The 245,305-nt window shown below is 32.2% G+C and overlaps 4 protein-coding genes across 4 annotated transcripts in view; 1 reads left to right on the forward strand and 3 right to left on the reverse strand.

Moving 5' to 3' along the window:
* Positions 1-17,871: 17,871 nt before the first annotated feature.
* Positions 17,872-18,423, reverse strand: LOC145284617 (uncharacterized). The gene has a single exon (XM_080133525.1). The coding sequence runs from the start codon at positions 18,421-18,423 to the stop codon at positions 17,872-17,874; it is 552 nt and encodes a 183-aa protein (XP_079989651.1).
* A 2,609-nt stretch (positions 18,424-21,032) lies between these two features.
* On the reverse strand, positions 21,033-21,623 carry LOC145284620 (uncharacterized). The gene has a single exon (XM_080133527.1). It carries the CDS (start codon positions 21,621-21,623, stop codon positions 21,033-21,035), a length of 591 nt encoding a protein of 196 aa, XP_079989653.1.
* A 2,267-nt stretch (positions 21,624-23,890) lies between these two features.
* On the forward strand, positions 23,891-149,700 carry LOC145284756 (ras GTPase-activating protein 1-like). Its single transcript, XM_080133722.1, has 24 exons — positions 23,891-24,146; positions 46,055-46,204; positions 70,902-71,037; positions 72,116-72,186; positions 75,714-75,828; positions 78,756-78,831; positions 81,119-81,263; positions 81,358-81,436; positions 83,773-83,908; positions 87,490-87,572; positions 96,957-97,030; positions 99,484-99,568; positions 103,871-104,109; positions 104,234-104,310; positions 105,255-105,427; positions 105,563-105,719; positions 119,752-119,894; positions 121,667-121,782; positions 122,324-122,410; positions 122,900-122,967; positions 137,848-137,936; positions 140,790-140,867; positions 141,897-142,019; positions 148,762-149,700. The coding sequence occupies exons 1-24, from the start codon at positions 24,010-24,012 to the stop codon at positions 148,840-148,842; spliced, it is 2,718 nt and encodes a 905-aa protein (XP_079989848.1). The 5' UTR covers positions 23,891-24,009; the 3' UTR covers positions 148,843-149,700.
* Positions 149,701-158,538: 8,838 nt separating this feature from the next.
* Positions 158,539-245,305, reverse strand: part of LOC145284758 (uncharacterized) — a 97,498-nt gene continuing 10,731 nt past the window's right edge. Inside the window, exons 2-12 of the mRNA XM_080133723.1 lie at positions 221,472-221,638; positions 217,182-217,225; positions 211,874-211,971; positions 206,830-206,903; positions 203,122-203,244; positions 195,164-195,366; positions 184,435-184,605; positions 182,240-182,426; positions 181,184-181,380; positions 174,001-177,882; positions 158,539-159,640 (exon numbers count right to left, since the gene is read on the reverse strand). Coding sequence (XP_079989849.1) covers positions 159,416-159,640; positions 174,001-177,882; positions 181,184-181,380; positions 182,240-182,426; positions 184,435-184,605; positions 195,164-195,366; positions 203,122-203,244; positions 206,830-206,903; positions 211,874-211,971; positions 217,182-217,225; positions 221,472-221,493 — 5,226 coding nt within the window. The 5' untranslated portion in view covers positions 221,494-221,638 and the 3' untranslated portion in view covers positions 158,539-159,415. The remainder of the gene's footprint in view (positions 159,641-174,000; positions 177,883-181,183; positions 181,381-182,239; positions 182,427-184,434; positions 184,606-195,163; positions 195,367-203,121; positions 203,245-206,829; positions 206,904-211,873; positions 211,972-217,181; positions 217,226-221,471; positions 221,639-245,305) is intronic.

The following is a 245,305-nucleotide window of genomic DNA, read 5'->3' on the forward strand; positions in this document are numbered from 1 at the left end:
TTGATTGTGTCATCCATGTTGTAGATAGTTGTCAATATTGGTGGTACACTGATCAGGCAGAGCTTGCAAATGGGTCTGCTGTGCCAAGTACTGATGTTGGTGTGTCGTGTGAGTTGATTGAATCATCAAACGCCCAGTTGTTGAGTTTTTTTTTATGTGTGTTGCAGCTTAACTTGTTTTGAACTGGTACGACTTCTTTCATCATGGTTGTGTCCATGGATTTTTGTGCTTGATGAATGTCTGTGAGGGTTTGGGTTGTTGGAGAGAGTTGGTAGGCCCTAAAGGGTATTGTTGATGTTTAGAGCTTGACTTTTACATATTGTATAAAGTCAAGTCTTGGTTCTGGGCTGAGTTTGTTGAGATGTTCAATAGTCATGGTTGGTCAAGTCTAGGTGGCAGGTCATCTTTTTGCTAACCGTTTTTCCTGGTGTCTTAGCATCACATCTGGGTCACCACTTGTGGAGCTGGTGTGGAGAAGCGCCAATCAAGCATACAGCTATAAGGTAGACATAGAGGTAAAAAGATAATTGCAATAGCAAAAAAAAGAATGACAAACATTCGTTTAAAGAAAAATAAATGCTAGTGGCAAATTCAAAAGGCCTGGAGATTATAGTCTGACCAAGTAAGAAAGGAATGAGCCTCTGGAACGGGGCAGCTTAACGTCAGTAGGCACTAACAAGTTGACTGGTACTGGACATCAGTAGATAGGGGGGGGGTGTTAACCAGATAAGGGTAGGGTCTGGAACAGGACTACTACATGTTATGGGTAGCCGGACGTTGACCCACTCTAGAGTGGGTAGTCTGACATTGGCAGGTACTAGAACAGGGAGCCTGTGAGAGGCACTAGAGTTGGCTGGTTGTAGAAGGGTATTCTCAAGAAACAGGCAGGTAGTAGTAATAGTGGTTCGCATAAAAGTAATTTGTTGATCGCATAATTAGTGTGAAAAAGGCTGAATTGCTGTTGCTGAGATCCTTTGACTGCTGGGTTCGTGATGTGATCGCTTGAATTCTAAAAACAGATACTACACTTTGATCTTATATAGTTTATTTTCTTGAAAAAATTTCATACAAAATAAAAATTCAAAACAACAAACTTGGGCACAAGGCCCTATAAGAAATTGCTGAGGGGAAGGGTACAGGGTCTTCGACTATAGTAAGATAAGTAAAGATGCTGACTCTGGAGTCTTACTCTTGACTGGCAACATTTACCGCAATACCTCATTCATTGTGTGGATCTTAATCTAACTAATAATTGCCCAGCATTTTGAATAAAAAACATATATACAATTTGGAGAAATATCTGTGTGTTGTGTATGAAGGTGACCTCCAGGGGATGACTCAGGATAGCAAAAATAAATATGTTGAGCAGACTTGGAGCTTCTCTAATACCCAAAAATAAAACGGGAGCAGGATCTCGTTTATACCACCAGTCAAGAGTCTCTTTAATTACTTGGAGCTAACCTAGCGGGATGGATTCCGAAGGACCCAGCACCGCCTGTACCATGCTTAAGGAGGGAACATATTCGAACTTGGCTCTTCAAAGGATGCACAAACTAGTGTTGTGCACCCACCTCTCCACTCTAGGCGCTCCTTCAATCGCATCTGATCTTTACTTTAAGCAGATGTGTAAAGTAAACGATCAGATCCAGATCTGGAACAGATATCCCTTCGCGGACCAACTTGAGGCGCGTGATCCAGATCACCATACACGCTACTGCCAGGATCGCCAGGAAAACCATTCTTTCCTCCCTGGGAAACAGCGGCTCCATGTTGTAAACAAAATGACCATCGTAGAGATCAGCCGGGCACTCGGCATCAATGTGAGCCGTTATCCCTCTGACATACTCCATAGGGTCTGGATCCGGCTGCAACGAAAAAAGACATACCCGATCGATTCGAGCTTGTGTTCGTCACATTTGTACATGCTGAATTCGTCGAAGAGGGGCAGCGCGTTCTGGACCAGTCGCCAGGTCAGGGAAAATTCCGAGTTAGTCAGAAAATCCTGTCCGACGTCCAAAAAAAAAACAAGTAACTGTATTATATAGCATAATTTCATACCAAACATTATCTTCTATTAAAAAAAGATGCATATTATATATTTATCCTGTACTAAATTGAGACAAGATGTCATATTCCAAAAATCAAGTGAATGACAGTGCATGCTTATTTGTAACATTTCCAAAATCACGTAAAGAACGAGTCTGCATGTTATTTCATTACAAGCACAAGTTATTATTTTAGTAAGAGGAAGGGGATTATGTGGGTTAAATCATGAAAAATGATTGTCGAAATTAGTAACATATCCAAGAATTATGAAAAGTGATGAAATGTAAGCTATTTGATTGATCTATTTATAATGAAATAAGCAGCCCAGACAGTCTCAAAGTTATTATTTTAGTAAGAGGGGGGTCGATTATGTGGATTAATTCAAGAAAAATGATTGTCGATATTAGTAACATATCCAAGAATTATGAGAAATGTGCGTTGTTTGATTTGTTTTTGTAACGAAATAACCAGCCAGACAATGTGTCAAAGCTGTTATTTTAGTCGGGGGGGGGGGGGGCGATTATGAGGGTTACTTCATTAAAAATGATTGTCGAAAATAGTAACATAACCAAGAATTATGAAAAATGATGAAATGTGAGTTATTTTGATGTTTGTAATAGAATAACCAGCCCAGATAATGTCTCAAAGTTATTTAATAAGATGGGGACGATAATGTGGGTTAACTCATGGAAAATGGTCAAAATAAGTAACATATCCAAGAATTATGAAAAATGATAAAATGTGAGTTACTTGATTGGTGTGTTTGTCTGAGGCTGGTTATTTCATTACAATGTCTCAAAGTTATTTTAGTAAAAGATGGTCAGTTATGTGGGTTACTTCATTAAAGTGATTGTCAAAATTAGTAACATCGATTAATTATGAAAAATGAAATGCAAGTTATTTTGATGCTGTGTTTGTCTGGGCTGTTTATTTCATTAGAATGTCTCAAAGTTATTATTGTAGTGATAGGGGGCGATTATGTGGGTTAACTCATGAAATATGATTGTCAAAATTAGTAACATATCCAAGAATTATGAAAAATGATGAGATGTTAGTTGTTTGTAATGAAGTAAACACCCTAGTGGATGTATCAAAGTTTTAGTAAGAGGGGGAGACTGAGATAATGTAAGTTAAATCATGGAAAATGATTGTCGAAATTAGTAATATATCCAAGAATTATGAAAAATAATGAAATGTGAGTTATCTGGATGGTGTGTTTGTAATGAAATAACCAGACAAGACAACACATCAGTTATTATTTTAGACAGAGAGGAACGATAATGTGGTTTAAATCATTAAAAATGATTATCGAAATAAGTAACATATCCAAGAATTATGAAAAATGATGAAATGTGAGTTATTTGATTGTTGTGTTTGTAATGAAATGAACAGCCAAACAATACATCAGTTATTATTTTAGTAAGCGTGTGGTGATAATGTGGGTTAAAGCATAAAAAATTATTCTCAAATTAGTAACATATCCAAGAATTATGAAAAATGATGAAATGTGAGTTATTTGGATGGTGTGTTTGTAATGAACTAACCAGCCTCAATGTCTCAAAGTTATTATTTCAAACACGGGAGCGGCAATGTGAGTTAAATTATGAAAAATGATTATCGAAATAAGTAACACATCCAAGAATCATGAAAAATTATGAAATATTAGTACTTGATTAGTGTGCAATGAAATAACTAGCCCAATCAAAGTTATTATTTTAGTTATAGGGAGGGGGCGATAATTTTGTTAAAACGAAAAAATAAAAAATGATTGACGAAATTTGTAACATATCCATGAATTATGAAAAATGATAAAATTTGAGTTACTTGATCGGTGTTTGTAATGAAATAACCAGCCCAGACAATGTATCAGTTATTATTTTAGTAAGAGGGGGTCGATAATGTGGGTTAAAGCATACAAAATGAGTGTCGAAATTAGTAACATCCAAGAATTATGAAAAATGATGAAATGTGAGTTATTTGATTGGTGTGTTTGTAATGAAATAAACAGCCAAGACAAACACCATACAAATAACTCGTATTTCATTTTTCATAATTCTTGGATATGTTACTAATTTCGACAATCATATTTTATGCTTTAACCCACATTATCAATCCCCCCCCCCTTTACTAAAATAATAACTGATACATTGTCTTGGCTGTTTATTTCATTACAATGTATCAAAGTTATTATTTTAGTAAGCGGGGAATGATAATGTGGGTTGAATTATGAAAAATGATTTTCAAATTTAGGAACATATCCCAGAATTATGGGATTTAATGAGATACGTCCAAATATATGCTAGCATATTACCCAGAGTCACCCGGGATTGAATGAGATACATGCAAATGTATGCAAGTAGAATACACGGGCGCCTGGGATAAGATAGATGCAAATATATACTAGCAGAATACCTGGCGTTGCCTTGTATTGAATTAGATTGACTGAAATATATACTAACAGAATACCTTGCGTTGCTCAGGATTTAATGAGATTGATGGAGATATATACTAGCAGAATATCCGGCATTGCATGGATATAATGAAATAGGTGAGAATATATATTAGTAAAATACCTGGGATTGAATGAGATAGGTGGAAATATATATTAGCACAATACCCTGCATCACACCGGATTGGATGAGATAGGTGGAAATATATAGAAGCACAATACCAGGCATTGCCCGGGATTTAATAATGCAGGTGCAAATAAATACTAACAGAATAAACGGGATTAAATGATATAGGTACGAATACTTGGCGTCGCCCGGGATTGTATTAGATAGCTGCACATATACACTAGCAGAATACCCAGCGTTACTCAAGCTTGAATTTGATATGAGATAATTTACTAGCAATATCCACGGCGTCGCCCGGGATTGAAGGAGATTGATGGAAATATATATTAGCAAAATTCCTGGCATTTCCCGGGATTGAATGAGATAGGGCCAATATATATTAGCAGAATAATCAGCATCTCTATGGATTAAATGAGGGTGGTAGAATATAAAGTTTGTACCGGAAATGGCTTAAACAATTTTCTATCTCAAAATTAAATTAATACATATATATTGTTGGTTTTCTATGAAAGTTTACTAGGCCAGTTTCTGTAGGGGGTAATATATATTTTAAATTTTTTATGTAATAATCCGAGAATGACGTGATGGTTGTAGTAGTGGGTAGAAAGAAGCATGATTGTTAATTTTAAACGTGCTCTTGAGTTTTCTTTTCGGGGTTGGGTTGAAGAAAGTAATGTCCGTTTTGGGGTAAAAAAAAAAGTATGTGAAATTGTTTCATATATGTATTTAAATTACCCGTCTTAGTGTAAGTAAAATTATTTTAATATGTGTTGTATATTACCTGTCCTTGCAAAGGTAAAATTATTTCATATACATGCTGTAAATTACCTACCCTAGGGAAGATACAATTATTTCATACGTGTAATACCCATCCTTGGTAGGTAAAATATTCTTTTGCTCGAAATAGTAAATGATACATAGACATTAAAAATCCCTCTCTCCTAAGAATAACAAATACATTCAAAATAAAATTCAATTTTCTCATTGTATATACGGTCCTGAGCAACGCCGGGTAGCCCCGCTAGAATATATATAAAAGGCAAAATGTGTGTTTTTATGTCTGCCAAAATCTTTTGACACATGTGGCGGATCCTCGCGAGATTGGTATAGTTTTGAAGCTCAGTCCTTCAGATGACAAATATCGAAAAATTGTCCACAAACATTCATTCCTTCACCCTCAACTTGGCCAGTTTTTATAAGGATGGGTCGCTTTTTTGCCAACATTTTTGCAATTCATTGGATTGACTACGCTTAATTTCAACGTTCTCAACTTCTGGTTGCGCGATGGAGGCATCAACTTAGATGTTAAGTTTTTTCCTCTGCATTACGGATTCAAGCCTGCCTGCCTACTACCACTTTAAAAAAAAAAATTTTTTTAACACCTCTCTACACCCGGGCTGCCTAATGTTGTTTTGATCTCCCCCCCCCCCACACACACACACACTACCACTTTTTACAGGTGCATGCCCTCCCATGGGGGGGGGCACTACTACATACCTGGGCAACGTTGGGTACTCCCACTAGTCAAATATATTTCTCAAAGCTTGTTTCCAGCCTTTTACTTGGACAGTGTTTGAGTTGATGGTTTCAAGAGATGGGTTGAAGATGTCCTAAAAGGTTAAAGGCCTTGCAGCAGAATGTCTAGTGAAAAACTAATTGAAAATGTTTTTTCTTGATGTCCTCTTGTTTGTGTGGAACAGAGATAAAGCACATACCTTGCCAAATTACTGATTTCAGTGAGAACAGTTGGAATGGATGCTTTTTAGTAAAGAAGCTCATCCATGCATAAATATTTATTTTTGAGACTTGAGACATAGTCACTGTTGAGCTAGTCAAAATCTGCAGAAAGTGTTAAACAACTTCTGACACTTAGCACCCTTTTGCCATATACTTCAGTGTCTGTCTTTAGTTAATTAGTGTTTTAGCATTATCTTTATTCTAGGAGAGGAGATTGATATTTGGAGAGGAATGCTTTAAGTTTGGGCAAAATAATTTTAATTCTCTTTTATGAAAAGAAAATGGTTTGTTTTAAGGAATTTAATCTTTTTATTTTTATGAAAGAAAAAGCCATTTATCTTTTGGAATAAAAAATCTAATTATGCTTTGTGAAAAGCCAAGATATTGCATACTTATATTTATAAAGCATCTTTGTTACAGGGAAGGGCTGTCCCCTTTCCATGTAAATAAGAATATTAGATAAGTGGAAATGTGATTAGGATAAGCCTAGAATCGAACCCTGTAGGCAAAGTTAAGAAATGGAATGTTAGAAATAAGGCTATTGCTAATTCTGTTAGAAATCTGAATATTAAATATGTCAGTAAAAGAATAAACAATGCAAATTAAATTATATTGTTTAAAAATAGGTTAGTTTAGAATTGAGGATTCTTTTGTTGTCAAAAGTGTGTTGGACAAACATAAGTTAAGCCACGTGAAATTGGTCAGGTTTGAAAAACACACTTCTGACGTAATAGATAAAGGGCATTTCTCCATATTATGGGTTCGGATTTTAGTCAGAGAGGAAGTCAGTTGGAGTCAGAACCCCTTGGAGGCGAGAGGAGTAAACAAATGTAGCCATACCATTTGAATTTCTGACGTCGATCAGATGAATAAAACAATCATCATTGTGTTTTGTAATTGCATGTGTCATCCTTCACGAACGAAAAAGGTAATGTGTTTATCATCTTATAATAAACATTGTAAACCCTTCCAAGTTATGTGTCCCATCTCCTCCATCACAAGAAATGTCTTCCCTTCTCTAAGATGTGTTATAAGAACTGCATAAATGTCTCCTCTCCTTTATCATCACTATCGTTATGTCTGTACATGTGTCCTGTTATATATGTCCCCGTCATCTCTTAAAACGAGCCTCCCTGCTACACAACAATATATACACATTCACTGTCTACATGAAGAAGGCCTAACCACGGCCACCAAGAGTAAGAAGAAGGCCTGTTAACTGAAAAATGTCTGCAGGCAATGTAGGTAAGATTTGTCAGACTGTCAGTACTATATGAGGGCCATTTGAAAAAGAGCAATAAAACATTTTTAAAAAGAAAAAGGAACACAGTTCTATTACTACTTAAACTGAACTTTATACAATATAAAATATAAACATTATCTATGTAAAATTAAGTAATTTTAAAGCAATATACAATTTAATACTGATAAAACTGAATTATGAATTTAGGGGACAAACAATTAAAGAAACATTAAACAAATATTTTTTGGCCTTCGGAACAAGATCAGTGTAGTATCTGTTTTGATGCTACACTTTACCTTTTCTGTCTTCGGTTGGTGAAGGAGAAATCTTTCATGACTGAGATTATTTTTGCTCCTATCCAGAGTGCCCCTTATTGAGAAGCTGGATTTTCTCCACAAGATTATATGTTGAAATATTTAAATATCTATTACTTTAAATACAGAAATTTATATTTAAAGTTTTGGTTTTCTATTCTTCTATGTCCATTTTTTTCACATGTTTTTCATCAAAATGTGTAGCATATTAGTTGTCTCACAGGCCATCATCAGTGATTGCTCACTGGCAGTAACCTGTGGTGTTCCATGGAGACCAAGTGACAAGTCTCCCCAGATTTCCAGTGTTCTCCACCTTTTGACCACTTGTGCAGATAATTACATGTTATCCCAACAGCCATTGTCACTGATTTCTCGTTGGCATCGGCCATTGGTGTTTCCTGGGGTTTGGGTGACAAAATGCCTCCCCAAGGTACCAGATTTGAACTGCAAACTTCCAGTGGAGATTTGGTCAGTACTCTCTCACCTCGGTCTTTCCATCCTCCCTGACCCTTCACAACTGAAGTGTGGTGTGGCGTCAGTTGATGTCATCTACGCCAGTTTTTTTTATTATTATTACTATTATTATTATGATAATAATAAGGGTGCTTGTGCAGTGTACGCACGTGTATTTTAAATATCATTTTCAAGTTAAATTAAATTTTAGGTTTGTATTACTGTACACATAGATTCGATAAAGTTGTCAAAAAACAAATATGTCACAAATAAATGTTATCAAAGGCAAGATAAGTTACTCTTCTACCTATCTGGGAAGGTTTTTAGTGGTTTTACTCACTTTAAAACGTGTAATCGCTTCGAAAATCATACAACGTTTATCAATATATTTTAAAAAGAAAAATGTCGGCATGTTTGTAACTTATCTTGCCTTTGATAACATTTATTTGTTATATATTTGTTTTTTTTGACAACTTTTTCGAATCTATGTGTACAGTAAAACAAACTCGTCATGTAAATTATTTACAGTTAAAATGTTATAAAAAACAAAAAATTGAAGTTTTAAATATATTTCAAAGAAATGAATTACGCCCCGTGCTAAAATATTGATAATTCACCAATCGTAAAAAAAAAACACTGCCATGAAAAATGCTTACTTTAAAATATTTGAAAATACCCAGTGAAAAGTTTTATTTATTATTAAAAGAACGGACTGAAAAATATTATATAAAAATTGGGGTTTGTATTACTGTACACATAGATTCGAAAAAGTTGTCAAAAAAACAAATATATAACAAATAAATGTTATCAAAGGCAAGATAAGTTACTTTTCTACCTAACTGGATATGTTTTCAGTGTTTTTATTTAATGTAACATGTTTATTCCGCTCGAAAAACATACTGTGTTTACCGATGTATTGGAAAATTCAAAATGGCGCCCGACTCTCTCTTTATCACGGTAAGTTTGGGAAAAGGTGCTATAAATACAAAACTAGACAAAATACTGTTAGAAACTCGCTCAATATATATTACTGTGGCATAGGTTGACATATATTCGGTGTTTTTTTAATAGTAATTTGTCTAATTTATTATTTATAACACCTTTTCTCGAACTTACCGTGTTAAAGAGAGAGTCGGGCGCCATTTTGAATTTTCCCATACATCGGTAAACAATGTATGTTTTTCGAGCTGGATAAACATGTTACATTGAATAAAAACACGAAAAATATATCCAGTTTGGTAGAAAAGTAGCTTATCTTGCTTTTGATAACATTTATTTGTTATATATTTGTTTTTTGACAACTTTTTCGAATCTATGTGTACAGTAATACAAACCCAAAAAGGGTTTATTTTGCAGTAAAAAAAAAAAAATAAAATGAAATATTCGACTTTCTCCAATAAAAATAAAAGTTCAAACACGAATTCACTTACGATATTTTGATTAAAATTATCCCAAATGTGCAATTATAATAATTATTTTCAGAATGGAGAATTATTCTTTTTCTTTAGAACATACATGGACAATCGGTAACATATATTGGTAGCCATATTTTTTTATGCCTGTTAGCATGACCACGTGGTTGAATACCGGAAGCTGTCTATACCTACAACTTAATTAGGAAGTGACGTTACGCTGTCATATGCATCGGCCTTCTTTCTCGGTAGCCACGACCTAACAGGTCACTGATCATCTAGTTTCTATTTTAATGAATGACATCATCTTTTATAAATTATCTTCCAGCTGTTTTGGTGGATAATGTCAACTTTGGAGACAAACAAGACTCATTAAGTTTTAATAGTAGATAGACATATAATTTTTGATTAACAATTTGAAAATAAAATCATCTGAAATAAAGAGTTAAAGAAATTATGTCTGTAGTGACAGTTTCAGTTACAGACAGACATTATAATAGGATATAAAGTTTGGTTTCAACTTCAAAAGATTCCATCGAGAAATCATATTCTGAAATTCTAAAAACCTGTTAGAAGTAGCAAACGTTTTCTTTTGAAAAAAGGCCTGGGATTTTTATTTCATTATATTAATAAATATTACACATTTTAAAAATACAATTGGATAATGGACTTTTGATATTGGTAATTTTTTTCCAATTGACGATATTGTCACAAGACAGCTTCAAGTTAAGGTTAGATAAACTGGTAGGTAGTTAACATCACAATGTGAATCCATGAATCCCACTGATATTGTGGTTTGAAACACGTTTTTTTTTTTTTTTTTTTTTGTTTTTTAAACATGTCTTCCTTCTTTATGAACAGAACAAATTTCATATTTCCAGGAATATTCTCTCCTGATGTTATCCAAAAACCATATGTTTAATTTTTTAATTTTACTTTCTCTTGGCATAAGCCCATTGAATATTTTACATTAAAAAAAAACAAAAAAATATTTACACACTTTTTTTTTTTTTTTTAAATCTTGGTTAAATATTGCATTCAATAGCAGATGTTTCTTTCAAACTGCAGATTTGTTGTTTATTCCTAACAGAACAAACTGAAAAAATTCTAACAATTGATTTTGTCATCAATACTATTTTCTTTGCTATTTCTCTATTTGGACATGCAATTGAAAAAACTTCATTTATTAATGATAGAAATTTGAAGCCAAACTATACTATGTTTCAATCCCCAATTTGAGTGGGGGCACTGTAGTATCTATTGTCTTGTCATGATACTATTCTCCCAGGCATTACTTCGTCATTTTTTGTATATTGTACCCACAACTATACTATCAATGCTCAATTTAGATACCGATGGTAGGATATACTGTAGTGTCTGTTTTGTTGTCATGACGATTGACAGATTATAAAAAATGTTTGAAGTCAAATTTTTCAGGGGAAAAAGCCACACTTTCACGACAAAAAAAAAAAGGGCAAATTGAAAATTCTCTTTATTAATAATAATCTGGCTTTATTGCTTCGCTGCTTGAAACATTGTTTTAAAACAATAAACATTTAATTTATAACTTTGTAAACATGAAACAAAATCTTTCTCATTAATTCATATTTCTACTATATGCAGCCTGCGATTTTCTCATTTGTTTCACCATGGATTCATGTCATGCCACTGTTATGACACCTGTTATGCTTTCACATCTTAACAGGTGGCCAGTGAATGTTCAAATTAATTTCTCTAGATATCCTTAATCCACTGTATTGATTTCTCCTAATTCATGGTGTTTCTGTTCGCTTTGCAAGTGAGAAGGTGGATGGCATAAGTAGAGAAAGATATATGATGCTCTAGAGGAATAGATGGGGTTACTTGTGTGTCTCACATCTGTTCATACGACCCAGAACGAGGTGATACATTCCCTGCCTATTATCGTAGGTTCAAGACGATTTTTACAAAAAGATGTGAAAAATGGTCACACGAGGAAAGAATCACACTCCTACTTCAGAAATTGGGTATGGAGGAAAATACAAAATTTACGAATTTGATTTTACCAAAGAAACCGGAAGATATTTCTTTTTCGGAAACTGTTCAAATTTTGTACTCGATATTTAGTGAAAGAGGCAGCCTTTTTCATATGAGGTATAAGTGCTTGAACATGCAAAAAGAAGAAACTGATGATATTGTCACATATGCGGGTAAAATCAACGCCCAGTGTGAACTATTTAAATTAAAAGATTTGTCAGTTGACATGTTTAAGTGTTATATGGACTGACAGCACCGAAGGTCAAGGATTTTATTGATTATGGAGCAAGATCCAGAAATTAACTTGCAAAAAGTGACAGAAGAATGTCAGAAATTGATAAATGTGAAAAGGGATACCACTAGGATAGAGGAGAAAACTACATCCCACGTCCTAATGGAAAAACAAAAAACATTTCGCAAGAATAAAGGAAAAAGTTGTGAATGTTGGAGCTGTGCGGGTTTGCACTTAAGAAAAAATTGCCCTTTTATAGACCAACCTCGTACCAAATGTGGTTTAGTCAGACACCGAGCTCCCCAGTGCCGAACTAAACAAAATAAAAAAAGACAAAAATTTAAGTCTAAAGTAAATGTGGTGCTGTCAAAAGAAGAAGTGAGACAAGGAAGTAAAAGAAAATTTGTCAATATCAAAATAAATGGTCACATAGTGAAACTACTTTTGGATACAGGTAGCAATATTTCAATTATCGACGAAGTGACCTGGAAGAGGATTGGGTGTCCAAAACTAGAAAAAACATTTAAAATTTCCAAAGGAGTATCCGGCAAGAGATTAAAATTCACGGGAGAATTTAATTACAGTGCATCCCTTGGATCAAAAACTTTTTCTACAAAAGTGTCAGTTGTTCCAGGTATAAATTCTTGCCTTTTCAGAATTGATTGGATCGTTTTATTTGATTTATGGGAGCTACCCATAAATTCATTTTGTAACAGTGTAGCTGAAAAGAAAAATTCCAAAACAAAATGAGGATTTTCTTATGGTCTTAAAAAGTGAATTCCCCAAGATTTTTTCTGAGGAGTTAGGTATGTGTACTAAGACTGAAGTGAATTTTGAACTAAAGCAAAATGTGAAACCTGTTTTTAAGCAAAAAAGAAACGTGCCTTTTTCCTCAAAAGAAGATATTGAAATTGAACTGCAGAGACTGCAGGAAAATGGTGTAATCGAAAAAGTTGACTATTCTGAGTAGGCAAGCCCCACTGTATATGTTAAAAGAAAAATAAGAGGACCCAGATATGTGCCAATTTTTCTCCAGGCCTCAATGACTGTCTTATGGATCATAGCTATCCACTCCCATCCCCTGAAGGCATTTTTACAAAGCTGAATGGATGGAAAATTTTCTCCAGAATTGATTTATCTGAGGCTTACCTTCAGGTAAAAGTCTGAAGAATGTTCGAAGTATTTGTGTATCAATACCCATTTAGGAGTCTTCAGACTCAAAAGGCTCCCTTTTGGTTTGAAAGTAGCTCCAGCGTTATTTCAGCAAATAATGGACATAATGTTTGCCGATTGAGGTTTTGCAATCGCATATTTGGATGACATTCTTGTAAAGAGTAAAAATGTGCAGGAACATAAGGAGCATATCAGAACAGTTTTAAATAAAGAAGTAGTCAACCACCTCAACAGAAACAACCTTCTTAGTGACATGCAATATGGTTTCCGCTCTGCAAGATCTACAGCAGATGTGCTAATGGTTATATTACACAGGATTAGTGAATTTCTTGATAAAGATTTCCTTTCCAGGAAATTGCTCTCGACATATCGAAGGCCTTCGATAAGGTATGGCATAAGCGCCTACTTCACAAGATTTCCAGCTACGGTATTACTGGAAATGTTTTCTCAATTATTAAATCATTTCCCTCTGATAGGCTCATAAGAGTAGTGGTTGATGGGCAGAAATCAGAGGCCCACAGTATTAATTCTGGAGTTCCCCAGGGGTCCATCCTGGGCCCAACTTTCTTCCTGATCTACATCAATGATCTCCCAAAACACATACTTAAATCATTCGTTAACATCTATGCTGATGACACGGCCATCTATGGCAACACATCAAAGGCTGTAAATGACAAAGTTCTCTCTAATTCTCTCTCCTCTGATCTTGAGCAAGTGGTACAGTGGGGGAAGACGTGGCTGGTTACTTTTAATGCATCTAAAACCAAGCCCCTATCTTTACATCATGAACGCTCTGATCCCCATCTGGCATCAATTAAAATGGATTGCTCTCGTCTTGGAGAGGCTCCATGTTTTGACAAGCTTCTGGGCTTGACCTTTACTCCTGATCTAAAATGGAACACGTACATCAAATCTGTTACCAGGGATGCTGGGAAAATGGTGGGATCCTTCTACCGTTCCAGGAGATATCTCACTACTGATGCAATTCTCTATCTGTATAAAAGCCAAGTACGTCCAAGGATGGAGTACTGCTGCCACATCTGGGCAGGAGCTGCTAAAGACAGCCTATCCTGCCTTGACAGAGTACAAAATAGACTTTGTGGTTTAGTGGGGGATGCCCTTTTCTCTTCCCTGCAACTTCTCTCCCACAGAAGAGACGTTGCAAGCCTGTCTTTGTTTTATCGTTATTCCATGGCAGGTGCTCGTCTGAGCTCCAATCTCTCGTCCCCCCTCGCCAATCTTTCACGAGAAACACCCATCTGGCTGAAACTACTGTCAATAATTTTCCCCAATCTTTATCTGTGCCTAAATCCAAACGTAGATTCCATGAGTAAAACTTCTTTCTTAGAACTGCACGCCAGTGGAACTCTCTGCCACTTGCCTGTTTCCCACCTGACTACAACTTGGACGTCTTCAAGTCCAACATAAACAAACTCCTGACAAACAGCCCCCTTAAGTAAGACACTATCAAAACCCCCAATACTAATGATTACTACAATACTATCCCATTGATTACTGTACAAGCAATAACCCTTATCCCTGAGTGGCCTTCGCCCATCTGCTGTAGATCTTGCAGAGCGGAAACCATATTGCGTGTCACTAAGAAGAATGTTTCTGTTGAGGTGATTGACTACTTCTTTATTTAATATGGATTCCAACAACTTACTCATGACACACAGGAGGCTTATTGGTCTGTACTGAGAGGGAGATGACTTTTCACCTGAATTCTTAAATACAGGGCATATTGATGAGGTTTTCCAGGGTGTTGGAAAGCACTTCTCCTTAAGGCAACGCTTAAACAGTTTATATATATATATATATATATATATATATTGTGTAAGTTTTTTTTTTACATGCAGCCTTTTTCTTATTCTCTTACATCAAACCTCGATTCTCTGTCAATATCAGTCACAACATTTATATCTCTTCTTGCTCATTGATAGATTTTTTTATGCCAACTACCCAAATATTTTTCTTTTGGTTAAAACTTCTTTGAAAGCCTTGACTGAACTAATTATCATAACATTCTTCCTAGTCCTATGACTCCTTTGTCTCTTTATTACTCAGTTACTTTTAACGAGATTATTTTAGAGAATATTAATCTAATTCTTTTTTTAGTCCATGACCCTTTTTGTCTCTTAACGGCTTAGCCCCTGTTTGGCAAGATTATTCAAGACAATTTCAGCTTATTTGGTCTCTTAAGTGCTCAGTCACTTTTGATGAGATTATTCCAGACAATTTACGGTTGATACCCCACCCAACACTGAGGCATTTTCTGTGCTCCCACCCCCCCAACTTAATCAAATATCATCATTATACAACAATTATTGCATTTTTCACTTTTCATGTCACAATACATTATCATTAAGCATTAGCAGTTCTATCTAATTCGAACACTGTTTATTCACTCATTACTCTCTAATTTCTGCTATTCCCTAAGCTTCTGTGTTCGTAAACTCACTCACTAAATGTCCAGTCACTAACTTGTGATGGCTAGGTTATGTTGCATATTCTGGAAATTTGATCCATTGTCTGAATTCTGTCAACAATTTTCGGACTATCTACAGAAAAATTTGTTGCTATTTGCATCCTCCATCTCTATAACCGAGTACTGTGAGCACCCCCGATATTTAGTAGGCACTTATCTTTCTACCATAGCAGCAATGCAAACTGCTGCACTTCATCATCATAAAGAGTTTAAGTTTTAAAGAATAATTTCCTTCATGCCAAGTATTTTACCCAACTGCCATGCAGTCTTGTTTGTCATGTTGCATCGTGAGTGGAAAAGGTTAAAAACAAGCAGAAATTCCAAGGAGGAAAAATGGACGGATCGAGAGAAGAAAACTTTTTTTGAAGAACAAAGAAAAAGAAATGATGGGATATTTACAATCATCATTAGATGAGAGTTGTCAGACTTTCAACAGTAGCTGATGGCATGCAAGTCATTTTATTTTTTACTCTTGAAATCACTACTATATATTAGGTACAATAAATTAATCGATTGAGAATTGGCTCTGTAATAATAAATGCAAAATCTGCATTCATTTTAAATATAATATTTAAGCGTATTTTAGAATGGGCAATGCTTGGCGGCCTGCTATGCAATACTAAATGGATTTTAATCTAATGAAATATTAAATTGATTTTAAACCCAAAATAATAATCTTAAACACACACACACACACACGCATTAAGGATTATGACCTGAACGTTAAAATGAATTTAGTATTACATAGTAATAGAATAAAAGAATGACATTTTAAAGTTTTTTTCATGCTTACATTAGCAATACAAAATCCTGGAGTGTAAACAATGACTAATGAAATGAAGTAAAGTCTTCAAGTGAATTATAAAAATGATTAATTTAAAAATTAAAATATAAAAATATTCCTTCCACAATCTTATTATAGATATTTTCTAAACACTTCTTGTGTTAGCCATTATTAAATACTACTCTGGAAATTATTAAAACTGCTCTCAGGAATAATGAAAGTATTTGCCTCATTTTAGTTAACGCTAAGCTAGTTTCCTTTTTACATAATACAGTAGTTCCAGTCAGACGCCATCTTGTAAAAAATCTCGATTATTGTATAATATTTACAAATTTCAAAGTGCTTTCTGTTAGATTACATGCGTAATACTGAATAGATTTTAATTCAAAATGATTCATATTATATATATATATATATATACTAGCATGGAATTCGGCGTTGCCTGGGATTGAATGAGAATCCATACTTCCAACACTTTTATTGCCATTGAAATCAGTGAAATTGCCCATTTTTAAATCAAATCAATTGATTGCTTGCTCTAGTTGGGGACCTGCCATGGTGCACTGAAATGTAGCTTCACATACCTACCCAAAATGATTTAGTCCACAATACATTGTAGTTTACATTGCACTGTAGAGAACCTATTGTTGATTTTATAAAATTATTTGACACTTCGTTATAATAGTGAAATTTGAAATATTGAATTTAAAGTAAAACTAATGGTTTTTACTTAATTGTCATGTCACGATTATGAACATATTCAAAAATTATAAGACGATAAGGTAGAATATTAATTATTAATGAAAATGAAGTGAGCTGCTCGTCGGGCAAAACGACGAACAGCTCCTTAAAAATAATTTTTCATAAACATTAATAAAAAACAAATATTCAGAAAAATTAATGAAAATAAATAGTCAGACTTGGCTTATTAAAAGAAGTGTAATTTTATTTACCCTTTTGTGTATCACACTCATGTGGTTTCTTTGATGTCTGTAGAAAAGAAAGAAATCTTTACTGACTGGGTAAATGTTCTCTTTGTTGGCGTAAAGTCGAAAAGAAAAGATAAATTAAATATTTTTCTTTGGGATAGCCGTTCGAGTGAAAAGTGGCGTGGAAAGGTACGAAGAATGTTTTTTTTGGTTTCATTATGAGAACTGGCATAGCGCGTGTCGCGCACATGTGACAGACACAGCAGTAGTGCGTGTTAACTCCTCAAGGGTCAGCGAGCAAAAGAGGAAGAGAGGGCACTCGAATTTGGCGCCATGGTTTTTTTTGTCCTCTTTTTTAGAGCTCTCCGGAAATGGTGACAATTCAAAAGTCTCTGTCAAATTTTAGTTCCGGGGTAGACGCTACATTACCCCCCTACTAGACAGTATGTCGATAAGGAGAACAGAATGTCACTGAGTGTAAACAGCAAATCGGTGTGGGCGCTGAATGCGTCTACCCGACCTGGTAGAAATGGTCGTGCTCGATGAGTCGGGGTCGTCGAAACGGACTGTAGTCTTTGGTTTCTGCATGTGTGTGACATCATCGTCAAAAATCGCTTTCTTTAAGCGATCGACACTGACCGAGTCACGTCTGCCGTTAATTTCAATTATGAAGAATTTCGGGTATCTCTTGAGTACTTTGTAAGGGCCGGAATACGGCGACTGAAGGCGGGTAGTCACGCCACTATTCCGGACGAACATGTGGGTCCATGAGTTCATGTCCTTGAGAACATGCGTGTGTACATTTTGTGCTCTTGGCGTGATGTTGAAAGGTATTGCCATATAATCCTTTACACGGGAGGTGTAATTTGCCGGGTCTGGCATGCGTTCGGGGTTGGTAGGTGTGACCATCTGCCCAGGCAAGGTCAGTGAGGCTCCGTAGACCATTTCAGCTGGGGTTAGACCAATGTCCGTTTTGATGGTGGACCTAATACCTAGGAGAACGAAGGGAAGGTATTCCATCCATCTGTTAAGGTCGGAGTATGCTTTCAAGGACGCTTTCAATTGCCTGTGAAAGCGCTCAATTATGCCGTTTGCTGCCGGATGGTATGAAGTAGTGCGTATGTGTTTACATCCGAGTAGGTGAGACAGTTCCGAAAAGAGATTAGAGTCGAATTGTCTACCTCTGTCGGTTGTAATGGTGTTAGGCACCCCGTAACGAGCTATCCAGTGTGTGATAAGGGCTTTGGCCACAATTTCGGCAGAAGTATCTTTAATGGGTATGGCTTCAGGCCATCTCGAAAACCTGTCAATTCAAGTCAGCAGATATGTACAGTCTCTGGAGGGTGGGAGTGGGCCCACTAAGTCTATATGGACGTGCTGAAAGCGAGCTTCAGGGGTTGAGAAGGTCGAAAGTGGGCTTTTAATGTACTTATGAATTTTAGACTTTTGGCAAGGTATGCAACTCCTGGTCCATTCGCGTATATCTCGATTGATGGCTGTCCATATAAAACGAGACGTCACCAACTTCTGTGTAGAGCGGATGTCAGGATGTGATAGGCTGTGCAGCTGAGAGAAAACAGCTCGCCTATGTTTGGGAGGAACATAAGGGCGCTCATGTCCGGTTGAGATATCACACCAAATCACTTCGCTAGAAAAGGGTATGGGAACCTGTTTGAACGATAGGCTTTCAGAATGTAGCAAGTTATTCAACTCCTCATTATTTCTTTGGTCGACGGCGATCTGTTTAAGATCGATACTATCAGTAGGCTGAATGGCATCAATGTGCATGCGCGATAATGTGTCGGTGACAACGTACTCAGTGCCTTTGATGTATTTGATGTTTGAAGTGAACTGAAATGTAGTCTAAATGACGAGCTTCTCTGGGTGAATGCTTGCTGGGTTTGGCGAGCAAGGCGTGCGATAGCGGTTTATGGTCCGTAAAAAGAGTGAAGTCGGATCCCTCTAGCATGTAGTGAAAATGCTTGACCACACAATAAGCGGCTAAAAGTTCTCTGCCAAAGGTACTATATTTGGTCTCAGCATTCTGAAGTCGCCTGGAGAAAAAAGATAGTGGTTGCCACGTATTGTCTACAAACTGCTGTAATAACCCTCCAATGCCCACATCAGATGCGTCTACTGACAGGGATAGGGGAGCGTGTGGGTGGGGAAAAACCAACATAGTGGCAGCCATTAACGTTTCTTTTACTTTGTTGAAAGAGTGTAATTCCGTTCCGTTCAAAGTGATTGTCTCATTTTTTTTCTTTTTGTTCCTGTTAAGGGCTGTACGATTTTGGCACAGTGAGGAACGAAGCGCCTGTAAAAATTTATCAACCCGAGGAATTCACGAAGTTTACGAAGAGAAGTGGGAGGCGGGTAATCAACAATGGATTGGACTTTTTCCGGGAGAGGGCGGATACCCTCCGAATCATTTAAATGTCCCAGGAAGGAAAGTGAAGAGACTCCAAACTCACACTTGCTGGGGTTGATGATAACACCGTATTCCGACAATCTATGGAACAGTTACTGTAGATGCTGCACGTGTTCGCTTTCGAATGAACTCGCTACGAGTAGATCATCAATGTATGTGTAAACGAATGGTAATCCACGTAAGACTGCGTCTATAAATCGCTGGAAGGACTGGCCAGCATTTCTCAGTCCAAAGGGCATTCGTAGAAACTCGAAGAGTCCGAATGGGGTAGTTATAGCAGTTTTGGGGATATCTTCAGGGTCCACAGGAATCTGATTGTACGCACGGACGAGATCGATTTTGAAGAATATCGATTTACCATGGAGAGAGTTTGAAAAATCCTGGAGGTGAGGAATGGAGTAATTATCTGGAGTCGTGCGACTGTTCAGTGCTCGATAATCCCCGCAAGGGGGCAAGTCGCCTGCTGACTTTTTGGGCACCATGTGGAGTGGTGATGACCAATTACTGTCGGAGGGTCGAATAATACCCAAATTCAACATGTGTTGAAATTCTTGCTTGGCGACTTCCAGGCGGTCAGGTTTGAGTCTTCGCGGGCGCGCGCTCACAGGAGGTCCTCTGGTCTGGATGTGGTGGGTAACATCGTGTGTAACCCTGTCGTTGCTAAAAACAGGACGAGTTATATTAGGGAAACCTTTTAAGAGGTCTGTGTATGGGTCCATAGCATCCTTCAATATGACCGGGCTTATCGTCATCTTTTTATTAATCTTCCCTTGCACGGTAAGTCCAGTGCTATTGTCGATTAATTTGCCGCATTTGACGTCCACAAGTATGCCAAAATGATGCAAGAAATCCGCTCCTAAAATTGGAATGGGCAGCTTCGCGATAGTAAAAATCCATTGGAAGGTGCGTCGGAATCCCAGGTCTAATGTTAACGACTTTTCTCCGAAAGTCAGAATAGATGAGTGATTCTTGTAGACAGAAAGTCGATGGGGTACGTTTCTCTTTCAACAGTTCCTTGGGGATTATGCTGACTTCTGCACTGGTATCAACGAGGAATCGTGTACCAGTGTTCTTGTCTGTGACGTAAAGGGTGCGACAAATGTGGTTTCTGCCAGGGGTATCGGTCGCCCCTACCACCTGGCCTGGCCTGGCCGTTTCCCACTTGCTTATCGTTCTTCATGAAAGAGCAAGGCCTGTGGCATCAGAAAGCCTTTTCACCGTAACATGCATGGAATCGACACAGCCTGTCACCATTTCGACTGTTACTTCGTGGTCGAGAATGGTCCTGTCCGCTCGGACGCGGGTATCTGCTTGGTCTGAGCTCCATATCACAAATCTGGTCACTCAGGTTTTGGATTAGTTGGGCTTGTCTCTCCAGTTCTTGGCGGATATATGTGGAGGTGCCTGAGGTTTCGGGAAAGGAATCCTCTGGTGCCTGTGCGTGCACCGGGGCTACTGAAACCGTTACTTCCATGATTTTGTCTGCCAACTCCGCCAATTCCTCGACCAAGGTGGTGTCTTTGGAAGACGCTAGTATCATCTGAATACTGGACGGCAGCCTACTAACGAATAATTGTTTGAGGATGTCCGGCTGTAGTACGCTTTCGTCCATTAATTGTTTCATCCGTCTCAGTAATTGGGATGGTTTTCGGTCACCGAGTTCCTCCTCGATCAGCAGTTGCCGGAGATGCTTTTGTTGGGAGTCGGTTGTTCTTCTGATTAACTCCGACTTAAAAGTGTCATAAGAAATAGATCCTGGTGGTGCCATTATCAAGTCGCGGACTTCAGCCATCACTTCGTGCCTGAATGCGCCCACCACGTGGTTCAGCTTAGTTAATTCGCTGTGAATTCACTGAGTGAAAAACTGAGCTTCCACATGGGCAAACCACAACGTCGGGTCATGTGTCCAGAAAGGCGGAATTTTAAGAACGGCCTGTATTGCCGTTGTCGCCGATATGGTATCACTATCCATGGTTGGTTTGCCACCCTGGCCTGGGTTGAGAAAAACTTAGTTTGAAAGTCTTTAAACTGCTGAATTGGGAATGTCTAGCTCCTCGCGTGTTCTACCAAAGTCTGACGAAAAGGGGTCACCAGTGAAGTGAGCTGTTCGCCGGGCAAAACGACGAACAGCTCCTTAAAAATAATTTTTCATAAACATTAATAAAAAACAAATATTCAGAAAAATTAATGAAAATAAATAGTCAGACTTGGCTTATTAAAAGAAGTGTAATTTTATTTACCCTTTTGTGTATCACACTCATGTGGTTTCTTTGGTGTCTGTAGAAAAGAAAGAAATCTTTACTGACTGGGTAAATGTTCTCTTTGTTGGCGTAAAGTCGAAAAGAAAAGATAAATTAAATATTTTCTTTGGGATAGCCGTTCGAGTGAAAAGTGGCGTGGAAAGGTAAGAAGAATGTTTTTTTTGGTTTCATTATGAGAACTGGCATAGCGCGTGTCGCGCACATGTGACAGACACAGCAGTAGTGCGTGTTAACTCCTCAAGGGTCAGCGAGCGAAAGAGGAAGAGAGGGCACTCGAATTTGGCGCCATGGTTTTTTTTGTCCTCTTTTTTAGAGCTCTCCGGAAACGGTGACAATTCAAAAGTCTCTGTCAAATTTTAGTTCCGGGGTAGACGCTACAAAAATAATTTTTTGAGGCAATTATTGAGTTTGCTACAAAATTAAACTGGAGCGTTCAAATTATAATAAGTGCCGTAATTATTTTCTGAAAACTAGGATAATCTTTGGCCAATTTTATTTGAAATCTGTTTTCATTAATAATTAATTTTCTACCTCATTGTTTTTTCGTAATTTTTGGATATGTCCATTACTGCGACATGACAGTTAAGTAGATACTATAAGTTTTACTTGAAATTCAATGTTTTGATTTTTGAATTTTGCTATACCAACGAAAGTAGCGCCTATTATTTTTATATGATGGCATTATTTTTATATAATGGCATTATTTTTATATAAGGCTTGAATTGAATTTATATAATAGCTTGACTATTTTAAAGTCAAGTATCATGGTTCAATTGTTCTCTAAATAGAAACATTCATTTTGAACGCACCCATATCTTATCAAAGAATCTACTGTTTATTTTATATGCCGGATTGCCGGACCCTTCTGTGTGCGGTTGTCAAAATCGGACATCCCCTTCTTTAATCAGGTTATTTTGATTATCGATACTTATCGGAAGCATTCCGATACAAAACCTATCAAAGAACACATAAAGTACATTTGGATGGAATTAAAAAATCGGCCCAGCTGTTTCAGAGTCCATATGGAACACTCTCTCTCTCTCTCTCTCACACACACACACACACACACACACACACACACACACACACACACACACACACACACACACACACACACAATGCCGTTTATATTTTTTATATTTAAGTAGAGATAACTTAAATCCATTTTTATCGTCAAAACACATTTTTTTATATGGCAATTATGTTTAGGCATACGATCTCAACATTGATCTAGAAATTTCTAATTAATGACTGGCCAAAACTTTTTTCTTTATTTTTATCTAGAGAAATATTTTATAAGTTGTAAAAATATCATATACGTAACAGAACACTAACAGTTGTCTATTTAGTGTTACTAATTAAACGAAACTAGTTACGTATAATTTATGACATTTGTAACTTCTGAGAATATAGATATATTATTCGCCGAAAAATATCTCAACGCACAAATAATGGCTAATTATTTAGAAATAAAAATGGTTGCATTTTATATTTTAATTGTTCTCAGTTGTATTATCACACAAAAAATCTAATTATATTTTCACACTAAGTTTCAGCTCTCAAAATATTTTTATCGTTGTTAAGAGAAACAATAAAGAAAACAAATCCATTTCTAGAGAACTGCACTTTTATTGTATGTAGTGCTTCATCTGAATGGTATGGAAGGCAGTAACGATTGAATGTTTATATAATACTATAACAAGAGTTGTAGAATCAATGGAGTACTAATAAGCAACTGTTATATTTTACTCAAGTAAAACCTACACAAGCCAAAACATTCTACATTGTTTGTTATTTAAGTATTCAAGAGTACGAGAAATATTACAAACAGCAGCAGCGGTGTTGTGTGATTGGTCGAGAAATCAGCCAATGAACACGGTTACTATTCGTAGGTGCGGACTTGTGCCATGAGGGAGAATGGCGGAGTTGAAACACACCGTTGATAATTCCAATAGTACCTTGCAGCAAGAAGACTTCGATCCGTTTTCCGCCGACGTTGAAAGAACGGAAGAACAGGTGGACACAGCCCTGACGTCGGCCCCATCGGAAGAGGAGTAAGTAACGTTCCACCAGTTACATAGTATCACACATATACACCTATATCTATAGACCAGTTTGTAAACAGTGAGTTGGAGGTGGTGATTGGTTTCCTGGATATCTCGAAAATACTCTGTCGTGTCCGTAGTTTATGCCACATGTAGACATCTTTTATTAACAATTATATTTTTAACCTTAAAGAACTGATCTTTGCCAACTACGGCTTGCAGTAAGTCTATTACTTACGAGACGAGACGAGACGAGAGAGAGAGAGAGAGAGAGAGAGAGAGAGGTGTTATTGACGGTATCCGCCACCGTTCTGCTGACGAGTTCTCCATTTAGACAGGAGTGTGTGTGTGTGTGTGTGTGTAGAGAGAGAGAGAGAGAGAGAGAGAGAGAGAGAGAGAGAGAGAGAGAGAGAGAGAGAGAGAGAGAGCAGCCAGTCTACCTCGAACTGTCTCTTTTTTCAAGGATGTCGTTTTTATGTACTTGTAGTAAACACAAAAACAACTAAATTCTGTTCTTGCTCAGTCTCAATAAATGATAGTTGTCAAATATAACCTCATTTCTTGTGTTATAAGCATATGTAACAATGTCGATACAAAATATGCGCTTTGTCTGGTGGTGGGCCCTTCAATTTCTTCTGCAACCAACTACGTGTTCACTCACCACTGTCCTTGGGCTGCACTGGTTCCTTCTCCAGCCAACCACCTTACATCGACAACCACACGATATTAAATAAATATATATAAAAACAATACTAATCCAAAATCGCTTCGATACAACGAAAATTGGGACAAAATATAAAGATCGGAAAAAATGAATCCAACACGAAAAAAGAGAGTACTGTTGTGTTATTAATCGTTAAGAACACCTATGTTAGTTCTGGGATACTGTAGGTCTCAAAGCATTATTTATTCTTCCTGATATAGTGTAATATTGGATCCATTCAACGAGACACTGTAATGTGTAGATTGTGTATTTATGTCTACTTCGCTATTTAATACCTCTTGTGTGTTTATGCTGCTACAGACAGCTGTACACACTTGATGATGTCAGTATTATGATTACATACACGTGTATGTTTGTGTGATAATTTAATATATCTGCCTAAAACAATTTCTAATTTTTTAATAAGAAATTAGTAAAAATATTCATGAATTATTGATAAGCAAAGAAAAGTGTCCGTAAAAAACGTTTGCCTTCTTTGAACGCGGACGTTAAACGCACGCAGAGCGCAGCCAGCACTGCAATCAATTTCCTCCAATGTGAATATCTCTCTCCTCTTATTGTCAACTTTCTAATTAAGTCGAATGTATTTTGATTCCAGAAAATTGTATCCTGTAGTTGTGATTTAAAATTCTATGCGCACTTATTTGAAATATTTCTTTCTGCTGGTATAACGTGTATTTACACCACCCCCGTTTGTTGTCGCCCTCTATCACTCCCGAGTATATTTTCGTATACTAAACAAAAGTGACTGATCAAGTACTCCACGGTATTATTATTATTATGTTATATTTTTGCCGTTTTGTCTTAGTTTCTTCTTTGCATCAAATAACACACAATTCATACATTGGTTCATTATCTAAATTCATGTTGTTTTTAATCCCCATGACTGTATGGTACTGAAAATTTCATCATTTTATGCAAAAAAATAAACAAACATTACTTTTGTAACAAAAAGAAAAAAAAAATCTTTGTATTGTCACTAATATTGTTCAATTCAAATTACTTGGTTTGTGTACAAATAATAATAATAATAATAATAATAATAATAAAATGATGGCGGTGGTCACGGGTAAATCTCGAGGTCTTTAAAAGCAGCATGTTTAACAGTTATGAGTACAAAAATATAAAAAAAAAACACGTTAAACGAAAACAAATATTTGTAGCAACAGCCAATCTAAAGAAGAATGATAAATCAATTAGACAATCAGATGATTAAAAATAAAAAAACAAACAATAAGCCTTACATATAGCACATGCTTATTGCTTCATAAGTAAAAATGATGTTGAAATCATTATATAATTTATAATTTTATCTATATTTATATAATATATAATTTTTTCAATAAATTTACATCATGTGGAGTTATTTAACTCAATGAAAAAAATAAAAAATAAAAGCAAAAATTGAGAAACTCAGTATTTTTAAAATTAAAATTTGTACTGATTGTAAAAAAAAAAAAAAATAGAAAATAAACACGTTTTATGAATTTGGTAATTTCCAATTTTCGTCTTTCATGATTCATGAATGAAGAAAAATGTTTCTATGATGAACTTCAACTATTAAGGTCATGTGACCAGACACAATATTCATTCACTTGTGGATTCATGTTTTTATCAATGAATCATTTTTTTTTCACTATCTTTGCTCTAATTTTCTTTTTATGATAGGAATCAACTAAATTATAGAAACTCTAATATTGATATATTTTTTATTCACATTGAACCTGTTCTTTTAATGATGTAGCTTATAAGTGTATAATTACATTTTAATGTATTACTGAGGACAATAATACTGTTTCGTAATTAAAAATATATTTGAGAATTGTGATGTAGTTTCAATTGAATACACTAAATCTTCATCAAAATAATATAAACAAAAGCCAGAATTAAAAAAAAAAGAAATCTTTATGCGAGAATTGAAATTGAAGAAAGCAAACTATTACTGGGGACCACTTGTGAATTTGATATTCCCATGAAATTTCCGCCTTTGGAGGAAGCTGTTTCAACCTGTCTATGATGAATGCTGCTTCAATTCAGTTCAGTATGGTCAAAAGTCACTAGAAAATAAGGATTAAGGAGATTGTCAATAGGATGATGAACAGCACTATGAGAGGATTCGAAACAATGAATGGAATGGGCAGAATTTTATTATTTAAAAGTTCAACAAGTAGTTGTTGAATTGAAGATAAATATGTTGCAGTCAACAACAAAGCAGTACCATGATATGTTCAACTGATAAAAGTTCTTGGAAACAAACTTTGTTCATGAAAGTCTTGTTTTGGACACATAAAAGAAGAAAAGAAATCTATTTGCAATGGCAGTTCTTGTTGTGAATGTTTTACAGAGAAAACCAAATATTGGAGCTAAGTCTAAAATGTACCATAAAAATAATGGTGGAATACAGAAAATCAGTGTCTAAGAGAATTCCTAATATTACTAACCCTAATTTTACTAAAAATAATTGAATTTTCTCTAAAGAATATTTTTTATGCACTTTGTACATGGAATTACAGAAAAACAAATTGACTGATAATGTATTGAGTTAAAATGTTTGAAACATTTTTTCGTGTTGTTTTGCAAAATGAGTTCACTATCTCTCTCTTTCTCTCATATATATATATATATATATATATATATATATATATATATATATATATATATATATATATATATATATCATAGGCCACCTCAATGATAAGGGTTAATGAATTTGTCAGGATGGCCAGTGAAACAACACAGTGAGGAGTAGTAACAATAGTTGAAATTGGCCAAAAATTAGATTATTTAAGAGCATGGCTCAACAATACTTGAAAACAACCATGCTGTAGTCGGCTGAGAAGCAGCCCCTTGGTATTGTATTCCAGACATGGATAGGTTTTTGAAAGAAGCTTCACATGGAAATTCCATTTACTTTAAGGTACACAGAGAGAAAAAAAGAAATTTAGCTACTGTTGTTGTAATTAGACAAGTTCTTGTTATAAATGTTTTACAGGTTTAGAACCATGCATTGGAGCTCAGTCAAGCACTGACCATAAAAATAAGGATTGTGCAGAGAAAAACTACCAATGTCTCTTTTGTGAGGAAGAAGGTGTAGGGAAGAGAAGAGGACATATCCCATTAGATTTCAAAGTCGGTTTTGTACTCTGTCAATGCATGAAAGAGTGTTCTGAGCTGCAGTTATCTATTTGACTTTTATACAGATATGAGATTACTTTTTTGAAGAGTAGAAAGATTCAACCATTTTTCCAGTGACCTTAACAACAGATTTGATATAAGCCTTCCATTTGAGATCTGACATGAAGGTCAGTCCTAGGAACTTATCAAAGCAGGTGTCTTCTTCAAGGAGAGAGCCATTCATTTCCAATGGGACAAAATGAGGATATTAGCATTAGTAGTGAAAAGACAAAAACTTGATTTTAGATTAAAAATAACCAGCTGTGTTTATTCCCATTGTACTACATGCTCCAGATCAGAAGAAACAGATATCTTCATCATTAATGTTCTTTGAAGTGCTGTCATAAATGGTTGTGTTATCTGCATAAATGTCAATAACTGAACTAAAAATGTGGTTTGGAAGATGAACTTAATTTGCATATTAGTAATTAAATGTTCGCTTCCTTTCTTTTAATTTATACTTTCAAATAATTTTAATTTTTTAAATAATAAAATATTAAATGATGCTAGTAAAGTTAAATTTGGAAGAAAAAGTGACACATATAAATAAAAAAATAAAAAAGTGACACATAAAAATAAAAAGTGACACATATAAATAAAAATAAAAAGTGACACATATAAATAAAAATAAAAAAGTGGCACATAAATAAAAATAAAAAATAAAAAAGAGACACATATAAATAAAAATAAAAAATAAAAAAGTGGCACATAAATAAAAATAAAAAATAAAAAAGAGACACATAAATAAAAATAAAAAATAAAAAAGTGACAGACATGAATAAAAATAAAAATAAAAAAGTGACACATATAAATAAAAAAAAAAAATAAAAAAGAGACACATAAATAAAAATAAAAAATAAAAAAGAGACACATAAATAAAAAATAAAAAAGTGACACATATAAATAAAAATAAAAAAGTGACACATATAAATAAAAATAAAACAATAAAAAAATAAAAAAGTGACACATAAATAAAAATAAAAAATAGACACCTATAAATAAAAATAAAAAATAAAAAAGTGACACATATAAATAAAAATAAACATAAAAAAGTGATACACATAAATAAAAATAAAAAATAAAAAAGTGACACATATAAATAAAAAAAAAATAAAAAAGTGACACATATAAATAAAAAAAAAAATAAAAAAGTGACACATATAAATAAAAATAAAAAATATAAAAGAGACACATAAAAATAAAAAAATAAAAAAGTGACACATAAATAAAAAATAAAAAAGTGACACATATAAATAAAAATAAAAAATAAAAAAGTGACACATATAAATAAAAATAAAAAATAAAAAAGTGACACATACATTTTTTCTCAATTTTACTTTTCATGTTTGTCTGAATTATCAATATTTTTTATTTTATTTATATGTGTAAATATTTTATTTATATGTGTTAAAAACAAAAAATTGACACACATAAATAAAAATAAAAAATAAAAAAGTGACACACATAAATAAAAATAAAAAATAAAAAAGTGACACATATAAATAAAAATAAAAAATAAAAAAGAGACACATATAAATAAAAATAAAAAATAAAAAAGAGACACATATAAATAAAAATAAAAAATAAAAAAGTGACACATATAAATAAAAATAAAAAATAAAAAAGAGACACATATAAATAAAAATAAAAAATAAAAAAGTGACACATATAAATAAAAATAAAAAATAAAAAATAAAAAAGTGACACACATAAATAAAAATAAAAAATAAAAAAGTGACACATATAAATAAAAATAAAAAATAAAAAAGTGACACATATAAATAAAAATAAAAAATAAAAAAGTGATACATATAAATAAAAATAAAGAATAAAAAAGTGACAAATAAATAAAAATAAAAAAGAAAAAAGAGACACATAAATAAAAATAAAAATAAAAAAGTGACACACATAAATAAAAATAAAAAATAAAAAAGTGACACACATAAATAAAAATAAACATTAAAAAGTGACACATAAATAAAAATAAAAAATAAAAAAGAGACACATATAAATAAAAAAAAAGTGACACATAAATAAAAATAAAAAATAAAAAGTGACACAATTAAAAATAAAAAATAAAAAAGTGACACACATAAATAAAAATAAACAATAAAAAAGTGACACATAAATAAAAATAAACAATAAAAAAGTGACACATAAATAAAAATAAACAATAAAAAAGTGACACATAAATAAAAATAAAAAATAAAAAATTGACACATATAAATAAAAATAAAAAATAAAAAAGTGACACATATAAATAAAAATAAAAAATAAAAAAGTGACACATATAAATAAAAATAAAAAATTAAAAAGTGACACATATAAATAAAAATAAAAAATAAAAAATTGACATATAAATAAAAATAAAAAATAAAAAAGAGACACACATAAATAAAAATAAAAACTAAAAAAGTGACACGTATAAATAAAAATAAAAAATAAAAAAGTGACACATAAATAGAAAATAAAAAAGTGACACATAAATAAAAAATAAAAAAGTGACACATAAATAAAAAATAAAAAAGTGACACACATACATGAAAATAAAAAATAAGAAAGTGACACATATAAATAAAAATAAAAAATAAAAAAGAGACACATGTAAATAAAAATAAAAAAGTGACACACATAACTAAAAATAAAAAAAAGTGACACACATAAATAAAAATAAAAAAATAAAAAAGTGACACATAAATAAAAATAAAAAATAAAAAAGTGACACATATAAATATAAATAAAAAATAAAAAAGTGACACATATAAATATAAATAAAAAATAAAAAAGAGACACACATAAATAAAAATCAAAAATAGACACGCATAAATAAAAATAAAAAATAAAAAAGAGACACATATAAATAAAAATAAAAAATAAAAAAGTGACACACATAAATAAAAATAAAAAATAAAAAAATGACACATACACAAAAATAAAAAATAAAAAAGTGACACATAAATAAAAATAAAAAATAAAAAAGTGACACATATAAATAAAAATAAAAAATAAAAAAGTGACACATATAAATAAAAATAAAAAAATACAAAAGTGACACAATTAAAAATAAAAAATAAAAAAGTGACACACATAAATAAAAATAACAAAGTGACACACATTAATAAAAATAAAAAATAAAAAAGTGACACATAAATAAAAATAAAAAATAAAAAAGTGACACACATAAATAAAAATAAACAATAAAAAAAGTGACACATATAAATAAAAATAAAAAATCAAAAAGTGACACATATAAATAAAAAATAAAAAAGTGACACATATAAATAAAAATAAAAAATAAAAAAGAGACACATGTAAATAAAAATAAAAAAGTGACACACATAACTAAAAATAAAAAAAAAAGTGACACACATAAATATAAATAAAAAAATAAAAAAGTGACACATAAATAAAAATAAAAAATAAAAAAGTGACACATATAAATATAAATAAAAAATAAAAAAGAGACACACATAAATAAAAATAAAAAATAGACACGCATAAATAAAAATAAAAAATAAAAAAGAGACACATATAAATAAAAATAAAAAATAAAAAAGTGACACGCATAAATAAAAATAAAAAATAAAAAAATGACACATACACAAAAATAAAAAATAAAAAAGTGACACATAAATAAAAATAAAAAATAAAAAAGTGACACATATAAATAAAAATAAAAAATAAAAAAGTGACACATATAAATAAAAATAAAAAAATACAAAAAGTGACACAATTAAAAATAAAAAATAAAAAAGTGACACACATAAATAAAAATAACAAAGTGACACACATAAATAAAAATAAAAAATAAAAAAGTGACACACATAAATAAAAATAAAAAATAAAAAAATGACACATCAATAAAAATAAAAAATAAAAAAGTGACCCATATAAATAAAAATAAAAAATAAAAAAAGTGACACATATAAATAAAAATAAAAAATAAAAAAGTGACACATATAAATAAAAAATAAAGAAGTGACACATAAATAAAAATAAAAAATAAAAATGTGACACATATAAATAAAAATAAAAAATAAAAAAGTGATACATATAAATAAAAATAAAGAATAAAAAAGTGACAAATAAAATAAAAAAGAAAAAAGAGACACATAAATAAAAATAAAAATAAAAAAGTGACACACATAAATAAAAATAAAAAATAAAAAATTGACACACATAAATAAAAATAAAAAATAAAAAAGTGACACATATAAATAAAAATAAAAAATAAAAAAGTGACACAATTAAAAATAAAAAATAAAAAAGTGACACACATAAATAAAAATAAAAAAGTGACACACATAAATAAAAATAAACAATAAAAAAGTGACACATAAATAAAAATAAAAAATAAAAAAGTGGCACATAAATAAAAATAAAAAAATAAAAAAGTGACACATATAAATAAAAATAAAAAATAAAAAAGTGACACATATAAATAAAAATAAAAAATAAAAAGAGACACATATAAATAAAAATAAAAAATAAAAAAGTGACACATCAATAAAAATAAAAAATAAAAAAGTGACACATATAAATAAAAATAAAAAATAAAAAAGAGACACATATAAATAAAAATAAAAAATAAAAAAGTGACACATATAAATAAAAATAAAAAATAAAAAAGTGACACATATAAATAAAAATAAAAAAGTGACACACATAAATAAAAAATAAAAAAGTGACACATAAATAAAAATAAAAAAATTAAAAAGTGACACATATAAATAAAAATAAAAAATAAAAAGAGACACATATAAATAAAAATAAAAAATAAAAAAGTGACACATATAAATAAAAATAAAAAATAAAAAGAGACACATATAAATAAAAATAAAAAATAAAAAAGTGACACATCAATAAAAATAAAAAATAAAAAAGTGACACATATAAATAAAAATAAAAAATAAAAAAGAGACACATATAAATAAAAATAAAAAATAAAAAAGTGACACACATAAATAAAAATAAAAAATAAAAAAGTGACACATATAAATAAAAATAAAAAAGTGACACACATAAATAAAAAATAAAAAAGTGACACATAAATAAACATAAAAAAATTAAAAAGTGACACATATAAATAAAAATAAAAAATAAAAAAGTGACACATATAAATAAAAATAAAAAAGAGACACATATAAATAAAAATAAAAAATAAAAAAGAGACACATAAAAAATAAAAAAGTGACACACATAAATAAAAATAAAAAATAAAAAAGTGACACACATAAATAAAAATAAAAAATAAAAAAGTGACACATATAAATAAAAATAAAAAATAAAAAAGAGACACATATAAATAAAAATAAAAAATAAAAAAGTGACACATATAAATAAAAATAAAAAATAAAATAGAGACACACATAAATAAAAATAAAAAAGAAAAAAGAGACACATATAAATAAAAATAAAAAATGAAAAAGTGACACATATAAATAAAAATAAAAAATAAAAAAGTGACACATAAATAAAAATAAAAAAGTGACACATATAAATAAAAATAGAAAATAAAAAAGAGACACATGTAAATAAAAATAAAAAATAAAAAAGAGACACATATAAATAAAAATAAAAAATAAAAAAGTGACACACATAAATAAAAATAAAAAATAAAAAAGTGACACATAAATAAAAATAAAAAATAAAAAAGTGACACATCAATAAAAATAAAAAATAAAAAAGTGACACATAAATAAAAATAAAAAATAAAAAAGTGACACATCAATAAAAATAAAAAATAAAAAAGTGACACACATAAATAAAAATAAAAAATAAAAAACTGACACATATAAATAAAAATAAAAAATAAAAAAGTGACACACATCAATAAAAATAAAAAATAAAAAAGTGACACATAAATAAAAATAAAAAATAAAAAAGTGACACATCAATAAAAATAAAAAATAAAAAAGTGACACATAAATAAAAATAAAAAATAAAAAAGTGACACATCAATAAAAATAAAAAATAAAAAAGTGACACACATAAATAAAAATAAAAAATAAAAAACTGACACATATAAATAAAAATAAAAAATAAAAAAGTGACACACATAAATAAAAATAAAAAATAAAAAAGTGACACATATAAATAAAAATAAAAAAGTGACACACATGAATAAAAATAAAAAATAAAAAAGTGACACATGAATAAAAATAAAAAAATAAAAAAGTGACACATAAAAATAAAAAATAAAAAAGTGATACATATAAATAAAAATAAAGAATAAAAAAGTGACAAATAAAATAAAAAAGAAAAAAGAGACACATAAATAAAAATAAAAATAAAAAAGTGACACACATAAATAAAAATAAAAAATAAAAAATTGACACACATAAATAAAAATAAAAAATAAAAAAGTGACACATATAAATAAAAATAAAAAATAAAAAAGTGACACAATTAAAAATAAAAAATAAAAAAGTGACACACATAAATAAAAATAAAAAAGTGACACACATAAATAAAAATAAACAATAAAAAAGTGACACATAAATAAAAATAAAAAATAAAAAAGTGGCACATAAATAAAAATAAAAAAATAAAAAAGTGACACATATAAATAAAAATAAAAAATAAAAAAGTGACACATATAAATAAAAATAAAAAATAAAAAGAGACACATATAAATAAAAATAAAAAATAAAAAAGTGACACATCAATAAAAATAAAAAATAAAAAAGTGACACATATAAATAAAAATAAAAAATAAAAAAGAGACACATATAAATAAAAATAAAAAATAAAAAAGTGACACATATAAATAAAAATAAAAAATAAAAAAGTGACACATATAAATAAAAATAAAAAAGTGACACACATAAATAAAAAATAAAAAAGTGACACATAAATAAAAATAAAAAAATTAAAAAGTGACACATATAAATAAAAATAAAAAATAAAAAGAGACACATATAAATAAAAATAAAAAATAAAAAAGTGACACATATAAATAAAAATAAAAAATAAAAAGAGACACATATAAATAAAAATAAAAAATAAAAAAGTGACACATCAATAAAAATAAAAAATAAAAAAGTGACACATATAAATAAAAATAAAAAATAAAAAAGAGACACATATAAATAAAAATAAAAAATAAAAAAGTGACACACATAAATAAAAATAAAAAATAAAAAAGTGACACATATAAATAAAAATAAAAAAGTGACACACATAAATAAAAAATAAAAAAGTGACACATAAATAAAAATAAAAAAATTAAAAAGTGACACATATAAATAAAAATAAAAAATAAAAAAGTGACACATATAAATAAAAATAAAAAAGAGACACATATAAATAAAAATAAAAAATAAAAAAGAGACACATAAAAAATAAAAAAGTGACACACATAAATAAAAATAAAAAATAAAAAAGTGACACACATAAATAAAAATAAAAAATAAAAAAGTGACACATATAAATAAAAATAAAAAAGAGACACATATAAATAAAAATAAAAAATAAAAAAGTGACACATATAAATAAAAATAAAAAATAAAATAGAGACACACATAAATAAAAATAAAAAAGAAAAAAGAGACACATATAAATAAAAATAAAAAATAAAAAAGTGACACATATAAATAAAAATAAAAAATAAAAAAGTGACACATAAATAAAAATAAAAAAGTGACACATATAAATAAAAATAGAAAATAAAAAAGAGACACATGTAAATAAAAATAAAAAATAAAAAAGAGACACATATAAATAAAAATAAAAAATAAAAAAGTGACACACATAAATAAAAATAAAAAATAAAAAAGTGACACATAAATAAAAATAAAAAATAAAAAAGTGACACATCAATAAAAATAAAAAATAAAAAAGTGACACATAAATAAAAATAAAAAATAAAAAAGTGACACATCAATAAAAATAAAAAATAAAAAAGTGACACACATAAATAAAAATAAAAAATAAAAAACTGACACATATAAATAAAAATAAAAAAGAGACACATATAAATAAAAATAAAAAATAAAAAAGAGACACATAAAAAATAAAAAAGTGACACACATAAATAAAAATAAAAAATAAAAAAGTGACACACATAAATAAAAATAAAAAATAAAAAAGTGACACATATAAATAAAAATAAAAAATAAAAAAGAGACACATATAAATAAAAATAAAAAATAAAAAAGTGACACATATAAATAAAAATAAAAAATAAAATAGAGACACACATAAATAAAAATAAAAAAGAAAAAAGAGACACATATAAATAAAAATAAAAAATAAAAAAGTGACACACATAAATAAAAAATAAAAAAGTGACACATAAATAAAAATAAAAAAATTAAAAAGTGACACATATAAATAAAAATAAAAAATAAAAAAGTGACACATATAAATAAAAATAAAAAAGAGACACATATAAATAAAAATAAAAAATAAAAAAGAGACACATAAAAAATAAAAAAGTGACACACATAAATAAAAATAAAAAATAAAAAAGTGACACACATAAATAAAAATAAAAAATAAAAAAGTGACACATATAAATAAAAATAAAAAATAAAAAAGAGACACATATAAATAAAAATAAAAAATAAAAAAGTGACACATATAAATAAAAATAAAAAATAAAATAGAGACACACATAAATAAAAATAAAAAAGAAAAAAGAGACACATATAAATAAAAATAAAAAATAAAAAAGTGACACATATAAATAAAAATAAAAAATAAAAAAGTGACACATAAATAAAAATAAAAAAGTGACACATATAAATAAAAATAGAAAATAAAAAAGAGACACATGTAAATAAAAATAAAAAATAAAAAAGAGACACATATAAATAAAAATAAAAAATAAAAAAGTGACACACATAAATAAAAATAAAAAATAAAAAAGTGACACATAAATAAAAATAAAAAATAAAAAAGTGACACATCAATAAAAATAAAAAATAAAAAAGTGACACATAAATAAAAATAAAAAATAAAAAAGTGACACATCAATAAAAATAAAAAATAAAAAGTGACACACATAAATAAAAATAAAAAATAAAAAACTGACACATATAAATAAAAATAAAAAATAAAAAAGTGACACACATCAATAAAAATAAAAAATAAAAAAGTGACACATAAATAAAAATAAAAAATAAAAAAGTGACACATCAATAAAAATAAAAAATAAAAAAGTGACACATAAATAAAAATAAAAAATAAAAAAGTGACACATCAATAAAAATAAAAAATAAAAAAGTGACACACATAAATAAAAATAAAAAATAAAAAAGTGACACATATAAATAAAAATAAAAAATAAAAAAGTGACACACGTAAATAAAAATAAAAAATAAAAAAGTGACACATATAAATAAAAATAAAAAAGTGACACACATGAATAAAAATAAAAAATAAAAAAGTGACACATGAATAAAAATAAAAAAATAAAAAAGTGACACATATAAATAAAAAAAAAAAATAAAAAAGTGACACATAAATAAAAATAAAAAATAAAAAAGAGACACATATAAATAAAAATAAAAAATAAAAAAGTGACACATATAAGTAAAAATAAAAAATAAAAAAGTGACACATATAAATAAAAATAAAAAATAAAAAAGTGACACATAAATAAAAATAAAAAATAAAAAAGTGACACATAAATAAAAATAAAAAATAAAAAAGAGACACATATAAATAAAAATAAAAAATAAAAAAGTTACACATAAATAAAAATAAAAAAGTGACACATATAAATAAAAATAGAAAATAAAAAAGAGACACATGTAAATAAAAATAAAAAATAAAAAAGAGACACATATAAATAAAAATAAAAAATAAAAAAGTGACACACATAAATAAAAATAAAAAATAAAAAAGTGACACATATAAATAAAAATAAAAAAGTGACACACATGAATAAAAATAAAAAATAAAAAAGTGACACATGAATAAAAATAAAAAAATAAAAAAGTGACACATATAAATAAAAATAAAAAATAAAAAAGTGACACATATAAATAAAAAATAAAAAAGAGACACATATAAATAAAAATAAAAATAAAAAAGTGACACACATAAATAAAAATAAAAAAATAAAAAAGAGACACATATAAATAAAAATAAAAAATAAAAAAGTGACACACATAAATAAAAATAAAAAATAAAAAAGTGACACATAAATAGAAATAAAAAAGTGACACATAAATAAAAATAAAAAATTGACACACATAAATAAAAATAAAAAATAAAAAAGTGACACATATAAATAAAAATAAAAAATAAAAAAGAGACACATATAAATAAAAATAAAAAATAAAAGAGTGACACATATAAATAAAAATAAAAAATAAAAAAGTGACACATATAAATAAAAATAAAAAATAAAAAAGTGACACATATAAATAAAAATAAAAAATAAAAAAGTGACACACATAAATAAAAATAAAAAATAAAAAAAGTGACACATAAATAAAAATAAAAAATAAAAAAGTGACACATAAATAAAAATAAAAAATAAAAAAGAGACACATATAAATAAAAATAAAAAATAAAAAAGTGACACATATAAATAAAAATAAAAAATAAAAAAGTGACACATATAAATAAAAATAAAAAATAAAAAAGTGACACATAAATAAAAATAAAAAATAAAAAAGTGACACATAAATAAAAATAAAAAATAAAAAAGTGACACATAAATAAAAATAAAAAATAAAAAAGAGACACATAAATAAAAATAAAAAATAAAAAAGAGACACATATAAATAAAAATAAAAAATAAAAAAGTGACACACATAAATAAAAATAAAAAATAAAAAATTGACACATATAAATAAAATAAAAAATATTGATAATTCAGATACAAACAAGAAAAGTAAAATTGAGAAAAAATGTAACTGTAAAATAAGGATCAATTGCTGCTTACACACTAATTGTTGAACAAAACCACAATCTACCAGACCATTATCTATTCTACTGAAAATGCGAATAGCAAAAATCATTATATGGAGAAACTGCATAAAAATGAAAAAAGTACATTTGATTAGAAAAAAAAATCAGAGATAAAGTGTGTCACTGTAACGATTCGGAACACAGAAGACGAATGATAACCAGTAAATAAGACTTTATTCATCTAAAATCACACGTATGCATGCTGAAATGAAAGAATGAAAAATTGCTAAGATTTTACACAAAGTAACAATGCTAATATGATATTCATCCCAAGTGAAAAGAGTTCAGAGAGGGGTTGTAAAATTATATACAAAGGTTCAAGCATCTCTGTTTCTTAGGTGATAGGGATGGACACGCTGTTGTCTAAGGATGAGTTCTGATAGCTTCTTATCAAACGTTGTATCAGTCTGTGAAGTTTCACAACGTTCTTCGGATACACCAGATTCAAATGAGGCATCTGGTTGTTGAGATGAAGTCTCCTGTGAGATAACAGAATCATTAGTATTGGGTGCTACATGTTTTGTGGTAAGTTGATGCAACAGCACTGTTTTCTCCCTTCTTGGTTGGAAGTCTAACGTGGGAGGGTTGCATTCTAGCCACACTACTTCGTTGACAAAGGGTTCATACTTGGATGACCGTATGTTACATTTCATCAGGACCGAACCTAGATTCAAAAGGTGACTGGGAAGAGAGATACCAGATGTTGATTTCCGATTGTAGTAGAATATTTGCTTGTGAAGTGTAGCATTAGTGACATTACACAATAATGAATGAATGAATTGTAAGACAGCATGCAAAATTGACTCCCAATAAGAAATCAGCAGTCTTTGTGACTTCAATGCCAGCAATATCATTTTCCATAACATGGCATTTAATCATTCTACCTGGTCATTTCCCTGCTGGTTATAGGCAGTTGTGCAGCTCATTGCTATTCCCTTTCTATGCAAAACATTTGTTAGTTCGGTTGAAAGGAATGATGGACTCTGTCAGAGTGAATAAAGGAAGGTATATCAAACAGTGAAAAGTTGACTTTGTGTTGATAAGGAAAGGCAAAGGGGAAATGTAGTATTCGTTAACAATTGTTAATAGATAGTTGTTTCGACTATTAGATGGCAGAGGATCTTTAAAGCGTTCAAATGGTTGTATTGCTTTTACAAGCTTAAAATTCGTGTGATGAAAAAATTGTGGTTTTAATTCTGCACAGAGGAAACAGTTCCCGATAGTTCGTCAAACATCTTCGATGAAGTAAGAGAGTTTACACAGACGTACAAAATGAGACATTTGTGTGATGCCTGGATTATATAATAAAACGTGTAGGTTTCATAGACTGGTTGAATTAGTCGAGGAGCAAACTGCTTGAGAAAGTGTGTCTGCGATTGCATTATCTTTACCAAGACGGTATATTAAATCAAATGTGAGGGCTAATATTTTGATTCTACAGCGTTCTACCTTCTTAAATAAAGATTTTGCTTGAATATTTCAGGTCATACATGAAGGCTACAGAACGTTGGTCTGTAATGTGTTTAAAGGCAGAACTGATAAGGTAGTGATGCCATTTACGCACTGCTTTGATGGCATGTGCTTCTTTTTTGACTGAAGAGTAATGTTGCTTGCTTACTGAAAGAAAGCAACTTGACGACCATTCTGATTGAGAGTGGCAACTAAGATAACATCTGAGGCAACATCCTGTATTGTTTCTGATCATTGTAGATTCATGCAATGATAATTCAAAAGAAATGTAGTTTAGGAATTATGCAACTCTTCTTTCATAGTAAACTTCTCACCCTTGCAGACGTATCTATTGTCCCTTGGAGCTGCTGCCTTCTATAAACGTGTTACTTTTATGCATTATAAAAATTTCATGAATAGGACATATCATAACTGGTTTATGGATGCATTTCGATATGGTTTCTAAAATCCATTTTTTTTTTTTTAATAATGATATAAGTTTAAAAGTTCAGATTAGTACTAGGTTGCTCATGAATTTGTTAAACAGTATGATTATTTACCATCATTTTAGGCTAGATAACAAGTTTTAAGTTGTAAGCCATTTTAGTTTCAGAAGAGAAGAGAAATATTGTTTCAAACAAAATGGCAGTATCAATCCAGAGAAGCTTTGAATTGTAAAATCTTGCAGACAAAGAATAGCGTTTCTGGTTGGTAGCCAATCGGAAGAGAAAAGTTCCTTCTTGTGTGAAAACAAAAAAGTATATCCTGGAATTCTAGAATATCCATTATCTTTCATGAAGTGATTCCGGTTTCTGATTAGTTACCAGCAGAGCGTAGCTCCATTTGATTGGTCAGTTCTTATCACTCCTGTCTATAAATAGAACATTCCAATTTTTTGTAATCATACCCTCTTTACTATTTCAAATATATTTCAACAAAAGGTCAGGTGATGATTTGAAAAGTCATTGCACTAAAAGAAATGCACTCTGACTTACAAAAAATATGTGAACAGTCCTAAAAAAAAGTGGTTACAAATCCAACCTTGTTGTAACGGAACTGGCAATGACCAAAATGGGAGGAAATAAAGAGCTTACCTCAGATACGTCTGTTCTTGGGTTGCGGGCCGAGGAGAAGAGAGTGGAAGAGAGTTCCAAAATGGCGTCCATTGGCGTGGACCCCATGCAATTCTCGCAGAATCGCGTGTGCTCTCGCGTGATTATGCAAATATATAATTCCCGGATGCTATAAAGGCAGAACGCTGGGAAGCAGTCAAGCAGTGTTCTACAGATTGCGTGTAGGTGGTTCTGGTGGTTGGATTGTTCTTTGTGACAAGCCACAAATCTGTGAGAAGCGAGTTTTCTTCTACCTTTTTTCTGTCTCCTTCTTCTTTCTCTACGGTCATTACAGCCAAGAAATCCTCTCTTCTAGAGGTGGGCGGTACAGGGTGAAACTGATTATTTCCTATCTATGTTCCTGATTTTTGCTTACTACATTTGTATAAAACTTGTATAAAACTGAAAAAAGTAACAGCACAAGAATAGAAGGAAAATGACATTATTTACACCGTCATATGGTGATGAAGACTAAAATATTACATTTTCAAGCATGTTGCAAATCTTGTGCATTACACAAAGTTTTTAATAGAAACACTATAAAAGTTATTGTTGCTTACAGAATTTTATCAGCTACAGTAAAGCAACCATAGCTGGCAATACAAAGAATGTTTTGGAATAGTCTTGAAATTGTATCAATAAGACTGACTGCCAACTCAAAGGTAAATGCCAAACCAAAGATATTGTATACAAAGCCACAGTTATTCTCCAAGGCTATACAAATAGAACCTATATTTGAAGTGTTCTTTAAAAAATGCCATACAGAGTATGTTGCATCTGGATAATATATACAGGTACAAGAGGCGTGCAATAAGTAATGCTCCTGACCCACTTCCCATAGCAGTAGAGCAAGGAAACTTGGTACAGTTATTAGTCTTTCTCTACATAGAAACTACTCAGAGTTATGCATTTCTCCCATCATTTGATGCAGCTCTAGAGACCGTTTTTGTAGAACACCCCAGGTTGGTCCTCCAACCACGACGTGACTTCAGAAATTAAGACTGAATCATCTGGGAAACGCTTTTCTTTCAAAAACAACTTCATGGCTGGGAAGAGGTGAAAGCCAGAGGGTGCAAGGTCAGGAGAGTAGGGAGGATGGGGGAGGATTTCATAACCACACGCCTGTGCTTCTGATTTGGCGACATGCGAGTTGTGGACCGGAACATTGTCCTGCAAGAAGAGGGTACCTTTGCTGATCTTGCCCCGCCTCTTGATTTTGATAGCTTCCCTTAATTTCCTCAAAAGTGAAGCATAATAGGCTCCTGTAATTGTGGTACCCTTTGCCAGGAAATCTGTCATCACTACTCCGTCCTGGTCTCAGAAGACTGTGAGAATGACCTTGCCAGCGGAGGGCTGCACCCTTGCCTTCTTTGGAGGTGGTGAGTCCAAGTGTTTCCACTGCATTGACTGGGCTTTGGTCTCTGAATCATAGTGATAGACCTAGGTTTCATCCTGTGTAATCAGTCTTTTGAAAAACTTTGACTCATCTTCTTGGCACATCTCCAAATTCATCCTTGAGCACTCAACGCGTTCTCGCTTCTGGAATGGTGTGAGCAACCTGGGAATCCATCTGACAGACACCTTATGCATATGCAAATGGTCATGAATGATAGTTTCCACAGACTGTGTACTAATCTTGGCATCTTGGGCTATTTGGCGAATAGTAATTTCATTTTTTTTTATATTGACTCAAAGAGGCAGTTGGAGGTGTTATTCGCCTACAAAGAAATTACTACTACTATTTGACACAAAATATATTTTTTACTAGACACCATGTTCCTCTCTGCAGTTAATAGGTATACTAATATCAGTTTAAAAATTTTTAAAAATCATTTTAAAATAGTAAAAAATATATTATTTTATTTATTTTTAATAAATGATATAACAATTTCTATTCAATAAAAACAAAATTACATTTGAACAATAATTATTCAATGTTAGTAATTGTCTGTATTTTTGAGATGAGGTGTTTTCATTTATTGAGATTGTCGGACTGACTTCCTCATCTTGGTTGTTATAATCACAACGTTTTGGCCGTTTTGCCCTCCGGCCTTCATCAGGTGTTTTGTATCGAACTGGGGAACCGTAATAATAATAAAGAGTTGGGTTCGAGACTCCTAACAAACGGTTCCCCAGTTCGATACAAAACACCTGATGAAGGCTGGAGGGCAAAACGGCCGAAACGTTGTGACTATAACAACCAAGATGAGGAAGTCAGTCCGAAAATCTTATTTAATGTTATTTACAATTTTGTAAATGGGAGAAAATATGTTAAATAAGTATTTTTTGCATTAGAATAAAAAAAAATCATTTCTTTGTAAATTTTTTTAATTAATCATATTTATTTGAATCATTACAATTCAAAATTGACTTGCATAATTGCTGTTAGAAAAAATATTGAAAATATTTAACATTTCTAAAATCATACTTAAGCTAATATTTTCTAACAATTATTTTTAAAACTTTTAAACATTAACTCCTTTTAGCATTCATTAAAATTTTTTTAATTTTTAAATGTTCATGTTGGAACTATTTTTAGATTGCATACCATAGTGAATAGGAGCCAGAAACAGATGAACACAGATATACTTACACTATTAGGATGATTTATTTACTTCATTATGTTTAACATATGTAATTATTTTGTTTTACATTTTCATGATTTTAAAATACAACTTTTTATTTCATTTAATTAAATTGTAATTAAGTTTTTCTTTGCTAAATATTTGAATATTTTCAATATTGTATGAACTGACCATTTCCTCAAAAGATACACCAAATTTAAGAGTTAAAAACTCTAAAGTATTTGTAGGATTTAAATTATAACATTTAGTTTTATTATTTGTGGTGATTAAACTTTAATTTACTATTAAATAGAAAAAAGAATAGTTACAGAATTAGTACAATCTGATATTTGATATAACATTTGGTTTCTTTTGTAGTTGGAAGTTTTAGTTATTGGTATTTAAAGTAGTTTCTGAAATAAGAACAACAAGATAACAACTAAGCTTTGTCATCAAATTTGGATTGAAATGGTTTTTAAAATTCAGTTTTTATCTTGAAATAATATTCAAATAGTGAAATAAAGCAAATGCTTTAAAACTCAGTTATTTTTGTAGTTAGAATCTAACAATAATTTCATTGTTTTTGCAAAAGTAATCAATTTACTAATAAATTTAAAATGTTATTTTCAATGCATGCCAAAACTCATAACTCAGAAGATTCATATCTTCACTATTTACCATGTTTTTCTTGGGACCTTTTGTTTTGATAGGTCAGTTGTTCATTTATGGTAGGTATCCCAAATCAAAATGTTATTTTCATTATATCTGAGTAAATTACAATGTGTATATATATAGATCTTTAATCTTTGCATAAACAATAAATTCATTTTAGTAGCACAATTTGTTATTGAATTATGTGGATTTATTAAAGTTTTCAACTTTAATTTATTTTTGTTGTGAAAGACAACTTTAAACCATATATTAAACCTACCACATATAGGAATGGACTCTTTTCATGAAAATTGAACTGTTTCATATGCATAGACATACAATATCATGTTGACAGCATCACTATAAAAAATAAATTACTTGTCACTGAAAATAGTAATCTAAATTGAAGTGAGCTAAAAGGAAAACAAGCTATTAATGGCACAGGAGATTACATTTTGTTTACATCCAATTTTTATCAAAATAACCCAATAAACGAATTATGATAAGTTGAAATTTTCATACACTAAACTATAGCCTTGTTAATAATGCCTATTATGGAGATGTTTTTCCATATTTCAATGCAATTATAAACAACTGTATAGCTTAATATTTAGAGATTTTAAAAGAATCAAAATTGGAATTGGGAATTGTATTAGAATTGGGAAAATATTAAGAATTCTCCTATCATTAATATTTAGTGATACAAACAAAAAAGTATACAACTGACCATATTATTGGAGTTGGTGTTTATATTTTATGTTTGAAAAAAAAAAAGAATCCCTTTGTAGTAAAGTGAGGATGTATCTTTAATGCACACTCTTACATATTGCATTATCCATGAACTCATTTTATATGACTTCTCTTACTAAATATATTCATATTACTTTTATCCATTTACTGACACATGAAGTAAGAAGTTTATATTAATTCAAATATCATTAATGTTTACTTTAGATTCATTTCAAACATGCTAGACCTTGATTACCCCCCCCCACACACAACCAATTAGTGTGTATATATACATATCTATATATATTTTGTAAATTGCTTTTAATTAGGAGATCAAGGACATTGTACACTCTTCAACTTGTTCCTTTATTAATATGATTAGTATGTTTGTTATTGTTAATTCATTTGCATGAGCTTACTGTTTGTGAAACTTGCTTCAATGACATATTTCATAATTGTAAAAACAAATATACAAAAAAAAAAAAAACAACCAATCAAGGCATCTACAAGTTAATTTTCTCACTATACCTGTTGCAAGATTATTAAAATGAAATAATAAGTTTTGCTTAAATTTTTTACCTTTTTCAGATGGTACCATGGCAGTCTTGACAGACGTACTGCAGAAGAACGGTTGCGCAAAGCTGGGGTGGTTGGATGTTACTTGATCCGTGAAAGTCAAAGTAAACCTGGATCTTATGTGTTGTCATTCTTGGGAAAAACAGGCCTCAACCATTTTCGGTAAGATCTTTAAATGCAATTTTATTAAGTAACATCAAGTATTGATACTTTCATCCATTATTTTTGATGAGAAATGGTAAAGGGAAGTGGGCCGGAAGCAAACATTAATTCAAATGACTTGATCTGACAATGACAAGGTTCTGCATTTAGTCCATTTGCTTTTCATTTGTGTATTAGAAGCATTGTCGAGGGAGTTTTGTAAAGGTTATCTGGAAGACATGCTGTATATTGATGATTTAGTATTTGCCTCTGAAATGATAAAAGTTCAAGTTCAAGATTTGAGGAATGCTATGAAAAGATTTGAGAGTGAATGTCAATGAGACCAAAGTGATGAGTCAGTGATTCTAATGTTGGAAGGACTCCAAGAAGAGGAAAGTTCCCTGCTCAATTTCTTGTGGTACTTGCAAGCATTGAATACACAAGAAGTGCAGTAGAATATTTGGTAGATTGAGATATAAGTGGTTTGTGTGCAAAAAGTGTACGACAGTGGAGTATTTGGATAGCTAAACTATTAATGTTGTTCAAAAGTTTTGTTATTTGAGCATAAGAAGAAGCAGATGCAAGAATTAGGAGTAAATGGAGTAGGTTGAGGGAACTTCTGCCATTACTAAGAAGCAGAGTATTATCACTCTTGATCAAAGGAAGAATCTATCTGATATGGTATGTGTACACAGTGTAATGAAACCTGACAGGTTGATGGCATGCATGAAGAGAAATGATCTGAGAAAGATATAATGAATATGTAATGTGAGTCTTAAATACAGGCTTAAATCTAATAATCTCTGAGCAAAATTAAACCTAGATGGTAAAAGATTTATGCAGAAGAGACTTTGATTGTATGACCGCGTTGAAAGAATGGATACGAGTTCTTGAGTTTGTAGTTATAGAACAATTGTGATAATAATCAGTTCAGAGTAAGGCCTAGAAAAACATAGAAAGAAGTGATAAGGATGGATTTAAGAGAAAGAGGAATCCATAAAGACTGAAACAGTTTGGAAGTCAAACTGTTTGACACATGCTAGCATGTAAAATGGATGTTAAACTGAATATGCTGCTGTGTTATTTTTCTTTCTTAATGGTAATTATTTGATCCCAACTTTTCGAATATGATTGATTTGGGTTGCAATATTAATTCAGACTTTCTGACCATGTATAAATTCAACATCCAACAGGTGAAAGGAACATAAAGTATAAACAAAAAATAAACATTTAGTTTAGTATAATTGAGTTAGTATAGGAATAAAGCTTATATATATACATTAAATAAAACAAAATGTTAACACTTGAAAAGGTAAAAGCATAAAAATTTTAGTTTTTGTGCTTTTATTTTAAAAATGAACTTACCAATAATTTATCATCTTTTTGAAATTGAACATGCAAATAAATTATCATTTTTCTTAAAAAATGTATTGTTTCTTTAGGGACAATAATGTTCATAAACAATAATGTTCATAAACACTGCTTGAAATCAATTCAGAAAGATAATAACAATTTTTACTTTTTGAAATGTTACAAATATTGTGTGGAAATCCAATTTTTATTGCTAAGTAGAGACCCTCTTAAAGCTATAATTGCTTTAATATGATTTACTAACTTCTCTATATTTTTACAAGTTATTTTTTTACCAGAATATATGCTTTTGACTAACACAATTAATATAAGATGATTATTCGTTAATGTCTCTTTGAGCGGATTTCTTTTTTCTTTTTTTAAAAACTATCTTCCCATTCAAAACAAACCTTGCAAAGAACATTTACACTATTAGTATAATATCAGTATTCATATTAAACTGTGTTAAATATTTTATTTTTATTTTTTATCCTGAATGAGATATTCTACCAGATGCTAGACATTCACTTGCTAACCCATACGTTCCATGATTCTAACCATCTCTTTAAGTTTAATTGTTTGTATCTCTCTTGCATTTGGTTCACAGGGTATATTTGCCAATTTTTAAAATTTTTTTCATAAGTTTGATTACTCCTATAATTACTGGATCCTCCTAAAATTCCAGTTTCTTTTCATGTCACACATATGATTTTAGTATTTTGTTAAATTTTCCTTCTCAGCTCTGTTTAATCCAGCCTTATTAGGGACACTAACTTCTACTAAGGTTACTTCCTTGTCTCATTCCCATATGACTGTCAAGCTTAATAGCTCTATTTTCTAGATATGTAATGGTATAAAAGTGCATAATCATAGTGGATGGTGTATGACTTCTTTCTGATTGTTATTTCTAGTATTTGTTCCCAGGACTTGCTGCTGTATTCGATATTCAACTTTTTACAGATCCTCCAGTGGAGATATTTTCACACTTCAGTATGTCATCACATTGCACAGTAGCCATCTCCCAGCAGAACCTTACAGCTGAATGTCAGGTGGCTCACACTCTCTATCTCTGTGTGACAGAACTTACACTTGTTGGTCCCCCAATTTATTGGAGAGGGACCTATGTTTTCAGTGGCGTTCATATGTCCGTCTGTTAATCCAGATGATTGCTAGATAACCGTCCATTAGTTTTTCCTGAAATTTTGCCCCAAATTGTATTTCATTTAATAGATGTGCACAGTAAAAAATTTTTTTTTTGCAAAAATTCTCGTTCTGTTTCCACGGACTCAAAAGAGGTAAAAAATGGCCCAAAATGGCCAAAAATGATATGTTTTGCATCATAACTTTTGATCCATCCATTAGATTTTTTTGAAACTTGGCCAAAATGTGGAGCCCATTGTTCAGTATGGGTGAAGCTGGCAAAATTCTAGTTTGCGTCCCTAGAGACTTTTAGTGCTACCCCCCCCCTTTTTGTGGCTTTTTTTCATATTTCTCAACAAAAACTTGATATGTCTGACTGTATAGTGTTTTTTTATGGTAGTCAACTGAAATATACATGTGTTAAGGCCTGAAATTGCACCGTTATGCATTTACACTGGGATTCAGCATCCCCCAGGGGCTCAAAAGAGGTAAAAAATGCCCCAAAATGGCTAAAATTGACACTTTTTGTCCCATAGTGTTTGATCCATCCATTAGATTTTCCTTAAACTTGGCCAAAATGTGGAGGCAATTGTTCTTTGACCCTTCACATTTCTCACATTCATCATTTCTTCACTACCTTTGTGGTATCATCTCACATGCAGCACCAGAGAGGAACCACACATGTGTGGCTTGTTGTCATTGCTGAGGGCACTCATCTACTTAAAAGCATTGATCACCAAGCCTTCATCTTGGGCAGCCATGATAATCCTCTCCTGATCATAGTAGAGCAATCCTCTTTTTAGCCAGTCTATAGCGCCTTATCCATCTTGTCCTGGGCAAATTCATCCAAAAAATACTGGCATGCTATTGGCCCATCTTCTAGTTTTTTGTCGACTTCTTGCAATAGTTTTGGTATCTCTATGAGGGTAAGGTTACAAAAAATTGGAACATTATATTTATAAAGATGGGTGATAAGAACTAACCAATCAGATGGAACCATGCTCTGCTACCAATAAATCAGAAAATGGAATCACTCCATAAAATATACTGAATCTCTTAGAATTCCTTCACATAACTTTTCATCTTCACATAGGAAGGACCTCTGCTCATAGTCTGCAAGCTTTTACAATTCAAAGCTTCTTTGGCTTGATACTGCCGTTTTATTTGGAACATTTCTCTTCTCTTGAAGACCAATTTTAGTTTTAGAAAAACTAAAATTGCTTAAGACTTTTAGGGGAAGACTTTTTTCCTGATTCTGTCTCATTTGTAAGGCAGTCTTGTCCAAAATGTTTGACTAGTTTCATGATAGAGGTTGTTCTGTTGACTCTTGTTTTGTGGTGTTGATGTACCATCTTGAGGTTTGGATTTTGGGAGCTTATCAGATATTGTCCTGTGCTCACAATAGTAGCATGATATTGATGGTCAATTTCTAAGAGACCTGTTTCTATTCCTCTGGGCAGATATAGCCTAGACACTGGTTTCTGTATGGTATTCTGTACAGTGCTAACATTATCCTCAATTTAGTGTTTTTTTTTTGTTTTTTTTCAATTTTCTTATCATTTTGTTCTAGCTGGAGATAGGGTATCTCAACAGATGCTAGACATTCACTTGCTATCTCATACATTCCAGCCAAGAATCCGGATGTCTGTTTCTAGCCGATCAACAATGTCAAAGCTATATGTTATCACAGGCATGACTAGTTGATTAATTGCAGCTACCTTGCTTCTATTTGTTAGCTCTATTTTACAGATTTTCTTTACACAACATATGTATTCACCACCAATTTTGTCTCTCATACTGAAAATTGAATTATATTTGTATTGTTACTGCTCTTCTAGATTTTTGATGTCAGTATCTTCATCAGGATGTATATTTTCCATTTGGATCTTCTTAGCTCTGATAAAGCACTTTGCACATTTGTCCAGGCCAAACTTCATTCCAATATCTTTGGAGAAAATATGTACAACCTGCATCTGAATTGGCATACAGCTTGAGATCATCCATGAAGAGCAGGTGGTTGACTCTTTTGTTTAGGTTTTGTTAGCAGCCGTGGCTCAGGTTGTAGGCATTCAGTATTTTACTTAATGGATTTTTCACCAAGCAAAAAAGTAAAGGAGATATTCAAGTGTGGCTTAATGACATTGTTAGTTTCATGATCTCCTTGATTACTGGATGGATCTTATATAAATCAAGGCACCACAGTAGCCACATGTGGAGTACACTGTCATATGCCATATTTATCCAAGCCATGTCCTCAAGGATGGTCTTATTAATAAACAACTGATCATTGTTGCTTAAACACTTCCTCCTGCACCCTGCTTGTTCATTTTGCAGGTATGCTCCGGAGGAGAGGTGTTAATAAATACTGTCTGCAACCAGGCCAGTGAAAAGCTTATAAGTAGTACTAAGGCGGCAGGTGTCTTGCTCATTTTGGGTATGACTTTTTAACAATCATGCTGGTGTGGCCTCTTCACCTCTCAATAGTCTGGAGAAGCAACTTCTATAATGACTATGAAGTGTTATTAGTTGTTTGAGCCAGAAATTGGATAGGTTATCTTTTCTAGCCTTTTTGTAATTTTAGAATCTGTTCAGCTTTTGCTTTATCATTCCAGTTATTATCTCTGGTTCTGGCATTTCTTTGATTCACATCTAAAATCCACAGATTTTTGATTTTGTGTGTGCCCTCATTCTCAATAGAGGCATTTAGGAATCCTTCAGCTCTTGCTTTCTTTTTCTTATAGAACAGTTGTGCATTGTGATTCAACTGTTTATTTTTGGGTTTCGCACTGTTCTTGCTCATCTTTTTATTGTTTTGGCAAGTGCTGGGATCCTGCTCTCGAGTTCTCTCACTGATGTCTGTCCCTGCACTAATGGGTGGACAAGGAATTGCTTGATCGGAGACAATTCCTTTCTACAAAGGTTCAGTTAATTTTGGAGCTTCTATTTCCAATGTGGTGCCTTGTTTTATGCTCTGGACTTCCATTACTTTTAGAATTGAGGGACTATTTTTTTGACAATGTAGTTTTGCAACATATAAAATCTGGTTCAGCTTAGAAATTGTGCGAATTGTAATGGCGCTTTTAAGTGGATTTTGTTTTTGTTCTTATGAGGGCTGATCTTTCTGTTTTCATATAGTCCATCTCAGTTTTATTAAAAACCTTCATACTGTTAAATTGTTGACAGGTTATTTTTAGGGGTGAAACATTTCACTTGTCTGGACGGAAGTGGAAAAATATTACTCTCTCTCCAAATCTGTCCTCTGTTTGTATTTGGCATATTCCATAGCCAGTAGCAGTGTCATTTTTTCTTCTACCTTCATCTAGACTCTTATTTCCATCTTGTTTCTTTGTAGTCCTTTTCTACCTCCCTCAACATTTTTATGAGAGTATTCTCATTTTCTGTTATTGTTTTTTTTTTTGTTTTTTTTTGTGAGTGATAAGTAAATAATTATACTATCAATAGACAAATGGTTGTAATGAATGAGCTAATCTATTTCAAATTGACTGGTTGACTTAAACTATCAATACCCATTGCCCATAAAACGCTTTTGGATAATTACAGATTTCAAGGTAGTTCTACTAAAATAGTCATATTTAAAAAAAAAAAAAAACACTTCAAGTTCTCAAAATACTACCATTTTGTTTGAAAATGAATATCCTTTCATATGTTTCAATAAATAATAATCTACATCATATATTAAATGAGGTTTTGGAAAGTAATAGTAAAAATGTTAATGCTATGAAATGGCCATTTTTTGTCATATGTTTTTGTTACCCCTCACGATACTTAAAAGCTCAATAACACTCCTCTATAAGAAATTTTGTCATTTAATTTTTAAAAAAATTAAAAAAAACATTAATCTCACTTATTTTTTGTATTATTTGAACCACTTATTCTCATCTTGGTTGTTTTTTCCATAACGTTTCGGCCAATGTAAACTCCGACCATCTACATTGTATTCACACTGGATATTACTGGGGAATAGTGAAAATGTTTTTGTTTTTTTTTTGTTTTCCCAACCAACATAGCTATTAGAAATTCAAAATGCAACTAGTGCCAAGTCTATTTCTTTATTTTTTAATAAATCCAGGTCCATTCCATTTTTTTTTTTTTTTTTTTTTGATATGATGAATGTATATTTTTGAGATGAGAATTGATAATTATTTTTTGTATTTGTGAATACACCTGAAGATGGTCTGAAGTTACATCAACTGAAATGTGGAAATTAACAACCAAGATAAGAATAATATTCCAAATAAAACGAAAAATAATTATCAATCCTCATCTCAAAAATATACATTCATCAAATCAAAAAAAAATGGAATGGACCTGGATTTATTAAAAAAAAAAAAAAAAGAAATAGACTTGGCCCTAAGATTATTTTACATTAAATTTTTATTTTAAATAAATAAATAAATATATATACATCATTTTTAAATTTCTACTAAGTTTTTCAGTGTTTTCATATGTAATTGTCTAAAAAGGGGAGATTCAAATTTTGGGGAGGCAGGTGGGGGCATTTTAGCAAAAGGTGTTAATCTGCAATAATATCAAAGAAATCTTGCAATATATTAATTTTTAAGCAATTCTACTCTTAGGTTTTATTTTCTTGTACATAAAATGCATTACCATTCAACTTTTTTTTTTTAATACATACATGGAATTTTTATGGTATTGCAACATAATTATGCATATTTACTGCAGATTACTTGGAAACCATTAATTTCTGGAGATTTTCAGTGCCTATTTGTATTCCTTGCACAAAAGTACATTTATATGGTAAATGTCATTACTTTATCGTATTTTTTAACAAAGATATAACAATTTTACTGAAAAAGTCGTGTAAAAAATGTGATGAAATGCATATGGTCTTAAAGAGAAAAAATATTCACACATATGACACACAAAAATAATCATAACTTATTTTTAGTCAGATTTAAAAAATTTGAAAAGATATCTTTTTTAGATCATTAAGCTCTATGTATTATTGAGATATTTTAAGCATTTTCAATTTTTTTTTATGTATTAACACAATTTTAAATGAGGATCGGTTTCATGTATGAATTTAATATAAAATGATCCCTTACTTCCCAGTCATTCTTGCTTTTTAGAACGGTTTGCCATCCAAATTTTTAAAATATTTTTTTCAATCTGAAAAGTTAGATTAAAAAAAATAATTACCCTACAACAGGTTCTAATGACAAACCCACCTTCTAAATTGTACTCATCTGAGTAATAAGTGCCCCCCCCCCCCAAATAACACTCCTTTAACCTTACCTCTAATTTCCTTCTAAAAACCCTTCCACTACCTAAGTAGAAAATCGCATTAAACAAAAATTGCCTTAAAACCAATTGTAAAGAAAAAGTTTTCAAGGTGTTTACCCTACTACTAACCTGAAGTCTGAGTGGCAAGCCTTTACACCCAAAGATCCTCTTAGAATTACACATAATCATGTAAAAGAAAAAAGAAAAGAAAAATGAAGATCATCTCCATTGCCCAAAAAATAAAAGAAAAACTAACAGGATTTATCTTATAGAAAAAATGGTTAATTGCTCTAAAACACTGAATGTCCCTGAAGTCTGGAATTATTTTACATTAAATTCTAAAATAATTGCTTATTTTATTTTCTTTCTGTCAAGTGTTCAGACAATTATTTGTCTAAAAAAAAAAAAGGCAGAATCTCATATTTTATGGAAGTGGGAGGGGGGTTAGCAGAAGGTGCCAATCCACAATAATACCAAAGAAATCTTATAATATATTCATTTTCAAACACTCGTAGTATTTGATTTTAGTTTCTTGTACATAAAATGCACTACAATTTAACTCTGAGTTCTCTAACTCCTTTTCTTTTAATGGATATATGTTATGTTTAAAGTATTACAGAATATTTATGTTCATTTGCTGTAGATTACTTGGAAAAATTACTTTCTAGAGATTTTCAATAGCATATTTTGATTCCTTGCATGAAAATGCACTTATATGGCAAATTTCATGACATTTTTACTGAAAGAGTAATATAAAAAATATGACAAAACACATGACCATATAAAGATGGAAGAATATCCCAACATGTGAGGCACAAAAATAATCATATCTTCCTTTTTATTCAGATTAAAAAATTTTTTAAAAGATTCTTTCTTAGATCATCAAACTCTTTAAATGTCTACCATTACTAAAATAGTTTAAGCAATTAAAATTTTTTCACATATATTGCTACTTAAACAGGAATAGAATATAAAATGTAAAATAGTGTCACAAGATTGCTCGATTTGCAATGAATAAAAGTTGTTGATTCAATCTTAATAAGTTGCATACTCATCTTTGGAACAGGTATCCTGGCAGACAATTGAACAAGAATGTTGACATTCTGCATGCAAAAATCTTGTATCTGTCAAAATAAGCAAGGATTGCTGTTGTTGCTACGTGTTAGGAATTATTTTCAGAAAAAGCTTTATAAGCATTGAAGCCAATCATCTAATTGATTTAAAACTGACATGAGACCCAAAAAAATAAATGAAGCTTATAGAGGAAAATTTTTAGATTTTACTATTTTAAGATGTGACCGAATGAATAGAAGTTGTGGGTTCAATCTTTGGAAGAAAGTCATTTATACTCCTATTCCAAAATGAACAAAGGTCATCAACTCTTCTATTTAGCATGATCTTGGTTCTTGTTTTAAATCTATATATCTATAAAAATACAATTGTGTCTATGTGTGTACATTTCTCTACCAAACTACTGTTAATTTTCAGTCTACAGACTCGAGATTTGACATAAGGGGTATTGAGATTCGGGAAAATCTTTTTAATTGGTTTTCGGCCAGAAATTTTGGGTCAAAGTTCAACGATTTGACCTTTGAAAATTCTACCAAACTCATCCGCTAATTTTGGGTCTAAACACTTGAAATTTTAGATGTAGCTTACTTGGACATGGATCAAACTTTTTAACTTGATTTGAGCCCAAAACAAAGGTTAAGGGGTTAAAATTAGGGTTAAAGTTAAAAAAAATTTGACTTCTATGGTCTTTACCAAATTACTCAGACAATTTTTTCTCTAAACATTTGAAATTTCATATAAAGTATATTCAGACATAGGACAAGCTTTTTAATCGGTTTTTGACTGAAAATTTGGCTACCAAGGGGTCAAAGTTGAAAGAGTTGACCTAAGTGTAAGCCATGTTTAGTTTCAGAACAGTTTCCGATGGTTCGTTGTTCTAAACAAGTCTTGAGAGGTAACTGGTTTGCAGTAGACAGTTCCACCGAGCAAAAGATTCTTACTGTGTCGAGACGGAAAAAACATGCGAAATTGCTACAGAAAAGGTTTAATATTTATGGAGCAATTCTGGTTTCTGATTGGTTGGTAGCAGAACGTGAATTAATTCGATTTGTCAGTTCCTAGCAGCATCGTTTATAAATAGAATCGTCCAACTGTGTGGGATCATACCCCATTATATGTCCAAAATATTGCAACAGAATCTTTTGCCAAATACAACTCATTCGAAAAAGCTGCCTTGAAACTCTACCAAGATTTTCAAATGGCACCTGAATCTGGAATACACAGCCTTCATGGTGTTCAAGAGATACCCGAGTACTAGTTTAATCCACTCATACTTGGTGTTGTAGGTGGTATGGTTGGTATTTTTCTCCACCCATAATAGTCCGTGGGGTTGCAATAAGGCGAGTAGGGGAGGGATTATATGTTAGGATTGGTGAAGTCTTAAAAATTCTCAGTCACCTCTAGGTTAGAACTGAGTCCGATTGCCTTTGTGCAACCAGCTTCCTCGCCCAGCACTTGACAACACTGGACAGCAGCTCAATATAGCTATCTGAATTTAGTCTTGGACCATTTTTAAAATGTGAGGTAGCATGATATAGTTTATACTGGAAACACATAGAAATTTAGTCTTCATATAGGCTATCCACTTGTTGTACAACTGATTCTGGCAAAAGTTTCTCATCTGACAAGAACCAAATTATCCCCGGCTACATTAGGTGTTTATCCTTGTTGAGAAAGTTCTTGGCTAAGTTGCATGCCCTTGTGACTCTTGCATGAGGAGTAGCAAAGATCCTCATTCGGTGTCTTTGTAAAAATTATTGCTAATCGCTGAGGTTGTGTGCATTGGTTTGTAAATTGTATTCACTGCAAGTAGAAAAAGAATCTAATAAAAAACACAAACACAAAATATACAATGAGTATTTGACTGAATTGGTAATGGATGTATGTGTGTGTTGTTAAAATCCTTCTGCTTGTTAAGTTCCAGTATATCAGCTCAGACCTAACTGCTTTCTTTGTAGTTACTTTTACAGAATTTGAATGACACTAAACCTACTTTTTTCAAACCAAATTCTGTAGTAGGGATTCTCTGTCATTACTTTAATGAAAAAATACAATAAATTAAAAAGTAGATAAATGTTTCATAGCTATTTATAAATATTCTGATGTAATATCCATTTATACTGTTTAAATCAAGGAGAAATTGTAATTTTAAAATTGCCACTGTTGTATCAGTGAGCCAACAACACTTCAATTGACTCCACATTACGGCAAAATTAAGCACAATCTCATCCCTATATATAATAAAAGAAGCACAATTTTTCCCGTCTGGACCAAAATACTGTAGGTTTCCAACGACAGATGGCACATACAAATTTATTATGTTTACACTATTAACCATTACCTTATTTAACTATAGAACATTTTAGACACATTAATTCATAATATTATAACATTAGATTTAATCCTAGGAGTAACATCATCACCATAACCTGCAGAGGAAGTAGTCCCAAATACACTCACCACTTCCCTCTTACACTGCATATTTTTGCTCACAGGATACTTAAATTTAGACCCCTTTCTATATAATTGACCTATTCACTATTTGACATAGCATTTACCTTCCATTCCTCTAGACTAAAAGTAGTAACATCTCCCCATACTTGTTCCTCTCATTCTGATTGGCTGATAAGAGCCATTCACCTATTCAAGGATTAATAGAATGAAACTCTTCCCTTTACTTAATGAACGCTTTGCCAACTTACTATCCTCGATTACCGAGACATATAATTACATTTTAGCCAACTATCGTATTCCAACAGTTTGATTTGTTTTTTATACTATACATTTGTTTTCCTTTCATATTATCAAAATGTACATAAATCCCTAAACAGTATGCTTTGTTTTTTTCCCCTATATATTTGTTTTCTCTTTATAGTATCGAAATGTGAAGAAATCCCTACATTTGTTTTTTTTTTTTGTGCTTTCCTTTCCTGTGTTTTCTGGGTTTATTTGCATTTTTATACTTTCCATTATATTTTGCATTTTTTTTTTTTACAATATTAATTACAGATAAATACACGACTGCTATTGGATTTTTCCTAGAAACTGGAGATATTTGCCACCACCCACACACCCGCATCATTTACTGCCTTTGTTAACAATTATTTAATGAGTATTTTTATTTTTCACTTTTTCTTTTTGCCTCACCATTCTTAAAACCGCTAAAAAATCGATTTTACAAAGCAGATTTTATGGGGGGGGAGGTTCAACCTCTGTAGTTTAAAATATGATCTAAGCACCCACCTTTAATTTAGAATTAATTATTCACTTAGTTAAAGTGTAGAAAACTTAACCGAAAATTGTAAAAAACAAGAAACAACAGCAAAAAAAAAAAAATTATACAGTAGAATCTAATTATCTACCAACCTATATACTTTAACATGCTAAAACAAAGTTTTTTTTTTAATTACAAATTTTGTTCAAACTGGTTTTTACACACTGATTAAAAAAAATTAAACAAACGGCCGCTTATCACTTATGGATAAGGAGGCTTAATTCCTAAAAGATTGGAAACAAATGACTTATTCTACCACTAACTCTAAGTTCGAGTTGCACTCCCAAATTTACAGTTAGTGGTAGTCATAGATCTTTTTATACAATTTTTTAAGAATGAAGTCCATAATGGTTAAGCGACAAGCAATCAGTTAATTGTTGTAAAGACAACGATTAGTAACAGAAATGAAATAAAAAGAACAACACAGTTCAGCATGTATAAAAGATACTTGAATTTTACTGCATTTGGTATCAGGTATTTGTTGATTTTTGTTATTGTTTACAATTTCTTGAATGTTAACTACTCTACACTTTACCAAATGACTGTTCCTACTTATTTGAGTCCCCAAAGAGGAAGCATTCATGATTTTACTTTTCTTTTTTTTTTATTCCATTTAATTGTCAGCATGAACCACCTTTTTTAAGTTTAAGTTTATTGTGTTTAGTTTGGTGCAAACATTAATAACATGCCGTTTTCCATCTGTGATAACAAATATATTTCCTACAATGGCAAAGGTCGGTTTTTACCTCCCAAAAGAGGAACTCTGGATTGGGGAAAAATCTTTTTTTTTTAATCTTCAATCTTAAAGGATTTCTCCTTCATTGACCAAGAACAGAAAAGATAAAGTATAATATTAGAACACATATACTTTAACATTAATTTTTTTTGGAAAAGAAAAATAATACAAATAAACCGAATATTGTAAAATTGGCGAATATTTAAATAATATTTTTCTCTCATTTTAAAAATATTCAGAGAAGATATAAATATACTCAATTGTGAATGGTGGGCATGAAAAGTGCTGTCCAATCCCAAAAAGTTACAATGTCCTAGAAATGATGGATTATTTTATTAAATTTATATGAAAAAAATCACACCCACTTTAAATTCTAAAATATTTTATTTGAAATATTCACACGTAATTGTCTAAAAATATGCTGCTGCCATCGCACACAGAAATCACTTTTTCCATAGCTACCAATGTAATAGATGCACTGAGACTAAAGCTGCTTTCAGGACTGCCAGCAACCACTGTAAAAGATTAATAAAAAATGCAAGAGAGCTATATGCTCAGTCCATTAAATCCAAAGTAGCTGAGCAGCGGCTTGGTTCCCACCAGTTTTGGTAAATAACAAATAGGATCCTGAACAGAAGCGTGCGTTCTATCCCAACCATTATCAATGGATCGGAGGTCATCTTGTCAGCATCAGACAAGACCAAACTATTTGCCAAGAACTTTGCAGCTAATTCTACCCTATGCAACGAAAGCCATCAACTCCTCGTATTTCCTCCTATAACACACAACACGCTATGCAACATACAAATATCTGTGCGTGAGGTCGCCAAGCTAATCAAGAACCTTGATTCCAGTAAAGCAACTGGCCCTTACGGCATCCCAATTATAGTGTTAAAAAAGCTTCAACCAGAACTTGCCCCTATACTTACAAAACTGTTTAAGTATTGCTTTAAGGAGAAGTGCTTTCCAACACCCTGGAAAACCTCATCAGTATGCCCTGTATTTAAGAATTCAGGTGATAAGTCATCTCCCTCTCAGTACAGACTAATGAGCCTCCTGTGTGTCATGAGTAAGTTGCTGGAATCCATATTAAATAGAGAAGTAGTCAACCACCTCAGCAGAAATAACCTTCTTAGTGACACGTAATATGGTTTCCGTTCTGCTAGATGTGCTAACGGTTATATCTCATAGGATTAGCGAATCTCTTGACAAAGGCTTCCTTTCTAGGGCAATTAAGGCCTTCGATAAGGTATGGCATAAGGACCTACTTCACAAGATTTCCAGCTATTGTATAATTGGAAATGTTTTCTTAATCATTAAATCATTTCTCTCTGATAGGCTCATAAGAGTAGTGGTTGATGGGCAGAAATCGGAGGCCCGCAGTATTAATGCTGGAGTCCCTCAGGAGTCCATCGTGGGCCCAAGTCTCTTCCTGATCTACATCAATGATCTCCCAAAACACATACTTAAATCATTCATTGACCTCTATGCTGATGACACTACCATCTATGGCAGCACATCAAAGGCTGTAAATGACAAAGTTCTCTCTGATTCTCTCTCCTCTGATCTTGAACGCGTGGTACAGTGGAGGAAGAGGTGGCTGGTTACTTTTAATGTATCTAAAACCAAGCTCCTATTTTTACATCATCAATGCACTGATCCCCATCTGGCATCAATTGAAATGAATAGCTCTCATCTAGGGAAGGCGCCATGTTTTGATAAGCTTCTGGGGTTGACCTTTATTCCTGATCTGAAATGGAACACGTACATCAAGTCTTTTGCCAAGGTCGCTGGGAAAATGGTAGGATCCTTCTACCGCTCCAGAAGATATCTCACTACTGATACAATTCTCTATCTATATAAAAGCCAAGTACGTCCAAGGATGGAGTACTGCTGCCACATCTGGGCAGGAGCTGCTAAAAACAGCCTACCCTGCCTTGACAGAGTACAAAATAGACTTCGTGGCTTAGTGGGGGATGCCCTTTTCTCTTCCCTGCAATCTCTCTCCCACAGAAGAGATATTGCGAGCCTATCTTTGTTTTATTGTTATTTCCATGGCAAGTGCTCGTCTGAGCTCCAATCTCTGGTCCCTTCTCACCAATCTTTCATGATAAACACCCATTTAGCTGAAACCACTGTCAATAATTTTCCCCACTCTTTATCTGTGCCTAAATCAAAAGTAGATTCCATGAGCAAAGCTTCTTTCTTAGAACTGCACACCTGTGGAACTCTCTGCCGCTTGCCTGTTTCCCACCTGACTTCAACTTGGATGTCTTCAAGTCCAATATAAACAAATTCCTGATGAACTGCTCCCTTAAGTAAGGACACTTTATCAAATTTCCAATACTAACGAATACTACAACACTATCCCATTGATTATTGTACAAGCAATAACCCTTATCCCCGAGTGGCTTCTGGGCCTTGATAAGTGGTGACCTTCATGTAAAAAAAAAAAAAGCAGAATCTCATTTTTTGGAGGAGGATTGCTAAGGATCCTCATCTGCTTTTAAATATAGATATAATTTATTTTTTAAATTGACAAATTTAATATTTTCCCTTTAGATATATTCTCAAAGATTTTCATCTTATGCTATTTCCCCTAGATACATTTGTACCATTTTTATCTACCCCTCCCCCTTTATGAATGGTTAAAAAATCTATCAAGTAATACATATATAAGGTTTTATGGATGTTTTTAAAAAATTTATTTTGCAAATATTAATTCATACTATATTTATGGAGAATTTATTCCTAAATATTCAATATTTAGGTATGCCATTATTGTGATGTTTAATCTATAAATATAAAAGCAAAAATGTGTGTATGTATTTTTGCTTTTTGTGTATGTCTGTAAAAGGCTTTTTTCGCTGGACTTCTTGGTCGGCTCATTCCTTCTTAAAACTTTTTATATACGGTCTAAATGATAATATCTAAGAGTTACGAACAGGGGTCGCGTGTGTATTTAATTTGCCCGACTTTCACGTATAAAAAAGTGAAACTGGATTCGAATCGGCAGTTTCCTGTGGTCTCTGGAAAGCGATGTAAACGTTTGGTCAATGCCGGCCTTTTAGCGTCATATCAAACAATTGCTTTCGTCTGGACACTCCCCTAATAAACGGGGAGCTGGTTTTCCCCAAAGTTTGGTAAAAACAAACAAAGTGAGTTATTGACCTAATTAAAAACTCCTGCAGAAAATATTAACTGCTGACTAACTACTGTTTACGTCGTCATAATGCTCGCAGAAAATGTTAACTCTACGATTTCCATTTGACCTCATTAAGTCATTAGGTGCAGGCACCTGTCAATTCTCTTCCTACTTAAATAAATTCAAACGTCTTTTAGTAACTCTTTCTTGATGGCTGATTGGTTAACGTGTCATGTTTTTTTCACATTTTATTTTCCAATTTCACCTCAGGGCTTCGGGTTCGATCCTACCTACCTACCAAAACTTTTTACCCCCCCCCCCTCCCCCCCGTGTTTCTTACCCGGGCAATGTCGGCTACCTCCGCTAGTTTATAATATATTTCAGTTTAACTTTCATTATAACTACTGTTTTATTTTATGATTTATGTCTTGCAAAACAAAATATACCCTCTCCGAAAAACAGGTAAAACTAGCTGATAAAATATAAAAGCTTTCTGGGGAGGTAATCACTTCAATATAATTCCAGAAATATATAGTGGGAAAACATGGAACATTTTGTATATTTAATATTTAATATTTTTTATATAGGGTATGAAGTTAAAATATGGTGTTTTTCTTTCTTGGAGATTTTTTTTTTGTGAATTAGCAGTTTTTGAAAATTTCAGACGACAAAAGTTAAAAATCTAGCGATTTTCTGGAGATTTCTTTCCCCTAATTTAGCGGGTTTTTAAAATCTCATTTGGTAACACTGGCTGGGAGTTGCTCATTATCCTTACTACACCACCTCTCTCTCCACCCGTTCTTGACATTCGATAGTTGTTCTTTCCATGAGGAGTTGGGAGTGTCTATTCCGAAAACCATTCGTTACATAAGGAGGTTGGAGGTTGGGCAGCAATAAGAACACCACCAACAACAACTTTAATTTTTTTCGAAGGAGGGAGGGGCACACTTCCACCGAGCAACACCGATTAGCGAGTATTGCTAGTTTTTGTTATGAGGAAATTCAGCCCCCCTCCCCCCCCAAAAAAAGTGCACTCTGGATTAGGACTAAAATAAAAAATTGCCTTAGTCTGGAAGAATTTCTTCACTAACTGAGAACAGATGAAGTGTAGTATCAGAACAGATACAGCACTTATTTATTTCCTTTAAGATACAAAAATAGAAGTTAAATGTTTCATGTACGTATCTATTAATATGTGTTGACAAATATCAACTGATAATGCCACAAAAATGTAATCAGTTTTGATAAATGTCTTATTTCAACTGAAAAAGAAGGTTTTTTTTTTTTTTTTACATAGGCATCACCACATTATCAAGGCCAAGAGGCCACTCAAGGATAAGGGTTAAAGAGTGTACATTAGAAATTGGACAATATAGTAATCATTAGTAATGAAAATTTGGTAAATTTGATAACTTATATGGAACGGCTCATCAAGAACTTATTTACGTTAGACTTGAAGACAGCCATATTGTAGTCAGCCGGAAAGCAGCAAAACGGAAGACAATTCCACAGGCGTGCAGTTCTAAGAAAGAAGCTTTGTTCATGGAATCTACGTTTAGGTTTAGGCACAGATAAAGAGTGGGGGGAATTATTGATAGTGTTTACAGCTAGACAAGTGTTTCTTGTAAAAGTTTGGCGAGGGGGGGCCATAGATTGAAGCTCAGTCGAACACTTTCCATGAAAATAACCATACATCAGAGACAAACTCGCAACATCTCTTCTGTGAGATAGAGGTTGCAAGGAAGAGAAAAGGACATCTCCTACGAGGCTACGAAGTCTATTTTGAACTCTATCAAGGCAGGCCAAGTCCTTTCTAGCAGCTCCTGCCCAGATGTGGCAACAGTATTCCATCCTTGGACGTACCTGGCTCTTATATAGATAGAGAATAGCATCAGCAGTGAGATATCTACAGGATCGATAGAAAGATCCCACCATTTTTCCAGCGGCCTTGGCAACAGATTTGATGTACGTGTTCCATTTAAGATCAGGAGTAATGGTCAAGCCAAGAAGCTTGTCAAAACTTGAGGCCTCCTGAAGACGAGAGCCATTCATTTCAATTGATGCCAGATGTGGGTCAGAATGTTGATGATGTAAAGAGAGAAGCTTGGTTTTAGATGCATTAAAAGTAACCAGCCACTCCTTACCCCATTGTACTACGTGCTCAAGATCAGAGGAGAGAGAATTGGAGAGAACTTGGTCGTTTATTGTCTTAGATGTGCTACCATAAATGGTAGTGTCGTCAGCATAGATGTCTACAAATGATGTAAGGATGTGATTTGGAAGATCATTAATATAGATCAGGAAAAGAGTTGGGCCCAGGATGGATCCCTGAGGGACACCGGCATTAATACTGTGAGCTTCTGATTTTTGCCCCTCAACTACTACTCTTATGAACCTATCAGAAAGAAATGATTTAATAATTGAGAAGACATTTCCAGCAATACCATAGCTAGAGATCTTATGAAGTAAACCTTTATGCCATACCCTATCAAAGGCCTTAGATATGTTAAGAGCAATTGCCCTAGAAAGGTTGCCTCCGTCGAGAGATTTGCTAATCCTATGAGATATAACTGTAAGCCCATCAGCTGTAGATCTAGCAGAACGGAAACCATATTGAGTGTCACTAAGAAGGTTATTTTTGTTGAGATGGTTGATTACTTCTGTATTTAACACAGATTCCAGCAACTTACTCATGACGCACAGGAGACTTATTGGCCTGTACTGAGAGGGGGATGAGCGATCACCTGAATTCTTAAATACAGGGCATACTGATGAGATTTTCCAGGGAGATGGGAAACTATTCTCCTTAAGACAACGTTTAAACAGTTTTGTAAGTATGGGCGCTAGTTCAGGTTGAATTTTTTTGAGTACTATAATTGGAATACCGTCAGGGCCAGTTGCTTTACTGGAATCAAGGTTTTTGATTAGCTTGGCAACATCACGTACAGATATATGTATATCACATAGCGTGTTTTCTGATACAGGAGGAAATATTGGGGGTTGGCAGCCTTGATCGCAAAGGGTAGAATTAGCTGCAAAGTTCTTGACAAAGAGTTTGGCTTTATCTGATGCTGACGAGATTACCTCAGGTCCATTGATAATAGTTGGGATGGAGCACACGCTTCTGTTCAGGATTCTGTTTGCTATTTGCCAAAACTGGTGGGAACCAAGCCGCTGCTCAGCTACTTTGGACTTAACAGATTGAGCATACAACTCTCTTGCATTCTTTATTACTTTCTTACTATGGTTGCTGGCAGTCCTGAAAGCGGCTTTAGTTTTCATACATCTATTACGTTGGAAACAGTGGAAAAAGTGATTTCTGTGCGCAATGGCAGCAGCACATTCTGGAGAGAACCATGGCTGGCTGTTAGGTTTTTGCTGAAACTTTTTCGAGGGTATGAAACGGTCAATACCTACAATTAACCATTCCGTCAGGTCTAATACTATAGAGGACACATCCTTTTTAAACATGGAATGCAGAGGTAGATCAGATATAAATGTACGGAAGCTATCCCAGTCAGCCTTAGTGTATCGATATACTGTACGATGGAGAGGTACGTCTGGGGACTTATTACATTTCATTTTTATCTTAATTGATACAACAGAGTGGTCGGAAGATCCAAGAGGCGACAGAACAGAAACTGAACATAGTTCAGGGCAAGTTGTGAGAAAAAGGTCTAGTAGGCTCGCATACTGGCCGTCATTGTCGGGCACACGGGTGGGTTCCTGAACAATCTGAGTGAGGTCATAGGCAATGGAGAAATCATGACAGAACCTCCCCTCATCATCGGTCTTGTTAGAGTGGGTCAACCATTCGACGTTGTGAACATTGAAGTCACCACATACGTGACATATGTTAGCTGAAGGATAAGCAGATAGGACTTGGTCAATTTTCTCAGATATGCTTTGAAAGATAGTAACTCCGCTGTTATGGGGGCGATAGAGAGTAAATATAAATGCCGTAGTGTGAGCTAAAGCAACCCGGAAGCACATATAGGGTAAGTTAGGATCTTCCCTGGAGATGTCCCTACCACATGGAAAGCTATCCCTTATATAGGCACATATTCCATGCCCATGGCGATCTTGGGGGTCAGATTTAGAAGTTAAGTTAGAGTATCCTTTAATTGCGAACTCTTCTAGGGAAATAGCCTGTCCAATGCCAGTTTCACTTAAAAATAAAAGGTCTGGTTTAGTCTTCTGTAATTGGGTTTCAACCTCTGGAAGGTTTGCACGAAGTAAGTCAAATTCTTTCTTTGTCTTTGTTTCCTTGTTACTGTCTGCATACAACGTGTGAATCCTGAGTGTTGACATGTAAAGATTATGTTACAAATCTACAAAGTAAGAAATTCTGAAACCATAATTTGTACATTAAACTCTATTCGCACTACACCAAACCTATCGACAGACAAAGTTACCTCAATTACTTATCATCCTACTTATATAAAAAGATCCATCATCTACAACCAATACTTGCACATCAAAAATATTGGTCAAGTATGACACACAGGTAGGAATTTTAGCTAACTGCTTTGTTCATAGAAACTATCCCTCAAAATAATTAAACCGTCCATAAGAAAAGCATTAATTAGAAATAGAAAGAAACCTAACATATAAAAACAAAAGAAGTCACCCTCACAAATACCAGTAGTATTTGACTTCAATCACACTAACTATACAACCCTGTCAAAAAGATATTCCAACAACTGAAATGTAAGTTAGCATCAACACAATGTACAACAAACTGCCCATTAGTGCAAAGCATTCTCTACTAACACCCACTAAAATACACCACAGTCTCGCAACTCAGTGTAACAAGACATGAAATCAAACTAGATGCAAAATATGCTAGTACATCATCACTGATATATTCACATCTCCAAGCACCAACATCCAACTTACACTCTTTTCTTCCACCTGTTATATAATTCCAATGTAGTTTACCTAATATACTGCACCAGATACACAATGGGCAACTGTTGGTCAAACAATCTTTAAGTTCTGCCTACATTTTAACACTCACGAGCAAACCATGAGACAAATCCATGCATTATAATCTCCAAAACACACTATAGACAACATCAAATGCATCCTCATAGCTTCCAGTGTTAAAACACAACAATGCAAACATGAAACTATTAATCTACAACAACACATCTCAGGACTGAATAAAGATTTTGGACCATTTGTGAAATGAATATTCATTGAATATTCATTTCCATAAACGTACAAACTAAGTAATAAATTTTTCCTACACGAGAGGTCATGTGTGTATGGCGAGAAAATAACTGATATTTTTTTTCACCAGCATTTTTTCCAAATTTTTCATATTTTCACTTTCTTCATATTTTAACTTCTTTCCAAAATAATGTTTCCTGTTATCTTCATAGACATTTAACATCCATTTCATTCCTGCATTTCATTCTAGTTAATTTCGTTTAACTCTTCATATAACTTGTACAACAGTTTTCTCTATCCATATATTCTTACCCAACACTATATCAGTACAATATAATTTTCTTTCTGCTACCCCACCCCTTCCACAGCAAATCAAGGTTGATATCAAAATGTGTTAATGAAAAATTAAAGTTCCTTTTGTCTCCTTTCTACCCCCGCCCATAAAAAGGACCATATTTTATGGTCCTTTATCCATTTCAGTATTGAAAAGTATCTATGATACCCCCTGCTTTGCCAACCTGTGTCTTTTTGTACATTAGTGTGGGAATTTAAACAGAGTCAGAGACATGGGGATGGATGCACACATGTAAGCATCTTTTCATACCATTAACTCTACTCTGTATTTCTCTGCTAATACCATATACACATCTCTCATTACATTGGAGAAACTCAAAAGAAGCAACTGGAATTTCTGTTTATTTTAAAGATATTTTGTATTCATACATGTATCAACAAATAAGAATATATATGTGGTGGAACAATAAAATTGTCCCCCTAAAGAAAACAACACTACAACTTTTATTTATTTATTTTTTTTTACATCGAGGTCACCACTTATCAAGGCCCAGAAGCCACTAGGGGATAAGGGTTATTGTGTGTACAGTAATCAATGGGATAATATCATAGTAATAGTTAGTATCGGAGATTTGATAAAGTGTCATTACTTAAGAGGGCGGTTCACCAGGAATTTGTTTATGTTGGCCTTGAAGACATCCAAGTTCAAGTCAGGAGGGAAACAGGTAAGCGGCAGAGAGTTCCACAAGTGTGCAGTTCTAAGAAAGAAGCTTTGTTCATGGAATCTACTTTTATTTTAATACCTGAATTGAAAAAATCAATTCAGGTAACTTGATTATGTAGTAGAACTGACATCTATTCAATGTAGTTGCCTTCAGCCCCACTCATTACCTTGATACGGGTCTGGAACTGAGAGCATGCCTTTTCCACAAACAGCAGGAGCTCGGTGGATGGCAGCGATCAAGATGGCTTTGGTGCTATGGGAGGTGATGTTGGTGATGTTCTCGATATGACCAAATGAAGTAGTCTAGCGGGTTCAGGTCGGGAGAGGAGGAGGGAGGCAGTGAGAGAAGGGTACAAAGTCGTAACATTCCTTCTGAAGCCAAGCTTTGGTATCTTTGGACTTGTGGGGTCGAGTCCTGCAGCCACACCCAGGATCTGCCAGTGGCCATCTAATTGCATCAGGGGATCACCCCACTTTTTAGTACATCCAGTTGCACTTTGGTGTTTGCTTTCAAGCTGACTTTGAAGATGTGAGGTGGCATCATGATGTGCCCCTCACTTGAAACCACACCAAAGACCATAACCGTGGTCAGAAACTTTTTCATCACCCTGGGCACGTCCCTGTTATCCGGATTTGCATTTTGAGGGTGCTGGCAATGGCTCTGTTGTCATAACTTGGATTGGTAGAGAGCATGTTGTATAACAGCGCATCTCCGACTATGCTTGTTGAACATTGTGTCACTTTCAGACATGATAGAAGGCTCCTATCGCTCATGGGATTTGTATACAACTGGCTAACTAGTAGATAGTCTGCAACAAAAAAAGAAAACTGGTTTTCATCAAACGGAAATGGAATCATGTTGTCTTTTTTATGGCGAGAATTTAATCGTTCCACCTTGTATTTGTATTCTCCACATTAAATGTTTTGTGCATATACATATTACTATATTTAAATACAAGGAAAAAAACATGAATATATGTAAACAGCAGTCCTGAAAAAAAGTTAAAGAATACATTGGCTGAAACATAGTAAAAATAGTCTCTCCTCCCTGCCAAAAAATTCTCCATAAATGTCATTAGTCTTTATATAATATTTTAATTAGTACTGCCCATGGACTATAAAAACACTTTGGATAGTCATATCTCAGAACCCTAAGCATTTTAAGTCTTTAAAATACCACCATTTTATTTGGAAATGAACATGCTTTAATAAATAATTAACTACATGATATATTTGAAGTGTTTTTAAGAAAGTAATGATATTTTTATCCCCTCCCCTCTCCATGTTCAGAAGTTCAGTACCACTTCTCTATAAGGAAATTTTTCATAAAATTTGGAGAACGATTAGAAAAAAAAAACCCTTATTCTCGGGATATGAAATAAATTAGTCCACTTGTTTGTATTTTGTTGTCTTAAAAATAAAACTTTAATATGAGGTGTGTAAAACATTTTTTTTCTAAATATTTTTCATACCCAAAGTAATGAGTAAATTAATGTTTTTATCTTTATGCATTAAAATAACAATTCTGTCTTATTTTCTCTTTTAGTATGAAATATTTTAAAATAGCCCCCCCCCCAAAAAAAAATGTAACCTGTTTTCAGTGAAAGTAAACAATTTAAAATAGTTTCATTAATAATTCTTACCTAAGCAGTAACAGCTATTGTCGGCTGTCGGTTGTTACTTTTAAATCAAAGACTTTTGTGAATTAATGTTTATTATAAAAAAAAGAACCCAACTATTTTGCTTAAAATGAATGCGTTTTATGATTCTTTTATAAATTTTAATTCCAGAAATATTGATTTTCAAATATATTTAATTTTCAAACTTTAATCATCGTAATAACTTTATAGCTGCAAAAATAAGAATAAAAGCTACATAAGCTTCTACTTTTAGGCGATTATGTGTGAATAGCTTAAAAAAATCTTATTGGGGGAAAAAAATGACAACAAAAATAATTTAGAATTTAGAGTAGAGGGGAGATCATTTTGACATAAATTTAATTTATAATGAACCTCCATTTCCCGGCCATTTTTGCCTTTTAGGGCAGTTTTCTTGATATTTTTTCAATTTGAAAAGTTTTATATATATATATATATATATATATATATATATATATATATATATATATATATATATATATATATATATATATATAAAATTACGCTACCACTAAAGCTAAGTTTTATGTTTACAACATTTTGACCACTATAATCTCCAACCTTCTTTCAATTTTTTTTCCATTGTTCCATTATTTTGGATCCGTACTGATTTGAAATTATGTTTCGGAATTTTTTAGATGAGGATTGATAATTTGTAATATTTGTACTACTATTCTCATTTTGGTTATTTTTGTTAGAAAATCTGCGGTTCCATTAGCCAAAATATGAAAAATAACAATCAAAATGAGAACAGCAGTCTTAATCATACAAATTTCATTATTTTAAATTAGAATTTTTATTGCTGTGTTCATTGTATTTTTATGAAATAATGATTAGTTGTCATAATCAATTGCTTAACAGTTTTTTTTCTTTTCTTTGAATATAGGATAACTTATCTGTGTGGTGATTTTTACATCGGAGGTCGTCAATTTGACAGCTTATCTCAGTTAATTGGCTACTATACCAGGTGTTCATATTTATTAAAAGGAGAACAGCTACAGGATCCAGTACCTCCACCTGAGGTAAGATCACTTTCTTGAAAGGGAATACACTTTTCTATTATAAAAAATCATGCTGTTTGACAAGTAACAAATATATATATATATATATATATATATTTCTTTTTTTTTTTTTTTTTTTTTTTTTTTTTTTTTACAAATACTTAAAATAAAAAGAAGCTTATTATCTGTGTTCTTTTTCATTTCTGTTACCATTGTATCATGCGAATATCTAAATTCTTTAAAAAACAATATCTAAACTTTGCAATTAAGATATTATGTTTTAATGATAATTGTCAGAATATGGCATGTTAGAAAAAAACAGTATTTTTTTTGTTGGATTTATTTTTAATTGTTGAACTGATTGTTATTTTAGAATGTTTGAGTGGGTGTATATCTGGCATTTAGTATGAAATGCAAAGTGAGGTGGAACCTCTTCTTAATTAAAGTAGAAATGTTTGTCTTGTTCATGTACGTGATATCATTTACCTTTTACAATGTTCATATACATGGTTTGATTGATGATTTTGTGCAGAATGATGGGCCTGTATAACTTTTTTTTTTATTTCTCTAAATATTTAAAAGTTCTTGAATATCTACTTATCACCATACAACTTTGTATAGAAATAATTTTCCACCCCTCTCTCTCAAAAAAAGATCCATTATTATGTCAGTATTATTTTAAAAAGAATATTTTGTACCATTTAAACATTTTTGTTTAAATATTTGACATCATTTCTTTGTAAAATTAAAAAATTGAAAATTTTTGTAAAATCTATGTTTAACTTTTATGATGTATCCATGTTAAAAGGTAAGTTTGTATTACTAAAATATTTTTCTGTTATTTTAGTGTTAATTTGGAAATCAATCCAATGTAAAAGCTTGGCATAATTTCACAACACATAAAAGCAATTGTAATTTCATTTGTAATATACCATTGCCAAAGAAAAATATTTCAAATATATTTCTATAAAAATCGATGATGTATTTATGTGCTTTCTATTTTTACATTATTTTCATATTTAGATAAGTATACTTTTTATCTAAATGTTTATGAATCTTTTCTTTTTACTTAATTGAAACTTTTTTTTGTCTCATTTAGCCTGTTGATGATGTTCGTAAAGTGATATCCATTCTGCCCTTCAGTGGTATGCCAGATACAGATGAACTGAGGTGATTATTTTTGAGAATTTCACAATACAATGAAAAATTAAGTCCTTACCATTGCAAATTGAAAAGCTAAATCAAAGCTGTTGAGTTATTTGCACTAATATTTTTTGGTAAAAAATGATTCTGTCTCTCCTCCTTTCATAGTTGAAATGGTAGGGTAGACTAGACTAATATAGCAACTATACTAGAAGAAAATCCTATATAACACCAATAGGGATGGCATCTAAGTTTTACTTCATGAATATGAAAGGCTAATGGAGATCTAGTGACCAGAACACATATTCAGTTGTAATAAATTGAGATTTATATGTGCATTTTATACAATAACTCCCAATCTAAAAATTGCTTGCCAGCTAAAACAAAATTGCTAGCACTGATGTCTTTTCTGTTTATGTATAAAAAGAGTATGGAGTTTCCAAATATATCTAAAATGAGGAGTGGTGGTGTGGTGTTAAACTGCTAGTCTGCAAGCCAAAATGTAGCTTCCAATCTTCTGACACATGATTAAAATATATATTATGTAAAAAAGATTAAAGTACAATAATTGACATTAAGATATATTTTATATTAAAAAAAAAAAATGGTATTTTACCTTTTAGGGGTTTTCAGTAGCAAAGATCTTCAATAATCAGTTTACTCACTAAAAGAAAAAGGCCCCACAACTGTCATATATTTCATCTTTATATTCATCTATTGCATAGTTTAACTGACCATATGGTGAGAGTCATATTTCACAGATGATCTGATAACCAACTTTTCTATTCTGCTCTGACTTCCTGAGAATGTTGGTCAACATTAGGCTAGTCCATTTCTTTATAGTGTCACCTCCTCTCCCATCACTATCTGCATCTCCTTTATTATTGCAGTGTTCTTTACAGGATTGTTATGTCAAGACTTGTTGATAGTCATGTTCCTGTGTCATTTCAGTTTGTGTCTTTCCACCATGTACACAATCTTTGTAGGGCCCAATGCTTTTCTGTATTCTTTTCTATACTGGTTTCTGATTTACAAGCATATAAAAATATGTAGATGATATGAGCGCACATCAGCCTGTTTTTTTGTGTCAAAGGCAATGTCTTGATTTTTATGAATGTGACTTAGATCTGGGCCATCTTGGAGAGGTTGTTAGAATTCCTCATTAATTAACGCTGTTCTCAAGTATTTGAAACTATGAACAGTTTTTTGTTTTTCACCATTCATCCTGATGATCATTAGTTTAGTCTTCTCTGCACTGATCTGCATACTGTAAAATGAAAAAGAAAACCATAAAATATAAAACAAATTTTTCGTATTTTCTCCATTGGAATGAATCAACAAAAATGCACACTTATAAATGACAATTGCTACAGTAAAATCAAAAGCATTCTTTTTTAATTAATATTACAAAAATGTCTAATCTAATGAGAAAAAGTAGAAGCTCTTTATAACCTATTGAATTATTTGAGGAGTAAATTTATAAAATATGTTACGCGTTTTTTTTCGCTTGTTTTGCCATTATTTTACAGATCATTATTTTTTTTTTAATTTCAATATACAAACATTAATAATGTTCTTAGAAGATTCCTATTTTTTAAATAATTTTTATCAAACTGTTAAGATTTTAAAGTGGACAATCATTTATATGAATTTAATGTAAAAATGTGAACTTTCTGACCATCACTAATTTGATCATTTTTTTTGTGTACTCTTCCCAAACCAGCAATTTAAAAAAAAATTTTTTCTAAGAGAATGTTTTAGATTTTATAGTTCCCTATATAAATATAGCATAAAATTATAATTTCCGGCCATCACTAATTTCTGGACAGAATAGTGTACAAGTAATAATAAGTCATTAATAAGTCTTTTCTATTTATATAATATTCTGCTTGTTCCTTCCTTAGTTAGTTCATACGTTATGCTTTAAAAAGCCAAAAAAGAATTTTGTCCATAAAACATGACAAAACAAGTGGTGGGTAAATACCAAAAAAGCACCCAGTGCTCTTTTATGTCTTTGTATAAATTAATAAATTAACTTTATTTGTCGGTTTTACTTAAAAAAATTTTTTGCTATTGCAATTTTTATTTATTAAAATAGATTTTGTTGTTCACTCTCTGGAAAGTTTGGTTTTCTTTATTAATGTTCAGTATGATTTTCATGGTTTTTGTTCAACTACTGATCTTTAAACTATGGTCACTAAATGATTCTGTTGGTTTTTGGAGAATTCCAGAAAGAATAGGGCTATTGCACTTTCAAAGGCATTCAATAGGGTATGGAATTCTGATCTTCTACACAACCTTCAGAATTATGGTATTAGTTGTAAGGTTTTTAACATTATTAGGTCTTTTTTTCTGACCAAAGGTTGAGTAAATCTGGATGGTGTTTCTCATTCTATTTTCCTATCAATGATAGCATTCCTCAGGTCTCTATTCTAGGTCCAACTGTTTTTTTCTCAATATCAATGATATTCCAGAGAATATTGTTCAGAAAATTGATATCTATGCTGATGATACCACACTCTATTCTGGTGTTGCTTCTTACCCATCTCCTTGGAATCAGTTGAAATATGCAACTGATCTAGAAGTTGACTTGAGTTCGATTGTGTATGAAATGGTTTGTTTCATTTAATCCTGTTAAGACTGTTCATATCTTTCAATTTTATGCATAATCTTGACATGCTACAATTCTTCAGTGAAAAAGAAGTCAGCGAAATGTTATGTGAAAAAGAGAACATTCAAAAGGAACAGGAAAAAAAGACATTGTCTGCCAAGAGGTGGTGGACTGAAGGAGTAAATTAAAGATCATCTCTCATAATGTAATTTTATTTTTTGTATTGAACTATGTAGCATCAATATTATTTTCTATTTTTTATTTATTAGTACTTATTAATTTATCTCATTTGTGTCAGTTCTATATACAATGGATACTATTTTCATAGAAATGTTAATAAACTCATGTGCTGTGTGTTATTAGTTTTTCTGTATTAAAAACTAATTTGTTGCACTATCTATGAAAATATCAGCTTTATCAAAACATTTTTGATGGTTAATACATTTTTCATTGCATGGAATGTCCTGCTAGTAAATATGATTATAGCATGTTAATCAGAATTGTCTGATTTATTTCCTGCTTCCTTTGTTCCAGCTTGTTTGACTGTTATTTTCCTCCCACCTATAGCCTTGGATGTTTTCAGACTAATATCAATATTCATTTCCTGTCTTTTTAATAATCATCTTTCTTGTTAAAGAAATATAAATGTGAAAATATATTAAATAAGATTTAGAGTAGAAAAGTTTTCTTAATTGTTATAATTCTACTTGATTGTTATTGGATTCATTAAAAAGTTGCCATTTTCATAATATAATAAATGAAATAATTTGTCTGAAAAAATGAAAAACTTGGAAGAGTTAAATAAAAATCCATATTTGCTTTGTTTTTTTTTGTTTATTTGTCAATTTTTTTAATTAAATTTTGCTTCTTATTCAATAAAGCTATTATTTAAAAGCCAATTCTTCAAATATGTTTTATCATATATGCAATTTTATTTTTTTAGTTTTGAAAAAGGAGAAATTTTTATTGTAAGAGATGTTCTTGATGAAACTTATTGGGTAACATCAGACAAGACTGGTGAAAGTGGAATTGTCTACCAAGCATTAGTGGAGGATTTGGTATGTATTCTTTCTCAAAATAATACCATTTATATTGACAATTTAAAAAAAAATAGACAACAGGATTAATAGTACTCTTTATGTAAGCATCAATAATTAGCACTATTTTAATTCTACTTCATTCAGTACCTCAAATTTGATGCAATTCACATGTAATTGTTTGCTTTTTAGTATTTACAGTAAAATTAATGACCCCCCCCCCCCGCACACACACCTTCATCCTTATTGGGCATCTCATGGCTGCTTCATGTCAAATTTAGTGCGATTCTGCTAAATAGTTTTGGAATCTATAAGTGGCTGTCAGACGAAAAAAAATGTCCAATTGTAAAATTGGCATATTTTAAAAACTAAATATTAAGTTGTGTTAGTGCGAAAAATTCCCTTGAAGACAACAGAAATGACTTTATGTACAGGGTGAGGTATAAATACTGTTACAATAAAAAAAATCTGATTTATCCCAACAAAATAATTTATTACAAACCCAATTACAAAAAAATGATTAGCAAATACTAAAGAAACAATATGGCATAGGCATTATTCAAAATATTTCCCTCAAGCCTCCACTATACTATAAAATCTTTTGTGGAAATTATCTATATCAGCATGCACAACATTTAAAGGTATTTTCTCACAGTATTTGTTCAATTTTATCTTAAAAGCTTCAATATTTCGAGAAGGAATAGAGAAAATATATCTCTCCAGAATTGACCACAAAGAATAATCAAGAGTGTTAAGATCCAGTGATGAGGGAGGCCATTTTTTTTTTCTGATCCATGATGAACAATTGTCTGTACGCCACTGCTGTAGTACATGAGCAGTGTGGCTTGTTACACCATCTTGTTGAAGAGTCCAAACTGCATCACTGCACACAGAATTACACCATAGGGTCAATGCACCTTCATAAATATCTTTAATGTAATGTTCTTTGTTAATCTTGACCCCTTGAGGGAGAAAAACAAATAGAGATTTCCTTCTATCAGAAATGGCTGCCCAGACCATCACTGATGCTGGTTTCTGCATTCTGAAAGCCTTTCCTGCATTACCATGTATTGTCTCACGACTTCTCACAAGGACTATCAATGTGATGATTGTGGGACTGTTGAAGTGAGAATAACTTTTCATCCGTGAAGATGATGCTATTGAGTGTGCCCTCTCTGATACAGTTTAGCAAGAGTCGACTTCTAATGAGTCTCTTTGCAATTGTGAGTGCAGAGAGAAGCTGTCACTTTTGGAGCTTATAAAGTGACATCTGTAGGTCACTTCGATATATTCTTCGCATAGTCCTTGGTGATGTTTGTGCTTTGTTTGCCATTTGTCTTATGGATCTTCTTGAATTTCGTCTGATTTTTCCCTAAGATTTTTTTATGAGTTTAGGTATTTTGGAGGTGTGAGGATGGCCTGATTGTTGTCTATCTTTGATAAATGAAGTTTCCAGGTAATGATCAATCGTTCTTTTTATGAACATTCTGTTGATTTTGAGGTTTTTCCCTAACTTGAATATTTCTCATGTTGCTTTATGGTAAATCTTCTCTTCAATTCAACAGTCGTTAAAAATTAGTATCTTTAGCTTCTAAAAAATAAATCATATATTACATTATCATATAATGACAATAAAATAGTAAATTTATTTTAATATCATAAAAAATAGTTCCGAAATTTTATAACAGGACTTGTGCCTCAAACTATATTTATAGATATTTTTGAAGAACTCAAAACTTTTAGCTTTGAAGTTGAGTTTTTAAATGTTAAATCTGCCTCATGTATTCAGTTTCATCTCCAGACTTTATTATGAAGCTATTTGTGTTTTACTTGACTGTTTACTTGTCTGTCTCGTGATCTTACTCTCCCTCATGATTAAAATGTTAGTGATTTGTTAAGATTTTAATTGGTTCAATTTTTTAGTTGAACATTAGTTTTTCTTTTTGGAGGATTCATTTTATTTTAATAATTCATGATTTTGTCAAAGTATATTTAATTTGGTAAATCTTTCTTTAAACATGTTTTTGTATGAGATCAAAAAGAAACTGTTATAATTTTTTTTTTTCATATGAGTACAGATTCTTAATTACTAATGAAATAATAAAAGCAGATTTTCAATTTTTGTCTTTCATTTCCGTTTGTTAAAGTCCTTTCAACCCTTTCACTAGTCATTCTCAGTGAATTACATGTTAATAATTATCAATAACAGCAATAATAAGTCATTGTAATGTTTTTGTGAAATTATTTGTCAACTACAGACAAGATATTATTTAATAGCATAATTCCTTGAGAATGTGTGATGAAATGGACAAAAGCACAGACAAATCCAAATGAATAAGAGTTAAAACATTAATAGGGAGTTTTTTTTATTTTAACTGTAAGAATATATCCATACTTATAATGACACATAAAAGTCTAAATGAAAAAAGACTGAAGAGTTTCATGTCTCTTTATTATTTATAGAGTTTGACTAAGAAGTTACAGTAGAGGGTATTTCTGGAAAATTGGAAATTTCTGTCACACAGTTGTTGTTGGGTTCCTAAAATGTTGAAAAGTGATATGAAAAAATTTTTAAAATTTGATGACGAAAGAACATAAATTTTTGATGCAATAATGTTTTTAAAAAATGAAGATTATATTTAAAAGTAAAGTAAGCTTTTTTTTCTTTTTTTTTTTACCGAAGTCAAATACTAGTTGTTTTATTGCAATATTCGTTTTCTTCATTGAATGACTATATTTTTATTCCATCATCAAAAAAAAAAAAAAAAAAAGGATGAAGCGTAACTAAAATGTTCTTTTCCCTTTTACTTTTAAAACATTTCTGTTTATTTAACTTTGAATGTTATTTATGATCACCTCCTTATCATTCGACACAATATTTATTAACTGCTTCCTTTATCACTTATTCATTTGAGATTTTTATTATTTGCCAACTAAAAATATTGTAGACTGATGATGTGATGTGTGCCATGTGTTTTCATGAAAATTTATCCAAGGAAGATGCCGTGGAACAGCTTCGGCAAGGTGAGTACTCTGCTATCTGAGATGTATTTCTTATGCTTTAGTGAAACTTAGAACATTTCAGCTAATGAAACAAAAGTTCTAGTAGACAGGAAAATAAATATATTAAAGAATGTTGTGGTTGTATAAAATATGTTGAAATATCCATTCTAATTCTAATGACAATCTGAGATTTAATGTCTAAGCATTGGGGCAAAAGACTTTTCATACAATTTGCTTGAAAAGAAACCTTTTAGAAATTTGCAAATATTTTGTCAATTTGAAGATTTTGTCTTTTCTGATGATAATGATGCCTGAACTTATTAGTTTAATTTGATTATCATCATGTTGAAAGGGTTGATATGCTGCTAAATTCAATACAATATCAGATATCTAAAAGTTATATGAATAAATGTAAAATTTCCAAATATTTACATATTTCAAATCACAACTATATTTCAAAGAATTATTGTTGAAATGACATTATGACATGTTTACAGATTCAGTCAACATCTAATTTGCACAAACTCTTTTAAAACACTTTAAGAAATAACCACTGTTATTTGGTTTGAATTTATATCATTTTTATCAGTATAATAGTTGTAAAAAATATCTTATTGTCTTTTTTTATTCAAGATAAAAGTTACTAATAAAAAATGAAGAGAAGGTTTTTAATGATGATTCTTTTTCTTAGAAATACAATTTATTAAGTACTACATTTTCGGTACAAGTTTTTATTAATATTCTTTTTGTGATTAAGGAATAGTGTTGATTAAACACAAGTTTCAGATTATATTTTTAAATACCTGTTTAATATTTATATGAGGGATTCATTTTCTGCATTAATTTAGCCACTTTCATTTGTATTTTGTGGTTTATTGTTATTTAAAAAAACAACTTCTACTTCCATTACAAAAACTATTAATAAAACTATAGTGTTCGGTGTCCTAAATGTTAGTCAAGCAATTTGATTATTTTCAGTTTAGATTTGGCTGTTATATAAATAGGTTTAAAAATTAATCTTAATATCTATGTATAGAATATAAAATTCTGTAAATTAATATAAATAAGACTTCCCTCTTTGGTTTGTTTTAATTTAGGGATAATTTTGAAGGGGGATAATTCGAATTCAAAAATAGGTAATCAAATATTTTTTTTATGTTCACTTATATAAATTTGTATTTAAAAAAAATCAGATTTATTTTAAGAAATTCCAAACAAAATATAAATAATTTGCTCAAAAGGCATCCAATTTGCGGTGCGTTTTTACCATTCTTCTTGATATGATTTAATTTTAATATTTTGCAAGTACATTTTAAAAATATAGCCCAAAATGCTTTTAACAAGATTTAAAGTTAAAAGAAATAGTATTTACTAACCTTCCATCCACTTGTTGACTATTTATCTACAACTTTTTTTTATTCAATTAAAATTTAAATGGGCAATAAATATAAATGGAATAATGCGAGTGTAAAAAAAAAAATGTCTTTGATTTCAAATTTTTTAATTTAATGTAAAAAAAAAAAGATGTTATACAATGTTGACCCCCACCCACAATTTTTACTGAAGTACAAATTACTGAATTTATAAAAAAAAATCTTTGGAATAGTATACTCCATGACTTCAGTTATGCAGTTTTTGTTAACATTTTTTATGATATCAATGTTTTTGATTGCTTTGAAGTATTTTATGTCCTAATCTTTGGAAATTTTTTAAGATTTCAAGAGCGTCTCATCATTGAAAACTTATCTAGGAACATCATAATGATTAAAAAAATACTTTTGTTTTTATGATTTCCATTTATAATAAAACCTTGAAATGTTAACAAATCCATCTGAAATTCTTGTTTGTCAATTGATATTGGATTAAATTGCTGCAAGTATTTAATTTCTCAAATAATTTACTTTTTCTCTGTCTTTCCTGAATACTAGCCCAGTATAATATTAAAAGAGCAGTGATAATGGGGTAGAAGCATAAAATAAAGAAATGATGCAAAAACATGCATAAAGGAGTTTGAAGGATAAAACAAAAACATTATTGTGAAAAATCAGCAGAAGCAATGAGAAACAAACTAGGATATGACCTGCTATTGTCACTGTTTATTATTATTAAACTGGGTTAATAATCAGGAGAGCTGGAAAAACACAAAATTATAGGTTATTTAAGCCTTCCTTAACTAAAAACAAAAAGCTTGGGTTTCATAAATTAATACTTGTAGGGTTATGTCACTTTTCAAGTTTAACTTTATAATATTTAAATTCTCTCACATTTACTTCTTATATGTTAAAATACTTCTTAATTTTAATTTCAGCGGGCGATGGGAGTTTTTTAGTCCGGCCGAGTGAACATTATCCAGGAGATTATTCATTGTTTTTTCTTTCTGATAAAACCGTTATTCGATTTCGTATTGAGAAACAAGGGCGACAACTCTTCATTGGTGGTAGATACTTTGATAGGTTAGTTATTATGCTTTCTATTTTGGCGAATTTGTCTATTTATACTTAACCTTATTTCAGTATTTTTATATAATTTCTATTTTATTTTCTACAGTCTTCATGCCATTATCAACCGTTACACACATGAAGAAATTGTGGAAGGACAGACACTGAAAAGAGCCGTGATAAAAAAAGTAAGAATATTTTATTGTTGACTATTTTATATCACTTATATGGAACATGTTTATAATTATTCAGATATGGAACCGAAATTACTTTAGACACATATATTTATATATATTAAGATGATTAGCAGTTTTATTTAAAATTTTATTTTACTTAAAAAAAATATGTTATTAAAAAATAAAATCAATCTTGTTAATGTAGATAACTTTTAATGTTCATATCAGCCAAACTATATTTATTTTTAAATTGTATATTATGATATTGGGGATCAATAGAAAAATGGTAAACTAGAATATTAATAGATAACTATTAGTTATGCTCTACCTTCTGACGAGAATTAAGGTGTATTATCTGTTCTATCTGCTGCAGTGAGGGAATGATCTTTCTAGATTGAGGCAATTTTAATTTTTGTCTCAATCCAGTGTCTCCCCCTCTGCTCATTGTTTCTTTCACTGTACCAACATGCAGAAATTTAAATGTAATGTGAACAAGCATCTGGCTGCTCAGCTTCTCACTTGGATGCATGCGTCTATAAGTATGATCCGTTAATTCACAGTAGTCCCTTATGTTTCAGTAACAATGTGCCTTATTTGTAAAAAGAAAAAAATGAGTAAAATTAAGGATTTATGCTGATACTAATGTAAACTATCTATAAGTTCTTCACTGGCCTGGTTGTTGACAGCATCTATCAAAATCTCTCCTCTGGAGCATACCTGGAAAAAGAACAAGCTGGATGGAGGGAAAAGTGTTTAGGCAGCAAGGATCGGTTCTTAATTAATAAGACCATCTTTGAGATCTGAAGGAAGAGGTAAAGGAACCTAAGTATGGCTTAGATTGATTACCAAAAAGTGTGTGTGTGTCCCATGCATGTGACTATTACTGTGTTTTGATTTGTATAAAATCCATCCAGAAATCAAGTAGACCATGGCATTACATATAAAAATGTGGCAAACAACCATGACATTAAGTCACATCACTGGAATGGTAAAAATCTCTAATGTCAAGGTCAGAAGAGGAAACTTCTATTTCCTTTACTCTTTTGCCTGGTGATAGAACTGTTAAGCAAGCTACTCAATAAAAGCCAAAGTGCCTACAATTTGAACCAGGGTCGCCAAAAAGACCCAAACAAAAGAGTCAACCACCTGCTTTTCATGGATGATCTCAGAGGGAAAAGATAATGAAGTACCAAGGTTTTATGTATGACATGAAAAGAAACTGGAATCGTAGGTAGATCTCCATTCCAGTAATTATAGAAGCAACTGGACTCATGCGAAAGAATTTCAAAAACTACCTGGCAAATATACTTGGTGAACCAAGTGCAAGAGAGATTCAAACAATTGGGACGGTTAGTATTCTAAAAAAGATCTCTCTTGGAATTGGGTGAATGTCTGGCATCTTGTAGGATGCCCCATCCCCAGCTTGAACAAAATAAGAAAAATGAAAAAAACTTGTATCATTTTTATGGTTGATGTTTTATTTAGTTTTGTTGAATTGTAAATTCTATTATTAATTATCTATTTATATATTTTCTTTATATAATATCTAATTATAGGATAATTATGTGTCAAAATTAGAAAAAAATATGGAATGGAAAGTATAAGATTGAATTCTAATTCACTAAATTATGAGAAAACTCTTACATCAGATTCAAAACATTTTCGTTGTAAATAATAAATGGAAATTATTTGAATTTAAATTTGTATTTCATGATGAGTTCTCAGTATTTTCTTTTATCTGGAAGTTCTAATTTTCATTTGATACTTCCTTGAATTAAATGTTTGTGTAACCCAATCATTTATCAGAAAGAGTAATTTGGTTTGTTCAAGTTGTAAGGACATCTATGGAAAGGCTGTTACGTCTTGGGCACGGCACACCAGCTCTTCGGTTGTTCAATGATATAAAATAAGTACATCCCCTTTAGACCAAAGAAATTGATATGTTGTCTGTTATGTCTGCTTGTCTTGTGTTAAGTTCTCTGTGTCATTATTGGCAGAAACCATTGGTGCTGGAATTGAATGTTTGTATGAAATAAGTGAGCAATGTTTTTATAAAAATATATTTTTATTTTTACATTTGAAGAAGTATATTAAGAACAAGAGTTGAGCTGGTATCTGACTGTCTTCAACTGCAGGTATAAGGCTTTTAAATGTAGGAAGCTCTAACTCCTCAAAAAGGGCTCTTATCATTGTGCCACATTTGATCATCCCTCTTAAATGAAATCTCCAAAAAAAAAAAGGCAGAAATAATGTGATAAGCCTTAGTGTTGCTATTCATTGCAAAATGATATATTATAAATGCTTATATTTGATTTTTAATTGTTGCATACTGTATTTTTTATTATCAGGATTTACTTAATGGAGGCAATGCCTTGGATTCTGCCAAGACCCAAGAACTTTATGCTTCTCTCAAAAGAGGAACTGGTGCCAATTTGCTCAAGAAGCAATGGGATAGAATTGATATAACCGGCTACCTCAAGAAACGTAAATCCATTCTTTTATTCTTATAGGACTCTTGAATTATTTTGATAATTTAATTTTTATTCTTATTTTCTATTGCATCATTGAATTTTATTTTGTTTGTTATTAGATTACATATTTCTTTACTCATTCTAATTGTTTGAGTTTCAACACCTAAATGAATAAATGTGAAATCTATTTCTATACAAATTTTATATCAAAACACCTTGGGCTTATTTCATTAATGAGACAACAAAATGTTTTCAAATATACATATATATGGATTAGAAAACTTACAAAACACAGTTAAGACTATGTTAAACATTTTCTAATAAATGAATATTTTGTACAATTAATCTTATTTTCTTATATATATGCAATAATTTTTTGATAATATTATTATTTATCGGTAGAATTATTAATTAAAGCAATTTAATAATTGATTTAATTAATATTACTAGTTTAAAATTCTAAATAATTTCTATTTCATTATTTTAAAATTTAAACTTTCTGTTAAGTTTATGCACAAGTACATTGCACATGCCAAAAACTTAGAGTACTTTATAATAATTAAAAAAAAAATTCTGAACATTAAAAATTAAATAATTATATTTTTTAAAAATTGTAACTGTTTTTTATAATGATGATCATCATTACAACGAAAACAACAATTGGGATTTTGTTGTCTTTTCATATGTAATTGTTGTTTTTGCCGTGATTAATCTCCATATATAATATTTTGATTGCAGAAACTCCCCTCTGCACCAAAGTACCATAGTTTTGCAATAGCAGATGTCACATACAAATGTATTACGTCTACACTATTAGCTGCTACCTTATTTATCTTTAGAACAACATTTTAGACATATTTAGTTGTTATAATACAAGCCTACATTTTATACTAGGAGCGCTATCATAATCGCCCCATCTTTAGAGGTAGTAGTTACTAGTTTTCCCTCTAATTCTAAAGTCCTCTCATTGACATCAATCTACACCAGGTATAAACATACACATTCTGAATATATCACCATGTCTCTTTGTAACTGGATCATGAACTCATTGGCAAACCGTTACCTTTCTTTTCCATAGTTCAAAATGAATAATTTCTTCCTATACCTGTCCCAGCCATTCTCATTGGCTGCTGTCTAACTAATCGCTTATTCGAGATTACACATCTTAAATAAATGAACATGCTAGACCGCTGTGACCACTCTCTCTCTATTTGCTACAATTGTTAAAAAAAACAAACCAATTTTATTTTTTTAAAATTTAGATGAATACAATGCTTCATTTACTTTCTGCATAGATAAACAAATGTAGCCGCGAAATTGGAGGTTTTTGAGAGAGAGAGAGAGCAGCGTCATCAACATTGACAAAGTTAAAATAAACCACAACAAACCAATTGTTTTATTTTTTAATTTATATGATTACAATGCTTCGTTTACTTATTATAATGTTTGCTACAATTTCTGCTTTCTGCATAGATAAACAAATGTACCCACGAAATTGGAGATTTTCGAGAATAGCATGCAAGCGCAACAGTGTGGAAACCGCCAAATACTATAGTTCCTAAAAAGAGGTATTTACCTGGTGAGAAGGTATTTTTCCAGATATACAAAAATAATAGTACGATGTGGAAACTAGGAAAGGTCCAGAAAAGGATTGGGCAGATCGTCTACATTATCAAAGGTCCAAGATTTATGCACAAGAAGCATTTAAACCAAATTTGGGCGAAAGACAACCCCTTGCTGAACAAGAAGAAGTAATGGACCAAATATATGACATGTTCGACTTGGTAACACCACAAGCAGCTGGACAACGCTGTTCCTCCAGGAAAAGGAAAATGACCGACCTGATAGAGATCAACCCCAGGAAAAAGAGCTATATGATCATCCCAGGGGAATGAAAAGCTCGGGAGAGGGTGGTGTGGGGTACAAATCACCTCTATTTGAGAACTGTGGAATCAACCAGTCCTAAGAATACTACTGGTTTCAGAGACTAAATGGAGACATTCATACCATGTTTAATCGAATGCTACGAACACGTTCCTCTCATACCACTTTAGTGGCTCCTTTTTTTTTATGATAAATACATATTATATTTTATACACTTTACACTACTTGTGGTTTCTTTCATTTGTGACCCCTAGCACGGGTCTACAACACTAATATACACGGATATAGCGAGATAGAGATAGAGAGAGGAGCATCATCAACATTATAGCCATGCTAAAATCACAAATACAATTAATCCAATTGTTTTTTTTCCTTTATTTTTTTATTATATAATAGTTTGTTTGAACCCATTTTTGTCCATTTATATACTTAAATGAACTTTTGACACACTTCACGAACCCTGACAACACTGGTATTATTTTCTTTCACTGTCAACTGGGTCATTCTTTGCAAGGAGGGATCAGTTTTTGTGGCTGGCTCGCGATAAATACATTTGGAAGGTGCTTGCAAAGTCTTTTACGCTTTGCGATATGTACGTTTTAGAGGTGTATTTTGAAGGCCCATAACATCGTAAGTTCACCGCCAGTCAACTAAAGCTTTTCATTTTTTTTTCACTTCTTTTTACTCTTAGCATTATACATTCGAACCTGGCTACTGCGGCTATTTAAAAAAAATTTTTTTATTTGGCGTTTGCATGGGTACTCGCTGCTATTTTCATTTTTTTAGAGGATCACTTGATTTTTTTTTTCTTTTCTTAGGGCTCACACGGGTGATAACTATTATTAAATGTTTTGTTTTTATTTTGAAATGCAAGTAGGTCACAAAGCAAATTAAATTGTTTCTGTCTGATTTTCCCCAATTTTATTTTCTTTTAGGTATATATATATTGAAAAATGTTTGTGAACAATATTTCTTACAAAATAAATTCTGTTTCTGTTGTGTAAAATTAAAATTTAACAAGGTTTACATATTGTTTCCTTTTTTAGGCTTATTTAAAACTGTCACTTTCTAAAATACCGTTTACATGGTAACGTACAGGTGACTACAGGAATTTAGTTCCTTTAAAGTGATAGAAGGTTTGAGAATATTTTTCCACCTAAACTCCAGTATTGACAACAAAAATACCATACCCTGAATCATACTCTACCCACCAGATTAGTACACATGGGCCGACCAACTGTGCAACCACCAAATTTTTTTGTTCGTTCATAGTATTTGCACATTCGAATCCTGACAGCGATTATCAAAGTTACATTTTGGGCAAATTTTTTTCAACCCCACCCCCACTCAAAAATAGGGTGTCTATTCTGAAAGTCGTTCTTAACATGAGGAGGTTGAGCATTGGACAACAACAACAACCATACTTTAATTTTTTATGCTGGGGTGGGGGGCATGCTACCACTGGGCAACGCTAGTTAATGGGTTCTGCTAGTTTTTTAAAAAAAGGAAACAAAATCCCGCCCATTCATCTTTTTTAATTTATATATAAAAAATAGATGTATATTCTTTTTTTTAAATCTTTACTAAGTTTTCATTTTCTTTAAAATTTTTTTCTTTGAAATTAAAATCAGAATTTAGATAATGAAATTATTCTTATTCAATGATAAAACTATTATTATGCATTAACTATTCATGTATTTTTCTTTTCAGGACAAAAACCTAAAAAATGGAAGAATATGTACTTTATCTTAAACGGTACAGAACGACAACTTCGGTTTTTTGAAAATGAAAAGGTAAGGCTGCTGATATTTGTAATGTCCTTTGAAAACATTTGATAGAAATTGACTGTTTATATAAGTACTTATAAGAGCTATCCGGCATTTTATCTAATCTTAAAAAAGAAAATAGAATAGTTAGACAATAAACTGGATAACATCTTTCTATTAAAACCTCTTGTTCTCTTAGTCATGCGACTTTTTAAACCCACTTCTTCCTCTAACTACTTCTCTTTTATTCATGTTCAAACTTTTGCAACTGCTTAAATAAGAGAAAGTAATATAATCAACTTGATAATGAAATAAGGAATTTTGTCTGTCAATTTTCCAACCATATTACCAGATTACCTTTTTTATTTTTAATTTTACATTTTATAATATTCAATTTTGGGTTGAAGCCAAAGAATGTGCCATTGACTGAATGAGAGGATGTGTAAGTATAATGATATTTATTGAAATAATTTTAAGTAAATTTAAAGTCTTCAAGTATACTCAACATTTCCCGGAAATCAGTGAGGGCCCCTGTGTAATCCTGTTCCAAACCCTAAACCCCTTATTACCATTTCAATTCTTATTTTTCATTTCAATAATTTTAAAGTCACTTTTATAGATGTTAGACACAACTGGAGACTGCATCCTATTATTGTACTCTGTTTGATCAAAATTAAATATATTCTGGATCATGCAGTAGCTTCTGGTGGGGTCTTGATACCATATTAGTTGGAGCTATTACAGATTTTCTTTTTTCAATGATTAACAAAGATAATCTTCTTACTCATACTCTCTACGTTTCGTCTCTCAACTCCTCTACTAATCTTTTCCACAAGTCTTTCCAATCCCAACACAAAAAATCCTAAAACAAAAGATAAGTATGAACCCAGATCCACAATTTCTAATATGGATCCCAACTATTATGTCTCTTTTACCAATATTAGGGATTTGCATCCCAACTTGCAGAGTTTAAAATCAATTTACAGGAGACCAAATCAAATATGTTGTTTCTGTGTAAAACTGACATTAGTTGATCAATTTTTAGTAATGATTTTATGATTACAGGTTACTCTAACATGATCTCAAAACTTGGCCTCCAAAATTGCCATGGACATTTGATTTGATTTGTGATTACATTAGGGAGGGTTTTTTATGTGGTAGGGACATCTCCAAAAAAGGCCCCAAATTGCCTTATGTGTTTCTGTATAGTACTCAGATTGTTATTAAACCCACTCACATACCTGATGTTGACAGATATTTTGCAAATCTCCTTAATCTTTTTCTACCAACTTGTCATAAACAGTGCTCATCAATTGTTCTGACATTTTTGGAATCCTCAGTTGTTTTAATCATGATTAATCAAAGTTTAGTAAAACTTCTGATGTCTCTTATCATTTAGGGACAATTGGGGCAGTCTTAGATCTTCTATATCTGAAATTCCTCTACACTTCATTTTCAAAATGCATGTGTCCCATATCGCCTCTAATATAACTAGTATTGAGATCTTTATACTCTCTAAAAATACTTAGTCATGATACACTCCTACAACTGCTTCAAACAGATTATAAAAACTATAAGAGAGTCAAATGCTTAATCCATTAAATCTTAAGTGGCTGAACATGGGTAATTCCATATCAAATCATCCAGCACAATTTGTAAATGTCACCCATGCCGCTCAGATTTTCCTCAAATTTCCCTCAATTATTGGTATCATAAAAACTTGACAATCCTGAAAATTTCAGCTTGTAACTCCAAGTGATTTCTTAAATATTATAGTTTTTAGATTTCAGGTATGTTGTAAAAAGTTTCAAAATTTGTAAATAAAATGAATTCTAGACTGGCTTGAATGTAAAAAATGGCAACTTTTTTTTTTGCACAAGAAATAAAAAAGTTTTTTTTTGCACAAGAAATAAAAAAGTTTTTTTTTGCACAAGAAATAAAAAAGTTTTTTTTTGCACAAGAAATAAAAATGTTTTTTTTTGCACAAGAAATAAAAAATGTTTTTTTTTGCACAAGAAATAAAAAAGTTTTTTTTTGCACAAGAAATAAAAAATGTTTTTTTTTTGCACAAGAAATAAAAAATGTTTTTTTTTGCACAAGAAATAAAAAATGTTTTTTTTTGCACAAGAAATAAAAAATGTTTTTTTTTTGCACAAGAAATAAAAAATGTTTTTTTTTTGCACAAGAAATAAAAATGTTTTTTTTTGCACAAGAAATAAAAATGTTTTTTTTTTTGCACAAGAAATAAAAAATGTTTTTTTTTTGCACAAGAAATAAAAAATGTTTTTTTTTGCTCAAGAAATAAAAGTTTTTTTTTTTTTTTACATGAAGGTCACCACTTATCAAAGCCCGGAGGCCACTCAGGGATAATGGTTATTGTGTGTACAGTAATCAATGAGATAGTATTGTAGTAATCATTAGTATTGGAGATTTGATGAGTGTTTTACTTAAGAGGGCGGTTTGTCAGGAATTTGTTTATGTTGGACTTGAAGACATCCAAGTTGTAGTCAGGTGGGAAACAGGCAAACGGAAGAGAGTTCCATAGTTGTGCACTTCTGAGAAAGAAGCTCTACTCATGGAATCTACATTTGGATTTAGGCCAGATAAAGAGTGGGAAAATTATTGACAGTAGTTTCAGCCAGACGGGTGTTTCTCGTGAAAGATTAGCTAGGGGGTATGAGAGATTGGATCTCAGATGAGCACTTGCCATGGAAATAACGATAAAACAAGACAGACTCGCAACGTCTCTTCTGTGGGAGAGAGGCTGCAGGGAAGAGAAAAGGGCATCCCCCACTAAGCTACGAAGTCTATTTTGTACTCTGTCAAGGCAGGATAGGCTGTTTTTAGCAGCTCCTGCCCAGATGTGGCAGCAGTACTCCATCCTTGGACGTAATTGGCTTTTATACAGATAGAGAATTCCATTAGTAGTGAGATATCTTCTGGAGCGATAGAAGGATCCCACCATTTTCCCAGCATCCTCGGCAACAAACCTGATGTAAATGTTCCATTTCAGATCAGGAGTAAAGGCCAAACCCAAAAGCTTGTCAAAACATGGAGCCATCCATTTCAATTGATGCCAGATGGGGATCAGAGCGTTGATGATGTAAAGATAAAAGCTTGGTTTTGAATGCATTAGAAGTAACCAGCCACCTCTTCCCCCACTGTACCACACACTCAAGATCAGAAGAGAGAGAATTAGAGAGAACCTTGTCATTTACGGCCTTTGATGTGTTGCCATAGATGGTTGTGTCATCAGCATAGATGTCAACGAATGATTTAAGTATGTGTTTTGGGAGATCATTGATGTAGATCAGGAAGAGAGTTGGGACCAGGATGGACCCCTGAGGGACTCCAGCATTAATACTGTGGGCCTCTGATTTCTACCCATCAACCACTACTCTTATGAACCTATCGGAGAGAAATGATTTAATGATTGAGAAAACATTTCCAGTGATACCGTAGCTGGAAATCTTGTGAAGTAGGCCCTTATGCCGTACCTTATCGAAGGCCTTCGATATGTCAAGAGCAATTGCCCTGGAAAGGAAGCCTTTGTCAAGAGATTCACTAATCCTATGAGATATAACCGTTAGCACATCTGCTGTAGATCTTGCGGAGCGGAAACCGTATAGTTTTTTTGCACAAGAAATAAAAAAAATCACAATTAAAACCTATAAAAATTAGCAGTTGTTGAGTTATTGCACATGTTTGCCTAATTTGCATATGAGACTACCAAGCCTCAATAACTGTGGCACTATTGGAAAATGAAAATTTTCTTTTTCTGTATGTTGTAAACAATTTGAATGTTCTCTCATCCAAAAATGAAGTCTTGTTCTTTCACAGTTTAACTTGAAAAATGGACTTTTTTTTTTTTTGCATTGAAACATGTCTTGACCATGTGGTCTTGCTGTTTCCACTGGAGAATAAGTAAATCCAAATTTATCACAAAATTCATTTCATTTTTCTATAGTTAATTTAATGCATAGACAGAAAATTAAAAGCTGTTTATAAACATGTTTTAAAACATCAAAGGAGCACCTGTTTATGAATAGAGCTTTGCAAACGCAGCAATCATTTTATCATGTCCTTCCAATGATTGTAGTAGGTGCCTGTATACCACATGTTTTTTATAGAGACATAGTAGTCATCATCTTTTGCCCAGTTGAATGTTTTTCATGGTCTATGGAAGTGCATGAATTAGATATTCAACTACATCACCTTGTTCCTTATCAAAATTTTCACTAAACTGATCCTTTACAACAAATTTCAAGAGTGTAAGATGATTATGAAATGTTGTCAATATCAACTTGAGTTGGATTTTTGAAGTTATTGACGTTCACAAATGTTTGTGTCCAATTTATGATGCTGAATTGGGAATAAAATGATGACTGCTTCTTGCACCATTTTTGCTTTCTTTTCTCTATCTCTTTTCTAACCTCGACTATGTCTTCTTTGTCAGTGCTAAAGGAGATAATTGATTTCATTTCCTCTTCGTATACTTTTAGCATTGCACGATAATCCAGAATTTGAATGTCGTAAATGTAGCCAGTGCAGCATGAGCTGTTGTTTGCCACTGATAATAATGGAATTTAAAGTCGATATCTAGATGATTGAGCTCATCATTTAGAAACTTTTTCAAAGCAGCACTTTCTGATCATGAATCACAGTGATGCACCATAAATACTTTGTTATCTGGGTCACAAACAACTTGATTAGATCTTTGTATGTATATTTTAGTCAATTACATCAACCGGCAATCCATTTTGATGTCCTATCAAAACAGAACAGAATGATCCAACAAGAACACACTATTTTGATCTTAGAGTGCAAAAATTTGGAAAACCCATTGGAATATTTGTCTCTGAATGCACTTTGTGGTTTTGATAAATTGCACAGAATCAATTGCTTTCTTTGCGTAATGCTGAGATACTCTCTTTATTCTGTGTGGTTGTCATCTTCATAGAAACTTTGAACTAGAGACAGAGTTTCTTGTGGAAGTTTTTCACCTGTTTTGGTGCAGGTTTAGTCAGGATTCCATTAACATTCTTTAATTCATGAGCAGTTCAAATCAGATAATTCACTCACATCAAATTGTTTTGATGCCTATACTCATGACCAATTGTCAGCAATTAGTATCAGTATCTGAACCTTCTCAAGATACAAAAAAGTCTTCAATTTCTCCTTCATCAAACAGCTGTTCTAGCTTTGCTGCTTTCCACCCTGCATTTCTTTACTTAAAAACAGTCAAAGGTGTCCAATACATTTTTCACATCATCCACTTCAACGATGATGCTTTTATAAGTGTCAATAACTTTCTACAATTTTAGCTCGGTGTTTGTAGCATATCTGTGTTACATTTGTTACGAGACATATTGATTCCGCTGGGGACGGTGGAAAAATGAACATAACGAATTGATAAAAAAAAAAAAGGAATGATAGATAAATTCCCCGGGATTCATGGCAAAAACAACACTGAAACAAAAGAATGGGATAATCTCATTCTCAAGACACAAGTAAAAAAAAAAAAAAAAAAAAATAACTAACAATGAACACATGCGAAAACAACAGAGATGACATCATTAAACAATATAAATTTTATTAATTAAAAATTGATTATAGATTTAACTAAAAAGAAGAAAAATAAAACAAGAGAAGATAATCAAGTTATTAGGCAAGAGACTTCTTTTCAAATCAAATCCACTGAGTGAAAAATCATATCAACAATTTTTTAATTGTCCATGAAAATTTGTCAGTGAGAAAGAGAAGAGAAAGCTAACTTCGTTCTTTTCTTATATATGGGAGTTTTTTTTTTTTTTTTTTTTTCTTTATCTGGGACAATATCAATTCATATTTTTAGAGGTAAAAACATATCTTTTTTTTATTCTTTCATATCATTTGTCGTCATTCTTGAAAATATAGTGGAGTTTCACCCTCAATTTCTTCATTCATTCATTTATTTATTGTCTGCTAAGATGTCAATATATAGCAGACATTTACTCTTTATATTATTGACATTGGTCCAGGAAATATTTTCCATTTATTTCTTACTAGCCCGAGTGTTTTTTGGTTAAATAATAAAAAAAAGTTTTGGTAGGTGAGTATGAGAATCGAACCCGTACCCTTGAGTTGGAAATTAATGTGTGAAAAAAAAAAAGTGCTACGTTAACCATTGAGCCACGGCGACAGACAACGTTAAGCAGGTTTTAATTTATTTATTTATTTATTTAACTATAAAAACAGGCGTGCGCAATAAAAGTTAACTCTGCTGCTCCCATTTGACCTAATTAAGAAGGTCAAATGGAAGTCACGCAGCGTTTGGGTTTGTTTATCCAAATTTGACTGTTTCTTCCCCCAACAGATGTTGGGGAGGGGAAAGCAGCTCCCAATTGTCCAGATTGAATCTGATATACAAGATTGATCAAAGCTGATTGCTTCTGGACGTTTTTCCCGGCGCAATGCCGCGAATAAAAAAAGCCCGATCAACATGCAAGAAGCCAAAATAGCAATAATTTTGTAAAAAATCGACGTAAATAAATCTATACGCTACGCGCTTTTCTAATTCCTAGATATTATTATATAGGACCTATATAAACAATTTTAAGCGTTAGTAACGAACCCGGGACAGTGTGCGAGAAAAGCCTTTTGAAGACATACACGAAATGGTCACACACATTTTGCCTTTTATATATATATAGATTGGTCTCTTTTCTTCTTCTTTGTGATTTCTCCTTATTTTGGATTCTGTATTTCATGTCATTTGAAGGTGCATTTGCTGTCTCTCGCCTCCTCAGCCATTTCTTTCTCTCCTCTACCTTTGTATTTTTTGTTTGTTAGAGACACAACGGAAATTTGTTGTACTCCTTTTGCCATCTTGAGGCTTTCTGTTTTCCTCCCCTTTTTTCTTTCTCTTCTAAATGGCTATTCACCTTTTTTTTTCTTTTTTTTTTCAGATCTTTTCTCTCTTTTTCTCTTTTAAACAGCTGTCCACCTTTCCCTCATTTCTGTTTTCATACAGACAATAAATAAAAAAAATAAACAAATCTCTCTCTCGTTTTGTACACAAATCTTCACTGACAATGATTTTAAATAACAAATAAAAGAAAATATTGACCGTTTTTGGCTCAATGTAAAAAAATTAATTTTAAAATATAAAATATGAAATTCAGTTACGTGACTGCATAACACAGTATACTATGTGGATTTACTGTTTTAAAACTAGTACTGACAGATTTTCTTGGGGTCTTATGCATTTCATGATCGAAAGCAGCAACCTCATCAGTGCTATCTATTTGAGCTTCCTCCACTGTGTTGGAAGAACTTGCATTGATAATAGTTTTGTAAGCAGTTAGGCATCACTGGCAACGCATCTAGTTATTCATGCACACACATTGAACTTGTAAACAGATGGATAGTACTCAAAGCTTTTTTTTTTTAATTAAAATTATTCAGCATTGTTTTGTTTTGTTTTTTTTGTATTTATTTTAAGAAGAAAGGGTGTATTTAAAAAAACCTTGCAGAGATTTATTCTGTAAGCAAAATGTATAAACAAATGAAAAAAAAAAATTTACAAATAAATAATTTTATTTATGAAAGATATAAACAAACAAAATTGTACTCTTCTTATAAAACTATTCTGCATTGTTTAGTTTATGTATTTTAAGAAAGAAGAGAGTATATTAAAAAATCTTGCAGCAATCGTCTCTTTATTTATTTGTCTCCTCACGAGGGCAGAATTCTACATTGTTTTGTTAATATCTTTTCTATTTGTGATTAATGAATCCTTCTAAACGGAAGCAATTTTTAATCCAACCTTGTGTCTAACTTAAATCTTGTATAGGGAAGACAAGTAAACAGGACATGGTCTCTGCAATTAAAAAAAAATATTTGTTTATCAAAGTTTTGTAAACAATGTATGTTTTTATTATTTTATTTAAAATAAATATTTAATATAGCCATAATCCCCTTTTTTTTTAAATAAACCTTTTATACACTAAAAACCAACCTTGTGTCTAACTTTGTCATCATAGAGAGGCAAGTAAATAGCAAAATCTTTTAAAGTTTACAAAATTTAAAGCAATTGGTATCAGCTTGAATCTGTTTGTTTCATATTTGCTTTATTTTGGAGTACCTGAAATCCATTTAATCAAATCACTGAAATAAAGCTAGTTAAGAAAAGCAAAGTTTATAGTTATTGCATACTTTTCCCGTTTTCACCCACAATTTTTTTCTTTAACTTTGAAATAGAAATGGTTGCAGAGAGCTGAAATATTGGGCGGGTGAATATTTAGTAAGACAAGCAACATAGTTCAACCACCTACGTAACAGTATTGCTATATAGGTTCTTGCCACCATCAAATTAAGAATTTTGAAACATTGAAATAAAAATTTGTATTATTGTTACTACTTCTTCTACTAGTACTTGCTTACATAAATCGACAATATAAAATTATAATTTCTATTCAGCAGATACTGAAATCATTTCACTAATGATAATTATATGAATAGCAATTAAATTGAAACTCAGAAATATGTATAATTCTATGAATTATAAAATCAGAGCAATTAGTCAACTTTTATTTCCTATTGTTGTACTATGTTATTTATACTATAATTTTATTAAAAAATAATGTAATTCTGCCCAGACTATTGGTAAAATGGAAAAAAATTTTTGATTATGACTGAAAAATCAAAATCATCAATAGGATATTATGATTCTTGTTCATTATTCCCTCTGTATTAAAAAACAAAAATAAAGAAAAATCTGTACGATGTACATGCCCATGAATGAAATGAAAATGTCACATAAATTAATCAAGTAATTTTATAAAGAAAATCATTTGCAGCGATTAGTGGGAATTCGTAGGCATTACAACATAAATCTTGCAAGTTTTGAATTATTACTTAGCTATCTCCTTTGTTTTGGAGATTTTTTTTCAAAATGGCAAGTGTGATAGTCACTCTTCTGATATTCATAAAAAATTATTTTCTTTATAAAAAAAAGAACTACTGATTGATTTATATGATTTTGGAATATATTTTCATTTTGTCATCATAGAGATTTTTATTTATTTTTATTTTTTAATATAGAGGGAATTTCGGACGAGAATCTAAAATGAAGAACATGTTGTCTTTCTTATAGCTAAAATTATATTTAACTTCTTTTTAAGTATTAGTTTTAAAGATTGTACAAGCAAATAAATATCATAAACTATAGTGACTTCACAGCATCCAGGGCAGCACCAAGTAAGTGCAGCTAAAAATGAAGCAATGGCAGTTACTAAATATTCTTTTAATTAAAGAAAAAAAATTTAAATCTGGATCTTTGTTTAATCAAAATTGTGAAGGTTTCTGTTTGATTTTAACATCATGAATCACAATCTCATCATGCTATGTTTTTACTGTCTTCTTTTTTAGCGATCAAAACCCAAAGGAATGATTGATTTGGCTTTCAGTTCCTTATATCCTGTACATGATAGTTTTTTTGGAAGGTACACCTTTGTTTATTATTTTTTTAAATAATTGCATTATATTTTAACAAAATTTTACTATTTACAATCATATTGCTTGTCTGTATCAGTGTCTTTATATTTTGACAAAGTTTCAACTAATCTTCCAGTGTATTCTTCAAATTGATGGTGATTTAAATAGGATTAATGTGGATTATTTGACTTTGAACCAATGACTTTGATGCTTTCCTTTTTTTTTTTTTTACAAAGTATGACAAGCAATCATGTGGAGTAAAATGTGAACTTTTAAACCATTCAATTTTTATTTTTTTTATATTTTATTTTTAGTTTTAATTAATAGTTCCCATATTGAATTCATTTTTTTTTGGCTTGATAAAGTCTGAACCACCTAGCATAAAGGTAAACCCTTTCAAGTTTATAATTTTACAGTGTAACTCTATCATATATTGATTTGCTACTTCATAAACATAATATTAAATATTTTGCTTCATAAACATAACATTAAATATTTTACTTCATAAACATAACATAAAATTTTTTACTTCATAAACATAACATTAAATGTTTTACTTCATAAAGATAACATTAAATGTTTTACTTCATAAAGATAACATTAAATGTTTTACTTCATAAAGATAACATTAAATGTTTTACCTCATAAAGATAACATTAAATGTTTTACCTCATAAAGATAACATTAAATGTTTTACTTCATAAAGATAACATTAAATGTTTTACTTCATAAACATAACATTAAATGTTTTACTTCATAAACATAACATTAAATATTTTACTTCATAAACATAACATTAAATATTTTACTTCATAAACATTAAATATTTTACTTCATAAACATAACATTAAATGTTTTACTTCATAAAGATAACATTAAATGTTTTACTTCATAACGATAAAATTAAATGTTTTACTTCATAAAGATAACATTAGATATTTTACTTCATAAACATAACATTAAATATTTTACTTCATAAACATAACATTCAATGTTTAACTTCATAAAGATAACATTAAATGTTTTACTTCATAAACATAATATTAAATATTTTACTTCATAAACATTAAATATTTTACTTCATAAACATAACATTCAATGTTTAACTTCATAAAGATAACATTAAATGTTTTACTTCATAAACATAACATTAAATGTTTTACTTCATAAACATAATATTAAATATTTTACTTCATAAACATAACATTAAATATTTTACTTCATAAACATTAAATATTTTACTTCATAAACATTAAATATTTTACTTCATAAACATAACATTAAATATTTTACTTCATAAACATTAAATATTTTACTTCATAAACATTAAATATTTTACTTCATAAATATGACATTAAATGTTTTACTTCATAAACCTAACATTAAATATTTTACTTCATAAACATAACATTAAATATTTTACTTCATAAACACATTAAATGTTTTACTTCATAAACATAACATTCAATGTTTAACTTCATAAACATAACATTCAATGTTTAACTTCATAAACATAACATTCAATGTTTAACTTCATAAAGATAACATTCAATGTTTAACTTCATAAACATAACATTCAATGTTGTATTTCATAAGCATAACATTCAATGTTTAACTTCGTAAGCGTAAATTTAAGCAAAGTGTCCAGTTGAGGGTAAAGGAATGAATGTTTTTAGCCAATTTTTCGATATTTGTTGTCCGAAGGGTTAGGCTTCAAAACGATACCAATTTCGTGAAAATCCGTCGCCTTTGTCTAAAATTTTAGGCAGACATACATACAAACAAACAAACAAACATACATACATTTAAACAGACAGGTGAGATTTATATTATAGATGACTTGTTTGAGAAAGGCAGCGATATTGGAGAAAATGTAGGAAACTATAAAATGAAATAAATTATTTCCAAAATTTGGAACTTACGTGTATTCGCTGAGTTTGTTTCTTTTTTTTTTTTTCTCTCCTATTCCCTATAATTTTTTTTTTTTTTCATCCTCGCGATTAATTTATGGTCTTTTGACCACGTTTTTAAACAATGTTTTCTCCCCGCTGCCAACGTTAATCTTAAAAAGGGTTGGCTGAAAGACGTCTTGATAAGGTTTTTTTCTGCCCCACCCCTTATTTATCCTCTTTATCTAATTTATGCTTAGGAGAAATATACTTTAGAAGTGTATTTTGGTCTTTTCGAAAGTTTCTTTTTAATGGTTTATGTTTAAACTATAACACCCCCCCCCCAAAAAAAAATCTAAACCCTCAGCAATTAATTATGACACTACATTCGGTGTTCTTCAAAAGTGATATATACACAAACACTGGCGAAAGATAATTTTTTTTATATCATTTTTGAATGAAGATGTATAGTTTGTATGTATGTATGTATGCTGGTACCATATTAAAGTTTTCTTATTAAATCAATCTTGTTGATTTGAATTAATAAAAATGCATTTTTATGTATTTTTCAGGCCCAATTGTTTCCAACTGATCATCAAAGCTTATAACCACATTTCTGTCAATTACCTTTGTGCCGACAGTGCAGATAAAGCTCAGGTATTATGATCATTGATATTTAAGAACTGATTTAAAAAAAATGAAAGTCACTTCAGTTAGCAGAAAATGATATGCTTTATGAAGTGATGAATATGAGTACTGTTAACCTCTAAACTCTTTCTCATTTCTACCTGTGAAGTGTTGAGACATTATGTTGAACAGAGTGTAGTACGATCCTGAGTGTAATTGCCAGTGCACAAGTGAGAGAATTTTCGTGGCCTTTTTGTCTGGCGTTTTGCTTATATATTTTGTCATTTTTCCCTGTGCACACACATCACAATTTGGGAGATCGTCTGAAGGTATTATTTTCATGCCGTCGACTACATTTGGTAATTTTTAAATATCAACTGTATTGCAGTGTCCTAGAATTTTATGCCAGGTTTCCAAGTTGTGACAGGCAGTTTTTGCGGGAACCATACTTTTTAAATAATATAGTCGGCCATTTTCTTTAATGTTAAATACAGTTCCATTGGGGTATATCAATTTTGACTTGTTTTGGCCAAACTTTATATTCGCGCCTTGTTTAATGGGAGCCTGCATGGAATATGTCTTGCTTAAATGTAGGTATGAACAGAGCATTTTTTAGAATACAGTTACAGATTTTGCCGTTATTATTTTTTAGGGATATTTTAGCATCGCCTCTTTTCAAGACTATATCGGCAAGTTTGACAAAATGACTTTGTGGATTAAAGTTTGAATCAAAATTAATAAAATCAGATTCCTTGGTGATAACGTGTGCTGTAGCACCACAGTCTACAAGGAGATTTTTACCGTTTGTGGTATTGTCAAAGTTACATGTGAATAGAAATGTATGTTCTTCCTCAAAGTTCTCAACGTTTTTTACGGAGTCCATTTTAGAGCGTTTATATTGACATTGGAAACTTTTATGGTTGGGTTGTCGACAATTATAGCAGATAATTTTATTCTTTTTCTTGGGAAAATTACTTTTGGGGAACACGTTACAGTGAGGTGCGTAATTTGGTGTCTGTTTTCGAGAAGTATTTTTGAACTTCATAATATTGCTGGAGTTATTATTGTTCACGAGCATACGATTAGTCTCTTCGTAACTGCGCAATGCCACTTTAAATTCACTGAAATTTATGCGTTTGTCTTTTTGCGTTATAATGGTTGTAAATGGTTTAAAATCGGCTGGAAGTCCCTTGAGGGTCATTGATATCAATAAGCTAACACTTATTATTTCACCTGAGAGTTTTAAGGCATTGGCGGTTGTTTCTGCCCTTATAATGTAGTCGGTAATAGTTTCATCCTCATTACATTTCAGAGACATTAGTTCTGTATATAGGGATATAATTTTCGGTTTCCCTTTTGATAAATAATGTTCTCGTAATATGTTCAATGCTTTCCGTCCATCATCCAAGGCATCTCTTATAATCAGAGACAAACTTCTATCTAAGTATTGAATCAGTTCTGCAAAAACAGTTGCATTCTTTTAGAGAAATTTGGAGTCGTTAGGATTCTCTGTTGGAGATTGTATCACTTTGTGTAGTTTCCGAATCCTTAGATACCCCAGAAATTTTACCTGTCACAATTCAAATTTAGATTCCGAACTATCAAAGGAAAGACGATGGCTGGGCGCATAATCTGTTAAGTGTTGAAACATTATGTTGAATAGAGTGTAGTACGATCCTGAGTGTAATTGCCAGTAACAAAGATGGTGGCGTAGAAGCAGTGTAGTTCAGATCAGATCCTGAGTGTAATTGCCAGTAACAAAGATGGTGGCGAACTGATTGAATCCAAAATTCGACAATTTTTATAGTAACTTTAGAAGCTTTTCATTGGTTGCTCACCATGACTTGTGATTATAAAAATGATCGTCCAAATCATTGGTCTCATACCCCAATTGATAATACTTGAAAGTAAGAACTGTTGGAAATTATTATTTCACATGCCTTTTGGTTTTACAACTCAACTTATATAAATAACGTGCACATGCTAAACATTAATTTATGAAGCTAAAAGAAAATTATGAGTTAAATTGTATAAGACAGTTCAAATGAAATCGATACTCCTATAAATTTTTTTTTTTGTATTGATATTCATAATAAAAACCCTTTTTCCTATTTATTTAAAAAGAAAATACAACTGTATTATATATGGGTCGTGGAATTGCATTCATCTGCAAAAGATCTAGCTAATTTGCATATTCTTTTAAATATTCATTTTAATTAATTCCCTATTAGATTTTTTTGTTTTCTTATGAAATAATCATCTTTAGTTAACTATTACATGTAATTATATTAATACAGATATTCTACATGATTTATACTTGCATAATATTTGTATAAAAAGGTTAAACATAAACCTCTTTCTATATCATTCAAACACTACCATGTTTGAATATATGGTTAAGTAGCAGTTTTAGTTATTTAGAACTGCTTTAAAGCTTCACCATTCACTCATTTTTTGACCAAATTTCAAACAATTATTACAGTTTAAAGATCACCTTCTCAACTATATTGTGAAAAAAAATTTCAATTTTCGTTCAGTAAAACAAAAGTTATGATGAATTTTCTGGTGTTCAAAATCGTAAAAAAATATAAGGTGAGTGACGTTTTTTTATGACTGGTTTCCATAGCAACCACGTCGCTTCAGTGACTACTGTTGCTACTAATTCACTGCTGTCGTGAAAAAAGAAGTAATATGTGAAACAGAAAATGAAAACATGAAAGGGAAATAATTGAGCGGATTTTATTGAAAGCCATACATTGTTATTACATATGTGTTTATAGGGGCAAAAAAGTAAGACTGAAATTAAACAAAGAACAAGTAAATTTATCGGAAGTCTGGAAAAATCATGGATGACAATAGAAAAATGCGAGCATGAAAAGTAATATGGTTAAGCTTAAACATGGAAAAGTAAAGGACTATTTGTTAAAACTGGAAAAGAAAAGGACAAGATATTCTAGTAAAAAATATAATAAATTTATAACTTAAAATATTGCAGCATTTGGAATTTTTGTTTTTAAATTTAATTTATAACATTATATAATCAATTCTTAATGCTGCAATATTTTAAGTTATAAATTTATTATATTTTTTATTAGAATATCTTGTTCTTTTCTTTTCCAGTTTTAACAACTAGTCCTTTACTTTTCCATGTTTAAGCGTAACCATATTAATTTTCATGCTCGCATTTTTCTATTATAATATGTTTATGTATGCATATATATATTTGTTTGAAAAATTTTGCCTACCAAGGTCCTCTGTCAGTTTTTGGTCTACAGATATGAAACTTAATACATAATGTATTCGGACCCATGCAGAACATTACATTTGGGTTTTAGCCAAGGGAAGTTTGTACAAAAGTGTGAAAATTAAAGAAATTGAATTTGCCAGGTGAAAATTGAACAACAGCATTACAAATATGCATGTGTAACGTAATAGCTATTGGTTTATGTTTTAATTTTTAGCCTTGCAGCAAACATGTCTTCATAGCTCAGGCATAAACGTCAAAGGAAAAAGTAAATAGTAAGCTAATTGTTTTGGTTTCAATTGTCGGTTGTGGCGCATGAATCATTTCTTTTTAACTTTTTAAATCATTACTATGTATTGAGTCCAATATAATATAATAATAACAAATCTGCATTAATCCAAATATATTTTAGCATATTTTACAGCTGGGCAATGCGAAGCAGTCTGTTAATATATATATATATGAGAGAGAGAGAGAGAGAGAGAGAGAGAGAGAGAGAGAGAGAGAGAGAGAGAGAGAGAGAGAGATATCAGATTGTTTTTATTTGACATTTAATTTTTGTTTCTCCAGAACATGCTTCTTTCTATTTTGATTGTTTATTTCTATTTTTGCTTTTAGTAATTTAGTTTGAATGTAATGTTATTTTCTTTTATTTCATATCTTTATTAAAATGACTTAAAATATTTAATATTCAATATCTGGAAAACATACTGCAAACTTATTGGCAATATTGTTGGTTGCCAATAAAGTTTAAGTTCATTTCAAACTAATTATGCTCAAAGTTAAAAAAACATTATTCGGACTCTTTAATGATGATTTTTATAACATTTGTACATTCTTAATTAAAATTTTTTATTACAGTCTTTTTTCAATATATTAAGTTTTAAATTATTTGTGCAGTGTTCAATTTTTTGCTATTCATGTATTGATTGTTTCTTCATACCTATTGTTTAATCTATATTCGAATGTATTTTGTTTTAATTTTTTATAAATTTACACAATTTATTAAAACAATCCTTGTAATTAAATTTAGGTATAATTTGTTTTGTATGATTTTGACATGCATTATTGTTTTTTTTTTTTTTTAGCACTGGATTCAATCACTAAAACCTTATTGTGTAAATATTCAACCTCCCAAAACGCACCATTTGTCCGTTGCATTAAAAGAACTTCGAAGTTTATCAATTGAAATCTTTGATGGGCGAGAACTGCCCAACAAACAGTTGCCACACCCATATTGTGTTGTGTCCCTAAACACAGTGCAAGTCTGTCGCACTCAGGTCGCCAAGTGCCCTAATCCTTACTGGGGTGAAGATTTCATCCTAGAGTAAGTAAGGTTACAATTTACTTTTTCGTTTGTTTTCTTTGTTCTTTATTAAAGTTTTTCTCATAACTTAAATATATATAAGTGAACTTTATAGCTCTCAGCTTCAATATTTTTTTTTTTACAGTGACATTCCACCAGATGTCGAGAGTTTTACTGTGTCTATTGTAAACCAGGGTCGACGATCAAAAGATGTTGATGTTGGTAAGGACTTTATGAAGATTTATACCAATAATTTCTAATTTGTATGTATGGATTTTAAGTGTATATATTTTTTTCTGAAACAGTTTAAAGAATTATTTCAAGTAAAAATAGTTCTTCAGTCAAAGGGTATTTAGATTTTTCATTTCATATTATTGTGGCAGCTTTTCTAGACATGTAATTTCATCAAATTTTCCAGACTTCATTAAAAGTACAGAAGCCTGTATTAGGTTCAACAAAAAGATGAAGAAGTTCAACAATGAGAGTGAAAATAGAAGTGGCCTGAAAACACTTTGAATTTGTGTTTTCCAATGGATGCCTACAGTTTTTTTTTTCTTGTTAGAAGATTGCACAAATTATGAAATATAAAATATTTTTAAACTGAACTGCCACAACTTATCCCCAAAAATGAAACTAAAATCTAAATTTGTTTGAAGTGTAGTTTTTAATGTTGGAAAGAATCCTCCAGTTTATTTTTATTATCAAGATTTTGAAGTTGATTGCATTTGTTGAAGGGTGATCAGAATCAATTCTATTAGTACACAGTGATACTTGTAATAAATGAATATCCAAAAAACGGTTAAAATTGTTTTTAACCCTAACCATGTTTTATACTTTTTTTTTTTTTACACTTTATTAACGATTTTTAAATTGTAAACTGCTTCATCCATTTCCAGGAGTGACTAGGGATTTTCCATAAATACTTGGAACTGGCTTTGTAAATATTGAAATTCCCTGGATGGTCATTAATTACAAGTAACTTCAATGCCTCTTAAAAATATATTTTACTGGTCAAAAAACCTTTCAGCCAAAATGTTTGAATGCACATTTTAAAAGAAAAGTTTTTTTGTTTTTTTTTAATAATTCTTGTTTCAAAAACAAAACTCTTGTTTTTAAAGTTTTTGTTTTGTTTTTAATCCTTCAGTAACTTTTTTTTATCTTTCCAGTGCAAACAACTTTAGAATTAGGTGACCTCAAAAGTGGAGATTATATTGATGAGTGGTATGGTTTACAACCAGTTAATATGGCCAGTCGTGGAGATATGGGGTCAATACGCATCAAAGCCAGATACTTACATGAAGTGATTATGCCACCAGAAGAATACACAACACTCAAGGAGGTAAACTATAGGAACATATTTTTGTCTTTTTAATGAAAAATGTTTATAAAATATTCATATGAAAATTACTTATTACCTGTAAATATATTTAAAAAAAAATTTCTGTTTAATGAATTTAAAATTGTTCCTTTTTAGCTCATACTGACCAACTTGGATAATGTGTTGGTGTTGGCACATGTATGTGTCAATGAACGAATTAGCCTTGCCAAAGCCCTACTTATGGTATTCCGTCATGAAAAACAGGAATCTGTTCTTCTCGAAGCTCTTAACAACATAGAAATTAATAAAGAAGGTGAGTCATTTTTTCTTAAAGTCTGTCATCTCATCATGGACCAAGATGCAGGATAGTCATTCCAGTTTTTAATTTTTATTTGTTTGTACATTTTTAAGCATAAAATAGACAACTCCTATGGTATTCTTGATTTAAATTATCGTTTTTACTTAAGTGATTATTTTAAAATACTTTATGTTGGCAGTGTCTGGGCTAGACTGAGTAATTAAATAAAATATTGTAGTGAAGTATTTTGCCAATAACACTGTACAACAATAAGTGAAAATTACCTAATCAGAAACAAATTTTGATTTGTCAGCTTAAATACTATTTGGGTCTGACTTTGAAAATCTGACAAGATAATTTCATATGTTAGATTCTTAATTACTTCAGTATTACTCATCTTTTGATATATAAAATCTCTTCATTATAATTTTATTTTGAGTTTGCTTTTGCACCAGATGGTGCGACTCAATGGTTCACTATAATTGTCACAATCAAATAAATCTGGATAAAAAAAACCCAATTTAGTGGGATAAACACAGAAAAAGAAAAAAGCAACCTTTTTTGTTTGTGAAAGATATTCTAGATTTTCTTTTTTTTTATTCAAAATATAACTAAAACATTTGTATAACAACTTTATTTCTGTTAAAAATTCATATTTGCTTGTTGTGTATCACATGTACTCATAAAATATGCTCTCTAATTTTTAGAAGAAAATTCAATTTTTCTTTAAGATTTTGTATTTTAGATCATATGATTAAATATATCTTAAATTTACAAGCACAATTATATTTTTGGGCCCTGTCGATGGGGCATTAGAATATGCCGACTGCCCTCACTCCCCGCAGAGACTAAAAGTCTTTCAATGGGGTCACCTGTTGACCCATGATGCTTAAGGATGAGATCCTGGTTGTTGAGCAGATTATGCCCAGGCCATTATAAAGACATGAACTACAACATGCACTTTAGTCCTTACATGGGCGAGATGGGAGGTTGGATGAGCCTGATCCAATCAACTGGTTGGTCATGTCTAGCTCTAAATCTGACAAACATAACAAGATGCTCTTCACATTATACAATAAACTGATTTAGTAAGTGGTGGCTGAAAGGGTAATCTACTTGACTGACAATGAACTTAAAATGGCCGAAAAACAGACATTTTTTTTTTTAAATGTGGCTTAGAAATAAATGGAAGAACCATGGATGATTGGGTCCCTCTAAGGGTAGAGTATACCACTCCTATATTCCTGTTTAGGACGAATGGTACCTCTCCCAACACCTCCTATATAGGGCTCCGAGTTAGGTGAGAAGCAGGAGAGATGAAAAAATAATAACACAAAATTATGTACAAGAATAAGCCTCATAAAAAAAAATCATACTGAAGTTTCAGATCTTACCAGTTCAGACTCAGAAATCGAAATGAAATATGAAAACAAACTTCCCAACATACATAATGATGGAATCATCTGATGACAAATTTGTTATAAAAATATCATTGTTCAAAATAGAAAATATATTCTCCAAAAGTATCAAAACAAAAGCTACAAAAAACTAAACAACGACGCAATATTAATTGAAATAACAAATAGAAAACAAGCAGAAGGTTTACTAAAATGGAAACAATTCGATAATGCAACGATCAAAACTGACTTGAAACACTAAACTGAAAACAAGGTGTAATTTTGCTTTTGTTTTGAACTATCATTATGCACTATAGAAGAATCAAAGACAATCTTAAAATGCAAAATGGTACGAATGTACAAAGAGTACAACAGAAATTATATTCACCAATACATAAATACATACATACATAAATACTAACCTTTCATACTTCCAAAATATCAAAATCAGATATCTAATGATAAACACAGCACCATATATCCCTAACCCATTCAGATGTTACAATTGCTAAAGATATGGACATCATTGTGACCGATGTACATGTCCTCTAATATGCATAAGATGCCGAGGAAATGATTCACACAAAGAATGTAAAAATATAGTTAAATGCGCCAATTGCAATGAAAATCACTGGGCAAATTCCAAAAATTTCCATATTTGGATAAAAGAAATCCTCAAAATAAAATACACCAAAAAACATTGTCTTCTTAGAAGCCAAGAAAACAATAGTTAACACTATGTAAAACCTACCAAATACTAGCATACTAAATCACCATACAAAAGCAACAAATATAACCAACATGAAAATAGAAGACTTCAAAAAAACATTTTAATGAAAATTTTACTAGAAGAATTAAAAAAAAAACATAATCCAAATTAATACTGAAAACAAAATCTACCCAAGTAAAAACCAAAACATAACTCAACAGAGGACCCAACAAAAAAGACATGAAACCCTTAACTGCAACTACTTCTAGAGAAACAGTTACTCCAATGTAATTAAAAAATCAGACACTGAAAGCAATAAAATCATTGCCCAACAAAAAAGAACCTGAATTCAAAAAAGGAAAAGATCACTCTCAATCAACATCTAAAATAAGAACCCCTATTCAAAATCAAATCAAGGCAATGAACACAGAAAATGAAAGACCCCCCCCCAAAAAAAAAAGCAAAACAAAAAGAAACCTTTAAACAGAAAAATCCAAACAAAATATAAATGATGAAAAAAAAAAAATATTACAATCGAACTTTAGAGGAATAAACCCAAACACAGAAGAACTACACCAGTTAATAGCAGATCTAAACTCAGCTGTTGTTTATCTTCAAGAAACCTTCCTCAGAAACTGCAAAAACATAAATCTTAAAAAATACTAACAATTCAGCTACATAAAAATACTGATCTCCGAGAATCAGGCAGCACACACATTATCCGAAACAATGTATCACACAGTCACATATAGCTCAAAACAAACTTACAAGCGATGGCAGTTAAAATAATTCTACACAAACAAATCAACAGCTGCTCTATTTACATTTCTCCAAATGAGAAATTGAGAGAACGAACTACAAAACATACTACAACTACACACACCTTTCATATTACTTGAAGACTTTAACTCCCACAGCTCAATATGGCCAACAAAATCAACAAGAAGGATAAACTCATGGAAAGTCTCATGAAAAAAAGTAACCTATGCATTTAAAACAACCAATCTTTGATACACATGTGCCCGCACTTAAGTAAATTTTTAGCAATAGACATAACCCTATATGACTTGTCCATTCTAATGGACTGTTCATGGTCAACACACAATGATACTTGTGAAGGTGACCACTTCCCAATAATCCTAGAAAGTCTCAATATCAATCCAGAAGACAAAATTCCAAATTGGAATCTCAAAAAAGTAAACTGGAACAAATTTAAAACAATTTGTGCCACAGAACTAACTCCTAACACAAATACCAAAAACCAGGATCAGATGACATACTTTACCAAAACAACAATTTCTGTAGCAGAAAAATGTATCGCTAAATTTTCCTAACCTTGTTCCAACGATGAATGCAGAAAAGCTATCAAACTATGCAAAGCTGCTCTATACAAATTCAATGCACATCCAACACATATCAAACAGCCGAAGGCTTAAATTCTTTCAAAATATACAGAGTGAAAGTGCAACACAATCTAAACGTTCCACATGAAAAGAACTCATATTCTAAATTAACTCCAAAACAAAAACAGTATGAAATATGAGAGAGATCGACAGCAAAAACACAACCACTCCTTTCAAGCATCTAAACAGCAACAATACAAAAGTAACTGACTCCAAGGAAATTTGCCCAATACTTTGTACAAAATTCGTCTGCTACAAACCACAGTAAAAAGCTTTCAAAACTTTAAAGAAAATAATGAAAAGATACAACTGGACTTTCACTTATAAAACACAGAAAAATACAACCTGCCTTTTACCTGAACCGAATTACAATACTTACCTTACTCAATCGCATAACCCCTCAGTAGGATAAGACAACAGATACTACAAATTTCTGAAACAGTTCCCAGATCTTTCCATACCTACTAAACATCCTGAACAATATCTAGATTTGTGGAAGTACCGAATCTCTGGAAACAAGCAAACCTCATCTCCATACCCAAAACTGACAAAGACTTATCAAACCTCTCCAGCTATAGACCCATCTGCCAAACCAGCTATCTGTAAAACCCTAGAAAGAATTGTCAATAACAGACTGACTTGGACTCTAGGAACCTACTAACTGACTTTCAAGCTTTTTACAGAAAAGGACAAAGCACAGATTACCATTTAATCTGCTTAGAAACACTCATCACAAATGCCTTCTTCAGAAAAAGAACTTTTAAAATTTTTCCTTTTTTGTGGGGGGAGGATCTTGAGAAGGCATTTGATACTTCATGGCAATATGGTATAATGTTTGAACATAACAAATTCGGACTCAAAGGTAGACTACCAACATTTATAGAAAATTTTATATCCAACTGTACAAACTGAGGAACAGATAGAAAAATCCTACTGAAAATATACAGACTGCTTGTTGGATCAAAGCTGCACTATGCCAGCTTCATTTACAGTTCTGCTAGAGAGTCTTCTTTAAAAGAATTGGAAACAATTCACAACATAGGACTCAGAATGGTTCTAGTTTACAAAACTTCTATCCTACAAACGGTCTGTATACAAAAGCCTTCACCCCACTCTCTTTGAGACAAGAAAAACTAGCACTACAATACTACATTAAACTCTGCTCAAACCTTAACAATCTCATGTACAACTGTGTCTTCCATCTCAAATATCGGAACCTCTTTGACAAAGAAAAAATGCTATAAAACTCTATGAACACAAATTGAAAAAATGGAATGCAATAATAACATTGTTTAATAGACATCCACAAATAATAACATTGTTTAATAGACATCCACAAATAATAACATTGTTTAATAACATCCACAAATTCAAATTTCCAGAAAAACCCTCCCGAGCTACTAAAACAACCAAGAATCATCCTAAACTTAAGAAAATATTCCAAATCTAATACATACCTTGTGATCTACATAGACAATCTCAACAACATTTTAGCACAATACCCAAACTAGACACTCTTATACACAGATGAATCTAAAGACCTAAACAAAGTCAGAAGTGCAGCCATATGTAACACTATAAAAATGACTTTCAAATAACAGCTCAGATTTCAGAGCTGAAACAACCATAGAATTAGCCATAGAATCACCCTTAAAACCAATATAATACTTTCAGATTCATTATCAGTTTTAATGTCAGTAAAAACAAAAACTTAAACAACTCTCTAATCATCAATCTCTCACAAAGAATTAATTATATCTTCCAAAACATAAACATCATCTTCTGCTGGATTCCAAGACACATAGGACTCCAAAGAAATTAAAAAGTTGACACAGCTGCAAAAAGATCACCAAAAATGAACACTAGCAATACAAAAATACTTTGTACTGATTATAGACCCCTAATCAACAAATATATTTAAATTAAATCATGGAATTTCTGCAAAACAACAAACTCTATCAAATAAAGCCCAACCTCAAAGAACAAATGACAAAATTTCTAATAGGAAGATGACAAGAAGGAAGTAGTAATAGCAAGACTCCAAATAAGACACACTGTATCACATATTCAAACCTACTAAAGAGCAAAAAGCACCAATTTGTATCCCATTTGAGGAACTCTATACTGTCAAAACATATTCTAACAAACTGCAAAGATCTCTAATAAACTCAAAAAAAATGTTACCAAAAAACAGTCTAAAAGACCTTTTCCACAAAATAGATGCTAACAATCTCCTGGAGTTCTTAAAAACAACAAAGCTATACAATAAAATATAATTGGAAAAAGAAAATGCTCTCCAAACACGTAGCATACAACTAACATCCATCAAATTACAATAATTATGCTAAGATCTAAAATAAATATAAAGGAAAAAAAACACTAACAAGTAATAAACAAATCAATCTCTTCGGCATTAGATAACACAAAAGGGTTGATATTGTTAAAGTGTCTCTAATTCTCTCTTTTGTTGCAGATGCTTTGTGTGTAGAAGCACAGGTGAGCCTCTTCTAAGACATAACTTAATCACAAGAGGTTAACAGAAGAAGTCTCCGAGCAACAGAGACTATTCCAGTTGCTTACTCAGTGAAGGAACTAAGGTGTTTAACAGTGGTAGCAGAGCAGCGATCAAAAAAAAAAAAAAAAAAAAAAATGGCTCAAGCACATGTATTCACCGATAAGGCGCCTCCACCTTTTGATAAACAGAAGGATGATTACCAAAAATGGTTGAAGAAATTTAATATTTGGAAATCAATTACAGATGTTGACAAAAAGAAACATGGTGGATTGCTAATTTTACCCCTAGATGAAGTGACTCAAGATAAAGTCTTAGAAGCACTATGAAATACTGATATTACTACAGATACAGGTTCAGATAAAGTTATTTTAGAATTATCTAAACTCTTGGAGAAAAACAAAACTATCAACGCTTTTGAAGCGTAGGAAAATTTTGAACTCTACAAAAGACCACAGTCTCTTACTATTCCAAATTATATAACAGAATTTGAACTTAGATGGAATAAGGCAAAAACACATGGCATGACTATGTCAACAGATATACTTGCTTATCGTTTGCTGAAATCGGCAAACTTACCTCAACATCAAGAACAACTAGTGAGAGCCACAGTCACTGAATTAAATTATGAAAAGATGTGTGAACAAATGAAAAAAATATTTGGAACTGCCCCTCAAGACTCAAAGTTCAATATCAAAGTAGAAACTGATTTCACGGAAGAACCCACTGTACATGGTACATTTTTTGGTAGAAACTTTCAAAGCAAAAGTAGAGGCCAGCGTGGAAGAGGCAGGTGGCCTCCACGGAATTTTTAAAGTGACTCTTCTTTCTCTGTTGGTCGTCATCATAAAGTAACAGAGAGAAGACATTTCAAAAATCCCCTAGATCAATATGGTCAGGTCACTAGATGTCTCAATTTTGACTCAAAGAATCACTGGGTACAAAACTGTCCAGATAAAATCTCAAGTGTCAGAAATACGTCATACACAACAGAAACACCAGTTGTTGATGATTGTGATTATCAAGATCATCCTAGTGAGGACACTTATCATGAAATAACCTTGTTTCAGGATGTATTTTCCAGCTCTGAAGATATGAGGGGTCTGGTTGGTGAAGCTATGAATAGTGCTGTTCTTGACTGTGGTGCCACAAAAACAGTTTGTGGACAAGTGTGGTTCTCATGTTATTTAGATTCCTTATCAGAAAATGATAGAAAAAGTGTACAATATAAAGATAGCCATAAGAAATTCAAGTTTGGTGATGGCAACTGGATTCCTGCTTCGAAGACTGCCTGTATACCGGTCACTATTGGCAAGATTGAAACCTCTATCATCACTGATATTATAGATGCAGACATTCCCCTTTTGCTGGCTCAAGATGAGTTGAAATCTACAAAAGCAAAAATTGATTGTGAAGATGATACCGATATAATTATGGGACAAAAACTTTTGCTATCTTTAGCTATTTGTGGTCACTACTGTCTTCCTTTGTCTGAACAAAAGCAAATTCTTGTTCAAGCAAGTAGGAATCCAAAGGTCCAGGTTACACTCTGTAATAAGCATATGTCTCCAAAGGATGCTGCCCTGAAACTGCATCGTCAGTTTTCTCACTGTCCTCCGAGGAAAATCATTGAACTGCTACATAGTGAGGGAAATGATAATCAAGAAATTATTAATGAAATCTATAAGATATTGAAGAATTGTAAGATCTGCAAAGAATATCAAAGAGCCCCTCCAAGGCCAATTGTTGGCTTACACATAGCAACTAGGTTCAATGAGTGTGTAGCTGTGGACCTCAAACAATTTGGGAAGGTTTATCTGTTGCATCTGGTTGACCATGCTACCAGACTTTCTGGAGGAACAGTAATAAGAAATAAATCTCCATCTACAGTTGCTGCTCTTCAAAGTTTGGATTTCAATTTATGGTACTCCCTGTAGTTTACTTACTGACAATGGAGGGGAATTTGCAAATGCAGAAATTTTAGAGTTCTGAGAACAACTGAATATTAAAACAACAGCGGCTGAATCTGCCTGGTCAAATGGCTTAGTAGAAAGACACAATCGTATCATGGGGGAAATGATTTGGAAAACAGTTGGTGATTCTGGCTGTTCACTTGAATTTGCTGTTATGTGGTGTCTCTGTGCAAAGAACAGTCTGATAAATGTTCATGGTTTCAGCCCATTCCAGCTTGTTTTTTCTCGAAATCCTACACTACCATCTCTATTAACAAATAAACCCCCTGCACTGAACCCAGAGGTTTCCAGTAATATCATTAGAGAGAATTTAAATGCATTGCATTCAGCTCGGAAAGCATTTATTGCTACGGAAAATTCAGAAAAACTGAAGAGAGCGTTTAGACACAATGTTAGAACTTTAGGAGACATCAAGTACTTCACTGGTGACATTGTATATTATAAACGTTTGGACAGAAGGAGGTGGAGTGGGCCGGCTACTGTTTTGGGTCAGGATGGTTAGCAAATTTTGGTGAAACATGGTAGCACATATGTCCGAGTACATCCTTCTCGCCTTCGACTAGAAAATCCCACAAAATCGGTGATAAGCAGAGTGAACTCGGCAACTTTGAAACATGAATCTACTACAGATGAACAATCTAAAGACTCTCATTTTCAGGTAACAGAAAATAAAACATCATTTGAAGATATATCAGACGATGATTCACTGACTGACAGCAATAGTGAAGAAAGTAAACAGTGTGTCAATAATAATACTGCTCCAGCAGCAAGCATCAACAAAAATGAAAGCTCTGGCAATAATCTACAACTCCAAGATAGATCATTAAAAGGTGCTGTGAACAAAACAATGACTACCACCTCTCCACCACTTAAAAAGAATATGGAATTAAACATCAAAAAGAATAATTCTGAGTCGTGGGAAGCTATAAAATTAGTATCACGATCTGAAAAAGTAAGTGGAAAATATGGAAATGAGTGGAATGCTATAAACAGGGATGGTTAGACTACGGTTATTGACTTTGATAGGGACATTCAAGATTGGAAAATGGATGTCAGAGAAGAACTTAAGTCAAAAGAGGAGGCTGGTAATGAAATTGGTGATGAAATCTTAATGTGCTATACTTATATTACTGAAGCTAAAGAAGAAATTCTATCGGCAAAACAGAAAGAACTAGACAGTTGGAAATCAAATAATGTTTATGACGAAGTTGATAATACAGGTCAAACCCTTATATCAGTAAAATGGATTTTAAAAACAAAAATTATAGATGGCAAACACCTTGTTAAAGCACGGTTAGTCACTAGGGGCTTTGAAGAAAATGCCACCTTTAGAACAGACAGCCCTACCTGCCTAAAGGGGAGTGTAAGAGTTGCGTTATGTATCATTTCTTCTAAGGGTTGTTATTGTTCTTCTTGATTACGAAACTGCTTTTCTTCAGAATCAAAAGCTTGAAAGAAAGATCTTTGTTCAACCACCTAAAGAAACAAAAACATCAAAAGTTTGGCGCTTGAACAAGTCCGTGTATGGTCTTCAAGATGCACCTCGCGAGTGGTACCTTACTTTAAGAAGAGCTGTTCTTGACGTTGGATGTAGGAAAAGTTCGGTTGATCCTGGTGTGTTCTTCTGGCATAATAATGACAATCTGGAGGGAATATTAGTCACTTATGTAGATGATCAGCTGTGGGGTGGTACACAGCAATTTGAAAAGGAAGTTATTGAAAAGCTGAGGTCGTTGTTTGTGGTGGATGTTGACAACACTAGTGCCTTTATGTCTGTTGGAATAGAGTTAACTCAGTATGCTGATAAGTTAATCTGTATCAATCAGAATAAGTATGGCCAAAGTTTGTCTGAAATTGCTATAGTAAAAGACAGATCTGCAAATAAATCTTCTCCATTAAATACTGAAAAGATCAAAATACTCAGATCCACAATAGGTAAAATTAATTCGTTTGCAAACACATCAAGACCTGATCTAAGTTTCAGTGTACACGAAGCAAGTATCTCTCAAAAAGCACCAACTATAGAAAACATAAAAAACCTAAATAAATTAGTAAGAGAAATTAAGTCAAGGCCTTCCTCAATATTATTTCCAAGGTTTGAAACTCTGTCAAACTTGACGCTGAAGATATATTCAGATGCAAGCTTTAACAGTACAAAAGGCGGTGGTAGTTAGGCTGCATACATTTTATTTTTAACAAATGGTGAATTATCATGCCCCATTGTTTGGAGTTCTTTGAAGACAAAAAGAGTAGTAAAATCTGCACTAGCAGCTGAAACCTTGGCTCTTGCTGAAGGTTCTGATCATGCATGTTTATGGTCCAAACTAATTGCCGAAATCATATTTGGCGAAAAGGATTTCTCTCTACCCATCACTTGCTTAACGGATAACAAATCTTTATACGATGCTGCTCATTCATGCAACCATCTCGAGGATAGAGATGTCTTCAATTCAAAATCTCAGGCATACGAGAATCCATAGACAAACAGGAAATTAATGTTGAGTGGATTGAGGGTGAAAGCCAACTTAGTAATGTGTTAAAAAAATTTGGAGCCAAAAGCTCCAAGTTATGTGAAGTGCTCCAAAAAGGACATTTCTAACGAGCTATATTGATCAATCACTTAAACAAGATTGTGGAAAAGAAAATAAAGGAGTACATATAAAGGAAAAGTTACTATGTTTAAGTGTTAGTAAACTAAGTTTTTGTTTGGTGATGGAGGTACTCTACAAAGTGATCGGTTTGTAGGATGATTTAATTTTTTAGTTTCACTGATAACTATTTGTTTCGGGAAAGATGTATGCAGGTGATATGAGTGAGGGGTAATGTGTGTTGCTCTTGGGAGCCTTTGGGAACGGACCAATCTGATGGGTAGCAAACAGAGAGAGAGGTCAGATTGTTAAAGTGTCTCTAATTCTCTCTTTTGTTGCAGATGCTTTGTGTGTAGAAGCACAGGTGGACCTCTTCCAAGACATAACTTAATCACAAGAGATTAACAGAAGAAGTCTTCAAGCAACAGAGACTATTCCAGTTGCTTACTCAGTGAAAGAACTAAGGTGTTTAACAGATATGCTGGTAAAATAAACCATCAAATATTAAATACTAGCTGTACCCTGGCACGCGTTGCTGTGGCTCGAGTTGGTGTAATGGAAGAATCCCCATCCTCGCTATTTTAGCACCCTGAAATCTACCCAGCAAATATGTTGTTATATACGAACGTGAGACGGATGTTTCCAACCCAAAAAAAAAGGGAAAAAAAATAAAGAAGAATGAAACAAAAAAAATGGGTTCCTAGTGCCGCCTCCAAGGGAAAACTTGAAAAAGAAAAGAAATAAATAAATTAAAAAAAGAAATAAACGATGAAAATCGGGAGGAAGGTATCGAACAAAGTGAAATGTAACTGAAATGATGTATGATATGTTTTTATAAAAAAAAAGAGAAAAAAAAATAAAAGAGATTTGAAAGACAACGAACAAAGTGCAAATAAACGGAAGAAGGAATGAATCCATGTTATTTATTTTTGTTTTTTTTAGTGTTAAAAAAATCCGGCTGTATTACAAAGAAAGAAACAATGTTAAACTTGCCGAAAGAAGAGGAAAAACGGAACGAGAGAAGAAATAAATAAACGAAATGTAAAGTTCGTAGAAACAGAAACGGAGGAAAGTTTATAAAAATAAATAAAAATTAAAAGAAACGATGGCGAACTTGCCGAAAAAACACGGAAAGAGAGAAGAAATAAATTTGAGAATGGGAAAGATCAGGAAAACGGAAAACAGAGGGAAGATACATGGAGCCCCCCCCCCCAAAGCAAAGAAAACGATGTAATTGCCGAAGAATGCGAAATAAAACGGAATTGAAGTATCATAAGTTTTAATACACTGCAAGAAAATGTAAAGTTTTTTGGTTTGTTTTTATTTTTAACCAATGTATAAGTTAGCGTGGTGCGTTTCACCTAAATTGCAGTCCAGTTTTTATGAAAACCTAAACCGGCATTCGTCCTTATTTGTCTCCTGTGAATGGTGACGGAGGTGTAAATGAGTGGCGATGAAAGTATGAATTTTTTAGAGAGAGATGACTTTACTACTTCCATTGATCGTAACCAGTTTTGGCAGTGAACTCTCACCAGATAAAATATAGGAAGCTCCGATCTGCGAGTTACTGGATAGCTAATATGCGGATAACATGCCTCAGATATCATGATGCAGTTTGTGCATAGTACACCTGCATAAAATGTCTAGATTCTCAATCCTATTAAGGTCAAAGTCAGATGGAAAAAAATGAGTTCATTTTATTTATATAGATAGAAGAAGAGAAGATAGAAGAGAAGATAATATAATTTTTTTATTTTAGGAAAATATATTTACTAAAAAAATAATTTTTCATATTGTTATATACTGGTTGGTATGGCGGTGACGTCTATTTTATTAGCACCAAGCCTGTATTTTCACTATCTGAGATTTTTGAATATCTTGATAGATATAGATATAGAGATAGTTCGTTTGACATTGATGCATATATATTTGTTGTAAGTCGTCTAGTGAATGGAATGACCGCTGTTCATTTATCAATGAATAACGAGACGCTTTGTTATAAAACAACTTTGTTTATTTAATAAACATTCATATACACATAATCGGCGGTAGAGGTGGTGGTGGAGATAGTGTAGGTGGAGGGGGTGTGGTTGCGACCGTGACAGGCAGTTGAGCGTCGTCTGTCCTCCCCTTTCTGCTGTCACGCTCTGACTGACCACGGCACCAAATCGTGTTTGTTACGTTTATAAATCTTATTAGTATTATTGTTTGTGTTGTTGTTATTGTTCTTTGTTAAAAGTGATGCTTAGAGAGTCTTAGTCTTAAAGAGAGTTTTATTAAGAGGGATGTTGTTGTTGTGTCTTAGAGATGTGTTGTAAGAGATTGTTCATTTTATGACGAGATTCATATTTATAAAAATGTTTATACTTAGAGGTGTTGAAGAAGCTCTTAGAGTGAGGAGACAGTCTTAGTGTTCACATTGTAAATATGAGATGTCGAGACGTGTATGTAAAGACATTTTAAAACACATGATATACAAGACATATAATGACAATTTTCACTTTACCTTTTGGTAGAATTACAACACAAAGACGACGTTTATAAAAACACATGATGGGTTTATTTCTTCTCCCTACTGATCGTGGTTTTCTGAGTCAAGAATTCAAAGCTTCACATTCTAAGTTTCAAAAGTGACCGTCTCGCTTCTAGACGTTCGAATCCCAACTGCAGACTATCGTCTGTCGTCCTCAAACTCTCTTCCAGTTTCTCCCTGCTTCTCTCCGCTTAACTCTAAAGTTTCTAACTATATCGAGAACTTCCCATTTTCCATGACATCATACACATGTTAAAACATGTGTCTTCTTTCACGTGTTCTGGAAATGCGTGTCCAAAACTTTTTCCTTTGTTTACAAAAGGAATTTTAACCTATATTCCCAGTAACCTATATTTCCAATATGTTAAAAACATGTTTATTAAATTATCTTATAGTTGCATTCTTCAATTGAATTTTCATAACAGAATTGACAATGCACATTCTTTTCTTGAAACTATTTTATCTCTAAGCTAAACAATGGTTTGTTTTCACATTCCATTCGCTAATTCTCTCTCGTAATCTATTTCTAAACCTAAATTACGAGGTTCGAATTTCGTCTATTCTATTTCATTTTCATTTTAACTAAATCTCTCTATTTTTATACTTACATGAAAAGGGGACAGCCCTTATCATGTAACAATATAACATGTAGTTTTAATAAAATGAGTATGGAATTTGCTGGTAAATACAATATGTACTTTTTGTCGATTGTGTTTACTGTTTTCAGTTTAAATTATCAATGTCAATCTGAATATTTTTAATTGTAAATATATTCTGAAATAGATTGAGTAGAAACCAATCTTTATAAATGTTTTTGTTGCTATAATTTAAAAATTATAAGTAATTCTGTTATTCCAATTTTTCAATAAAAATTAAAACCATTGATTTTTTTTATCTTTTAATTTTTGAATTCTTTCCATTTTGTTGTACAGATGAAGTTTCAACTTTGTTTCGAGCAACGTCACTGGCCACAACATTAATGGATCAGTACATGAAAATGACTGCTTCAACATTTGTACATAAAGCGGCTAAAGACTGCGTACATCGGATAATAGAGAGTAAACAGTCATGTGAGGTAGAGTCAATATTAAGCTTACAAATATATTATGCTAAGACTACACGCATACTGTAGTATGTTTGTCTTTTTATATATATATATATATATATATATATATATATATATATATATACTGCTAGTATATACTTACCCAGTGTTGTCCAGTAGTGTTTTTTTATGTTCATTTTTTTACTTTGCCATTTTTAAAAAAAAAATTTTTTAAAAAACTTAATTAAAAAAAAAAGAAAAGATTTTAAAAATTAGGTTTAATTATTATTGTTTGGTTATTAAATTATTAATTGAACCAAAGTGTTATAAAGCTAATTAATTTGTTTATGTTATAAAATTATATGTTCATAGCTTTCAAAACTGAATTTGGTGTTTTCCGTGCACTGTTTTTAAGTTTGAAAAGTTAACTACCAGCATAGTAATTCCCCTTTGTTACCTGAGCAGAATTTCTCATTGTAAATCTGCTCACCACATTCATCGCAAATTATTGTATTGGGTGTCAGTAAATTCAGAACAGTTCTTATTTATGTAAATCTTTATACTATTAACTGTACATTTGCTGGCACCTTTTGTCTTCTCTTTTATTTGTATTATAGCCGATTGCTGTTGTTGCCCCTGTCATCTGTTAATTGTTACCTTGACTTGTGAGATAACTGCTGCACAGTTATTGAAATGTATTTAGTGGGATCTGCCACAAATGTCATTTTTACACTTTGTTTCAATTTCTCTTCTACAAATTCAGTAATCTGGTTAACCTTCTAATACTATTAGAATATACATTTACTGATTTACTCCTCCACACTAAATTGTAACTTTAGGAATGTTGAAATTGACCCTTCCATAAATGCTTTATTCAGTACAACTGGTCTTTTTTTGCTTTTCTCTAAATAAACCACCGGAGCATATCCTTCCAATAAAATTCACTAACTCTTGTATATCCTGCCACTTTGCCACAAACTTGATCTTGTTAACCATGCAATTACAGCTGCATCACCTCCTCACAAAATGGTTTTATCATGCCATGACTTATGCAACTCTGTCCGCTATTAAGATCACCATTGTAATGGTTGAAAATCTATAAAACATGAGTTGACCACTTTTTAGTGTATTCCTATTTATTTCTTTATTGCCTAATTTTACCTGCTTAACTGATTTTTCACTAGAGCTACTGCATAATTACAAATAATTATTCCCCCCCCCCCCGCAATATATGCATCTCTAAAACAAAACTATGGTCAATTCTGATTCTATCTGATCAACAAATTTTAGGGTTTCTACATTTTCTATTTGATAATACATTTTGATCAGAGGCCTTCTTACATGGAAATAACTTTTTTCATCTTATTTTCATCTCTTTATCAGGATTAACTTGGGTCAATTTCGCGAAGCTGAGTCAGACACTTTAGACAATTTAGATATTCTATTAAAAAACATAGATAAGTTAGAATACTAAGAAATCTTAAAAGATATATGCCATATTATTAGATTAATGATCTTTGTCTCCAGTAAATTTTTTTGACTGTCCGATAATGTCTATTTGTATTATTCAGTAAACTTAAATTATTCTTTGAAGAAAAGGTAATATCATTTATGAAATCTTATTTTAAACAAACTAGAACTATAAAATTGGAAAATTATTTTATATTTTCTTTTTCTAGTTATGTCTGATCATAATATTGGTTTTATTTTGTGCACACTCTCACAATTGTTGAAGAATTGTTGAACAATGAGTACTATAATTTAATTTTTCATCCAAGTTATTTTTTCCTTTTCACCAATAGCTGGATCCTGCACGAATGGAAAACTCTGGCGAATTAGAAGGGAATGTTGATCACTTTTTAACACTTTTAAATGGAGTTGTGGATGATATTTTCAGATCAACTGAATATTGTCCAATGTAAGTGATTTTATATTTTTTTATTTTTATTCTTGACAATATTGACTAAATTTTGGGATGAAAAATTTTTAATAAAATTTTAGAGAAGTATTTAAATCAAATAACATCATTTTCAAATTTAATCATATGTTGTTTTTAATTCATATAAGAAAGTTCAATTTTTGATTTATTTGTGTTCAAAATACATATTTTATATATTTTCATAGATATATTTGAATAGGAATTGATGCAGTTATTCATTGTTGACTAATATTTTTACATTGTATTTCTGTTGGTCTTAATTGTAATTCTCTATTAGTAGATTTGAACTCTCATCTTATGCTAGAAATATATTTAGTTTTCTGTTGTGTGTGTATGTGTGTATATATATATATATATATATATATCATATCAATATTTTAATAGGAAAATAATTCTTTCTATTCACTGTTTCCTTATATAAGTATGATAATTTAGGACCAACTACTGAAATGTTTCTTGTTTTTAATATTTCTCATATCTAATTAATATTATTTTTATAAAATTTTGTTATTGTTTCCAGGATGTTACGCCATATTTGTTTTTGTTTGCAACGAAGTGCAAAAGCAAAATGGCCAGATGACGAGAGTGTGCGCACTCGTGTAGTCAGGTAAGATCTGCCACTATAATATTATTTATTAAACAAGAAAAATTAAACAATAATAAAATGAGTGTTCATTCTATTATGTTGCTTTCTCTTTATGTAAGAGTAAAGCTGGCTTTTTGTTGTCAATATAATTATAAGTCAGCTTAATAGTAGATTAGAATGCCATTTAGACATTTTAATATACGTAACAATAATACAAAATGAATTCTATAATAATGATTCCATCATGTAATGGTTAACAATCAATTCTAAGTAACAGATTTTATAGGTTCTCAAATTCAACAAAGATTCATAAATTTGGAAGGATGTACCTGAAGAAGATAAAAGATTACATAATTAAGATGAGAAAATCAATCATCATACTGAACATTCATTAGATTATGATCATTCGTAAATTACTCAGTTTATTAAAAACATTTAAAGTTTTAAACCACTGATTTTTAAATGTTGTATATTTTTCTTTTTAAGTAAATAACAACTTTCTATTTGTAGTGGATTCATCTTTTTGCGGCTGCTGTGTCCTGCAATATTAAACCCTAAGTCTTTCAATTTGATATCAGGTAATTATTTTTCTATACAATATTTGAGTTATCATGGTTAACAGGCTTCATCTTTTCTTTATAATTTTGGACTTTACTGATCATTCAATAATTTAACATTGTGAAAGACAGGATAAAATTATTTGGAAATGTATGTAAAAAGTAAATTATAAGTTAAACCATTTTTTTCTCTAGTGTGATTGCAAGAGTTAAAAATAGATGAAATTCAAGGCACTTCTGTAATTGTTAACCAACAGAGAAGAGGTTATCAGGCATATCTATGCAGTGTGATGACATATAGAAGTAAAACCTGGCCAGTGAGATTTAAGCATATGTGTTGCATGGAGAGTAATTATATGAGAATGATATGATGGATGTGTAATGTGGATTTTAAAGAAAGATCTGACGATCCAATCTAATTCTATGTGTAGAAAGCATAGCTGTAGAATAGTTGAGATAGTTAGGTCAGTTGATTTAGGAATGTCAAGGAAAACATGGAAGGAAGTGATATAAATGCATTTGAGAAGGAAGACCTGAACAGGAATAGGTTAGTTTGAAAGTCTGTTTCTATAAGCTGTCCGACACATGAAAGCATGTAAAACAGATGTTAAATTGGATGTGATGATCATAATGATGTAAATGTTGATCAACATTTTTAAACTAAATTTAGAAAAAAAAGAAATATCTTTATTTTAAATAAAGATATTTCATAACATGCAAAAGATACATTATGAAGTAGTTATTTTGTTGTTTTTAATGTGATAGTTTGGAGAAATACTTGGCATTATACCCTGATGCAACCAAATCAGGCTGTCTAAAGATGGCTCCCTAACTCAAATGCAATTACATTAACAGCTTTTTGTTTTTGTTAACTCTTTGCACAACTAAATCATGTTTTGCAAAGCCCAAAAACAGAAAAAAGTCCTTTCCATCCCCCACTTCTCTTCTGGCGTTCTAACTTAAAGCACACGAACCAAGAATATTATAAACGTTTTCTCTTGCCGAGCTAAATCATGTTCTGCATGGCTGGGAATAAGTATAACAAAATCCACTACAAGTCTTTACCTTTATCTCTACCTTACTCTACAAAATCAATAAATTGGAACCCATGAATTAATATAGGAAAATTTGAACAACTTGAAGTATGAAAACTTTTTTTTATTTTCGCCCTGTCGGTAGGGCATCAGAATAAGCTGACTGCTCCCCTGCAGAGAGTAAAAATCCTTCTATGAGGCAACCAGTTAGCCATGGGTTGCTACCCGTAACACTTTAGGATGTGATCCTGGTGATTGAGCTGACCTAGACCTGGGTGCATAGAAGCCTAGGCACTGCAACACATCACCAGCTTTCACTTTTGCTAGACAGGTGGTCAGAGACGCCCGATTCAACCAATCGGCCAGTTATGCCAAGCCCTAGCACTTCCACTCAAAATGCCAACTATCATAACAAAGAATAAAACTCAAAGGTACTCCATCTTTTTAGCTCAATACCAAAAATAGGCAAACCACGTAAGTGCTAGAAGGTGGTGGCAAGGGTCAATCAATTGGAAAAAATAGAAGTCAACACTCAATCTGAACATATGTATTTTTAAGGACATAATGAACAGGAATACTTCTACCAAAAGAGTATATAACAAGGAGTGGTCAACCACATCCATATCAGCATAAAAAGACAATAAAATAATAACTACTAATACATATATATTAACTTTTAGCACACCAATAATACCCAAAGAAATCAAGATCGGTTACTTAAAAAATGTAAAAGTAAATTCGTACATCCCAAGTCTGTTTAAGTGTTTTGACTGCTAAAAATATGGACATCATAAAGAAGTCTGTACAGGAAATAAAATAGTGGAAAATGCGGTAACAGAAAGCCAGACCACACCAAATAGAATGCATAAATGAGGTGAAATACGTTAACGGCAAAGAAGTTCACCTAGTGTTCTCTAAAATATGTAAAAACATATAAAAAAGAAAAAGAAATAATGGAAGTAAAGTACAAAAAAGACATAACTTTCTCAGAAGCCAGAAAAATAGTTGATACGTACTTGAAAGACGCCACATATGCTGAGACAACAAAAAAGACAACTAAACCATGCCAACATAATGAAATACATGATCAATATAAGGAACTGATAAACAAACTAATTACATTAAACAATGGCCAGAATTTCAAAATAACCTAACAGTAAAATACTCAAATCTGGATAACAAAACAATAGAAATAACAAGCCCAAACAAAGAGAGTAAGATTCCATCTACAACAGAAACATTAAAAAGAATCCAACAGAAGCCAACAAAACAACCACCAGAAATTAATAAAAAATATAAGCAATGATAAAACAGCAAATAAAGAATGCTCCAGAAAAGAAAACCAAACAATAGACACTCAAAATAGATTCCAAATTCTAGAAAAAATGGAAGTCAAAAACATCATAGATAAAAAAAGAAAACAAACACAACTATTCAAGATGGAAAAATGAACAAGAAGCCAAAACAATAACATCCCAAGCAAGACCCAGATTGACATCCAAATCCAAACAAAAAAAAAGAAAAAACTCAACAAATACTTCACCAAAGGTACAAACTCCAACAAAAGATAAACCCTCTACCTCTAAAGAGATGGAAATAGAGGAAAGATAGAAATAAAAAAACAAAAAATCATCCAATGGAATTGTTGTGGAATAAAATCTAATTATAATGAACTTCTTATATTTATTTCACTCTACAACCCAGCCATTGTCTGCTTACAAGAAACCTTCCTACAAAACAATAGCAATTTCAAAACACCAAACTATGAACAATACAACTATTTCCATAACACAGGCCTTCGTGCTAATGGAGGCCCCTCAATTCTTGTAAGGAATGACTTACCTCAAAGCAATTTCTCTGTCAAAACAAATCTCCAAGCAGTTATAACTCAAGTCACATTACACAAAACAATCACAATCTGTTCAATATCCCCCCCCCCCTCTCATGAACCAATAAATGAAAATGAACTAGAAAATTTAATAAAACAACTACCTTCACTGTTCAGGAGACTTTAACTGCCACAGAACACTGTGGGGATATAAAGTTACAAACTCAAAAGAAAATTGGACAACTAATTAACAAAAATGATTTATGCCTCCCCAATCAAAAAAGTCCTACATACTTAAATCCAACAAACAGATCAACTAGTTCCATTGATCTTACCATGTGTGATCCATCAAGCTTCTTGGATTATACATGGAGCACCTACGAAGAATCTTGTGGAAGTGATTACTACCCTATTATAATCGATTACAATAACTCTATCCAAAACCAAATGCGCAGATGGAACAAACAAAGCCAACTGGACCAAATTCAAAGAACTTAAGAGAACACCAAATCCAAACAATGGAAGAATTCACCAAAATACTCATAAAAATAGCAGAAAAGTGTATACCCCAAAATTCTCCTTCTGGAAAAAAAAACAAACTATGAACCATGAATGTAAAACAGCTATCAGACAGAGAAAGGCAGAAAATTAAAAAAAAAAAACATCCAACAACTTAATAGAATACAAACGCCAAAGAGCTAAAACTTGAAAAACCAATTCAAGAATCCAAAAGAATCTGCTGGCAATAATTTGTTAACAAAATCAACACTGCCACTAAACCCAAAACTATCTGGAAAATGATTAGGAAAATATCCGGAAAATATAATCCTAATCCAATCAAATATCTCACAAAAAAAAAAACGGAAAATAACTAAAAATAGATATTGCCACAACACACTAGCTAAAACCTTTGCCTAAAATTCATCAAAACACTATAATAAAAAATTCATCAAACACTTGACAAACATGAGGAAAAATACAAAATAAACTAATTTCAGAAACTAAAAGCCTTACAATGAAAGTTTTCTCACTCAACTAGAAACTGCCATAGAAAAATACTACAACTTGGCTGTAGGACTAGATGAAGTGCACTACAGCTCCCTTAAACAAATTCGTTAAAACTCCACAATAAGATATGGGAAACAAAAGATTTCCCAAGTTCATGGAAACAAGCAACAGTAATACCAATACCCAAATTGGGAAAAGATACATCACATCAAACCCAGAAAAGTACAGACGAATATTTCTCACAAGCTACCTACGCAAAATATTTGAAAAAATAATCAACTACTGTGTTATATGGTATTTAGATAGCAACAAAATAATTTCAAAAACTCAGTGTGGATATCAAAAAAAATCTAGCATGTATAGACCACATCACTAACCTCGAAAATTACATTAGAGAAGCTTTCATTAATAAAGAACATGTAACATCTGTTTTTTTCAATCTTGAGAAAGCATATGAAACTACTTGGAAACATGGCACCATAAAAAATTTCCACAACATTGAACTAAGAGGCAGACCACCTGAATTCATAAAAAACTTCCTCACAGACAGATCTTTCCAAGTTAGTATAGACTCTACTTTATCAGACCCGCAGAATCAAGAAGGAGTGCCTTAAGGCAGCATATTGTCAACAAGTCTCTTCAACATCAAAATTAACTATATTATAAAAGAACTCTCTCCTCATATACATAGCTCCTTATGCGTAGATGACTGCTCAATCAGCTACAGATCAAAATACATTCATACCATCGAAAGAACCTGGTGCTACCAGATCAGGCTATCTGAAAAACTGACTTCCTGACTAAAATACACTACACATAAATGTTATTGTTTTTCCTTCTCTTTTGCACAACTCAACCATGTTCTGCAAAACAAAAAGCAACAGCCCCCTCCTCTTTCCTCCCTTCCCCTTTTTTCCTTTTTTCTTCTTCTGCTTCCACTTCCCCTCTACCTTCTTGACTCAAAGCACACTAAATAATAACATTATAAAGCTCAATCAGTGAGTAACTAAAGATATAAACAACTTTTCAGAATTTCTGGATTTGACATTGAATAACACGAAAAGAGTTGATATACCAAAAAAAAAAAAAGATTAGCCTAACAATAATTATTGTCCTGTCGGTTGAGACTGTAGAATTCGTTGACTGCACCTCTGTAGAAGGTAAAAGCTCCTCAACAAAGGCCACCTTTTATACTGTGGGTGACAGCCCGTGATGTCTGGGGGTAGGATCCAGGTGGCTGAGCAGCTGATGACCATGGAGATAAAATTTGGACTAGACGAGAGGTCAGAGAGGCCCGATCTGATCAATTGGCTTATCATGCCAGCTCTATTATATACAACCCATACTAAAACACAAAACTAACCCCCCCCCCTCAGCCCATTACTAATACATGATTAAGCTACCAAACTATATAATAGAAAGTGGTGGCTGAGGGTCAATCAAAACGGAACACACAAGCTAGACAACTGTCAAACACCTCAAAGTGACTCGGTACTTGGATAGAGCAACGGATGATCTGCAGGGTCTCAATGCTGTCCATGTAGCCCTGCCATATTGAAGCAAATGAGTTTCTCCCTCAACATGTTCCAATATTAGGACTCTGAGGTGGGTAGGGAGCATGAACAATAAATAACAAAAAAAACAAAAAAAAACTATGAATAACTTAAAAAATCCAAGAGAAAGCATGAAGCAATTGATGATACCACTCTCAAGATACTTAGTACTGGAAAAAAATTATCTCCTTTCAAAATTCCAAAAATAATATTGCAAAAAATTAACCCTAAATCAGTAAAGAAAGTATGTTATGGCAATTTATTGGTAGAAGTGTAAAAAAAAAAGGACGTCAAGTTATTATTTAACATGAGAATCTTTGGCAAAATAGAAATAAAAGTATTTCCACAGAAAAGGCTAAATATGTCGAAAAGGGTGATAAGAAACCAAGAATTAACCCTATGCTCAATAGAAGAGATAAAAACCACATTAATACCAGTATTAATGTGGTTTTTATCTCTTCTATTGCAGTTTTTATCTCTTCAGAGCCTCTGGAGGTAAATCAATTCTTATTAGAAACGACATACCCCAAAGTCAAATACAGATGAATACAAAATTGCAGGCTACTGCAATAAAAGCAACACTTCACAAAGCTATCAACATTTGCTCGCTATACATGGTATATGTTGTTTCTAATAAGAATTAGAAATGACATAAGAATGGGGCTTTCCCAATGAAAGCATCACAGAGATAGATTTGAGCAAACTAATACAACAACTTCCAAAGCCATACATCCTTATTGGAGATTTAAACAGCCATAATGAGATGTGGGGGTGGGGAGAACGGACAAAACTATAGAAAACCTAATAAATAGCGAAAACCTATATCTGTTTAATGATGGAACACACACTTATTTACACCCATGAACTGGTACATTGACCTAACATTATGTGACTCAACACTTACCTTGGATTACAAATGGAATGTACGAGAAGATTCATATGAAAGTGATAACTTCCTCATACTTGAAAATAATGATCCAATGCCAAAAAACAAAATATCCCAATGGAACCTACAGAAAGCTGATTGGGAAAAAAATCCCAAATTTATGTCGGACTAAATTGACATCAGAAAATAATTCAAATCAAAATATAACATTTTTAGGGAAAAATGACAGCAACCTTACTAAACACCTGACATACAATAACAAAAAAATACTAGCAAGAAAGAAATAGTAGATTGTTTTGCTGAAACTTTTGCAAAAAAAAACCCCTTCCCCCAAAAAGTCAAACAAAAAATTAAGGAAAAAGTAGAAATGGAAAAACTTCAGACAAATAATACAGAAAAATACAACCAGTCATTCTCTAAAAACGAATTGAAAATATCCGTAAGCAAAGCTCATGTCTCAGCTGTCAGCCCTGACCAAATCCACTATCAATTTATAAAACAACTTACTGATACTTCTACAGACTACCTACTGCAAATATTTGATGATATTTGGGAAAGTGACAACATCCCTGAAATATGGAGGCAGGTCACAGTGATCCCTATACCTAAATTATCAAAAGACTACAATCCCATGATTTACCAGCCTATAGCACTCACTAGCTGTATTTCCAAAGTAATGGAAAGAATGATTAATAGAAGAAAAGTTAGGCACCTTGAGACAAATAATCTGATTACAAGTTATCAGTCAGGATTTAGGAACGAAAGAAGCCGCATGGACCAACTGATTTGGCTAGAAACCTTCATCAAAGACACCTTCATCAGGAAAGAACACCTAACAGTAGTCTTTTTTTTTTTTTTTTTCCAAAACTAAAACAAAAAGTATCCATTTCTGTAAGCAATGCAAACTCCACCCTAACCCAACCTTACAGATTGAAGGTGAAAAAATTCCATTTGTAAACTAACACAAGCACCTAGAAATCATTTTTGACAAAAAATTTAACTTCATTTTACATATCAATTACATTAAAACCAAATGCAATAAAAGTCATCATCCATACAGATTGGGAAGCTGACAAGAACACCCTACTCAACCTATTTAGAGCACTAATCAAATCTAAAATAGACTATGGCAACTTTATATACCAATCCACCAGAAAGTCATCTAAAAACCCTCGACGCAATATGCCACTCCGAACTAAGCCTAACACTATGAACGTTCCAAACCTCCCCTGTAGAAAGCCTATATGCAGAAGCGCATGAAACCTCTCGAATGCTTGGTCTAAAGTACTATACAAAATTAACAGCCAACTCCACACCTCACAAACCCAGCACACAATAGCATTTTAAGCCCAAATCGTAAACACCTTTTCAACCAAAAAGAAAATACAATCAAAACTTTTGGACTAAAACTGATCTCCAAAGAAGCAAATCTACCCATAACTAAAATCCATGAAACTGTCCTACTCCATACCTCTTCATGGAAAATAGTAACCCCCAATATCGATCGAAGTTTAAGTAAACATGAAAAGAAACCCATCCAATAATTTACTATGATGATCTCAATAAAATTAAAGAAAAGTATCCTGTAAGCCTCTCCCACCCAGGTCAGCAGATGACCTCTGACCTCATCGAAAATGAAATGGTCGTGATCGTCTTCTGTGAGATCTTCACATAAATTCTCAGCGTCTCAGGTTTTGTGTCAATTCTGCTGAAAATCAATTAGCCTTGCATGCACGCCAGGAAAGGAAAACAGAATCAGGAGTTTTAATTACGTAAAAGTTAATTTCACAAAAATGACAAGTTTTTATATATGTACATCGTTCAGTTTGATTACACCAAAAACATCAAGATTCTCCAAAATCTTATTATTCGTTCTTTATAATGGCGGAGGTAGCGACGGCCAGGTAGGGGTGATATCTCCTGGAGGTCTGGCTTAATCTGCTAAATTCGGCCTGGGTATATGCTTAAATACTAAGGTAACGGGGTTGATTGGGCAATCCGCCCAACCAACCAGAACCCAACACGTTAAACGGGAAATACCCGACTCTTTTGTATGCGTGCATTTAAACAGGTCGTCCATAGTCTGCGAATCTGGGACCAAAACTAAATTTCTCTCACACGCCCTCAAAAGGTCAACATTGTCACGTCTGAACAGGTGTTCCTTAGGCCAACAAGTGCATGATTTCATTTCCACATTATTCTGACATTTCCTGTCGTTGTTTTAAACAATAAAATATCTGTTGTGTTTTTACAAAACACAATAAATTTATCCCTTTTTATAAGTCACCTGCCGCTGTTCGGGATTCAATCAACGTTTAATGGACAATCTCAGCACATTTACCCGGCCTTACTCAAGATTTTAGGGGATTTTAATCTCTTCAATGGGGAGCAGTATCGCTCCTCTAGATGGTCACGTCATATCCAAACCACATACACATCTATACAGATGGGTCTAAACAAAATAATGCAATGAAACTTCTGACTGACCAACAATATGGATTTAGGCAAGCCCGTTCCACAGCAGACATCCTAACTGTAATCTCAGAACGTATATACCATTCACTGGACAAAGCGGGGAGGGTAGAGCTGTAACTCTAGATATATCTAGGGCTTTTGACAGGGTATGGCATGAAGGTCTTCTCAGGAAAAGCAGATCATACGGTATCACTGGAAGAATACATAACATAATTAAATCCTTCTTAGATAAGAGAAAAATCCGGGTTGTCCTCGATGGTCGTACATCTAAACAATATGATATAAATGCAGGAGTGGCTCAAGGGTCTATCCTTGGACCTCTATTATTCCTAATATTCATAAATGACCTCCCTGACAAAATTTTCTGTGAGATGGGTATATATGCTGATGACACCACACTCTATAACAGACACAACAGAAAAACAAATGAACAGATATCTAAAGAAATGGCAGAAACAGTAGAAGATGATCTCTGATCTGTAGTGGAATGGGGACAAAAATGGATGGTCACATTCAATGCATCCAAGACTAAACTTGTTTCCTTCAATAATTACGAGAAATCTTCTCTACCAGGAATAGCAATGGCCAATGAATCTTTATCTGAAAGTACATCTTTTAGGCTCCTCGGCTTAAGGTTCATAGGAAACATGAGTTGGAATAATTACATTAAGAGTATTGCCAGGACCGCTGCGAAGAAGGTAGGTTCTCTCTATCATGCTAGAAAGCTTCTAATACCCGAAAGTATCCTGTACCTCTATAAGGCCACCATTCGACCATGTATGGAGTATTGTTGTCATATTTGTGCTGGTCAATCTGCCACTAGTCTATCGCTTCTAGACAAGGTTCAAAAGAGTCACCAATCTGATAGGTCCTGAACTTTCATCTAAGCTTCAACCTCTGTCTCATTGACAAAATGTTGCATCCCTCTGCCTGTTCTACAAGTACTTTAATGGTGAATGCTCTGATGAACTGCAAGCACTTGTACCCCTTGACATAAATACCCCCGACCAACCCAACAGCTAAATTCCACCCCTTCACAGTAGAGATCCCTAGATGTAAGAGAGCCTTTTACTCCAGTAGCTTCTTCCCCAAAACCACTAGACTTTGGAATTCCCTTCCGGGTCCCTGCTTCCCCAACTGTACTGACATGCAGAAGTTCAAGTGTAACATGAACCGACATCTTGCTGCCCAACTCCCTACATAGTACTCCTGATGCTTATGTCCCTCATAGTAGGTCCCTACATTAAAGTGGCAATGTGCCTTATTTGGGGTGAAAATGTAATAAAAAAAAAAAACAGCCAGTGCAGCAATACTCAACAAATTAATCAAAAAAACAAACAAACCTAAAAGAAATTTTTACTGCTGAAATACATACTCTAATCCTAGCTCTCAGTCTAGCCTCCAATAGCAAAGAATCCAAATTTATAATCCTTTCAGACTCCCAATCTACTTTAAAAGCTATTAAAAATAAAAAGATGAACAATCCCCTAATTGCAAAATTACTCCACAAATTAACTGAATTAAACAATCAAAAATAAATTATCTTCTGCTGGATATCAAGCCTTTCTGGTATTAAAGGTAACGAATTAGCAGATTTAGCAGCAAAAACTGCCATATATCTCCCAATTGATGCAGATTTTAAAATTCCATACACAGATCTCAAAGGACATATCAACACATACACAACTGAGAAATGGTAAATTTACAGGAATTTAAATCCTAACAACAAACTTTATGAAATAATGCCAAAAATTAAAAAACAAGAATAAAATACAAAACTAAACAGAAAAAAAAATCAAACTAACAAGAATAAAAATAGGCCATACACATTTAATCCACTCATATCTCCTAAAAAAAAAAGAAAGCCAACCATCTGTATATACCTTGCCAAACACAACTCACAATAAAACACATACTAATTGAATGCACTGATTTTGTAACAACAAGGAATAATTTCTACAAAGAAAAAAATATTAAGGATTTATTCGATTAAAACAATCCCCACATCATATTTTCATACCTCAAAAAAATTATTGTTTATCAAAAAATTTAAAAAGAACTCATTCATACAACAACTAGAGCAGGGGGCAAAAGTTCCCTGAACCTATAGACACTCAATATAAAATAACCCAAAGGGTTGACATGCTGTAAAACCCAACAAAACAAACAGACATTGCCCCTATACTAACCCATCTGATATCTCTGGATATGGCTGACTTTGAGATAGTGATACAAAATCTGAAAACATATTTAAAAAGTTCCAAAACTGAAAATTTTTGCAGATGAATAGAAGATAAAATTTTCTTGCATTTGGTAAAAAGTTAGATTTTGTAAAGTTGTTTCTTTTCACTGTAAATCACTAAAAAGTTTTGTGAGTCACCAATTGGTACTGTCAGATTGTTATGAAAACATAATTCTTGTATTTTTGTCCTGAAGATTTTGGGTGCTAATTCAGTTTCAACGCATAAAAAAAGCAACCGTTTAAGTTATTTATTGAATTATAAAAGTGTAAGAAAAAACAAAACAAAAAAAAACACTAGAAAAAGTTTCAACTTCAAAAAGAAAAGCACCTCAAAACTTAGAAGAAAATGCTTGTAGCATGATTCTCAAAAACCAATGTCATTTTACTTCATCATAAACTTTTACCAACAAACTTGTGACCATGTTATTAAATTTCAAAAGCAAAAAAAAAAAAACCCATCATGATCTGATCTGTTGTCAGTCAGGGAAGAAGAAATCGATCTAGACTGAGTCAATTTTATCATGAAGTCAGTTTAACAAATAAATTAGACATTATTCAACTGTTAAAAATGTACTTGTGCAAGCTGCATGCAGATGTCTGCATTTACAAGCGGCTAAATGTTAATTCTTATCCTGTTGAACTGGAATATTTACAGAGTATATAAGAAATAGTCATTCAGATCAGCTGAATAAATGAATTCTGGTATTGATTGCTTTATCGGCATAAGGGAGCAATCGTTATTTTAGATTTGAAATCTTGTACATTATGTAGAATATATATTAAGAAGGATAAAATGAAATAATTTCAGTGATTTAACCAAATTTTTTTTTCTATTAAGAAAGGACTAGTTATTTTAGATGGGGTAGCAATAGAAAATAAGATGTGGGTGAACGTTGCTATTATATTCTCTTTGGAAGTTTTTTGCTTGGGTAAGTCAGAAAAAATATCAGAAGTAGCAATGAGTACATAATTTCTGGAAACACATGAGAGAATCAAATTATTGGATCATAGAACAGGTTAGCATACAAATGTTTTGGTTATCATTTTATATCTTTATGCAAACAGGAAAATCAACTTTATTATAGATATAATCTGTGTAAATGATTATATTCTAATCAAAAATAAAATTTTTGATTAAATTTTCTAAGTTTAAACTTTTTAATTTGCATGAAAGTTTAGCCTTTTAAAAATCTTAAGTTTGAAAGGAAATATAGAAAATGATCTTTCAACGTATGATCTGTTTAATTTTCTTGAACTTTTTTATGTATTTTTAGCTAGCTAATGTTATTTTTTTTTTACTTTCCTCATAAATAAATCTTACTATATAATGGATATTGTATGTTTGTAACTGGAACAGTACTATTCTCAAAGATTTCATATTTTCAAAGCTTTTTAATCTTAAAGATTGAGAATCATAGCTACCAACGTAATAGATGCACTGAGACTAAAGCTGCTTTCAGGACTGTCAGCAACCACTGTAAAAGAGTAATAAAAAATGCAAGAGAGCTATATGCCCAGTCTGTTAAATTCAAGGTAGCTGATCAGCAGCTTGGTTCCCACCAATTTTGGCAAATAACAAATAGAATCCTGAACAGAAGTGTGCGTTCTATCCCAACCATTATCAATGGACCAGAGGTCATCTCGTCAGCATCAGACAAGGCCAAACTATTTGCAAAGAACTTTGCAGCTAATTCTACCCTATGCGATGAAGGCCATCAACTCCCACGATTTCCTCCTATAACACAGAACACGCTTGGGAACATACAAATATCCGTACATGAGGTCGCCAAGCTAATCAAGAACCTTGATCCCAGTAAAGCAACTGGCCCTGACGGCATCCCAATTATAGTGTTAAAAATGCTTCAACCAGAACTTGCTCCAAATACATACAAAACTGTTTAAGCGTTGCCTTAAGGAGAAGTGCTTTCTGACTCCCTGGAAGACCTCATCAGTTTGCCCTGTATTTAAGAATTCAGGTGATAAGTCATCTCCCTCTCAGTACAGACCAATAAGTCTCCTGTGTGTTATGAGTAAGTTGTTGGAATCCATATTAAATAGAGAAATAGTCAACCACCTCAGCAGAAACAACCTTCTTAGTGACATGTAATATGGTTTCCGCTCTGCAAGATCTACCGCAGATGTGCTGACGGTTATATCTCACAGGATTAGTGAATCTCTTGACAAAGGCTTCCTTTCTAGGGCAATTGCTCTTGACATATCAAAAGCCTTTGACAAGGTATGGCATAAGGGTCTACTTCACAAGATTTCCAGCTACGGTATAACTGGAAATGTTTTCTCAATCATTAAATCATTTCTCTCCGATAGGCTCATAAGAGTAGTGGTCGATGGACAAAAATCGGAGGCCTGCAGTATTAATGCTGGAGTCCCTCAGGGGTCAATCCTGGGCCCAACTCTCTTCCTGATCTACATCAATGACCTCCCTAAACACATACTTAAATCATTCATTGACATCTATGCTGATGACACGACCATCTATGGCAACACGTCAAAGGCTGTAAATGACAAAGTTCTCTCTGATTCTCTCTCCTCTGATCTCGAGCGCGTGGTTCAGTGGGGGAAGACGTGGCTGGTTACCTTTAATGCATCTAAAACCAAACTCCTATCCTTACATCATCAACGCTCTGATCCCCATCTGGCATCAATTGGGATGGATGGCTCTCGTCTGGGAGAGGCCTCGTGTTTTGACAAGCTTCTGGGTTTGACCTTTACTCCTGATCTGAAATGGAACACGTACATCAAGCCTGTTGCCAAGGTCGCTGGAAAGATGGTGGGATCCTTCTACCGCTCCAGAAGATATCTCACTACTGATGCAATTCTCTATCTATATAAAAGCCAAGTACGTCCAAGGATGGAATACTGCTGCCATATCTGGGCAGGAGCTGCTAAAAACAGCCTATCCTGCCTTGACAGAGTACAAAATAGACTTTGTGGCTTAGTGGGGGATGCCCTTTTCTCTACCTTGCAACCTCTCTCCCACAGAAGAGACGTTGCGAGCCTATCCTTGTTTTATCGTTATTTCCATGGCAGGTGCTCGTCTGAACTCCAATCTCTGGTCCCCCCTCACCAATCCTTCACGAAAAACACCCGTCTAGCCGAATCCACTGTGAAAAATTTCCCCCACTCTTTACCTGTGCCTAAATCAAAACGTAGATTCCATGAACAAAGCTTCTTTCTTAGAACTGCACGCCTGTGGAACTCTGTTCCGTCTGCCTGCTTCCCACCTAACTACAACTTGGATGTGTTCAAGTCCAATGTTAACAAATTCCTAATGAACCGCCCCCTTAAGTAAACACTTCATCAAATCTCCACACTAACGTAATGTACTTGCAATAACCCTTATCCCTGAGTGGCTTCCGGGCCTTGATAAGTGGTGACCACTGTGTAAAAAAAAAAATAAATAAATAAAAAAAATCATTATCTTATAATATTATTAGCCATTAGAAAATGGCAACATTTAAACTATATTTATAAACTATGAAGAAATAAATTATTGAAAATAGACAAAAATCCTTAATCTGTAAACACTTCTCTATTTCTACATCATTCAATTTCTATCAAATGAATATTAATTTATAATGTTATTTACACATATACTCTTAACAGAATAAATATTTAATTAGCATAATGATTTTGAAAAGGAGATTTTAATAAATAATTGGTTGGTATTATGTATTTGTAATTTAATGTTTATATTCAACCATATAAGCAACAATTTTGTGAAAAAAATTTATAAGATTTTCTATTTCATTAAAATTTCCAAATATTTTCATCAGGAGTTGTGATAAATTCTTTTTTTTTTTTTTTTTTCCAAATTAAAAACATCCATGAGTTAATTCCATGTTTTTTTCTTCCAGAAACACCCACAGAAATGGCAATAAGATCATTAAAGCTTGTAGCAAAAGCCTTGCAAAATTTGGCCAATTTAGTTGAATTTGGTGCTAAGGTAAAAGTTCTTTCTCAAATTTCCTTTTTGCTACATTAATCTCATTTGTTTTCATAGATCCTTTTCAAAAGTTCAACTAAATTAATACATTACTTGAAGAAAAGAATCAAATTGTTTGTTCCTGTTGCCTCCCACAAGGGCAGTTAAACTCAAGATCCATTTTTAATGTGGAGGAAAATCCAGCTCCACAATAAGAAAGTACTTGGGATTGAGACAAAAATAAAATCTCCCTTCATCAAAGAGAATTTATCTTTCACTGGAGACAGAAAAGATGACATGTATTAGATACAACACTCCATCTTTTCTGTCTTCAGTCAAAGAAACTTTAAATAATTAAATACAGTCCTGGTCAAAACCATGACCACTTAAGAAAGTAAGCGTTTACGCATATTATCAAATTTTTAATCAAACAAATGGTTGAAACCATTGCCAAAAGGGAAAATATGATGGAAAAAAATGAAATCTGCTTCATTCGAAACCTTAACCCTGATCTAATAATTATTTTTAAAAAAACAATGCCCTTAACTCATCATTAACAGCAAAATAGATTCACTAATTGATATAATAATTAAGTGATTGATTTTGCACTACAAAACAGATATTGTCAAGAATTGTATAAATCGATTTAAAGGAATAAATTATAAGATGGTCAACATCTATAAATTGATTTAAAGGAATAAATAATATATTTAAGATGGTCAACATCTATAAATTGATTTAAAGGAATAATAAGATGGTCAACATCATGAATTTTGGAATATAAATTTTTATCATTTATTCTATATATTGCACTGTGATCACATTGAGCTTCTTATATAAGGATTGATATATAATAAGAAAATATATTTCTATAGAAATATATATTATGTTATATATTTATACATTTTCTTGATTTTGGTGGATGGTTTTAGGCTTGTGTGAGTATGTATCTGCTTTATTTTTACATTTGTATATTTTTTTTTACATATGTATATTTTTTATGCAAAATCATCCAAATGACTGATTTTATTTTGGTTTGGTTTGTATAGTTGGTAATCTACCAGTATGATGGATGAATTTAGTCTTCATAGCCCACATATATTAAAATCCATTAGCATGCATATGCTTAAAGCAGTTGACTGATGGCATTTGAATATAATAATGTGTATTACACCTTGCAAGTAAAAACTTATATCTATTTACTTTTTAGATTCTATGTGTTCGTTATTTGTCCACACATATAAAGTTATTAAGAATATTTACAATCCTCCATTTTTAAGTTAGTATTCAACCATAACCCCACCCTTTTAAAATGATTAATTATACATGTAATTTATATATCACCCTTATAATATTTATTGTTGTTGTTATTATCACTTATTTTGAATTGTTTATATTTATCTTATTCTATCTCTAATACTAGCAGGACCTGTTTCTTGCTGTTGCCCAGTGGAATGTAAAAAATGCTTTAATTATAAAAAAATAAATATTAGATTATCAGTTGTGTAAAAAAAATAAATAAAAACTCTGAAAAGAACTGTGAGTTAAAACGATTAAAATTGGGATATGCATGAAAAAACTTATTTTTCTGGACATATACATTTAAAATTGTAATATTTATTTATTTGCGAAAAGAAAATACTTGAAAGTGTAATATTGCTTCCGATACTACACTTCTGTCCTCAGTTATTGGAGAAGAAATTCTAAAACCAAGTAAATATTTTTGTCCGAATCCAGATTGTCTGTTTTTTGTGTAGGAGTTGGATTTTCTCCACATTAAAAGCTAATTGGGTGAGGCTAAATAAATAGTAAGATATGTAATGACATATTTTACTATTTATTTAGCTTTACATACATCCTAGCAACAATATTTTTCTAAAAATAAGTATGTTGATATTGTGACTTGAAATAAATTATGCATATTGCGTTATTTTGCTTGTTTTTATTTTTTTTATTTTTAAGTAATAAGTAAATGTGTAAAGAAACTTATTTTAAAATTGTTGATAATCTAAATAATATGTAAATTTTAGTCTTTAAAATTCAGAAAAGAATGGCAATTTATTTACTTGAATAGATTAATAACCCAGTTTGGGTTAGGAGAAAAGTGTAGCATGTCTTCTGATTGTAAACTCTAACAATAATATCAATGAATTGGTTTCTTTCAAATCTACCCTACTTTCGTAAAAAATATAATCATGGAAAACGCTATTATAATAGAAAATACTTTTCTAATAGAACTTTTAGTTTTACCTACTTGGTCTCTTGATAAATTCTTTTTTTCTTTCCCACTATGGGTCGACACACATCTCTCTAGTCTCGCTTTTAATTTCCTATCTTTTATACTAAATCCACTGTACACTACATACCTCCCCTGCTACCCACCTACCATGTTAGCTTTTTTTGTTAATGTTTACCACATGTGTCACTTTTCTTCATGTTGATTCTTCATTACTTTACTACCTGTCTGTCTTACTAGTCATCTCCTACCATGGCCCCTTCAGGTATATGCTTACCTCCTACTCTGAATTGCAACTGAACCATTCTGACTATTCTCTATTATTATCTACATTTATATGCAAAAACACTTTGTTTTTGCCTGAATATTCTTTTAATCTTGAGAAATACTGAATAAATTCCTTATGCAACAGAGTATCAATCTTTTCATGTTTTCACACATGCTTGATTTTAATCATAGTTTTAATGTTGGTATTTACTACTTTGATGATTTTATTTGGTTGTATGTAGATGCCTTTGTCTGTTTTGATTTTCTAATATATTTTGTCAGATTTTCATCCTCTTCATTTCTCACACACATATTTATTTTATTTCTTTTCCTTTTAGTTTTTGTTATTTTGTTATTCTAACTTTTTGTAGGAACCTTATATGAAAGTCGTGAATCCATTTATTAAGACGAACAAAGAAAGAATGATAAATTTTCTTGACACTTTATCTGTGAGTATAAATACTTTTGCAAGCTTTTAAATATGTTTTTGATTTTGCCAAAAATAATTTTCATTTAAAGCCTTAAAATTTTTCTTTTCATAGGAAATTTTAATGTCCAGAATTCTTTTCCTCAAATTTATTGAACATATATTGTTAGAGATAAGTCCTCATAAAATAGTTGAATCTAAACAACTGTGGAGAGAAAATACTTGTTTGGAATTGTGTTCTGTATATCACAAATAAGATTTTTAAGTGTTTTAACTATGTGCTAAATTTGTTTTAGATAAGCTGTTTACTAAGCCTACCAATATGGATTTTACAAAATGTATTTTTGTAAACAAAAACTGATAATATTTGCTTTAAATTCAAAACAAAACAAAATAAAATGCATACAAAAAAGCATGTATAATGCTTTTACTATCCCACTGCTTTTAAAAATAAACACTCGTTTTTAAATTTGTCCAATTTTTTTTTCGATTGGGTACTCAATAATAAATTTTTAGAATCTCTACATTTCATAATAAACAAGTACTTCTTTTACTTACTACAAATGCCATCATCTTGCCTGTCTCTCTGAGACTATGGCATCACAAATGCTTGCTACTTTGATGTTTTATTGATGTAAACCTCAAAATAGAACTGTTGTGTGTTGCTGTTGTCTCATACAGAGACAGAATGGTGACAGCTGTAATAAGTAAATTTTTTATCAAAAAACAAAACACAAGCAACTCATTTGTTATCAAAATGCATAGAAATTCTAAAAGTTTATCACTTGAAGTAGACATTCCAAATATGAACCTATTTAAAACGAATACGACTTTTCTTTCTTCTAACTAGTGTATTAGAATTACATTCCAATTTTGCACATAAAATTTACAATTTTTTCTTTTTTGTGTTTATTAATTAACATGAATTTTGTTTGCATTCATTTTCCATTAATATTATTACAACCTGTTTTAAAAAATGACAAAATAGCAATTTAAATTTTAGTTATCAAATTTTCATTTTGTTGCGCTTTTCTTTGTTTTCCCTGCTAAGGATGTGCCCGAGTGTCCCAACAGCCCTGGTGTAACTGCTGGAGATTTTGCCCGTGACATGTCTACCCTCCATTCATTGTGTGCCACTCATTTGGCAGAAATTAGACAAGCTGCTGAAAGCAAAGTAAGTCTCATTGCCATCATGCAAATACATTGCACTTTTTTTTGGGGGGGGGGCTAATCTCCTCTTCTACTATAAATCTCGCTTTCTGGTTTCTGTTTCTCTCCATCTTGCACTTCTCTCTCTCTTTTTTTTTCTATCTTTATCTCATTTTCTCACATTCCAACTGTGTCAATGCCTTTTGTTTCTCATAGGTTCTAGAAAACAGTGATTAAAGTTAATTAAATTGATAGAACAGCACTTTGTTGAAGAAACACTGGTAATAGTTCCTTTGCTTTTTTTTCCTCTCACGCCTATATCTCCCCTGTGCATGTACTCTTTTTTTTTTATAATTTTTTTCTAATTATTCTTTTTTATTTAATAATCATTGAAAAGTCTTTAAAATAAAACTAATTTCAATAATTCTTAATTAAAATAATAATTAAGAATTGTTGAAATTAGTTTTATTTTTTTAAAGAATTATTGAAAACACTTTCTGTGCTTATTTTTTTTAATTTTTTTTTTTTTTATTCAAAGAAATAATGTAAAACATGTTTAAAAATTTTAATTAATGTCTTATGTTTTATTTCAATAAATTGCTTCACAATAGAAATACTGAAAAACAATAAAAGTGAACAAACTGATTTGCCTTGTCACCGCTTCTGGTAGCAGACACATCGGAAGTTATGTTAACTGACTATAACTGAAACACCAATAACTAAAATATCACTGAAGAGAAAAAAAAAGATAAAAAAATATCAATATTTAACTAATTAAAAATAATGACCATGTCAGAGTGACAAAAAAAAAAAAAACATCTTTGGACAATTTCAGTTGGCTTTGTTTGAAGCTCGTCATTGTAAGACTTGATAGATGAGCATCCAGAATTGTCTTTTCCTGTTCTCTAGCAACTTCATAGACAATCTTTTGAAGGCTTTCACCACATGACAATACATCAACACAACAGGTTTGCCAGAAAGATCTCTTTGTATGTCAGATGATGTCATGAGCATTACGGGATGCAACTCGGTATGTGTTTATGCTAGTAGGCCTGTTTCCTTTCAGGTTTAGAAAACGTTTATCTCTAGTCGACAAATCCACTATGACATTCCGTATTGTTTACACTTTTTCTGACTTAGTGATGTTTATTACCAGTTTGCCCCAATCATCGGTATTTCTCTTCTGATATGTCTGAAATAAAAATGGCAAAAGTTTTTCCAGTTTAAGAAAAAGTTAACACTTACTAATCCAAGATACATATTCTGCTATTTTGTTTTATGTTGAGTTAAATAACATTTAGATATTATATAAGGTGGAACAAATTACATGTTCTATCTTTTACTATCTCTCTCTCTATCTACCTATATATATATATACTAGCAGGGAGACTTGATGTTGCCTGGGATTGAATGATGATCAACGAATATTTCACACTCCTATATATTTATTGTCATCGGAATCCATGAAATCGCCTAGGAGGAAGCTTCACATGCCTCTATGCAGTAACTTAGTCCAAAATATGTTATTCTACATTGCACTCTATAGAACCTACTGTTTCTTTTATAAAATTATTTTATATAAACTTCTTTCCAGTTAATGAAAAAAAACATTAAGAAATTTACGTGTGTGGTTTGAACCTAAAGACCATGTTATGTGCAAAAATAAACACAATGTCAACTTACCCACAGTAGAATTTTTCCAGCCCGTTGTTCTATCATTGTTGCTAAGCGACAACATGGAAAAAATGGCTTTACCGATGATAGATAAATTAAAATAATGGTTTCGATTATCCATAATTATCAGGGGTGTTCTGAGACAAAACTTAACTAAGATCACTCCTTGACTTATACACTAAAGTTCTGTAAATTTTAAAGAAAATCTATTCAGCCGTTTTGGAGTCTATAAGGAACAAACTCACACATAGAGAGAGACAAAGTTGCATTTATATATATATATATATATATATATATATATATATATATATATATATATATAATTTAAATGTTTGATAGCTCTGTACAGAGTATTTTTTCTTCAAGTTGTGGCCTATATTCTGTTTTGATTTTAATAGTAGTCTTTTTATATATTAATCTAAAATATTAATTTAAAAATATATTAATTGTATGAGAAATTTTCAGTAAACTTTATCAAACAATTTCTTCAGAAAAATCTTTCATATGGTATTTTTGTGGAATTATTGCAATCAACAATGGATTATACCATATTGCGTCTTAAGGATTGCTTTATATACTTACTTTGGATTTGAAAAAAACTTTCCAACTGATTCTGGATTATACCTTTCTTCATTGCATTGGATTTTATGATTGTGTCTATATTTTTTCTGCATTTATACTATGAAATATACTTTTTTAATCTTTGCTTCTTTTAGGTTTTCATCCAAGCTCTTTACTTTTTCTATATATGCGCTAAACTGCAAATTTACGATCACTTATAAATTTTATTTTTCTAAAAACATTTCCTCTGATGTTAAAAATAAATGGATTTTAATTTTAAAATTTTGTATTCCTTGTTGAAAAATAAATTTCTCATAAATTTTTTAATTTACAGAATTTAACTCAAAAGTTTCATTTTTATATATATGTATATATATAAATAGATTTTTCCATCGATTTCTATGTATTAGGTTCATACAATTAATTTGTCTGAAATCCACACAGATGATTTGTTTATAGTGGTGAAGGCTTTTTTAGAACTATTGACACTTTTTGGAATAACTGCTAATTTCAGTTGCAATTGAATGTCGCAGGCAGGTTTTGCATCAGTTTTCCTTTTTCTCAATGCATGTCTTAATAAAGACTGAGGATGCATCTCTCCCAGTGGTTTTAAATGTGCCCCCAGATACAAACCTGGAAATTTTTACATTCCAAGACAGTACATACAGCACCTAGTATTCCCATCTGGTACTGGCCAGGCTCATTGTTGCTTAACTTTCGTGATTATGCTCTGTGTGTATGTGTGTATATATATATATATATATATGTCAGTTTTGAAAATATATATGGCAATTAAGCTACACAGAATTTTCCACATTTTATCCTTATAAGGATTTGTCAGCTTATTGCATGGATTTGATATTGCTTCATGTTTTTATATATTCTCTTGATACTGCGTTTGTTAGTCAGCCAATCAGTTTTTGTTATTTATACACTAATTTATCATAGCCAATGGACGTGTGTTTATCAGGTAAAGGTTAACTTGATCTTTAATACACCTGTTTCTTTGCGCTTTTTTGTGGGGATGGGCTTGTCTTTTCTTTGTGTTAGGAAGTGACCTATGTGTTATTCTAAGGTAAAATTTTGTGTATGTATAAAGTTTAGAGAGGCTAATTTCTTATTCAAACAGTCTACACAGGTCGTCTAAGTTTCTACATGTGCTTGCTTTCCATACTATTTTTCACTTGACTATTGGTGATCGTCCACTTCCTTGAGTTCCCAGTAATGGTTTTCCAATACTGTTTTTACTTGGTGTTTTTTGTTTTTGATTGTACATCTCTGGTCATAGTATCTGCTTTTAAAATCTAGAGATGTCATTCAAGAGCAGATATTAGAACCACAGACGACGTAAAAATTATAGACAGAAAAGAATGGTGGAAAGTAAGACAGCTCAAATAATTATTAAGCGTAGAATTTAACATGATATGGGAACCACTAATTATAAATAATACATAATATATACAGCAATAAGTAGATAGTAATAAAATGTGTGTGTGTGTGTGTGTATATATATATATATAGTAATGTGTAATAATAAATAGTGATATTTACATCTAGAAATAGGCTTAAGGCTCTTAGAATTTGTACTAGAATTTTCTGTGGAAAAGTTGAGTTGTAAAAGTGACCTTCTTTTGAAGGTTTAGTCATCAGTTTGGGCGATGGAAAATACAATTGCAAATTACTTAGGATCTCTATTCAGTCATGGCTGAGAGAAAAAGAGAATGCTATCCCTATGAATAAAGGGTTCCGTTAGAAATTTTGTGCAGATTCCAGAGTTCAACAAGATACACCTGGAGAAGGTTGAAGGTTACACTGACCAAAATGTGAAAATGACACTCAAGATGAGAACAGTAGTCTGAAGAAATCCAAATCCAAGATCATACAGATTTTTCTTTATTTTTGTTTTTTTTAATATAGAGATGAATTCTAGATGAGTTTGATTACTTGTTATTCTCTAGAATTTATTATATTTTGTAAAAATACCTCATGCTTTGATTAACTTTATCTGATTGAAACTGTATTTTTAAAAAATATATAACTAGCTGTATCTACCCAGCATTACCCAGGAGTAAAAGAAAAAAAAATTATTGGTTTGTTTATGAAGATACAGAAATTAATTTTTGGTGACTTTAGTTTCGTAATCAAATTATTTTGGTGACTTTAGTTTCATAATCAAATTATTTTATGAAATAGAAATTTTAAGATACTTAGTACATGATGTTAATTAATTAATAATAAACAACAAGTAATAATGTGTAATTAATGTGAAAGCTAAAAAAAATCACATATAAGCATGTTTGAAATCATGTAAGTATATATATATATATATATATTAAGTTATGAAAATATATATGACAATTAAGCTACATAGAATTTTCTGCATTTCATTCTTGTGAGGACTTGTCATTCTAATGCATGTAATTCATGTTATCACATATTTGAATATATATATATATATATATATATATATATTGTGTTAACCTTGCTAGTTAATTAATCAGATTTTTTGTTATTCTCCCTCCCATTTTCAGTAGCCATTTATTAGACAAAGGTTTAGTTGACTTGTAATTCACCTCTCTCTTTGCTTATTTTTAGAGAAGAATGGGGCATTTTTCTTTGTGTATTAAAAAGTGATCTTGATTTAATCTGTTTTGTTTTTATCTTTTTTTTATTTAAATGTTTTTTTAGTGAGCATAGGTATTTTTAGAAAATCTCTCTGGCACTTGCTAACCAAATACTTTGCCCCATCTTCTCTTCTTGACTGAATTTGTTCTTACATTTTATGGTACTTATGCATCCTTTGAACCAGACATAACTCAGTGTTTGCCTGGCTGGCTTTCTCCGGAACATGACGTCAACAACCAGATAATGCCAAGCATTGCTGATGAAATCATAACAATGCTACATAAAAGAAAATAGTGAAATTTTAAATGTAGAAACATCAACAGAAAAAAAGCAAAAACTTACCGTAATTTTTAATTTTTATTAAATGTATGAAGAAAAGTTTTTTTTTTTTGTGTCAAATAAATAATTTTTAAGCAAAATTTTTATTTTTCAAATAAATAAGTGTGAGCAAATGTTTACTTTTTATTTTGTTTTGTCCAATAAATAATTTTAAGCAAATGTTTTTGATATTTTTTTTTTGTCAAGTAATTTATTTTATGAGGGAAAATTGAAACAAACTTTTTAGGGGAGGTGTTTTATTTTAAAAATATTTTTCAAGTGTTTTTTATGAAACAGCAAAAGTGAGCGGGCTTGTTTTTTTCTTTTTTTGTTGTTGATTTGACTAGGAGTAGTTGGAATATTTTTTTTTTTTTTTAATGTCAGGAAAATTTCCTTAGGAAAATGCTTTTAATATGGAGACAAACAGATCGCTGCCAAAGTTTTGCCTCCACATAAACTCCAAAAGCTCCTGGCTGATTCAGCATTTTTGTTTGTTGCGCTGTTTGGCCTCCTTCTACATTTGCTCCTCATGATTCATAGTTGCCTGTGTTTCAGGACCTATCAAAGAGGTTTTTATTTGTTGCCATCTCAAACGCCCACAGGTATATCAGTTTAATAATGCACATGATTTTCAGCCATGATTTTTGCAAAGAAAGTCCTAGTCCGGATTGTTGTCCACCGTTGACATTTAACATTCCCACAGTTCCAGCCATAACCATCTGTTATGCTCCCTCTTTTTGCTAGGATGCACTCATGGCCACAGGTTGCACATTTTATCGATTTTGCCATTAGTTTTCTCTGTTACGGTGTCCGGTGTCTATAACTGTTGTGTCAAGATGGTCAAGTTCACTTTTTAAAAAAATTTGTTTAGATCTTCTCTACTTTTCCTGACTTGCATGTAAGAAATGGTGGATTTTTTTCTCTTCCAATTGGTATCCAAGTTCTCGTCTGCTGCTCGGGTGTGCGCATGTATATAGAGTTGAAACTCAGTGCGCGGCATTGTGATTGGCTGATTGTCATGTTACATCAGATAGCAGCTAAACCGATCTGTTGACATCTTGTTCTAGGAAAAGCTGAACTGAATGCTGAGTTATATCCTGTATTTAACAGTTTCTTCCCCTCCAAAAAAAAATATAAAAGAAAACATTAAAAAAAAAAACTTACAACTTTTCTAAAAAAAAAAGAAAAAATATAAACATTCAAAATTTACCCTTTAAAATAAATTCCAAAGTCTTCCTAACTATTCTTATAAAAAAAATAACAAAAAAAATATATAACGAAAAAATTTCCAATAAATATTATTTTTTTCCCCTAGCATTTTAAAATTTGATCAACACTCAGCATAATCCAGCAGTTTACGTCAGCTGCTGGGTAAACCCAAGCCAACATAACAGAAATCTGGGTTGGTAACTGCTGAAATACCAACTTTTTGAAAAGTTTAATATTATAAAATCAGAAAAATTAATTTTTTGCCAAATGCATTTTCATGTTTGTATTTTTTTCTTGAATTTTATTACCTGTTTTTAAAACTGAAATAGAGCTATTTTTATTTGTTTGATTTATTTAAAAAATTTTTTTTTTCTTTTTAGCCTGAATTGAGAAAATTGCTGGCTGTTACAGGTCGGCTAACAGCCCATAAGAAATGTTACATGGGTGAGCCATCATCGTGACACTGGCTGGATGCGTCCACACCTCTGAGTTGCTGCTGCCGTCACCACCACCATCACCATTGTTGTTGCCCTCCTCCCCCTCCTTTTTATCACTTGCTGCTCAACTTGCCACTCCCACTGCTGCAGCCTCTCTCTTCACTGTTACGGCTGTTACCCCCACCACCACTTCTGCTGCTGATGTTTTTGGGTACCATTCTGTGCAGCGGACACCAGCATCGCTGTGACCTTCACTTGTGCACAGCGTTGTGGGGCCACCGTTGCCTCCTCTTCCTCCTCCTTCTTTTGGCTGGCTGCTTACTGCATCTCTCGGCTGTTGCAATGGTGACAGATGTCAACAGTACTAAGGGAGAGCAGAAAGTGGCATCCAGAGGTAGGCGAAGGAATAGGGAAAGATGTAAATTTTGTATTGGGGCGAGAAGAAAAGTGAGTAGCACCCGTGTATGAAGAAGAACTTAGGGACATTTTGTTACATTGTCCAGTTGGTGCTTTCTACTGCTGTACATTGCCTGGGACACACATGTATACACGCATACACATACACACACACACACACACAATTGGTTGTGGTCTTGGCAGCTGACCACCTCTCTCTTATATTGTATACTTTGCTCAGGTCTGGACAGAGAGACACTTATTAAAAATTTAAAAAAAAGAACAAACTTTGTTGTGGTCTGGGCCCATAAATCCACATAAACACAAAAGAACCCTCCCACACACACACACACACACACACATACACATTTGATTATCTTCACCCCAGATTATTGAGAAGCTGACTATATAAATATTGTTTAATATTCTTTTTTGTTCTACAGGACTTAATCTATTGGATTAAAGAGATTTTCATCATCATCATAATTAGTTTTGATTTGTTTCTTTACTCTTGAATTTTTTTCTTCAAATTTTCTTCTTAGAAGAAATTGGATATCTTTGAAAAAAATTGTTTTATTTTTTAGCCATTTTAAGAAAATTACTACTCTCAAAACCTATATATTGATCAAAAAACTAACCATTAATATCTATTCTTCAGATGCTGCACTTCAATTTTTTGTTCTCTCTCAGTGGAGGAGAAATCCTTCACGAATAAGACAATTTTTATTTTTTGTTCCTTAAAAACGACCCTTCTGTCTAACTCTGTCCTGTGGGAAAGCATTGTAAATAGGAACATTTCCTTCTAGTTATTAGTTTAAAATATGTGCTCATAAACATTATAGCTTGCTTGAATAATAAAACAAAATTTAATGAATCAAGTATTTATTTTAGTGAACAAAAACTATAAAATATAGCTGCTACCTTATATATATATGTTGAGGGTAGGCTCGGTATTTTATGAACATTTAATCTTGAACTTTATGTCACTCTCAATGGAGTTGCTTTCCTCACCTAGAAAGAAATTCAAATTAAATGAAACTGAATGGGCAAACAAATAAATAAAACAAAAAAAAAAAAATTATAAAATATACATAATAAAGGGAAATATATATTAATACTAACAGTAACACTAAAATTAAAAACAAAACTTTTGAAACAAAAGAATACAAACTGTGCTATATGATGTGTATTTTTAAATAAATATGTAGATATGAGTTTAATTCTATGTTCACGTAAAAAAAAAGTGCGTTTTACTAAATATTTTTTTTTTTTTTTTTGGAGGGAGAGGCAGAAAATTCCATGGTTGAACCTCAGTGTGTGCACCTTGGGATTATTAAAAAAGAATAAAAACCATGCTATATCGAGATAAAAAGTTTCAAATTTAATTCAATGTTTACATGAAAAAAGAAAATACGCTTTTTTTTTTATTGGGAAGGGAATATCATAGTCCAACCTCATTGTGTGCATGTCTAAATTAATAAAAAAAAAAAAGACAGACTGTGCTATCTGATTTTTAAATTTAATTCAATAGTATGTAAAATAAAAAATATATTTGAATGATCAATTTTATTTTTGTTGGGTGGAAAGGTGGGCAAAAAGTATCATGCCCAAAACCTGATGCGGGCGTGTCTGGAGTAAGGAAAAAAATACAAACCATGCTATATGTAGATATGATTTCAAATTTAATTCAATGTTTATGTAAAAAAGTGTGTTTGAATAATAAAAAAGATAATGTTTAAAACAAACAAACTGTTATAGTTGTAATAGTAGTACTACGGAAACTAATAATAATAAGGGCAATAATACTCTACTACCACTAAGAATAATACATAAAAAGTATATGTTTTAGTAATTGTTTTTTTCTTTTGTTGGATTGTCATTCTGTGGTTATTTGTGTGTGTCTGGTTATTTGTTTGTGTCTGGATAACAAAAAGACAAACTGCACTCTATGTAGATATGATGATCAAGTTTAATTCAATATTTACATGAGAAAAAATTACTTTTAAACAATAAATGATATTTAAAACAAACAAAACTGTTATAGTTATGACAGTAGTACTAGTAAAACAAAAAGTAACTACTACTAATACTACTACTACTACTACTACTACTACTAATAATAATAATAATTACAATAAGTAATATAATTATTAGTTACTGCTAAATAATTACAATTGCAATATTTCTAGTAGCAAGAATCACTGATCTGTTTATGTACGAATGCAGAGAAGTGATCTGAAATCCTGTTTCAACATTAGTTGTAATGAAGGGTATTTAAAGAGACAAAATGTAGTTTTTGGCTGTGTTGGCCATCCATACTTATGAAAGTCATAAACGTGTGAATATATCATTTTGTGTCTGTGTTCGTTTAGTCAGCTAAATGATTTATTTTAATTATTTTTCTATATTGAAGAACAACACAAAAGAAAGTACAAAAATGACAGGTCAGAAGAATTATTGTTTGCTAAACGTATGTGAAAGCAACAATGTGAATGTTTAAAAATACTAAGTTTTAATCTAAAAAGTGACTGTTTCTATTAGGTATCCCAAACTAGCCTAGTTTAAGATGCAAAAACTGGTAAATAAAGTTAAATTTCCCTTAACTTCAACTTGCAATATCTCGTTTATTTTTTTGGTTATTTTGATAAAGTTTTGATTTAAATAAAATTTAATCTTTTTGCTTTATACATATATAATTATTTTTGTTGTGTCTTTAATAGTTCTTTTTTCCAAGTTACTTCAAGTTATGTCACTAATTTTGGTGAACAGCGCTTTATTTTTTTACACAAAAAAAAGTTTGTATTTTTCAAATTTGGTGCGCGCGATATTGTGAGTCTTTAGGTATAAAAAATATATTATTTTAAAGAAAAAAGGTCACTTATCAAAATGGTGAGCTTTAAAAAAGGGTTTTAAGTTGTTTTTCAGAAAAAAATCCAACTTGAAAACTTCAGTGAAAGAAATTCAATTGAAAAAATTCAGAGAAAATCACACCGTTTTGTAGAGAAATATCTCCTCTTTAATAATCTGTTGGTGTCATACTACTATGCTCATAAATCAAGGAGCACCACTAATAAAAGTAACTGTACCTACACATTGAGATTTACAACTTAATCCAAAGTGACTGAAGTACTAAGTATCATCACGAAAATCAATTGTCAGCAGGAACAGCCACACTTGATTCACTACAGAAAATTTATAGAAAGTTATTGTTTACAATAATATTTTTAGTGCAACAAGCACGTCAATAAAAGAAATGAAAATTTACAATATAAAAAAATGTCAGTTGTTTATTTTCTATCTTTCAAACTTTCATGTTCTTTGCTTTATCTTCTTTTGGTTGGATAAACTTCAGCATTGTTAAATTATTTTTTAAAAATTAAACTGAGTACATTTTAAACCAAAAAAACGTTTTTAGTTGCATGTGATGGAAAATCTTTTCCATTTTAAAAAATGTGCCTCATTTTTTTGTTTACTTATTTAATTCTCTTATGTTCTGTCAGGCGTTTTTGATATATCTAACATTTTCTTAAATTATTTTTTTTTTTTATTAGACTGTACAGTTACATTACTTAAAAAAAAATTAACAAAATATTAGTTAAGTTTTAAGTTACGTGCAACAAGTCATGTGTAAATAAAAAAAATTAATTTCATGTAAAAATGTGCATTTTTTTTGTTTATGTTCTATCGGATGTTTTTGATAAATTTGAAGATTTTGTTAAATTATTTTTTTAATTACACTGTACATTACTTAAAAAATAATAACTAAAAATATAATTAAGTTATGAGCGCATGGCGCATAAATGAAAAAATTAATTTAAAAAAACATTGTAAAAACATTTATTGAAAAGTTTGCGTAAGAAAATATAATTTTAATAAAACAATTTTGTAATGAAAGCAACATTGGATTTTTATAAAATAGTTTTTTGTTTTTCCCAAACAAATAAATAATTTTAATGAAACATTTTTTTTGAATTAAAGCAACTTTAATGGGTCAACAACAAATTAATTTAAATGAAACTGAAAAATCATTATCTAGTTTAATTTTTTTTGCTATTTATTTCATGCTTCAGTCATAGTTTAAAATACTGATTTCTCCCTCGGATTTTAACATGTGCATGAAAAAAAATGGCGTCTCTATTTTCGGTGATAAACTGTAGAAGTACCTCCGAGACCTATATATTCTATCAGGTGTTTTTGATAAACTTGAACTGAAATATCTCAAGGTTGTGTTAGGTGTCAAAATCAACACCAGCGGAAATTAAGTTCAACTGGAAGCTGCTCTCTCTGACTACTTGAGAAGAAATCCAGTTAATTCATTTCCACCTCCAAAGCAACAAAAAAAGTCCCTTAGTGAATCTGCTGAACATTCAGATAACTCCTGCAGTTGTGATGAAGAACCATCTCAAGATATCTTCAGTTATGAGCATCAAGGACAACATACTATGACACCAACTTTTACATTGGCCAAATCATTGAGGTTATATCTGCATCCAGCGCTGTAATAATATTTTTATTGCAAACCAAAGGTAGAAAAGATTTTTTTCGATGGCCTTTGTCAGATGACATTGCACAGGTAGAATCAGCATTTGTTTACAGATGGGGTTTTGAGGTAATGCCAGTTTCAAGATGCTAGGATTTGGAGTGTTCTTGATATATCTACCATATCAAAAGCTTATGAAAGAATTCTGAGAGAAAATCAATAAGGAAAGGAATTGTAGTAAGACCTCTGCCTATAAAATATCTTGTTTACTTGTTTTTTAAGTTGAAAGTTTTTCAATGCTTAAAAAAAATGACTTGTGACTTTTTGTATAACAAATTTCTAAATCTTATTGTTGTTAGTCCTTTTTGGCGAGTTTAAATTCCCCCCAAAATATTTTTGTGGCAAAAAATTTTATTAGAAACAAGGCAAACATTTTTTTTTAATTCCTCCCCCAAAATTAGTAAATTTGCAAAGTTTCAAGCTTCTACCTCCAATGGTTACATTTTTACAGCAATTTCAGTAACGTATACTTTTGACTCATTTTTTTAACCCTTTTTTGCCCTTTTTACCAAATTGTCTGTTCGACTGCTTTTACATGGTCCACAATTGAATGGTTTTATCAATTTATAATTAAAAGAAAAAAATTATCTTGATCTCTAATGTGTTATGAATCATACTGAGAAGATTCAATACATTAACTATTGAAATGAAATTGATATGAACAGTCAAAGTTGCATTTCCGTGTCATATTTGCACTTTTTTCCCATTGGTAGTGGGATTTTGCCTAGTGTTTAGGTTGGTTTCATCTAATAATTATTGCTTTTATTAGTATTAATTTTCATTTACCACAAGATGACATTACATTTATAAGGATTTTTTACTTGTTAGTAGCTTACATTTTTAGTTATATACTATGAAATTTGGCTTCTGGACCATGATAGCAAATTTTCAACTTTCTGACAAACTTTGAACGATCATAACTTGATGGCTAATTGAGTTACTAAAATAAATTTGGTACTTTTGTTTATGGTTTACAAAAATCTATGATCACATTATTTATTTTTCTTTTAGATATAATGAAAATAAAATTTTGGCTTGGGATACCTATTTCTATTGTTGATGTATAGTTACAACTGTCATTCTGCTAAATTAAGAATTAAATAGGAGCATTCATTATTTTCAAGTTTTAGGCAAAAACGTAATATGCATGAAAGAAAATGCATTTAAGAAGTCAAATAATTCACTGGTGGCATGTGGGGAAGTATAATTTTGAAAAAATATTTGTTACTACTTATGTTGTGTTATATATTTGAGAGAGTGAGTCAGGATAGGCAAATTGTAACATTTATTGTATGGCAAAGAAATGTAATCTTGGAGCTTGAAATGGTGAGTGCTAAAAATTTGCATAGGAATGATCGCGCTAGTTTTGTTGTCAGTAGTTAGGGGGGGATGTTTCTATTTTATTATGTATGTTGAAGAGATATGTTGTAACAAAATACATGGTTTGCAGGAGGCTTCCAAGTATCTCATTATTGAAACACATCAACCAAGAGATGAAAAATATTAGATTAAAAATAATGTTTTATATCATGTTTCTTCTTTTGTATGGAATTTTAAATCTTGCTTTCACCTCCTCCCCACTCAAAAATTTAAAATCTTTCTTAGAAAATTATTTGATGGTAACACAACAGTCTAGAAAGACAATCACTGCATACTTTGAGTTTTATGTAAAAACTAAAATTGAAAGAAATCCTTACTCCACATATAAATTATAAAGATAATTGTTTTTAAGGAAAGAGTTTTATTTTTTATTGAACAATAAAATCCATCTTTTAAACATTTCTGTGTCTAATCATCAATTGACTGCAAATAACAGTTTAATCCGCATCATAAGTGATAGATTTTACACCTCTAAGAATAGGCTATTAACTGATGCTTGGCAATTCATTGAATCATACCAAAGTTGTCAGTCAGCTTCATGAAAATTGGAATATTATTTCTTTAGTATGCATGAAATAATTGTCATGCCAACAATTCAGCACAAGAACTACAGAAGCACGTCAAAAAAATTATAAAATATTTATCTTAAATCAACCGTGATAAATCTACAGTTCTGGTATATCTTCCATTTTTAAATATCAAGTGTCAGAAAACTTTTCAAATCATCATATTAAAATCTCTGAAAATATGTTTGAATTGAAAGTTGATTCAACTGATTTTCCCATTGTTAATTCAATAAATTTAATTAAAATTTAAAAATTTAATTTCTTATTGATTTGAAAAAATAAAATAGTTTTATAACTAAAAATATTTTGAATAAAATAAAAATGAAAAAATTAAAATAGAACATTATTGTTGTCACTGCAAACGATTACATATATTTTCATAACAAATAGGTTTTTGATATAAACTTCAGCTATATTTATGTATTGTACATATGTATATATATATTTACCAACATCTACAAGTTTGCAGTTAGCTGCATTTGACCGATTCAGCGCATGTGGGAAAGCTACCAACCTCGAACATATTCCAGTTAGGTATGAGTATCCTCTAAGCAGCTACACATGGAGACAACGAAGTAGTGAGAATTTTTGTTGAGGCTTTAAGGATATGTTGTGAAACTGCCAATAAAGCTTTCAATATCACTAATGGAGTGATCTGTGTTGTTGATTTCATTTCCACGTTGCTGGTATATTCATGAAGAAGGAGATAATTATTTTACTTAAGACGTTTTTTTATCGAAAAAACAAACAAAACAAAAACAAACAAACGAAAGTATATTTTTAATAACAATTACCAAGATGGAATTTCACTTTAAAAAGATTTAATAGAAACGTTTTGTTTTTGGAAGTGTCTATCTCGCATTTGAAAAAAGGTACATCCATGAATAGGCACATACATTTGTTGCTATTTATAAAACTGGTGCACACACAGGCTAAAAACATGATTAATATATATCTACTATTATATAAAAGTCACTTTGTGTGTGTGTGAGTTCTTTCCTTATAGGTTCCGAAATAACTGAGCCTATCTTTTGCAAATTTTACGCAAAGCTAATTTATATCTGGCAGTGTTCTTAGATATGTTTTTATTCATCCAATAAATATTGAAAATCGAAAAAATCCAATCTGAAAAATAGTCTTTCTCTCTTATAGATAAAAAGAATGATTTTTACGTTAAACCGGCAAGGGAGATAATAACATTTCATCAAATGATTTCTTCAAATAATAAAATTTCATCAAATAATTTCTTCTTAAAAAACATTTATTATAGTCTGGCGATATAGCTTAGTGGTAGAGAATTCGACTTACAGATTGAATGAAGGTGTACATCACCATTTTCTTTTATCTTTTTCTTGCTAATTAGTTCAATTTACAATAAAAGGGGTGCTCAGTAGGTGAGTAAATTAGGAAAATATATATGGCAATTAAGCTACATAGAATTTTCCACGTTTCATCCTCATGAGGATTGGTTAGGCTATTGCATGGAATTGATGTTACCGCATGTTTATATATATATATATATATATATATATATATATATACTATATATATATACATAGTGTTACATTTGCTAGTTAGCCCATTGGCTTCTTTGTTATTCCCACTCACATTTTCAGCAGCCAATGGTCATGCATTTATCAGACAAAGGTTGACTTGATTTTTAACTCATCTCTTTCTTTGTTTATCTTTGGATGGAGTGGTCCTCTTTCTTTGTGTATTGAAAAGCGATCTTGTTTTAATCTGATGTGCTTAGATATGTCAGCTCATATTTTCCCTTTCTATTAGTTATATATATATATATATATATAAGTTTGGTGGTTAAATTTTAAATTCTGAAAAAACAACATATAGACTCATATATTCGAATTAAGAATTTATTGTTTGACAAAAGGAATATATAGAAGGGTTATGTTAATTTCCTTAATCCGTGGATTTTCAATAATGGCTCATATCATCAGAGGAAATGAAATGCGGTATATTCCTTTTGTCAAACAATAAATTCTTAATTCGAATATATGTGTCTATATGTTGTTTTTTCAGAATTTAAAGTTTAAGCACCAAACTTATATATTGCTCTATTCTTAAATATTGAGCTTTTCCTTTTTGGCTAGGATCACCTTGAAAGTATTACTTCAAGTAATATCTATCAGGATTTTTCATCTGAATTCTATCAGTGTCTTATCTCGCTTATATATATATATATATATATATATATATATATATATATATATATATATATATATATATATTACGAGTATTTTATAAAATCTGTGATACTTACATGTATGTATGATGCATCAAGATTTCAGCTAATCCAGTTCAGGTCACTACAGAGGATGAGGACATATTTCGGCCATAACAAATCATCAACCAGAATTTAAGTTTTTCATCTCAGTAACAAGTCGTACTCTCCACGGGGCCCAGTTGCTTTTACCTCATTAGAAGAAAGGCAGCATTCTCTATCCATGTTTCTGCTTTGTGGTACAGCTGACCAGAGATAGTGATGATGTTTCATACTCAAGTTGAAATTCATCTTGGACAAAATGTCATACATACACAACATCTTTTGTCTTTTTACATGACTTGTTGCATTTTTCTATTTTTTTCCAATAAATTTGATTTGATGCATATCAATCTTTTTGTTTCCACTATCATCACTACTTTGTGACTTCATCTTCTGCTAAATTGTCATGAAAATGTGATAAAGGTTCCGCCCTAACTTCAACCCCATCTAAATCCAAAATTAAAAAGATTAATTAAACTTTCTTACAAACCAAAATATTTTTTTTGTATCAGAAGGAGATTTTATCTTTTTATGAAAAATTAAAAAATGTGTTGTTCAGTTCAGTCACTTTTATTGCAAATAATTTTTGTGCAGATTTAAAAAAAAAAATTTTTAATAAAAGAAAAAAGTCATATTACAGGAAAAGTTGAGTTCAGACACCGGTTAATTTGATTATAAGAGTATTTCCACTCTCGGATTTTCTGGCCAAATTCTAAGTTGAAGTTTTCAAAGTAATTATCAAAATGATCAAATATGATTTCAATTCCTATTTAATAGTGTGAGATTTTTTTTTCGTGAAGTCACAACCAATTATGATTTGGTGTAAAACTGGTATAATGAATGCTGGCATGGACTATGGAAACAGCTGAGTTCAAGTTCAGTGAAACCCCTTATATTTACTTACCTTTTTCCAAGACAATTCCAGTGCATGTCATCCTCTCCCCACATTTATGGCTCAGCACTCCTTATAACAATAACGGATGTTAATCTTTCAAAACTCTGACATGTGCGGCAGAGAAACACATTTTTGATCTGTGCATCTCTCCCTCTTTGTTAACCAATCGTTTATCAGGAATGAGCTGTATCTACATCATATCATCATCAGCAGCCAAACAAGTTGTATAAAAAGTGTGCAAAAGATATAACATACATCAGCTAAAATAGCAATTTGTATTTTATGAAATATTTACAATAAATTGTTTCCAATACACAAATTGTGTGTTCAGCATATTTCCAAAATGATAGAAATTCCAAACCAACCAATTAATTACATTAATTTTATTTTTATAAATAAAAATGATTATTGAAATGGAATTCCCAAACAGGTGAAAGAATTGGTGGCAAGATAAAACGGCAACCCATATATGTGTGAACTGCTTCCAATTTTTGGGATGAAAATTGTTTACTTTTAACCAGCAATCGTCTTATTTTTCACGTGTCTTTGCCTTTGTGCACTTTAAAGATGCACACATTGTTTTCCTGTGTGCAGACTGCAAGATGTGTCGAATTTGGTGTAAATAGCAAATTGACTGCCTGTGATCGAAGTTGAATACTGAAAAGCTCTTGGTTATTATCAGCTGACCAAAGTTTAAGGAAATTATTGACACAGGAAGATGAAACCCACTTGTTGTCTGGGGACACAGCAATCTGACAAATCTGAAGAGATAAAACATGTGTTAGAAGCAACAATAGAAGTGAATGTTGTTTTTGTGTATTGACTCTTGATTGGTCAAATTAACAGTTTATTTCAACCAATCACAGCATAAGAGATATTCACTACCAAATCTTACGTATAGCATAAAAATCTAAAAAGTGTTTTTTTCTCTTTTCTTTCACAGACAACATACATATACACATTACAACCTTGGCCAGGCCTTTTTGAGACAAAAGACCCTCAGCAAGTAGCTTATTTAGGTTGATGCAAAAATAATGTCGTTTTTTTACATTCAACTTCAAAAGATCATAACTCCTTTCATAATAAACTTTATTAATCGAAATAAGAATCATTAGAATCGACACATTTTTGCCAACGAGAAACAAGTTTATTGATCCCATTAGCATAGAAATCCGGAGTTCTGGAAGCGATGAAGTCATCGGAGACCGATTTAAAATCATTTTGACTTTTGAAGCATTTTTCGCACAGGAAGTTGTGACGATGCTTGAAAAAGTAATAATCGGTGGGTGAGAGGTTTAGTGAATATGGTGGATGAGACAGAGTCTTCTAGCCCAATTCGTTCAGCTTCTGCTGGGTCAATTGAGTAACATGGGGGCGAACGTTGTCATGGAGGAAAATTGGTCCTCTTGTATTTTGTCAATTTGTTGGTAGTACTCCACCATAATCGTTTCGCCTGGATTCAAGAAGCTGTGATCGCTGAGACTAGCAACAGACCACCAAACAGTCACCATAATCTTTTTTGGTGCAATTTCAGTTTTGGGAAGTGTTGTGGAGATTGTCCATCATCCAACCACTATGCCAAACGTCACCGGTTGTCGTAGAAGATCCACTTCCCATAACACGTGACAATCTGCTCGAGAAATAGGTAATTTTTGTTGCACAGAGGAATGAAGAAGACACCTCAAAACGACAATTTTTTGATTATCATTCAATTCATGCAGCACCCATTTATTCAACTTTTTTGACTTCCCTATTTGCTTTAAATGGAGAATGACTGTTGAGTGGTCAACCTTGAGTTCAACAGCAACTTCTCATGTGGTTTTGCGAGGATCGGCTTCAATTAAGGTTTTCAAATGTTTGTTATCGACCACAGTTGGCCGGCCATGACCGTCTTCATCTTCAGGACTCTTGTCACCATTGCGAAATTTCTTGAATCACCGTTGTGCCACATGTTTGTTAATGGTTCCGGGGCTAAATGCATCATTGATATTACAAGCTATCTTGGCAGCTTTTCGGCCTAGTTTGAATTAGAACAAGAAAATCGTACAGATTTGAATTTTGCCCATTCTGTCGAAAAGCCTGCAATAAAATGAATGATGAGGTTGAGGACGGTAATGAAAAACTCGATTCGATAGAGCGAAAAAAGCGCTTCAAAATGATATATAACATGGCTATATATGTATCAATGAATTAATTCAGGAATCATATATAAAAGTAACATAAGAAAACGATATTGTTCTTGCACCAACTTAATATAAAAAGAGACTTTTACAAATTACTAAACATAGCGACAGCATATAATACTGTTAAACGATTACATATACACAACTTCCTACACAATCTTTTACTAACAAAACTGAGACATGCTTATATACACATACCTTTATAATGCTTATCCAATTTATGCCTATGTAAATCGATGCAACACTAGCAAAAACAAACATGACTCCTTAATTTTCCCTTACAGGCAAACACTTTTCTTCATCCAGAATGTTCTTAGACTATTTGAGCTCTGAATCATTTCCAACAATTCATTTTACATCGTTTGAAGTTGGCAATAAAAAAATAATTATTTTGTATGTATAGACTTTGTCATTCTTTCATTTTATAATGCCCTATGTTTAACAATGAGCAAAGTTGTTAATTACAGATTATTAACTTCATCTATATGTAACATAGCGCAAATGCACGTATGTAAGTGCACGAGAAGTGACGTCACTGGTGAGGAGAAAAAGGGCTATAAAATAAGAAAAAGACAAATATCTGATGAGAAATGAAATAACGTTTGAAATCTCGAGAGACGTGGAGGAACGCTCTAGATCACGTGGGTGTAATAACGAGGAAATAAACATCATTGTACAAAACAGAAAGTGAGTTGAAGTTATTTTCTATTCTTTGTCTTGGGCTCCTTTGTGACCCAAACTGCACACAACGTTGCTACGTTGGATTTGAAGACGACCATATTATAATCAGTTGGAAAGTGAGTTGAAGTTATTTTCTATTCTTTGTCTTGGGCTCCTTTGTGACCAAAACTGCACACAACGTATGTGTGCAGTTTTGGTCACAAAGGAGCCCAAGACAAAGAATAGAAAATAACCTCAACTCACTTTCTGTTTTGGTCAGCAGACAACGTTACAGAAGATTCTTTTGTCGCCGTATAGACCAGAGCTTTTTTTTACAAAAAAGGGTAAAAATAAAACAGGTTATCACATAAAAGAAAGAAGAAAGAACTGACCGAATAGAGAGGAACTTGAAAAAAAAACAAAAAAAAAAACCGGCTGTAATTTTTTTTCTCTTTTCTTTCACCATCGAATTTTTTCCCTGTTCTCTCGGTCATATTAGTTGCTGAAGCGTGTTTTGTGGGGACATCGGATTAACGGAATGTTATCTTTGATGTTAGATAGGGGTTCTATCATTATTATTCAGTTATTTAATATTATAGCTTATCTGCTAACGAAACAAGTAGTTTGTTAGAGTTTAAGTAAAGAGTTTGAATTAAGCATTTTGAACGCATTTATATTCTTGTAATGTGGTATTCGAGCCCTGTTAAAGGATCGATTCTTGTCTGAGAATACTGTTTCCAGTTTTATTTTACGATTACTTAAGTTTTAAAATTTAGAAAAAGCAAAAATAAAAAAACTTGGCTGGAGGTTTTACAAGACTAGAATAAATATTTAACCTCTTGTAACATGAAAGAAATGTATTTAATAAGAACATAAAAAAACAATCTCTGACTTTCCATTGCAACAATTTTTGGTCTTTTTTTTTTTTTTACAAAGGAGTCACCACTTATCAAGGTCCAGAGGCCACTTGAGGATAAAGGTTAATAAGTGTATAGTGGTCAATAGGACAATGACATATTAATTGTTAGTAGTGGAAATTTTGTAAATTGGATTACTTAAGGGGAACGGCTCAAGAACTTGCTACGTTGGATTTGAAGACGACCATTTTATAATCAGTTGGAAAGCAAGCAAATGGAAGAGAGTTCCACAGGTGTGCAGTTCTAAGAATCTACGTTTAGGTTTAGGCACGGATAAAGAGTGGGGGGAAATTATTGATAGTGTTTTCAGCCAGACGAGTGTTTCTTGTGAAAGTTTGGAGAGGGGGGATCAAAGATTGAAGCTCAGACGAATACTTGCCATGAAAATAACGATAAAGCAGACAGGCTCGCAACGTCTCTTCTCTGAGAAGGGGGTTGCAGGGAAAAGAAAAGGACATCCTCCACTAGGCTACGAAGTCTATTTTGAACTCTGTTAAGGCAGGATAAGTCTTTCTAGCAGCTCCTGCCCAGATGTGGCAACAGTACTACATCCTTGAACGTACCTGGCTCTTATACTCTTATATAGGTATGGAATTGCATCAGCAGTGAGATATCTATGGGATTGATAGAAGACTCCCACTATTTTCCCAGCGACCTTGGCAACAGATTTGATGCATGTGTTCCATTTCATATCAGGAGTAATGGTCAAGCCCAGGAGCTTGTCAAAACATCAAACTTCCCAAGATGAGGGCCATTCATTTCAATTGATGACAGATGGGGATGAGAGCGTTGATGATGTACCACATACTCAAGATCAGAAGAGAGAGAATCAGAGAACTTGGTCATTTACAGTCTTTGATGTACTGCCATAGATGGTAGTGTCGTCAGCATAAATGTCTACAAATGATTTAAGGATATGATTTGGAAGTTCATTGATGTAGATTGGGAAGAGAGTTGGGCCCAGGATGTACCTCTGATGGACTCCAACATTAATACTGAGAGCTTCTGATTTCTGCCCATCAACTACTACTCTTATGCACCTATCAGAGAAAAATGATTCAATAATTGAGAAGACATTTCCAGCTATATCATAGCAGGAGATCTTGTGAAGTAGACCTTTATGCCATACTTTATCATCTGATATGTCAAGAGTAACTACCCAAGAAAGGAAGCCTTCATCAAGAGATTCGCTAATCCTATGAAATATAACTGTATGCACATCTGCCAAACGGAAACCATATTGTATGTCACTAAAAAGTTTATTTTCGCTGAGGTGGTTGATTACTTCTATATTTAACACAGATTCCAGCAACTTACTCATGACGCACAGGAGACTCATAGGTCTGTACATAGAGGGAGATGACCGATCACCTGAATTTTTAAATATAGGGCATACTGACAAGGTTTTCCAGGGTGTTGGGAAGCAATTCTCCTTAAGACAATGCTTAAACAGCTTTGTAAGTATGGGAGCTAGTTCTGGTTGAAGCTTTTTTAGGACTATAATAGGAATGCTGTCAGGGCCAGTTGCTTTACTGGAATCAAGAATTTGATTAGCTTGACAACATCACGCACATATTTGTATGTCGCATAGAGTGTTTTCTGATACAGGGTGAAATACTGGGGGTTGGCGGCCTTGATCACATAGATTAGAATTAGCTGTAAAGTTCTTGGCAAAAAGTTTGGCTTTATCTGATGCTGACGAGATTACCTCGGGTCTATTGATGAGGGTTGAGACAGAGCACATGCTTTTGTTCAGGATTCTGTTTACTATTTACCGAAATTGGTGGGAACCAAACCGCTACTCAGCTACTTTGGACTTGACGGACTGAGCATACAGCTCTCTTGTGTTCTTTATTACTATTTTACAGTGGTTGCTGGCAGTCCTGAAAGTGGCTTTAGTCTCAGTACATCTATTACGTTGGAAACAATGGAAAAAGTGATTTCTGTGCACAATGGCAGTAGCACATTCTGGAGAGAACCACGGCTAGCTGTTAGGTTTTTGCTGGAATATTTTCAAGGGAATGAAACGGTCTATACCTACAATTAACCATTCCGTCAGGTCTAATACTATAGAGAACACATCTTTCTTAAACATGGAATGCAAAGGTAGATCTGATATAAATGTATGGAAGCTATCCCAGTCAGCCATAGAGTATCGATACACCATACGATGGAGAGGTACGTCTGAGGACTTATTACATTTCGTTTTATCTTAACTGATACAAGCAAGTGGTCGGAAGATCCCAGTGGCCATCAGTGTCGGACACACGGGTGGGTTTGTGAACAATCTGAGTGAGGTCATAAGCAATAGAGAAATCATGACAGAACCTCCCTCATCATCTATCTTGTTTGAGTGGGTTAACTATTCCACATTATGAACATTGAAGTCTCCACAGACGTGAATATTAGCCGAAGGATAAGCAGACAAGATGTGGTCAATTTTCTCAGATAGTAACTCCGCCATTGTGGAGGCAATAGAAAGCAAATATGAATGCAGTAGCAAGTGCAACCTGGAAACACATATAAGGTAATTTAGGATCTTCTCATGAAAAGCCATCTTTAATGCAGACACATATTCCATGCCCATGGCGATCTTGAGGCGGGGGTCAGATTTGGAAGTTAAGTTAGAGTATCCTTTAACTATGAACTCATCTAAGTTTCGCTTAGGAATGATAGGTTTGGTTTAGTCATCCGGCCATTGTGAAAAAAAGGCTTGTTGAATATCATGAGTGCAAATAAGACATATTGTTTTGTTTTTAGATTTTTTAAATAAAAATTGAAAAAAAAAAAGAAGATGCCTTAAATTCTTAGCAAGAAGTGACTTATAAATAATTGTTTTTATTTGTAAGTTTTGAACCTTGCCTGGTGCTTTTAGTTTTAGGTATTTTGTTACTAATACTTAACACAAAAGTATTAATATTTAATATTTAAAGCCCTCTTTAGTTTTAGAACTAATAACAAACAATATTGTTCGGCATTCAAGTAAGACACGTGCTATAAACGGAATATTATCCATTGATCCTAAAAATTGAAAAGTTGCATTGCTGCTGTGATATAAAGAAAATTCCAAATTAAAATTTTTTATTAAACCAGTGCCGCATCACCTCCCCCATCTTCAACAAGCTTATTTTTGTAAGAAATAGAGGATGTGGATTATGGCAAATTGACTTTGTAGACAGTCTGAATTTTGTTGACAGAATTCAGACAATGAATCAAATTTCCTAGGTATGGAACGTAACCTAGCCATCAGAAGTTAGTGACTGGACTTTTGATGGGCCGGTTTACGAACAAAGAAGCTTAGAAAATAGCAGAAATAAGATTAATAAGTAAATAAAAAGAATACTCATAGGATTGCCGAAGATAAATAATAAAGGTTAATACCAGTACCGCGAAGTAATATTGGAATGTGAAAAACAAGGGAAAATGCAATAATTGTTGCATAAAATGTTGATATCTGATTAAGCTTGAGGCATAGATAATGCATTTGGCGCTTTGAGCCAGGTATCAACCGTAATTATCTCGTATAATCTCGCCAATATTGGGCTGAGCAGTCAAAAGACAAAATGGGATATAATTGTCTTAAGTAATCTTGTCAAAAGTGACTGAAGAGTTAAGAAAGAAAATGCGTCCGTAAACTAAAGCAAAAGGTTAGATTAACTAGTATTGTTTTGAATAATCTCGCTTAATGGAGCTGGCCAATTAAGACACATAAGTCATAAGTCATAGGACTAAACACGAGGTTATACTAAGTAGTTTAGTCAAAGAATTTTGGAGAGAAATATTAATATGACTGATGTAATAGTTGGAAGAAATTTGAAGGTTCTTTAAGAAAATGAGAAAGAAAAAAAACTTGCACAACGAAAAAGTGACAAACAAATCTGACTATGCAATGAACAGTATAACATATCTGTCATTAAAACTGGCAACAAGCAATAAACTGATTTTATTGCTAAAATAAAACTATCCCGTTTCAGTTTAATGAATTTAAAGACGCAATACTAGCAAACATCAGAGATTATTCAATATTGTATGAATTTAGTTTTGCTTCAATTTGCCTGGCTTTATCACGTATTGTTGACAATTAAAATTTTAATTTTGGACAACAAAATCGAAGCATTTCGGCACTTATTCAGTGAAATGAAAAAAAAACAACTGTATTCTCGCTATTTAAACAGTTAACTGAGTTTTTCCCTTTCAATGTAGTAAAACATTGTCTTTACATATTTAGAGAAATACGTTGGATTTCCTTTTCTTTTTTATAAATTGAAACAAAAAGAAGGAATTTTTGACAAAAAAAAAAAAAATGGTAAAAATGAAAGCGACATTTTATTTGGATTGGTTTGTTCATGTTTTTGTAAACGTGAGGTTTTGTTCTTGCTTTTTTATTTTTCCTCAGAGAAGTGTCTAAATTCTTGTGAAGATTTTTTTCAGCATGTGAAGGAGTATAACATAGATCGGATGCACATATGTAAATGCACGCGAAGTGACATCAGCAAGAGAGGGGAAGGAGTATAAAAAAGAGATATTGTTAAAAGTCTCGTGAGAGATGTGGAAAACATTCTAGATCAGGTGGGTGACACCACGACTAAAATTGTACAAAACGAAAAGCGAGTCAGAGTTCTTTCCTCCTTTGCAACTGAAACTGCACACAATGTGTGTTGGCCTGCAGACAATGCTACATACAGAAGTCTAGTTAACAAACAAAAATAATTATCAACGTAAGTAGGTTATGATAACGCATAAATGGTCTTTGCAAATATAAAACTTTTTAGAATATAATACTTATAAGCTTCGTCTGTAGTGTTGTAGATAATGATAACCAAAGAAATATATTATCTTCTAAATGTAATCCTTAACTTAAATTACTTCTCTTATGCAAAAAGTTTTGTTTCTATATTTGGTAAATATTATTATTTTGAATTTTTGTAAAAAATAATACACAAAAGTATACAATCAATAAAAACTTAGAAATACATTTTTTCTCCAAAACTTCAAATCTTCAACCCCATAATTTATTAAAACATAGATATAAAACATAGCGTGCATTATTTGAAAATGAATAATAAAAAAATGAATTAGAAAATTTTATGTGCATATAAAGTTATCTTGTGAGATTTTAAAAGTTAAAACTAAATAGCATTTAAGCTGACATGTCAAACTTTGATTTTGACTAGCCAATTTTCATTTTTGTTGCTGTACCATGTTGTTTGTGTTATAAAAATGTATTTAACTATTGTTCATAAAAAGAATATGTAGTATCACCAAGTATATACTGGTATAGAAATATTTTTCAATTATGACCAGAAAATCAAAACCAGCTAAAGGAATGAATAGATGATATGTTAATAGAAGAATATAAAAACAGTTGTCTTCCTTAAAAACTAAAATAACTACCCTGTATCCTTGGCAACGCCAGGTAAGTATAATTAGATTTTATTGGTATACGTTTGTTTCTGCTTTTCTCAAACAAACACATACTTATGATATAAAAAGTATGCAAAAAATATTGATAAGTTTTTTTTATTGAGAAGGGCTTCATCACCCCCTCGAAAATTTCATGCAGCCAACTGGAAAAGCTACAAATCAATTCAATATTCATTTATTTTTTGTTTAATATTTCTACTTTAATTCTCAAAGGGTTGTTTTAAGGGAAAATATCTGCATTAAATCTTTTATTATAAAAAATATAACACTAATTTATATTTTTTCCAGTTGGCCACTTCAAAAATAATGAAAATATTAATTTAGTTAGTTTTAATATTGTTGAAAACAACAAGCATCAAACGGATGCAATGAATGAATATGAAATATTAGTACGCATTTTGTTTTATTTTTTGTTTAACTGCTAATCTATACACACAAACACAAAGCCAGATATAGCGTAGCAAAAGTGTTTATTTTGTTATTTTAATCATAGATATATGCATAACTTTTAACTATATCGTGATGCTCGTAAACTGTACGGATGCTCAAAGATGTAGGAATCATTCACATTTCTTTTTACATCAAAACTTATTTAATTGGAAACTGGAAACTCTCAAATGCTTAATGTTCCCCAATCAAGTGAAAGGGTGATACGTGATCTTTATATAGGATAAATATGCGAATCACTTCCGAAGGTAGCACTGATCCTCCCAGGTATTAACTCTTCTATTTTGGCACTGATCCTCCCAGGTATTAACTCTTCTATTTTGGAGGGTGTCATGACATGAGTTATCGTTCTTTAGACAAGAGTTACTAACCTTGAATAAAGTGGGTTTGCATGCTTTTCGTATGCATTCCTTGTGAGCTACACACGCCCTTGTGTTGTCTCTCATTACTTTACTAACCCAAACTTTAACATGGTGGCAGCAGTAAAAAAAATGAACACGGAATGTTGCGGTGGACATGAACAGATAACAGTCATAAAGGACACCATGTTGAAAATTCGGTGAATAAAGCCATAAATTATCTGTTCTCTCTTTTCACAACTTTGTGTTGTCCAAAACAATAATAACGATGCTGTTGAACCACTCATATGCTGAGAAACGTCAAATTTCCCTCAAATTTTTCAAACAACAGTGTGAGTTGTACTTCTCTGTGAAAAGCATTCCTAAAGACAGGCAAGTCAATCATATCTTTATATTACCTGGAAAGGGTGATTTAAGGTGGTATAACTCGTGGTCATTTGAAAACGAAACTGATAGGCGTAATTCAGCGGCAATTTGGAAGAAGTTTTGAGAACAAATAGAGGCACAAGCGAACTTTTGAAGTGCATGCTTCTACTTGCAAAATTATGTGCAGCAAAAAACTGGGAACATTGATGATTTTCTAGTGAGATGCAAGCTGCCGGTGCAAAAATGCAAGTTCAGAGACGTGCATGAGACGGAAGACCAAATAACCAACCAGATCATTGCAGGAACAAAATACCCGGAATTACAAAAAATAGCTGGTTAGCAAAACCGAGGCAATGCCTATGTTTTCAATTTATGTACGTGTTTTGAGACCTCAGTGAGGTATATTAGACGAAGGGGCGAACTAGAAGGGAAACATGACAGCCAAATAAATGCAATAAAGTACAAACCAATGAACAAGTGCACACATGATAAATATGGACATATCCATTAAAATGGAAACTGCTTGGCTTGAGGCAGCACATATTCATCCTGTGGTCTGAAGAACCATTGGGTTAAGATGTTCCACAGTAAAAAAAGTAAAAAGGTGTCCTGACAGGCAACCACAGATGAACAGGTCTATCAAGAAAAAAGACTTCACATCAATACAGCACACTTATAAACACTAAAAGAACTCTATTAATGTTCAGAATCAGATAAATGACGACTTTGAGAAAACGTCCTTTTATTCAATTAAAAAAAATTAAAAAGAGCACTCGGTCAGAGGCATTTGAATGGATGTAAAGGAATGCATGAATTGAAAATTAAGGTGGAGGAAATATACTCCTCTTATCCACATTCCAGTAAATGTTTACGGAATGTGTAAACCAAAATGGATAACCATGTGCTGGTGTGATGCAAAAAGAAACTGCAGTTCTGATGGCTTACAGTGGATTCAGCATCCCACAACATGGCCCATACAAGTTCACTGCGCATACAAGAGGGAATGGAGGTGCATTAAGCTCTCTGTAGACCCACTATACTAGAACTACCCTCCCTCCAGGACTTGAAGCTAGTTACACTACACTGTTCCATCCAAAGAACAACGTGTGTCAATTATGCAGTAGGTACTCCAGTTGCTCTTTCAATTGATACCCCAATCAATTCTATGAAAGAGCTGATGGAAGCATATTCAAACCAATTTGGTTGGGTTGGTAACTTGGTGGGAGAATACTACATTGTATTTAAACCAAATAACGATCCGATAGTTCATGCACCCAGGAAATGCCCCATCCACATGAGGGACAAAATAGAAACAGAACTGAATGAAATGCTATCACAGGAAATAATCCACAAGGGTGATGTGCCAACAGACTGGGTTAACTGGCTTGTGCATGCGTGCAAGAACAATGGCAAACTCTGCCTACAACGACACCATGCATTGCCACCACAAGACACCAACAATGGAGGGACTCTCACACAAATTATCTGGTGCTAAATTCTGTTCTTGCCAAGTTAGATAGAGAGTCACAGTTGTTGACTATCTCCAACTCTCCTTTCAGAAGATATTATTTCCAAAGAATGTTCTTTGGTTTAGTTATGTACGAAGGCATTTTTCAACAGAAGGTGGGCATGAAAATAGAAAAACGTACGGGAAATTTAACGTTGATCGATGACATAATTGTCTTTAGATAAAGCACTAAGCAACATGACTACAATCTACGAATGTTGATGGAGACAGCACAGACTGCAGGTTTCACATTTAACAGTAACAACCAGAAAGAAGTCAAATTCTTTGATGCTATCTTCAATAAAAATAGGATACACCCAGATCCCCCAAAAGTGGAGGAAATAAAACCACTCCTCAGGTCAACTAACATAACAGAGCCACAAAAGATATTAGAAATCATTGCCTATATGGCACCTTTCATTTCTAGACTTTCAGACCTCACAGCAAACCTCAGAAAACTCCTGTAGAAGGAGGCTTACTATGAGTGGAGCAATAGTTTTGCTGCAAAAGATAAAGGATTTGATATTCAAGGAAATGCTACTCTGTTATTATGACTCTTCTAAAACGTCCATAATGCAAATTGATGCCTCATGCAAACTCATAGCCTTTGCTTTATAATTCCTGACCCAAACCGAACAACTCCATGAAAAAACTGATGGAAGCAGTATCAAAGTATTGTAAGCAAATATCTTAGAGGTAGTATTCAGATCAACACTGCTGATGTGCAAACACTGTTACGTAAGCTAGAAAAGTCTGCAAATGACATAAATGCGGATAAGACAAAGTTTATGACTTTCAATGTGAAGGGAGAGATCAGGGCTTTGGTTGGATCAACACTGAAAGAAGTTGCTGAGTTTACGTATCTGGGCAGCAACACAGAGAGAGATATCAGGATTCGCATCTCAAAAGCATGGACCGCATTGGATAGCTATATTCAGTATGGACTTCGAGACTGGCTGACAAACTGAAAAGGCAGTTCTTCAGGGCAGTGGTAGAGTCTGTCCTTGTTTACGGTGCTACAACTTGGAAACTCACCAAAAGATTGGAAAGAAAACTAGACGGCACATACACCCGTATGCTAAGAACAATATTAAATATATCTTGGCAAAATCATCCCACGAAGCAGCAACTTTATGGCAATCTACCTGCCATATCTAATACCATCAGAGAAAGACGCCTACAATTTGCCAGTCATTGCCTGAGGAGCAAGCATGAATTGGTGAATGATGTATTGCTATGGACTCCACGACACGGACGCGCAAGCAGAGGACGACCTAGATCCACGTACATCCAACAAATAGCACATGACGCCAACTGTGAACCTGAAGATCTGAGCCAACTGATGAAAGATAGGAAACTCTGGAGAGGTAGAGTCACATTGGTCCGGGCAAGGAGCCCATGATGATGATGATGATGAGTATTCAGATGTGAATAATTTCGCACATACATTTACGACCGCTCATTTGAAGTTGGAAGTGGCCACAAGCCTTTGGAAATGATCTGTCACAAGGACTTAATTGCTGCACCTCCATGACTTCAACAAATAATATTAAAACTCCAGGAATATGATATGATCATCAAATATCATCCAGGCAAGGAGATGCTACTGGCAGATGAATTATCCAGACTCCCCAACAAAAAAAAAAATAAAACAAAGAAGTCATTGATTTGACATTAAAATAAACTTCGTACAATTCTCTGTTGAGAAATTAACATAGATTTGTCAAGCGATGAATACTGACATAGCGCTGTGGACTGTGACATGAAGTATTGGAAAAATACATTATAGTCACTAGGGAAGCAATAAATGCAAGTTCAGGGCAAAAACCTATGTTTTCTGGAATGACATAAATAACAACATTGACAAAGTAATACAGCAATGCACCATATGTAAAGAACACCAGAAATGTCAAACTGCCGAATCCCTCATGCCACATGAGATACCAGTATGACCATGGAAAGTCGTAGCCACTGATATCTTCAATTTGAACAGGCACAACTACCTCACTGCGAATTACTATTCAAAATACCCTTTCATTTGTAAACTAAAGGAATTTTCCAGTAAGGAAGTTATCAGTCTGACCAAGCAAATCTTTGCTAAGCAAGGAGTCCCAGAAAGGAGTATTAGTGACAATGGGGCACATTTCAGCTCTTAGCATTTCAGAGAATTTGCCACAGAATAGGATTTTGAGCACATCACCTCTTCTCCAAGATCTGCCCAATCAAATGGCATGGCAGAACGGTGCATATAGACCATCAAGGCAGTTATGAAGAAAGACGTAATAGAGATGAGTTTACTATATCTCTTATATCCCAATTGATCATGTCATCCTATCTCCGGTGGAACTACTATTCAATCGTAATATGGTTAGCAATTTTCCCAACTAAATGCTTCAACAATAATAACTGGAAAGAGGAAATTCAGGATCGCCTACTCCATAGACAATTCTTGTAGAGAAGGCAGCATGATCAACATGCAAAGGACCTCACAGACACTTGGTACAGAACAACTGGTACTACAAGACGAAGATACAAGAAAATGGACTCCAGCAGACAAGTCTGCACTGAATCACAATCCTACATTGTTGAAACTACAACAGGACAGGTTCTTTGCAGAAACTGCAGGCATCTCAAGAAAGATGTCAGCAATGCCGATAAAACACATACATTTCTATATAAAACACCCACCACACACACCAGCATTAACACCACATCTGAACTAACCCACAAAGCTTCAAATGAAAATCAGTTCAGTATTAACACCAACCGGAACAACTACTAGGTCAGGTGGGATCATAAAACCTTCCCTAAAATATGACTTATAGGAAAGTTATATATGGTAACTTTCATTAGTGAACTCTACATAACCAATTCTTCTAGCAAAAGAGGGATGTCATGACATGAGTTATCGTTTCTTGGACATGAGTTACTTGCCCTTGAATAAAGCAGCTTTGCATGCTTTTTGTATGTGTTCCTTGTAAGCTACATATACTCTTTTGTTACTTTACTAACCCAAACTTCAACAAAGGGGCATTGTAGTATCTGCTCTATTGTCACGATACCATCTTCCTATGCATTACCTTCTTCTTTGAGGAGCAGTGTAGTATATATTTGTAACATCATCTTCTCAGCTATTCGTTTTGGGGCCATTGTAAGTAGTTTTTGTTCATTATGATACCTTGTTACCCTAGTAAAAATAATGATGAAAAATAAAAAAAAGATGGTGAATAGTGGAATTAAAAAGAGAAACGGACTTACTGCTGCTTCATGCTTTGTATCTGGTGCTTTCATCTGGATTGGCATACCATTATCCGTTCGGTAAATGAACACATATCCATCCTCTGATCCAATAACAATAAATTTGTGATTTGGTGAACGTACCATGACGGTGCTTGTTCCAGTACAGTTCTTTGTCCAATCTGCACGCATAAACTTTGCTTTTCGATACACTGTTTTTGTGATAGCTTGGTCACACTTACCAGTTGGAATGTCCCACAATAGAACATACCCCCTGGCAGCTATCATGATCAAATTGTTTTGAAGAAGGCATAATGTCTGGCCGAGAGTAGGGATGTCAGTCAGTTGTCGATAACACTGTTGCAAAACTCCTGTTTGGCAGTCAATTTTAATTGCAGCAAATCTATATGGGTGTGGTTGTGGATGGAACTGACCTTTATTCTTCCACGACGATTCGATCTCTTTGTAGTCTGAATTTGTAATTCCACACTTAAAAACAAGGTACGACGATAAATCAGTAAGGTATACCTCCAAACTGGTGAACTCAAATTGTTTGATGATAGGAATAACCATTAAAACTTTCTTTTGGTAAATGTTGGTGATTGCTATGCCCATATAATCGGTGTAGTCGTTGATTGTGTAGAGAAGAGCATCGTTTGCATCTTTCTGCACAGTCATTGCTAGAATATACATGCCGCGAAAGTTCATAACACAGTCGAAGTTCACAGCGTTATAGATCTCAAGCATACCAAGAGATTTTTCATAGGCTATAATGTATTTATCATCCAGTAAATGAAGCTGCTGTGGACGAACAGCAATAGTGCTACTTTTTAGAAGGGAACCATTAATGTCCCAGACTTTGATGTACTTCTGCTGCGAACCGGTCATTAGTGTAGCACCATCACTTAAAAAAGCAAAGCTGATTATACTATCTTCTGGTAAGTTCTCTTTAGTAATGTTTTGCTCATTTTTTAAGGGATTTTCTTGGGGGAAATCCCAAAGTTTGAGAGTGGCATTAGAATCGATTGTAGCAACAAAGTCGGTATTAATTGTAACTGAAGTTAAAGCTGATTGGTTCGTATCTAATGTTTGCATAAGTGTCTTCTTTACATAATTATAAAGAAGTAGACGTCCATTTTGTTCACCGATGAAAATAATATTAGTGTTCCAATTCACCGTAAAGCAACAGATTTTATAGTCGCAAATACTGACCACGTTAAAAAGTGAAAAGTTTAAAGGACTCAAAATGTGAATATTTTCAGTGTTTTCAAGAATCGCCACTAAAGCTTGGTGCGGATGTACCTGCAAGTTCAGCAATTGTTGTTTAACTTTCAATTTCTCTAAAATCTCTAGTGTTTCCAATCGAAGCGAAATAAGTTCGGCACCAACCTGCACGACAATAATGTCATTATCATTACATAAGTTTAAACTAATTATAGGCGACGAGAACTTTTTTTTCTGTGTGGAAGGATTACAGCGGTCTATTTTTGTGTAAACAGTCAGATCACCGGTTGAAGAAGAAAGAATAATACTCGGTTTACTGTCGAAGTAACACAGTTTAATGTCGTTAATGTGGCGTGATGAACTGTCAATTTTGAAAGATGAAACTGGTCGAAGTTTTTGGTCTTTTATTGCAAACAACGACAACTGTGAACTATCAAAGACAACAGCTAGATGCGAAGAGTAATTGGGCCAAGAGACTTTCAACGGTCGACCCGAGCAATTTTTCATGGTATCATCGTTTTGCCATCGAATTGTACGCATATTAGTCGTGTCTAAAAACCCAACCCTATCAGTACTCATCACATACACATCCCGCCCGTCTGTCATTGGAAGAAGGGTGCTAAATTCCCGAGCTCCCAGATACGTGAACTGGCAACCCGCTGTCGTATACAAAGCGGCAAATGGTGATGTATGATTTCTTGTTCTTTTCAACAATATAACACCCTCTTTATTAATCAATACTTTCTCGTAACCCTTGAGAAACATGAGAAGGCGTGAACGTACACATTCTCTCTTTTGCCGGAGACAGTTATAAGTTGGAATTAACATCGAAGTTGTTGACGCTTCAACAATTCTTTGCGATTCTTGTCGCAAATTAAATAAACTTGAACCTTCGTTAGTTAAAGGAAGGTTGGCTAAAAATATCACAGCTAATCTCAACTCGGATGTAATTTCTTCGTCAATATATGTTAACAGCTGAAGAACTTCTTCAACTTCGGGATCTGGTTTCTTTGAGACATAGTCTTGCATTTCATTAATCACTTTCTCCTTGGAAAAGGTTATAATCTTTGTAAAAAGAAAATGAATATTACAGAACACCTTTTCTCTTGCATATTTAGTGGGGATTGAATCGCCAGATTTACACAGATGGTAAGTTACACATTCTAATTGCCTCTTGTTGTCTGTGTGCAATTGCTGCGGTGTCACATTGCGATCAGCGTCATAGATAATCCAGTTTCGATGTCTCAGTGTCAGATCCTTCTTTATACTGGTTTCGCAAGTGAAAATCTCAAATAAATCGGCGTGAAGCTCTTCCACATTTTTCGTATATCGACTGTGAGCAGCTTCGATGAATTGTCGATGATACCAATAAAATGTGGTCTTCCCATGAGACAAACGTTCCGTTAAATATTCTTTCAATTCTAAATAAATTCGCGCCCACAAAAGTGGGGGTAGGTTTATTATTTTTCGCGATGGTGGATCATTCTTTTCATACACTGCATTTAATACTTCATTGTTGCATGAAAGAGCATCAATAAGTTCGAGTTCTGTCAGGCCGTTTAAACTAATTGTCACGTATCCAAGAGCATAGTTTACAAGTTTCTTACCGAATTTGCCTTCTAAGTCTGCAAAAAACTGATCGATTGCCGAGGGGATAGAATCTGGAATTCGATCAGAGTCAATCTCAGTATACGATGACCACTTCAATGCTGACTGTAGCAAAATATTTAAGTACAAAGGACTTGATACTTTAGAGAATTTTGATAGCAATTCTCTCTTTTGACTATTTGTGATGCTGCGATTCCTTTGTTGAAGAAATTTGGTAATTATTTCTTCGCCAGTTGCATCCGACATTAAAGGCACTTCAACAAAGCAGTCATGATGTAATACACCCTTCAGTTGACTCATGATCTTCTTATCTGGCAACGTCGACACAATGACATGGACATTAGATGGCAACACGTTTGGCAACCAATCGAAAGCATCGCATTCGGGGAATAGCTGATCAAGGGAATCAAGTAAGATGATTAGCGGCTTCTTTAATTGATTGCCGGCTTGTCGCAGAAACCGTGGAAAATATTTTCTCAGATTGTAAGTATTATCGCATCCCATCGGTTCGATGATTACACCACAGAGATCGGCCACATGCCAGATGACGCTCAATAGCATATCAAATATGTTGCATGTTTCCGGTGACGTTCCGAGAAAACGTATAACAGCTACGTAGCCATCGGGAAACCATGTTACCAGCCGCTTCATCACCATTGCCAATAGAGAAGTCTTTCCAACTCCAGAGTTAGCAAAAATGACCACTGGCTTTCTCAGTTTTCCGTTCTGAAGAATATTTTTCACTCGTGTTAGTGTATTTTCCTGTCCACAGAACAAGGCACATTTCTTTTCACAAAAATGGAGATGATGCAGAATCTCATCGAAAGTACTATGATAGCCTTTCACACGACGCTTGCGTGTGTCGATTGCCTTTTCGATTAGTTGAATGACATGCTCATAAAAATCTTTGCAGAAATTGTTTATATAATCCACGTGTGGTTCATGATACTCACCAAGATCAATGCCACCCGACAACCAAGGGACATTATAGGATGTTTTGCCAACTGGCTGTGATTCAACTTTATTTGTGAAATCTTCTAAAAGACTTTTCGCTTCTTCGTCTATTTGTTTCTATAAAAGAAAGAAATGAAAATATTGATCTAACTCGAAAATGTACGAATATATAAAATTGTTTTTTTTTTAATGTGTTAGACTGTTGATTAATGGAATTTGATATATATATATATATATATATATATATATATATATACATACATATATATATATATATATATATTCTAGATCTAATATATTCATTGTAGATTTCATCTTTACATATGCTTAACTTTAATAATAAAAGGGCAATTTTACCTTAATATCTAACAATAACGCCATATAATATTATTACAACTTCTTTGCAACATAGTTTAATAAAAAATGTTAACAATAACAAATTAGTCAAAAAGTAAAATTAACTTTAATGTAAAATTGTTTCAAATCATTTAATTTTCATGATTAAGAAAAAATATTCATATCAATTACAAAAGTATAAATGTAAATATAGATAAAATAGAACTTTTCTCTTTCTAAACAGAAATTAATACTTTCTAAAATTAATTTAGAACAGTGAAAAATTCTAAATTTCTTTCTTTCCTGAGTAATTCTATCAATAAAAAATAATTTATAGAATAAGAAAACTGTATAATTTTAATTTTTCATAATTTTATAACTTCGGTAACTGAGTTCAGAACTTAAGAAATATTTTAAAAACTAAAAAATGTATCTTTTTTATATTTTATGAAATTTTCGTAAAATATTTTCCAGGATGTAAAATCGTTTTTGAATATTTTAGAGAAAATGTTTGGACGTAGAATTTCGAAAAATCGCGGAACATAATATTGAATATTTTTTCTTTTGTTATTTCATGCAATATTTTTTAAACTGCTCGTTTACGGGACATTAGTGATATACAGTGATTTTGTGGTGGTACACAGAACGATGACAATATTTGATAATCATTGTTGCACATTTTTAAATAATGAGGCAAATTTTGATGTAAAAAAAACATAACAGTGAAATGATTATTTGAATAATGATTTCTATATGACATGTTATAATGGGTGTACTGATTTCGTTTTAATGAATTTATGAATCTTTAAAATTGTACATTTTATACAAGTATTGATTGTTGATATATTTTGTTCCTTTTCCCAATAAGCTAAATGAATGGCAATAATAAAGAATGACCACATAACATTCGATCTCACTTATGTGCCATTAAAACGAGACCAATTAAATTTAATGGTATGGCCTAATACCTTTTTAAATGTATAGCGATTCCCCAAAGCCTGAAATGAATTGAGAATCACAGGTCTAATGAATTTGTCTAGACATCATGTGTCTGGATTATTTCGAGACACTCAGTTTTTGTAATCTTATTCTCTCCTTGATTAATTGGAATATGCATTTGAAATTGATGATTATAAACGGACTAGAATATTTATAACATTAGTTCATTGATTCTAAAACCAATTGTAATCGGCCAGGTCAGTTTCTTCATAATTTCCTAGGACTTTACATTTTCATTTTCTTCTTTAGAGTAAAAATTTAGAGTGTCTTCATAACCACCGGCTCCTAGCTTTTGCACATCAACTCCTATATGTTAAAACTCTTAAATGTTAAAACTTAACTGCAGACTATTTCAATATGCCTCTGTCCCCACATATGATTCGATCAATCAGAACCCCTGTCATCTCTAAGCCCTTTCACTATATAGCAATGGTAATTGGTTACTTATAGATTGTTTTATGTGAATTTTATCATTCAGTTTGATGATCAATGTTCACTTTTAAATAAAATTTAAAGCAATTGAAGAAAATGATAAAAACAATGGATGAAATACAACTCATTAACTTTGGCGTTGTTTCACCATTAAATTATTAATTAAAAAATTAATTTATTTCACTTTTTAATTCACCTGTTAGTTTATGTTTTTGGTGGTTGTGTATTTCATTCCTAAAAACATGTAAAAATACCAGAAAGTACAAAATGTTAAAACAATTCATTAAAAATCATTAAAAGAAAATAAAAAAAAAATCTGATATGCACTGACATGCAGTTAACATAAAGGTTTCATATATTGAATGGATAATTAAAAATATTTTAGCTGTTGTTTTTTCTTTCAAAATTGTACATAATTTTAAAATCGCATAATATACAGATATCTGATGGGAGTTAAACAATATATATATATTCAGCCCGGCGTTGCCCGGGTATTTGGAGGTGTATGCTGAGCAAAAAAACAAAACAAAAAAGCGGTCAATTTTTTAAACTTCGACTTCTATTATGACCCCTTAACATTTATTGTTTTGGGCTCAAACAAAGTTATTAAGTTAGATCCATGTCCAACGAACCTATATCTAAAATTTCAAGTGTTTAGACCCAAAATTGTCGGAGGAGTTTGGTAGAGTTCTCAAAAGTCAAATCGTTGAACTTTGACCCCTTAATCGTCAAATGTCTGGCCGAAAACCGATCACATCGATTTTCCCAAATCTCAGTACTCTGTATATCAAATTTCGAATCTGTAGACCAAAAATTGACAGAGTTATTGCATATGGAAATGTACACAGACACAGACACACACACACACACTTTCACTTTTATAGATATACTAGCATTTCGGCCCGGCGTTGCCCGGGTGTTTGGAGGTGTATGTTGAGCAAAAAAAAAAAAAAACGACCAATTTTTTAAAATTTTACCCCTATTATGACCTCTTAACATTTATTGTTTTGGGCTCAAACAAAGTTATTAAGTTAGATCCATGTCCAAGGAACCTATATCTAAAATTTCAAGTGTTTAGACCCAAAATTATCGGAGGAGTTTGATAGAGTTCTCAAAGGTCAAATCGTTGAACTTTGACTCCCTTAATCGTCAAATTTCTGGCCGAAATCCAGTCACATTGATTTTCCCAAATCTCAGTACCCTGTATACCAAATTTCGAGTCTGTAGACTGGAAATTGACAGAGTTATTGCGTATGGAAATGTACACACACACACACACACACACACACACACACACACACACACTTTCACTTTTATAGATATATAGACTAGACTACCCGTAACCCGTTGGGTCAGTATGTTATATTAGCTATGGAATTAATGTATGAGCGTTACACTTGTGACGTAAAGAAACTAGTTTTTTTGTGACATAACAGAAACATTTATATGAAAGTATATTAAAATGTAAAAAGAATATAGATTTCTATGAGTCGTTCTGTTTATATTTGTTTATTCTTGAAAAAAATCAAACTAATTTTAAGCTTTATCCAAATCAGTTATTTCTTCTCGACCAAGGTCTATTGTTGGGTGTGTAAAGATCTTTTTGAAGCTTATGAAATTAATTTCCATGTAAATAAATGTCGTCTCTTACCTTTTTGTTGAAAGTGACATAATCAACGTAAAGAGTGGGGCTATCATCTACCATGTTCATTTCTTCTCCGGAACCGTTGTTCAAGTCATCTCCATCCAAAGAATCAGGAAAATTTGAGAATTTTCTCAAATAAACTAAACTCTTGGACTCAGCATTTTTAACGTTTAATACTCCTTTTGTCACCTCCGTTTCGGTTACTGTAAATGGATTCCAATTGTTTGATTAGAGTGTTTTTATTTTCATATTTTCTTATTGGTCAAAATGACCCCAAGTAAATGACAACACACGAAGAACATTTATATACAGTGTATGAAAAGATTTGAATGCACAGAAGGGATTTCAAATTGTATCATTGCCAAAATATATTTATAAAAATTCCTTATTCGATTCATGATTATTGTTATATGCTTTTATTTTCAATATCCATTCCAGCATTGCATTTTCTTCACAATTCATTTCTACCGTCACCATTTTAAATTACAGATATATTGTAATTACATAGTTTCGTATATTTATCCGATAGCATATTAAATATTAAACTGTCGAGTTTCATCCAACGTTTGATTCATATAAAACTAATTCACCGATGAATGAAGTATGTAGACAATTTTATAAAGACTACATTCTTATGATACACTCATATACACACGCCGATCTTCAAACTCTCTCTTTATTAGGTATTAATTGGCTTTCTTTTACTAGGTTGATCGCCGCTTTTCCTGTCAACAAGGATATTGTATCTGTTTCGTTTCAGTGCTAATTCTTTACTCAAATCGTGTCTCCTTTCCTTTGCCCCACCGACAACGTATAGTTCCAAGAAAGCAAAGAATTTGCTTTCTTGGAACCATACACAGTATATTAACAACCAATTATATTCAAATGCTCGAAAACGGAGGAATAAGCGAAATTTTTCACCGGTCGGTGTTATGAAATAGAACGGAAAATGTTGCCTTACTTTGTATAAACAAATTTACCTATAAATGTTTATGTTAAATCCAAACATTTAGCCCAGTTCATGATTAAAAGATTATTTCCCGGACACACAAAAGGACTTACCAGATAAATGAAATCGGTGAGATTGTTCTTTTGTCAAACTCTTGTTATGATAAGCTGACGTCGCTGCCTTTCTCAACACGAACTTTAGTTTCGCCTCGCATTGTTGCCAAGCCAAAGCTGCCTTTTCACTTTGTTCCTTCATGTTTGGATTTCGACTCATGTAATTCGGATACACGTTGCGAACTGGCTGAATACAATCACATTTCAAGTTACAAAAGAAAATATTTCATTTATTTGTGAATATATATAATTACTGAATGATAAACAATTACACTTAATACTTAATATCTCAACGGAAACAGATAGAAATCCTGTTGGACGATTTCCACTCTTACCTCTCTTGCATTATTTGCGAATTTATCTTAATAGCATATTTACACACAACTAGAGCATACATTTAATTAGTCTAAATACAGAAAATAAATGTAAAGATACGCATAAATTAATTAAAAAATGCATATAACATTTGCATGACAAATATTTTAAATTACATTTTTTTAAAAATTACCTCTGTACACTTTGCCATTCTGTGATCCTTTGCAAGAGCAATTTCAGAGCCAACGAAGACACCCACATGGCATGGTTTCTCGAGAGAAAAAATGAAAACATTTGGCAAAGGGGTATATCCACGAAATTTCGTGCAATTCTAGCATCACATGAGACTTTTATGATTAAGGTGGGAATTTAGAAAATTTTAGAAAAAGCCTGATATATTTTCATATTAAAAGAGCATTCTAATATATTATGTATATTTTATGTCAGATGGATATTATGATATAAATAAGCGTAAAAGATGTTGGTTCTATATGCCACGTTTCATCATTAGAAGAGAATTGACACTTTAACAAGTTTTGAACTGTTTTTATTCAATGTTTTCGTTCTGATACGTATGCATTATACGTAATAGAATCATCTTTATAAATTGGGTCGACCAAATTGATGTGCATCTTGAAATTAAAATGAACCCACCCAAATCATGTTAATAAATGAACTTTAACATTGATTTCGTTATTTTTGTTAAAAACATCCGGGCAACTATATTTTGGGAAGGAGATAGTTTTGTATTAATACGGACTAGATTGACGAGTTTTTACTGTATGGTAGATATATGTCTGCTAGTAGATATATTAGTTAAAATATATATTGTAAGTCATAAACAGAATGTATTACAAACAAAAGGGTCAGCAGGGTCAAACGGGTGATCTTTTTGACAAATTTGATCTTCGTGAGAACAAGTTTCGTAGAAGTTATGTCAGGTTTGAGAACGTGAATTTGGGGGAATCGACCGACTTGAAGAGACGCGTTTTAATATATTATGACAAGAGTAAAATGTAACGAATATTGCGACGATCGTATATAGAAGTCAATAAAAATATGAAATTATTCAAACTGCGTTATCATTATTAAACGTTGCTTAATTATTTCAATTTAAAAGAAGAATTTGTTGAATTAATTAAATTATGAATATATTTAAATATAAATAAACATTATTGAATTACTCAATTGTTGAAAGAGTACATGTGTAACAATGAATAATTATTTACGAAGTAATTTTTTCTCTTTATTTTTTATTAAATTCAGTAGAAAACAAGTCGTTCTCAACTTATTTATTTATCATTCAAATCTTCGAAATGAATAAGGAAAACTTGTAAAATAGCAACTGATATTAGTTTTATTTGTAAATGGCATTTACCTTCCAAGTATTAATTTTCAAGTATATACTTTTCAAATATTTATTTTAAAGTATTTACTATTGGGTTAAGAAGGTCCGTGAGTGATTCAATCAATATCATCACAAACAATAAACTGGGCTTTGCTGAGTTATTGTAAAACAATTAGGAAAGATATGGTCATCTACACCCCGACTATAAGTAAAATAAAAATTTGTGTTCAATCAATCGTTTTCCGTAAAACATTTACAATAGACAATGTCTTTCAGCGTCAAATAACCCAAAATGGCTGATTTGCCGTCCAACAGATGAACCAAATTAAACCCACAGAAATACCCGCCTATACCGAGCGAGTTCTTATTTATGTGTCTCCTGACAAAGGCAGAGTTAGACACAGCGTAGATTTTTAATGTAGGGAATAAAATAAATTTTGGCACATAAAAAATAATGAATGTACGGTCGCTAAATATACTTTCTCCTTTATTGAATAAATGGATTAACTTTACTAAATTCCCTTTTGTTTACCTGTAATGTGTATACTGGTGGGATGGCATTTGTGTCTTTAATGTACCAATTTTTCAGAAGGTCACAGTTCTTTGTTGCTTTTTCTTTGGCCTCCAATAAGATATAGTTGAACACACAAACGTCTATAGTTTGTGGTAAAGGTCGATAACCATAACGACTTCCAATAAAAGCCTGAAAAGAAACAGGGATAATTGGTTTAAGCCAAAATGTCGATGAAAATTATTTAAATAACACGCCGACGCGATGGAAAGATAAAAAAGAACAAACCAACTTATATATTCATCAACGTTTCGTTTTTATTTCGGGAGTTCCTTGGAATGATTGCATAGAATAAAATATAATACCAGTACAATATTTGGAAATATACCAGTCGTGTTCGTAATGTGAAAAGGATGCCTTTTCACATTAATGCTTTGAATGCTAACGTAAAAATTCGTTAGCATTCAAAGTGAATGTAGCTTTGTGGCATGGAGTTAGTGAGTTTTTTTAACGTCATATAGCCGGTAAACATTTAAAAAATATGATGCAGTTTCTTTTTAGAGTGAATATAGCCGTTATAATTCCAATGTTGGATGTGTAATTGAAGTGAAATGGACATATTTTGTTTATTATACACACACACACACACACACACACACACACACACACACACACACACACACACACACACACACACACATATATATATATATATATATATATATATATAGTATTTTATAAAATATATATAGCGATTAAGCTACACTGAATATTTCGCGTTTCATCCACTCTAGGATTCTTCAGGCTTATGCACGAATTTTGTGGTTGTCTGTCGTTTTTATATACACACCTTCTATTGAAATTTTAGTTAGCCAATCAGCTTTCTAGTATCCACCGCACCCTTCCTATCAGCCAATAAACATGCACTTATAGGACAAAGGCCCATTTAACCTCTGGTTGACCTGATTCTTTGTGTGTGCTCTATTTAGCCTGGATATCTAGTGTCTTGACCTGTTTTAAATCTAGTTTAGGTTTTTTATGTTAGTTTATATATATATATATATTATATATATATACATACATACATATATATGTATGTATGATAGTTTATGTATATGCATGTTTAGTTATTTTATTTGTTTATTTGTTTATTTTCTATTGTTTTTGTTAGTTTTAAAGTTATTTTGTATCTCTATCCTAGAGTAAATTTTATCCTGTGAACACAGTTGTTCGCTATTTCTCTCCTACAGTTTAATAGATGTTGGGGTTCTTTAAAGTACAGAATAGCAAATTTTTCATGAAGGTATAATCTACATGGGCCGTCTAGGTCTCTACAGGTGTTTGCTTGTCTTACTATTTTCCATTCGACTACCGACGAACGGTCGCTTTCCTTGAGTTCCCAGTATTTATTTGCTAGCTTTGTTTTCATACGGTGTGTTTTATTTTTTAATGTACTTTTGTGGTCATAATATCGAGTTTTCAAATCTAAGGAAATCATACCTACGTAATATTTCTTGTTATTCGGGTTTTCTTTCGTGAATATTATGGCCTGGTAAACTATGCTTTTGGTTAGACATTTATTTTGAAGTGGGCAAAATGTGCAGTATCTACTGTTGCATTTATCTTGTTCGTTATTAGTATTTTTATTTTTATTTCTAGTATGGTTGTCGTTGTTCGGAGTCGGTTTATTATTATTATTATTATTATTATTATTATTATTATTATTATTATTATTATTATTATTATTTCTGCTAGTTTTATATGTGTCTTTTGTGTTAGTTTTATTTTTGTCATGGTGTCTGCTTTTTTATTGTTTATTTTGTTGTTGTTTAAATTTTTTTAAATTTAATATTTTGTTATTATGTGCTTTAATTATCATCTCTAAATTTTCGCAGCTGCTGTAGGATAACTTCAAGGTATTTTTATTGAAAATTTTGTGTAAGGGGTTGGTTGCGGGAAAGTGCTTTTCGATAAGATCTAGAAATTTCTTGCCAAGTTTTGTTTTTAACATTTCATTGTATGGGACCATATACCAGATATTTCTTTTTCTTCTATTTTTAATCTTATTATAGTTATTGGTGTTTTGTTGCTTATATTTGATATCAATATTTTTGTATCCACTATTTTTTAGGGCTGTTTCATAGATATTGGTTGACCTGTTAAATGCATTTTCATCGCTTGAGTTATTGCTGAGTCTATTTGCGATCGAGTTAGGAATCTGTTTTATAATTGATGGTGGGTGATTGGACTTAGGGTTTACGTGTATTGGAGTAGCATTATCTTTTAAGTAGGGTTCATATGTGTTTTTTCTAAATTTAACGTGACGTCCAGGAAGTTTGTTATTTTTTTGTTAGCTAATATGTCTAATTTTAGGCCTAATTTTTTCATTTCCTTGTGTATGATTTTCTTAAAGTTATCTCCCTTGACTTTGCTGGAGTCTTTTATTATAGGTAATCCATCATCTCTATATAGGCCGATGTCCGTAGTATCAAATATGCTTGTGAGGGTATATAGAATGAATAATCCCACAAGGTCTGATGCCTCTGCAGAATCCCTGGCACCCATCGCCAAATCAAAACGTCATACATAAAATCAATTTGTCATTTTAGTTTTTATCCATTGGTTATTGTTATTTATTAGAACTAATTTTCTACATAACGCTACTCCAATATACGTAAACCTTAAGTCCAATCACCCACCATCAATTATAAATCAGATTCCTAACTCGATCGTAAGTAGACTATAATATAATCTGGTATACGGCTCCATATAATCAAATGTTATAAACAAAACTTGGCAAGAAATTTCTAGATCTTATCGAAAAGCACCAACCCCTTACACAAAATTTTCAATAAAAATACCCTAAAGTTATCCTAGAACTGCTGCGAAAATTTAGAGATGATAATTAAAGCACATAATAACAAAATATTAAATAAAAACAATGTAAACAACAACAAAATAAACAATAAAAAAGTATGCATTACTTCCAGCAACCCTAAAGGTATTACTTCTTAACCAGCTTTTTAAACGAGTTAAAAATAACCAGACTTTTTCAATTTGATAAAAGTTCCATTATAGCATATTCATTATTGGGTCGTCGAACATTCTGGCATTAGATAGATAATTCAATGTTGAATTTAAAAGAAATAAATAAAAATACAAAACTCACCAAGATACCCCCCTGCCTACCGCTACCCAACATATCCTTTAAATATCGGCATAAAAGCAGACTGACTGGCTGGCATTCCTCCTCCTTAAGCTATCAACTCCAAGTCTAACTCTACGGTCCCAAAATCTAAGAAACTTTTCTGTTCGTAACTTTTGCAGCCTACTAATCTATAAACACTAACATGTTTACTTTTTTATTTTTATTTTTTCTCTTTTTTCTTATCACATTGACTTTAATTCTGAATATTTGTCTTGTTTTCTTATATTTCTCCTAAATCTTTTTTGTCAAAAATATTATTATTGACCAATACTTTTTTTATATTTAAACAGTCTCCCATGAAATTGAACATTTCCCAAATTATATTTGCATATTATCTGAACTAAAAAACATGCGGCTTTTTTTTCTTCTTCTAAAGTATGCATTACTTCTAGCTAGTCTAAAGTTAATACATAACCCTAAAGGTATTACTCCTTAACCAGATTTTTAAACGAGTTAAAAAATAATCAGACTTTTTCAATTTGATAAAAGTTCCATTATATCATATTTATTATGGGGTGGAGCTGGAACGGTTTAACATTCCAGCTCGACCTAGATAAAGGCAAAAAGTGTCCATGCATTAACATGGGAGGGGAGACTATCTTCAAGTACTACCCTAAGCCGGGAATGGGGCAACGAACTTATATTAAGTAGATATTAATAAGTCCTTCTCACCTATTTTTTTATTTTATTTTATTTTAGTTTATTTTATTTTCTCAATGGAGAGTAGATAATGCATGTGGATGTGTTATCGGCAGCTCCAGTAACTCTTGCTTCTCCTTTTTTGTCCTTCAGTCCTCATTTCCAATGAATGATTTTTCTGAGAAAGGGTGAAGAAAAAGCTGCTTTCCAGGTCGATAGTACTTTGTAAAGAGTAGCCTGAGATGTCGGAAAATTTCTGTTTCTATGCCTATCCTTGTGGTCATGTCACTAGTAAGGGTGCTGGAGGTAAACGTTTCATCTGGGCTGACGTTACCCGCCTGATAGTCAGGGACCCAAACCTGGGATTAACCACTAAGGAGGCTGTCCTATCAGCAGGTGCAAAGTACCGGGCTTATTTAATATTTTGTTATTATGTGCTTATTGCCATTTGGTGAATGGATTCTGGATCATACAGTAGGGCCTCTTGATGCCATACTAGTGGGTAATTGTTACGGCTTTACCTTATCATGTGCTACAAAAAAAAAAAGAAATTTCTTGTCTTTTTCTCTCTTATTTTCCCTGTTTGTCCGGCTCCAACGAAGTCTACCGACCTGCTCCACAAACCCCAAAACCTCAACAATTATGACAAATCTGCAAATAAGAAACACGAATAAACCTAGAACCCCATCCTCCAACGTAGACCCCTACTACCAGGTCTCCTTCTCCAACATCAGGGGTCTACGTACCAACCTTCCAGAGGTTGAAACACAATTACAGGAGACGAAACCGGACATATTCTTTCTAAGTGAAACTGGCATAGGGCCAACCACTTCTCTAGACGAATTCATAATTAAAGGATACTCTAACTTAACATCTAAATCTGACCCCCAAGATCGCCATGGGCATAGAATATGTGCCTATATCAAAGATGGCTTTCCATGTGGCAGGGATATCTCCAGAGAAGACCCTAATTTACCTTATATGTGCTTCCGGGTTGCACTAGCTTACACCACTGCATTTATATTTGCCCTCTATCGCCCCCATAACAGTGGGGTCACTACCTTAAAGAGCATATCTGAGAAAATTGACCACATCCTGTCTGCTCATCCTTTGGCTAACATTCACATTTGCGGTGACTTCAATGTCCATAATGTGGAATGGCTGACCCACTCAAATAAAACCAGTGACAAGGGGAGGTTTTGTCATAATTTCGCCATTGCCTATGACCTCACTCAGATTGTTCACGAACCCACCCAGACCTTTTCCTCACAACTTGCCCTGAGCTGTGTTCATGTTCTGTTCTATCTCCTCTGGGATCCTCTGACCACTGTGTTGTAGCAGTTAAGATAAAAATGAAATGTAATAAGTCTTTAGACGTACCTCTCCACTGTACTGTATATCGATACTCTATGGCTGACTGGAATAGCTTCCGTACATTCATATCTGACCTACCTCTGCATTCCATGTTTAAAAAGTATGTGTCCTCTATAGTATCAGACCTGACCGAATGGTTAATTGTAGGCATAGACCGATTCATACCATCCAAAAAATTCCAACAAAAACCTAACAGTCAGCCATGGTTCTCCCCTGAATGTGGTGCTGCCATCGCGCACAGAAATCACTTTTTCCATAGCTACCAACGTAATAGATGTACTGAGACTAAAGCTGCTTTCAGGACTGCCAGCAACCACTGTAAAAGAGTAATAAAAAATGCAAGAGAGCTATATGCTCAGTCTGTTAAATCCAAAGTAGCTGAGCAGCGGCTTGGTTCCCACCAGTTCTGGCAAATAGCAAATAGGATCTTGAACAGAAGCATGTATTCTATCCCAACTATTATCAATGGATCTGAGGTCATCTCGTCAGCATCAGACAAGGCCAGACTATTTGCAAAGAACTTTGCAGCTAATTCTACCCTATGCGACAATGGCCATCAACTCCCTGTATTTCCTCCTATAACAGACAACACGCTATGCAACATACAAATATCCGTGTGTGAGGTCGAAAAGCTAATCAAGAACCTTGATTCCAGTAAAGCAAGTGGCCCTGACGGCATTCCAGTTATAGTGCTGAAAAAGCTTCAACCAGAACTTTCTCCCATACTTACAAAACTGTTTAAGCGTTGCCTTAAGGAGAAGTGCTTTCCAACACCCTGGAAAACCTCATCAGTATGCTATGATAAGTCATCTCCCTCTCAGTACAGACTAATAAGTCTCCTGTGTGTCATGAGTAAGTTCTTGGAATCCATATTAAATAAAGAAGTAGTAATCCATATTAAATAAAGAAGTAGTCAACCACCTCAGCAGAAACAACCTTCTTAGTGACATGCAATATGGCTTCCGTTCTGCAAGATCTACCGCAGATGTGATAACGGTTGTATCTCATAGGATAAGTGAATCTCTTGACAAAGGTTTCCTTTCCAGGGCAATTGCTCTTGACATATCAAAGGCCTTTGATAAGGTATGGCATAAAGGCCTACTTCACAAGATTTCCAGCTATGGTATAACTGGAAATGTCTTCTCAATCATTAAATCAGTTCTCTCTGATAGTTTCATAAGAGTAGTGGTTGATGGGCAGAAATCAGAGGCCCACAGTATTAATGCTGGAGTCCCTCAGGGGTGCATCCTAGGCCCAACTCTCTTCCTGATCTACATCAATGATCTCCCAAAACACATACTTAAATCATTCGTTGACATCCATTGACAGCTGATGACACGACCATCTATGGCAACACATCAAAGGCTGTAAATGACAAAGTTCTCTCTAATTCTCTCTCCTCTGATCTTGAGCGTGTGGTACAATTGGGGAAGACGTGGCTGGTCACTTTTAATGCATCCAAAACCAAGCTTCTATCTTTACATCATCAACGCTCTGATCCCCATCTGGCATCAATTGAAATGGATGGCTCTCTTCTTGGAAAGGCTCCATGTTTTGACAAGCTTCTGGGTTTGACTGTTACTCCTGATCTTAAATGGAACACGTACATCAAATCTGTTGCCAGGGACGCTGGAAAAATGGTGGGATCCTTCTACCGCTCCAGAAGATATCTCACTACTGATGCAATTCTCTATCTGTATAAAAGCCAAGTACGTCCAACGATGGAATACTGCTGCCACATCTGGGCAGGAGCTGCTAAAACAGCCTATCCTGCCTTGACAGAGTACAAAATAGACTTTGTGGTTAAGTGGGGGATGCCCTTTTCTCTTCCCTGCAGCCTCTCTCCCATAGAAGAGATGTTGCGAGCCTGTCTTTGTTTTATCGTTATTTCCATGGCAAGTGCTCGTCTTAGCTCCAATCTCTGGTCCCCATCGCCAATCTTTCACGAGAAACACCCATTTGGCTGAAACTACTATCAATAATTTTCCCCATCTGTGCCTAAATCCAAACGTAGATTCCATGAGCAGAGCTTCTTTCTCAGAAGTGCACAATTGTAGGACTCTCTTCTGTTCGCCTGCTTCCCACCTGACTACAACTTGGGTGTCTGCAAATCCAACATAAACAAATTCCTGACAAACCGCCCCCTTAAGTAAGACACTCTATCAAATCTCCAATACGAACGATTACTACAATACTATCTCATTGATTACTGTACACGCAATACCCCTTATCCCTGAGTGGCCTCCGGGCCTTGATAAGTGGTGACCCCATGTAAAAAAAAAAGTAGACACCATGACAAAAATAAAACTAACACAAAAGACACATATATAACTAGCAGAAATAATAATAATAATAATAATAATAATAATAATAATAATAATAATAATAATAATAAACCGACTCCGAACAACGACAACCATACTAGAAATAAAAATAAAAATACTAATAACGAACAAGATAAATGCAACAGTAGATACTGCACATTTTGCCCGCTTCAAAATAAATTTCTAACCAAAAGCATAGTTTACCAGGCCATAATATTCACGAAAGAAAACCCGAATAACAAGAAATATTACGTAGGTATGATTTCCTTAGATTTGAAAACTCGATATTATGACCACAAAAGTACATTAAAAAATAAAACACACCGTATGAAAACAAAGCTAGCAAATAAATACTGGGAACTCAAGGAAAGCTACCGTTCGTCGGTAGTCGAATGGAAAATAGTAAGACAAGCAAACACCTGTAGAGACCTAGACGGCCCATGTAGATTATACCTTCATGAAAAATTTGCTATTCTGTACTTTAAAGAACCCCAACATCTATTAAACTGTAGGAGAGAAATAGCGAACAACTGTGTTCACAGGATAAAATTTACTCTAGGATAGAGATACAAAATAACTTTAAAACTAACAAAAACAATAGAAAATAAACAAATAAACAAATAAAATAACTAAACATGCATATACATAAACTATCATACATACATATATATGTATGTATGTATATATATATATAATATATATATATATATATATATATATATATATATATATATAAATTAACATAAAAAAAGCTAACCTAGATTTAAAACAGGCCAAGACACTAGATATCCAGGCTAAATAGAACACACACAGAGAATCAGGTCAACCAGAGGTTAAATGGGCCTTTGTCCTGTAAGTGCATGTTTATTGGCTGATAGGAAGGGCGCGGTGGATACTAGAAAGCTGATTGGCTAACTAAAATTTCAATAGAAGGTGTGTATATAAAAACGACAGACAACCACAAAATTCGTGCATAAGCCTGAAGAATCCTAGAGTGGATGAAACGTGAAATATTCAGTGTAGCTTAATCGCCATATATATTTTATAAATTACTAACTAGCTCTACCTACGTATTGAGCACTTTTGAAGTGAATACTTAAAGTTTACACATAAATTTATACTATCGTATATTAATTTTATGTGAGTAAATGAAGTATATATATATATATATATATATGTGTGTGTGTGTGTGTGTGTGTGTGTGTGTGTGTGTAACTAAGCCTGAGGAGTCCTAGAGGATGAAACGCGGAATATTCAGTGTAGTTTAATCGCCATATATATTTTATAACTTACTATATATATATATATATATATATATATATATATATATGGTGTTAATAAGTTAACCTTTTTCTAAATTTAAGTTCTTTTAATATAAGTTTACTGATTAAAGGGTGTAGATTGTAAAAACTTCCACATAGCTTAATTGTGTTTGAGTTTGCGATCAGGGCTGTTTTAAGAAGTCTTCGTCGAGATTTAACTACAATGACTTTACGAGTTTAGCGGGTCTAAAGTTAAAAGAATGATCAAGCTGCACAGATGAGAGAATAATGCGTCCAATTGCTATTTTTCATATTTTTTTATGTTCACTAGACCTTTCACCATCGTATATTTAATGACAATTATGACATGGGACAGTATATATACCTGGATGAGATATGTTTTTTTATGTTCACTAGACCTTTCACCAACGTATATTTAATGACAATTATGGCATGGGACAGTATATATACCTGGATGAGATATGTTTTTTTGGAAATGTTTTGCTTTTAATGTTTGTTTTATAATTTGTGCTGACGTTTGTATTATTGAAATTCGTAGATTGTTTAGAGTATATTGCAAAGTATTATATTATCGGCGTGCTCACCACAACAAAGTATGCAGGTAGCTTCACTGGGCAATCTACGAAAAGACACAACAAATCACAAAACAGCTGGCTAGGAGCAGGAATTTTCACTCCTTGCATCAAACGGAAAGGCGGCGGTGTTCTATAAAAATATGCATGCAGGCAGATTTCTAAAATACAAGTCCAACAAACTAGACATTATCATATGGAACAAACATGAAATGATTGCTCGGTATTGATGTTCTGAATGGCCTAAATATAACCGAGCCCGAAAAACAAAGTACCAGGGTACCAATGTGGTCCCCGAAAATAAAAAAATAAAAAATAAAATAAACATTATATTGTTTGTAGTGGGTGCAACTGGTTTAATCAAACAAAATCTAAAAAAAATAAAATAGCTAACCACAATCCTCGATGTGGCGGTGTCCAAATATCAGCTCTAAATGAGACAATCCTTTAAAATTAAAAATCCCTCGGATATAAATGTAACTTATAAAGAAAATTTGCATTGTTGGTTTAAAAGAATAAACCATCCTTGCTACTCTCATAAATATTTACGATGTTTATGAATCAATGCAAATAAATGCCTTAATGATAAAAACGAGGCATGGCTCTAGCCACTTACAAGTAGTCATTAATGTTTTTTTTGTAGGATGAGGGTGCAGTTTACATTTATAAAACAATTTTCTTGGAAAGACTTGTATGCAATAGTATTCTCCATCATAGAGCTAGGCATACAAGTAATGGCGATGAGATGATTTATATACACTATATATATTAACTAATCATTAATATACCGTGTACCTCATACTTAACAACTTCCCATTTGTGCAACACGTTAACACAGAACTGCTTCCCTACACACTACAACACAGCCGTCTTTAAATCCAATGTTTTTGTAAGTCATATTCTTACCAATAATATGCAGATTTATTCTCATTCCTGTCTCAGTACAATTTTGATTAAAAGCAAAATGGACAGAGTAGTTCGTCCTAAAAGATTCGACACCGAGACTTCAGCCGTTAATGCAGAAAAAATGCAGACATTGAAAACTTACCTTCGTAAATTATCTTCGTGCGGTTAATGGCGCCGAAGAAACTGAAAACAGACTTATCACTTTATCATAAATCATCTTCATCAATCCTCTCATCATATTTTCCCTATTCACCTGATAATCCATTTATCTCAATAACTCCTAGTGGTTTTGGTTTTGATGAGTGATGACTTATTAATAAAACAAGTGTTAACTCTACGTCAATAAGATTTTGTGTGCAAGAGAGTTCAATATGATTGCATTATTATTATGAATCTACTCGATGAAAGAAAATCCAAGTATAAATTATGTATAGAAATGTTTACCACAAAGTTTGGTCCGAGTGAGAGATTTTGACAATTCTCAATTTCGTAGAGACATAATTCTTCTGTCGAATAATCCGCTTGAGTGTCCTCAGGAATCCCCCAACGCATATCGACAACTTGGAAGTCCAAGCCGTGATTGGCGCAAAATTCCTGGATTTTCGGGTAGACATCAACCATCAATGCGTTTCTTTCGATTTGCGTATCTAATAAAAGGCGGGAAAGATTGCAATGATAGATTTATATTTTTTTAAACATTTCCATCATTCTTTTTTATTGTATAATGATGTAGGAAAACATATGACGTAATTAGTTTATATAATCAGATAAACGGTTTGACAATTAAAATGAAAAAGATATCAAGTGAATGAAAAAATTGTGACTAGCATACAACAAGATCATCGGGAGCGATTGAGGCAACAAGAATTGACGGATCAATGTTATATTAAACGTATGATAGCAATGGAAAAGTACAAGCACGGAATGAAAATTAGGCAAATTGCATTGATCAAATATAGGAAACATGAAAATAAAATTATTGACTCGTTCGGATTTTCGAAAATCTTTCGCGGTTTTTGCGACCAATATTAATTTCTATGTACAGTATTTTTTTTTTTTTGCGTTTTTAATACAATTCAATATTTATTAAAAGTCCGATGTATGTCACTGATCAGTGAAGTATAAATCCTTCTAGACCGAGGAAATTGTTATGCATCATAAAACCGCGAGTATAAGCAACAAGTATAAACAATCGAGATTTAAAATATATATTATTTTACTCACATATCTTTTTGTAACTTTTATTTTTATCAGGATGAAATATAGTATCGCAGGACACAAATTTTTTAAAACTTTTACTTTTATTTAAAAAAAACTTGTTATTTGCTTACTTTTCCACAAGGTCAAATTAAATACAAGTAAACTTTTAATGTAATGAAACACAACATTTCAACAACATATATTTATTTAAATACATGTTGTGCAGAACTTCTTAGTTATGACGTCGGTTTTGTAATTAATACAGATCATTCTTTTTATTTATTTATTTATATTATCATTATTTGTTTTATTAAAAAGTTTTGTAAATATATTAAAAAAAAAACGCATTCAGAAAAACACCCATATATTTAAATATATTTTGTTTAAATACGTTCGTTTTGTTACGCACATAAAAAAGTTTGTGTAAATAGAAAAATGTTTTTTTTAATCCTTAAAAGTTTTGTAAATATTTAATATTAAAAAATATGTTTTGTAAATATATATTTACATAAATGTAGGAAACCTCGTACAAAAAACACAAAAAACCATATAAACGCAATATGTGGTATTGCATATATATTGGTGTCTGATAATGGAACTCAATGCACGGCTAAATCTTTGCAACGAATTTTCAGTTAATCATGTAACACCTGTTCCATTTAACCCAAGATGTAATGGCAGAAATATTCATAGTTAAGTTTAAACGAGATAGAAAGATAAGACGGAGGTGAAACTGAAGATGAATCACTACAACAGTTTCTTAGCGTGTATCGAATAACTATAAACCCGATTCGAATTTCGGGAATATCACCAGTTGAATTATATTCGAAATAAATAGTATTTTATAAACCAATACTTCATAAAATCAAATTTAAAAAATAATAAAATGCCGATGCAAGAAAACTTTTTATGTCCAGCGGAAACATGCATTTTAAAGATTATAAAAATGGACAAAACTATTTGGAAAGACGGCGTTATTGAGAAACGAATTGTAAGTATAGTGTTATCATTAAACATCTCAAATGTGGTGAAAAGAAACATCCATTCGAACTAAATTATCGTAGGGACGAGTGAAAAATCCATTAACATGGAAAAATTAGATGGAATGAAGCCCGAGGGAGACTAGTGTATCTCCTAAAACATCCGAAATGACAATATATATATTATTTATTATTTTGACTTTGACTTTCCATGTCTCACTGACTTTAGCAAATAGGGTGCATAACTTTATAAGTATTTGCTAATATTTTCTCTCCTCTGATGAGATGGTAGACATCGAAACCCTATAGGTTAAGGAGATTAATTTTCTAAAGCATTCTTTGTCTTGCTTAGAATAATAAAAATTCTTTGATATGAAGCTCAACCACTTCATTTATTTTCAATGAGAGTTTTTTGAAATTCATTGAATTACAATTTAATATATATATATATATATATATATATATATATATATATATATATATATATATATATATATAAATGTAAATTTGGTTCATTCTAAACGAATAAAACCATATTTCTACGTTACCAATTTATTTGAAATTTTCAGACAACCCATCTTTAGAGTCGAGGCATGTTTTTATGTTATTAAAATAAATTTACCTCGCGATTTATTAAAATATTAAATAAAATAAATATATTTTTTTAACCGTGGTGCGAATCTGTTCTGTTGATAAAACTGAACTTCCGGTTCGATTCATTTCACAGCCACGAATTGACGAAAGATTTCATTTTCTGTTTAGTAAGTAAAAAAAAACAAACAAAAAAAATATTTCATTTGTTTATCTTCCAAATTTTTTAATATACACATTGTTTCTTTATTATATAAGGCCCCCCAAAAAAGTTTGTCGCTTGCTTTTGGAGTTTTTTTTTGTTTTTCGATATAAGATTGGTTGGAATAAAAAAAAAACACGATTTAAAAAATAGCGCGGATCACTCTCTGCATTAGCACCGAAAAATGTTACTAAACATTTATTAATAATTTCTCACTTTTACAAACATTTGATTTTAAATTTCTTTTTAAATGACGACTTTTATCGACTTTTTTTTTAAATATCCCCCCTCCCCAAATGGTGTTTATTAGGCCCCCCCCAAAGTGATGTTTATTCCGGAAGCTGTTCTTAAGATTTGGAGGTTGGGGGGGGGGTGATTCCAAGGTGAACCTAATCTAAAAAAAAAAAACAAACAAGTTTTTTATGCGCACATAAGCAACTATTTTTTATTAACTTTTTTTTTTTTAACTTTTTTATTTAAAAGTTAGTAAATTTCAATGAATAGAACAATAAATCATTTATCATTAATATGTGTTTTTGGTTTTGTGTTGAATGAAACTTTTTTTTTTCATTACAACAATAATGAACCAATTTAAATCTTCCGGCATGCGTTTAAGGGTTACGAAATTATCAATAAATCGTTTAGTTACTAAGCCAACGTCAGTAAATAAAAGAATGTTACGTGCGCATGCATTAGCCTTGACTATGGGGGGGGGGCTAAGGGCGCGACCATTAAATAATTATGCTGGTCGCCATGGAACTCAACGCCCAAGGAGTACCTAAAGTGGCACTTATGCACTTATGTTATCGTGCTATTTTTTAAAATAGTATTTTCATGTTAAATTCAAATTTTACAATATGTTTTTCTTTTATTAATTTGTTAAGTGAAAGTACAGATAACCCGGTCGGTTTCTAATGTGAGGAAAATCTAGCCCCCCCCCCCAAAAGGGGTACTCTGGATAATAACAAAACATTAAAATTGCCTCAATCTCGAAAGATTTCTTCTCTACTGAACGAGGAAACAAACGGTGAAGTGTAGTTCACCTTCTGTTTCTCTCCCCCTCTCTCTTCCTCTCTTAATATCTCTCTCTATCCATCTCTCCCTTTCCCTCTCTCAATCTATCTTTCTCTCTATATCACCCTCTCCATCTCTCTTTGAGCCCCTTTCTCTCTCTATCTCTCTCCTTTCCTCTGTCTCATCCCTCTCTGTTTCTAACTCTCCCCCTCTCTCTGTTTATCTATCAATCCCTTTATCTCTCTATCTCCTCTTTCTCTATTTTCCTCTCACTTTCTCTTTTCTATCTATATATCTTCCTCTCTATCCGTTCATCTCTAATCCCTCATCCTATTTTAGTCTCCTAAATTAATTACAGTGAATAAGGCATTGTCAAAACATGGATAAATCCTATTTTAGTCACCTAATTTACTGACTGTGAGAATAGAAGTTATTTGGAAATTACTGCTACCTTGAACAGCACCAGAAGTAACTGGTAAAAGCTTTCTAATTAAATTGATTTTGGCAGCCATTTGGTAACAAAATGACATAGCCTTAGCCCTTGCTACATGAGGAATACCTGCGACCTTGCTGCCAAGTAGAAGAATTATTTATTCTACTTTAAAACATTCAATTTTTCAAAAATCTCATGTTCGACATCTCCAAAACATCCAATATGGGGAAAAATATTGCAGAAATGCAAACTTATTGTTTAGGATGAATGCACAATGGTACGCAAAAAATCACTTGAGGCTCTTGGTCGATCCTTGCAAAATTTGCGTGGCAATGTCAGACCATTTGGGAATGCAGTAATATTGCTTGCAGGAGATTTCAGACAAATGTTACCTGTTATTCTTCAATCAACACCAGCAGATGAAATAAATGCTTGCCTCAAACACTTCTACTTTTTTGTTCCATGTGAAGACATTAAACTTAACTCAAAATATGCATGTCCAGTTGCCGACTGTTCGATCCGCACAAAAACTTTTGCATCACTTGTGGGAAATTGGGTAAGAAAAAGTGCCAGCTGATCAGAGTTAAGGGCAAAATTCTTTGACTTTTAACTTCTGTAATTTCTGTAATTTTATTTCATCAAAAGAATAGTTAGCTTAAAATGTTTTTGCAGATATTCAAATTATAAGAATTCCATTTGACTGAGTGAATGAGCTATTCTTGCAGGTCAATACAAAGATGCTCATGAACTTAACGCTATTATTCAATGTAAAATTCCAAGTGAGGTAGTCAAATACAAATTCATCGACACTGTTGTGAAAGCAGATAAAGTGGTTAATTATCCAACAGCTATATTTGCCAGGGATGCCACCGCATGTATTGCAACTGAAATTTGGTGTACTAATTATCATGTTGTGAAATATAAACCAATCCAAGCTTTGCAATGGCACACAGCTTGCAGTAAAAAAAAATTAACAAACAGTATCATAGAAACAACAATCTTAACAGGACCTTTCACAGATGAATATATCTTCATTCCATGCATTCCTATGATTCCACCGGATACATCATTACACTTTAGGAAATTGAACTTTCCAATTTTATTGTCATTTGCAATAACCATCAACAAAGCACAGGGAACAATCTTTACAATTGTGGGCCTTACAGTTACACACTGTTTTTTCACATGGACAATTTATATTACGTATTCAAGAGTCATCAAACCGGAAAATCTCTATATCAGCTAAGAAAATGGAACAACAAAAACTGTGTACCCATGCAAAATGGAAAATTAAACCTATAAGAAACATGCTTTTTCTCATTTTGGAACTTTTTCCATTGCGCCAATTTGAGCCACAGCAACGCGTGGCAGGGTACAGCTAGTATATATATATATATATATATATATATATATATATATATATATATACACACACAAGATATATATATATATATATATATATATATATATATATATATATATATATATATATATATATATACTAAAAGAAGCACCGGCGTTACCCAGGACTGAATGAGAATCAAAGAATATTGTACACTTCCATCTATTGTCATATTCAATCTATTGTCATCAAAATCGGTGAAATCGCTTATTTTTTTTAATCAAATCGATTGATTGCGTACTCTAAACGAGGATCCACCGCAGTGCACCGGGAGAAAGCTTGACATGATTCCCTGTAGTCACTTAGTCCACAGTACATGTTGCACTGCAGAGAACCTACTGTTGATTGTATAACATTATTTTTGGTTTTATTTTTAATTGTATAAAATTATTTTTGATTTTATAAAATTATTTTTGATTTTATTTTTAATTGTATAAAATTATTTTTGACTTTATAAAATTATTTTATATAACGGCTTGAATTAGTGTCATTGAGTATCAAAAAGTTTAAAATACAAAAGTCAAGTATCATAGTTAGATTATGCTCTAAACAGAAACATTCATTTCGAACGCATCCATATCTTATCAAAGAACCTACTGTTGATTTTATACGCCGGGCTCATTTGCTTGTGCGGTGATAATACTTCTCAGATGCACTTGTGGTGTTAGGTTGTATAAGGGTTTGGTCAAAATTGAACTGTTCCTTCTTTAATCAGATTTTTTTTCGATTATCGATTTTCGACACTTATTGGAGGCATTCCAATACAAAATCTATCCAAGACAACTTCCAGACACATAAAGTACATTTGTGTTGATTAAAAAAAATCGGCTCATCCGTTTCGGCATCCACAGGGAACGTCTTCTCACACACTTCCCACTCAAAGTACTTTATATATATATATATATATATATATATATATATATATATATATATATATATATATATATATATATATGTGTGTGTGTGTGTGTGTGTGTGTGTGTGTGTGTGTGTGTGTGCAGCCTTTGAGATTTGAAAAAAAAGTGTGAGGGAAAATTTACTCGCCCCAAAATATTTTTACTCGTCTACTTTATGTCTTTGTTTCAGTCAATAATAGTAAATAATTTTACAGCAATTCAATTATAGTTTTCTTATTTATTCTTAATAAAAATATCAACAAACTATTCTTCCGATACCCAAATTATGGCGTAAAATTTCACACAAAAATTAAAATATTTAGCCTAAACCGTGGGTGTTAAAAAAAAGTGTTACGAAATCTCCGGGTATTCACGATTGTTGACTGAAATCTCCTGGTACGAGATCTCCGTGGCCGGAAATCTTCGATATTAAAAAAAAATACCATTTAGTTGAAATGAACTAGATTTCTTAGAAAATCGGCATGGTTTAATATCTTTTTAAAATTTAAACGGTCAATTTTTCTTTGTAATTTATGGAAAAAACCTTTGATATAGAACAGAAATTGGTCTCTTTTGTTTCTATTAAAACAAAGAATTCACCTCGGAACAACATTCTAAAATTTAGAATATTATTTATAAAATTGGGTATCGATGATTTTTTGAAAGTTGCACAAAAAAGAGCATGCAAATATCTGAATTTATATAATTGAGAAAAATATGATTACTTACTTGTTGTAAAATTTAATTTTCGGAGCGTGCTTGACGGAACGATGCATTTTTTTCTCTTTCAAATGTTCGTCTTTACTTTTGTAAGCATGAAGTGTATGTAGTTGTAGCTTCGAAGAATTTTTTTCCAAATGAATTTCAAAATCAGAGAGCTAAATGAAGGCGACATTTTGACTACACGCCGAATGTGTAAATTTGACTTCTTGTTGACTTTAGCGTGACCACTCTTTTTTCAATACGATATTCCAACGGATTCACAGCTAGAGATGAAAGAATTCACAAATGATGAAACATAGGACATTCTACGCCACCACATATTTGAGGTCGTAAAATAAATGAGTTTTTCCCGATTCTTTATTTAAAGAAATTTTATCGACTGGTTGGCGAGTGATTTACGACTTTTAGTCGCCCCAAGAAATTTTCAATCGACTGTAGCGACCGGTCGTGTAAAATCTCAAAGGCTGTGTGTGTATGTGAATCAAATAATAATATTTCTTTAGAATACAAACACCTTAATTGCTACTTGAAGAGAAACGCTTTCATAAGCGTGAAGGCAATTCTTTTTGAATTTGGATATTGATTCGAAAATATGGTTTCTAAAAGAAGTGAAATTTCATAAGGGATATATTGAGGAGAGATTAACAACCCTCACTGCCAGAATGATCTAGTCCGATGGGACTAAAAATAATGCGTATGTTAATCCGAATATTTGAAACATTGAATTCTGTGTGTATTAATAACTGTATAACTGTCGAACTTCGATACAACAATGACCTCGAAATATTGAGCCTTTTTTGCTGTCCTTATCTCATGGATATATACGGATAAGATAGCGAGATCTGTAATAGTATCACAACATCCAGCTATTTTAAATAATGCGATACTGTTTTCATGGCGGTATGGTAGTCAAGAAACATCGAATATCGAAATAAAAAATCAATAATAGGAAGGAATGTACCTTTAAATGTCGAACTTAAGAAGATGCGCACAATAGACTTTGGAAGATTGGGAAGGTTTTCCAATTGTCCGATTAATAAGTTGTAAAACTCTTCTTTTTTGATTTCATCGGTTTCTTCCGTTACTGAAAAGAAAATATTAAGAGAAGACGAATTATCTTCCTGAATATAAAATATAAAGATACCAAATTTTAAAAGCAATATGACGGCCTCGAATGTCATACATTTAGTCTAATAAAAATGATGAAAAAAGTAATAAAAATGAATTTTTTTCCTCGTTTTATTTTGGGTCTGTTTTATATAAAAATAAATATTTTTTTTATATAAATTTTTTCGGTCAAATAATTTACGCCGCTAAACTATACATTTACAAAAAAATCTTTTTTTACAAAATTAATTCGACTTCCATAGAAAACAACTAAACAAAGAATTATACGTCTAGAACCTTCATACCATCACTGAATAAGTGAATATGAATCACCCTTTATTCAAGCCTTTATTATTCTTTACACTTCAGTAGACTTCAACACTTCAAATTTGCATTGACTTTTGAATGTCAACCATTTACGATAAATAAATATTAGGAACGTGCAAAATGAATAGCTGATGTTCAAAATGTATAAACATTTTGACCCTTCCTTTTACTTAAAAATTTACCAAAAATCAGGAAATTAACCAATTTTAATGAAAATTTCAGTATTTATCAAATAATGATCACGGAATATAATGAATCTATTATTTCTATTCGAATCCTAGTGGAAATGTATTATTTTGTTTAAACAAAAAAGCACCTTTACTAAAGTTATGGTTTTCAGTAGTAAATAAATTAATGAATTTATTTATTTGTTTTTAGTAAATAAAGCATCGTAAATTGTAATAATGAAACAAAGAAAAAAGACATTTTTCAGGAACATTACGAAAAAGCCCCTAAAGTCCATATTAATGAATTCGATATAACGAATTAATTTCTCGAACTACCAATATTATCATTGAATTAAGCATTGTTTATTTAATATTTTCCCACAAAAACTTATAATTGCAAAAAATATTTCTCCGTTTTTTTAGATTACGCTTCGCGTAATTTTTATATGCAAGATTTTAATATCTTCTTTGCTTGAGTGAACGTGAAACAATTTTTATATAATCTTGAAAAATAAAAAAAATAATTTAAAAGCAGGAACACAGAAAAATAATTAAATTAAAATATGGTAAAATGTTCACGATAGGAATGTACGGATGCACGGTTGGGGAAAAAAGAAAATCAGCACCCCTACATACTCCAACTACCTGACGTCATTTTCAGACAGCTTTTTGACTTTCTTACATTTTGAGCTTCCGTAGAATCCATTTTTAGAGTACTTTGTTTGTTTTTGTTGAAGCGAACCTAGAATCTCTCGCTTTTGGGGGGTAATAAAGCTATTTTTTGTTCAAACAATGTGTTTTTTATTTAATTAAATATATTAGGACTTTACTAATTATCCTTGAAATAGAATCAGAAAACTAATATTTATCTTTCATAGAATTTTTACAATGAATTTATTTAACTTCCAAATTTAGCTGAATTTGTCAGCTTCCGAATGTCGCAGTGAAAACATTTTTCGTTATAACTTTTTTTTTTCACGCGTACTAATATTTGTTTTCCTTTTGGAAATTAACTTTAGTCTTTAATCTTTCAAATATAATCAAAAAGTAGTCTGAAACCTACAAAAAATATGATAAACCAGCTTTCAAAACTATGTCCCCCTATCTTTTTTCCGCCATTATTGTCCGTATCTAATAAATATTCATAACCCAAAAGGATTCAGACGCATATATTTTTTGATGGAGTAATGGTAGCCATAAATCTTCGTTTTTCCGTGAAATTTTCTCATTGAATGAATCTGTTGAAGCACATTTAAATTCGACTAATAACAAAGTTAAATAACACACACACACACACACACACACACACACACACACACACACACACACACACACACACACACACACACACACACACACACACACAGACACACACACACAAAATAAAATATCTTATTTATAATCTTTAAAAATAAATAATATATTAATCATAATTATTTTATTAATAAAAATTAATAACTATTTTCAGGGGATTATTTCAACATCTGCAATAATAATATTGTGTACTTAACATGAATTAAACTAGTAAGAATTATTTCACATAAACTGTGGCTTAAACAAACAAAGCGACATACAACTCATTTTATTTGGAACCTTATCTTCAGCTTTTAGTTTTCTTTTTATCATAAAATTCTGCATGGATGCTGTTTTATGCTATTTGATCAGAAACCAAATAAGAAATGAAAGATTTACCAGACTAAAATTAATTCGACATCTTTAGAAGGGATTGTTTGGTGAAATTTGAAAAGCTGTTCAGTTCACAACTAACATGTTATTAAACACACACTGGAATTAAGCTCAGCATGCTACATATTTTTAACTTCAATATTCATGTGTTTTGTTAAGGTCTTATTGTTGTTTCTTTAGTATTTTCATTTTAGTGCTGGAAAAATATTGAAAAATGTAGGAAAATGAACGGCGGCGAGAAGGGATATTTTTCCATTGACCCCCAACCAATACAACCAATGTGGTTTAATATGAGTTCATCCAGGAATGAGTATTTATCCTTCTCTCTCTTTCTCTCTCTTTCTCTCTTACGCACACATACATATTTTTCGTCTACAAAATGCTTACAAAACAAATTCAACTATAAATCAGTCGTATGATTTTGATAGAAAATGGCCCAACGACGGTAAAGTGAAAAAATAAGTATATTTTTTGTTTATATTTTATAATTTCGTTGTTGGCTGGTTTAATAAGTTACTATGAAATTTAAAAGATGAAATGCTGTTTTTTTAATATTCTGTCCGGTGGCAAAAGCTGCCAGTGGTCATAATCACTAAAACTGTACTATAATCAGTGGTTAGTGACTGATGAGGACAACACATCGCACGTGATATCACACACATTGTGTGTTATAAATGGAATACTAAGTCTCCTTTAAAAAATAGAATGACACTTCAAATGTCCCTCTGGAAAGTTGGAATGGCATTTTGGAGACACAAATTTTATGTCAGTTCCGAAACAAATGATGTCCTCCCATTGGTTGTAGAAAGTAAGGGGAATATATCAGTCACCAGAACTATTTAAATGAAAACGACTTGGGCTTGCATTCAGTCACAACAAATTTAATGTATCGTGAGGTTTTGGTATCTATAGTAACACTGGTGTGACTATTCGTATATTAGAGAATTTATATTAAATGATGGAATTATGAATCCGAATTACACACGCAGGGTTCAGGGTTCAATTACTAAGCGCCAGTATCCCGGACAAATTATAAGCAAACCAATAATTTAGTGGCTCAGTGGAAAAATGCGTGCACAAGATAACGTTTCTCAAATTTACGTGACACTAAACGGCGATCATTTTAACATGCAATATCATCAGCAATCAAACAAACATATTTTAATAAGACATGAAACGACAAAAATGAATGTACATTGTTTTTTTTTTCATACATGACCAGTGGCAAAGGTTGTTACGGTGCCAAGGTCGTAGTACCGCTTTTGTCGCAGAAACTGTGTGACCACCTCTAGTTGATGGCCAATGAGGATAAGATATTTCATGTGCTATCAAATGATGTATGTAAAAAAAGAATGTGCTTCTAGTTGTTTCGTTGAACTTACTTAATGACGATGTGTCATCCTGTTGTGGCTTCTTCTTCATTTCGACTTTATCTTCTTTTATTCGTACATTTGATCTGAACAGAAAAGAAAAATCGAAATATAGATTCGCAATATTCACATTATTTAAGCACTTTTAACAGTTCTCTTCGTCTGAGTTGTTGCAATTTTAACAACGTTTCGACCGTTGTATTTTCCTGCCTTCCCCACGTGGTTTTTGTTGTAAATCGCTCTCATAGCCCGTTCATTAGGATTAAAAATAATTTTTCAGTTAAAAATTCTACGAAGGTTATTTACGAACGACAAAACCTGAAGAAGTACATTGATCCAACCGTTGTGACAACAACTATTATGATGACAACTCTCCGATGCTTGTAGATAAAAAAATGGTATTTTCTGAATTCTTTCGATGAAGATAATTTTTATTATTTAGATTATACGGACTATTGTTTTCATTTTTACTGTTATTCTCGCAACGTTTCAGCCAATGTAATTCCCCAACATTCTTTAAGGGGTTCTTGTCGAACTAGGGAATATTTCTTTCAAACTCGGGAATCTTCTATGGAAATAACAATATAAGAGCAGTAGTTTAAATAATCCAAATAATAAATAATATTTAATCTAAACACACCACCGTACACTATTGATTCATGATATCCACAAACAGTTTTTTTACAACTGAAATCTGTTAACTTAAAGGTTGAAGAAAGTGAGAGAAAACAGCTAATGATTTATGAGCCACATTATTTTTGACTGCTGCAATAAGTATCTTATTTACTTTAATTCAGTGAATTTCTTGAATAGTCCCATTGAAGTTCTGTGAGTAAGTTTCAAACATTTTCCCATGGTTACAATTCATTTCGATTTTTCCTTAAAACTCGTTTGTTCATAGTCATTATTCAACAGAATAGAAGGAAATACTTTATAATTACTATAAAATCGATTGAAAAACAATATTTTTCACAGTGGAATTTCCTTTAGATTTAAAAAACTTAGATATCAATAACAAGTGTATGATCATATACATAATATCTCTACACAATATTTTAGTTGAATGTATGTTATACACTGAGAAATACTGAGGGTTGTCATCAATATCTTTCTTGCTCTGATTTGTCCATTCCATTTGTTCAAATCTTTAGGTGTTTCTATTTGGAACATTTTTTTGTCAAAGTCGTCTAAAGCAAGTGACGCTAATTAAATTTTTAAAAAGTATAATTTTATTTTAATTTTATAAATAGATCACGATAGGAAGATAGAGACACAAACGAGTATGTTTCGCCCCCTTCGCTTCATCCCCTGCTATCCTCTCATTTGTGCTTTTGACGTCCGTCTGTATTTTTGCATCATCTCTACCCTTACCAGGTCCCGACTTCTCTCTGGGCTAATAATTACTTGTTCACATCAAATTTTTAATTATAGGTTATCGGCTCTGTTGAAAAAGAAAACGTTATTTTTGTTTGCGAGCGCATTTTCATTAATAACTATTATAATAAGCAAACATACTCTCCAAAATTATTTTTGAATCCTGAAATTGACATTTTAATTCTTATAACTATGCTGCGAAAACATTTCTTATGTAATATTTTTATGTACTATTTAGTAAACTTAACTTTTTTTTTACTTATTATTTTGATATAGTAAATAACATTTATTTTAAAATTGAAATGTATATGTTAAGCATTACAATGTCTTTTTTAAATACACGTTTATTAAAAATTATAAATGAACTTAATTACACATCTTCATTTCATCCATATGGAAACATTTTATATATTATTTTTTCCCCGGGTGCATGGTGTCACTAGAAAATAAAAGTCTGTGTGATCTTAATTGGTGATTGTTTTTCAAATGTTCCAATCAGGAGGATCGCGCGTGAAATGAATGAAATGTAAGAGTTTTGTAAATTTGAATTGGAATTTGTACGTTAAGAAGCTAATACAATACAGAATTTACAATTTGTAAGTTAAGAAGCTAATACAATACAGAATTTACAATTTGTAAGTTAAGAAGCTAATACAATACAGAATTTACATAGCCAAACACAAAGGAAAAATCTAACTTATGTTTAGCTTTATATATTTAAATGCACTATAGAAAGTTCGTTGTTTAATTAGAAATAAATAGGTTATAACTACAGAGAAAAGTTTAGATTTTATAATGATTGCAGGTAAACAAAAGAAAACAGATACACCCGATGGGAAAATAGAATGACTGAAAGAAAGGGAGAGAAACCACTCACCTATCATGCTTATTATATTTATATCGAAGGTTCATGATCGTCTGAATGATTTTATCCTGGCACTATATACAACTGGACTCTGGGTCAATATATTGATCTTCTCTTTTTCAACTACATGGATAAATTGATGACTCCAAACGATGATAAATATTTATAATAATAATTTATAAGTTCTACAAACGATTACCTTCGGACGGGTCAGTTATTGCATAATATTCTAAAGCTTTACTCCAATGTTCGGCAACTCATTCGATCCCGCGTATCAGTTCGGTTTATAATGACAAGTCGCAAACCAAACGAAGGTCATTAATGAAAAATAAGGAAAATTACTTCTGCTTCCCTGTCAACCTAAATATTTCAAACCATAATGAAAAGTATATATTAAGAAATCAGAAAAACAAAAGAAAATTTATAATTAAAAAAACACCTAAAAAATCAGGAACGTCAAAATACTATAAAATAAAAGAGATCAACAGAAATGAAATGGATGATATTATAACACGTATGTTTGAAACTGTTATTGAAAATTGTACCATGAATAAACCACACACACAACGAACACACATATCCATACATACGAGTACAAATAGCATTTAAACTTACGTACGTACACATGCAATATCATCCACACATTTATGAGGTATGTATGTATAATGTGCGTATGTTTAACTGTCTTTAAATTTATGCTACCTTGCATTTCAGCCACTCTCTGATCTGTTTCGCTTTATCATTCCCTTCGCTTCTATTGCCTTGTAATGCGGTCAAAGGTCATTAGAAATATGTATCCATTATTTAAGATTAAACATAGGCAACGCGACTTGGTTAAATAAGTCTCATAACTGGCAGATAATCTAAAGTTTTAGTGCACTGAGATGTGTAGTGATTCTATGGAAAATGACATAACAAATTTCATTTAAAGGTCGACGATATAGTTAAATAGACAAGTGTTGATATCTCTGTATATTCACATTTTATCACAAGTGTTTTATATATATATATATATAATCTATATTAACAACTGATTTATATATATATATATATATATATATATATAATCTATATTAACAACTGATAAATATAGTAGTAAAGAATATTATTTATTCAATTTAAAACAGTGTTGGAATCAAGCTATCACCAACGACCAAATAATTAATGGGAAATTTAGTGATTTTTATTGAGAGTGTCTCTAAGTTTATATTCCCGCAACAAAAGTTTTTTTCAAATTCAACAATATGATTATACATGTCACATTCATAAGCTGAGTTTTACCTTAAAGTAGTTCATTTAAATGATTCAAATAACCACAATGAATGCTAAAGTTGCAGACCTAAAAGCTTCAAATAACCACAATGAATGCTAAAGTTGCAGACCTAAAAGCTTCAAATAACCACAATGAATGCTAAAGTTGCAGACCTAAAAGCTAAAGTTACAGCCTCTCAAAATGTGAATTATCCCTATGCTTAATTTCGATAAATATCATCATCTCTTCATGTAAGGCAAGTACTCATGTTAACATCGACCATCATCTTAGCCAGCGTCCATCACAGAAATACAAAAGGTCACCATATTCTGTCTGCGTATAAAACAAAAATTGTTTAAATTGTCGATGATTCAATCCACAGGATAGAATCACATTCACAGTTTTACAAAATTTATAACGTTTTTAAACTTCAATGTCTCTTGATGGATAATGCAATGAAATATTTACAAGTTCATGAGTAATTCCAGGGCTTTCCATATGTCATTGTAGTAGTATAACAAAACACGTTTTCCTCTACCATTGCTGAGCACAATCAATTGTAATTCCAATAAGCTTCTAGAAATGAAATTTCATTTCTACCATCATTTTAACAAAACTTCAAGCATATCTCCTGCGATCACAGTTCCGTTCATGGAATTAACTGAATAAACCCTTCAAAAATATGAAAAGTAGAAGTCGCAGCTTGCACAAATACAGTAAGTTGTGCAGTGTCACTTGAGTCTGTACTCTCATCGACTGCAATGGAAAAATATTGCAATTCGCTGCACATTATCTCATTTTTAACATTTGCCGACATGTCTTCAATGCGCCGCATGTCGAGACAGACAGCGTACAAATAAATAAATAAATAAATGCAAGCCTCTTGTTTGAGAAGAAGGGTGTATGATAATGGCTCATTGAAGGGTTACAGCAACTTACATAGAGTACGTGGTAAAGGTAAGCGATGGAAATCTTCACTGTCGAACGAATGAAGCAGGAAGCGAACTGAGATAACGTTGCCCATTTGAAACTGCTCCCGCCTAATGTCTGTCGTCGGTCAGTCGGTCAAGCCGGCTCTCCGTTTTTGTTTTATTATTATTTTTTACGCAGAAAGTAAGATGGTTAAGTTTTGATCGTGTTTTGTCGATCATAATATTCACATTAGGTTGAATGGATCAGAGAAAGATAACAGCATACTTTTGTTGAATTCGAAAGCCTCGTCTCTCGATAAAAATAGTCATCGGTAATCAGGCTCACGGGCCTGTCAAAATGCCTTCGCGAGCCTGATCCGGCCCACGGACCGTAGATTGCAGACTCTTGCTGTATACTGCCTATTTTCTTTTTTTATGTCTTTCTGAGGATACGTCTCAGGGCTTAACTTCTCATCAAATGACTTAAATTCTATTTTAAAACTACTTCTCTAACCCTCGTCATATTTTCTAATCTATCAGAGCATTTGATACCCCTTGTGGCATTGTATCCATCAATATATATCCTTAAACTTTGTATGAATGGATGAAAAAAGTATTGAAAACTTTTCAAAATACAATGATTGAGGCCTTTACCTGGAACAGTTTGACATCGAGAAGGATTGTGGTAACTTGAAGGTGGGCTCTTTACCTGAAACATTTGTTGGTTTACACTTTTTTAGAGCTGACTCACCCTACAGAAAAGAAAAAAACAAAATGTCATGAGCGTTATATTATGTTTTCATTTATGTGTTTAATAAGATAGCATTTCACTCTGACACAAATACAATTGGGTGATTTATTTTTTATATCAGTTTTTATAATTACATGTAACATAGCATCGGTCATGTAATGAATGGCTGAAAGAGATGTTCTGCTTAATTGCGATAAGAATGTGATAACAGTTTTACCCTGAACCACAACTCTAGCTCTAAACTGAGTTCTCCAAATAATTAAGTTAAACAAAAATATTTTTTCTTAATTGAATAACTTTATTTAGTTAGTCAAGTGTTCTTACAAATGAAAACTTCAAGTTACGCAGTTTTTTTTTACTTAGTTTCCAAAGAAAATGATATTAAAAAAATCTATTTGTAACGTATTAAAACCTAAAGTTTTATAGAAGCAGTTAGCAACTGTTTTTTTTTAAATATTGACTCTCGATTGGATAATATCTCCATGAACGTCTTCTGTCAGCCAATCAGAGTCACATAAATATAATTCCGAATATCATCAGTCGTCATAGTATTTCACGCTTAATAATAATAATAATAATAATAATAATAATAATAATAATAATAATAATAATAATAATAATAATAAAAACGTCACCAACTAACTTTCGGACCCCCCCCCTCCGCTTTTATTTTATATCGTAAGTTTCTTATTTCTTTAACGGTTAATTAAAAAAAAGGAAAAGAACATTTTTTGAACGCTGATGTTGTTAAAACTAAAATTCTTTTATACAGTTTGCATTTTGGATACGGAAATGTTTTTTCGAGATAAGTGATTTCTATATTAATCGTACTTTTTATCTTTAAATAGACTTTTTATCTATAAATAGACTCAATCCATTATATTATCATTTCAGTCCCCACCCCTTAATCCTGCTTTCATTTTATCTCGCAATTACTTATAACGTCACCAACTAACTTTCGGAAGACCCCCCCCACCCCATCCGCTTTTCTTTTATATCGCCAGTTTCTTAAAACGTGACTAGCTAAAGTCCAGAATAAGATCACGCTGTTCTTTTAACGGTTAATTGAAAAAAAAAAGAAAAAAAAAAAGAAAGTCTTTTGAACTAAAATTCTTTTATACAGTTGCATTTTGGATACGGAAGTGTTTTTTTCGAGATAAGTGATTTCTATATTAATCGTACTTTTTATCTTTAGATTCAAATATTAATAACTACATTTTATTTCAGTATTTAATTTATGTATTTCTGTTTTATTAAATGCTAGCGTTTTTCTCGTCCATAAATGTTTATTTATCTACCAAGTTGATTGCAAAAATAGATTAGGTAATTTATTCATTTTTAGTTCGTGAGAGGGGAATCTATCACCATACTTTCCCTTAAACACGTCCGTTGGACTTTTATTAAGTACAATACTTAATAATTATATATTTTATTTATTTATTTATTTATTTTTTAATGGAGAGTAGAAAACGCATTGTGGATGCGTTATCGGCAGCTCCCATTACTCTCGCTTATCCTTATTTGTCCCTCAGTCCTCATTTTTTAATGAGTGATTTTTCTGACAAAGGGAAGAGAAAAACCTGTTTTCTAGGTTGGCAGTATTTTACGCGAACAGTTGGCAGAGATGGCGGAAATTTTCTGTTTCTATGTCTATCCTTGTAGCCATGTCACTAGTAAGGGTGCTGGAGGTAAACGTTTTTTTCTGGGCTGACGTTATCCGCCTGATAGACAGGGACCCGAACCTTGGATTAACCACTAAGAGGCTGTCCTATCAGCAGGTGCAAAATACTGGGGCTGCTGTATTGCCATTTGGTGAATGGATTCTGGACCATGCAGTAACTTCTGGTGGGGTCTCTTGATGCCATATTAGTACAGGCCAATAAGTCTCCTGTGCGTCATGAGTAAGTTGCTGGAATCTGTGTTAAATACAGAAGTAATCAACCATCTCAACAAAAATAACCTTCTTAGTGACACGCAATATGGTTTCCGTTCTGCTAGATCTACAGCAAATGTGCTTACAGTTATATCTCATAGGATTAGCAAATTTCTCGACGGAGGCAACCTTTCGAGGGCAATTGCTCTTGACATATCTAAGGCCTTTGATAGGGTATGGCATAAAGGTGTACTTCACAAGATCTCTAGCTATGGTATAGCTGGAAATGTCTTCTCAATTATTAAATCATTTCTTTCTGATAGGTTCATAAGAGTAGTAGTTGATGGGCAAAAATCAGAAGCTCACACTATTAATGCTGGATCCCTCAGGGGTCCATCCTGGGCCCAACTCTATTCCAGATCTACATTAATAATCTTCCAAATCACATCCTTACACCATTCGTAGACATTTATGCTGATGACACTACCATTTATGGTAGCACATCTAAGACAGTAAACGACCAAGTTCTCTCCGATTCTGTCTCTTCTGATCTTGATCACGTTGTGCAATGTGGAAAGGAGTGGCTGGTTACTTTTAATGCATCTAAAGCCAAGCTTCTCTCTTTACATCATCAACGCTCTGATCCACATCTGGCATCACTTGAAATGAATGGCTCTCGTCTTCAGGAGGCCTCAAGTTTTGACAAGCTTCTGGGCTTGACCGTTACTCATGATCTTAAATGGAACACGTACATCAAATCTGTTGCCAAGGCTGCTGGAAAAATGGTGGGATCTTTCTATCGATCCAGTAGATATCTCACTGCAGATGCCATTCTCTATCTATATAAGAGCCAGGTACGTCCAAGGATGGAATACTGTTGCCACATCTGGGCAAGAGCTGCTAGAAATGACTTGTCCTGCCTTGATAGAGTTCGTAGCCTCGTAGGAGATGTCCTTTTCTCTTCCCTGCAACCTCTATCTCACAGAAGAGATATTGCGAGTTTGTCTCTGATGTATCGTTATTTTCATAGAAAGTGTTCGACTGAGCTATGGTCCCCCCTCGCCAAACTTTCACAAGAAAACTCATCTAGCTGAAAACACTATCAATAATTCCCCTCACTCTTTATCTGTGGCTAAACCTAAACGTAGATTCCATGAACAAAGCTTCTTTCTTAGAACTGCACGCCTGTGGAATTGTCTTCCGTTTTCCTGCTTTCCAGCTGACTACAATATGGTTGTCTTCAAGTCTAACGTAAAGAAGTTCTTGATGAGCCGTTCCATATAAGTTAACACATTTACCGAATTTCCATTACTAATGATTACTATATTGTACAATTTCTACTGTACACTCTTTAACTCTTATCCTCGAGTGGTCTCTTGGCCTTGATAATGTGGTAATATCTGTGTAAAAAACAAAAACAAAAACAAGTATATTGTCTATATTTCTCTTTGTCTTTTTCTTTGTCTCTCGTTTATTTTTATAGTTTTTTTTAAAGCTGACGCACAGAAGCATATTACCAAACTTACTTTGACCACTGGTCGAAGAAACGCGGCAAACGGAACAAGAAACTATCACAAACCACTGAACACACAGCAAGAGCATAAATACACTGCTTACTGAACTCGTGTATACACAGTTTCATACATATGATTTCACTGACAAAACAAAGACACATACACTGCTACATAAAATATTGGATCTAAACAGTGTCACACATTAATAGTTTACTTCTAGTGCCTTCAACATTGATGAAGCTTTTCACATAGAAAACATTAAATTAGTAGACTTTTGAATCAAGTAATTGATTATTTTACGAGGGGAGTGCAATAAGTAATGCCCTGACCCACTTCCCATAGCAGTAGAGCAAGGAAACTTGGCACAGTTATTAGTCTTTCTCTACATAGGAACCGCCCAGAATTATGCATTTCTCCCATCGTTTGATGCAGCTCTGGAGACCGTTTTTGTAGAACACCTCAGGTTGATCCTCCAACCACGACGTGACTTCAGAAATCAAGGCTGCATCATCTGCCAAACGCTTTCCTTTCAAAAACAATTTCATGGCTTGGAAGAGGTGAAAGTCAGAGGGTGCAAGGTTAGAAGTGTAAGGAAGATGGGGGAGGATTTCAGAACGACACGCCCGTGCTTCTGATCTGGCGACATGCGAGTTGTGGACCGAAGCGTTGTCCTGCGGGAGGAGGATACCTTTGCTGATCTTGCCCCGCCTCTTGATTTTGATAGCTTCCCTTAATTTCCTCAAAAGGGAAGCATAATAGGATCCTGTAATTGTGGTACCCTTTGCCAGGAAATCTGTCATCACTACTCCGTCCTGGTCCCAGAAGACTGTGAGCATGACTTGCCAGCGGAGGGCTGCACTCTTGCCTTCTTTGGAGGTGGTGAGTCCAAGTGCTTCCACTGCATTGACTGGGCTTTGGTCTCTGGACCATAGTGATGGAGCCAGTTTTCATCTTGTGTAATCAGTCTTTTGAAAAACTTTGACTCATCTACTTGGCACATCTCCAAATTCATCCTCAAGCAACCTGGGAATCCATCTGTCAGGTACTTCATGCATATGCAAATGGTCATGAATGATAGTTTCCACAGACCGTGTACTAATCTTGACATTTTGGGCTATTTGGCGAATAGTAATGCGCCGATCTTCCAAAATGGCAGCCTCAATTTGACGGACAGATGCCTCATCAATGGCAGAAGGTGGGGGGGTGGCGACCAGGTCTGGGAGCTATTTCCACAGACTTCCGGCCATGTTTGAATTCACGATGCCAGTGTTTTACAAGGTCATATGATGGGCCATTATCAGCATAAGTTTCTTTCATTTCATCAAAAGTCTCCTGTGGTGTGCGTCCTTTCAAATACAAAAACCGGATCACTGCTCGACATTCAACAGGCTCCATTCCACACCAGTTCAAACACCTGTAAAACAGAAACCACAATTAGTTCAGAGCTGTAATTTGCCACATAACCCATAGAGATATAAATCATTGCACATGCAAAATTTCAGCTAGATCAGACAACTGGAAGTCGGTTAGGGGCATTACTTATTGCACGCCCTTCGTAAAATTTTATTTGGATCAATCAATGAATGATGTAAACAACTGTAAAAACTACTGGATGAATAAAGAAAATGATATAATGCAAGTGAGATTATTTTTATTATTTTATGCTCTAAACTATTTTATAAATATAATAAAGATTTAATTTGTATGATAGAATTACATGTTAAAAAATAGAACTTGAAGTTCTGGTTTGTAAGAACACTTGACTAACAAAAAAAAAAATTTAAAAAAATAAAAAAAAATAGATTGACAAAATCTTTTTCTTACCTTCACCATTAGACTAAAAGAAGATGTCCGCTGTCGCATGCAATCTAATATTGAAAAAAAAGAAAGCACAGAAAATAAATAAACTGTATATTTATGAATTTTAAAAGTGTTGCAACTTTTTGACAAAAAATTCGCTTGTACTTAAAGAAATAAAAAAAGAAACCATGAAAGAAAATTATGGAGACTAAGAAGTACAATAAGAAAATTGGTTTCAAACTAGAATTAAATTCATTTGAACTAATAGTTTAGAACTGTTATTAAAATACTTATACTGATGCCTCTGTAAAATATAATTAAAAACTATATTTTATCGATAAAATTTTACCTAAGTTAATGGAAGCAAAGTACACTGCCACCAAAACACTAAAGAAAATTGGGACCAGATTAATAAGGGCAACCAATTTGCTTTAATATATATATATATATATATATATATATATATATATATATATATGGTATAAGTTTTATGGTATAAGTATACCGATTAATTAAATATATACATCAACCTACTCATTTTTATTTTATGTATTTGTTTACTTATATTTAACTATATGCATTTACATACACGTTTATTTGCCCTATTCCGGAGTTTGCAGATACCGGCCTCTCCTCTTATTTTGTATGTAAGTATGTATGTTTTTTGTTTAACTTGTATATGTTTTTGGATATGTGTATATGTTTATGCATGCGTGTGTGTTTCTATATATATGTATATATATATGTGTGTGTGTTATTGTATATGTATTCATATATGTGTATATATATTTATATGCGTGTTTATGTATGTATGTATGTATGTATATGTGTATGTATGTATGTGACTGTATATATATAATTTTCTATTTATTTATTTACTTATTTTTATTTTTTATTTTATATATTTTTTTATTTTTTCATTTTTTTATTTATTTATTTTTTTTATTTTTATTTTTATTTATTTTTATTTTTTTATTTTTATTTTTTATTTTTTATTTTTTATTTATATATATATATATATATATATATATATATATATGTATGTGTGTGTTTGTGTATGTATATATGTATATATATGTATATATGTATGTATATTTATAACAGACGCCCCATTTCTTGAACTTGGCCATTTATTTGTTCTTCTGATCAGTTTTCTTAATTTATTTCTGAGACTTTCACGTGCATATCTAAGCTGACCTAATTATTAACGCTAACTTTCGCGCTTTTTGTCTGGGTCAGTTTGACCTTGCTTTTCAAATTTAAATTGTCACCGTTTTTTCGTTTTTTTTTAAGCCTTAATTTTTTTGATTCACCCATCCTTGACAGACGTGTTTCAAATATTATCTCTAGTACTTTTCTTTTAATGATTTGGAATTCATTCCATTTGCACTTTTTTTCAAGGAACTCTGCCTTTTGGATGATTTTGGACCATTTGGAATTTACCCAGTGGATTGAAATTTTAAATTAGACCGTTTTGGATTTTACCATTTTTGGATTTTTACCCTTCACCGGACTATTCATTCATGTGAAATCTTTTTATTATTATTCTTTTGCCTCCTGTTCCCCTTACCTCACCCTTTTTTAACCAAGTAAGATCTTTTACTTACTTGTAGTTTCATTAAATACTTTTATATGCAAAATCCGATCCTGCATTTTGCTAATTCCTGCCCTCTGATGAGAAGGAGAGTATTTCTTCGAAACTCCGCGGATTAAGGACTATCCACTTATCTTGTGCTTCCTTTTTTAAAATTAAATATGTTTTAACTCTTTTTCAAGATGTCTTTTAACATATTTCATTAATCATTTGTTCATATATATATATATATATATATATATATATATATATATATATATATATGATTTGTAAACGTCTGATGATTTTTTTAGAATAATTATTCAATTCTCATGACATTTTCAAATGTATCTATTGATGCAGGCAATATATATATATGTATATATATATGTATATATACATACATACATACATATATATATATATATATATATATATATATATATATATATATATATATATATATATATATATATATATATAGTGATGATCATATTTATTGGCACGGTAAAATAAAAGTTAAATTTAGTCTAATAAATTCTAAAAAAGGGATTAAATTAAAGAAAATAACAAAGTATATTATGTATTTTTAAATGGCCTTTCCGATGCAGCAATCGGATTTTAGAAAAAATAAATAACAAAGGAACAACAAACATAATTGCAAAAAACCCTTGTTCAAAATTATTGGCACGATTTATTTAATAATCAATTGTATAGCCTTTGGCCTTGATTACCTTCCTCAGTCGCTTTTCATAGTTTACAACCAAGTTGTTGCACTCTTCAGTAGGAATTTTAGTCCACTCTTCCTGACAATAATCCTCCAATTGAGTAAGATTCTTAGGATTCCTTTGCATTACCCTCAATTTTAATGTTCTCAATAAATTTTCAATTGGATTAAGGTCTGGGCTTTGTGATGGCCACTCCAAAACATTAATATGATTGTCCTCAAGCCATTTCTTAGTCAGTTTAGCCGAATGCTTTGGGTCATTATCTTGCATGAACCACCAACGACGACCAAGTGAGAGCTCTTTAGCAGAGTCTTTCAGGTTTTCATCCAATATTTTAACATAATCTTCCTTTTTTATGCTACCTGTGACCTTAACAAGTCGCCCTGGTCCAGAGGCAGCAAAGGATCCCCAAAACATCAAACTGCCTCCACCGTGCTTCACTGTGGGTATGGTGTTCTTAGGCAGGAAAGCTTCGCCAGATTTTCTGTAAATATAAGACACTTTATTATGGCCAAATAACTCTATTTTCGTTTCGTCAGTCCATAGAACACGTTTCCAGAATGCAACATCTTTATCAATATGACGTTTTGCAAAGGCTAGCCTTGCTTTCAGGTGCATAGGCTTCAATAAGGGAGTCTTTCTCGGACGACATGCTTTTAAACCAGCTCTCTTCAAAACTCTACCAACTGTATGTCGAGATAAATTCACTCCAGAGGTGCTCTGTTCATCAACAATCTCCCCAACAGAGATCCTTGGGTTTTGTTTTACTTGTCGAACAATTTTCCGTTCATCTCTTGGAGAAAGAATCCTTTTTCTCCCTCTACCCTCTAAACTCATAACGTGGCCTTGCGATTTGAACTTGTTTATTATGGCTCTAACAGTGGATTTGGGAAGGTTTAGCTTCTTTGAAATCTTATCATAGCCCTCCCCATTGGTATGGCATGCTACAACAAGCTTCCTGACGTCTTCGCTGTGTTCCTTAGTTTTAACCATGGCGATTGAAAATTATAATTTAGTCACTTATAATAGTTTAAATAAATCGCTATCTAAAAATTATCTGAAAAAAATTATTCACTGAATTAGCGTTAAACAAGCATAATATGGCTATAAAAAAGTTCAGAAAGCACGTAAACCGGAAATTGATTGATATTATACTGATACTAAAAGAAAAACAAAGCCGTGCCAATAATTTTGAACAAGGGGTTTTTGCAATTATGTTTGTTGTTCCTTTGTTATTTATTTTTTCTAAAATCCGATTGCTGCATCGGAAAGGCCAGTTAAAAATACATAATATACTTTGTTATTTTCTTTAATTTAATCCCTTTTTTAGAATTTATTAGACAAAATTTAACTTTTATTTTACCGTGCCAATAAATATGATCATCACTGTATATATATATATATATATATATATATATATATATATATATATATATATATATATATATAGTAATATGATAATCTATATATATTATATATCGAGCTTATTATATATCTAAATTACAACGAGCACTTTTTCTTTCCCTGTATTTTAATTAAACTAGTAATTTTACTATTACATTAAAATACACTTTGCTCTTTAGACTATTGTTCTAATCTCCTTTAAATTATATATATATATATATATATATATATATATATATATATATATATATATATATATAGACTCATTTAGTAAATCAAAATTGTATGAAACAGACAACTTATACTAGTTGCGCTATTTTCATAAAATTTACCAGGCATCTCACTATTTTTCCTCGATTCTTACATTTATAAAAATTGTGTTGTTTTATGTATTCCATACAAATGTTTGAACTTAAATAACTCAATATATGACATTTGATGTCTTCTTTCGTTCTTCATCTGAAGAATTGAAAAAAAAATTATTCGTTGAGAAGTTTAAGGAAAAACGGAACCATTATGAATGGTTTCGTTTTTCCTTAAAGTCTTCACTTTGTTTCAATGAATAATACAATACTAGTAAACGTTAAGAATATGTCATAAAATGGTTACCTTTGTTTATGTTTGTTGCCATATTGTTCAATCGATCGTAACTGGACCAAGTACGAACGCAATCAGAAGGTTGACCTCTCTGCAGTCGGTTGATCCCTCTGCAGTCAAGGGAAAACTTGCTGAGACGAGTTCATGGATAGAATGGATTCAGGTTATCAGCCATTACACTAACAAAAAACAAACAAAAAAAAAAAACAAACAAACAAAAAAAAAAGAAACAAATAAAAACAAAAAGCAAAAAACAAAAACAAAACAAAAAACAAAAAGAAAGAAAAGTAAATCCGTAATAATTCTTATGCATGAACTGATTACGATTGGTATAGTCAAAATAAGTTTTCGTTATTATAGCATTTACTTTATATATCATCTTAAAGAGCGTTTTTCGCTCTATCTGTTTAAATTACACTCGTTTTAGAAGAATTATGTTTTCTAATTTTCTAACGTTGAATACAAAATTGGAAAAAAAGAAAATTCGCACAATTTTTTTTTATTTCAATTCAAGCTAGGCTGGAAAACGAACCGTTTGACCCAGGAATCACTTCTGAACGCACAGTGATTTAAGAAATTTCGTGGTGGCGACAAGAGTCTTAGAGATGATGGGCGTAGAAGTCGGCCATCGGTGTTGACAACGATCAAATAAGAACCTTAGTCGAAGCCAATCTATGCAAAAATCTTCGAGAACTTGCTTCTGAATTAAACGTAATGTATACATCAATTTCCAACTACTTGAGAGAAATTGGAAAGACAAAAAAAAAAAACTTGATAAATGGGTGCTTCTCAAATTGAACAACAATCAAAAGAAACGCCGTTATGAAGTTTTTTTTTTTATTTTTTTATTACATTTTCACCCCAAACAAGGCAAATTGCCACTTTGGTGTAGGGGGCTACTATCAGGGGCAACAACTACTGGGGTACTATGTAGGGATTTGGGCAGCAAGGTGTCGGTTCACATTACACTTGAACTTCTGCATGTCAGTACTGTTGGGGAAGCAGGGACCTGGAATGGAATTCCAGAGTCTTGCGGTTCTGGGGAAGAAACTATTGGAGTAAAAAGATCTTTTACATCTAGGGACCTCTACAGTGTGGGGGTGGGATCTAGTAGCCTGTCGGGTTTGTCGAGGGTGCTCGCGTCGTGGGGGCACAAGTGATTGCAGTTCGTCAGAGCATTCACCACTAAAATACTTGTAGAAAAGGCAGAGGGATGCAACATTTCGTCGATGGGACAGAGGCTGAAGCTTAGATGCCAGTTCAGGGCCTATCAGGTTTGCGACTCTCTTTTGAACCTTGTCAAGGAGCGAGAGACTAGTAGCCGATGCACCAGCCCAGATGTGGCAGCAATACTCCATACATGGGCGAATGGTGGCCTTATAGAGGTACAGGATACTTTCGGGTGTTAGTAGTTTTCTAGCACGGTAGAGAGAGCCTACCTTTCTTGCAGCGGCCCTGGCAATGCCTTCAATGTAATTGTTCGAACTCATGTTTCCTGTGAACTTTAGGCCAAGGAGTTTGAAAGATGGACTCTCAGATAAAGAGTCGTTGGCCATTGCTATGGGTGGTAGAGAGGGTTTCTTGTAATTATTGAATGAAACTAATTTAGTCTTGGCAGCATTGAACGCGACCAACCACTTTTCTCCCCATTCCACTACAGATTGGAGGCCTTCCTCTAGTGTTTCTGCCATTTCTTTAGAAATGTGTTCATTCGTCTTCCTGTCGTGTCTGCCATAGAGTGTAGTGTCATCAGCATATATACCCATCTCAGAGGCAATGTTGTCGGGGAGGTCATTTATGAATATCAGGAACAATAGAGGTCCAAGGATAGAACCCTGGGGCACTCCCGCATTTATATCATATTGTTTAGATGTGCGACCGTCGAGGACTACCTGGATTTTTCTCTTATCTAAGAAGGATTTAATTATGTTAAGTATTCTACCAGTGATACCGTATGATCTGATTTTACTGAGGAGACCCTCATGCCATACCCTGTCAAAAGCCTTAGATATATCTAGAGCTACCGCTCTGCCTTCCCCCGCTTTGTCCAGTGAATGGCATATACGTTCAGAGATCACAGTGAGGATGTCTGCTGTGGAACGGGCTTGTCTAAATCCATATTGTTTGTCAGTCAGTAGTTTAGCATCTGTAAGATGATGGACTAGAACATGGTTAATTATGGTCTCAAATATTTTGGCAAAAAGTGGGAGGAGGCTAATGGGGCGATAATTTGATGGGTCTGTCCTTTCGCCAGAATTCTTGAATACTGGTACAACAGAAGCAGTTTTCCAACAGCCCGGAAAGCAGGCTTCATTAAGACATTTGTTGTAGAGTTTGGAGAGAACTGGAGCTACTTCGGCTGAGCACTTTTTTAATAGCACAGCTGGGATAAGATCGGGTCCACATGCTTTTGAGGTGTCAAGGTTTTTTATGATAGCATGCACCTGAGCAGGGGTGGTTTTCAGATCGTCTAGTGTGGCGTCTGTCCGCATAGGAAAGTCAGGTAAGGGGTGGTTGGAAGGGTCCAGTGTGGAGTTTGAGGCAAACCGACTGGCAAGCATGTTAGCCTTGTCGGTTGCTGAGGAGACAATCTCGTGATTGTTGGTTAGTGGGGGAATTGTTGATTGCCCATTATTTACTACACTGTTGTAGATTTTCCAGAAGTCTCGAGTTCCTAGTTTTTGTGCTTCGATGCGCTTTTTAGTGGTTTCCGTAAATTCTCTCTTAGCTGTCGCTATTTCTTTCTTAACGTTATTTCTAGCTTCTATATACTTCAGTCTGTTTGAACTGGACTTATGTCGGTTAAACCTACGGTATGCATGCTGCTTTTGAGTAATGGCAGTTGCACAAGTCGACGTAAACCATTGGGGAGAGTGGGGCTTACTATAAAATTTCCGCATGGGAACATGTGCTTCGATTGCAGTTTTGAACCAGTCAGTGGTCTCGTTTGCACATTGTTCAGCAGGGAGAGAGAAAATATTTTTCCATGGAGCATCTCTAATTAGTTCCCTGATGGCTTCCCAGTCAGCCTTATTATAATATCTCGTTGTTTTGAGCACTGGCTCTTCAGTTTTGGGTCTAGAGTTTAGGGCGATTTCAACCATTATCACTGCATGATCAGCGTTCCCGAGTGGGCTGTGGGCCTTCGTTATGCAGTCATCGGGAACTGTGGTCAAAAACAGATCTAGAAGTGATGCGTGTTGTTCTTCCTGGTCAGGGAAACGGGTTGGAAACGTATCTTCTGTTCTTTTACGCAACAAGAACGGCCCGTTTCTCGACCGTGTTGCGACTTGCGAGGAAAATTGGGTTCTTTACGACAACCGGCGACGCTCAGCTCAGCTCATTGCCGACTAAGCTCCACGACACTTCCCCAAGTCAGAGTTGCACCAAAAGAAGGTCATGTTGACTGCTTGGTGGTCTGTGGCCAGTCTCATCCATTATAGTTTTTTTGAATGCAGGCGAAACTGTCAGCAAATGGATGATATGCATCAGAAACTTTGACAACAACACTCAGCATTAATCAACAGAAAATACCCAATTCTAATCCACGACAATGCCCGACCGTACATTGCTAAACCGACCATTCAGTAGTTTAACGAATTGGGATACAAAATATTGCCTCATGCGCTATTCTCTCAGGAATTCTCACTTGTCGACTACCACTTTTTCAAGCATCTCGATAACTTTTTGTGTGAGAAATACTTTAAAAATTTAAGCGATATCAAAAATGCCTTCAGCGACTTCATCGCCACCAGAACGTTAGATTTTTACGTTACTGACATAAATACACCTGTTTTTCGTTGGTAAAAGTGTGTTGATTCTGATGGTGCTTATTCCAATCAATATTTTTTTGTTTGCGCCGAGATATGTTAATCTAAATGTAAAATTAAAAACTGCAAGAACTTTCTTGTCAACCATTTAGTATTTTAAACTTGACTACAAAATAAAAACAGTGATAACGTTGCTCAGATTTCTAGACAAGCAATACGCATGCATACACAGACATCACATGCACACATACATGAACCAGTTATTACTCTTAAGACAAAAAACTCGTTTTTATAAACAAATACGATGAAAAGTTTTTAACTGTTCAAATTATCGGTAATTAAGAGACAAATGCAACAGGACTTTATAAAACATCTACAAGAATACCCGTCTCAGGGCAGGTAAAAGTAATTCTCCGTACAGAACATTTTTGCACTACTTTTATGTCCTTTTATGAGGATTAAAATCAAGATATAATCAAATAAAGTCTTATGTCTAAAATCACCAATTGTGATCAAAATCCATTACATTATTTTGAAACTAGAAAATGTTTCAAATTTAAAGCCTAAGCTTCAGAGGTATTAAGAATAAATTAAAATTCAAGGGATCTTGCTTATTTTGTGTGTAATGACTATAGAGCAAATTTAATGCAAATCTGAGATGTTTTAAATTTTAAATTGGAGATTGTAAAAGAAACTGAAATTTTAGGGAAATTTTATTACATATTGTTAATATTTGACAAAATTCCGAGGTATCCGGGTTATCTCCAAAATCAGTGCTCGGAAGAATCAAGTTACCAGAAGTGTATATGTTGATATAAATACAGAACGAAACGGAAGCATGCCCCGAAAAACGAAACCGTATATTTATTTCCAAAAGTTCCTTTAGTTTTAACACTTCTTATGTTATCACGAAAAAAAGAAGACTTTTAAAGAAAGAAAGAAAGAAAGAAACAAACAAACAAACAAAATACTTCTTGTGTTCTCAAATAATAAAAAAATATTTTATTCAAAAAGATTAATTTAGTTTTAACACTTCCTGTTTTACGACGAAACAACAAAAAACAATTATTTAATTATATAAATTTTATCTTCTATTCCCCTCTGAACCAAAGTAGCGTAGGTTTTCAACAACACATGACACATACAAATTCAATACTAGCTTACGACTACCATTTCTGCCACATTCACTCGTACTAATAAAATGTTACATTATATCCTATGAGAAACACCATCACAATCGTCATATCTACAGAGAAAGAAGTTTCTATTTTTATTTCTCCTTATTTAGTGCTCTCACTGCTACCAGTTGACACCGAGGCAAATTCTACATTTTCTTAGCATACTGTGCTTAGACCGCCATTAATTGGTTATATATATATATATATATATATATATATATATATATATATATATAACCACACACACACACACACACACACACACACACACACACACACACATATATATATATATATATATATATATATATATATATATATATACATAACATAACCTTTCCATTTTACACTACCTAATTAATGAATTCTCCCCAGCATAATTCCGGTTACTGCGATTGGCTGAGCTCTGACTATTCCCATATTCTGGAATAACAATTCTCCCTCTTTATAAGCGAACGTTTATTATGGCGTCACTTACAAACTTATTCTATGGCCCTTCAGGACGTCCTTTACAGACAACACAATTTCTGTTTTTAATGAAATTGCCAAACGCATTGCAGTATAATATCTAGCCCGTGACACTTTTTTTAGGGGGGGTTGTTGTCTTACATTAGGTAACTTTACTTACACATATTTACATCTCTACGACTTCTCCGTCAAATACAAGCTTAGCTTATCGAGATTATTCCTTTTGCCAGTCAATGCATACGATATAAAAAAGAGCTTCTGTTCTTAAAGAATTTGCCAGCAATAATGTTGCATGCAATTAGACCTTATTGCATACCTACTCTTTTTACACTGCTGTCAATACGTAAGCTTATTTACATATTTGTTCAGCACTACGACTGCGAGATCACGTTCTCCTTATTACACATAAACAAACTTGTTTCTCAGGAATACTACTTATTTACGGCAAAATTTACATGCGCTTTTCGGATTTATTCTGTTAGGAATGAAAGAAGCGGCCAAAAATAAATTTAAGGACAGATTTGCATTTAAAAACAATTGCCAACAAGAAAACGATAATCCACCAAAGCACATAAGTCACATATTTAGCATCAATTATTATCTTTCAGTTCGGTACTTTATGAACGAACTAAGTAGTTACAATGTCTTACGGAAGGGTTCCATGTCTCCGTTATATAAAAAAAACACATTAACGATTATTGTTGTTCGATCCTAATAAAAGCATTAAAATACATTGCACTGCAAAATGAATCCATTTTTTTTATTAGAACATTTCTCAACTTACTTTTGTTGGCTTATTATACCAGAAAGTATTACCTAAGTACTCGGTTAACAAGATCATCAGGATTTATCATCACAACAAACAATAAATACAACACAAAAATTTTACACTTTACGAAATACGAAAATGTATTTTTTAAATTGCAGCACGACGACGACGACGACGACGACGACGACGACGACGACGACGACGACGACGACCTCGATGTAAGTTTGATTATGTGTTGAAGCATCACAATCAAACTTACACTTTAAAACGTGACTAAATTAAAAAGGTGCGTTGCACTCTGGAAGGGCACACAAATACAAATTGACTCAGTCTAAAAGGATTTCCCTTTCATTGATCGAGGTCATAAAAAGTGAGATGCAGATACTACACTGTGATCTCGGCCTCCTCAACATATTACTTTTCTTAAAATTCCATTTTTCTCGGCAAAAAAAAACATATTACAAAATTCAGTGATTTAAAGATAAACGAATTCATTACATTTCCATACAGAATGGTTCCATGTTTCCATTTAAAAATGCATTAACGGTTATTGTTTTTCGAGCCTAATAAAAGCATTAGAATACATTGCAACTCAAAGCTAATCCAAAAAGGTCACTTGCTACTTTTATTTTTTTGATTCACCCCTTCGTTGTTTTACATAAAACACTTTTCCACTTATTTTTTTTTGCTTATTATACCATATTACCTAAGTACTCGATCAACATGACCATTAGGATTTATCACCACAAAAAAATACAACAAAAAACAATATACAATAAAAAATATATACCATTCATAAACTATGAAAGTGTATTCGTTTTAATATTTTAGCACGACAGCGACGACAGCTTAAAAACATAATCAAACTTACACTTTAACACGTGACTCAATTGAAAAGGTTAACTCCTGATTAGTTGCGTTTTCTTTGAATTATTATGCCAAAAGAGAAAATATGCTTAAAACATTAAACAATTAACAAAATACCAAACTGTACTTTTTCATTATTTTATCACGCCGCCGCCGACCGCGACGACCACGACAAAACATATTACAAATTACACGTGACTACTATACAAAAGTTAGCTCCCATTTAGTTCCGTTGAACGCTGGATAGGGACAAAAACATAAATTGCCTCAGTCTAGAAGGATTTGTCCTACTCTGATCGAGGCAAGAAAAGGTGAGATGCAGTATGAGAACAGATACTACACTGTAATCTCGGCCTCCTCAAAAGATTTCTCTTCTTAAAATTCCGTTTTTTTCTTTTTTTGGTTGCATAAAAATCATATTAACAAATACGCTATTATTTGGAAGATATACACTTCAATATATAAATATATATGAAATGCGTTCGTACATTGACACGGTACATTCATTTTGGCCACGGGTGCCAGTGCCTGATATTATAATGGGTGGGCAGTGGATCCAACTAACAACCGTACTTAATTTTTTTTTGACAGGTGGTGTGCGACACATACTTCCACCGGGCAACGCCGATACACGGGTTCTGTAAGTATACTATAAATTTTTATTTAATTATATAAATTATATATACGGCTGTGTATTACAATTCACAGACGTACGAAAAATTGATAAAAAATAGAAATATATAATAAATAAATGTTATTAAAGGCAAGATAAGTTACTTACCTGGAAAATTTTTAGTTTAATCGTTTCGAAAATCATACAGTGTTTATCGATATATGTGAAAAATACAAATGGCGGCGAGCTGATTGTTAAATACGTAAATTTTAGCAAAAAGAGTTTAAACTAAAAAAATACTCAAAATACTGTTAGAAACCCACTGAATATATGTCACGGTAAGATATATTGGGCGGGTTTCTAACAGTATTTTGAGTAATTTTTTTAGTTTTAATTCATTTTTTCACATTTCGCGTATTTAGCAGTCAGATCGCCGCCATTTCTCTTTTTCACATATATCGATAAACACTGTATAATTTTCGAAACGATTAAACTAAAAACTTTTCCAGGTAAGTAACTTATCTTGCCTTTAATAACATTTATTTGTTTGATTAAACGTTTTAAAGTGAGTAAAACCGCTATAAACTTGTCCAGATAGGTAGAAGAAGAGTACAAACCCATATATATATATATATATATATATATATATATATATATATATATATATATATATATATATATATATATATATATATATATATATTATAAAGTCTTCTTAATATATTTTTTATTCTAAGAATGTCTTCCACAAATTTTACCCAATTAATCGGAAATACGTGGATGGGGGCAAAACGAAAACTGCGCCGCCAATACGGTACCACCTAAGCTTTATTTCCATCATATCAAGATGAATTCATGTGGCGAGAAATGGTGGGCCAAGATACATTCAGCGAGATGTTTTGCTGCATCACTTCCAAATATTCATTTTATGAAACTTTTTTTTACGTTTAAAATGTTTTATTGTGATAACACATTAAGTGTTAATAAAAAAACAGCGAATGTGAAGGAGTTTGCGCCCTACTTGTAAGTTATTTCCTTTATTTAAAGAAATTTAAACAATAAAAGTCCTTTTTTGTTTCGTGATAACACAAGAAGTGTGGAAAATAATTTAATATATTAATTTAATAAATTATTTTATATAATAATAATAATAATAATAATAATAATAATAATAATAATAATAATAATAATGATAATTTAATAATAATAATAATGATAACTAGCGGGACCTGTGGAAATTCCACAGCGGCATCTTTCATATGTAACATGCAATATGCCCACTTACTAAAATAATAACTTTGATATATTGCTTGGGCTGATTATTTCATTATAAACAGATCAATCAATTCCGGGTATTCTCATAGTATATATCTTCCACCTATCTTATCCAATCCCGGGTGACACAGCGTAATCTGCTAGTATATATATTCCACCTATCTCATTCGATCCGGGTTACGCTGGGTATTCTGCTACTATAGTATATATTTGCATTTATCTTATCCAATCCCGAGACTAACTTCACGTCAGCCACTCCACTATTAAAAATATACATGAAATAAAGTAATGTTTGAATAGTATACTGTTTCAGCCCTTTCCGGGACTGACTTTATATCCCCAACCCACTGTTTAAAATATACATGAAACAATGTGATGTCTAAATCGTAAACTGCTTCACCCATTTCCAGGACTGCCTTCGTATCCCCCACCCCACTGTTAAAAATATACACGAAATAAAGTAATGTTGCAATCGTCAACTGTTTCAGCCATTTTCGGGACTGACTTCATACCCCCCACTGTTAAAAATATACATTAAATAAAGTAATGTCTAAAACGTAAATGGTTGCAGCCATTTCCGGGACTGACTTCATATCCCCTATCGCACTGTTTTAAAATATACTTGAAATAAAGTAATGTTTAAATCATAAACTGTTTCAGCAGCTTTTCAAAATTAATACATAAAAATATTAACACAGTTAGGGATTAGGCAACCATTACTTCAACATCAATTTCTGGGTGTAGTATCAGTCTCAGCATTCCAGTGACTTTAATCCCTCCTTAAGAAGAGTTTTTGCAATTACTGCCATGAGGATATTAAGGACGAAAATATGAACTCGGGATTACTTGATATATTTACGTAATTTTTGGAATGTTACAAATAAGCCCTAGCGTGCACTGATCCATTTACCTGCTCTTTGGAATCAGCAATACATCCATGTGATTTTTGGAATATGGCATGTCAATGTACTACATCATAAATATTATATGCATCTTTTTTAAAAGAAGATAATGACGTCATCACCGGAAGTAAACATGTCAGACTATCACCTCCCCCCTATTCGAAAAGAAGGAAGAGATTATGCTTGGGAACTCATTAAACACTTACCAAATCAATTAACTCACATTTAATATAATCTATATATTAATACAATAGCACGTGTATCCTTAAATCTCAACCAATGAAATTTGCTGGAAAGCGTAACACACAAAAGAACACACACGCTATCGTATTAATATATAGATGAGGATGATAATAATAACAATAATAATAATAATAATAATAATAATAATGATAATAATTATTATTATCATTATTATTATTATTATTACTAGTAGTAGTAGTAGTAGTAGTAGTATTATAAAAGTAATAATACAATAAGTGAAAAAAATATTAAGTATATTATTTCAAAAGACTTTATTTATAGAAATGTAAAAATTGAAATTTCCTTTTTGTTTTATTATTTGATAATAAAAGAAATGTTTTTTTTTTTGTTTCACGATAACACAAGAAGTGCTAAAACTAAAGTAATGTTTTAAAATAAATGTATGGTTTCGTTTTTCGTGTCATGCTTCCGTTCCGTTCCGTATTTGTATCAACCGTACTCACTTCCGGTAGGTTGATTCTTCCGAGCATTGATTTTGGAGATAACTGGTGCCTGAATCTTCACAAAGTTCTTCCACTCCCTTTCTCCGCTATTTGCGCAAAACTAAATAAAACTAAATATATCTCACATTACTCATACTTTTGTGTTTAAAAATTCATAATGATAAGTTAATTAGTTTAGGAGTGAATCTTGTACACACAAAAAACATGCTAAACTTTATATGAATATTTTTTTTATTCGTTGTTTTTGCACATAAAGTTTTTTCGTATCTGCTTTACGATTTCAATCGAATAAACAGATTAAAAGAGAATTAAGCGGCAGAGAAGGAACAAACGAAGATCCACCATTTCACTCGTCTCTTATTGCCGTTGTCCGCTCTTTTGCCTTTATTTCTTATACACAAGAAAATGCGTGTAATGGCCTAGAGGTTTCTTGGTGCAAAACTCATGTGAATTTGTTTAGGATATTTTCCCTGACAAATGAAGTATCCTTAAGATCAGCTATTTATTCTCCATATCACTTGGATTTCTCTAAAGCATCCCACATTCGTATTAGCCTAATCTGGCATAAGGCTATTGAAGATTTTACATTGCATTTTATACTAAAACTGTGAAGAGTTTGACTAAAAATTAAGGTTCGACAGGACACGGCAACTAGCTCCTACTGATCCCTATTTGTGCTAGTCTATTTATTCATAAAAATTGGTACTACAGAGGTAATTTTCCAGCAATCAGAGAAGTAGGATTCGGCAAGGCATTTGTTATAGATTTTAGCATTACAATACTATAAGAGAATTATATAACAATACGCTTTGAAATTATCAATGTTTTTAACCCTAGTGAAAAATTTATAAAGTTGACAAGAAAGTTCTTGCGGCTTTTAACTTTTAAATTCAGATGAACATATCTCGGCGCAAACAAAAAAATATTGATTGAAATAAACGCCATCAGAATCAACACATTTTTGCCAACGAAAAACAGGTGTATTTATGCAAGTAACGTAAAGATCTAACGTTCTGGTGGCGATGAAGTCGCTGAAGGCCTTTTTTATATCGCTTAAAATTTTGAAGCATTTCTCACGCAGAAAGTTGTCGAGATGCTTAAAAAAGTGATAGTCGGTAAGTGATAGGTCTGGAGAGAATAGCGCATGAAGAAGAGTTTCGTAACCCAATTCGTTCAACTACTGAAGGGTCGGTTTAGCAACGTGCGGTCGGGTATTGTTGTGGATTAGAATTGTGTTTTTTCTGTTGACTAATGCTGAGTGTTGTCAAAGTTTCTGATGCATTTCATCCATTTGTTGACAGTACTTGACCGCCTGCATAAAAAGACAAAACAAAAAGAAAACTGTAATGGACGAGGCTGCTCGCAGACAACCAAACAGTCAGCATGACCTTCTTTTGGTGCAACTCTGACTTCGGGTAGTGTCGTGGAGCTTAGTTGGCGTCTAAGGTCGCCGGTTGTCGTAAGAACCCACTTTTTAGCGCAAGTCACAACCCGGCCGAGAAACGGATCATTCTTGTTGCATAAAAGAAGGGAAGATGACACTTCATAACGGCATTTCTTTTAGTTGTCATTCAATTTGGGAGGCACCCATTTATCATTTTTTTTATCATTCTAATCTCTCTAAAGTGATTGGAAATCATCGTATACGTGACGTCTAATTCAGAAGGAAGTTCTCGAACATTTGTGCGTGGATTGTTATATATATATATATATATATATATATATATATATATATGTATGTATATATATATATGTATGTATGTATATATATATATATGTATGTATATATATATATATATATATATATATAAAAGCACTTCATATAAAAGTTATTTTAGTTACTGAAAGCATTGTTTATATTTTTTAGTATAGTAAAGTATAGAATAGTTTAGTATAATATTGCCTATCCTGCCTTGACAGAGTACAAAATAGGCTTTGTGGCTTAGTGGGGGATGCCCTTTTCTCTTCCCTGCAACCTCTCTCCCACAGGAGAGACGTTGCGAGCTTGTCTTTGTTTTATCGTTACTTTCATGGCAAGTGCTCATCTAAGCTCCAATCTCTGCCCCCCCTCGCCAATCTCTCACAAAAAACACCCGTCTAGCTGAAACCACTGCCAAAAAATTTCTCCACTCTTTATCTGTGCCAAAACCAAAACGTAGATTCCATGAACAAAGCTTCTTTCTTAGAAGTGCACGCCTGTGGAACTCTGTTCCGTTTGCCTGTTTCCCACCTGACTACAACCTGGATGTCTTCAAGTCCAACATAAACAAATTCCTGATGAACCGCCTCCTTAAGTAAGACACTTTATCAAATCTCCAATACTAACGTACTGTACACGCAATAACCCTTATCCCCCAGTAGCTTCCGGGCCTTGATAAGTGGTGACCATCTTGTAAAAAAAAAGTAATAAATGTCGCTATGTTTAAATTTAAGTTATAAAACACAAGGTTCTTAATTAATTATTATCACAATCCGATGGCCGACCACTACGCTCATTATCTTCAAGACTCTTGTTGCCGCCACGGAATTTCTTAAATCACCATTGTGTGGTGCGTTCACAATTGGGAGAGTAGACCTTATTGTAGAATTTCAGTGGGGAGACAACCGCTTCTATGCCTAATTTACACATCCTATTGCCTTTTTCTAACATAGGAAGAGAAAAGTTTTTACTCCATGGGAACTGATTAAATTGTTAGAAGATTTCCCTCAGCTTCTTGGTAATAACTTGTTATTTTAAATAACGGCGCTTCGATTTAGGATCGGAGTTTTAATGTTATATCAAGGTGATCAGAGTTATTGAGTGGACTACGGCTATCCGTCATATAAGCCTTGGGTAGTATTGTCAAGTATAGATTGAGAAGAGTTGGTGATCTTCACAATCTGGCAAAACGAGTAAGGAATGTCACAGTTTGTGAAAGGTAATATACAATTGAGAAACTATGCGTACTGTTAGCAGCTGCGTCTGTGTAACTCGAGAAACGAATCTATCTCTGTGGTGTTGAATACCTAAATACATGAATTTCAACAACCAGATCTAAGGAATGTGTAGCATTCACACTATCACAGACAGTCGAATTATTAGTTGAAGGAGAATGATAGAACAATATAAGTAACTAATGCTGTGTTGTAAGGTTAATCTAAAGCACATGCAGGCTTGGTTATTTTATTCTAGATTATAGTATCCGAGTTCGTGCATGTGATTGTCAGACAGAGTCTGTACGGCATGTGGGGATATGTTCTGCCATGTGAAAATAGATGAGATTGAGCGGTGTAGATTGGTTTGACTTAGTACTAGGATATATTAATGGATTATTAGGAGAAGCATACTACATAATCGAGGTTAGTTCTAAGCTATCGAATATTGTGAATGAAACCTCAAGAGAAGAGGCTTTATTATTTTTTTTATGACTTATGGCTTGATCGTTTTTTATTTTTTTATCATCATTTAATTTTTTAGATGGATTGGACAAAGTGGATATTTATTGAATGTCAAAAAACAAAGTAGACAATTTTGCTGATATTTTGAGGCGAGGGATTGCTGTCTCGGGACCCCCCCCCCCCCGGAGACAACTGCACATGGCATTACAGTTATACAACAGTTGTAAGAGCAGCTGCTCTTAGTGATATCTAAGAGTTAAGGACCTGTACTACCAATCAAAAACAGTAACCAGACGAGCTATCAATAATATAAACACGAACTGTCAGACCAAAAGTGACCCAAAGTAATCGCGTTAAACAGACAAACACATGTCCTTACGTTGCTCAGATAGAGAGAAAGAGAAATAGTGAGACGACATTCATTGTTCTAGTCAAGGAAAAAATCAGTTGATTTAAATGTTATTATGACTCCTACAGATTAGTATTCTATTTGAAGTTATTAGTATTATTTCAAAATATAATTGTTTATTAAACTATATGTCTGTGAATTGTTTTAATGCAGAGAAATTTTCACAATTTTCTGTTAATTGCATAAAGATCATTACCAAAAACTGTGACTGTTGGTGTTGAATGTCTTACCACATGAAATAACGAACCCGCTTCTCGGAGTGAAATAAATTATATCGTTCTTTAATTTAATTTAATCATTTGTCTACACATTTTACCATACTAGTAACCGAGAAGACTCAATTTGTACAGAAATGTATATAGCGTTATGCTAAGTGGAAACCATAATTTTCACCACCAGAGTGATCTACCATAATGAAGCACGCATGCACGCACGCACGCACACACACACGCACACACACACACACACACACACACACACACACACACACACACACACACACACACACACACACACACACACACACACACACACAGATATATAATAAAAATCTTGATATTGAAAATTTATTCAAAGTTTCCAAAAAAATTATAAACCTATAAGGAAATTATACCAAATTTTAATTATTCTATTAAAGAAAAACTTAGCCTCTCTCTCTGGCAAAACTCAGACTCTGTAAATAACTGGTTTCTTACCCTAAAACATAAACATCCTCAATTTTATAACCTTTGACATCAACAATTATCATCAATCAATTTCTATCCTCTTAAAGAAGATCCCTATTTTCGCTAAGAAAAACTCTGATTTACCAGATTTGGAAATTAAATTAATCCTCTTAGCTAGATAGTCTTTTATATATTTCAATAATAAATTTTGGACTAGAAAAGGCACCCCAATAACTTTGATATCCTAATAGGGTTTTCAGATTATGCAGAGGTAACGAACTTAGTTGGCCTTTACCTTTTGAAAAAAACCTAAACATCATTTTAAACACAGCCAAGGTGGGCTTTATAGAGATGACGCCCTATTTGCCACAAGAGCTCGACCAAGAGAATACAATAAAACAATTAAGAATTTACACAGTTTTTTTTCAACAATTTTGGGCTATCTATAACAATTGAACCTGACAAAAACTTCTAATCTTCTTGACACCACGCTAAACCTCAATACAGAACTCTACAGTCCCTAACATAAGACCAATTTAAATCTTTGCTACATTCACAAGTTTTCTAATCACCCTAATTTTATTATAAAATCTATAGTATCTTCTGACTTTAGAAAAAATTCTTTACTTTCCGCAGACAAAAAACATTCAACCACAATGCAACTTTCTTAAATACGCCTTAAAAAATTTCAGGGTATAATGAAAAATACAAAATAATTATAATAACCCCATTACCAACCGTCTAACATCCGTAATTATCCATAATATGACTAGAAATAAATCATCTTCCATAAAGCAATATACTTCTCTGAACAATAACTCTAATAACCAACCACCTTAATAACATAATTCCGCACAATGCAATAATCATAACAAGCTAAACCGCCGCAACCATCCTAGAAAAAAGAAGAATATTTGACTTTACCCCCTCTTCAGATCAAATGTCAAAACAAATAAACCAAGATAATTTTTAATATTGCAGAAAATTTTTTAAGTAACCACATAGATATAGTACCATATATAATAAAAATTCTCTTAAAATGTCCTACTCTACAATAACTAACCTAGCACAAACGATAATAGCATCTAATGACAAAAAATTAAATTAGCTCAGGCCACCCCTTTCTCTTAATGCCAAAAGCTAACTGCAATTGTAACAATAAGCAAGACTGCCCACTCAAAAACGATTGCATCCGCAGGGATATCATATATTCATGTACTGTTACTGAGTTACCTCGGAAAACTCCTACATAGTTGCAAATAATCCTCCCATGACAGAAATCCACCATCCGTCTACTACTCCAAATATAACTCCAATTATTGAATCGATCGATCCACCGATCGTTTCACCCACAAATAACAACGTCACAACCGACAACACAAATAATAATATCAATATTTATGAATATAGTAACGATGAAAATAATAATAATAGCAATAATAACATTAGTAATGATAACACGCCTCGTTTTTCTGTAGACCCTCATAATACTCAAATCTCACCTCTGAATATAGATCAAAATATCGCAGTACAAATTGAATCTACTATTGCTGATTATAACAACCCTGAATTAAACCGTAATCCACCCCCAAATCCTAATAGAAATTCACATACCATTAAAACCTCACGAACACCATGTAAAATATACACTTATATTGACGCTACTTCAACATTAATAAAGGTTCAAATATCTAACCAAAATTCTTACACTCCAGGTTCTAACTCTTCTCATATTTGCATATCTGAAGCTATAAGTATAATTACTTTCCCCCAAAGTATCAGCTTTATTAACTCCAAGAGCGAACTTATTTCCCACTGTAAACATAAGAAAAATTCAAATATAACTAATTCGAAATTACTTAGCTCATCTCTTAAACCTTCGGCATTAAATTTAATCAATATAAAAGAATTCTTCTATCCCTCTTTTTTATGAGATAAAGGACCTCCCGAATTCCTATTGCTTGTGCACTAGTTTTTGTTGTCTCACTTTTTTCCTATATTATTTCACATTATTTTATTTTTTTTATTCTTATTATATATTTTATATACATGTGTGTATATGCATTTATACATTTATATATGTATATATGTGTATGCATACATTTATAATTATACTTTATAATTCTGCATTAAAATTAATCAGCCTGAATTATATTCCTGCCTGGATCAAATTGACCCTTTCTGACCTATATCTATCTGTTCTAAAAATAGATTTAGAAAGATGACTCTCTACATGGCCCATTCCCTTCTTTCTCTCTCGCCCCCCCCTCAACTATGCCCGTCTCTCTTTCTCCTCTTGGTTTTTTAATATCCTTTCTTCCTTTCTTTTGCTCTTACCTCTCCTTTTTATTTTTCTATCTTTTTCTCTCACTACCCCTTTTCCTGATTTGATTTGGTATCTTCATTTCAACACCCTGTTTCCTTGAGTCGTTATTAAAAAAACAAAAAAAAAACGTTGCATATCTTGACTTCTCCACAACCTAATGATTTTTCTTGAAGCTCTAATTTACACTGCATATTTATATTTATATTTCTGGATTAATGGATTACCAATGCATTTTAAACAGACCCATTTCGGGGTTTTCCTGTTCTGGATTTTACCATGTTTCCTATTAAATTTTTATATTATCCTTTTTCTCCCTTTTTTCATTTCTTGCTTTCTCAATCCCCTTGAATCTCTTGAAACTGTTAAATTACTTTTTTGATGCAAATATGATAAACTTCATATGCATTTCATGTGATGCATTAACCTGCAAAATTTATTGTATATGTTGCCAACTTCTTCCCTCTGATGAGAAAAATTGCATTCTTCGAAACTCCATGGAGTAAGTTCTTTTTTGTTTTCTTTGTATTCCTTGTCGAATAATTAAAATTTTGTATACTTTCTTTACAGGCTTATAAGTTTGTTGTTGTTGTTTTTTTTGTTGAAAATTTGAATAAATTTTCAATATCAAGATTTTTATTTTTTTTATTATATTTAAGCCCTATCTCCTTGTTGGATTTATTGAGTTTTTATATCTGGTCTGGATTATTATATGAATATTCATATTATATTTATATTCATTTTTGAGTTTATATTTTTCTTTCTGTAAACCAAATATTACCCTTTCTGTTCTCTCTTTCTCTCTCTAACACACTCCCCCCTCTCTCTCTCCTTCTCTCTCTTTCTCTCTCTCTCTCTTTCTCTCTCTCTCTCTCTCTATATATATATATTTTGAAGTAAATACTTAAAGTTTACGCATAAATCTATACTTTCGTATAGTAAATTTATGTGAATAAATGAAATAGTTATACTTAGCTCCTAAAAGAGTCGAGCACTTTCAAAAGAATTTATTTCACCACATTAAAAATAGATATGGAAAGAGTCAATTTCGAAACATCGCTAAAAAACATCCCCACACCCAGCAAGCATAGCTATATTATTAAATTATCCTTTGTTTGATAAAATGCATGCCCATTGGCTGGTAGGAAGGGGCGCGGTGGATACTAGAAAGCTGAGTGGCCAACTAGTAATCCTCAACATACATAAAAACAAGAAGCAACGACAGAATTCGCGCATAAGCCTGACGAATCCTATAGTTGGATGAAACGCAGAATATTCAGTGTAGCTTAATCGCCATATATATTTTATAAATTACTAACTAGCTCTACCTACGTATTGAGCACTTTTGAAGTAAATACTTAAAGTTTACGCATAAATCTATACTTTCGTATAGTAAATTTATGTGAATAAATGAAATAGTTATATATATATATATATATATATATATATATATATATATATATATATATACATACTAGTAGGGAAACCCGACGTTGCCCGGGATTGAATGATTATCACTTTCATATTTATTGTCATTGAAAGCGGTAAAACCGCCCATTTTTAAAAATCAAATCGATTGATTGCCTGTTCTAGTTAAGGGGCTCAACTCGGTGCACCGAAAGGAAGCTATATATGCCTCTCTAAATTCCCCAATAACTGTAGTAAACATTGCTCTGTAGAGAATATACTATTCATTTTATAAACTTATTTAATATATAATGGCTTGAATTAAAGTTTAAAATACCAAAGTCAAGTATCATGCTTAAATTGTGCTCTAAGCAGAAAGATTTCGAACGCGCCCTGTCATATCAAAGAATCTTTTGTTGACTTAATATGTTGGGCCTTTCGGCTTGTGTGGTTATAATACTTCTAAAATTCACTTGTGATATTAGGCTCTGTATAGTGTTAACTTTGGTCAAAATCGCCTGTTCCTTCTTTCATCGGATTATTTCGATTATGTATACTTATCGGAGACATTCCAGTACAAAACCTATCTAAGAACACTCCCAGACACATAAGTTACATTTGTATGAAATTTTTATAAAAATCGGCCCAGCCATTTCTGACGTCATTTGTATATGACGTATGTGAACATATATATATATATATATATATATATATATATATATATATATATATATATATATATTATTTGGGGTAAACAGTTACATATGGTCGCTACAAATAGCCATCTGTTTCAAAGAGACTTCAGCAGGCGACCTGGAACCTCTCGACGCCAAAAAGAAAAATGAAAAAATGGAATAGATTAGAGAGAAATTGAAGAAAAATGGAGCTCTTCAAAAAAAGTATAAAATGTTCATAAAGAGTTTATAATAAATTGCGAGCTCTCTAAAAAAAGAGGATAGAAAAAAGGCGATAGAAAAAAAGAAAAAGGAAAGATCGCATTAGGACCTATTGGAAGATATTCAAAACTTTTCACAACAGAATGTAAATTAGAAATAAAATGAAAAATGGGTCATAATTTTATTGGGGCTGTGAGTTGTACAGGAGGGTGGTGCGGGAGGGGTTCTACTTATATTGAACGTGTCACGGAAAGAAAAGGACTTTGCATTTGTGTGATTTTACTCCGAGAGTTACATGTCGTTATGCGTTAAGTTAGGGGTGGGGGGATTTACTAATGCAGACATATTCATGCTGAGGCATATATGCATACATACATACGTACTAAATATACAAATGCCTACATACATGTGTGAAAGCGACACAAATATACACACGTAAATATATACATAAAAGAACATATGCACACGCAAGAATACAGCTATATGTATAGATACACAGATAATCACATGTATACAAATATACAAATACGTACAAATATACAGGCATACACACACATATACAAATATACACACATATATATCCATATACTTATACATACATATACATATATACACATACACATATATATGGTATTCCAATTATAGTACTCAAAAAACTTCAACCTGAACTAGCGCCCATACTTACAAAACTGTTTAAACGTTGTCTTAAGGAGAATAGTTTCCCATCTCCCTGGAAAATCTCATCAGTATGCCCTGTATTTAAGAATTCAGGTGATCGCTCATCCCCCTCTCAGTACAGGCCAATAAGTCTCCTGTGCGTCATGAGTAAGTTGCTAGAATCTGTATTAAATACAGAAGTAATCAAACATCTCAACAAAAATAACCTTCTTAGTGACACTCAATATGGTTTCCGTTCTGCTAGATCTACAGCAGATGTCCTTACAGTTATATCGCATAGGATTAGCAAATCTCTCGACGGTGGCAATCTTTCTAGGGCAATTGCTCTTGACATATCTAGGGCCTTTGATAGGGTATGGCATAAAGGTTTACTTCATAAGATCGCTAGCTATGGTATAGCTGGAAAAGTCTTCTCAATTATTAAATCATTTCTTTCTGATAGATTCATAAGAGTAGTAGTTGAGGGGCAAAAATCAGAAGCTCACAATATTAATGCCGGTGTCCCTCAGGGATCCATCCTGGGCCCAACTCTTTTCCTAATCTACATTAATGATCTTCCAAATCATATCCTTACATCATTTGTAGACATTTATGCTGACGACACTACCATTTATGGTACCACATCTAAGACAGTAAACGAGCAAGTTCTCTCCAATTCTCTCTCCTCTGATCTTGAGCACGTAGTACAATGGGGAAAGGAGTGGCTGGTTACTTTTAATGCATCTAAAACCAAGCTTCTCTCTTTACATCATCAACATTCTAATCCACATTTGTCATCAATTGAAATGAATGGCTCTCGTCTTCAGGAGGCCTCAAGTTTTGACAAGCTTCTGGGCTTGACCATTACTCCTGATCTTAAATGGAACACGTATATCAAATCTGTTGCCAAGGCCGCTGGAAAAATGGTGGGATCTTTCTATCGATCCAGTAGATATCTCACTGCTGATGCTATTCTCTATCTATATAAGAGCCAGGTACGTCCAAGGATGGAATACTGTTGCCACATCTGGGCAGGAGCTGCTAGAAAGAACTTGTCCTGCCTTGATAGAGTTCAAAATAGACTTCGTAGCCTCGTAGGAGATGTCCTTTTCTCCTCCTTGCAACCTCTATCTCACAGAAGAGATGTTGCGAGTTTGTCTCTGATGTATCGTTATTTTCATGGAAAGTGTTCAACTGAGCTTCAATCTATGGTCCCCCCTCGCCAAACTTTCACAAGAAACACTCGTCTAGCTGTAAACACTATCAATAATTTCCCCCACTCTTTATCTGTGCCTAAACCTAAACGTAGATTCCATGAACAAAGCTTCTTTCTTAGAACTGCACGCCTGTGGAATTGTCTTCCGTTTTCCTGCTTTCCGGCTGACTACAATATGGTTTTGTTCAAGTCTAAAGTAAATAAGTTCTTGATGAGCCGTTCCATATAAGTTATTAAATTTACCAAATTTTCATTACTAATGATTACTATATTGACCAACTTCTACTGTACACTCTTTAACCCTTATCCTTGAGTGGCCTCTGGGCCTTGATAATGTGGTGATGCCTTTGTAAAAAAAAAAAAAAAAAAAAAAAAAATATATAGACATATACAAATACAGATATAGATACACAAACACACGCAAACTCATGCACACACATATATACATATATATGCACATATATATATGCATATACATATACACATATATATATATACATAGACACCCACACACATATAATACATACAGCGATATGTATTATATGTGTGTGGGTGTCTATGTATATATATATATATGTGTATATGTATATACATATATATGCACATATATATATGTATATACATATACACATATATATATATACATAGACACCCACACACATATAATACATATATATATATACATCAGCAAATACATCTATATGAACATCTACATATAAACATATGTACACAATAAATATATACACAGACGAGCGTCTTGCGAAATAACCCTACGTACAGAGGTACTGTTATACAGACATAAGTATATATTTAGTTGAATAGTATCAGGATATTAAAAATTAAAATGGATTATATTTAAGATAAAATTTTCGATTAAAACTATTATGGAATTAATAAAAATTATTAAGAAAATTAAATATAAATATGAAAAAATATGCATATTGCTAATAATAAGTAGTTATTAGTATCATCATTATAATGAGTTATAAAAGGTCTTAAATTCACTAAATTATTATGTGTTATGTAAAGTATTCATTTTACTAGTTATTAATAAGTTTTAGACCATGGAATTGGAAATCCTACCAGAATAGTAAGTTTTAGACCATGGAATTAGGAATCCTATATGAATAGTAAGAAGGATAATAAAGGATGTATAAATATAGAGATGCAAATACAAGTAGGTACGGACATAAAGTACGCATACAAAAGAATATACATTTATGCATGAACAGGTATATAATAAGGGGGTAAAGAAGGGGTTAAATAAATATATGGTCATTTGCAAAACGTCTTCGGGTGTCAGGATCATTTCTTCATCTAAATTATACGTAGTAAAATTTAGTTATTCAAGAATTGAAACATACTAAAATACTAAAATGAGTTTGTGGGGGGGAATGAGACATATATTTGTATATATACATCCAAACCAAATATACAAATACATACATACATGTGCGAAAGCTATGCACACATACACACGTAAATATATACATAAAAGAACATAAGAATAAAACTATATGTATAGATACACAGATAATCACAAGTTTACATATATACAAATACGTACAAAAATACAGACATACGCACAAATAGCGACCATATGTAACTGTTTACCCCAAATAATAAAAAAATATTTTGCTCTTTTTATTGAGCACTATTTAACAACCTCGTTGTCTTCATTACTTTTGAACACATCAAACCTATATATATATATATTTTCTGACGTCATCTGTATATGACGTATGTGAACAAACAATATATATATATATATATATATATTGTTTGTTCACATACGTCATATACAGATGACATCAGACATGGTTGGGCCGAAAATGTCTGTGTGTGTACATTTCCCTACAAAATAACTTGTCAATACATGTCTACAGACACGAGACTTGACATAAGAGGTATTGAGATTTGGGAAAAACTTTTTAATCGGTTTCCCGCGGGAAATTTGACTGTCAAGGGGTTCTACGATTTGACCTTTGATAACTCTACCAAACTCCTCCGTCAATTTTGTATCTAAACACTTGAAATTTTAAATGTAGGTTACTTGGACATGGGTTAACATTTTTAATTTGATTTGAATCTAAAACAATAAATGTTAAGGGATCAAAATTGGGGTAAAAGTTTAAAAAAATTGAGATCTGCGGTCTCTACCAAATTACTCAGCCAATGTCTGGTCTAAACATTTGAAATTTTACATAAAGAGTATTCACAGATAGGGAAAGCTTTTTAATCGGTATCGATCGAAAATTTGAGCTACCAAAGAGGTCAAAGTTCAAAAGAATTGACGTTTGCGTTTTCTAGCAAACTACTCAGCTTATTTTGGATCTAAACATTTGA

This window comes from Euprymna scolopes, chromosome 9 (assembly GCF_053919585.1).
Source record: "Euprymna scolopes isolate OS-2025 chromosome 9, ASM5391958v1, whole genome shotgun sequence".
NCBI classification, from domain to species: Eukaryota; Metazoa; Mollusca; class Cephalopoda; order Sepiida; family Sepiolidae; genus Euprymna; species Euprymna scolopes.

Bases quoted from the DNA above. Each gene is read 5' to 3' on its own strand.
- LOC145284617 (XM_080133525.1), bottom strand. From the start codon at position 18,423: ATGGAATACCTTCCCTTCGTTCTCCTAGGTATTAGGTCCACCATCAAA.
- LOC145284620 (XM_080133527.1), bottom strand. From the start codon at position 21,623: ATGGCTGAAGTCCGCGACTTGATAATGGCACCACCAGGATCTATTTCT.
- LOC145284756 (XM_080133722.1), top strand. From the start codon at position 24,010: ATGGCGGAGTTGAAACACACCGTTGATAATTCCAATAGTACCTTGCAG. The intron at 122,968-137,847 runs GTAATTATTTTT...TTTTTCTTCCAG, and splicing joins GTCTTTCAATTTGATATCAG to AAACACCCACAGAAATGGCA. The intron at 140,868-141,896 runs GTGAGTATAAAT...TTCCCTGCTAAG, and splicing joins ATTTTCTTGACACTTTATCT to GATGTGCCCGAGTGTCCCAA.